We start from the raw sequence: 286,105 nt of genomic DNA on the forward strand, positions 1-286,105 counted from the left end.
CCTCCTCATCCTTGTCTCCACCATGCACCTACCAATATCCTTGTGCCGTGGAGCATTTGCTCTAAGCCGCACCTTGGGTCACCCCGCTCCCGAGTGTCACGATCCACTAACACAAGTGGGACTTGTGAGAGGTTCGTTTGATCTCAGAGTGCAAAAAGGACACCAGGGGATTTCAGTTTAAATCACAACAGCACTAATGCATCTTTATTTTAGTGCCAGCAACAAGGGTTATGTGATAGATGAGAGGGGGAGAGAGAGAGGGAGAGTAGGAGAGAGGGAGAGAGGGGTAAAGAGCCAATGTAAAGGGAGAAAAGAGGTGGTTATAGTTACCAACAGATAAGATGGGGTCGCTGGTGTCTTCCTCCGTGGGGAGATCTCTCTCAAAGAAAGTAACTTAGAAAAGTCACTTTTATAGTCTGTTTCAAAGCAAGGGGCAGCTGGCCAATAGGTGGCCGAGGGAAATTCCTCGGCTATTGTGATGAGCCCCCTTGCTCTGGGAAGCAGGTGTAAGGTACAGAACAGGCCGCTCCTTACAAGTCCCTGCTCAGCAGCAGGAATGAAGGCAGTGTACCTTGACAGCACAACAAGCACACCTGCAAACCATCACCTGGCAAGCTTCCACCTCAACCAGGCCAGAACCCCTGCACAAAGTCCCTTGGAGTCTTCAGGGTCTCAGTCTCTGTTCTTGCAATGGTTGTGAGGCAGATGAGGGAAACTTCGGATCGTCTCTTACAGGCCTCTGCCCATGTTTACAGTTTGAACACTCCATCTCTCCATATTTTCTCATGAATTAAAGGGGATAATTTAGCGTATCATAGTCCATGTCTATGGTCTTACCAAAAGAACTTTCAGCCCCAACACTAAGGCATCTCCTCATTCTCCTTTCATCTGCGACTTGACTCCTTCTTTACTGACTTTGGTGTCTTCATGTTGTCTTATACATGTCCTCACTCTGTCCTTTCCTCTCACCCAAGGGGAGGATTGAGGTCTGCACGTCTCATCTGTGCACAGAAAGAGTTAATATCTCACCCACACCTGCAGATGCTCATGATGGTTTCTGCCGGGCAGTGGCCGAAGCAGTCACGGTGATGGATTTCAGGCCGTGCTGGGGCTGTGCCAAGATCTCAGGGGGCCCAGCCAGAACAGTCGTGGCTGTTCTGCCCACATGGCTGGTCCCAGGCCCCTGCTCCCTTCAATTCCAGCTGCGGGCCGATGGCTTCCCCTCCCTGTGCCCGGCAGCCGCTGGGGCCGCGCGGGCCGTGGTGAAGGGGCCTGGCCCAGCCCAGAGCCGCTCCCGGGGCCTGGCGGAGCCCGGCTCGGTGCAGGCCAGGCTGGAGCAGGGCCGGCCTGACCAGCACCCAGTTAACTCTTCACAGCTGGGAACAGCAGAGAGCTTTCCTGGGCTTGCCTGTCTTTAAAATGGGGATTTCACACAGGAGGATACAGCTTCTAAATGGTTTCATAGGTTGTCAGTTCTCAGAGCCAGCCAGCTATTGGTTTTACTAAGCACAGAGGAAGCTCTTAGCAGCCCCCTCCTAGAAAAATCATTTGCATGGGTGGCTTCTTCCCTCCTCAACAAATATCAACTAATATAAAACCAGTACAGACATTCAGGGTGTAATAGGAAGCAATTTTGAAGCAACTGTATTAAAGCAAAATCAGTTATTAAGCAGAGATTAATGTCACTTCCCCAGACCACTGGAGAGGGACAGTGACTGTCACCTCCCAGCTGGCCAGCCCATTCCAATTCCCAACTGATATAAATAAGCCCTACCTGCAGTCCATGTTCCGCAAATGTTCTCTCCAGTTCTCTTCAGCCTCTGTTCCAGGCGTTCCGGTTCTGGGCCCGTACCGAGCTCTTCCTTCGTTACTCCTGTCCGGCCGCGCCCGGGGTCAGGGACCCCCCGGCGGCCGGAGCCGCCAGCCAGGTTTTGCAAGTGTTTTGTTCAGCCTCTGTTCCAGGCGTTCCAGTTCTGAGCCCGTGCCGAGCTGTTCCCTCGTTGCTCCCGTCCGACCGCGCCCGGGATCGGAGACGCCCCGGCGGCCGGAGCTGCCGGCCGGGTTTTTCCGTGTGTTTCCTTCCAGCTTCTGTTCCAGACGTTCCGGTTCTGGGCCCGTGCCGAGCTGTTCCCTCGTTGCTCCTGTCCGGCCGCGCCCGGGGTCGGGGATGCCCCGGCACGACAAGCGAAGTTAGGGCACTTCCAACATGGCGACCGCAGGCTTCCCGAAGCAGTGGGCGGGAAGGAGGAGCTCCCGAAATGGCGATTAGGGCTTATGCAAATCAGCTGCTGAAAAACACCACCTTGGACAAAAACCCCGATCTATGGAGCATGGGAACACTGAATAAAGAAACTGAGAGCGATGGCCTAAGGTCGGGATCGAGGGACACTACCCACCAGCTCCGCTTTCCTCGCCATAACCTTAAAGATACTCGCTAGAGGTGACAGCCCTGGACTTTCGAATGAAAGGGGATTCTGGGTTTACCCACGAGGACGGAGATCCCGGTCTGGCCTCCATTGCACCCCGTGGGCAGAACCGCGTTCTTCCTCCTCCGAGTCGCTTCAGGGAGCGCGGGCGGTGTGCTGCGCGAGCCGTCGGGCCCCCACCCAAAGCTGATTCGAATAAAGGCTTTAGAACAGGAGAAGAAGGTCTCCTGGCCCTGTTTTTATCACCAATCAGCCTTTCTGGGAAGAACGCCTTCCTATTGTCCAGCCTAAACCTGCCCTGGTGCAGCTTAAGGCTGTGTCTCCTTGTCCTGCCCTCCAGCAGATCCCCACTCGCAGCCAGCTTGGTGTCATCTGCAATTTGTGAGTGCTGGACTCGACCCCCTCAGCCAGACCCTCAGTGAAGATATTAACCAGGACTGGGCCCAGCACAGATCCCTGGGGACACCACCAGGGACTGGACACCAGCTGGATGCAGCACCATCCCCACCACTCTCTGGGCCCGGCCTCCAGCCAGTTCTGCAGCCAGCAAAGAGTGCTCCTGTCCAAGCCGTGGGCTGCAGCTTTTCCAGGGAATGCTGTGGCTCTCCGTGTCCAAGGCCTTGCTGAAGTCCAGCTCGACACATCCAGAGCCTTTCCCGCACCCACCAGGCGGGGTCAGCTGGTTATAAAAGGAGATCAGGTTGGTCAGGCAGGACCTGCCCCTCCTAAAGCCACGCTGGCTGGGTCTGAGCCCTGGGCCATCCTGGAGGTGCCGTGGGATGGCACTCAAGGGGATCTGTTCCAAAACCTCACCAGGCACCGAGCTCAGGCTGACAGGCCTGCAGTTCCCCAGAGCCTCCTGCCAGCCCTTCTTGGGGATGGGCTCACACTGGCACCTCCAGTCCTCTGGGACCTCCCCAGTGAGCCAGGACTGATGAGGAGAAATGATGGAGAGCAGCTTGGGGAGCTCATCCACCAGCTCCCTCATCCCCCTAGCATGGATCCCATCCGATCCCATCCACCTGTGAGCATCTGAGTGGCTCAGCAGGTCTCTGACTGCTTCCTCCTGTATTACAGGGGGCTCTTCTGCTCCCTGTCCCCATCTACTGTAGGAGTCTAGAAATGCAGGGACATTTCTCTGTCTATACAATTCTTTAAAAAATACATCAATCATATATAATATTGACAGAAAGGCTTCCAAATATCCCTGAGCAAGCCAGAGTTTGTAAGAAATTAAACAGAAAGTAGAAAAATGTTTCTTTTAACATAGAGGTGAAAATATAGATTATAAGAGGGTTTCACATGTGGAGTAAAGATGGAGAAAAAGGGATGTAGTTTTTAATCCTTCATTCTTCCTTCTTCTCATGCTTCTGCAGTTTTTAGAAGCACAAAGAATGATTTGTTTAGAGTTAGTCGCACTTTTAATTACGTGAGTAGATATAGAAAACTTATTTGTTGAGATATAATAACAATACACGTGTCAGTAGTTAATAGGATAAAAATTAGTATAAAGGTGAAAAGACCGTGTGGTTCGGGGCCATTTTTGTATCATCAGAACTGGATGAGCCAAGCTGTGGTGATTTGAGCTTGTGCAGCTAGTCTGGATAGACCTGCCAAGTTTTGTAAGGATCCGTCAATAAACACGAGAAACCAGAATCTAATGAGCCCAGGAGTTTTCTTCAAATAATAAGGACTGAGATAAGTGGGACTCCCCACGAGGGAGGATCCCAGGGGAATTCAGCACAAAGGAGGCTGAGAGACTAGAGAAAAGTTATATCCACAAAAAATTCAGCCCAAAAGAAGCAAAAAGAGAAAAGTTACACCAATCTCCATCCCACCCATCCTGCCCCATCCAATGCCATTTTCAACCCGCCTGATCTGCATCCCACTTCACCCAATGCCCTTCCAACCCCATTCCACCTGATGCCTTCAGAAGGCTGACCTAGAACAAAGGCTGGACAGAGTTAAGTATAAAGTTTATAAAAAGGCCTTAAAGGATACACCTAGGGCAGTACAAGAACCTGGTCAGGGCTACACCCAGGACTGACCAAAAATGTCACAAAAATGGACAACTCATCACAAGGTCTCACATTTTTAGAAGTTCGGGTTCATCTGCATATTGGAGTTCATTGTCCAGTTACAGCACCAGATGATGAAGTCCCATCGTTCTTGTTTTCTCTCTTCAGTCCACCCTTGTTTATGCTTTTGGGCCTGGAACTTGTAACAATTGTCCTTGGTATCAAGCTAGAAAAGGAATTGTTTTGTCTACCTACTCTGTGAAGAGAGCTCACTAACACTTAATAGGAAGTTGAAAACTACAAACCTAGGTAGCGCAGAATATGAAAGATATGAAAGCTAAAACTTAAGGCATCACACACTGATGGGCTGTGGAATGCAGTAATTTTGGTGTGGGATTGAGTAGATTTCAATGGCACTGAGTGGTTTTGTGATAGATCGAACTCTCTCATCTCCTTGAGTGCCAAGAAATGGAGACAACTACACCAAATGCCTCCAAAACCCTCCCATGTACCTCCCTTGTTGCCCTGAAAACTCAGCTACGAAGCTTGTTGACATAGTTTCTAAAGAACTTTCCCAGGATACTAACTATAAACATAGATACTTATGCATTCCTTCTGTTAGACATCTCTTGATGGACATGTCTTATGGCCAGTGTGGTTAGAAAGGTGCTATCCTGACTACCCAATCCCTGGCCATGGTCAGAAAGCTACAAACTGTGAGAGAAGAAATATACTTTGCTTCTTCTTCATCATCTCTTGAGCTGCATCTGTGTGACTTATTTCGTGTCCGAGAGCTACGCTCCCTGAAACCCAGATTCCCTTGCAGCACCAGTAAATGTGAGGCTTTATATGCCTTTGATGAATTTGTAGACTTTTATTCCAATTTTATCTGTTTTAAAGGGATGAAGATGAATCAAAAGATAGAACCAAAATAAAATGACCAGCAGCCCAGTGTCTTCCCAATGCAGATCACTGAGAATGTGGGTCATCAGGGCTCTGCCCAACATGGATCCTCTGGTGGGGGATGGAGCTGGGGCAGCGCACGAAGCTCTTCCTGCACTTGGGGCACTCACAGGGCTTCTCTTACCAGTGCTTCCGTTGGTGTTGGGCCAAGTAAGAGCTCTGGGTGAAGCTCTTCCCACATTCCCCACACTCATAGGGCCTCTCCCCAGTGTGAATGCACCGGTGCCTGATGAGGTTGGAGTTGTGCTAGAAGCCCTTCCTGCAGTCAGGGCAGCGGAAGGGCCTCTCATCTGTTTGAATCTGCTGGTGCACGAGGAGGTTTGAGCTGGTCTGAAACCTCTTTCCACACTCAGGACACTCGTAGGGCCTCTCCCCAGTGTGGATCATCTGGTGGATGGTCAGTTTGGACCTCTGACTGAAGGTCATCGCACACTCCCCACACGCATAGGGCCTTTTCCCAGTGTGGGTCCTCTGGTGGCAGATCAGGCTGAAGCTGTGGCTGAAGTTCTTCCCACATTCCCCACACTCATAGGGCCTCTCCCCAGTGTAGATGCACTGGTGCCTGATGATGTGGGAGTTGTACTTGAAGCCCTCCCCACAGTCGGGGCAGCGGAAGGGCCTCTCATCTGTGTGAATCCACTGGTGCAGGAGGAGATTTGAGCTGGTCTGAAACCTTTTCCCACACTCACCACACTCGTAGGGCCTCTCCCCAGTGTGGATGCGCTGGTGGGTGATGAGTTTGGAGCTGCAGCTGAAGCCCTTCCCGCATTCCCCACACTCGTAGGCCCATTCCCCAGTGTGGATCATCTGGTGGCAGATCAGGCTGTTGCTCTTGCTGAAGCTCTTCCCACACTCCAAGCACTTGTAGGGCTTCTCCCCATCCTGAAGCTGCTCATGGACCACCAGCTCAGAGCCCTGGCTGGATCTCCGGCCACCATCCCGGCACAGGGTGGGTCTTTCCTCCTCAGAGCACCCTGGGATGGGTGAGGAGCCCCTCCTCCTGCAGGGTCTTTGATGCTTTTCCTCCTTGTTGGAATCCTGTGCCCTGGAGCTGCTCAAAACGGCCTCTTCCACGAGGTTCTGCTGTGGGGATTTGTCCTCCCTGGTCTCCATCCTCAGCTCCTTGTCTGGGGGAGGAAGGACAAGGAGAGGATGGGATTTGCCTCCGTGCCAGAGGGAAGGGGAAGGAGATCCCCCCAGTACGTCCCCGGCAGGACGGCGTCGGCAGCGGGGTTGTCCTGCAGCCGGGGGCCGTGCTGGGCTGGGAGATGGAGCAGGAGAGAAGGGGAAAGGGGCACTGACTTCCTCCTCACCTGCCTGGGTGTCCTGGGGCATCTTCCTCTTCCTCACAGCCTCCTTCTCCATCCAGCCAAAGTTTGGGAATGGGAAATCCTGGTTTGGGGAAATACAAGGGATGAGGACGTTGAGTTTGAAGGTCCCTCGACCCAAGTCCATCTCTATAAGTCACCGAACATATAGGGTCCATAACAAACTCCCAGACACCAAGATTCAGCCCTGAAAATGCCTCCCCAGGAGTTCCCCATCTCTGGTCTCTCCCCTTTGGTCTTCAGGGGTTCATCCCGTCCCAGTTGCAGGGGGTCACACTTACACTGGTGGTCCCCAGTCTACTCGGTCCCTGCCCTCCCCAGGCTGCTGGGAGTGCCAGGAATCTGAAAAGTTCCCCGTTCCACTTAGGGATGCTGGGACCCCTTAAGGGGCATTTTCTGCTCAGCTTTGGAGATCGTTCTCCAAACATCCTGCCTCCAGAAATCCCAGCCCACGAACCCTGCAGGATATCAGGCCTAGCTCCCCCTCCCTGTGGGGAGATGTGACCTGTGGGATTGGGGGGTATGATCCACGGGTGGGGGGCTGTGAATTCAGTGAGTGCTCTACCTCGTAGTTCCTTCTCCTTTACCTGATCCTTGTTTGTCCCTCCTTTTCCACTTGCTCTGCCTCTTCCTCCCTCCTCCTTCTTCTCCCTAAGCCCACCTCCTTCTCCTATTTCCATCCCTTCTCACTCTCCTTCTTCACCCCTCCTCTTCCATCCCTCCTCCTCCTCCCCCAGGAGCAGTGACACCCTCGGTGCCCCGTTCCCAAACCCCTCACAGCCCACGGCAGGAGCGGGGATGGAGCCAGGACAGGTCGGGATGGGCAGCGCGGGGCTCTCCGCTGCTCCCACCCGCTGGGGACAGGGGGAACCCGGCCCGGGGAAAAGGAGAGGGAAACTGGGAAAATTGGGGGCTGCAGATCCAACCTGGGGCTGGCTGGGGACCCTGGCTGGGGACTGCCAGCCCTTGGGGCTGCTCTGGGGAGATGCGGGAGGGGGGAACACAGAGAGGGCTGGGGGATCCCAGGAGTGGCAGCACTGGCAGGGACTGGTTTGTACTGGGATCATCCTGTCAGTGGCTGAGATTGCACTGGCTGCGTACTGACATCATCCTGGGATCATAGTGGGAGCAGCTGGGCCCATGCCAGGAGAGACTGCGATCACACTGAGGGAGACTGGGATCATACTGGGATCATACTGGGATGATACTGGCAGTGAGTAGGAGCCTGCAGGGGGCAACTGAGACCAGGTTGTGAGGAACTGGGAATATGCCCTGCGCTCCTCAGAACCTTGAGATCACCCCCATATGTCCCATAAGTCTCCCCTACACCCTTCAGGAACCCCGAGTGCCCCCTCAGTGCCCGTTCGGGACCCCCCAAAGCGTCCCTGGATCCCTGAATGCTCCCGAGCCCACAGATTCCCCTTCCAGACACTGCTGGGAATTCATCTCCCATCATCCCACAACACAGTTCCGCGCCCAAACCTCCTGCCGTGCCCCGCGCCCTAAAGAGCCCGGTTACAGCTCCCCAGGTTCCCCCCAAGTGCTCCCGAGCCGTATACATTCGCCCCCAGGACCTGCAGCCACGGCTCGGACGCAAAAGTTTTCTCCAAGCGCTTCCCCACACCGCCAAACGCGCCTTCCGAGCCACTTCCGGAACTACAGCTCCCATCATGCTCCGCGGCGCCCATAGAGCGCTATTCCAGCCGGGACTGCATCTCCCGTCATGCCCCGCGCCTCACCGGAACCCATTGGAGCTGCGCCTACAACTCCCGTGATGCTCCGCGGCCCCATTAAACCGTATTATACCGGCGCCTACAACTCCCATCATCCCCCGCGGCCCATAGATTCCCTGTTACAGCCCCCCAAGTGCCCGCCCGGACCCCGAAGGGCCCCCAGATTCCCCTCCCTGACCTCCAAGTGCCCCCCTGGACCCCCAAGTGCTCCCCCGAATCCCGAATTGTCCCACAGAATCCCTATATGCCCCTCCAAGTGTGCACCCGACTCCCCCAAGTGTCCTCCAGACCCCCCAAGTTCTCTCTAAATTCCCTCCCCAGACCCAAAACTGCACCAGATGTTCACCAGAAGAGTCCCCATGGACCCCAAAGTGGTCCCTTTTACCCTGTGTGAGAAAATTATTAAAAAAGATGATCAAAGGACTAAAAATAAGTGTAATTAGCATAAAGAGTGAGAAATAGTGATCAATTAATTAATGAAGGGAATTGTGTTACTTTGAACCAAGGACCGATAATGTTTTTAGTTGATAAAAATGTATCAATTCTTTCATATAAATACAAAAATTAGGTTATAAAAATACAGAACAATATTATTATAAAAATCAAAATTTTATTTTTATTAATTTATTATATTTTAATGATAAAGAAAAAATATAAAGAGAAATATTCTCAATGTTTTGGGATGTCAGTCCCAGGTGGGCGATGTCAGACATGCTGAGGCTCGGGGTGAGGAGCAGGTTGTTCAAACAGGGGCAGCCCACAAGGGGCTCATTCTTCTCTGTGACCAGACCTCCTAAGGAGACATTCAGCATCAGGATTGTAAAGAGTAAATCGTGACCTCCTGATCAGTACACAAAGATGTTTTACAGTTTGAACAGTAGAATGTTGTCACCGTAAGGTGCCTTCTTTGTTAATAGAGCTCATGTTGTGTCATGTTTGTTAAATACCAATGTTGTTGTAACAGCCTTCTTTGTTAAAATATTGTTATAAATGAAATTAGAATTTTGACAACTAGGTGCCTTTGGTTAATGGCAGTTTCATTAAAAAATAATACAATTTACTAAACCGAATAGTAATGTGGTATAAAAGAATACAGTTTAGTAAAAGAATACAGTTTAATAAAAAAATTAAATTTATATATATAATCTGCTAGTAATTATGATTAAAGCATAAGCAACACCGACCAGGGTACGGAGGCTTCCCACCCTGCCTCACAAAAAGGCAAAGTTCAAAACAAAGCACTTCAAGCTAAACTTATATACTGTATGCTTATACATATTCATTATTATCATGTTTCCTGTAAGTTTCCTCCTATTTTCAATTTTTCTGACTTTATGTCACTTTTCTTCACAGTGCATGCCTCACTTGTTGTTAGGAGGTCCTCAGTCTTCTTTTGGTGGTCTTTTGCCAAAGGCTTCTCTTCCTCGTTGTCCTTTGGATAACCTTACAGATTTATCTTCTAAACTACATCCTGTATCTTAATTTTGACATGTAACATCTGCAAAAGGGTACATCTGCTTTGTAACACTGATTCTTCATTGTTTCTAATAATAACTGTAATAACAGTTACAATTTAGTTAGCACGAAACAATTCCATTTATTACAACTGCAAATACCCCTTATGCACCTTTTTATTGGTTTCCATGCTAACAGCCTTGCTTTCCTCCTTGCTATGGATAAACTTGTATTTTCTCAATTTCTTCTTTTGCTAACTCAATTGTTTGGCCTGCAGCCCAGTTGCTAAGCCCATCCAAATTCACCTCTTAGTCTTCAGAGGGAAACTTTGAGCACAGTGAGAATTTCCCAGTGTGCAAGAGGGTCCCTGTGTGCCAGCTGCAGCTGGGGCCTCAGCCATCTCCTCTCTCAACAGGTTCCCCTCTGCAGCTTCACAGGAAAGGCCAAACACCTCCCTCAGGGACACCTGCACCACACATTTCACATCTCCATGCTCATACGTGATGTCCCTGTCACAGCTGCATTACCAGCTTGCTGCTGTGCAGATGCTGCCACCACCCAAAGCAAGGCCCTGTGTCCCTGAAGGGACCCGCCCTGCTCTGTGGCCTGGACTGAAGGTGGGTCCCTCCTGCCAGGGCAGGGCCCAGCACAGCTCTTCTGTTCCAATAAAGAGATGGAGCTCTCACCCCAGTGTCTGGCTGGTACCACCAGCAAAGCCCACACAGCACCAGCCCTGGCTGAGCTCCATGTCCAGGAGCAGGCAGGGCTGACCATGGTGTGGGCAGGCAGGAGCCAGGCAGGGGCTGCTGTGACCAGCGGCGGGGCACTGAGGGGCTGTGGGAGTCCATGTTGAGCGTCCCTGGGGTGAGGGCACATTTCCTTCAGTGGCATCACCTGGGCCTGGACCTCCTCCAGTGCCATGCCATGAGGTCACAGAAGGCTCTGGGGTGACAGCAGGCTGAGGTGACAGCAGGCTCTGAGGTCACAGAGGTCCCAGAGCCCCGTGGTTGCACAGCACCACAAGGACCGAGCAGTCAGTCCTTGACCACGACTGTTGTGGCAGCAGCAGCAGCAGCAGCGGTGCTGACATTGGGACAGCGGTGTCAGGACAGTGGTGGCAGCAAGAGCTGCAGGACTGGCAGAGGGCAAGGCACCATGGCCTTTGCTCTGCGCCTCCTCCTCCTGCTCCTCCTGGCAGTGGCCCTGCCTGACAGGGCTGCCCAGGCTGCTCCGTGGCGAGCACGGGGAGAAGGTGAGCCCACGGCCTGGCTTCCCTTTCCTGGGACAGCACTTCCTTCTCCCTGGGAAGCATTGGGAATGGTTTTCCCCAGCGCTTTAGGGAAGGTTTACTCTGTGGGAGGGAGAGAGTCTCAAGGGGCCCTGGGCTGCTCCTGCTGCCTCTCCAGAGATGTTGCACGGGGCCTGCAAAGAGGGTGGAGAGTGACCAGAGCCAGCCCAGAGCTCTCCAGGCCAGTCTGCAGCTTTGGCCATGTCCATTGACATCTAGCTCCCACAGCCTTACCCAAACCTCTTGCAGTTCCCAGTTCCCTAAGGCAGAAGGGGATCCCAGCTCACCCTGGTAATGGTCCTGATCTGTGCTCCCTTCTAGATTGGGATCGTAACTTGTATTATCTGGATGCCCTCTTGGATAATGGCTCGAAACGCTTGGAGAATTCTGGAGGCAAGTTCTTAATGTGCCTTTCCTAAGAGAATAATCAGTGTTAGTGTGGCAAGAGCTCGCTTGTGTGGCATATCTCTTAACATAATCTCAGGCTTGATGGATTATGGAAAAGTTGCCCTGCTCTCTTCTGGAGCCCTGAGTGATCCCACAGCATTGCTGTCAGCAGGAGGAAGGAGCATTTAGCTGTCAATCTTCTTCCACTGTGCAATGCCAGTGTCTCTTTCCGTGTGCTCTGTGCAGCCACAGAGAAGAGCAGAGAGGGAAGGGGCCGGGCCCAGGGCTGTGCCCCAGGGCTGTGCCTTGTGTGGCTCCTTTGCCAGCCCCAGGGAGCCTGAGCTGCCACTGCCAAGCCCTGGCCCTGCCTGGGGCTCAGTTCAGAGCTGATGGCAGTTCCAGGGTGTCCTTTCTCCCCTGACTGCCATTCAAGAAGCTTCTTCTATCCCAGTGTGGGGCAACTACAGGCATGTGGTCTCCCTGCCCTTGCTCCTGGGTGGAAGGCAGAGATGAGGGAGTGCCTTGGAGGGCAGCAATCAGCCAGGTGCACTCACTGTCACTCCGGCCTGAAAGAGAATCTTGAGCACTGTCCAGGACCTGTTCTGTCCTGCCTTTCCTTGCAGCTGAACCTATTGATGAAGGCGATCCAGCTTCCCAACCCATGTCCAGGACTCAGCCCTTGAAAGATGGTGAGGATAGGTCAAGGCCTTTCCCCCTGGGAGAGCTGCCAGCTCAGAACCTTAAAGCTTGTCCAGCTGGCAGCGATGAGAGAAGCTTCTGTGGCTGTTGAGTTACAGGTGTGTCTGCAGGGAGGACTCTCCCAGCTCCTGGGTTGGTTACTGCAAACAAGCCCGGCTCCCATCACAGGGGTGAGTGGTGTGTCCCTGCTGACCCCACATTGCTTTTCTGGGATCCACTCCTGAGAAATGGATCTTCTTGCTGTCAAGGTCCTCCGAGGGGGAGGAACAAAGCTACAGGAGTTATGAAACCCCATGAGCCATCGAAATGCATGAGGCAAATGCTGAAGGAAATGCTGCAGGGAGCGCAAGGTGGGTCCATGTCCCTCAGCCTTCTCTTGAGACTCAACAGCTGGAGACGTTCTCTGCACATCTGGACACGCAGTGCCCTGCACCATGGGAAGGGATCCATGGCAGCCTCACTGCCCCACTGCTGCTTTCACACACTGCAGGGCTTTATCCCAGCTTGGCCTGGCTGCAGCTTCTCCCCAGCCTCTGCAGAAAGGGATTTGGCATCAGCTGACAGGGAGCCCAAACTCCACCACTGGCCATGCCCACCCTGAAATCTTCTGCACTTTCCCAGTCTCAGGGTGGACCAGAAATGGTGTTTGTTTGGAGATAGGAGGGACCTGGCCAATCCCAAAAGTTTATATGATTTCCTTTGATAAGCATTGCCTCCTGAAGATGCCACCTCCCCAATGGGGAACATTTCCATCTGATTCAGGTGTACAATTTATTTTTTTTCAGAGAAGGACCAAAGAGCTGTGCTGAAGGCGGCGTTTCCCAGAGGAAGCAGTGGCTCATGGGCAGCCTCTGCTGCAGGAAGGGAGGCCATGCCAGGCACAGTCCCAGGAGGTAATTGCTGTGCCTCTGGGCCTGAGCCCTGCTGAGGCTTGAGCTGCCATCTCTGCTGCTTGGCAGTGTGGACACAGCCCGGACAAGACCAGCACAGCCCAGTGGAATTATCCCCAGCAGGCTCAGGGCACTCGGCTACTGAGCAGTCCTGCTGGGGTCCCTCCATGGGAAACACGTCCCAAAACCTGGCAGCAGCTGCAAAGGGGTGCCCATGGTGGGGAATAGGCAGAGGGGGAGAGCAAGGCTCCACTGTGACCTGAAAGAGCCTGGCTCAGTCCCTATGGGATGGGAGAGCTGTCCCAGCAGAATGTGGGCAGGAGGGAGGGAGGGCCTGAGGGACAGTTGTGGCACTGCCTGCTGTAGTTCTTCCCCATTGCTTTTACAATTCTTTCAGCTGTGGCAGAGAGAGGGCCCTAGTGGGGCCTGGGCTGCTCCAGCCACCTCTCCCAGGGATGTTGCACAGGGCCTGCAAAGAGGGTGGAGAGTGACCAGGAGCCAGCCCAGAGCCCCCAGGCCCCTCTGCAGCTGTGGCCATGTCCACTGACATCTGGCACCCACAGCCTTAGCACGACTCCCCTGCACTGCCCCGTTCCCTAAGGTAGAAGGGGATCTCAGCACACCATGGAAACAGTTCTGCTCTGTGCTCCCTTCTAGATTTGGAACGTAACCTCAATTATTTGGAAGTGCTACTGAATGATACTTTGAATATCTTGGAGAATGCTGGAGGCAAGTTCTTCTATTCCCTTTACTGACAGAACACACAATGACAAGGTGGCAAGAGTTCACTCATGTGCCGTATCTCTTAACATAATCTCAGGCTTGATGGGTTCTGGAAACCTTGCCCTGCTCCCTTCTAGAGCCCTGACGGATCCCACAGGTCACTGCCAGTGGGAGGAAGGAGCATTTAGCTGTCAATCTCTTCCCATGTGCAATGCCAGTGTCTCCTTCCATGTGCGCTGTGCAGCCACAGAGAAGATCAGAGAGGGAAGAGGCTGGGCCCAGGGCTGTGTCCTGGGGCTGTGCCTTTTGCCGGCTCCTTTGCCAGCCCCAGAGAGCCTGAGGATCTCCTACAGATCCACGGGAGCTCTTCTGTCCTGCCTTTCCTTACAGCCAAGCCTCTTGCTGAAGGTGATCAGGCTTCCCAACCCACATCCAGGATGAATGCTCTGGAAGATGGTGAGGGTAGGTGAAGGCCTTTCCCCCTGGGAGAGCTGCCAGCTCAGAGCCCAAAGCTTGGCCAGGGCGGCATCGCTGCAGGTGCCAGGACAGAGCTGTGCACGTGTGTGCCCTTGCCCTGCATGATCCCCTCACTGCTCCTGTGGCTCAGTGCTGCCTGTGCAGGTCAGCAGCGATGAGAGAAGCTTCTGTGGCTGTTGAGTTACAGGTGTGTCTGCAGGGAGGACTCTCCCAGCTCCTGGGCTGGTTACTGCACACAAGCCCAGCTCCCATCGCAGGGGTGAGTGGTGTGTCCCTCCTGACCCCACAGGCTGAGCATTGCTTTTCTGGGATCCATTCCTGGGAAATGGAATTATTTTGCTCTAAGGTCCTCCAAGAGGAAATACCAAAGCTACAGGAGTTATGAAACCCCATGAGCCATCCAAACCCATGAGGCAAATGCTGAAGAAAATTCTGCAGGGAGGACAAGGTGGGTCTGCGTCCCTTAGCCTTCTCCTGAGACTCAGCAGCTGGGAGCTTTCTCTGCACCTCTGGACATGCAGTGCCCAACACAGCGGGAAGGGATCCATGGCAGCCTCACTGCCCTGCTGCTGCTTTCACGGCTTGCAGGGCTGTTTCCCAGCCTGGCCGAGCTGCAGCTTCTCCCCAGCCTCTGCAGGAAGGCATTTGGCATCAGCTGACAGGGAGCCCAAACTGCACCATGGGCCATGCCCACACTGAGGTCTTGTAGAATTCCCTGGTCTCCGGGTAGATCAGAAATGGCAGCTGTTTGGAGAAAGGAGGGCTCTGGCCAATCCCAAAGCTTTATATGATATCCTGGTCCTTAACCAAGTCTTTGGCAAGCATTGCCTCCTGAAAATGCCACCTTGCCCAGTGGGGAATGCTGCCATCTGATCCAGCTGTCCCTTTCTGCAGAAGTGGATGGAGAGGCTGTGCTGAAGGCAGCGTTTCCCAGAGGAAGCAGTGGCTCATGGGCAGCCTCTGCTGCAGGAAGGGAGGCCATGCCAGGCACAGTCCCAGGAGGTAATTGCTGTGCCTCTGGGCCTGAGCCCTGCTGAGGCTTGAGCTGCCATCTCTGCGGCTGGGGAGTGCCCACCCTTCAGGGATGTTGCACAGAGCATGGAAAGAGTGTTGAGAGTGACCAGGAGCCAGCCCAGAGCTCCCCAGGCCCCTCTACAGCTTTCTCCATGTCCACTGACATCTGGCTCCCATGGCCTTACCCAACCCCCTTGCAGTGCCCAGTTCCCTAAGGCAGAAGGCGATCCCAGCACACCCTGAAAAAGGTTCTCATCTGTGCTCCCTTCCAGATGAGTTTCCTGGAATGGCTTCTCCATTAGATTGGCTGCATAAAGTTTTGAAGCCCTTGGAGCCTCCTGCAGGTATGTTCTCAGTGTCCCAACAAAAAATAATCATTGACAACCTGGTAGGAATCAGGTGACAGAAGCTTCTGTGGCTGTTGAGTTACAGGTGTGTCTGCAGGGAGGACTTTCCCAGCTCCTTTGCTGATTACTGCCCACAAGCCCGGCTCCCATCGCAGGGGTGAGTGGTGTGTCCCTGCTGTACCCACAGGCTGAGCATTGCTTTTCTGGGATCCATTCCTGGGAAATGGAACTATTTTTTGTTAAGGTCCTCCAAGAGGGAAGAACAAAGCCACAGGACAGAAAGAATCACTTGGGTCACACCATATCCTGAAAGAAATAGAGAAGGAACTGCTCAAAGAGCATGGTGGGTGCATTTCCCTCAGCCTTTCCTGAGATGCAGCAGCCGGGGGCTTTCTCTGGACATGCAGTGCCCTGCACCATGGGAAGGGATCCATTGCAGCCTTGCTGCCCTGATGCTGCTTTCAAGCCCTGCAGGGCTGTTTCCCAGCCTGGCCTGGATGCAGTTTCTCCCCATCCTCTGTAGGAAGTCATTTGGCATCAGCAGGCAGGCTGCCCAAACTGCACCATGGGCCATGCACACCTTGAGATCCTCTTTAACTTCCTGGTCTCTGAGCAGATCAGGAGAGGTGGTGGTTTGGACAAGAGAGAGCCTGGGCCTTTTCCTGATCCTCTTCCATGTCTTTGACAAGCACGGCCTCCTGAAGAGGCCACTTCCCTGCTATGTAATGGTTCCATCTGATCCAGCTGTGCCTCTTCCTTTCTCAAGGGATGGACAGAGAGGCTCTATGGAAGGCGGCATTTCCTGAAGGAAGGAAGGCAATTGCAGGCATGGGCCCAGGCACAGGAGGTAATTTCTGTCCTGGGCTCAGCCCTCAGTTGGGCTGTGTGCCAGCAGCTCTTCCCACAGGGCCTCTCCTTGCATGGCCTGGCAGCAGCCAAAGCTGGAGGCACCTCAGCTTCCAGGCCTCTGGAGCTCATTCCCAGCCCCTGGGAAATGGGACTCGTGCACCAATGTCCATCCCACTGCAGCTGCTCCCAGAGATGGCACTGAGCATCCAGAGGCCCAAGACACAGGAGCAATCCTGAGCAGGAGCCCTGCCACGAGCCCAGGGCCACAGCCAGCCCTGGCTCCCAACTGGGCAGGGGCTGCACTGGCCCCTGACAGGGCCTGGCTCTGTCCCCTTGGGCTGGGGGAGCTGTCACAGAGCAGGGAGGGTCAGGGGTGGCAGTGGCTGCTCAGGGATGGGTTTGGCCCCTGTCCCTGGAAGGAGCCACTGCCTAAGCAGCTGCGCTGCCTCCGGGTTCTCCTCTCAGCTTTCTGGGTTTTATTGGGTGGCACAGCCTGTGCCAAGGGCTGGCAAGGTGCCTGCAGGCCCCAGCTCTGAGGGAAACAGGGAATATCCTGGAGGTACCCACTGTGCTGCCAGCTCAGCAGCAGAGTGCAGTACGTGCTCACACTGTCCATTGCTCCTGCAGATGCAGCTGGCACTACACATGTTCCCGATTCCCAGAAGGGCATTGGAAGAGGTTTCTGTCAAGGAACACACTGTTGGCAAGAATTAATGGCAGGCCTGCTTTTTTCGGTGCTTTATTTCATTTTATGCTGTGTTGGAATCTGGTATGTCTGGAAGACAAAACGGTGAGTGTTTCGTTCATCTTTCCCTCAAACAGCTTCTTTTGAAAGTCTGTTGTAGAATAGAAACATTCCCAGTGTGGCTGCTGTGGACTTGTGGGTAGTCCTTGGTTGCCCAAATAACTCTGCTGAGAGTTCTGCTGCTGCCCAGGCCTTTCATTGACCTCTTAATTGCTGGGCCTTGTCCTGGGGAGCCCGCTGGGGCTGCAGCCAGTGCTGGCTGCCACTGAGGCTGCCTGGCCAAGAGCAGCCCCAGGAGCAGTGGGCAGAGGCAAAGCAAGGTGGGCAGGAGAAAGAGCGGGGACGCGATTGTCCTTGAAAGGCAGAGGTGCTCTGGGCCCCGCTCCTGGCCAGGGACCCTGCCCAGAGCCATCCCCTGCTCTCCAGGGCCTTGAGGGGCAGCTGTCCAGCTGGGCCAAGCTGTGCCAGCAGCTGCAGCCATGCTGGGGAGCCTTGGCAGCTCTGGGCCCTGCTGTGCTGGAGGGTCCCTGAGTGCCAGCGGCAGCTGGGGGCCTCAGCCACCTCCTCTCTCCACAGGAGCACCTCTGCAGCTTCAGAAGACTGGCCAAAGGCTTCAATCAGGGAGAACTACACCTGTCTTCCTCCATCTCCAAGCCAGTGTCTGCTGTCCTCGCCACAGCTGTATTATCAGCTTATTGCTGTGCCGCCGCCACCCAGAACAGGACCCTCTGTCCCTGAAGGTGCTGGCCCTGATGCCTGGTCAGGCCCAAATGTGGGCCCCTCCTGCCAAGGCAGAGTTTGAGCAACACCTTTGGGCTTCTGCTCTGGGGTCTGGCTGGTACCACCAGTACTGGCGGAACTGCTTGGCTTGCCACAGCCTTGTCTGGGCAGGCAGCAGCCAGGCATGGGGCACCAAGTTTTCTTCGTTTTTCATTTTTAGAAATTAGAAATTATTAGAAATATGTAGATTTTTTTTTTTTTGGTAGAAAGAAGTCCCCAAATGTTTCTTCTCTTTTTTTAGAGACTATGTTTAGAGATTATGTTTTTCAAAGTAGTTTTAGAATTCTGAAACATTTTTTCCATTTCTTCAATAAAACATGAAATTGCGTTTAATTGGTAATGTTTACTCTAGGAAGAACTAAAACACCCCAAGACACCCAGCATACTGGGGAGGCTCTTTTCCCACTGGAGATTTGGACCTAATAAAAGAAAAATTACATAAAATATTTTTCCAGATTTTTTCTGGGATTTCTGACAAGCTCACTGCTTAGTCTTCAGAGAAAAACTTTGAGCACCCTGGAAATATCTTCAATTCACCATCTTGGGTTCTGGAAGAACTCCCTCAGTTCTAGAGCAGGGGCTTCTTCCTGCTGCCCTCAGGCTCTCCTCTCGGCTTTCTGGGCTTTGTTGGGTGGCACAGCCTGTGCCTGGGGTCAGCAAGGTACCTGCAGGCCCCAGACCTGGGGGAAATAAGGAATATCCTGGCCATATCCACCGTGCTGCCAGCTCAGCAGTGGAGCACAGCACAGACTCACACTGCACATGGCTCCCACAGATGCAGCTGGCACCACAACACGTGTTCCCAATTCCCAGAAAGGCATTGGAGAGGTTTCTGTCATGGAACACACTGCTGGCTAGAGTTAATGGCACACCTGGCTTTTCTATGGCATGCAGGTGATGGGGGACCCCTGTAAGGCTGCCAGATGATTGGGGTCCATCGTGAGGCACACGGACAGGGTGTTGTGTTTTCCAGTAAGACAGGCAGGGGTTTGGATCTTTTGTAAGTAGTGCATGTGGCTGAGGTTTCCTCTTGAAATTCTTAGGGGACTTGGGGTCGCTTCTATGGCTACAGGTGACTGGAGAACACTGTAAGACTGGCAGAGGGCTTGAGTTCCTTGTGATTTACGTGACCATTTAGTGGTTGCCATCAAGGCCTGGAGAGGAGCTGAGTCCTTCCTAAAGTGGGCCGGGGGCCAGATTCTTTTGTGAGGCACATGAGATTATTTTGGGGTCTCTGAAAAGGTGTGCACAGATTTCCTGTAAGGAACAAGGGATACTTTGGGGTCCCTGCCAAGGTTTGCAGAGATCCCTCATGAGGCACAAATGAATATGGTCTCTCCTGAGATTTGCAGAGATCCCTCATGAGGTGTGCAGTGGGGTTAAACTAGAGGGGTTTGTTAGTCTTCTCAGCACAGCAAAGGGACACTCTCGGTGGAGGTTGTGCAAAGCTGGCAGGAAGCTTCCTGCAGAGCCTCGGGCCTCGCCTGTGGGCTGTGCAGGCAGACAGAGCCCATCCCTTGGGGACCGGGGCCAGGCCGGGCCTCTGGACCCACCGCGCCCTTGTCGGGCCCTGCCCCATGGCTGGGCCGGGCCAGGTCAGTCCCCAACAGGGAAGGGCTGAGGGCCCGGGTCCGATGGGGCTGCCGAGCAGTGCCCGAGGCACAACAAGGGCCTCGCTAAGCCCTGGCTCTGTGCTGCAGACAAACACACATTTACAGGCACAGCCGCTCCCTGAGCCACAGGAGGCACCCGGGGTTACATCTCAGGCAGTGGCTTCTCTGCCACTGAGGACCTCCTTGCAGTGCCTCATTCCCTAAACAGGATGGGGAGCCCAGCACACCATGAAAACGCTTCTGATCTGTACTCCTGTCCAGACTGGCATTGAGATATGGATTGACGTGCAGTCCTGGTCAATCACATTGTGAAGATCATGGTGCATGCTGGAGACAACTTCTCAATGTCCCTTTGCTGACAGAATAAGCAGTGATTATTAATCATGGCCAGGAGCAGTCCCAGGCACTCCAGGCAGAGGCAAAGCAAGGTGGGCAGGAGAAAGAGTGGTGATAAGATTGCCCTTGAAAAGCAGACAGCAGGGACCCTGCCCAGAGCCATCCCCTGCTCTCCAGGGCCTTGAGGGGCAGCTGTCCAGCTGGGCCAAGCTGTGCCAGCAGCTCCAGCCGTGCTGGGGAGCCTTGGCAGCTCTGGGCCCTGCTGTGCAGGAGGGTCCCTGAGTGCCAGCAGCAGCTGGGGACCTCTTCTCTCCAGAGGAGTGGCTCTGCAGCTTCACAAGACAGGCCAAAGGCTTCAATCAGGGAGAACTACACCTGTCTTCCTGCATCTCCCAGTCAGTGTCTGTTGTCCCCACCAAAGCTGCATTATCATCTTGTTGCTCTGCCAGCAGCAGCCAGGCATGGAGGACCATGCTATCTTTGTTTTTAATTTTTAGAAGAAGTTTTTAGATATATTTAGAATTTTTTTTTTTTTAGAAAGTAGTTCACAAATGTTTCTTCTCAATTTCCATAGCAGTTGAGGATTTTTCAAAGGCGTTTTTGAATTTCTCACCTGTCACTTGAGATGGACACACGACACACACTTGTGCAGAGACTACAATGGCTTCTTCTTCATTACAAAGTATTGTCAACATTTATTCACTTAACAAAGCATGATCTTGAGTGATTAGTTACATCGAAACAGCTCATGATATTCAAGGGGCAAAGCAATGGCTTAATGTATTTTATTGGTACAAAGCAATTAACATCAACAATAAATTGGCAAGAGTTTACAAGAAATTATTAAGGCACGTATGCTGCCTCTAACGCACGTATTACATAACTGCAAATACCCCTTATGTCCCTTTTTATTGGTTTCCATGCTAACGGCCTTGCTTTCCTCCTTGCTATGGATAAACTTGTATTTTCTCAATTTCTTCTTTTGCTAACTCAATTGTTTGGCCTGCAGCCCAGTTGCTAAGCCCATCCAAATTCACCTCTTAGTCTTCAGAGGGAAACTGTGAGCACAATGAGAATCTCCCAGTGTGCAAGAGGGTCCCTGTGTGCCAGCTGCAGCTGGAGCCTCAGCCATCTCCTCTCTCAACAGGTTCCCCTCGGGACAGCTTCACAGGAAAGGCCAAACACCTCCCTCAGGGACACCTGTACCACACATTTCACATCTCCATGCCCATACGTGATGTCCCTGTCACAGCTGCATTACCAGCTTGCTGCTGTGCAGATGCTGCCACCAGCCAAAGCAAGGCCCTGTGTCCCTGAAGGGACCCGCCCTGCTCTGTGGCCTGGACTGAAGGTGGGTCCCTCCTGCCAGGGCAGGGCCCAGCACAGCTCTTCTGTTCCAATAAAGAGATGGAGCTCTCACCCCAGTGTCTGGCTGGTACCACCAGCAAAGCCCACACAGCACCAGCCCTGGCTGAGCTCCATGTCCAGGAGCAGGCAGGGCTGACCATGGTGTGGGCAGGCAGGAGCCAGGCAGGGGCTGCTGTGACCAGCGGCAGGGCACTGAGGGGCTGGGGGAGTCTGTGTTGAGCATCCCTGGGATGAGGGCATATTTCCTTCAGTGGCATCACCTGGGCCTGGACCTCCTCCAGTGCCATGCCCAGGAAAAGAGGCAACCATCAAGGGCATCTCCAAAGACAGAGCCTGATGAGCAATTTCAGGAGGCAAAACCAAGTTTTTGTTTAGCAATGACCCTTTGATGAACTCAAAGATTTACAGTCAGGGCAGTTCACTAGTACAGATGGGAGTACTTCCCTCTGGGAAGGGGCTCCTGTCACTTCACAGTCTCCACCCCCCCAGGAACCGCAGAACTTTGGCCAGTCCTGCTCACCCCGCAGCCTTGTCCGGCCTGGGGGGGAGGAGGCTGAACCGGAGCCCTGTTACCTCTTCAAAAGCCAGAAACCAAAGAGAAAGAGAAATTCCCATGCTTAAGATTTAAAGAGTGGTTTTCCCAGGTTGATGTCACATTTCAATGGTCAAAACTACTGTCAGTTCTTAGACATGGCCAGTTATCAGCCAGGAGAAAAAACTCCCATCAGCCTCCAGCAACCGTAACTTCTTTAGCTGTTGCTCATTTTTTCTAAAATGTCAATCTATCCCACACCACAGCTGTGACATCCCCAGTGTTCCCCTCCCTGTGACACCACAGCAGTCACAGCCCCAATTTCCTCCTCTCTCTTACACCTGTCGTGGTTTTACAGCATTAGTTAAAAAATCACTGGAAAACTTACTCCTTTCTTGCTGTGAGATTTGGATTATGAGAAGGGCAAAAGAAGCTTAAAACTTGAAAGAAATAGAGTAAGTTTATTAACCAAACTACAAGGATAAGAAACCAGAAGAAAACTTCCAGAAACCCTTTATCCTCACCGCCCAACCATTCCCGTCTTTAATTGACAACATAGAGAAAAAAAATAGCTGGTGGTAAAAGCAGTCCTATCTCTGCTATAGTCTTTTCACCAGTTTTTGTAGAGAAAAAGAAGTTCTCTTTTGTCAATCTATGGAGTTTTTCACAAGAAAACCATTTTCTCGTAGCTTCCTATTGCTCTGATGCCAGTCGCCCAGAAAACTCTGCTATCAGTCCTTTCCTTCCATTTCACAGCACTCTGAGGTGTGTTCTTGGGCCATGATTCAAGGGGTGTCATTTGAAGGATGAGATCTTCAAAGGCAAAAGTTCTCTTCATTTGTGTCTGTCATCATCTCTGGAAACAGAAATTTTTGCTTTGTCTCTTAAGAGCCACAAATCTTCAACAACTCTCACTTCTCCTTTTCTCTTCCAGCATCTCCTAGGATTACAATGATTTCACCATTTACTCAGCTTTATCAATGAATTACTTTTGCTCACATCTACACTTTGAAATACTCCATTCCTCCCAAAATACTGTTTCAGGAATGAAAGGTGTGTTTTCAGAACATTATTGTTCCTCTCCATAGCTTGAATAAAAGAAAACTTCAGCTTATTCAGGCATCTCCTTATTGTCTTCCCATCTGAGGGTTAATTCCTTCCCTCGCTGCCTTTGATAGTTGATGCTGTCTCTTTCCATGTTGATTCCTCTCTCTTCCCCTCTCTCTTGAAAAATGATTAATCTGCAAGTCTCATCTGGCTAGTGAAAGGGTTAAACTCTTGCCCAGGCCTTGATCTCTGCCGAGGCAGCGGCTGGAGCTGTTTGCCATGGAAGATTTTTGGTAGCTGCTCTGGAGGAGTGTGGCCACTGTCTCAGCACGCCGCAGCTCAAGAGCTTTCCCTCCCCTTCCTCAGCAGTCTCTGGTGAAAGCCAGCAGGGTCAGAAACTGCAGCCGAGCCAGGAACCAGCCTGGCCCAGCAGCCCCGCTGCACAAGGCTCAGTGAGCCCTGCAAGGGCTTCAGCCCCTCTGGGAAGGGGCTCCTGTCACTTCACAGTCTCCATCCCCCGCCAGGAACCGCAGAACTCCAGCCAGCCCTGCTCTGCCCGCATCCTTGTCTGGCCTCGGAGGGAGGAGGCAGAACTGGAGCCCTCTGGTTACCTCTTCAAAAGCCAGAAACCAAAGAGAAAGAGAAATTCTCGGGTTTAAGTTTTAAAGGGTGGTGTTCACAGATTGATGTCAATTTTCAATGTTCAAAACTACTGTCAATTCTCAGAAATGGCCAACGATTTGTCAGGAGAAACAACTCCCATCAGCCTCCAGCAACTTTAACTTCCTTTGCTGTTTCTCTTTTTATCTTAAATGTCAGTCTTTCACACACCACAGCAGTGACAGCCCCAATCTCCTTCTCTCTGTGACACCACAGCAGTGACAGCCCCAATCTCCTTCTCTCTGTGACACTACAGCAATCACAGCCCCAGTGTTCCCCAAGTTGTGACACCACAGCAATGAGAGCTCCTAATTTCCTTTTCTCTGTGACACCACAGAAGTGCCCTCTCCGTGACACCACAGCAGTGACAGCCTCCATTTTCTCCTCTCAGTGATACCCGCTGTGAGCAAAGCAGGGAGCACAGTGCCTGTGGAAAATCAGGCTGCGTATCTTTCTCAGTTTCACCTGAGAAAGTGGCCTGGGAAATCATAAGAAGGAATTAAAACAATCCTCAGAGACAGAAGACAGCCTTGCAGGTGCTGTTTGTCAGTTTCTTGTTTTCTTGCAAGAGAAGGTCGAGGGGTGGTGTACCCCACTGACCAATGGCAGTGTTGTGTTTGTTCGCTAACCAATAAGAGTTTTACCTTTCTGTCCTTTCACATATTAATCTATAAAAGAAGATCTGAGGTAATTAAACTCGCTTTCCTTTTCAACTCGTAAGAGAGTCTGTGTCGAGCTTCTCATCGTTCCCAATAGCATGACAGGAACCCCCAAAAAATGCATCAAAAATGGGGAACTCCCCTTGAATCCAAGGGATTTTGGGGAATTTTTTTCCCAAAACCAGCAGGTTTTCCGGGTTGGGAGGGAGGAGAGACCCCCTCCAAATTCCTTGAGATATCCCCAAGGTACTGTCTGCGGAGGCAGCAGAGGGTGAATAAAAGGGCATTTTATAAAAATTAAGGGAATTTGGGGGGATTTGGGCAAATTTAAGGGAATTTTTTGATTTTTGGGGGGGTCTGGGGGGGGTCTTGATTTTGCGAGGTCTTGCGTTCCAGGGCCAGGCTGCAGGATCATGTCCAGGGAAGCCACAGTTACCAGGAACAGGCATGGGACACCAACAAGATGGGATTCTGCTCAGGAAACCATTTATTCAGCTCAGGAACAAACTCAGATCCAGAGACAGCCACAAACAGAGGCAGGGAGATGGGGTTTGAGAACCAGGGTGGAGTTCAAGGTCAGGGACCACTGGGAACACAGCAAGGGAGAAACCCCAGGGGCCCAAACGCAAACAGAAATCCCTGGGCTGCCACCGACAAGGGGCCCAGGGTGGAGTTTCTTCCTGGGCTCACAGGGCCCATCCTCTGAGGCAGAGGGATGGAATTCCCTCTTGCCCACACCTCTCACTTTAACAATATTCATTTCAAACTAGATCTTTGCATCCCTGGGAAGGGGAATCTCACAGAAAAACTCAGTAATGGCCTCCTGCTCCCTTCATCACCCCCAAACTTTGGGTGTCTCATTGCAGACCCCACCCCACCTCCCCAGTCCAAACCCCAACCCATCCCATCCCTGCAGGACATCAAGACCCCCTTCCCAAGCTCTATTTCCTGCATTTCACACCTCCCAAACTCCATCCCAACAATCCTGCCTCACCCAATGCCCATCTCACCCCTCCTGATTTGCATCCCACTTCACCCAATCCACTTCCAACCCCATTCCACCTGATGCCTTCAGAAGGCTGACCTAGAACAGAACCCAGAGTTAAGAATAAAGTTTATTAAAAGGCCTTAAAGGATACATCTAGAGCACCACAAGAGCCTGGCCAGGGCTACACCCAAGATGGAGCAAAAATGGTCACAAAAATGGACAAGTGATCACAAGGTCTCACATTTTTAGAAGTTCAGGTTCATCTGCATATTGGGGTTCATTGTCCAATTACAGCCTCAGATGATGAAGTCCCATCATTCTTGTTTTCTCTCTTCAGTCCACCCTTGTTCATGCTTTTGGGCCTGGAACTTGTAACAATTGTCCTTGGTATCATGCTAGAAAAGGAATTGTTTTGTCTACCTACTCTGTGAAGAGAGCTCACTAACACTTAATAGGAAGTTGAAAACTACAAACCTAGGTAGCGCAGAATATGAAAGATATGAAACCTAAAACTTAAGGCATTACACCCTGAGGGGCTGTGGAATCCAGTAATTTTGGTGTGGGACTGAGTAGTTTTCAGTGGCATTGAGGTGACAGATTGAACCCTCGCATCTCTTTGAATGACAAGAAATGGAGACAACTCCACCAAATACCCCCAAAATCCCCAAACACTCCCAGGTATCTCCTTGAATCCCAGATTCCCTTAAAGCACTAGTGAAAAGTGAGGCTTTAGATGCCTTTGATGAACTCATAGATTTTGCCCCAATTTTGTCTTTTACAGGAATGCAGATGAATCAAAAGATAGAACCAAACCAGAATGACCAGCAACCCAGTGTGTTCCCAACACAGATCACTGGGAACGTGGGTCATCAAGGCTCTGCCCAACGTGGGTCCTCTGATGGGGGATGGAGCTGAGGCAGCACACGAAGCTCTTCGCGCACTTGGGGCACTCGCAGGGCCGCCCTTACCAGTGCCTCCATTGGTGTCTGGCCAAGTTAGACCTGTCTGAGAAGCTCTTCCCACACTGGGGACACTCGTAGGGCCTCTCCCCAGTGTGGATGCACCGATGGGTGATGAGGTGGGAGTTTTGCTTGAAGCCCTTCCTGCAGTCAGGGCAGCGGAAGGGCCTCTCATCCGTGTGAATCCGCTGGTGCACGAGGAGAGTTGAGCTGGTCTGAAACCTCTTCCCACACTCGGGACACTCGTAGGGCCTCTCCCCAGTGTGGATCATCTGGTGGATGGTCAGCTGGGACCTCTGGCTGAAGGTCATCCCACATTCCCCACACTGATAGGGCCGATCTCCGGTGTGCGTCCTCTGGTGGCAGATCAGGCTAAAGCTCCGGCTGAAGCTCTTCCCACATTCCCCACACTCATAGGGCCTCTCCCCAGTGTGGATGCGCTGGTGCCTGATGAGGTGGGAGCTTTGCTTGAAGCCCTCCCCGCAGTCGGGGCAGCGGAAGGGCCTCTCATCCGTGTGAATCCGCTGGTGCCGGAGGAGATGGGGGCTGGTCTGAAACCTCTTCCCACACTCAGAACACTCGTAGGGCCTCTCCCCAGTGTGGATGCGCTGGTGGATGATGAGGTCGGAGTTGAAGCTGAAGCCCTTCCCACATTCCCCACACTGATAGGGCCATTCCCCGGTGTGGATCATCTGGTGGCAGATGAGTTTGTTACTCTGGCTGAAGCTCTTCCCACACTCCAAGCACTTGTAGGGCTTCTCTCCATCCTGAAGCTGCTCATGGACCACCAGCTCAGAGCCTCGGCTGGATCTCCGGCCGCCTTCCCGGCACAGGGTGGGTCTTTCCTCCTCAGAGCACCCTGGGATGGGTTTGGAGCCCCTCCTTCTGCGGGATCTCTGAAGATTTTCCTCCCCGTTGGATTCCTGCACTGTGGAGCTGCTCAGAACGGCCTCGTCCATGAGGTTTTGCCGTGGAGATTTGTCCTCCCTGGTCTCCATCCTCAGCTCCTTGTCTGGGGGAGGAAGGACAAGGAGAGGATGGGATTTGCCTCCGTGCCAGAGGGAAGGGGAAGGAGATCCCCCCAGTGCGTCCCCGGCAGGACGGCGTCGGCAGCGGGGTTGTCCTGCAGCTGGGGGCCAGGCTGGGCTGGGAGATGGAGCAGGAGAGAGGGGGAAAGGGGCACTGACTTCCTCCTCACCTGCCTGGGTGTCCTGGGGTATCTTCCTCTTCCTCGCAGCTGCCTTCTCCATCTGACCAAGGTCTGTGAATGGGAAATCCTGGTTTCGGGAAAAATACAATTCATGACCACATTGGATTAGGGGGTTCCTCCTCCTCAAGTCCATCTCTAGAAATCACAAGCCTTCCATAAAAACCTTCCAAACACCAAGATTCAGCCCTGAAAATGCCTCCCAGGAGTTCCCCATCTCTGGTCTCTCCCCTTTGGTGTTCAGAGGTTCCTCCCGTCCCAGCTGCTGGGGGTCACGCTTGTACTGGGGGTCCCCTGTCTGATCGGTCCCTGCCCTCCCCAGGCTGCTGGGAGTCCCAGGAATCTGAAAAGTTCCCCCTATTTCCATCTCCCCACTTAGAGATGCTGCGATCCCCCAGTGTCCTCAAAGTGGCATTTTCCGCTCAGCTTTGCAGTCCTTAAGTCACAAATATCCCCCCCCAAAAAACCCAACCCAGGGACCCCCCAGGACATCTGGGCTGAGCTCCCCCTCTCGGGGCACCTGTGGGATGGGGGGTGATGATCCCACAGGTGGGGGACTGTAAATTCAGGGAGTTCTTCACCTCTTGGTTCCTTCTCCTTTCCCTGATCCTCCTTTGTCCCTCCTCTTCCTGTTGAAGTTCATTTAAAAAACTATGGTATGTCCCAAGGGAAGAACTCACCCTTGGTTTTGTATAAGGTCAGTCCCTACCTAACCTCCCTTTTCTTTTCCCTTTCCCATTGCCTGTAACCCCCCTGTATCCCCTGGCCACCCCCTCCCCCAAGTTTAAGAGAGCACCCGAGGAATCTCAGCCTCTTTCTTGTCCCAGGCGATCCACATACAATGAACCCAGGACCACGTCTCCTAAGTCTGAGCCTTCTTTGTCTAAAATACCTTAGGTCAATGTTGGATATATTTTGAGACCCCTTCCCGCCCGTGTTCTGTGAAGGGCGGACACATCCCCATGGGGGACAAGAATGAAGGAGTTTGTGGAGTATTTACATCTTCCTCCCTCTCCTCCCCTTCCATCCCTCCTCCTTCTCCTCCCTGAGCCCACCTCCTTCTCCTATTTCCATCCCTTCTCACTCTCCTTCTTCATCCCTCCTCTTCCATCCCTCCTCCTCCTCCCCCAGGAGCAGTGACACCCTCGGTGCCCCGTTCCCGAACCCCTCACAGCCCACGGCAGGAGCGGGGATGGAGCCGGGACAGGTCGGGATGGGCAGCGCGGGGCTCTCCGCTGCTCCCACCCGCTGGGGACGGGGGGAACCCGGCCCGGGGAAAAGGAGAGGGAAACTGGGAAAATTGGGGGCTGCAGATCCAACCTGGGGCTGGCTGGGGACCCTGGCTGGGGACTGCCAGCCCTTGGGGCTGCTCTGGGGAGATGCGGGAGGGGGGAACACAGAGAGGGCTGGGGGATCCCAGGAGTGGCAGCACTGGCAGGGACAGGTTTGTACTGGGATCATCCTGGCAGTGGCTGAGATTGCACTGGCTGTGTACTGATATCATCCTGGGACCATACTGGGAGCAGCTGGGCCCATGCCAGGAAAGACTGTGATCACACTGAGGGAAACTGGGATCATACTGGGATATCATACTGGGATCAGACTGGCAGTGAGTAGGAAACTGCAGGGGACAATTGAGACCACGCTGGGGGCAAATGGGATATACTGGAAGTTACTGAGATCATGCTGAGGCTGACTGGGAGCACCTGTGAACAACTGGGGTCATGCCAGGAGCAACTGGCAGGAACTGGGAGTTCCTGGGAGCATGCTAGGGCTGATTGGAAGCAACAGGACTTATACTGGGATAAACTGGGATCATGCTGGAGATTAATAGGATCGTACTGGCAGGGAGTCCAACTACACTGAGGCTGACTGGGAGTGGTTGTGAGCAAACGGGATCATGCTGGAAGGAACTGGGAGGGACTGGGAATATGCCCTGCGCTCCCCTGAACCCCGGGATCGCCCCCCATATGTCCCATGTGTCCCCCAGACCCTCCAGGATCCCTGAGTGCCCCCTCAGCGCCCGTTTGGGACCCCCCAAAGCGTCCCTGGATCCCTGAATGCTCCCGAGCCCACAGATTCCCCTTCCAGCCACTCCTGGGAATTCATCTCCCATCATCCCACAACACAGTTCCGCGCCCAAACCTCCTGCCGTACCCGCGCCCTAAAGAGCCCGGTTAGAGCTCCCCAGGTTCCCCCCAAGTGCTCCCGAGCCGTATACATTCGCCCCCAGGACCTGCAGCCACGGCTCGGACACAAAAGTGTTCTCCAAGCGCTTCCCCGCACCGCCAAACGCGCCTTCCGAGCCACTTCCGGGACTACAGCTCCCATCATGCTCCGCGGCGCCCATAGAGCGCTATTCCAGCTGGGACTGCATCTCCCGTCATGCCCCGCGCCTCACCGGAACCCATTGGAGCTGCGTCTACAACTCCCGTGATGCTCCGCGGCCCCATTAAACCGTATTATACCGGCGCCTACAACTCCCATCATCCCCCGCGGCCCAGAGATTCCCTGTTACAGCCCCTCAAGTGCCCCTCCGGACCCCGAAGGGCCCCCAGATTCCCCTCCCTGACCTCCAAGTGCCCCCCTGGACCCCCAAGTGCTCCCCTGGACCCCGAATTGTCCCACAGAATCCCTAAGTGCCCCTCCAAGTGCCCACCCGGCTCCCCCAAGCGTTCTCCAGACCCCCAGGTTCTTTCTAAATTCCTTTCCCAGACCCAAAACTGCCCCAAATGTTCCCCAGAAAAGTCTCCATGGACCCCAAAGTGGCTCCTTTTACCCTGTCTGAGAAAACGATAAAATAGATGATCAAAGGACTAAAAATAGGACGAATTAACATAAAGAGTGAGAAATAATGGTCAATTAATTAATGAAGGGAATTGTGTTACTTTGAACCAAGGACCGATAATGTTTTTAGTTGATAAAAATGTATCAATTCTTTTATATAATAATAAAAATGGGTTATAAGGATACAGAATAATATTATTATTAAAAAATATTTTTATTAATTAGATTTTAATTATGAAGAAAAATTGATAAATGTTCTCAATGCTTTGGGATGTCAGTCCCAGGTGGGCGATGTCAGACATGCTGAGGCTCGGGGTGAGGAGCAGGTTGTCCAAACAGGGGCAGCCCACAAGGGGCTCATTCTTCTCTGTGACCAGACCTCCTAAGGAGACATTCAGCATCAGGATTGTAAAGAGTAAATCGTGACCTCCTGATCAGTACACAAAGATGTTTTACAGTTTGAACAGTAGAATGTTGTCACCGTAAGGTGCCTTCTTTGTTAATATAGCTCATGTTGTGTCATGTTTGTTAAATACCAATGTTGTTGTACCAGCCTTCTTTGTTAAAATATTGTTATAAATGAAATTAGAATTTTGACAACTAGGTCCCTTGGCTCAATGGCAGTTTAATTAAAAATGAATACAATTTACTAAACTTAATAGTAATATGTTATAAAAGAATACAGTTTAGTAAAATAATACAGTTTAATAAAAATTAAAATTTATATATATAATCTGCTAGAAATTAAGCATGATTAAAGCATAAGCAAAACCGACCAGGGTATGGAGGCTTCCCGCCCTGCTTCACGTTCAAAACAAAGCACTTCAAGCTAAACTTATATACTGTATGCTTATACATATTCATTAATGTTTCCTGAAAGTTTCCCCCTATTTCCAATTTTTCTGACTTTACGTCACTATTCTTCACAGCGCACGCCTCACTTGTTGTTATGAGGTCTTCAGTCTTCTTTTGGTGGTCTTTTGGCAAAGGCTTCTCCTCTTCCTCGTTGTCCTTTGGATAACCTTACAGGTTTGCGTGTGTGTACTAATCCTTGTGTTATGTTAGTCTACTAATTAGCCTTATGTTTACTAATCTTTAGGCCCAATGCCTAAATTTGTTCTAATTTTGGTCCATCTCAAGGCCATTTTGGTCTTGAGACACCATTTATCTTCTAAACTACATCCTGTACCTTAATTTTGAAATGTAACATCTGCAAAGGGGTACATCTGCTTTATAACACTGATTCTTGATTGTTTCTAATAATAACTTTAGTAACAGTTACAATTTAGTTATCACAAAACAATTCCATTTATTACAACTGCAAATACCCCTTATGTCCCTTTTTATTGGTTTCTATGCCAACAGCCTTGCTTTCCTCCTTGCTATGGATAAACTTGTATTTTCTCAATTTCTTCTTTTGCTAACTCAATTGTTTGGCCTGCAGCCCAGTTGCTAAACCCATCCACATTCACCTCTTAGTCTTCAGAGGGAAACTTTGAGCACAGTGAGAATCTCCCAGTGTGCAAGAGGGTCCCTGTGTGCCAGCTGCAGCTGGGGCCTCAGCCATCTCCTCTCTCAACAGGTTCCCCTCTGCAGCTTCACAAGTCCAGCCAAACACCTCCCTCAGGGACACCTGCACCACACATTTCACATCTCCATGCCCATACGTGATGTCCCTGTCACAGCTGCATTACCAGCTTGCTGCTGTGCAGATGCTGCCACCACCCAAAGCAAGGCCCTGTGTCCCTGAAGGGACCCGCCCTGCTCTGTGGCCTGGACTGAAGGTGGGTCCCTCCTGCCAGGGCAGGGCCCAGCACAGCTCTTCTGTTCCAATAAAGAGATGGAGCTCTCACCCCAGTGTCTGGCTGGTACCACCAGCAAAGCCCACACAGCACCAGCCCTGGCTGAGCTCCATGTCCAGGAGCAGGCAGAGCTGACCATGGTGTGGGCAGGCAGGAGCCAGGCAGGGGCTGCTGTGACCAGCGGCAGGGCACTGAGGGGCTGGGGGAGTCTGTGTTGAGCATCCCTGGGATGAGGGCACATTTCCTTCAGTGGCATCACCTGGGCCTGGACCTCCTCCAGTGCCATGCCCAGGAAAAGAGGCAACCATCAAGAGCATCTCCTGGGACACCGCCCGACCAGCAATGTCAGCAGGCAAAACCAAGGTTTTGTTTAGCAATGACCCTTTGATGAACTCAAAGATTTACAGTCAGGGCAGTCTACTAATACAGATGGGCGTACTTCCCTCTGGGAAGGGGCTCCTGTCACTTCACAGTCTCCATCCCCCACCAGGAACTGCAGAACTCCAGCCAGCCTCACTCTCCCTGTGGCCTTGTCTGACCTGGGGGGGAGGAGGCTGAACCGGAGCCCTGTTACCTCTTCAAAAGCCAGAAACCAAAGAAAAAGAAATTCCCAGGCTTAAGATTTAAAGGGTGGTGTTCACAGGTTGATATCACTTTTCGATGGTCAAAACTACTGTCAGTTCTCAGAAATGACCACTTATCGGCCAGGAGAAAAAACTCCCATCAGCCTCCAGCAACCATAACTTCCTTAGCTGTTTCTCATTTTTTACTTAAATGTCAATCTATCACACACCGCAGCAGTGACAGCCCCAGTGCTCCCCTCTCTGTGACACCACAGCCATGAAAGCCCCAGTGTTCCCCTATCTGTGACACCACAGCAGTGACAGCCTCAGTGTTCTCCTCTCTGTGACACCACAGCAGTGACAGCCCCAGTGTTCCACTGTCTGTGACACCACAGCAGTGAAAGCCTTGTTATTATGGGGTTAAATGTCTCTGAAAATGTTTCTTAAAACCATGAAGAAGTAGGCCGCAAGAATGTCTGGTATTGGGGATGGTCTAGCAAGCTGAAATGTTTACGGTAACAGGAACTGGTACTTGGGAATTCCAGAATACCCACCCAGAGATAAGATTCATACATGTTCGTACAAGGATGAGCTAAGTGTCATGAAGCAATATTGATAAAGCTAATCAAGCAATATTAATGAAGCACTATTGATAAGGTTGTTATAGTGATTAGTGCTACAGCTGAAATTGTAGAAATATGTGCACTTTGGACAAAGATGATGGAGCTAGATTTGGGTTGCTGATACCCCTAGTTCCCATGTGCTTCAATAAAGCGCCTGCATATAATCAATCTGTGATTATGTGTGTTCCTGAACACTGACATCAGCGTCTCCCTGCACCCAGGGCAGCTCCCACCAGAGACCCTCCCCTGATTTAATTCCCAATCCAGGAGCTACAACAAGCATGGGTGAAGTTCTGGGGGCTGGCAGGGAAATGTCACTGTAAGATCTTGCTGCACTTGGCTCTCGGCCCCTTCTCAAGAGCTTTGCCTTCAAGGGCAGGAACAGCTTTTCCTTGCTGGGAACTGGAATTCCAGACTCTTGGAGTGTGTGGCATGCAGGACCACACAGACTGGGATCCATGGGCTGGGACTGCACAGACTGGGATTGCACAGACCGGGACCATATGGATCAAGACCAGAGATTGGGATCACATGAACCGGGACCACATGGACTGGGACGGCTGCACCAGAACGATGCGAACTGAGGCAGTCCCGCCCCGCCCAGGGCTCCCTCCCAGTTCCCTCCCAGCACCCTCCCAGTCCCTCCCCAGTCTCACCTGGGGGCATGGCCAAAACTGCCCGGAGTGAACGCGGTGGTCCTGGAGCGATCCCAGAGCTGATTCCGGTCCCGGTGTCGATCTCTGTCCCGAAGCTGTGGTGGTCCCAGTGTCGGTCCCAGAGCGCTCCCAGTCCCAGTCTTTGTCTCCATCTCACTCTCAGTCCCGGTCTCGGTCTCGGTCCCGGAGCGGTGCCAGTCTCAGTGCAGGTGCCAGTGCTGGTTTCAGTCCTGGTCTCGGTCTTGGCCTCGGAGCTGTTCCTGTCCCAGTGTCAGTGCTGGTCCTGGAGTGATCCCAGTGCTGATCCCAGTGCTGGTCCTGGAGTGATCCCCGTGCTGATCCCAGTGCTGGTCCTGGAGTGATCCCAGTGCTGATCCCAGTGCTGGTCCTGGAGTGATCCTAGTGCTGATCCCAGTGCTGGTCCTGGAGTGATCCCAGTGCTGATCCCAGTGCTGCTCCAGGAGTGATCCCAGTGCTGATCCCGGTTCTGGTCTCAGTCTCGGTCTCAGAGCGCTCCTGATCCTGATCCTGAGTTGATCCCAGTCCCTGTGCTGGCCTCGGTCTCAGTCTCGGAGCAGTCCCGGGGCACTCCCGGAGCCGATTCCGGTCCCGGTGTCGATCTCAATCCCAGAGCGGTGCCGGTCCCGGTCTCAGTCCCGGTCCCGGTCTCAGTCCCGGTCTCAGTCCCGGTCCCGGAGCGGTGCCGGTCTCAGTGCCGGTGCCGGATTCAGTCCCAGTCTCAGGCCCGCTCTCGGTCTCAGTCTCGGTCTCAGTCTCGATCTCGGTCTCGCTCCCAGTCCCGGTGCCGCTCGAACCGAGCCCTTTTCGGGTGATTTCAGGTCCCTTTTGGCCGTCTCAGGCCAGGTTGGGGGATGTTGGGGCCCTTTGGGTGATTTGAGGCAAAACCAGTGACTTTCAGGGTGGATCTTGCACCATTTGGGAGATTCAAGGGTGATTTTAGGCCATTTGGAGTGGGTTTTACACCAGTTTGGGCGTTTTTATGCCCTTTTGGTTGCACTTCGGACCACTTGGGATGATTTTATCCCCATTTGGCTGATGTTAGGCCAAACCATGCGGATTTAGCGTGGAGTTTAGGTCCCTTTGGATGGTTTTGCTTTTCACCTTTGTTTACCGAAATTTCAGCAGTTTTCCCCCTTTTATTTTCCTGTTTTTTTATCAAAATCTTCATGAAAATTGCCTGAAATGTTCTCAAAATCCTACAAAATTCCAGAAAAAATACACAAAATTCGACAAAAATCCGATAAAACTCCCGAAATCATCTCAAAGCCCACCAAATTCCAGAAACATCCCACAGAATCTCCACAAATTCCAGAAACATCCCACAAAATCTTCACAAATTTCCACAAAATCTAACAAAATACCTCAAAATTCTTCACGTCTCCTCAAAATCACTCTAAATTCCACAAAACACCCACAAAATCTCCTCAATATCCTACAAAATCTAAGAAAAATCCCACAAAAATGCAGAAAAATCCCACATGATTCCCTAAATGTTCTCAAAACCCAGCCAAATTCCAGAAACATCCCACAAAATCTCCAGAAACTTCCACAAAATTTCAGGAAAATCCCACAAAATTCTTCATGTCTCCACAAAATCCCTCAAGATTCTAGAAAAAAAATTTCAAAAAAATTCCCTAAATCGTCCCCAAACCGTAGCAAACTCCAGAAACATCCCACCAAATCTCCACAAAATTCCAGAAAATTTAAGAAAATACCTCAAAATTCTTCAAGTCTTTTCAAAATCACTTAAAATTCCACAAAAATCCCACAAAATTATTTCAACTTTTGCAAAATCCCATAATACTCAAAAAAAAAAAATCACGCAAAATTGGAAAAGCGAAGAAAAAACCCCCTAAATCTTCCCAAAACCCCAACAAATTCCAGTCACATCCCACCTAATCCCCACACATTTCCACAAAATCTAAGAAAAATCCCTCAAAATTCTTCAAGTCTCCTCAAACTCACTCAAGATTCCAGAAAAATCCCACAAAATTATTGAAAGTTTTGCAAAATCCCATCAAACTCAAAAAAAATCGCACGAAATTGCAAAAACCAAAACAAAATTCCCTAAATCTTCCCAAAACCCTACCAAATTCCAGAAACATCCCACCAAATCTCCTGAATATCCCACAAAATTCAAGAAAAATCCCACAAAATTGCAGAAAAATCCCACACGATTCCCTAAATCTTCCCCAAACCCTACCAAATTCCAGAAACATCCCTCAAATTCTCCAAAAAATTCCAAAAAATCTAAGAAAAATCCCACAAAATTCTTCAAGTCTCTACAAAATTTCAGAAAAATCACAAAAATTGTAGAAATCTTCTCAAAACCCCAACAAATACCAGTCACATCGCACCAAATCCCCACACATTTCCACAAAATCTAAGAAAATACCTCAAAATTCTTCATGTCTCCTCAAAATCCCTCAAAATTCCACAAAACACTCACAAAATCTCCTCAATATCCTACAAAATTCAAGAAAAATCCCACAAAATTCCAGAAAAATCCCACACGATTCCCTAAATTTTCTGAAAACCCCACCAAATTCCAGAAACATCCCACTAAATCGCCACAAATTTCCACAAAATCTAAGAAAAATCCCTCACAATTCTTCATGTCTTTTCAAAATCCCACAACATTCCAGAAAAAGATCACACAAAATTCCCTAAATCTTCCCAAAACCCTTCCAAATTCCAGAATCATCCCACCAAATCTGCACAAAATTTCACAGAATTTAAGAAAATACCTCAAAATTCTTCAAGTCTCCTCAAAATCACTCTAAATTCTACAAAAATCCCACAAAATCATTTAAATTTGGCAAAATCCCATAAAACTCAAAAAAACCCGCACGAAATTTAAAAAACAAAACCAAAAATCCCTAAAGCTTCCCAAAACCCTAACAAATTACAGAAACATCCCATCAGATATCCACAAAATTCCACAAAATCAAGAAAAATCTCTCATAATTCTTCAAGTCTCCTCAAAATCCCACAAAATTCAAGAAAACTCCCACAAAATTGCAGAAATCTTCTCAAAACCCCACCAAATTCCAGTAACATCCCACCAAATCTCCAAAAATTTTCACAAAATCTAAGAAAAATCCCACCAAATTTTTCAAGTCTCCTCAAAATCCCACAAAATTTCAGAAAATTCCACAACATTACAAAGAAAATCCCACCAAATTCCAGAAACATCCCCCCAAATCTCCACAAATTTCCACAAAATTTCAGAAAAATCCCTCACAATTCTTCAAGTCTCTTCAAAATCCAACAAAATTCCAAAAAAAAAATGCAACAAAATTCCCTAAATGTTCTCAAAAACTCCAGCAAATTCCAGAAACATCCCACCAAATCTTCACAAAATACCACAAAATCTAAGAAAAATCCCAAGAAATTTTTCAAATCTCCAAAAATCCAACAAAATTTAAGAAAAATCCCACAAAATTCAAGAAAAATCCCACAAAATTCAAGGAAAATCCCACAAAATTCAGGGAAAATCCCACAAAATTGCAGAAATCTTCTCAAAACCCCACCAAATTCCAGTAACATCCCACCAAATCTCCACAAATTTCCACAAAATCCAAGAAAAATCCCTCAAAATTCTTCAAGTCTCCTGAAAATCCCTCAAGATTCAAGAAAAATCCCACAAAATTAACTTTTGCAAAATCCCATAAAACTCAAAAAAAATCCCACAAAATTTCAAAAAATTTTAAAAAATCCCTCAATTATCTCAAAACCCCACCAAATTCCAGAAACATCCCACAAAATCCTGGTTCTATTGGCTCCTAACAGTTGCTGTATAGTAGGTGCAAACAATGTCAATTTCCCAAAATAACAAGGCCCTCCATAAATGTTTGCTGGCAGTCCTTGCCATGCACGATCTCCACATATTAGAAAAATACCAGGTGGTAATTGTAGAGGTGTACTGCTAGAATTTACTTTGTGAGACCAATTGCCGCAGTATGCATCATTATTTTGCAAATATAGTAAATTTTGTGGAGAAACATTTGTACCATTTGGCCCATGAGACTTTTTCGCATGATCGTTCCTAGCCCGATTGACTAAAGTTAAACAGTAATTGCTAGGGGCTGAACCTAACAGTCTTAACTCTTGTGGTTCTGACCCAGTAACATTTAAACCTGTAGCAGTGTACCAATTTTGAGCACCAATGGGATTTGCTGGAATTAAACCTGTGTCACAGATATTGATCATGAATTTACCTGATGGAATTTCACATAATGTTTTGTTTGCTTCCTTGGGTGTTTTCCAATTCTTTGTCCAGTTTTTAAACATCGTGGCATTGAATGAATCATCTAAAGGTGCGCCCACTAAACAAGTTTGAAAAGGATCCGAAGGGGTAGCCATTGAAAGGCAAAAATTATCCTGTCCAGTTTGATTAGCCCACGTTACCCACATAGTTTGTCTCTCATCCATGTCAATCAAAAACCCTTCACTTCCCTTTATCATGATAAACCACAACAACTTGATCAGAGATAGTTCTTTAAGGACTTTAAAAGGATTGCGGCAGCTCAGCCAGCATCTTGGCTGGATCCCATGTGAGATCTTGCTTCCCTTTTCTTTTACCCCTCTGCCTTGCCCGTCGATTCCGTTGCTTCGAACCACGGGGTGTTCCATCTTCTCGGCAGCAGGGATAACTTTCAGGGAAAGACCCTTTTTCTTGAGACTGCTGTCTTAAGAATTGCTCCCAATTTTTATTTTTTACCCCTGGGATATCATCAATAATATGCGGTAAAGGGGTATTAGGATGATAACAATAATTTTCTGGATTTATCCCAAAAGCAAAAATCTCCCACCATCTATCAGATCCTTTTTCAAATTGTCCTGTTTGCACACCTTCCTGTAATGCAATCTCAGTCAAATTTCTTTCAAAGTTGTAACACTCTGTACAAATCCCTCTTGGGGATCGACCCCACTTAGAATGTATCCACCACTTTTCTTTACACACTTTCCAAATGTAACATACAAAAGGATAACATTCACAATTTGGTAGTGTACACAAAATTTGCATGTGAGAGTTCATCAGATCCCGTCTCTATGTTGATGGTAGAGAGCGAGAAGTATCTGCTAAATTTTCTGGATCAGCTGAAGGTAAATCACTGGGATCAGCAGGTTTAGTCCATCGGCTCGGCACCCAGACAGGCCCTGTGGGGGTAGACACACAAAGATAACCACATCCCCAATAGAGTACTTTGCTAGGACCTCCCCACAGTCCTGTTTTTGGATCCTTATAGCGAACCCATATTGGATTTTGAGTTTTCTCTGCTTCAGGTGCACTATGACGTATTGCTGCAGGCAAATCACTGTTTCCAAAAATACAGAGGAAATTTAAAACAAATAAACAACGCAATAATCGTTCTTGTGGATCTTTGATCTCCCTAAATTTATTCAGATATTGTTTTAAGGTACCATTTGCTCGTTCTACTATTGCCTGACTCGTGGGGGAATGTGGAATCCCTGTTATGTGTTTGATTCCCCATGATTGCATCACCTGCTTAATTCTACTACTACAATAAGCAGGTCCATTGTCTGTTTTAATAGAACATGGAACTCCCATGACTGCAAAACAACTTACTAAATGCTGCTCAACATTCCGTGCTTTCTCACCAGACTGAGCTGTAGCCCAGATGTAATGACTATAAGTATCGATGGTGACATGCACATATTTAACTCTCCCAAACTCTGCAAGATGAGTAACATCCATTTGCCACAATTCATTAGCCTGTAATCCTCTAGGGTTTACCCCAAGACCCAATCCACTGCCTTGATTATGAAAACTACAAATAGGACATGCTTTGACAATAGCCCGAGCCTCCTCCAAAGGTATCTGAAACTCCTGATGGAGTCCTTTTGCATTTTGGTGAAAGATGGCATGAGCTTCTCTAGCTAATGTCTGTGGTGGGACAGGGCTATTTTGTGACAATGAAACCAATCGATCTGCCCTAGCATTTCCTTCTCCTAAACTCACATCCCATTTGCCACTATGAATATGGATAATAGAAAAGGCAGCAGTCCTCAACTTTACTGCTCTTTGAAGTTGCAAAAACAGTTCATATAAACGAGGGTTTTTTACTTCCTTTATGTCTGCATTTTCAATACGTTCACTCACTCCTGCAACATATAAAGAATCAGTTACCACATTAACAGGACCCTTAAACTGCACCAAAACCCAAACAACAGCGACTAATTCCAGAGTTTGCAATGTATCCTCCTTTTGAGCTGGAATAATATGATGATTCCATTGTCCTTCTGAATTTTGCCATGTAGCAGCAGCTGTACGAGATTTCTTCCCAGCATCAGTGAACACAGTTGATGCCTCTGGTAATGGCACAAATGATCGTTTAGGCTTTTCAATCCAATTCTGCTGACCTATCCATCGTAGTGGTATTCAAGGCACTTCCTCAGTACTGACTACATTGCTGTTGTCAAGCAATGCTTCTTGCAATGTGGAGCTGTGAATTAAATACCAATCTAAAGTGTCCTTTTTTATCGGTATCTGAATTTTAGCTGGATCTGCACCCATAAGTTTCCACAATCGCTTCCGTCCTTGTTTTATCAAATTTGCTAAAATTTCAATTTTTTTGAATTAAAGTATGTCTCTGTTGTAATGTAACGCTGCCCCTGCCGCGGCCTTTCCTGCTCCGGCTGGCTCTGCCTCACTGACCGCTGGCAGCGTCAGGAGTGGGGAACGATCTGGGAGCTGTTTGTCCCAGACCGAACCTTCAGAGCTCTTAAGCCCTCAGGCTCTGCGGTCTCAGCGCGTCATGGGTGCTCGGTGGAGGAATGGAGGAGGCTCAGAGTCCAAGAATCTTCCCAGAAACCGGATTTATTGTAGGAAACAAGAACAGTGGATGGGGAAGGGACTGGAAAGGTCAAAGGTAGGACAAACTGAGCCAGGAGCACCTCTGTGCGCCACAATTTAAGGTGGGGAGGGTACAAACTCAGGAACCAATCAGGGTATTTCAGGGGAGGAGTTGGGGGGAGGGTTTACAATGTTGGGGACCACTAGGGATAACACGTGGGAGGGGCGGCAGTCATAATGCCAATGGGGCTTCGAGTAAGGGATGAAAGGCAGAGAACTTGCTGGAACAAAGGGTTGGGTTTACATAGATTGATAGGGCTCGGGGGCAGGATCAGGGTGATGTATGGGGAACAATCTGGAAAAAGGGGCTAGGGTTTACAGTAATTGACAAGTGGGTGAAACCAACACAGAACCACGGGGGGACAACAGGAACAAACCAACTAATTGGGTAAATAAAACTAATCGACTGCCTGCAACAGTAATGGTGGCAACAACCACTCTAATACCCATATCTCCCCTGCTTTCTTTTGTTGCTGCATTAAGGCACCGATGAGATGTTGAGGTCCAAACCATACAGTAAGATTAATGTCCAAGTCTGGATCTCGCCTACGAACAACACCTGTCTGGATGCAGTCCATTATTTTATTGACAGCTTCTTGTTGTTCACTGGTGACCTGTATGGGTGCTGTAGGATCAGTACCTTTTAACAAAGGTCGTAAAGATTGTAGAAGTTCATTAGGAATACCCACAACAGGTTTAAGCCATTGTAAATCTCCTAGCAATCGCTGAGCATCATGAACAGTATGAAGTGACATGTTTAATGACAGTTTCTGAGGAGCAACATACTGCTCAGTTAGAGTCCACCCGGGATATTTCCATGGGGATGACTGCTGTGTTTTCTCAGGTGCAACAACCAGTCCATTCTGAAGTAGTTGTGTTTGAATGTCTTTAACTTGTTTATCTGCAAAAGGTTGTGACTGAGCAAAAAGAATATCGTCCATATAATGATAAATAATGGTTGTAGGCCACCAAACACGTAGTGGCTGCAAAGCATTATCAACATAAAGCTGGCACAAGGTAGGAGAATTACACATACCCGGTGGCAATACTGTCCATTCAAATCTCTTGTCTGGTTCTGCTCGATTTAATGAAGGCAAAGTAAAAGCAAATCTGCAAGTATCCCGTTCATGCAGTGAGATAGTGAAAAAACAGTCCTTTAAATCAATTATTAGCAAGGGCCAATCTTTTGGTAACGTTGCAGGATTGGGCAAACCAGGTTGTAGCACCCCCATTGGCTCCATTTGTTCATTTACTGCACGTAAGTCATGCAGCAATCGATATTTCCCAGATTTCTTTTTTATAACAAAAATAGGAGTATTCCAAGGACTTGTTGACAACTTTAAATGTCCTTGTTGATACTGTTCCAGCACTAATTGATGAGCGTGTTGCAGACTTTCCCTTTTTAAAGGCCACTGTTCAACCCATACTGGTTCCTGGATTATCCATTTAAGTGGGAGTGGGAAAGTCCAAACAATGGCCTCTATTCTAAAGGGTGCTCATTGGTCAAGATGACACCAAGTTGTGACAAAATATCTCGCCCTATTAGACACTGAACCTTGTCTGGTAATGGAACAATTGACAAAACAGAACTGATGACCTTCCCATCTAATTGAATCTGAATTTGTGGAGACTTTTTTGCTAAAGTTAAACCTCCCACCCCTGTAACAGTAACCATACTAGGCAACAAAGGCCATTCCTGGGGCCAATATTGTGCAGCAACAATACTTGAGTCCGCCCCAGTATCCAATAGTCCTTCCAATTGGTGGGATTCTCTGTTATAATTAAGAACAACTGTTCGCTTGGGCCGAGTGTTTAAGTCCAGGGTAAGCAATGTAAGTCCTCCTGTAGAACCAAATCCACCTGTACCCCATGATTGATTTTTCAATGGTGTCAACTGATGGGTAAATTGTGGCAGCGGCACCAATTGTGCAATTCACTGTCCTTTATCAATTCTGGTTGGTGGTGCCAGTGTATATGCCATGATATATATTTCACCAGAATAGTCCACATCAATTACTCCAGGTAAAATAAACAATCCCATTAGACTAGCAGATGAACGTCCCAACACTATTGCACCCATAGCTTTTCCATTTATTATCACTGGTCCAATAATTCCTGTGGGAATCTTGTAGGGCTGTGATGTCAATAAATCCACAGTCACTGAGGCTGCCAGGTCCAGGCTGAGGCTCCCTGCTGTGGCAGGCTGGAGGGAAGTTGCACTGATGTTCTTGCAGCTGCTGTGTCCTGGCACAGCGGCTCCTCGCGCTGGCTTTCCCATTTCCCAATCTCCGGCGGCAAACACTATCAGCATGGGTATTAGACCAGCAGTGATTGCACCAAACAAATGGTACAGTACATTCCTTCTGAATATGTCCAAGGTTGCCACAGCGAAAACATTTGAATCGGGAGGCTGGAATCCTGCCATTGTTGGTTGTAGCCGCTTGTAGGGGTGCAAGAGCTGCTAAAACCTGACTCTGATTAGATGCTAGTTCTTTAATTGCCTAAACTAACATTGCCTGTGAGCCCACTGGTATATTAGACATCCTCTCTAATGCCTCTTCAATAGTCCAGTTAGCATTTAAGGAACTCAAAACTGACCTGGTTGCTGGATTACAATTCTGTAATGCACATTGTTTTAATAATGCTCCCCTCATATATTCAGGGACACCTGCCCTCTCTATGGCTGTAGCTGCTTTATCAATAAATGCTCCAAATGGCTCATCTCGCCCTTGTTTAATACCCATATAAGATGGAATACCTCCTGGCTCCTTAATCCTATCAAATGCAGCTCGTGCTAACCGCATTCCTTCTCTCAACTTATCTGGTCCCAAAATTGCTTGTGCTCCCACTTGACTATATGCTCCTATTCCCATAAATTCTTCCATAGTCAACCCATGCAGTGGATCACCTGCCTGTCTTTGCACATTTACACTTTCTTGACAATAAGCTTGCCAGTGTGCATTAAACAACAACTGCTGATGTTGACTAAGAATCAATTTCATAATACTCCTACAATCTGCAGGCAACAAAATCTGTGTACCCCACAAATAATCAATCATCTGTCTAACCGGTTCACTGGTCACTCCAAACTGACTGACTGTAGATCGCAACTGTGATAACCATTTCCAATCTAAAGCTGTAATTTGAGCTTGTATTCCTCCCCCTTGCACTGGTGCAAAGGTTACGGGACATGCTACTTCCAATACAGCATCTGCTATTTCCTGATCTCCCTCTTGCAAAATATTCTGTGCCAACGTAGCCCATGTCTCCCTTCTTTCCCGTGCAATAGCCTCACCTAACTCATGCCCTACCCCAGGGACAGGTTTATTTCCCATAGGGGAGGATGGTAACAGTGCCGAAGGCTTCGTTCCAGAATTAAAATTAATAGGTGAAGGAATTGAAGATGGCACAGAAAGATTAGCAGGGGTCAGTGACTGCGTGGGGGGGGGGGGGTCAAAATTACTGTATTCGTGGCGGGTGGCAATGGACACTCATTAATTCCCTCTAATAATCTATTTTTTGACATAGCTGCAGATGCCTTTGTGGCAGCTGCCTGTTCAGCCTGATACTGCAAAAGAACATTATGAACTGTCCGCCACAGTTTTCCCAATTTTTTAGCAGTTTTATCATCATCTAAAGTAGCTTCCCACAATTTATCTCCAAATTTTCGCCACTCACTTAATTCATGGACTGTATGGGGATTCTGAAAACAACCCTGAGCATACCCATAAGCACGAAGTTCAGGAAGCTCCTTGCGCAAATCAAAATCTTTAACCTGTTGCTTTTCTAAAAAGCAGGTAAATAAATCATATGCTGCTTGCCTTTCCATCTTACCGTCAGCGCGCGCTGTTGCAGCCCCTACAAGGTTTTGGCAGCACGTTACGGCAGGACTCTCCTCTGAGGTCGCCTGGGGCACAGCACTGTTGCTGTGTGATCAGGACCCTCCTCCGAGGTTGCCTGGAACGCAGCACAGCTGCTGCGTTTCACCGTCCTTGCTGCAGAGGACCCGTCCCCTGACACCAACTCCCTTGGCTGACTCCGACTCCTTTTTAAAGTCCCAACGGTTCCAAAGGTTCCAAGGGTCTCTCTAGGGCACAAAATTCCCAATGGTCCCGAATGTCCCAAGAGTCCCTAGGGTCCCAAAAGTCCCTGTTGTTTGGGTGCCATTTGATGAGTTCGGCAGGAGAAATGCAGCACTCAATATGAATGATCAGCAAGTCTCATTTATTGGTAACTCTAAAACCACTTATATAGCATCAATAATTAGGCTCATACATAGTGCAAAAGCAAGCTCATTATTGGATATTTCATTTAAGGTCAACTCCACCTAGTTCCGCATTCCTGTGATCTCTCATCTATGCTGAATTCACATTTTTCTGATCACAGCGTCCTGTTCTCAGTTAACAGTTATCACTAAGGTCTTCCTGACTTTTGCAACATCTCACACCAACTGTACTCCATTGTCTAATTCTTTCCCAGCTCACTGCTGCACGGGAACATGACCTTTGCTCTCCAACCATTCCTTTATAGCCTCCAACCACCACATCCCCCAGCAGCCCTTCTCTGTTTGTGAACACCAGGAGACACAGCATTCCTTGGCTGTGGCAAGAGAAGGAAACCTCCCCAAAGTGCAGCTTGGCAGGTTCAGCCTGGAGGGGAGGAGAAAGAAAAGTCCCTGCCAGGGTAGAATTTTGGTGCAGGAGGTGTCCCAGCGTGAGACTGGACCATGCCATGGCTGAGTGTGCCAGGAGCCGGCAGTCAGGGGGGCCCAGGGATGCTCCAAGGGACTTGGAGTTTTGCTTCTGACTCCTTGAGCAGCTCCTTCAACCTTCTCTCAGTGCCTGAGGGTCCTGGACTCAGCCCCAAATCCAGCCTGGGGTTCATTAAAATACAGAAAGCCTCGGGGGCTCTTTCTCTTCCTTCCATTGTCTTCAAGTCCAAGGCTTGTGCAGCTGCTTGGAGTCAGTTTGGAGTTCTGTTAAGGAGGAAGATTTGAAAATCCACCACTTTTTTTTCATTTAGATCAAGGGCGTATTTTTTTTATTTCCTAGTTGAGAGAAGAGGTGACAGAACCATTCCCCAAGTGATCTTGATGCTGAATGTCTCCTTAGGAAGTCTGTTCACAGAGAAGAATGAGCCCCTTGTGGGCTGCCCCTGTTTGGACAACCTGCTCCTCACCCCGAGCCTCAGCATGTCTGACATCGCCCAGCTGGGACTGACATCCCAAAATATTGAGAACATTTATCAACTTTTCTTTATCATTAAAATCTAATAAATTAATAAAAATAAAATTTTAATTTTTACAATAATATTATTCTGTATTTTTATAACCTAATTTTTATATTTATATAAAAGAATTTATACATTTTCAGGGACAAAAATTACTAGTCTTTGCTTCTAAATACCACAATTCCCTTCATTAATTAACTGATCACTATTTCTCCCTCTTTATGCTAATTACAAATATTTTTAGTCCTTTGATTATCTTTTTTAATAATTTTCTCACACAGGGTAAAAGGGACCACTTTGGGATCCATGGAGACTTTTCTGGGGAACATTTGGGGCAGTTTTGGGTCTGTGGAGGGAATTTAGAGAGGACTTGGGGGTCTGGAGAACACTTGGGGGAACCGGGTGGGCACTTGGAGGGGCACTTAGGGATTCTGTGGGACAATTTGGGGTCCGGGGGAGCACTTGGGGGTCCAGGGGGGCACTTGGAGGTCAGGGAGGGGAATCTGGGGGCCCTTCGGGGTCCGGGCGGGCACTTGGGGGGCTGTAACAGGGAATCTCTGGGCCGTGGGGGATGATGGGAGTTGTAGGCACCGGTATAATACGGTTTAATGGGGCCGCGGAGCATCACGGGAGTTGTAGGCGCTGCTCCAATGGGTTCCGGTGAGGCGCGGGGCATGACGGGAGATGGAGTCCCGGCTGGAATAGCGCTCTATGGGCGCCGTGGAGCATGATGGGAGCTGTAGTCCCGGAAGTGGCTCGGAAGGCGCGTTTGGCGGTGTGGGGAAGCGCTTGGAGAAAACTTTTGCGTCCGAGCCGTGGCTGCAGGTGCTCGGGGTGAATGTATACGGCTCGGGAGCACTTGGGGGGAACCTGGGGAGCGCTAACCGGGCTCTTTAGGGCGCGGGGCACGGCAGGAGGTTTGGGCATGGAACTGTGTTGTGGGATGATGGGAGATGAATTCCCAGGAGTGGCTGGAAAGGGAATCTATGGGCCCGGGAGCATTCAGGGATCCAGGGACGCTTTGGGGGGTCCTGAACGGGCGCTGAAAGGGCACTCAGGGATCCTGGAGGGTTTGGGGAACACTTATGGGTCATATGGGGGGTGATGCCGGGGTTCTGGGGAGCGCAGGGCATATTCCCAGTCCTTCCCAGTTCCTTCCAGCATGATCCCATTTGCTCAAAACTGCTCCCAGTCAGCCTCACTGTAGTTGGACTCTTTGCCAGTATGATCGGATTCACATCCTGCATGATCCCAGTTCATCCCAGTACAAGTCCTGTTGCGTCCAGTTACCCCCTGCATGCACCCAGGAACTCCCAGTTCCTGCCAGTTGCTCCTGGCATGACCCCAGTTGCTCACAGGTGCTCCCAGTCAGCTTCAGCATGATCCCATTCACTCCCAGTATATCCCATTTGCTCCCAACCTGTTCTCAATTGCCCCCTGCAGGCTCCTGTTCACTGCCAGTTTGATCCCAGTATGATTCCAGTCTCCCTCCGTGTGATCACAGTTGCTCCTGGCATGGGCCCAGCTGCTCCCAGTATGATCCCAGTATGATGTCAGTACACAGCCAGTGCAATCTCAGCCACTGCCAGGATGACCCCAGTACAAACCAGTCCCTGCCAGTGCTGCCACTCCTGGGATCCCCCAGCCCTCTCTGTGTTCCCCCCTCCCACATGTCCCCAGAGGAGCCCCAAGGGCTGGCAGTCCCCAGCCAGGGTCCCCAGCCAGCCCCAGGTTGGATCTGCAGCCCCCAATTTTCCCAGTTTCCCTCTCCTTTTCCCCGGGCCGGGTTCCCCCCGTCCCCAGCGGGTGGGAGCAGCGGAGAGCCCCGTGCTGCCCATCCCGACCTGTCCCGGCTCCATCCCCGCTCCTGCCGTGGGCTGTGAGGGGTTTGGGAACGGGGCACCGAGGGTGTCACTGCTCCTGGGGGAGGAGGAGGAGGGATGGAAGAGAAGGGATGAAGAAGGAGAGTGAGAAGGGATGGAAGTAGGAGGAGGAGGTGTGGTTAGGGAGGAGAAGGAGGAGGGATGGAAGGGGAGGAGAGGGAGGAAGATGTTGTAAATACTCCACAAACCCCTTCATTCTTGTCCCCCATGGGGATGTGTCCGCCCTTCACAGAACACGGGCGGGAAGGGGTCACAAAATATATCCAACATGGACCTAAGGTATTTTAGACAAAGAAGGCTCAGACTTACGAGACGTGGTCCTGGGTTCATTGTATGTGGATCGCCCAGGGCAAGAAAGAGGCTGAGATTCCTCGGGTGCTCTCTTAAACTTGGGGGAGGGGGTGGCCAGGGGATACAGGGGGGTTACAGCCAATGGGAAAGGGAAAAGAAAAGGGAGGTTAGGTAGGGACTGACCTTATACAATACCAAGGGTGAGTTCTTCCCTTGGGACAGACCATAATTTTTTAAATGCACTTCAACAGGAAGAGGAGGGACAAAGGAGGATCAGGGAAAGGAGAAGGAACCAAGAGGTGAAGAAGTCCCTGAATTCACAGTCCCCCACCTGTGGGATCATCATCCCCCATCCCACAGGTGCCCCAAGAGGGGAAGCCCAGCCCAGATATCCTGGGGGGTCCCTGGGTTGGGTTTTTTGGGGGGTGGGATATTTGTGACTTAAGGACTGCAAAGCTGAGTGGAAAATGCCCCTTGGGGGACACTGGGGGATCCCAGCATCCCTAAGTGGGGAGATGGAAATAGGGGGAACTTTTCAGATTCCTGGGACTCCCAGCAGCCTGGGGAGGGCAGGGACCGATCAGACAGGGGACCCCCAGTACAAGTGTGACCCCCAGCAGCTGGGACGGGGGGAACCTCTGAACACCAAAGGGGAGAGACCAGAGATGGGGAACTCCTGGGAGGCATTTTCAGGGCTGAATCTTGGTGTTTGGAAGGTTTTTATGGAAGGCTTGTGATTTCTAGAGATGGACTTGAGGAGGAGGAACCCCCTAATCCAATGTGGTCATGAATTGTATTTTTCCCCAAACCAGGATTTCCCATTCCCAAACCTTGGCTGGATGGAGAAGTAGGCTGTGAGGAAGAGGAAAATGCCCCAGGACACCCAGGCAGGTGAGGAGGAAGTCAGTGCCCCTTTCCCCCTCTCTCCTGCTCCATCTCCCAGCCCAGCCTGGCCCCCGGCTGCAGGACAACCCCGCTGCCGACGCCGTCCTGCCGGGGACGCACTGGGGGGATCTCCTTCCCCTTCCCTCTGGCACAGAGGCAAATCCCATCCTCTCCTTGTCCTTCCTCCCCCAGACAAGGAGCTGAGGATGGAGACCAGGGAGGATAAATCCCCACTGCAGAACCCTATGGAAGAGGCCATTGTGAGCAGCTCCATGGTGCAGGAATCCAACGGGGAGAAAAATACCCTGAGATCCCACAGGAGGAGGGGCTCCAAACCCAGCCCAGGGTGCTCTGAGGAGGAAAGACCCACCCTGTGCCGGGAAGGCGGCCGGAGATCCAGCCAGGGCTCTGAGCTGGTGGTCCATGAGCAGCTTCAGGATGGGGAGAAGCCCTACAAGTGCTTGGAGTGTGGGAAGAGCTTCAGCCACAGCAACAGCCTGATCTGCCACCAAATGATCCACACTGGGGAATGGGCCTACGAGTGTGGGGAATGTGGGAAGGGCTTCAGCTGGAACTCCGAACTCATCATCCACCAGCGCATCCACACTGGGGAGAGGCCCTGCGAATGTGGGGAATGTGGGAAGAGCTTCAGCCAGAGATCCCACCTGATCTGCCACCAGAGGACCCATGCAGGGGAATGTCCCTATGAGTGTGGGGAATGTGGGATGACCTTCAGCCAGAGGTCCCAACTCATCATCCACCAGCGCATCCACACTGGGGAGAGACCCTATGAGTGTCCTGAGTGTGGGAAGAGGTTTCAGACCAGCTCTAATCTCCTCAGGCACCAGCGGATTCACACAGAGGAGAGGCCCTTCCGCTGCCCTGACTGTGGGGAGGGCTTCAAGCACATCTCCCACCTAATCAGGCACCGGCGCATCCACACTGGGGAGAGGACCTACAAGTGTCCCCAGTGTGGGAAGAGCTTCTCCAGGAACTCTCACTTGGCCAGACACCAACAGAGGCACCGGTAAGGGAAGCCCTGCGAGTGCCCCAAGTGCATGTGAATGTGGATATTCCACATTCCTGCAGAGATTTTGGGGTATCTCACATTTCTGAGGCTCTTTTGGGGCACCCCCCAGCTCCTGGGGGGTTTTTGAGAGCAGCTCCATGGAGCCCCATTGCCAGGGCCGGTTGCCATGGGCTCAAGCTCAGAGCTGTAGCCAGAGTGCGTTGCCTCAGTGCTGGAGAGCAGAGAAATGATGAATGGCCCCAGACATCTCCAGGGTGTGTTCGGGGGCAGAGCAAGTTCTGCCTAGGTGGGACAGTCACTGCCCCAGCCCAGCCACTGCAGCCTCTGCTCCAGCCCCAAAGTGGCTGCCAAGCCCCTGGCACCCTGAAAACCCCAGCTGGGAGAGGGAGCAGAGCAGGTGAGGCTGTGACACGGGTGTGACACTGACAAGTGCCATGGCCCTGGAGCTCACAGCAGCTGAGATGGCGCTGGATCCAAGGCTTACTGTGGATCTCTGTCCCTCTCTCTCTTCTCCTGACTTCCTCTTCTCCAAACCTGCATAACTTGAAGTTTTCAAGATAACACCAACCAGATATCCTCATTGTGGATAGATGCAAAGAATATTCTTGGTAGGAAGGGACCCACAAGGATCATCAAATCCAGCTCTTAAGTGAATGGCCCACACAGTGATTGAACCCACAACCTCGGTGATGCTGACACCACACCCTGACCAACTGAGCTAAGAGGTCAAAATGACAATAAATTGTACTGGCAAAATATAGACAATCAAGGAACTTTGGCAAAGGGTTTAATACAACATCTAATTCAACAAAAATCTTTTAATCATAGCTATAACTTTGTTAGCTGAGCCCATTTAACCTAAAAACCTTTAATCCTTATGATGTCATGTTTCCCAAAAATGTTCCAGGTAAGTAGGATTAGAAGGAGAAGAAATAGAGAAGAACAGAAAGACAGAAGATCTAAAGCAAGACACACATATAGGCACCAACTGCTCGGGTTCCAGTATCGCGGACAAAGGAACCCCAGGAGAATGCAGGATCCAGACCATGGGTTGACCTCAGGCTCCGTCTTTTAAACCCCTGGACCTTCAAGGTCCCACCCCTTGGGTGGGATTTCCTGTTCCTGGCCCAATCAGAGTCTGGGTAGGCAGCAGCTCCTAGTGTGTGACTGATTGACAGCTTGGCCAATCAGAGCTGGAGTAACACCGCCCCTCCTCTGTGATTGACAGCTCTGCCAGGGCTGGGGGTGGGGCTCTTTCCCACCACACACCAAGGCCTGACCCGCCCCTGACCCCACATGGGCATTCTGAGCATCCCAAGGTGTCTCAGAACACTGGGGCAGTGACAGCTGTGATGTCACAGAGAGAACACTGGGTCTGTCATTGCTGTGGTGTCACAGCGAGGGGAACACTGGGACTGTCACAGCTGTGGTGTCACAGAGAGGGGAACATGGGGGTGTCATGATCCGCAAGGTGGGATTTGTGATGTGGTTCTTTTAGTCGGTCTTAGAGTACAAAAGATTATCAGCAAACCTGTCCAAAAGGACTTAAACAGCAAACCACACTTTATTGAGTGCTCATCAGCACTAATATGCAATAGACAGAAAAGAGGAGAAAGCAAAGCATAAGGAAAAAAGAGTAAGGGGATTATAGCTACCAACGTCGGAGTCCACTCAGCCGTCCAACGACACAGTCTTCTGTCCCTTGGGGAGATCTCAAAGGAAGGTAAGTTTGGGGTATAATTTTATAGTCTTTTACAAAGCAAGTGGCACAGGGCCAAAACCAGAGGAGATTGATGATCATTGTGATGAATTCCATTGCACGGGGGACAGGTGTAGGGTACAGAGCGATCCATGTCTTGCAAGTCTTTGCTCACCAACAGGAATGAGGGCAATGTGTTATGGAAAACCCATTGTGCAGGTTACCACGCACAAACCTCTGCTCACCAGCAGGAACAAGGGCAGTGTACCGTGCAACCACCTGCAAACAATCACTTAGCAAACATCCACCTCAGCTAGGCCCAAACCCCCAAACCAAGTCCCTTGTGATATTCAGGGTCTCAGTCTCTGTCCTTGAGACGGTTGTGAGACAGATGAGAGAATCTTTGGACTGTCTCTTACACTTGTCTGTCCTGCTTGGCACAGCCCAGGCAGGGCTTTCACAGCCCCATTCCACACTCCATTTCCCACCTGGAGCCGCTGGTGCCTCTGAGTTCTGCTTCCCCAGCCCCAGGGACACTCTCCTTGTCTGCCCATTCCCTCAGGGTCTCTGGGCAGGGATGGCCTCAGTGGGGGCTGTTGACATCCTCAGTAACTTGGAGGCTCCCGCACTCACCCCATGGCCCCGCGGTTCCTGCGGCTGTGCCTCTGCACAAAGCCACCCCGGGAGCTGAAGGTCCCACCTGGCTCCTGGAACCCCCCAGAGCTCAGCGCCAAGCCATCCTGGGAATAGCTGCCAACTGGGATGGAAAATCTGGGATCAGGGAATGCTGGGGGGGGGCGGTGACTGGTCCTGCTCCAAATCCCACAGTTCTGCCCCAAATCCCAGGGGTTCTGCACCAAATTCCAGGGATCCTGCCCCAAATCCCACGATTCTGCCCCAAATCCCAGGATTCTGCCCCAAATCCCAGGGGTTCTGCACCAAATTCTGCCCCAAATCCCAGGGATCCTGCCCAAAATCCTGGGGTTCTGCTCCAAATCCTGGGGATTCTGCCCCGAATCCCAATGATCCTATCCCAAATCTCAATGATTGTCCCCTAAATCCCAGGCATTCTGCCCCAAATTACAGGGATTCTGCCCCAAATCCAGCCCATCTTGATCTAAATCCCAGGGATTCTGCCCCAAATTTCACGGATTCTGCCTAAAATCTGAGGGATTCTGCCCCAAATTCCAAGAATTCTCCCCTAAATCCCAGAAATTCTGCCCCGAATCCCAGGGATTCTGCCCCAAATTTGGTAATTTTTTTCCCAAAATCCCGCAATTTTGGGGGAATTTCTACCACTGTATCTTGGGGGGGGGGGGTGTTGTAGGACAACTGTTCCCATGCAAAACCCCCAAATTCCACCCAAAAATCCCCGAATTTCAGCTGATTTCACCCAAACCACTCCTGAGTTTTCCCAAAATCACAGAATTTTTTGGGAATTCCACTCATTTTCTCAGGAATTTCTACCATTGTACCTCAGGGGGGTTGTAGGATGACTGTTCCCATTCCAAACCCCCAAATTCCACCCCGAATCCCCCAATTTCAGTCCCAATTTTGCCCAAAATCCACAGAATTTGCCCCAAAATCCTGGAATTTTTTAGGAACATGACTCACAGCCACCAGAGCTGTACTGGCCCTGCTGGCTGTAGCACAGGGGAGGGGGTGGGTTGTAGGACGACTGCTGGTCGTAGCTCTGCTGGCTGTGGCCCCTGCTCAGGGCTTGGCCATAGCTGGAGCTGCCAAAGCCGCTGCCATAACTGTGGGAAAAACATAAAAAATGGGAATTTCAGCCCAAAAAACAGGAATTAGAAGTGGGACGAGGGGAGGGAGGGATGGAGGTTGGCTAAAAAAGGAGGGGGAGAGTGAGCGGGAATGTGGAGTTTGTTGGAAATATTTGGAATGCACCCAAAAATCTCCTGGAATTCATCAAAAGCACCTAGAATTCACCCAAAAATCACCCCAAATCACCTAAAATACCTGGAACTTACCCCAAACCACCTGGAATTCATTGAAACCACCTGTAATTCACCCAAAAATCACCCAAAAACCCCCAAAATTCACCTAAAAATCCCTAGAATTACCAAGGTAACTGGGAATGCATTTGGCATTACTGGGAGTAACTGGGAACCAGTCTGGTATTACTGGTCTGGAGTCTGGGTTACTGATACCCATCAATAACTAATTAATAATTAATTAGTGATTAATTAACGACTTGGCAGTGGCAGCAGTGGGGGGCTGGGAGTAGCCCGGGTACGAGGAGCTCTGCCCAGAGCCAAAGCTGCCAGAGCCGTAGGAGGGAGGAGCCGCCAGCGCCGAGTAACCGGGGGATAAACTGGGGAAAAACAGGGGGAAAACGGGAAAAACAGGGAGAAATAGGAATAGACGGGGGGAAAACGGGGATAAACAGGGGGAAAACGGGAGGAAAACAAAGAAAGTGGGAAAAACAGGAATGATGGGAATAACGGGGAAGTGGGAATGATGGGACTAAATGGGGAGGAACGGGATGGTCAAAAATTGGGGTCACTTTTGGGCTCAGATTTGGGCATTTCAGGGCAGTTTCAGGTACAAAGGCGGCAATTTTGGGTACAGAGGGATATAACACCTGGGATTTTTGGGAATTCCAGGATTTTTGGGATCACTCATTGCTCCGGCTCTGCCCAGGCACCTCTGGGCTCACTTTGGGGGATTTCAGAGCAGTTTTAGAGCAGTTTCAGGTACAGAAGCGCAGATTTTGGGTACAGCAGGATAGAGGGATGGGAATTTTTGGGAATTCCAGATTTTTGGGATCGCTCACCGCTCTAGTTCTGGCCGTAGGAGCCACTGTAGCCACCCTGGCTGTAGCCCAAGCCCATGTCTGAGTAGCTCTGCTGGGAGTAGCCCTGCCCCCCTCATGAATAGCTCTGGCTGGGGGGCGGGGGAGGTGCCATAGCTGCCGAGGGAAAACTCAAATGCCGTGGGAAAAGGATTCCTTAGGGATGGGGGGAGGGGGCCATACCTTTGCGTCATCTGGGGAGGGAAGGGTTAAAATGGGGTTAATCCATGGGAAATGGCCCCAAATAAAGAGATTTTTAAATGTAGTGAGAGGTTATGAGCTAATAAAAGCCTTTTAATTATGGGTTTAAGTCTAATTGTAGTAATAAGTATAAATAATAAATGAATATTTCAAGTTTATTAATTTTCTAAGATTTTTTAAGTGTAAATTTTCAATATAATTAGTAAATGATTAATCAATATAAATAACGCATTATTTTATAAATATTATATTATGTATATTATTTATAGCAATATGTGTAATATTAAAAATACCTGAACTCTTTATATTAAGTAATCAATGCTTATTGAAAAAGTATTTTAATTACAGAATCAAGAGCAAAACTACTTTAGAATTAACTCACTGATTGAGTAATAAATATAGGAGTGTTTTAATGACAGGATTAAGACCAAAAATCTCTTGGAAGCAACTCATTTATTAAGTACTTATTAATTATTAAAAGAGCATTTTTAAAGACGGAATTAAGAACAAAAATATCTTGGAATTAACTCATTAAGTATCATTAATTATTAAAAAAGTGTTTTTAATTAGGGGATTAAGAGCAAAAATCTCTTGCTTGATATACATCATGCTTTTAATTAGGAAAATTAACACAAAACTAACATTAAAAACATTTAAAAGTGGTTTTATACGGTTTTCTATTATTAAAATAATCCTTTAATGATTAATAATGTAAATTATTATTCCACATCTATTTCCACAACTAAAATCCAACCAACACCCAATTATTTATCAATAAACTGATTTTATCGTTATGCTTATTTCTGTAATTAAAAGCATTTTATTAACCAATAATGAGAAAAAAATGTCCTCTCTTAATACCTAAAATATTAAGGTTTATAAACCTAAATTTTATAAAAAGTGAAAATATTTAAACATATTTTATAAAATGCATTCATTTGATATCAAGAGACTTTTCGTTATAAAAAATAATTCAATACCTTCAAATAAACAAAAATTTAACACTTTACAAGCACAAAAATATCCTTAAATAGAGAAATCAATTGATTTATGCTATTAAAATTAAGAAATCAACTGATTAACGCTATTAATTACTGACAGGAAGCTTTTAACTACAGAAAAAAAAAAATAAAAACCACCTTACAAAAATTTTACCTATTTAATTAGACAATTTGGAGTTATTTTTGATTTTAGGGCAGAAATAGTGAAATTTCAGCACAAAATAAAGGAAAATTTGGTGCTTCAGCCACCCAAAAGCACCAAAACCCTGCTGAGGAGTGAAATTTCCCACCTGAAAATAAAATTAATGGATTTATCCTTAAAAAAATCACAGAAAAATTTTATTTTTTTAGTTGTAAAAAGCAAAATTGAAGTCGGATTCTGTTATTTATATGTGAAAATGGATGCAAAGTCTTAAAGCCCGCTCAGGCTCGGCGCAAGGAAAAGGGCCTAAAATTCCCGTTTTTACAACAAATATCCCCCGCAAAAAGCACTCAGAACTCGAATTTAATTACTTATGTGTTATAAAAAAACAATTATTAAAACAAATTTAATAGTTTAGACAAATAAATTGAAGGGAAAATTTAATATTCCCCAGGTGCCGCACAACAAAAGGGGGTGTGTAGGCACATGGGCCTGAGGGCAAAAAAGCTCTAAAACCTCAGAAAATCAACGAATTTAACGATTTCTGCATAAAATTAAAAAGGATAAACTTCGATTTTTAGGATGAATATAAATTTAAATATTAAGAAGTTAAAATGAAGGGGAAATTTTAAACTCCCCTCAGGCTTCGCGTAACAAAAGGGGCGCCTGGGGGGAGGATTCAGAGGGCGTAAAAACCTGCGTTTACTATCGAATTTCCCTGGAAAAGCGTCATAAACAGCACAAAACCCCCCAAATTTAATGATGAAAATCTATATTTTATAAAAATCCATATTTAATTAAAATACGCTTAAAGTTCCCTCACAAATTCTCAACGAAGCGCGGGGAACCCTCCCGCCATTATGGCTCTTTCCCGCCTCGCGGGGAAGAAACCGCGTGGGTTTCTTAATGCCGAAACCGAAGGTATAGGGCTTAAATTTTTTTAGCGCATTTGTTTAATTTGATTTAATCGGACTGATTTTGATTTAATTTGATTTAAAGGGAGGACACGGATGTGTCACTGCGGCAGCGCCGCCGCGCAAGCGCCCCGCGCACAAAGTGGCGGCGGTCGCGCAGAGGCAAAACCACAAAATGGTGGGCGGGGGAAAAAAAAAAAAAAAAAAAAAAGAGGATGCCAGAGCTCTTAAAACACTCCGAAATTGTCTCGAAATCAAAAAAAAAATGCCTGGGAATTTCACCCAAAATTGAAGTTTTTATGTTATCATTGGGCGTTCTGAGGTTAACTTTCCTTGCCGCTGCAGGCGCGGAGCATCCGGGCGCCGAGCTTTGTTCGGTCCCCGCCCCATCCGCGGTCGTTTTAGCGGTAATAACACCCCAAAAGAGCGGCTGAAATTTGCGGTTTGGCCTTAAAATGAAAATGTTTGTGAGGGTTAAGGCGGGGAAATATTAAAAGTAAAATGCAAAATTAATTAAAAATTTTAAACTAGGAGCGAGGCGTGGCGGAAACAGAGCGGCACCGGATCACAGAGCAGTAATCACACACAGCCCCCGGAAGAACGCTAATCACGAGAAATCCACAATGTAACAACGCCTTAACTACACCAATTAACGAGGAAATGCCCCTTTAGAATCACGTTAATTAGAAACAACACAACCACCGCCGTGTCAAGCGCAGCAACACCGCCGGAACTCCCCCACGATCCACCCCCGGCGCTCCGAGACCGCGCGGGGCGGCGCAGCCCCCGCGGTGAGGAGGGGTCCGCAGGGCACGGAGGGGCCTGGGGGTCCCTGCCCGGGGTTGAGAGGGGTCCCCACGGTGCCGGTACCGTCGGAAGCCATGGCGTTACGGCTGGATCCGCGGCTGCTCCACATGCCGCCCGCTCGCGTATTTATAGCCTCGGCCGGCGCGTCCCACTCCCGTCCGGAGGGAACCGGGGACGCCCCCCCTCTTCTGCAGGCTCGTGCGGTGGTGCGGTCCGGCGGGAAATAGGGGCGGGGACAAAGGGCGGGGAGATGGGCGGGACATTGGGCTGCGCGAACCGCGCGGCGGCGTGGCGGTGGGCGTGGAAATAGGCGGGGCCTGCGCTGCCCGTAAAGGTCGGGGCTTTAAATAGCGGGGGGCGCATATAGGGGCCCGGAGCAGGTACGGGGGTTCTATAGGGGATTGGGGGGGTTCTACAGGGAGCGGCAGGGACTGTATAGGGGACAGAGCGGTTTTATAGAGCACGGGTGGGGTTCTATAGGGGATTGGGGGATTCTATAGGGCACGGGAGGGGTTCTATACGGGATTGGGGGATTTTATAGGGCATGGGGTGGGTTCTGTAGGGGTCAAGGGGGTTCTATAGGGGACACATCCAGAAGAGGGTGGGGGAGGGGTTAGGAGAGGGAGGTCCTCTATAGCCCCATCCCCCATAGGGGAGTGACCCCTCTGGGGAAGTGTCCAGAGCCACCCCAGGGGGCAGTGTCCAGTCCCAGCATCCACTCCTGGTGTCCACTCCCAGTGTCCAGTGTCCGTTGCCAGTGGCCACTCCCAATGTCCAGCCCCTGTTCCCAGGGTCCACTCCTGGTGTCCACTCACTGTGTCCATTCCCAGTGTCCACTCCCGGTGTCCACTTGGCCGCCATGGCGTGGCTGGAGCGTGTCCAAGCGGGCGGCCGTGGCCTGGAGCGCCGGTTGGACTTGGTGCCGGCCGAGGCGCTGCTGGCCGGCCTGCGGGCAGCCGGGGCTGTGACCGAGCCCGAGGTGGCTGCGCTCGGACGGCCGGGCAGCTCGGGCTGGGTGCGGCGGCTGTGCGCTCTGGCCGTGGCCAGAGGGGACCAGACGTGCCGTGCCCTGCTGACCGTCCTGGAGGGGCTGGAGGGGCCACCCCGGCCGGGGCCCTTCGGTGAGTGACCGCTCCGACATCTGGCCGTGGCCTGGGGGGGCAGTGGCTGGTGGTCACTCATTTCTGGGGTTTTTTGGGGGGGGACTTCCCATTTTTCCCAGATTTTTATGACCCCTGTTTAATGAGTGACCACTCTGATGTCCAGCCATGGCCTGGGGGGGGAGGGGCAGTGCCCGGTGGTCACTCCAGGGGTCACTCCCGGGCGGGATTTCCCTGTTTCCCGCAGATTTTTATGACCCCCAGCGTGACGCGGCGCCCTCACACCACTCGGACTGTCCATGCTGCCAGCCAGAGCCCCAGGGGGCGTGTGAGGAGGAGGAGGAGGGACAGCCCCGAAATGGGGAGGAAGGCCCCAAGGAAGAGGAGGCAGAGGCCCAAAACGGGGAGGAAGGTCCCAAGGATGATAAAGGTGGAGGAGATGAAGCCCCCAAGGGTGAAGGTGATGAAGGCCCTGAGGAAGATGAAGGCCCCAAGGATGATGAAGGTGGAGGGGTTGAAGGCCCAGAGGATGATGAAGGTGGAGGGGTTGAAGGCCCAGAGGATGATGAAGGTGGAGGGGTTGAAGGCCCCGAGGATGATGAAGATGGGGGTGATGAAGGCCCCGAGGAAGATGAAGGTGGGGGTGATGAAGATTAGGGGGGGGTGCGGTGGGGGAGGAAGATGAAGGAGGAGCTGAGGAAGAATATGATGGAAGGGATGATGATGATGAAGATGAGGAGGGATTTTGGAGCAAAAAAAGCCCAAAATGGGACTTAGGGCCTCCATGATGATGATGAAGATGATGGTTTCCATGATGGTGATGAAGATGAAAATGGCCTCCATGATGATTATGATGCTGAAGATGCTCTCCACAATGATGAAGACGGCCTCCACAATGATGAAGAAGATGATGTTCTCCATGATGATGAACATGAAGATGATGAAGATGGCCTCCATGATGTTGATGATGATGACGACAAATTTTGGGCCAAAACAAGCCCAATCCAGATCCTCAGCCCGCCCAACGCCCACCCACCCTAAGCCTTCCTCCCTCCTCTCCTCCCCTTACCCCTCCCCCAATAAAGCCCCACCCCCAGCACAGCTGCAGCCTCAGTGGGGGCGGGGATTTGTTAATGAATGAAGCCCTGCTCAATGGGGGAGGGGCGGGGCCATCCCAATGGGCAAGGGCCTGAACAGTCAGCAGTCAGTGGCCAGAATGGGGGCATGGCCTTGGCCCTCACGATGACCAACGGCCACTTTTGGTTCTCTGTGGTTTCCATGACCAAACCCCAACTTTTGGGGTCTTCCTTGACCCCAGTGACCAAACCCCAACTTGGGAAGGTTCTCCATTATTTTAATGACCAAACCCAACTTTTGGGAACCTCAACAAAAGTGTCCAAATTTATAAGGTTCTCGATGACTTTGATGACCAAAACCCAACTTTGGGGATTTAACTGGAAAACCTCCACCAAAAAAGTCTAAATTTGGAACGTTCTCCTTGGTTTCCATGACCCAAAACCCAACTTTGGAAGGTTCTCCATGACCTTGATGACCAAATTTGGAGGTTTCAACTGGAGAGCCTCCACCAAAAAAATCCAACTTTGGAAGGTTCTCCTTGGTTCTGATGACCAAACCCCAACTTTGGAAGTTCTCTATGACCTTGATGACCAAAACCCAACTTTTGAGGTTTCAACTGGAAAACCTCACCATAAAAGTCCAACTTTTGGGCTCCTCCTCAGTTTCCACAACCAAAACCCAGCCCTTGAAATCTCTCCACGATTTTAATGACCAAACCCCAGCTTTGGGGATTCAACTGGAAAACCTCCACCAAAAAGTCCAACTTTGGAAGGTCCTCCTGGCTTTCCGTGACCGAAAACCCAACTTTTGGGGCTCTGCACTGCCCTGATGACCGCTGTGCACCTCCCAGGGGTTCTCCTCACCCCCAATGGCCGCCCCCAAGCCCCCCTAGATGCGGAAGCTCTCGGCCTTGCCATCGATGTGCCACAGCCTCAGGTAGATGTCAGTGCTGACGCCCTGCAGCGACTGCAGCACCAGGGACCACCCCAGGTACTTGGCGTAGGCACGTGACATCAGCAGCCTGAAGCCGAACCTGTGGGGACACCCAGTGTTCCCAAAAATTGCAAAGAGTGCCCACAGATATCCCAAAAATCCCATACAAATCCCACAAATCCCACAAAAAACCTGCCCCAAATACACCAAAATCCCTAAATTTAACCCAAAACTGACGCTGGGGTGACAGTGGGATTCAGGTGGCCCCAAATATTCCCAAATGTGTGCCCAAATATTCCAAAAATCCCATCCAAATCCCCCAAATCCCATCCAAATCCCCACCAAAACCCCCAAAATCCCACCTCAAATACCCCAAAACCGGTGCAGGGGGGACACTGGGATTCTGGTGGTCCCAAATATTCCCTAAAATCCCATCTAATTCCCCCAAATTCCACCCAAAAAACCCCAAATCCCATCCAAATCACCCAAATCACATCCAAATACCCCAAATATCCACCAAAAACCTTAAAATCCCACCCCAGAAACCCCAAAACCCCTAAATTTACCCCAAAACTGATGCTAGGGGGGACACCGGGATTCAGGTAGCTCCAAATATTCCCAAATGTGTCCCCAAATATCCCAAAAATCCCATCCAAATTCCCCAAATCCCATCCAAATTCCCCAAATTCCACCAGAATTCCCCAAATCCCACCTGAATTCCCTAAATCCCACCCAAATTTCCCAAATCCCCACCCCAAATCCCCCCAAACCCCCTAAATTTACCTCAAAACCAATGCTGGGTGGACACCAGGGTTCACTGGGAATCAGGTGGCCCCAAACATTTCCAAATTCCCATCAGAGACCCCCAAAATCCCATGAAAACTCCTAAAATTCCTCCCAAGTCCCAGCCCTGAGAGGTCCCTGATTTTGGGGGATTATCCCCGATTTTTGTGGGGGAGGGATTGTTCTCAATTTTTTGGGGCTCTCCAATTTGGGGAGGGATCCTGGGGGTGCCATAAGCCACTCCAAATTCCCCCTAAACATCCTCAAACACCCCCCTGAAGCCTCCAAAGCCCCTTGAAACCCCCCCCAAACCCCATCCCTGCGCGATCCTTGATTTCGGAAGGGTTGTTCCCTTGTTCCTGATTTTTTGGGGTCACCCCGATTCTGGGGAGGGGTCCCTGACCTGTGCTTGGGCTTGGCCTGGCTGTTGGGCTCAATGAGGCCGTGGAAGGGCCCCCCCAGGCGCGGGTTCTGGGCGCTGGCCTCGGCCGTGCTGAAGTGGTACTCGGTCACTTTGTCCAGCAGCTCGTGCGGGATGCCCCCACTGCAGTCCGAGATCCTGCCAGACACTGGGGATTTTGGGGACATTTTGGGGACATTTGGGATTTCGGGGACATTGGGGAGTTTGGGGATTTTGGGGAGTTGAGGGCGTTAAGTTTGTCCAGCAGCTCGTGCAGGATGCCCCCGCTGCGGTCCAAGATCCTGCCGAATACCGGGGACATTTTGGGATTTTGGGGATGTTGGGGACATTGGGGACGTTGGGGATTTTGGGGACATTTGAGATATTTGGGATACTGGGGACAATGTGGACAGCGTCAGGGACATTTAGAGACTTTGGGGACATTTTGGAAACATTTTGGGGACATTTTGGGAATGTTTTGGGGACACTGGGCACACCATGGGAAACCTTTGGGGACACTTTGGGGACATTTTAGGCACCCTTTGGGGACATTTTGAGGAACACTTTGGGCACACCTTGGGAACACTTTGGGGACACCTGGGACACACCTTGGGGACACTTTGGGGACATCTTGGGGACATTTTGGGCCCCCCGTACCAGATGACAAGGTCAATGTCATTGTTGGCAATGGTCACCACAATGTCAGGGACGTTGTAGGGAGTGTCCAGGTGTGACTCCATCGTTGCCCTGACCCCAAATTACCACAAATTACCCCAAATTCCTGCAAATTCCCCCCAAATCCCCTCAGTTTTCCCCTAAATCCCCCAATTTAGCCCCAAATCCCCACAAAACTCCCAAATCTCCCCCAAACCCCCTTGAACTCCCCCAAATTTCCCCAAATCCCCCATACAATCCCCTTGAACTCCCCCAAATCCCCCCAAAACTGCCCAAATCCCCTCATTTTGTCCCCAAATCCCTCTTAAATGCCCCCAAATTCCCTTGAAATTCCCCCAAATCCCTCTCAATTCTCCCCAAATCCCCCAACCTCCCCAAATCCCTCTTAAACTACCCCAAATCTTCCCCAAAACCCCTTTAAATTCTCCAAAACAGCTTTCAATTCCCCCAAATACCTCTTAAGCTTCCCCAAATTTCCCCAAATCTCCCCCACAACCCCCTTTAAACCCCCCAAATTCCCCCAAAACTCCCCCAAATCCCCTCAGTTTCCTCCCCAATTCCCCCAAATCCCCCCAAAACCCCTATAACCCCCTCCCCCCCCAGCCTCCACAGGCGTGGCCCACACCTGTCCCCAGGTACCTCCTGGTGTTCTTGAGCAGCTCAGGCAGGACATAGTCCAGGGCAGGAGGATGAACAGGAACTGCGCAGCCACGTGGCTGTTGATGCGCACGTGTGGCGCCTTCCTGTACTGGTGCTCGCAGAGCCGCCTGCACATTTGAGACACACCTGAGACAGGTGAGATGCACCTGGGGCACCTCACCTGGCACCTACAACCACCTACACCCACCCCCTGTCACCCCATTGCTGGGTCTGTTCCCGTACTGGTGCTCACAGAGCCGCCTGCGCAGGTGAGACACCTGAGACACACCTGAGACATGCCTGGGGAACACCTGGGGCACACCTGGGACACCTCACCTGGCAGCCACAGTCACCTGCTGTCACCAGGTGTGCCCTGGGTTCCCCCAGGTGTGCCCAGGTGTATCCCAGGTATCCCAGGTGTGCCCAGGTGTGCTTACCTGGCCAAGTCCACCCACTTCTCGATGAGTTTCTTGGGGGACAGGCAGGTGCAGATGATGCCCACGAAATCCAGCTAGGAAATCTGGGGGGAAAACCAGGAAAAAAGGGAAAAACAAATGAGGAAAAAACAGAGGAAAATGGTAAAAATCAGAAAACTAACAGGAAAAATGGGGAAAAAGAGAATAAAAGGGAAAAAATGGGGGAAAAGGGGGAAAAAACCCAAGGAAATGGGAAAAGTGGGGGGAAAAGGGGAAAAAATGGGGAAAAAATTGCAGAAAAAATGGGGAAAATTATGGGGGGAAGTGGGGGAAAAAATGGGGGAAAATGAGAAAAAATGGGGAAAAAATGGGGAAAATGGGGAAACAATTGGGGAAAAATGGGGACAAAAAGGAGAAAAAATGAAAGAAAATGGAGAAAAATGGCAAAGAAAAGGAGAATAATGGGGGGAAATTGGCAAAAAATTGGAGAAATATGGGGAAAAAATAGGGAAAATGGGAAAAATGGGGAAAAAATTCGGGAAATCCCTGGAAAAGCTGGGCGAATGCAGTCCCTACCCCACCTGCCTAGGTGAGCTGACCTTGTCCTTGTGCAGCGAGAGGTGATGCACTGCCAGCATCTGCATGCCTAGGAGTGAGGTGAGTGTCTTGTCCAGGAATGGCCGCAGCAGGCACTCGTCCTGCACAGGTGGGACAGATAAGATATGGACAGGTGGGACAGGTGAGACAGGTGGGACAGGTGAGGCAGGTGAGACACAGATGAGTAACAGGTGAGTGGGTGTGGCTCAGGTGGGACTTCCCCAGGTGTGTGATGGTATCTCAGGTGTGACCCAGGTGAGTTCACCTGGCCCAGGTGTATCCCAGGTGTGTCTCGGGTGTGTCCCAGGTGAGGTTACCTGGATGTGTCTCTGGCACTCTCACAGCCCCTCAGTCATCAGGGTGGGTGTGTCCCAGGTGTGTGTGTGCATCAGGTGTATCCCAGATGTGTCCCAGGTGAGGTTACCTGTCTCAGGTGGGGTTACCTGTTTCAGGTGAGGTTACCTGGATGTGTCTCCAGCATTCCTGCAGCCTCTCTGCCAGCAGCGTCACCATGTCCTTGTGGTCCTTGAGCAGCTGCTGCAGCAATGCGCAGTACTGAACCTCGTCACTGTGCACCTGGATCTGGGCAGGTGGGACAGGTGGGACAGGTGTATCCCAGGTGTGCCCAGGTGTGTCTCAGGTATATCTCAGGTATCCCCAGGTGTATCCCAGGTGTGCCCAGGTGTGTCTCAGGTGTGCCCAGGTGTGCCAGGTGCCCCCAAGTGTGCCCAGGTGTCACTTACCGGGGGAAAGTCGCTCAGTTTCTGGAAGGTGTGGAGGTAGATGTCATGCTGTGGGGAGGGAACAGCATCAGCTCCCGGGAAAACCCAAATCCCAGGAATTTCAGGATCCCCAGGGAATTTTGGTATTCTCCAGAATTTTGGGATCCCCCGGAATTTTACAGATTCCCCCCAGAATTTCTCATTCCCATGGGGATTTCAGGGATTCCCCTCCTTTAAATTTTGGGATCCCCCTGGAAATTTTGGGATCAACTGTGGAATTTTGGGATCCCCCATGGAATTTTGGGATCCCCTATGGAATTTTGGGACGCCCCACACGCAGGACTGGGGGGGAGTTGAACAAAAAAAAACCCAGGAAACACCAGAATCTCCAAATTTCCTTGGGAATTTCCAATTCCCCCGGGGATTTCGGAATCCCCCTCCAAATTTCAGCATCCCCTGGGAATGTTGGGATCCCCATGGAATTTTGGGATCCCCCTGGGAATTTCGGGGCCCCACCCACGCAGGACTAGGAGGGCTGAACAAACAGGAAACCCCCAAATTTCACAGGTTCCCCCCAGAATTTCCGATTCCCACAGGGGTTTCGGGATTCCCTCAGGAATTTGGGGACCCCACCGGGGATTTGGGGAGGTTTTGGGGGATTTGGGGGCTTACCACATGCAGGATGGTGGGGTTGCAGCTGATGATGAAGGACAGGTTGCGGAAGCCCTGGATGTGGTGGGTGATGCACACAGGCAGCTCCTGCTGCAGGTACCGGGCGCTTTTTTGCCCTGAAAAACCCGACTTTGGGCAATTCCCAAAATTTTTTAACTGCCCTCAAGGTTTCTAGGATTTTGGGGAAATCGCCCCTTCCCCAGTTCTGTTTTCCCACCCAAATTTGGGGGTTTTTTTCCCTCCCACATGAATTCATGGAAATTCCTGGACAGAATGACCCCGAATTCTTGGAGTTTCACCCCAAATTTTAACTCAGTTCCTCATGATTCCAAATTTTTGGGGATTCCTCTCTCAAACTTCCTCCCAAAATGCAAAATCTTTGGGATTTGCATGCTCAAAATCTTCCCAAACACCAAAATTTTGGGGAAAAAACGAGAAATTTTGGGAAAAACCCCCAAACTTTGTGGAAAAAAACCCAAATTTTGAGGAAAATCCCCAAATTTGGGGGGAAAAACTTTCAAATATGGAGGAAAACACAAAATTTGGGAAAAAAAGCCACTTTGGGGGGTAAAACCCTTAACTTTGGGGTTAAAACCCTGAATTTTTGGGAAAACCCCCCAAATTTTCAAGAAAAAACCCCAAATTTTGGGGAAACGACCCAGATTTTGGGGCCCCTCACCAGAAAGTGGCTGCTGTCCTGCGAGCGCCCTGAGTACAGTATGGTGGTGGGGATCAGGTGCACCAAGGGCTGGATTTGGGGGACAAAAAGGAGATTTGGGGCTCTTCTCAGATTTGGGGAAAGCATCCCCAAATTCCTCTGAAAATCCCACCCAGAATGGCCCCAAAATCAGCCCAAAAATGGCACAGAATTCCCCACAAATGTCCCTGTTGGGGGTTAGGTGTCCTTTTTTAGTTCTGGCTCGCCTGTGGAATTTTTACCCATTAGTTGCGGGGACAACCTAACTGTGAGTACTTGGTGGGTGCTTGACAAAAGACAAAGAGTTTGGCCGGGCCCAAGGAGGGAAGGGTGCAGGAAAAAGGAGATTGGGGACAGTTTGGTGGGCTTTCTTCAGCTTCAGAGAAGGACACTTCGGGCGCAGAGCTGTTGCGGTGGAGAGAAGGGAATTTCGCCATCACCCAGACGGAGCTGCTGCTGCTTCTTCTTCTTCCCTCTTTGGTGGCCTCACACCCCCTGTCCTGCCGGGACGTGTGGCAGTGCCAGCCACCACCGCGGAGCTGCTGATCCACCTCATCCACCAGCCCAGGATCTCAGCTCATCCCTGCTGTTCCAGCTGAGTGTTCCTCGGAGCCCTGCAGGAGCACCGGGACTGACTGCCCGAGGGGGTTTGTGAAACAAAGCCTCTCCTCCATCCCATCTCAGCCGAGAAAGCTGTCCCGGGGTCCCTGGTTCTGTTTTCTTGCTAATGCTGTAGTTATTGTTGTTTGTTTGCCTGGTTATACTAGTAGAGACCTGTTATTCCTATCCCCAGATCTCTGCCTGAAAGCCCCTTGATTTCAGAACTATAATAATTCAGAGGGAGGGTGTCTACATTCTTTCATTCCAGGAAAGGCCCTTGCCCTCCCTAGCAGACACCTGTCTTCTAGAACCGAGACACTTCTCCAGCAGGTTTACAAAAGGAACTGGGGTCTAAGCTGTGCCCTCCGAACCAACAGAGCCAGTCTCCCTTCAGGGTGAGAAGCCACAGCCTCAGTTACAGCCCCGGGTGCCTCCTGTGCCCCAGAGAATGGCCCAACTCACCCGGCCCAGCCCAGCCCGGCCCGAGCAGCCCGGACTGGCCTCAAGGGATGGGCTCCACCTGCCCGCTGTGCCCACAGGCCAGGCCCAAGGGCTCACAAGAGGCTTCCTCCCAGCTTTGCAAAACTCGGCCAAGAGTGTCCCCTTTACTGTGCTGAGAAGAGTAAAAAACCCTCTCAATTTAACCCCACTGCACTCCTCATGGGGGATCCCTGCACACCTTAGGAGAGAGCCCAAATTTTCCCTGTGTGCCTCATGAGGTGCAGGCCCAGGTGATGCCACTGAAGGAAATGTGCCCTCACAGCCCAGGGACGCTCAGCATGGGCTCCCCCAGCCCCTCGGGGCCCCAACACTGGTCACAGCAGCCCCTGCCTGGCTCCTGCCTGCCCACACCATGGGCACCCCCAGCTGCTCCTGGACATGGAGCTCAGCCAGGGCTGGTGCTGTGTGGGCTTTGCTGGTGGTACCAGCCAGACACTGGGGTGAGAGCTCCATCTCTTTATTTGAACAAAAAACATGGGCCAACCCCTGCTCTGGTGCACAGGGGCTGCCCAATTTCAGTCCTGGCCAGGGACCAGGGCCAGGGGGCTCAGGGGCAGAGGGTCTCGCTTGAGAGGTGTGGGTCTTGGGATGCCCTCAAGACGGGGATGCAGCTGCAGCACAGCAGATGGGGACAGATGTGAAGAGCGAGGATAACAAGTCAGCTTCTCAGAGACTAAAATCTTTGGCTGCTCTTCTGAAGCTGCAGAGGTGTTCCTGTTGAGAGAGGAGGTGGCTGAGGCCCCCAGCTGCCGCTGGCACTCAGGGACCCTCCTGCACAGCAGGGCCCAGAGCTGTCAAGGCTCCCCAGCACGGCTGGAGCTGCTGGCACAGCTTGGCCCAGCTGGACAGCTGCCCCGCAAGGCCCTGGAGAGCAGGGGATGGCTCTGGACAGGGTCCCTGACCAGGAGCGGGCCCCAGAGCACCTCTGCCTTTCAAGGACAATCGTGTCCCCGCTCTTTCTCCTGCCCACCTTGCTTTGCCTCTGCCCGCTGCTCCTGGGGCTGCTCTTGGCCAGGCAGCCTCAGTGGCAGCCAGCACTGGCTGCAGCCCCAGCGGGCTCCCCAGGACAAGGCCCAGCAATTAAGAGGCCAATGAAAGGCCTGGGCAGCAGCAGAACTCTCAGCAGAGTTATTTGGGCAACCAAGAACTTAAGCCACAAGTCCACAGCAGCCTCACTGGTAATGTCTCCTGACTATGAGCAGCCTTTCAAGAAACTGTTTGAGGCCGAGATCAACAAAACACTCACCTTTTTCTCTTCCGGCAATACCAGATTCTGGCACAGCACATCATCAGGAAAAGTGCTCCACCAGCCACAATGGCCATTAACTTAATCAAACTGTTATAAATGCAATGGCAAAATAAGGTTAATAAAAAGCAGTTTATTATAAAACAATTGAAGCACTTGCAACGAGAGAGGAAAACCACAATAAATAGATCAGCTCAGCGCCGGGTGGACAGGGATCTGTAACCAGAGGTACCGAGCTCCCAAATCCACGCTGTATGTGCTGCAGTCCGGGGTTCTTATAGGGGTTTTGTGCCCTGAGGCCAAAACTCTGAGCAGTCACTGTTCAACAAGGAGTCTTGATGGTTGGTTGAATGGATTTCTTGGAACCGGAGAACCGAATCAATAGACAGTTGGGCAGAGTCCTCTCGCATGTGAAAGGTTCTGAGTGCTTCCTGATTGTATCTTCGGTTGGGCTCTCAGGGTGAAGTGTCCAGGTCCGGTGCGGAGCCGATGGGTATCTCGGCTGGGCTCCTCTCATTGTGTTAGCCTGATTGCACCTTTGGTCGGGGCTTGTAGGGTGGAGTGTTCACAACTGTCAGTTTGGGTGCGGAGCAGATGGATATCTCGACGGAGCAGAGTCCCTTTCACATGTGGAATAGCTCTTGATTGCACTTACCGGGGTGGAGTGGCCAGTTTGGGTGCAGGGCAGATGGATATCTTGACTGAGCAGAGTCCCTTTCACATGCAGAATAGCTCCTGATTGCACTTACCGGGGTGGAGTGGCCAGTTTGGGTACAGGGCTCCTCTCATTGTCTAGCTTGATTGCCTGTGTCCTGCTCTTTATCTTGGGCTGCTAGGCGTCGCCGTGGATCGTTATCACCTGAGTGGATCGTTACTGCTGGACTTGGGGAGGAATCCTTAGACCACACTATATTTTATATTTTTACATTGTTATAAATACAATCATATATTTATTTATTTTTTCACGAATTTTTATTTAATGTTATATTTACCACAAAACCATGTGTTCCCTGGTAGAAAACTCTTCTCATGCTTCTCCAGATATTCTGAGCATGTGCTGTGGTGCCGGCTGCATCTGTGGGAGCAATGGGCAGCGTGAGCCGTGCTGTGCTCCACTGCTGAGCTGGCAGCACGCTGGATACAGCCAGGACGTTCTCTGTTTCCCCCAGAGCTGGGGCCTGCAGGCACCTTGCTGTCCCTTGGCACAAGACTGCTCAACCCCCTGAGCTTGAATGGCACAATTTCTCTGTGCTGTGCTGGTGTTCTCCAGGCAATACTTGTCAAAAACATGGATAAGGATCAGGAAAATGCCCAGGGTTTTGGAAATGCTCCAGGGCCCTTCCTCTTCCAAACAGACCCTAAACCTGAATTAGCCTGACACCGGAAATTTTCAGGGGATCTCAAGGTGTGCATGGCCTGTGCTGCAGTTTGGGCTCCCTGTCAGCTGATGCCAAATGCCTTCCTGCAGAGGCTGGGGAGAAGCTGCAGCCAGGCCAGGCTGGGAACAGCCCTGCAGGCCATGGAAGCAGCAGCAGTGTCAAAAACAAGGGTCTGGACTCTTCTGGATGTTAAAAGAAGTAGCCAAACCTTTATTCGATGACAAAAAATACCAACAGGAGTAGGAAGACAGGCTAGCCTGAATCCCTGCAACTCACAACCCAACGAGGAAGGAGAGCCCCCAACACAGCTGTGCACAAGGTTATATACCGCTCGATCCCCAGGGGAGGGTACAACTCAGGGTCCAATGAGGGATCAGAGGAGGAGGAGTGAGGGGAGGCGGTTACACTACTGGGAACCAATAGGGACATGTCATGGGCGGGACGGCAACTAGGGAACCAATCGCGAACCGAACTAGGGGTGAGGAGCATGGAAGGTTCTGGAAGAAAGGGTCGGGTTTACAATGATGGATAGGGGGATTAGGGCAGGCCGGGCTGATGGGCAGGGAAGGTTCAGGAATAAGGGGAGGGGTTTACATAATTGACAACTGGGGTCAAAACCAACACAGTCAATAGGGAAGAACAAGAACATACCACCAGACTAACAATTACAATCATAACACTATGAATACTTATAACAACAGGGCAGCGAGGCTGCCATGGATCCCTTCGTGCTCTGCCGGGCATGGTGTGTCTAGATGTGCAGAGAAAGCCCCCGGCTGCTGAGTCTCAGGAGAAGGCTGAGGGACATGGACCCACAAATGGCGTCTCTCCAGTTCACTCAACATCTTATCCATGTGTTTGGATGTCTCCAGGGACTTACTATCCTCTGTAGGTTTGTTCCTCCCTCTAGGAGAACCTTAAGAGAAAGTATTTCCATTTCAGATGGATGGATCCCACAGAACCAGGGCTCAGCCTGTGGGATCAGCAGGGACACACCACTCACCCCTGTGATGGGAGCTGGGCTTGCGTGCAGCAACCAGCAAAGGAGCTTGAAATGTCCTCGCTGCAGACACACCTGTAACTCAACAGCCACAGAATCTTCTGTCACCTGGTTCCTGCCAGGTTGTCAATGATTATTCCTTGTTGGGACAGTGAGAACATACCTGCATGGGGCTCCAGAGGGAGAAAATCTTCATGAAGCCAAGCTGCCTGAGAAGCCTTCCTACCACCCTCATCTGGAAGGGAGCACAGATCAGAACCATTCCATGGTGTGCTGGGATCCCCTTCTGCCTTAGGGAACTGGACACTGCAAGGGGGTCAGGTAAGGCTGTGGGAGCCAGATGTCAATGGACATGGCCAAAGCTGCAGAGTGTCCTGGAGAGCTCTGAGCTGGCTCTGGTCACTCTTCACCCTCTTTGCAGGCCCCGTGGAACATCTCTGGAGGGGCAGTGGGACCAGCCCTGGGACCCTGGGGCCTCTCCCTCCCACAGAGAAAACCCTCCCTAAAGCGATGGAGAAAACCATCCCAAACACTTCTCAGGGAGAAGGGAGCACTGTCCTGGGAAAGCGGACCGAGGCCGCGGGCTCACCTGCTCCCTGTGCTCGCCATGGAGAAGCCTGGGCAGCCCTGTCAGGCAGGGCCACTGCCAGGAGGAGCAGGAGGAGGAGGCGCAGAGCAAAGGCCATGGTGCCTTTCCCACTGCCAGTCCTGCAGCTCTTGCTGCCACCACTGTCCTGACACCGCTGTCTCAATGTCAGCACCGCTGCTGCCACCACCGCTGCTGCCACAACAGTCGTGGTCAAGGACTGACTGCTCGGTCCTTGTGGTGCTGTGCAACCACGGGGCTCTGGGACCTCTGTGACCTCAGAGCCTGCTGTCACCTCAGCCTGCTGTCACTCCACAGGCTGCTGTGACCTCATGGCCAGGGTGGAATTGTGTGGGGAGTGGCATCTGCCTTCTTCACTAGGGAGCTCATCCTGCCCTGCAGCTCTGTCCAAGGGCCATGACAGGGTCCCAGCCCAGCTGATCTCACAGGCTGGGGGATGAAGGGATGGAGAGCAGCCCTGCTGAGAAGGACTTGTGGCTGCTGCAAGGTGAGAGGCTGAACATGAGCCAGCCATGTGCCTCCAAAGGAGGGTGCCCAGCAGCTTGAAGGAGGTGATTCCACCACCCCTCTGCTCTGGTGCCAGCCCACCTGGAGTACTGCATCCACCTCTGGGTGCCCAGCACAGGAAGGACATGGTCCTGTTGGAGCTGGTCCAGAGGAGGGACAAAATGCTCTGAGGGCTGGAGCCCCTCTGCTTTGGAGACAGGCTGGGATAGCTGGGGGTGTTCAGCCTGGAAGGGAGAAGGCTCCATGGAGACCTGATTGCTCCCTTTCAGTACTTTAAGGGGGCTTGTAAAAAAGACAGGACAGAAATTTTAGTAAAGCCTGTTGTGACAAGACTGAGGGGGAATGGTAGATTTAGACTAGACAAAGAGATGTTTTTTACACTGTGGGTTTTGAAACCCTGGCACAGGTTGCCCAGAGAGGTGGGCATCCATCCCTGCTGACATTCACGCTCATGCTCTGAGCAACCTGATCTAAAGGTGTCCCTGCTCACTGCAGGGCATTGGACTAGATGGCCTTTAAATGTTCCTTCCAAGCCAAGCCATTCTGTGCTCCTGTGCACCATCAAAGCAGTGCTGGAATAATGCTGGGGTGATGATGCTGGCACCTGTGTTTTGGTAGTTGTGCCATTTAGCTGTTGGCCATGAGAGGATTGATGGGTTGCAAAGTGAAGACTGCAGATAACAGTGTGCTCAAGGAGAAACAGGAGAGGAACAGGGCTTCCAGTTCAGATAAATGCCAGCATTTTGCTGTCCATTCCTTGTTAAGAACTAAAGGAATGTCCTGAAGATCCCTTCAATGTGGGTGCACTATTGGCTGTATCAGTACTTGTGTTCTGTAAAACAGGTGAGTTGTTACAGCTTCTTGCCCCATTTATCACTGGATAAAACCCAAATACTGCATTCGTCCACATCTGCTTTCTTCCAAATAAAGGCACATTTTGTTCATTCTTGAGTGGGACATATTCATCTGTTGACAAGCAAATTCTTCTTGCCATTCACACAATGTTGATTTGCTCTAATCGGATTCTAATTAAGATCTACCACTCATTGTAATTAAGACTGATGGATTGTGAGGCATAGTGTTACATAATTTGCCCTGGAGAGAGTTTTTCTCTAATTCAATGACATATGAAGACAAGTGTAGCCTACCATACTTGTGGCATTAGTCTCCCACTCTGTCCTTTCCTCTCACCCAAAGGGAGGATCAAGGTCTGCAGGTCTCATCTGTGCACAGAAAGAGTTAATATCTCACCCAGGCCTGCAGATGCTCATGATGGTTTCTGCCGGGCAGTGGCCGAAGCAGTCACGGTGATGGATTTCAGGCCATGCTGGGGCTGTGCCAAGATCTCAGGGGGCCAAGCCAGAACAGTCGTGGCTGTTCTGCCCCCATGGCTGGTCCCAGGCCCCTGCTCCCTTCAATTCCAGCTGCGGGCCGATGGCTTCCCCTCCCTGTGCCCGGCAGCCGCTGGGGCCGCGTGGGCCGTGGTGAAGGGGCCTGGCCCAGCCCAGAGCCGCTCCCGGGGCCTGGCGGAGCCCGGCTCGGTGCAGGCCAGGCTGGAGCAGGGCCGGCCTGACCAGCACCCAGTTAACTCTTCACAGCTGGAAACAGCAGAGAGCTTTCCTGGCCTTGCCTGTCTTTAAAATGGGGATTTCACACAGGAGGATCCAGCTGCTAAATGGTTTCATAGGTTGTCAGTTCTCAGAGCCAGCCAGCTGTTGGTTTTGCTAAGCACAGAGGAAGCTCTTAGCAGCCCCCTCCTAGAAAAATCATTTGCATAGGTGGCTTCTTCCCTCCTCACCAAGTATCAACTAATATAAAACCACCACAGACATTCAGGGTGTAATAGGAAGCAATTTTGAAGCAATTGTTTTAAAGCAAAAGCAGTTATTAAGCAGAGATTGATGTCACTCCCCCACTCCAATGGAGGGGGACAGTGACTCTGCCACCTGCCCCCTGGCCAGCCCATTCCAATTCCCAATCAGCCTTTCTGGGAAGAACTCCTTCCTATTGTCCAGCCTAAACCTGCCCTGGTGCAGCTTAAGGCTGTGTCTCCTTGTCCTGCCCTCCAGCAGATCCCCACTCGCAGCCAGCTTGGTGTCATCTGCAATTTGTGAGTGCTGGACTCGACCCCCTCAGCCAGACCCTCAGTGAAGATATTAACCAGGACTGGGCCCAGCACAGATCCCTGGGGACACCACCAGGGACTGGACACCAGCTGGATGCAGCACCATCCCCACCACTCTCTGGGCCCGGCCTCCAGCCAGTTCTGCAGCCAGCAAAGAGTGCTCCTTTCCAAGCCGTGGGCTGCAGCTTTTCCAGGGAATGCTGTGGCTCTCCGTGTCCAAGGCCTTGCTGAAGTCCAGCTTGACACATCCTGTCGCCCTGAAAACTCAGCTTCTGAGCTTGCTGACATGGTTTTCTAAGGACTTTCCCAGGACAGTAACTGTAAACATAGATATGTGTACATTCTTTCTGTTACACGTCTTGTGATGGACATCTCTCATGGCCAGTGCTGTGAGAAAGTGTTATCCTGACCATCCAATCCCTGGCTGTGGTCAGGAGCCTATAAATCCTGGAGGGAAAAATAAACCTCGCTCTTCTCTTCACCACACCTCGACCTGTGTCCGTGTGATCTGTTCATCTTCAGCGGCAACATCTGGTGAACCCCTACGTGTCTTGCACGTGTGTTACAGGGTACTGTCTAGCCTGTGGCTATGGATGGTTTTGGGCTTCCTCTTACGGAGGGCCTGGTTTTGGAGATATGGCGTGCAGTGCATGATCAGAGAAGAATTGATGTTTCGTATGCTGACTTTCAGCAATTGTGTGAGTACGGGAAAACTGAGGGGTTTTTCCCTGTGGTTGAAGCGATTTTTTCTCAGTCGGCTTGGGACGCTGTAGGCGATTCCCTGATCGAGGCTCTGCTGGTCGGTTATGAGCCCCGGCTGCTCTGGCTGCTCGGGATCTGGCGAAGGTGCGGCTTTCTGAGGCCGGGTCCCGAGGTCGCCTCCCCCGGGATTGCCGGGGCCCCTGGCGGGTTGAACGGGGCCGCCGCGGGACCGGTGGGCGTGACCCCGCCTCGGCCCGTGCCCCGGGGCTGTAAGCCTGAGCCTTGCCAAAGGGCCATCGGGGACGCCGCGGACCCGGGGGGTGTAGCCCCACCTTGGCCCGCGCCCCGGCGGTGTGGGCCCGGGGCGGGGTTGGATCCCTGCCGGCAGGCTGTCCGGGGCGCCGCGGACCCCGGGGCTGTAACCCCTCCTCGGCCCGCGCCGCGGCGGTGGAAGCCCGGGGCGGGGTCGCCGCCTCCGCGTGCCCTCCCGGCACAGACCGAGGGGGGGCTGCCTGAACGGGGGGCGGCGCAGGCCCTGGGGGATGCCTCGGAGTCCGTCCCATGTCCGTGCTGCGGCTGGGCCGTGCCCTGCCCCGCGGTGGGGGACGGGCCGGGCCCGGACCCCATGCCGGAGTCGTGCGGCGGGGGCACGGGTGCTGCGGGTGCTGCGGACGCGGGGCTGGGTTCTGCCGGCCCCGTGCTGCCGGATTCCCGTCCTGCGAGCCCGGGTTGTTCCCTGGCAGCGGAGCGGGACGGTGCCGCGGCTCTGCCGGCTGTGCCTTTACCGGCGCCCCGGTTCCCCCCCGCGCCGGGAGCGGGCTCTGCTGAACTGCCTCCAGCCCCCCCCGCCTCGGGTTCCCGGGCATCGCCTGAGCCTGCGGCTGGAGCCAGGCCTCCCCCGTCGCCACCTGCGGCTGTGGCAGACCAAGGTCCTGAGCTGTTTACCACTGGCTCCGGTGGTGCCGCGGGGGAGGAGCCGGTGGCCTTGACGGGCCAGGGGCCCCAGGCTGCTGGAGCTTCTTCAGCTGGCCTGTGGACCTTGTCCTCCTGTAAAATGACTGTGCAGCTGAGCATATCAGGCATTCCATGTGCTTCCGAATGCTTTGGTCCAGTGGGTGAGGCCGTGAGTGCTCTTCTTGTGGCATGGTTGAACACCACTGCTCAAGGCACCATTGTTCACCTAGGGGACGTTGATTCAAATTTCCTGGGGTGCATTTCTGCCATGGGTTCCACACTCCTGCCTCCTGTTCCTATCCCTGCGGGACCTGGATTTGCTCACCTTGTGCCTTTTGAGTCTTGTGTTCGCAGAGCTGAGAACCAGCTGCGGGGAGATGGTGGCTTCGGGTTCCCTGGACCTCCCTGGGTCACTGGACTGCTGTTCTGACAGCCAGGGATCATCCTGAACGGGTCTGCACCCTGTCCATCCTTGGTGAGATGCTGTCAGAGATTAGCTTCTGTGGGTTTTGACACTGGCATGGACATCACGATTGTCTGGTTTGCTGATGGACCCTTGGACCGGATGCTGAGGCACTCAACACAAAGAAGAACTTGAGACTGACTCTTTGTTCAGCAGATTCTGTTTTCCTTTCTCATGATAGACTGGTCACCCTCCGTGACCTGATGCAAGAACAGTTGGATCACAGTGATCTGGAGTTTCAACCAGTCCCTGGGACACTCCTGTTTTCTGCATCAAGAAGAAATCTGGGAAATGGAGGTTGTTGCAAGACCTCCGGAAAGTTAATGCCGTGATGGAAAGCATGGGAGCATTGCAGGTTGGAATGCCATCACCCACCATGCTTCCTGCTGATTGGCCCGTTCTCATTGTGGATCTGAAGGATTGTTTCTTCACAATTCCTTTGCATCCCGATGACAGACCGAAATTTGCTTTCTCAGTGCCGGCTATCAATAATGCTGAGCCTGCACAGAGATATCAATGGAGGGTTTTGCCGCAAGGCATGAGAAACTCACCGGCCCTTTGCCAATGGTATGTGGCTCGAGCCCTGTCTGGAGTTCGCGAGCAGTTTCCTGATGCTCATATTTATCATTATATGGATGATATCTTGGTGGCTGCGCCCACCCAGGATGAGCTGCTGAGGATACGGCCTCAGCTGCTCACTGCTTTGCATTCTTATGGGCTGCAAGTGGCTCCAGAAAAGGTTCAGCAACAACCTCCTTGGAAGTACTTAGGGATGAAAATTTTGGAACGGACAGTCCAACACCAGGAGGTGCAATTTGTGCATTCGGTGAAGACACTGAATGATGTTCAGAAATTGGTGGGTGTCGTTACTTGGTTGCGTCCCTACTTGGGACTGACCACGGCACAATTATCCCCCTTGTTTGGTCTATTGAAAGGGGACTCTGATTTAAAGTCACCTCGGACACTGACCCCGGAGGCACAGCAGGTACTGGAGGAGGTTCAGCGAGCGGTCTCCGCTCATCAGGTTCATCGCATTGACCCTTCCATTGATGTCGCTGTGTTCATTGTTACTCCAGATTTGCATCCTGCGGGTATCATTGGCCAGTGGAATGATGAGTGGTCTGATCCCTTGCATGTCCTAGAATGGATTTTCCTGCCCCATCAGCCGCAGAAGACGGCGACAACGATGTTTGAGCTGATAGCTCATTTGATAATTAAATGCCGACAACGGTGTTTACAATTGATGGGTGCAGATCCCGCAAAGATTGTGCTCCCGGTACCACGGGAGGACTTTGATTGGAGCTTTGCAAACAGTATTTCCATGCAAAGTGCTCTGGAGAATTTTTCTGGGCACATCACTTACCATCTGCCCAGTCATAAGTTGCTGCAAGTGGCAAACTTCACAAAACTTTCTTTGCGGCCCAAACATAGTCAGGAGCCTGTGCAAGGCCCCACTGTCTTTACTGATGGTTCAGGGAGGACTGGAAAGGCCATTGCTACCTGGAAGGAAGGATCTGAGTGGCAAGTCTTGGAGAGTCGTGAGACTGGGTCAGCCCAATTGGTGGAATTACGGGCTGCCGTCATGGCGTTTCAGAAGTTTTCCCAGGAACCTTTCAATTTGGTCACGGATTCCGCCTACGTGGCCGATATAGCCCAGCGGTTGGGTCATTCAGTCTTGAAGGAGGTCAGCAATCCTGCCTTGTTTAATTTACTGAAGGCCCTGTGGAGTGCTATTCAGGCCCGGGTGCATCCATATTACGTTCTGCATGTGCGGAGTCACACCAATTTGCCAGGGTTTGTTGCAGAGGGTAACGCAAGGGCTGACAAGTTGGCTAACCCTGCATGGGTTGCACCTCAGCCTGATACGCTCAGCCAGGCCAAGGCATCGCATGGATTCTTCCATCAGAATGCGCATACTTTGCAGAAACAGTTTCAGCTGACGTCAGCTGAGGCCCATGACATCATTGAGTCTTGTGACGATTGTCATGCACTTGCTGCACCTCTGCCGGCAGGGGTAAACCCCAGGGGCCTTCGGGCCTTGGAGCTCTGGCAGACAGATGTCACTCAGGTTGCCGAGTTCGGCCGGCTTCGGTATGTGCACGTTAGTGTGGACACTTTCTCCTCTGCCATGTGGGCTTCTGCTCACACGGGAGAAAAAACCTGCGATGTCATTGCCCACTGGAAGCAGGCCTTTGCTGTTTTGGGCGTGCCTTCTGCTGTGAAGACCGATAATGGTCCTGCTTACACCTCTCAGAAGGTGCGGCAGTTCCTGCAGTTGTGGGGTGTGTCACACAAGTTTGGTATCCCTCATTCTCCGACAGGTCAGGCTATCGTAGAACGCGCTCACGGTACGCTGAAGCGAGTTCTGCAGAAGCAGAAACGGGGAATGCAGGGTGAGACCCCACACAGTCGGTTGGGGAAAGCTTTATATACCCTCAATCACCTCACGGTGCCGCAGAACTCCAGTAACCCGGTCATGTTGAATCACCACCTTTCTTTGCGGGCTTCGGATGAGACGCCTCAGCCTCGGGCAAAGGTTAGAGTGAGGAATCTCGTCACAAAACAGTGGGAGGGTCCCTATGACCTCATTGCCTCGGGGCGAGGGTATGCTTGTGTATCCACAGATACTGGGGTACGCTGGGTACCTGCGAAGTGTGTCCGTCCTGACCTGCAACCACAGAGGCAGCATTCGACCGGTGAGCGGGCTGGAGGCCGTGACCAAATTGGAAGTCAGCGGATGGGTGGGTCATCGGATGAGGACTCAGATGTAGATGACATGCGTGCTCACCCCGATGGCCCATCCACAAGCAGGTGTTGATGTTGGACAATTGTGTCATTTATTTTTGAGTTTTGTTGTTTTTTCTGGTTCTTGTTTTTTTTGGGTTTTGTTCTTTGTTTTTTTTTGTTTTTTTTTATAATAACGAAAGGGTGAGATATCACCCTGAAATTACAGCCTTCTGATTGTATGGAGTATTGTATTTTTCCTGTTATTTATCTTTTGATTGTTTATAATGTTGCTAGTTTCTTTGTTCATTTTTCTTTTTCTTTTCTTTTTATTAAACCAAAAAGGGTGAGATGTCGCCCTGAAAACTCAGCTTCTGAGCTTGCTGACATGGTTTTCTAAGGACTTTCCCAGGACAGTAACTGTAAACATAGATATGTGTACATTCTTTCTGTTACACGTCTTGTGATGGACATCTCTCATGGCCAGTGCTGTGAGAAAGTGTTATCCTGACCATCCAATCCCTGGCTGTGGTCAGGAGCCTATAAATCCTGGAGGGAAAAATAAACCTCGCTCTTCTCTTCACCACACCTCGACCTGTGTCCGTGTGATCTGTTCATCTTCAGCGGCAACAACATCCAGAGCCTTTCCCGCACCCACCAGGCGGCTCAGCTGGTTATAAAAGGAGATCAGGTTGGTCAGGCAGGACCTGCCCCTCCTAAAGCCACGCTGGCTGGGTCTGAGCCCTGGGCCATCCTGGAGGTGCCGTGGGATGGCACTCAAGGGGATCTGTTCCAAAACCTCACCAGGCACCGAGCTCAGGCTGACAGGCCTGCAGTTCCCCAGAGCCTCCTGCCAGCCCTTCTTGGGGATGGGCTCACACTGGCACCTCCAGTCCTCTGGGACCTCCCCAGTGAGCCAGGACTGATGAGGAGAAATGATGGAGAGCAGCATGGGGAGCTCATCCACCAGCTCCCTCATCCCCCTAGCATGGATCCCATCCCATCCCATCCACCTGTGAGCATCTGAGTGGCTCAGCAGGTCTCTGACTGCTTCCTCCTGGATTACAGGGGGCTCTTCTGCTCCCTGTCCCCATCTACCAGCTCAGGAGAACACTTGTCCTGAGGAAAACCTGTCTTAATGTTGAAAACTGAGGCAAAGAAGGTGCTGAGTACCTCAGCCTTTTCCTCATCTTTGGTAACCATATCCCCCCCCAATAAGGAATGGAGGTTGTTCGTACCCTTCCTTTTGCCATTAATGTATTTATAAAAACATATTTATTATCCTTCACAGAAGCAGCCATGTTAAGCTCTAATTGAGCTTTCACCTCTCTACTTTTCTTTCTGTATGACCTAATGACATCCTTAAACGTTTCCTGAGTTGTCTGCCCCTCTGGCAAAAGGTGATGCACACTCATCTTGTTCCTGAGTTCCTCCAAAAGCTCCCTGCCCACCCAGGTTTGTCATTTTCTTTGCTAGCTCATTTTTTGTCACAGAGGGACAGGCTGTTCCTGCTCCTTCAAGATTTTTTTCCTTGAAATGTCTTTATCCTTCCTGGAGTCCTTTGTTTTAAAAGGCTGTTTTCCTTAAAAAACTCAGTACCTGATTTGGTACTCCCCAAATCTGCATCCTTAATTGGCTGAAGTCTGTTCTTTGTAAGTCCAGTGTAGGAGCTTTGTTGATGCCCCTCCTTCTTTCACAGAATATTTCAAGACTCGATGATTTCATGGTCACTGTACCTCAGGCAGCCTCCAACCCCCACATCCCCCAGCAGCCCTTATCTTTTTCGCTGTCCTTGCTGCAAAGGACCCGTCCCCTGACACCAACTCCCTTGGCTGACTCCGACTCCTTTTTAAAGTCCCAACGGTTCCAAAGGTTCCAAGGGTCTCTCTAGGGCACAAAATTCCCAATGGTCCCGAATGTCCCAAGAGTCCCTAGGGTCCCAAAAGTCCCTGTTGTTTGGGTGCCATTTGATGAGTTCGGCAGGAGAAATGCAGCACTCAATATGAATGATCAGCAAGTCTCATTTATTGGTAACTCTAAAACCACTTATATAGCATCAATAATTAGGCTCATACATAGTGCAAAAGCAAGCTCATTATTGGATATTTCATTTAAGGTCAACTCCACCTAGTTCCGCATTCCTGTGATCTCTCATCTATGCTGAATTCACATTTTTCTGATCACAGCGTCCTGTTCTCAGTTAACAGTTATCACTAAGGTCTTCCTGACTTTTGCAACATCTCACACCAACTGTACTCCATTGTCTAATTCTTTCCCAGCTCACTGCTGCACGGGAACATGACCTTTGCTCTCCAACCATTCCTTTATAGCCTCCAACCACCATATCCCCCAGCAGCCCTTCTCTGTTTGTGAACACCAGGAGACACAGCATTCCTTGGCTGTGGCAAGAGAAGGAAACCTCCCCAAAGTGCAGCTTGGCAGGTTCAGCCTGGAGGGGAGGAGAAAGAAAAGTCCCTGCCAGGGTAGAATTTTGGTGCAGGAGGTGTCCCAGCGTGAGACTGGACCATGCCATGGCTGAGTGTGCCAGGAGCCGGCAGTCAGGGGGGCCCAGGGATGCTCCAAGGCACTTGGAGTTTTGCTTCTGACTCCTTGAGCAGCTTCTTCAACCTTCTCTCAGTGCCTGAGGGTCCTGGACTCAGCCCCAAATCCAGCCTGGGGTTCATTAAAATACAGAAAGCCTCAGGGGCTCTTTCTCTTCCTTCCATTGTCTTCAAGTTCAAGGCTTGTGCCGCTGCTTGGAGTCAGTTTGGAGTTCTGTTAAGGAGGAAGATTTGAAAATCCACCACTTTATTTTTTTTTTTTTAGATCAAGGGCATTTTTTTTTTATTTTCTAGTTGAGAGAAGAGGTGACAGAAGCATTCCCCAAGTGATCTTGATGCTGAATGTCTCCTTAGGAGGTCTGTTCACAGAGAAGAATGAGCCCCTTGCAGGCTGACCCTGTTTGGACAACCTGCTCCTCAGCCCGAGGAGCTCTGCATGTGTGACATCGCCCACCTGGGACTGACATCCCAAAACATTGAAAACATTTATCAACTTTTCTTTATCATTAAAATCTAATAAATCAATTTAAAAAAATTATTTTTTACAATAATATTATTCTGTATTTTTATAACCTAATTTTTATATTTATATAAAAGAATTTATACATTTTAAGCAACTAAAACCATTATTGGTCTTTGGTTCTAAATACCAAAATTCCCTTCATTAATTAATTGACCACTATTTCTCCCTCTTTATGCTAATTACTCCTATTTTTAATCCTTAGATTATCATTAGTAAAATTTTCTCAGACCTGGTAAAAGGGACCACTTTGGGATCCATGGGGACTTTTCTGAGGAACATTTGGGGCAATTTTGGGTCTCGGGAGAGAATTTAGAGAGAACCTGGGGCTCTGGAGGACACTTGGGGGAGCGGGGTGGGCACTTGGAGGGGCACTTAGGGATTCTGTGGGACAATTCAGAGCCCGGGGGAGCACTTGGGGAGCTGTAACAGGGCTCCATGGGGGCAGCGGATGATGGGAGTTGTAGGCGCCGGTATAATACGGTTTAACGGGGCCGCGGAGCATCACGGGAGTTGTAGGCGCAGCTCCAATGGGTTCCGGTGAGGCGCGGGGCATGACGGGAGATGCAGTCCCGGCTGGAATAGCGCTCTATGGGCGCCGCGGAGCATGATGGGAGCTGTAGTCCCGGAAGTGGCTCGGAAGGCGCGTTTGGCGGTGTGGGGAAGCGCTTGGAGAAAACTTTTGCGTCCGAGCCATGGCTGCAGGTGCTTGGGGCGAATGTATACGGCTCGGGAGCACTTGGGGGGAACCTGGGGAGCACTAACCAGGCTCTTTAGAGCATGGGGCACGGCAGGAGGTTTGGGCGCAGAACTTTTTTCTGGGATGATGGAGATGAATTCCCAGGAGTGGCTGGAAGGGGAATCTGTGGGATCAGGAGCATTCAGGGATCCAGGGACACTTTGGGGGGTCCTGACCGGGCACTGAGGGGGACACTCGGGGATCTTGGAGGGTCTGGGGCACATTTATGGGACATGCGGGGGGCGATACCGGGTTTCTGGGGAGCACAGGGCATATTCTCAGTTCCTTCCAGCATGATCCCATTTGCTCTCAACTCTCCCAGTCAGCGTCAGCATGATCCCATTCACTCCCAGTATATCACATTGGCCCCCAACCTGGTCTCAATTGCCCCCTGCAGGCTCCTACTCACTGCCAGTATCATCCCAGTCTGATCCCAGTATGATCTGTCTCCCTCACTGTGATCACAGTCTCTCCTGGCATGGTCCCAGCTGCTCCTAGTATGATCCCAGTATGATCCCAGTATGATGTCAGTACACATCCAGTGCAATCCCAGCCACTGCCAGGATGATTCCAGTACAAACCAGTCCTTGCCAGTGCTGTCACTCCTGGGATCCCCCAGCCCTCTCTGTGTTCCCCCCTCCCGCATCTCCCCAGAGGAGCCCCAAGGGCTGGCAGTCCCCAGCCAGGGTCCCCAGCCAGCCCCAGGTTGGATCTGCAGCCCCCAATTTTCCCAGTTTCCCTCTCCTTTTCCCCGGGCCGGGTTCCCCCCGCCCCCAGCAGGTGGGAGCAGCGGAGAGCCCCGCGCTGCCCATCCCGACCTGTCCCGGCTCCATCCCCGCTCCTGCCGTGGGCTGTGAGGGGTTTGGGAACGGGGCACCGAGGGTGTCACTGCTCCTGGGGGAGGAGGAGGAGAGATGGAAGAGGAGGGATGAAGGAGAGTGAGAAGGGATGGAAGTAGGAGAAGGAGGTGGGGTTAGGGAGGAGGAGGGATGAGGAAGGATGGAAGGGGAGGAGAGCGACGAAGAGGAGGGACAAAGGAGGATCAGGGAAGGGAGAAGGAACCACAAGGTCAAGCACTCTCTGAATTCACAGCCCCTCACCCATGGGATCATCATCCCCCATCCCACAGGTGCCCCGGGACAGGGAGCTCAGCCCAGATACCCTGGGGGATCCCTGGGTTGGATTTTGGGGGGGTGGGGGGGAGGTATTTAAGAATTAAGGACTGCAATGCTGAGCGGAAAATGCCCCTTGTGGAGACACTGGGGTTCCCATCATCTGTTAGTGAGATGGAAAAGGCGGGAACTTTTTAGATTCTTGGGACTCCCAGCAGCCTGAGGAGGGCAGGGACCGAGCAAATGGAGAACCCCCAGTAAAAGTGTGACCCCCAGCAGCTGGGACAGGGGGGAACCCCTGAACACCAAAGTGGAGAGACCAGAGATGGGGAAGTCCTAGGAGGCATTTTAGGGGATGAATCTTGGTGTTTGGAAGGTTTTTGTGGAAGGCTTGTGATTTCTAGAGATGGACTTGAGGAGGAGGAACCCCCTAATCCAATGTGCTCATGAATTGTATTTTTCCCCAAACATGCATTTCTTATTCCCAGACTGTTGGCCCAATGGAGGAAGAGGCTGTGAGGAAAAGGAAGATGCCCCAGGACACCCAGGCAGGTGAGGAGGAAGTCAGTGCCCCTTTCCCCCTCTCTCCTGCTCCATCTCCCAGCCCAGCATGGCCCCCGGCTGCAGGACAACCCCGCTGCCGACGCCGTCCTGCCAGGGACGCACTGGGGGGATCTCCTTCCCCTTCCCTCTGGCACGGAGGCAAATCCCATCCTCTCCTTGTCCTTCCTCCCCCAGACAAGGAGCTGAGGATGGAGACCAGGGAGGACAAATCCCCACGGCAGAAGCTAATGGAAGGGCTGATTTGAGCCGCTCCACAGCACAGGAATCCAATGGGGAGGAACATCCCTGGAGATCCCGCAGGAGGAGGGGCTCCAAACCCATCCCAGGGTGCTCTGAGGAGGAAAGTCCCACCCTGTGCCGGGAAGGTGGCCGGAGATCCAGCCGGGGCTCTGAGCTGGTGGTCCATGAGCAGCCTCAGGATGGGGAGAAGCGCTACAAGTGCTTGGAGTGTGGGAAGAGCTTCATGTTGAGCAACAAACTGATCTGCCACCAGATGATCCACACTGGGGAATGGGCCTACGAGTGTGGGCAATGTGGGAAGGGCTTCAGCTGCGGCTTTCAACTCATCATCCACCAGGACATCCACACTGGGGAGAGGTCCTATGAGTGTGGGGAATGTGGGAAGAGGTTTCACATTAGGTTCAATCTCTTCAGGCACCAGCAGATTCACACGGATGAGAGGCCCTTCCGCTGCCCTGACTGTGGGGAGGGCTTGAAGCGATACTCCCACCTCATCAGGCACCAGCGCATCCACACTGGGGAGAGGCCCTATGAGTGTGGGGAATGTGGGAAGAGCTTCAGCCGGAGCTCCAGCCTGGTCCTCCACCAGAGGACTTACACTGGGGAACTGTTGCTATATTTTATATATTAGTAAAGGCCTGTATGCACAAACCAGCCTTTGAAATAAGTCGTGATATTAAGGGCTAAAATCCTTGAAACCTTCATGCAGAAGAGAGAGTAAAGCAAAACAGTATCCTTGTGTGTAGGAGAAAAAATGTAAACCTGTGTGTGTTAGCCAATAGTAGCTTGTTCTGCCCGCAGACCCTGTAAAACCCTATAAAAGGTGTGCTAAAGATACAAATAAACGGCGTTCACAATTACTTCTGTGAAGACTGGTGAATAGCTGGCGGTCTCTCAATATTTGGCACCCGAACAGGGACACCCTGCGGGCACGGGGGCTTCAGTGGATCCACGCACAGTGGGACGGAGCCTTGGACCGAGGTTGGTGGAGCGGATCTGAGTGCAGATAGATGCTGCCTTGGATCGGTACCAGATAGGCGGCTTGCGAATCAACGGGGGTGAGTCGCTGGGGGAGTCCGAAGGGCAGGGGTGCTGTAGAAGGGTTGCAACCTTCCCCGCTGCCGCAGGCCGCTAGCATGGATGTGGAATTTGCGGCGGCGGATAAACTGCTTCTCTGCATCCTCATTAAACGAGGCGGAGCAGCCAGGGAAAAGGACCTGAATATGCTCATTATATGGGCTAATTGTCATGGGCATTTAGTAGTGCTCTCACTGCTTTTTGTGGTGCAAAAATGGATGGATTTTAGGGCTCTGATATGGGAAATGGCAGTTATGGAAAAGAGCAAGGACACTTTGTTTCTCGGTCGAACTTGGCAGATTGTAATTAATACCTTAAAAACCAGAAAAGCGAGATATGCTGAGACTGTGAGCCCCGTAATTTTACCTGCGTCACAGCGGCAGATGCCTTTACCTCCCACTGCTGGGCAAACACTCCTATCTATGCTGCCCTTGGAGAGAGGGAGGGAGAGTCAAAGAGAAGAAAATAATGAAAAAAAAAAAAAAAGTTCCACAGCGAACGCTGAAACAACGAACAGAATCTGTTCAGTTATGGCAGGGTGTGATACATCCAGAAATATTTGCTTCATGTTTGGAGTCACTTTTAACATTACAACCTTATTTAAGTTCCATCTTTACTACCCTGGAAGAAAAGAAGCTAAATTGAGATTGGTTTCCACCCGAACCAGGGGGACATGGAGGAGCACTGAGGTGTGCGCAGAGAACAAAGGCACCCTGGGGGTAGAAGCAGCGCAAGAAAAGTTCCAAGGCCATGCTGATAAGCTGCAATGGTCACCGTTGTTAGCACCTGGCCGTGAGAGACTTTTCGTGTAACATCGCCTGCTCTTGTAAAATCGTGCGCGTTTCCTCTATTGGCGAACAACAAGAGAGATTGAGAGAAAAAACTGCATTTGTTAAAGTTAACTTTGTGAGGTTTTTTTTCTTTCTCTCCGTTTTTCCTCTCTGCAAGAGCATGTGGAGGATGTGAAAGAAGATAACAGCAGAGCTGCAGCAGCAGCAGGGCGGGCAGTCAACCCCCCCGTTCCCTCTCTAAGAAAAAGCACCAGGATAATACCCAGTTTGTTACAAAGTCATGATTTATTGGGTTTTCAAAATGTTTTTAATTTTGTGTTTTAAGTAATTATGAGTTTAGGCAATTGCAGTTTTTAGGATTTTACTAAAGAAATTATTGTGGTTCTTTGAAAGTCAAAAAAAAAAAAAGAAAAAGAAAAAAAAAAAGAAAAAAAAGAAAAAAAAAAAAAGAAGTGTTTAAAGTGTTTAACAGAAGTTGCCTTGCAATAATTGGTTTTAAAACCTAAGGTTAAAACATGGTATGATTTACAGCTTCTAGGAAATCCTTCCAATTAATGTTATCTACAGAAGAGATTTATAGTTTAAAAAATAATAATTAGTTAAGAGAACTTTACTGTACAAGACAAAGTTAAGTTAGAGCATATATTACCTATTTGCTTGTTTTTTCCACAATTTTAATAAGGTAATTTCAATGTGAGTCCTTTTTTTATATAAAACACATATAACTGCATATATACCAATTTGGATTTTAGATTTTAGTTTAAAAATTGGACTTGATGTTCTTGAAAAGTGCTACAAAAGCTAAATGGCAACTTGCCAAATCCTGTGTTGTTGTGGTTTTTCTTTAGAAAAATTACACTTTAAAATCCTAACCAATTTAAACATATACTAGGTAAATTCCTGTTATGAATAAGTATTTTTAGTAACATTTGCAGTTATTGTGGGTTATTCTCAAAGCTAGATGACATAGAATTGTGATCTTTATAGTGAATCCATGTTACTGTTATGTTGTGTTTAAAAAGTATATATCAAACTTTTAACTGTTTTTTGTAGTAACAGAATAAGATTATGTTTTCATTTAATATAGATTAAGTGTTAATAGAATTAAGAATAGTCAAGTTTTATAATGTTTAGGCTTGAATGTTTTTAAGTTAAGTTTTCTAACTTAGATATTCTTTTAAGGTTAAGTTTTGTTATTTCCTTTTGTCATAAATAATTATTGTTAGGTTTAAATATTGTTTAATTTAAATTGTTTTATGTTTTATTGGAGACACTTGTCCAAACTGCAAAGTATAGTTATTTTCCTAGAGATATGAAGACAGCCACAACTGAAACAGCTGTGATAGAAACTGCTTGTGGATAGAAGTGAATGCAGTCTGTGACACCCTTGACTTCATTGAGAGTTCTATTGTTTGTTGCAATCTCTGCAGTTTTTGTTTGTTATAGCTTTCTTATTTCTCAGTGTTTCCAGAATTTTAAGAAGATGGACCATTGCTGAGGATCAGCTGCCCTGGGGGAGGCTTCAGATTAAACCAACTGTTTCATGGTTTAATTGGTCCGGTACCTAAGGCTTCTGATCATTTGATTTGTACAAATGCATTTTAACAGTTTGCTATGCTGTAAGCATCTCATAGCTGCTACTATTGAGAACCTTGTTTTAGAAATGAGTTAAGAGGCATCTTTCCAGTTTAAAGCCAGGCCCTGGCCAAGCCTTGACTTTACCTGGACAGAATGTTTGCCAGCAGATCCAGATATTTTCTGTCCCAAATCAGTATTTGAGTCACTTTTTGACTCAGCAATTTGACCCTATTAATATGACAGCTGGATCAATTTTGAAGTGGGCTTGGAGAATCATTTCTGGAGGTGATTGTCCAATCCTTCACTGATGATTTTTTGTTTCTGTTTGTTTGCTAACTATGCGATGCTGGTGCAGTGTTTTAGTAATTAATAGTAGTTTTATATTACATATGTTATTAATAATGTTTATGATTTAATTGATTTTTAACTGGTATAAGTTCTTATTAATTGTGTATATGGTTTTGTGTTGATGTTGATGTTTATAACAGAAGGACATCTCTTTTTTTTTTTTTTTAAGAAAACGGGGAAGATTGATGCCCTAAAAGCATTTAATTAGTGTAATTCATTAACTTCAAGGAGAGAAGTGTCTGTGTTTTGTTGGCAGGTTCAAAAAGTTCACCTGTCCATTTGACCAGACTGTGTGCCTCTGAACACATGAGATCCAGTGAACAGAGATGTCATCACACAGCCTTGGTACTCCAGACATGGATCAGAAGTGGACCTGTCAGGACACAGTCGTGTCTGAACACTACACAGACAGTTTGCCAACAGAAATTTTATTTTGTTATTATGATGTTGTGTCTCTACCAATTTTTCAGTTATCCTTTGTTTTAATATTTAGAATGATCTGAAGAACAACTTGAACATCAAAGCCCTCAGTCACCGATCAGCTGCCAGCTGACATCACGAGAGCAGTGAACGTTCCAGGACTGAATCGTGTTGGGGAAACTCTGTAGAAGACCTAAGAAAAGTGTAAAGACTCCATCTAACTGTATATAAAGCAAATTGTAGTTGTGTGTTTACCCTTTCAGCAAATTGCTTTTACGCTTAGACTACATATATACCAGAGCACGTGTGTTAAAAGTAGTTAGATAATAGTTTAAGATAAAGAGTTTAGCCTGTAATTACTATAATTAGTAATTGTTATGTTAGTATAAAGTATAAGTATTCCCCCTTCAAGAGGTAGTGTAAGCATCTTTGAAAGTTCATTTAACGTTAAAGCTTTAACTGTGAGTTTGCAAGTATGGTGTCATTTACATGGAACAAACTGCTTATGGTAATTGTGCTGTGTATAGTCCTGACCAACTGTCTGCTAACTAACATCCAAAAGTGACAGAACATATGGGTCACTCTGGCACATTGAACTGGCCAAAGGTCAATGTGTCTGAGCCTAGCCACCCCTGGAGATCCTTTCGCACCTGTCTCACAGGAGTCCCTGAATGGGATCCTCCGGCATTTAAAAGTTTAATTAGTAACGAGACTCGACTGAATCGATTGGCAATGTTGCAAGAGTGCAATCGCACTGCTGGCTTCACATTAAGACAACTTGAAGCCTGTTGGCAAGCAAAAATTACCAAAGTTCTCAATGTTACCATAGAACCCTCAGAAGAATTAGATTTGTTGTGTTCCACCAATACCACAGGTGGATGGATAATGTTTGAGGCCCTGACAAAAAGTCATTCTAACAAAGTACTGTGGCACTGGGCTGCAGTCAACCCTATAGCTGATCTCGTTACTACCATTGAAAGTAAAGCCTTTATTCGTGGTGCAATCTCACAGAACAATTACCAAAGCGATTACCTAGTTCCATGTTCCTAATCTGTGGAGATAAACCATGGAATTAGATTCCTGGTAGTCCACATAGAAGACCCTGTTATCTTGGAAAACTTAACTTTGTTGCACCCAAGCTTTCATCAATTGCTGAATGTAGCTAGCAAAATAAAAAACATCAAACAGTCAAAGCGAAGCCTGAATGGATTAAAGCTTAGCAACTCTAAAAAGGCTCGCTTGTTAGACTAAGGAAGAATTGAACTTAACATCCACAATGTTAAGTGAACTTTCAGCCAATGTGGGTAGTATACGTCATGCAGTATTACAAAATCGAGCTGCAATTGACTTTTTGCTCTTAGCACAAGGACATGGTTGTGGGGAGTTTGAAGGCATGTGCTGCTTGAATCTTACTGATCATTCAGCTTCCATCCATGAGCAACTGCAACAGCTACAGGGTGGGTTACATGCCCTGAAAGAAGATAGCGACCCCATTGGTTCGCCAGCTGAGACATCACTGGATGATTGAAGTCTTTTGTGCTAGAAGGGGGACGGACTTTACTTATAGCGTTAATTGGGATGACAGTCTAAGTTGTATGTTATCTTATCCAAAGCCTGGTTTGTGCAAAAAGAGAAAGGGGGAATTGTTGCTATATTTTATATATTAGTAAAGGCCTGTATGCACAAACCAGCCTTTGAAATAAGTCATGATATAAAGGGCTAAAATCCTTGAAACCTTCATGCAGAAGAGAGAGTAAAGCAAAACAATATCCTTGTGTGTAGGAGAAAAAATGTAAACTGTGTGTGTTAGCCAATAGTAGCTTGCCTTGCCCGCAGACCCTGTAAAACCCTATAAAAGGTGTGCTAAAGATAGAAATAAACAGCGTTCACAATTACTTCTGTGAAGACTAGTGAATAGCTGGCGGTCTCTCAATAGGGAACGTCCCTATGAGTGTGAGAAATTTGGGATAACCTTCAGATGGAGGTACCAACTGACCATCCACCATCTCATCCACACTGGGGAGAGGCCCTACGAGTGTCCTGAGTGTGGGAAGAGGTTTCAGACCAGCTCCCATCTCCTCCAGCACCAGCCGATTCACACAGATGAGAGGCCCTTCCGCTGCCCTGACTGCAGGAAGGGCTTCAAGCACAACTCCAACCTCCTCAGGCACCGGTGCATTCACACTGGGGAGAGGCCCTACGAGTGTCCCCAGTGTGGGAAGAGCTTCACCCAGAGCTCTCACTTGACCCAACACCAGCGGAGGCACCGGTAAGGGAAGCCCTGCGAGTGCCCCAAGTGCAGGAAGAGCTTCGTGTGCTGCCCCAGCTCCATCCCCCATCAGAGGACCCACATTGGGCAGAGCCCTGATGACCCATGTTCCCAGTGATCTGCGTTTTGAAGACACTGGGTTTGTGGTTATTTTCTTTTGTTCCGATTATCTTTTGATTCATCTTCATCCCTTTAAAACAGACAAAATTGGGGTAAAAGTCTACAGATTCATCAAAGGCATCCAGAGCCTCACATTTTACTAGTGCTTCAAGGTAATCTGGTATTCAGGGAAATACTTGGGGGTTGTGGAGCTATTTGGTGGAGTTTTCTCCATTTTTTGGCACTCAAAGCAATGAGAGTTTGATCTGTCACCTCAGTGCCACTGAAAACTACTCAGTCCCACTCAAAACTATTGGATTCCACAACTCCTCAGGGTGTGATGCCTCAAGTTTTAGCTTTCATATCTTTCATATTTTGCACTGTCAAGGTTTGTATTTTTGAACTTCCTGTTAAGTGTTAGTGACCTCTCTTCACAGAGTAGGTAGACAAAACAATTTCTTTTCTAGCTTGATACCAAGGTCAGTCATTACAAGTGTCAGGCCCAAAAGCACAAACAAGGGTGGACTGAAGAGAGAAAACAAGAAGGATGGGACTTCGTCACCTGAAGCTGTAATTGGACAATGAACCTCAATATGCAGATGGATCTAAACTTCTAAAAATGTAAGACCTCGTGATGAGTTGTTTTGTTGGGGTTTTTTTGACTATTTTTTGCTCCATTTTGGGTGTAGCCCTGGCCAGGCTCTTGTACTGCCCAAGGTCTGTCCTTTAAGGCCTTTTAATAAACTTTATTCCTAACTCTGTCCAGCCTCTGTTCTAGGTCAGCCTTCCCAAAGCATCAGGTGGAATGGGGTTGGAAGGGGATTGGGCGAAGTGGGATGCAAATCAGGAGGGGTGAGATGGGCATTGGGTGGGGCAGGATGGGTGGGATGGAGTTTGAGAGGTGTGAAATGGGGGAAATCAGGCTTGGGAAGGGGGTCTTGATGTCCAGCAGGGATGGGATGGGTTTTGCTTTGGATTGGGGTAGTGGGGTGAGGTCTGGAATGCGACAGCCAAAGTTTGCAGATGATGAAGTGATGGAATGTCCTTTACTGAGTGAGTTTTTGGCTATTCCAGAAGAGATTTTGGGGTATTTCACGTTTCTGAGGCGCTTTTGGGGCATTCCCCAACTCTTTGGGAGCTCCTGAGAGCAGCTCCATGGAGCCCCATTGCCAGGGCCGGTTGCCATGGGCACGAGCTCAGAGCTGTAGCCAGAGTGCGTTGCCTCAGCACTGGAGAGCAGAGAAATGATGAATGGCCCCAGACATCTCCAGGGTGTGTTTGGGGGCAGAGCAAGTTCTGCCTAGCCACTGCAGCCTCTGCTCCAGCCCCAAAGTGGCTGCCAAGCCCCTGGCACCCCAAAAACCCCAGCTGGGAGAGGGACCAGAGCAGGTGAGGCTGTGACACGGGTGTGACACTGACATGTGCCATGGCCCTGGAGCTCCCAGCAGCTGAGATGGCGCTGGATCCAAGGCTGACTATGGGTCTCTGTCCCTCTCTCTTCTCCAAATCCATGTAACTTGAAGTTGGGCGGGTTAGAGTTGGTTCAGTCAGTGCTCTGTGATGTGCTTTACTGTAATTCCACTTTATGATTTCCCAAGTACTTCATTCTCTAAGTTTTGCAACTAAAAGTTTGTTCCCCATCCTCCTGAGAAGTTTGTTGTTTTCTCCCATGCACTGCCCGAGGGGATCGAGGTACTTCAGGTCCCTTTCCAGCAGGGCCCGAGCGAGCTTGGGGCACAGCACAGGGAACTGCAATGCTGAGCCAGCCCTGGCTGGGTTGGAGGAAGCAGAAAGGCCAAGCCCTGAGCCCAGGCCTGGCACAGCAGGGCCTGTCCCTCACAGGTGGCTCGGGGCTCTTTGTGGGGCAGTGGGATGTGAGGGGCAGCAAGGACAAATGCCATAAACCTGCAAGCCCTGCCAGCCTCCTCAGGGAGGGCCGAGGGAGGAGCAAAGACCTTCCTGGGGCTGTGCCCTGGGCCAGGAGGGATTGTGCCAGTGGAGTTGACCCTAAATTTCTTCTCCCAGGCAGCTTTAGGACATGGAACATAAAGAAGACAGAGCCAACTCTCAGCTTTGCACAGTCCTCCAGTAGAATCCTGTGTGGGGAGCAGCCTGGGAGCAGGGTTTGTGTGTCAGGGGAGGGGAATTCAGAGCCCTTTTCTCCCCCATGGCCTGAGGGTCTGCATTTTCAATGGCCCTGCAGCTGCCAAAGGAGCCTTTTCCACCCAGCTAAGAACAGTTCTGCTGATAGCCTGTCCTAAACCTGTTTTTCCTGCAAATGTGCCTATGAAGCCTCATTTTTGAAGACCCAGGTCTTGTGTGCATGCAGGTGTGAAAACTGAAGGGTGGAACAGCTCTGCTAGGTAGGAGTTCTCTTTTTCGTGGTGATTTTTTTTTTTTTTTAAATTATCTCCCCCTGTCAGCTCTGGGCAGAGCTCTGTAACTGTGTGTGACACTTGTCTGTGGCACTGTGGGGGTGGCCAAGGGGACCTTCCCCGAGCTGTCTGCAGAGGAATCCACAGCAGCCCAGGCCGGGGGTGCTCAGTGGCCGCTCAGTTCCGCTGACTGGACGCGGCTCTGGACGCTTCCCTTGGAGCATCTCCAGGGAGGGAACGCTGGGGCTGCCCCGGCTGTGGTGTCACTGCCAGGGGAACGCTGGGGCTGCCCCGGCTGTGGTGTCACTGCCAGGGGAACGCTGGGGCTGCCCCGGCTGTGGTGTCACTGCCAGGGGAACGCTGGGGCTGCCCCGCTCCTGCCCCACCCCATCAGCTCTGCCAGCGCCTCCAGGGGACACAAAGGCTGAGCCAAAGGGTGAGAGTTGCACAAGGGGCTGAGCTGGGATCTGGGACCCACTGGGATCATGGAGTCCAGCCCCCGGCCCTGCACAGACACCCCAACAATCGCAGCCTGTGCATCCGTGGCAGTGCTGGCCAAAGGCTCCTGGAGCTGCGGCAGCCTCGGGGCCGTGCCCATTCCCTGGGGAGCCTGGGCAGTGCCCCAGCCCCCTGTGGGGGAAGAAGCTTTTGCTGATCTCCAGCCCAGCCCTGCCCTGGCCCAGCTCCAGCCGTTCCCTCGGCTCCTGTCCCTGCTCACCTGGGCAGAGATCAGAGCTTGCCCAGAGAAGCTGTGGCTGCCCCTGGATCCCTGGAAGTGTCCAAGGCCAGGTTGGACGGGGCTTGGAGCAGCCTGGGATAGTGGAAGGTGTCCCTGCCGTGGCAGGGGGTGCAATGAGATGAACTTTAAGGTCTCTTCCAAGCCAAGGCATTCTGTGATTCTGTGATTTTTAGAGAGATGCTAAAGCTCTGGCTCAGCTTTATCTCAGCAAATGTCTGGACCCAGCAGCAGCCATGGGTGGGATCATCTCCTCCTCCCTCTCACTGTGGCTGTAACTCACCCAAGGGCAGTGTCATAAATGAAATTGAAATTTGGACAACTAGGTCTGTTGAGTTAATAGCAGTTTAATAACAAGAAAAAAAATTATACAATTTAGTTAATTGAATACAATAATACAATTCAGTGGATTGAAGAGCAATTTGATATAGAAGGAATACAGTTTAGTAAAAGAATACAATTTCATGAATATATTCATATATATATATGTATGAATATATATATGAATATAGCTTACCAGTAAATATGATTAAAGCATAAGCAATACTGACTGGGGTACGGAGAGGGCTTCTCACCCTGCCTCACATACAAAACAAAGCAATTCAAACTAAACTTATATACTGTATGCTTATACATATTCATTCATGTTTCCCATGTTTCCCCCTACTTCCAATTTTTAAATTTTATATCACTTATCTTCATGGCGCATGCTTCACTTGTTGCTAAGGGGTCTTCTGTATTCTTTTGGTGGTCTTTTGATGAAGGCTTACATTCATCCTCATTGTTCTCTGGATAACCTTACAGGCTGTGTGTCCGTCCTAAGTATTGTGTTATGTAAATAAGCATTGTATTCCACTAATTAGTCTTATATTTTATAATTTTCAGGCCCTATGCTGAAAGTCATTCCAGCTTTATCCATCTCAAGGTCGATTTTGTCTTGGGACATCACTTATCACAAAACTACATTCTGTACCTTAATTTTAACATGTAACACCTGCAGAGCGGTACATCTGCCTTGTAACACCAATTCCCTTGATTGCTTCTAATAATAACTTTCCAAATAGTTACAATTTAGTTAGGACAAATCATTTCCATTTATTACAGGAGGGTGTGAAAACAGGAGCATTGTTTGGTGTGGCCTCCTCTCTGCCTTTCACACCTTTCAGTGCTTTGACCCAGCCAAGAGCTTTCTCCAAGAGTGCAATGAAGCAGCTGTTCCTGCTCCCAGCTCTGGCTTTTCCCAGTCTCTGACCCTGACTGGTTTTGTCCCTCTTGCTGTGCCCTCTGTTCCCCCAGGGGGCTGCCCCAGGCTGAGGGATCAGATCCAGGCACTGCTGCTGCTCCCTGGGGACCAGCCCCAGTTTGGTTGTTGCTGTCAGTGCCAGCAGCAGCGGTGGCTGGAGCAGCGGGTGCTGACAGTGCCCCAAGGCCCGGGGCTGGAGGGGTCCCTGGGCTGGGGCTGGGAGGGAGCTGCCCCTTGTTCTCCCTCTGCCTCACGCAGAGCTGGGCCGGGCACAAGTGGGGCAGCAGAGCCAACAGGGAGCCTGCGAGTCTCTTCCAGCCGTGCCTGCTCAGAGTTTGGCCTTGGAGCTTCAGGGGGGCAAAGGCAGCTGCTCTGCTCCCTCTGCGTGTGCCCGTGTTCAGCAGTGCTGCTCCATCAGTCTGTGCCCAGCAACGGGGAAAAGCCTCAGCCCTGCAGGGCCAGGAGCTGCCAGGCTCTGCCTGAGCAGCTCAGCCAGCGGGAAGGGAGCTGCTCCACACAGGAACCAGGAGTGAAGGACGTGCCTTTTCTAGGACATGTTTTCTGTAAAAAAAGCCCAAAACAACAAAAACAAAAAAGAAAACACAAAAAAAAGATGAAAGATAAAATTACCCCCCAATGTGTAGCGAAAAATCTTCTATAGCACTGGAGTAAGAAAGAGGTAACTGATCTTTTGAAAAAGAGAACTCAGCTTTGATTTCAGTTACTTAGTTTGTACATGTGCTAGTGGAAAGGATCCATTAGCTGCCTTCCTTTACAGATTTGATGGATGTTTTCCAATATTAAGATATTTTACACTGCAGTTAAAGGAACAGGAAATCGAAATACATGTTCTTCATGACTGTGTCTTGAGTGTAAAAATTTTGCAGTTTGAAACTTGGACCTAAAGTGTTGCAAGTGGAAGTGATAAATCCCAATGGACTGAGTGAATGCAGCTTTTCCTATGGGATGTGCAGCACTCCAAGGACTTCCTCAGTGAGGCTGTGGGTGCTTGGAGCTTTGTTCTGTGCCACTCCAGGATATCATGAAATGGGACTTCACCTGCCACCAGCCCAGGTCACGCTCTGCCACCCCAGCTCCTTGGACCTTGTGTCCCCAAAGAAGACACAAGGTGTTTCTGCTGCTCCACCTTTGCACAGATCCACAGAGAGCTGGGATTATCCCAATTCTCATGTCTCTATTGTGCCATATTCCTAAAGAACCAGCAGCCCATCCCGATGAATATGGTGAGTTACGTGGATGGTTGTCTGCTCCCTTTCCTGCCTAGAAATCCTGAAACTGCTTCTAAATGCTGTTCCCTACAGCTCTTGGACACCTGCTCCCACAGAGCTGGGAAAAAAATGCTCTGGCCATGGCTTACAAGGTGAGTTATCCCAAAGTTAGAGCTCTGTGGGAAATCTCTATCCATCCCTATCCTTTTAATATATCTGTACGTGGGGGTGTGCATGGATGTGTCTTGTATGGAAAGGAAGGAGTGTGCAAACAACGTGACTGACACTTTCACTCTCTGTGTTCATTCCATACTCATGGGTACCAAGATATTATGGAAATCTTTGCAAGGACAGACCTTCTGTCCATGGATACAGAGACACCCAAGAGCCCCTGGCACAGACAGACCCTTCTGTCCATGGATACAGAGACATCCAAGAGCCCCTGGCACAGACAGACATTGCTGCTCTTCAGCCACGGACAGGATGCGTCCCTGAGACTGGGGCTTGGCCTTCCTCGTAGTGAGGGGCACCAAGGAAGGCTGCAGTGTGATGGAGACTGTGATGGGCTGGGAACTCACTGGGGAAAAGGAGGGAAGAGTTGTGCAGTAAAAGGCAGGTGTGGGGACAGAACTGTTCAGAGAAGGGCTGAGCTACAGCTTGAGCAAGCTGAAAAATGTCATTTGGGGTCACCCCAGATGGATTTCATTTCAGAAGTTATGGAACAAGTTTAATTTTTGGGAGGTGTCATGTTTTCCCTTGGAGGTGGACACTCTGCAGACTTGAGCTGCATTGCCAAAATGCTCCAGTCTCTGCTGCAGGTCACACCGTTTCTTCTTTGGCTGATCCCGGCGTGGTGCTGAGCCCAGCAGAGCCCTGGCAGAGCCCAGAGCAGCCTCAGCATGCGCAGAGCCCGGCTGCAAGGAGAGAAAGCAGAAACCGCCCGTCAGCTGAAGGCTCCTGTCCCCTTGTCCCAGGCAGCCGCGGTGCCCAGGCCATGCTGGCCGTGCTCAGAGCTGGGCCCAAAGCTGCCCATCACTGCTGCCTTTGGGAGCAGAGCAGGAGGGCAGGACATGTGCCCAGCCTGCAGCCAGCCACGGCAGATCCAGCCCCTCAGCAGCTGCCCAGAGCGGGATGCTCCTGTGCCCGCTGCCATCTCCCAAAAGCTCTTGTCCCACCCATGCCAAGGAGATGAGGACCCACCTCACACCATCCGCTGCCAGAAGAAAAGCTGGTCCCAAACGATGTCCTCAGTCTTCTCCAAGGGCACGGCCCATCCACGCCACAGCTGGTCCCAAGCACTTCCCGATCCAGACTGGACCCCACCTAGAACGCTTCCTTTAGAAAAACAAACAACAAATTAATGAAAATAGGTTACGGACAAAAAGGGGAAACAAGAAAAATGGTAAAAAATCTTATGTCTGTCAGGAGCTTGAGCAAGGCCCAACCCCTACATTCTGGGGAAAAACCCACCCATGGGTGAGGGAAGCCCATGCTTGCTCCCTTTCCCCCTGCACTGTCCCCCAAAATCACAGTGATCCCAAAGCAAAGCAGGGGAGTGGAGCAGCCCAAGCCCTTCCTTGCCTGCACAGCAAAGCAGCCGTGCTCAGGTTCTGGAGTCCCACCTGTGCTCCTGCCATGGGGGTTTGTTTGTGTCGGGCTGGCTGCCCCAGCCCCAGCCCGGGGCACGGTGGGTGGTGGGGGCTGTTGGCAGGGCCAGGATCCCACTCCCATTTCGTAACCACCCCAGCCCATGTCCCCAGCCCTGCCAAAAACCAGCTGGGCAGCCACTGAGGAATCAGTCGCGTCTGCCCCAGCAAAGGGGAAACCTTTGGTCCCCGGCCAAGGCACAAATCTGGGAGCATCCCCCTGGGTCTGGACTTACCTGAAAATTCACTGTGGAGCCTTGCTTTGAAGAAGGTGCCAGAATCAAAGTCCATCATCGCCAGCTGCCGCTGGCCAGGTGGAGGAAGAGGATGTCATCCTTGCTGTTTTCCTCCATGTCTCCAGCAGCAGCAGCAGCCCCACCTGGTCCAGCTTCTCCAGGGGCTCCTTCTTCCCTGGGGTGACACCAGGCTGTCAGGGTTCTGCCCAGGGCCCGGCTGTCAGTGAACCAGGACAAGCAAAACCAGCTCAGATGGTGCCCACCAGTGCTGGGCAGAGCAGCTCAGCTCCAGCACAAGGGCTGTGTGTTCCCATTTGATGAGCCCAGTGCAGTGACACAGGCAGGACAAAAAAGTCTGGGTTTCTTTGCTGCTGATTGCCAGGGCATGTGTGGAGCTGTAACTTACCAGGTCCCTGCATCACTGTGCTTGTGGCTCTCTCCCTTCTTCTATGGCTAATGAATATCCTGCATCCAGGGATCATGGAACAGGTCTTCTAATGAGGGCCTGTCCAAGGAGTTCAGGGATAAACACCACCTGATCAGAAGTTGGCAATCTGGGGAGAGAAACCACAAACCACTGGTCAGTTGGAGAAGGCTCCTGTCTGCTTTGCCCCACTATTCTCGTGCCCAGGCCATGCTGGATGTGCTCAGAGCTGGGCCTAAACTTTCCCATTAATTCTTTTGTTCTGGAGGAGAGCAGGAGAGCAGGACATGTGCCACCTCCTCAGCAGCTGCCAGAGCGGGATGCTCACGAGCCCGCTGCTGTCTCCCAACACTGGTGTTCCCCCTGTGCCCAGAGATGAGGATTCACCTTGGGAGAGCCGTTGTGGCAGCGGGAGCTGGCCCCATCTGATGTTCCTGCCCCTCCTGAAAGGGTGCTCCCCGCAGACCATCTCGTGCAGCAGGATGCCCAGGGTCCAGACGGTCGCTGCCTCGCCATGGTACCACCCAAAGTCGTTCCATTCCGGGGGGCTGTATGATGGTGTTCCTATGGAATATGGATGGAGCTCATCAGGGGGATGCTGCTGCTCCCAGAGCCTGACCCCAGCATCCCTGGGCATGTGGGGGCTTCCCCAGTGGCACACGGGGTGACCTGCTGCCCTCTCGCCAGCACCTGGAACTTGGGTGCAAACTTGGGGCTGGAAAAGAAGCCACTGGTGCTGGAAGAGGGCAGCAGAAACCCTGGCAAGGCCTGACCATGACACACAAAGGGAAATACCCACTCAGTGCTGGGGAAAAACCATACCCACATCCTCCCTGCTGGCATTGCCCAAAAAACATTATGAACCAAAGAAAACCAGGGAAGCACAGCAGTCCAAGCCCATTCTCACCTGCACACCAAACCAGCTGGTGCACAGGTTCTGCCTCCCCCTCTCTGCTACCCCCACCCATGGGGGATTTTGTCAGGCTGGCTGCCCCAGCCCCAGTCGTGGGAGAATCCCTGCTGCCACACCCTGGTTGGGCCAGGAGATGTTGGGCCAGGAGATGCTGGGACCAGAAGCCTACCCCTGTGTGGGCTCACCTGCAAATTGAGTGTAGGCTGTCTCCTGAAGGTAGGTGCCACAGCCGAAGTCTATCAATTTTGCCTGGCCGGTGTCCAGGTCTACCAGGATATTCTCTGGTTTTATATCTCGGTGCAGGACCCCGCAGCTGGTGCAGTGCCGCACGGCTGCCAGGACCTGCTGGAACAGCTCCCGCGCCTCTTCCTCGGACAGGAACCTCCGTGCCCGAATGAAGTGCCGCAGGTCCTGACACCGCTCTGGGCGCTCCAGCACCATAACAATGTAGCTGGGGAGCTCAAGCCACTCCAGCAGCTGCACCACGCCGGGGAAGCCTGTGGACACCTTGTCCAGCAGCACTATCTCCAGTGGTGCGCTGGTGCCGTCGGGCTGCGGGAGGAGCACGGTGCCGTCAGTGGGGCTGAGGCCGTGCCAGGGCTCGGGAAGCCCTCAGCCAGCCCGGGATGCTCTGTGCCCTCCGCTGGCCCCATGCCCGCTCTCCCTCCAGGTGTCCTGGCAGCTCCCACCCTGCCGGGTCCCGGCTCATCCCCGCCCGGCACGCCCCGGCTTCTGCCGCTGGCCCCGCTCACTCACCAGCTCGCCCCAGTGCCGGATGCAGTTCCGTGGCACCTTTTTGATGGCCACCTGCAAGCCAAAGGGAACAGCGGATTCAGCTCGCTGCCCATTGTGTCCAGCCCCATCCTACTCCTCCGCCTCCTTCTCCTCCTCCGCCCCCTCCGCCCGCTCCTCCTCCTCCGCCCGCCGCTGGCCCCACCGCTCACCGGGAGTCCGTCCGAGAGCCGAGTGGCTGCGAAAACTCTGCCAAAGCCGCCGCGTCCCAGCAGTGAACCCACTTGGTAGCGCTCCTGCAGGGCCTCCTGCGCCTTCCCTGGGGAAGAGACGCGGCCGTCAGTGCTCGGCCCTGGGCCAGGAACGGCCCCCGAGCGCTCCCCGACCTCCCCGGGCCGGGCATCCGCAGGCGTTCGCTCTTTGGAACGCGACAGCGGCGGCTCGGGGCCGGTGGCCGCGCTGCTGAGCGGCGGAGCTTGGGCCGGGGAAGCCGCAGCGGAGGCGGCGGCAGCGGCCGCGCCGCCTGTGTCCTCCGCGGGCCCCGAGAGGAGCCGGAGCCGGGGCCGGCGCCAGGGTCAGGGTCGGGGTCGGGGTCAGGGTCAGGACCAGGGACGGGGCCAAGTGGAGCCAAAGGGCAGCGATACCGCCCCAGCCCCAGGCAATGATGCCCGCCCAGCAGCGCCAGCACCAGCACAGCCAGAGCTGGGCGGAGGTGAGACCGCGGAGGAACGGCCGGGGCCGGGGCCTGGGCAGCCCCGTCTGGGGCCGGGGGTGGACCGGGGGCATGGCCCAGGTGGGCACGGGGAGAGGGACCCTAGAAGAGGAGGGGACACAGTAAATGCGAGACCGGGAGAGGATGCGGGACAGTGGGAGAGGGAGAAGAGAGACAGAGAAATCATAAATTTGCTGCTGCTGCTGCTTTCACTGCTGTTGCTGCTTTCACTGCCGCTGCTGCTGCTGCTGCCGCTGCCACCGCTGCAACTGAAGCACCGGGACCGTTTGTCCCCGTGTCCGTTTGTCCGTTGCCCGCTCGGCCCCGCCCCGAGCCCCGCGCTCCCCGGGCAGCCCCTGAGCCTGGCCAAACACGGGAACTTTGCCCTGTTGAGCCAAGAGCCAGAGTCTTGACTCCTGCACAGGGGCACAGCAATGCCCTTGGCTGCTGCTGTGCCTTGTCCCTGCTGAGGGTCAGACACTGTCTGAGCACATTCCCTGAATGCAGAATTTGTACCTGAGCCAAGCACTGCACTTGTGTCTCCAGCATTGCTTTCCAAGTAAAACAGGGTAAGGCAAACTGGGTGTAGCTCATGGTATTTTACAGTGTCTAAAACTTGCCAAGTCTCAGATCTTAGAGGTGAGATCCATTTGGAATGAATGGGATGGAGAAACAGCGCAAGATGGAAAAGGGAAACATAAAAATAAATAGCGAAAAATAGAAAAAAACATATTGGTTGTTTCTTTGGATTTTATTTTCATTTCTTAAAAAAGCTGTTTCCATTTTACCAGAATCTTCTCCATAGTCCTGTCTGTTCTTTCCAAAAACCTGTCCTGGAGAACAAGGCACAGCTCCTGTCACAAGATGTGCCCCCAGCTGCAGCTTCTCTTGGCTTCCCACACTGTGAATGCAGCACAACTCTTGCAGCAAAGCAGGACAAATATCTGAAGAACTTGACAACTTGTTCTTTCTTTTCCTTGTGCACTGGGGAGTTGTGCCATTGGTAAGGTTTTCATTGTTCCTCTTCTAGCCAAAGAAAACATGATGGGCTACCAGGAATTGTTGGGGAATACAAGCCTGGCTGAATGTGGAGAAAGAATCTCCAGAGCCTGCAGCCAGCAGTGGAGAGCTCATCATTCCAAATGCCCCATGGACATCTGGAAAGTGATCTGGAATGTGAAGATGGGCTGACAGAGGGATTTTGTATCTGTGTTCAGTTTAGATGATTCTACATCTCTTGCACTGGGAGAAATCAAGAGCACAATCAGTTGATGATAAGCACCAGAACATGATAAGCTGGACCTCTGAGTGGATGAGAGAAAGAATGTGAAAAGGAGAAATGCAGGGAATGACTTGGTGAACTTTGTGTGTAAGAAGGGTCATTTTTTCTTAATAATTCCCAATTCATTCCCTTTGCTTTTATCCTTTTAGCAAGGCCAATTGCATCTCAGATTCCCCAGGAAATGAGAACCCTGAGCTTGTGGAACTGCCTGAAAGGTGCCCTGTTCCTTTTTCTTCTGCTGCTCAGAAGAAACAATGAAGCGAGTTGGGAAGTTCTGGTATTTCTTTCTCCTGGTGGATTTTTTCATTTTATTTGCCACTGCAGAGGCAATTTCTGTGATGGCCTCTGTCAGTTGATTCTATTTCAGCAGCAGCAGCAACAGGGCTGTGTTTGAGCACTGCAAATGTGACCTGTGTGGGTTTAATTCTCCTTGACTTAGTGCTCAGGGACGTGGGAGCATTTTGATCTCTACTGATCATGATGCCTGAAACAAAAATCCTGAGTTCCCTGTGACAAAAGCACAGTGGGTAGCACTGATTGAAAGAGGCAATTGCAGCTGTGCTGCTAAAACTCAAGTGGCAAGAAGAAGAGGGGCAAGAGCAGCTGGGATCTACAACTGCCAAGACAAATGTAGATTAAACAATTTTGTGGAACTTTTCTGCAATTTTGTGGGTTTTTTCTGGAATTTTGTGGGATTTTGAGAAAATTTAAATAATTTGTAGGATTTATCTGGAATTTTGTGGTATTTTTCTTGAATTTTTTGGAATTTTTGTGGAATTTAGTGGAAATTTGAGGAGATTTTCTGGGATGTTTCTAGAATTTGGTGGGGTTTTGAGAAGATTTAAGGAATTTTGTGGGATTTTTCTGCAATTTTGTGGGATTTTTTTTAGATTTTATGGGATTTTTCTTAGATTTTGTGGAAATTTGTGGAGATTTTGTGGGATGTTTCTGGAATTAGTTGGGGTTTTGAGAAGATTTAGGGAATTTTGGGAAATTTTTCTGGAATTTTGTAGGATCTTCCTTGATTTTTGTGGGATATTGAGGAGATTTTGTGAAAAGTTTCTGGAATTTTGAGGGCTTTTGAGGAGACAAGAAGAATTTGGTGAGGGATTTTTCTTAGATTCTGTGGAATTCTGTGGAGATTTTGTGCAATTTTGCTGGAATTTTCTGGAATTTTGAGAAAATTGAAAGAATTTTATGGGATTTTTCTGGAATTTTGTGGCATTTCGAGAAGACGAAAAATTTTGAGGTATTTTCTTACATTTTGTTGAAATTTGTGGAGATTTGGTGGGATTTTTTGGAATTTGATAGGGTTTTGAGATTTCTGCAGTTTTGTGGGGTTTTTTTCTTGAATTTTGTGGTATTTTGAGGAGACATGAAGAATTTTGTGGGATTTTTCTTAGATTTTGTGGAAGTTTGTAGATATTTGGTGGGATGTTTCTGGAATTTTGTGGGATTTTTTTTGTAATGATGTGGAATTTTCTGGAATTTTGTGGGATTTTGAGGAGACTTGAATAATTTTGTGGGATTTTTCTTAGATTTGTGGAAATTTGTGGAGATTTGGTGGGATGTTACTGGAATTTGGTGGGTTTTGAGAAGATTTAGAGACTTTTGTGGGATTTTTGTCGAAATTTGTGGATTTTTTCTGGAATTTTGTAGGATTTTGAGAACATTTCAGGCAATTTTTATGAAGATTTTGATGACAAAACCAGGAAAATAAAAGGGGGAAAACTGCTGAAATTTCGGTAAACAAAGGTGAAAAGCAAAACCATCCAAAGGGACCTAAGCTCTGCGCTAAATCTGCATGGTTTGGCCTAACATCAGCCAAATGAGGTTAAAATCATCCCAAGGGGTCCAAAGTGCAACCAAAAGGGCATAAAAATGCCCAAAGTGGTGTAAAACCCACTCCAAATGGCCTAAAATCACCCTTGAATCTCCCAAATGGTGCAAGATCCACCCTGAAAGTCGCTGGTTTTGCCTCAAATCACCCAAAGGGCCCCAACATCCCCCAACCTTGCCTGAAACGCCCAAAAGGGACCTGAAATCACCCGAAAAGGGCTCGGTTCGACCGGCACCGGGACTGGGAGCGAGACCGAGATCGAGACTGAGACCGAGACTGAGACCGGGACCGGGACTGAGACTGGGACTGAATCCGGCACCGGCACCGAGACCGGCACCGCTCCGGGACCGGGACTGAGACCGGGACCGGGACTGAGACCGGGACCGGCACCGCTCTGGGATTGAGATCGACACCGGGACCGGAATCGGCTCCGGGAGTGCCCCGGGACTGCTCTGAGACTGAGACCGAGGCCAGCACAGGGACTGGGATCAACACCAGGAGCGCTCCGAGACCGAGACTGAGACCAGAACCGGGATCAGCACCGGGATCACTCCGGGAGCAGCACTGGGATCAGCACTGGGATCACTCCGGGAGCAGCACTGGGATCAGCACTGGGATCACTCCTGGAGCAGCACTGGGATCAGCACCGGGATCACTCCTGGAGCAGCACTGGGATCAGCACTGGGATCACTCCTGGAGCAGCACTGGGATCAGCACTGGGATCGCTTCCGGACCAGCACTGACACTGGGACAGGAACAGCTCCGAGGCCAAGACTGAGACCAGGACAGAAACCAGCACTGGCACCAGCACTGAGACTGGCACCGCTCCGGGACCGAGACCGGGACTGAGAGTGAGATGGAGACAGAGACTGGGACTGGGAGCGCTCTGGGACCGACACTGGGACCACCACAGCTTCGGGACAGAGATCGACACCAGGACCAGAATTAGCTCTGGGATCGCTCCAGGACCACCGCGTTCACTCCGGGCAGTTTTGGCCGTGCCCCCAGGCGAGACTGGGAAGGGCTGGGAGGGACTGGGAGAGAACTGGGAGGAAACTGGGAGGGAATTGGGAGGGAACTGGGAGGGAGCCCTGGGCAGGGCGGGACCACCTCGGTTCGCATCGTTCTGGTACAGCCATCCCAGTCCATGTGGTCCCGGTCCATGTGATCCCAATCTCTGGTGCTGATCCATACGGTCCCGGTCTGTGCAATCCCAGTCTGTGCAATCCCAGTCTGTGCAATCCCAGCCCATGGATCCCAGTCTGTGTGGTCCTGCATGGCACACACTCCAAGAGTCTGGAATTCCAGTTGCCAGCAAAGAAAAGATGTTCCTGCCCTTGAAGGCAAAGCTCTTGAGAAGGGGCCGAGAGCCAAGTGCAGCAAGATCTTACAGTGACATTTCCCTGCCAGCCCCCAGAACTTCACCCATGCTTGTTGTAGCTCCTGGATTGGGAATTAAATCAGGGGAGGGTCTCTGGTGGGAGCTGCCCTGGGTGCAGGGAGACGCTGATGTTAGCGTTCAGGAACACACATAATCACAGATTGATTATATGCAGGCGCTTTATTGAAGCACATGGGAACTAGGGGTATCAGCAACCCAAATCTAGCTCCATCGTCTTTGTCCAAAGTGCACATATTTCTACAATTTCAGCTGTAGCAGTAATCACTATAACAACCTTATCAATATTTCTTCATTAATATTGCTTGATTAGCTTTATCAATATTGCTTCATGACAGTTAGTTCATCCTTGTACGAACATGTACGAATCTTATCTCCGGGTGGGTATCTTGGACTCCCCAAGTACCAGCTCCCGTTACTGTAAACATTTCACCTTGCTAGACCATCCCCAATACCAGATATTCTTGCGGCCTACTTCTTCATGGTTTTAAGAAACATTTTCAGAAACATTTAACCCCATAGTAACATATTTCTCCCCTTTGAAAGTATTTCACTTTACTATCATTAATGTAATGCTTTCACTATATAGAGTCTTTTTTCTCTGAGTTTATACTTGATGTTCATTTTCGAATTTACAGTTTTCGTAAGCGTTGTTGCACTCTGGAGGACTTGGAGATGACAAATGCAGATGTGGATCTCTGTCCTGTGTCAGTGCCTTTATTATTTTCTGGTTCCAGGATACTCTTTTCTTTATCTCTCCTTTCAGAACTGCATAGATTAACCAGATTGCTAAGAACACAATCAGTAGGATTATCAGACTCTCAAGAATAGATTTGATCCATGAGCTCACATTCCATCCCAACCCTTCAAAAATTTTGTCTAACTAACTTGTGGTCAGATATTCCCACTCTTTCGGTGCTTCATGTTCTATTGGTTTTAATGGATTAATGTCGTGTTCTACATCTGCAGTTCCATTTGGGATGTGGATGCAGCAGTGATCAATTTGTCCTTTTAGGTACCCGCATACTCCGTGTTCTTTTAGCAATAAGATATCTAAAGCCAATCTGTTTTGCAGGGTCATTCTAATCATGGCTTGTAATTGTACATTTAGCTCTCTAAATCCCTCTTTGGTAACTCTTGCCAGTCTTTCTACCTGACCTGTAAGTTTGTACAACATCTTTCTATTATTGTAATTTGCTATTGGACTAAACAAGAATTCCAGAGCTCACTCAAATTTTATACTACTGGAGGGTTCTTGCCATCTTTCTTCATCTTCAATTTTGTTTTCTTGAACTTCTCGTCTTGTCCTTATTTGCAGAAGTTCATGTTCTTCTTTAAATGGGGACCTTTTCCAGATTGGGCATAAGGTGGGGAGGCCTAAAGTAATCTCCTTTACTTTTCCACAAACAGGCAGATGTGTTGTCCAGGTGCCATCGCTTGCTGCCCATACAAATTGGCCTGGACTCTGAATTGTACTTGTGCTCCATATTACCTTTTGGATCACTTGTCCTATCTTGTCATTTATTTCCCCTTGTTTATGTTTGATTCCTCTGCAGGCACATCCAATTTGCAGAGCTACCACTAGCGGTGGCATTTGTTTTATTTCTTCATCATCAGAAGTACAGTCATAAGCTTTGTTCCATACCCACCAATTCACTTTGTCTGCCTCCATTCTACTACTGGTTGCAGTGTTCCACACCCCTGGATCTGTTTCATTTTCAGAGCCTTCCCACTTAATGCACCAAGGGCTATCTGCCATAGATTGGAATTTCTGAAGCACACTCATTGACCATGCACTCTCCCAAGCTTCAGCCCGATCTTTTCCTTCCTGTCCTTCACACTTCCACTTCGATGCTGGAATCTTTTCTTTTATAACCTTTGCTATCTTTTCATAACTCCATCCATAATTCCCTAATCCCCCATACCAGCCTAGTTTCAGTTCATACTTCCCTCCATTTTCATGACAATCCCATATAGATGAATACTTTGGCTTCACACCATTTTCAAACACTGTCTTATTTTGGTACTCTTAATCTATTTGCAATACACAGCTCACATTTTCATTATTATTCTTTTTTATTTCAGGTAATTTCAATGGTATAATTCCTCAATTTATTTGGTCTCCTGCTGCCTTTGGTATTGGCAGACAGACAGTTATTTTGCTGGTGTTTTGCATGTAGGCAAAATCTTTAATTAATCTAATAATCTAATTTTCTGCCTGAATGGTATTACAGACTTTTATCACTTGTGTTTCTGGCTGCACCCCCACATCCCTCTTCATTCTAAAATGAAGAGTTGTCAGCTGATCTTTTTGCATTTCACATCCTAAAGTAACATTGATTCTTACTGATGGCACTAAAGGCCATAAAATAATCACCATTACAGTCACTAGCAACCTAGACATTTGAAACAATCAAACCCGCTTTATCTGCAGCTTTGTTGGCCCCACAGTTTGTGCAGTCCACAGTGCAGGGGAAACCTTCTTCACTCTGGTGTAATGTATCCAGGGATCCAGTCCAGCTCCTTTGACTGCTGTCAAGGTAGTTAACAGTACCTGATAGGGTCCATTCCACCTTTCTTTTAATGCTTCTTCCTTCCAGCTTTTACCGTACACTTCATCTCCCGGGGGGATGTCATGAACTGGATTCTCAAGAGTCAGCGGCCTATTCCACACAAGGGTGCTCCGAAGTCGAGCTCGAGCTTTTCCAAGAGACAGAACATAATTATACACCTCTTGCTTCCCTATAACGTATACATTTGGATTAGGTTCAGGGGATTCATATGGTTTCCCATACAATATCTCATAAGGACTGACTGACATCCCACTTCTAGGCTTTATCCGAATCCTCAGCAGTGCTATTGGTAGAGCTTGTGGCCACTGCAATTTAGCCTCTTGGCATATTTTGCTGATTTGCCTCTTCAATGTCTGATTCATCCTCTCTACCTGTCCACTGGATTGGGGTCTCCATGGTGTATGAAGATCCCAAGCTATTCCCAGTAACCTGCTCACCTCCCTCACTACTGTGGCTATGAAATGTGGGCCGCTATCTGATGATATTCCTAGAGGCACCCCAAATCCTGGAATGATTTCTTGCAGTAACCACTTGACTGTCTCCTTTGCTTGATTTGTGTGACAGGGAAGAGCTTCTGGCCATCCCAAAATCATGTTCAACCCCTACCAACAGATATTTGTATCCTCGAGTTCTTGGTAATTCTACAAAATCTACTTGCCAATAATCTCCTGGTTCTACTCCTACCCAAATTCTTCCTAATTTTGCCTGTTGTCTAGCCACTGGATTGTTCTTTAAGCAAATTTCACATTTTGACATGACTGATTTTGGCATTGTTAACATCTGTACTGAAATTAGATTTAGTTTTAACAATTTCACCAATGCCTCTGCACCCTAATGACATTCGTTATGTTTAATTTGTAGAACTTCTCTCATTATCAAGATGGGTACCACTACTTGTCCCTGTGTAGTCACATACCACCCTTCTGAATTCTTCTGTGCATTCACTGAGCATCCCAATTTCTCATCCTCTATTGAATATTTTGGGTCTGGAGATAAATTGAATTGAGATACATGAGTTTTTAAAGGTATCAATGCCATTGCAACTTGCACTTCTCGAGTAGCTTGTCGGGCTGTCCAGTCTGCTTTCCCATTTCCCTCGTGAATTTTAGAGCTTCCTGATTGGTGAGCTTTGCAGTGCATGATTGCTACTTGCTCGGGCTTTTGTACTGCTTTTATTAATTGCAGGACTGCAACTTGATGTTTAATGTGTGTGCCTTGGGAAGACAGCAGTCCTCTTTCTTTCCACAGTGCCCCATGTACATACACCACTCCAAAAGCATATTTTGAATCAGTCCATATATTTACTTTCTTCCCTTCACTCAGCTCTAATGCCCTGGTTAAAGCAGCCAGTTCTGCTCGTTGGGCAGATGTGTTTGCTGGCAAGGCTTTGCCTCCACCACTGCACCTGTTGTTGTTACTGCATATCCAGGGTATCTGGTCCTGTTCTCCACAAAACTGCTTCCACCTGTAAACAGCTCCCAGTCTGCCTGTTCCAGTGGGACATCTTTCAGCTCTAGCTGAACAGGTGTGTTCTATCACTTCCACACAATCGTGTTCCAATGGGCCTTCTTCAGTTGTGGTACCTAGGAACAAAGCTGGGTTCAAAAGGTTAGTTGTCTTTAGTGTGACATCATCCTGCTCAGTCAGGATTACCTGGAATTTCATCATCCTGCTTGGAGATAGCCAATGGCCCCCTTTTGTTCTAAAACAGTGGTCACCATGTGTGGCACATAGACATCTATGTGTCTACCCATCGTGAGTTTCCTGGCTTCTTGTATCATCATCATGGTGGCTGCAACTGCCCGCAGGCACGAAGGCCATCCAGCACTCACGTGGTCAAGTTGTTTGGAGAAGTAGCCTACCGGCCTTTTCCAGCTTCCCAAACATTGGGTCAGCACTCCCAGTACTAGGTGTGATCTTTCATGCACAAACAGCTGAAAATCATTGGATAAATCAGGCAATCCCAATGCTGGAGCCATTGTCAATGCCTCCTTCAGTCTGAGGAAGGTCTCCTTCTGTGGTTTGCCCCAGGTAAACAGTTGCGTCTTCTGGGCTTCATACAGGGCTTTTGCAATTAGTCCATAGTCCATGATCCACAGGCGGCACCACCCTGTCATCCCAAGGAAAACTTGCAGCTCATGCAGGTTCTGGGGTTCTGGAATAGCACAAATAGCTTGAATACAATTAGTACCCAGCTTACATTGCCTTTGTGAGATTTCACACCGAAGGTAAATCACAGTCTGCAGGGCAAGTTGTGCCTTTTCTTTAGACACCTTATATCCTCCCATTCCCAGCTGATTTAAAATTTCAATTGTTACCTTTATGCAGGTTGTTTTCTTTTCTGAAGTTGTCAGTATATCATCAACATACTGTAACAGCAGGTACTGTTCTCTCAGTACTTGCTCATTCTCAGTGCAAATCTCCAGCTCCTGAGCCAGCAGGCTTCCAAATAGGGTTGGACTGTTCTTGTATCCTTGTGGGAGTCGTGTTCAGGTGAGCTGAATTTTCCTTCCATTTTCTGGATTTTCCTACTCAAACAGTTTCCTACTTTCTTTGTCAAGAGGTATGCAGAAAAAGGCATCTTTTAAATCAATTACAGTAAACCATTTATATTTCTCTTTTACAGATGTTAACAATGTGCAAGGTTTAGCTACCACTGGGTAAATAACTTCAGTTATCCCATTTATTGCTCTCAAATCCTGTACTAGTCTGTATTGGTCAACACAGAAATTTGGGCTCTAGTGTTAACTACAGAAGTAATAGGCGCACGTTTGTGACCCACTATTGCTGTGATCAGTACGTCTCCAGTTTTGTTATTTCTAGTGAGCATTTTAAATACAACTAACTTCCCCCTCTCTGCTCACCCATGAGAGGCAGTTACCAGTTTCCCTGATTCTGAGGCTGTTTGGGCTCCACTGCCAGAAGCTGAGAAGGAGACTGCTTTGGCTCACAGCCCAGAGCCTATGGAGGTGTGCTGGGTTATACAATGGGGCATTCCATACTATGAACTTGGGACAGGGCCAATTAGAAACTACTCGACTAAACTTTTAAGTGATAAGCCATCCATTACGTTTCTGAGGACCCCTTTCTTAATCTCTAGTGACCACCAATACTGGTGGTTAGAGATTTGTTTTCTCTTTTCTGGGTTTTCGTTAAGAGAACCAATGTATCTAACACCCTTTGCTTTCTCTGATTTTTCTTCTGGGATTTTTACAGGTCCATAATTTCTACTGTAATTAATTAGCTCTTTTGCAACTATTCTCCATGTCCAAATTTTATGGTTTCTAGTAGGAGAACGCAGTTGTGAACCTGTCGGCTGAGAGGGGGTGGTGAAGAGAGTAAACCCAGGATCAGTGGAACCAGGTCAATCGGTCAGGCTCCCAAGAAATCTATCTAGTCTATCCACAGGGGTTATAGCTGCTATGGGTTTTTTTGAGAAAAATTGCTGTAGGTTTAAGTGATTCTGGAAGGCCTTGAATTAAAGGGGCCATAATTTCAGTTTTCACAGGTAACAACATTGGTGATTCATAGCCAGCAATTAATTTTCTTTTGTGTATCATTTGCAAGCAGGCAGCTTTGGGAATGTTTTCCAGTAGTTGGTTGGGGGTACTCACTATAGCTATAGGGTCCCCCCTTTCCAAGGGGTTAAGCCCCTCTGCCCAATAAGCTGCATGCTGAGTTAGAGACCATGGGTTATGTCTGTCTCCTGCTGTTAAGAAGATTCCATGTCCCCAGTACCCACTGGATTCCCGTTCTCTCAATCGAATTTGATCTCCTTCAGTGAGAGACACTCGGAATATGTATTCTGTCTCTGACTCGTGAGGGAGACGCCTGTACTCCCTTTTTTTCTTTTTTTCTTTTTTTTTTTCTTTTCATGGTTATATGTAGATCAAGATCCTTATCATTGATATAATTATATTCTGTTTTAATTAGAGGTTTCAAACTAGGACACCAGTGTTCCCCACGATTTTATCCAAGTTAGCTCCTTTTGAGGGTAAATTTGATTAATGAGAGGGGTTTCCCTCTCTTGTTTCTTTTAGCAAGTCATCATTTTTTAATTTTTTTATCATGGAGGGCTGCTCACAACAGATTGATCTTACTCCTTTCTTCATCCAATTGTTTTTACAAAATTTTAACTAGGTTTTAGAGGGAGTCTATTATAGTTCTTTCCTCACTTCTTCACTTAAAGCAAGTTTCTATAGCTGCTGTAAGACAAGCTCCCAAAACTGAGCAGAGTATAGTTTTATTTTTGCCCAGTTTAAATTCTGTTTCATGTTGTGAAAAATACTCTATGAATCACATTTTTCAAATTAAATCAGTTACTAAGCACCCACTCTTCCTTTCCTGGAGAAGGTCTGGCATTGTATTTTGCTAACAGTGCATAAAATGCAGCTTTAACTTCTGCACTGCCGTTTTCAGTCATTTTTACAAATACAGGGAGGTATAGACTTAAATTATACATACACACACACAACTTTTTGCTTCCCTGTATGGGTGAAAAGACCAAATCTGCTTGGGAGGCACTCTTTCAGTTTAAAATTCTGGTTGTCTCTTTGCTACACCAAGCAGGCAAAATTCATACACACAACAACAACAAAAAGTCCCGCCCTTTTGCACTAAGAGATCTTTTGTGAAATTCTGCAGACAGAGCCCTCAAGTGAGTGTGGGGTGCTTTTCACCTCGGCGGGTGCAGTTTGCAGGAAATTCGAGTCGCCCCCCTTGCTTTCTAGACACCGCTCACTCTTGGGAGTGTCGCGCTAGGTGCAGCTGGAGCGAGACATCCTTCCCCTAATACAGACTGCACAACAAACCTGCAGCCCCTTCTGTCTGTCAGAAAAGCTGTCCGTGACTCCAGTTTAAATGTCACGATTCGCTAACGCGAGTGGGAGTTGCGAGAAGTTTGTTTGATCTGAGTGCAAAAAGGACACAAAGGGATTTCAGTTTAAATCACAACAACAATAATGTACCTTTATTTTAGTGCCAACAACAAGGGTTATGCGATAGAGGAAGAGAGAGGAGGAGAGATAAAGAAAACAAAGAAAAGAGAAAGAGGAAGTTATAGCTACCAACGGACGAGATGGGGTCGCTGGGGTCTTTTTCTGTGGGGAGATCTCACTGAAATTAATTTAGTCTTATGTAATTCTTCCCCAAAGTTACCTTGTTTCCAATGTGCTAATAAACACCCCAAAGGAGAAGTACTCAGTATGGGAGCATTGCTGCCCAAAATCCCTTTAAGCTTCTCCATAGTATAACTACAATACACCACAAATGCTGAACCTGTGACTCTTTCGCAGTCGTCTGACGGACGGTGCCTGGGCAATACCAATGGGAATTCCTTTAGCCCAACCACGTGCAGCTTTCACTGTGTCTTACTGGCAGGCACCCAAACCAAAGTAAAGCACCTTACCTTTCTCTCCTGGGGAAGTTGTGAGCAGCGGAGACGGTCGCAGCTGATGGGGTCCCTGAGAATCCCTCGGTGCCGGCTGGAGCGTGATCGGGTCGTGAGCTCGCTCAGCAGCACTCACAAGGTCCCATCTGGGTCGCCAAAATGTTAGCGTTCAGGATCACACACAACCACGAATGGTTATATGAAGGTGCTTTATTGAAGAGCTCTGGGTGTCAGGGGTACACATACCCAAATCTGACCTGACTTGGTTTTGAGTTGAACATGTTTTTATACTCTATCGTTACATAACTTTCATATTAATTATTAAACTTACATTGTTCTATTGTATGCATTGTTTTTACCCAAGCATGGATTTCTTGTGATCCCTCTCAACCCCCTAACATTATTACTCATGTTCTCTAAACAATAATTATATCTAAACACATCTAACAATTGTATAATTTATCATATATTGATTACACAGGTGCAGTTTGACCTGATCTTTAACAAGCACAAGGCCTAACATTTCCCAGGGCCTACTTTTCCCGGGCTCGCCAAACCTAACTTTCTTTCTAAGTCCCCGAATTTTCTAAGATTTTAAAACCTTATACTATCAGAGTGACACTTGTCTTTAAAAACAAACTGTGAGTCTGCTGATAAAATGAAACTATCACTGAGAGTTAACAGAAACAATGGGATGGATTCAACTGAAAGATGAAAGAGACACTGGGGAAACACCATAAAATTCCACAAGGATTAAGAACTAAGAAGGAGATTATGCACTGGGGGGAGGGGGGATGGTATCTCAGGTATCAGGCGTACCAGGAAGTCTGTACCTCTAAAGTACCTCAGCCTATGGGGAAAGGGAGAAGGGACGTACGGCCGGGAATTAGGATAAAAGGGTGGCTGTGCCCTCCAAAAATTGGAGAGATCCCAGGGGAATGCCCCATGGCCTCTCCCTATATTTGAATTAATATGAAGTTCAAAACTACAAACCTAGGCAGTGCAGAAAATGAAAAATATGAAAGCTAAAACTAAGGGCATCATAGCCTGAGGGGGGGTGGAATTGAATAATTTTGGGGTGGGACTGAGTAGCATTGAGAGGCACTGAGAGGTCTTGAGGTGACAGATTGAAGCCCCTCATCTCTTTGAGTGCCAAGAAATGGAGACAACTACACCAAATACCCCCACAACCCCCAAATATGCTCAAGTAGGTCCCTGATTCTCAGATTCTCTTGAAGCACTAGTAAAATGTGAGGTTTTAGATGCCATTAATTTGTTGATTTTTACCCCAATTTAGTCTGTTTCGAAGGGATGAAGACGAATCTAAAGATAACTAGAACCAAACCAAAATGACCACCAGCCCAGTGTCTTCCCAACACAGATACAGGGAACGTGTGCCATCAGGGCTCTGCCCTACGCGGGTCCACTGATGGGGGATGGAGTTGGAGCAGCGCACGAAGCTCTTCCTGCACTAGGAGTACTCGCAGGGCTTCCCTTACTGGTGCTTCCGTTTGTGTCTGGTCAAGTGAGAGCTGTCTGAGAAGTTCTTCCCACACTGGGGACACTCATAGGGCCTCTCCCCGGTATGGATGCGTTTGTGGGTACTGAGGCTGGAGCTCTGGCTGAATCCCTTCCCACATTCCTCACACTTGTAGGGCCTCTCCCCAGTGTGGATGCGCCGGTGGGTGATGAGGTGGGAGTTTTGCTTGAAGCGCTCCCCACAGTCAGGGCAGCGGAAGGGCCTCTCCTCTGTGTGAATCTGTTGGTGCCTGAGGAACTGGAAGCTGGTCTGAAACCTCTTCCCACATTCTGGACACTTGTACGGCCTCTCCCCAGTGTGGATCATCTGATGGATGGTCAGTTGGGACCTCCGGCTGAAGCTCTTCCCACATTCCTCACATTCATAGGGACATTCCCCGGAGTGGGTCCTCTGGTGGCGGATCATGTGGGACCTCCGGCTGAAGCTCTTCCCACATTCCCCACACTCGAAGGGTCTCTCCCCAGTGTGGATGCGCCGGTGAATGGTGAGCGTGGAGTTGTGCTTGAAGCCCTCCCCACAGTCAGGGCAGCGGAAGGGCCTCTCCTCTGTGTGAATCCTCTGGTGCACGAGGAGACTGGAGCTGATCCGAAACCTCTTCCCACACTCAGGACACTCGTAGGGCCTCTCCCCAGTGTGGATGCGCTGGTGGATGATGAGTTTGGAGTTAAAGCTGAAGCCCTTCCCACATTCCCCACACTTGTAGGGCCAATCCCCAGTGTGGATCATCTGGTGACTGATCAGGCTGTTGCTCTGGCTGAAGCTCTTCCCACACTCCAAGCACTTGTAGCGCTTCTCCCCATCCTGAGGCTGCTCATGGACCACCAGCTCAGAGCCTTGGCTGGATCTCCGGCCACCATCCCGGCACATGGTGGGTCTTTCCTCCTCAGAGCACCCTGGGCTGGGTTTGGAGCCCCTCCTCCTGCGGGATCTCCGGGGATTTTCCTCCCCATTGGATTCCTGCACTGTGGAGCTGCTCAAATCAGCCCCTTCCACGCGGTTCTGCCGTGGGGATTTGTCCTCCCTGGTTTCCATCCGCAGCTCCTTGTCTGGGGGAGGAAGGACAAGGAGAGGATGGGATTTGCCTCCGTGCCAGAGGGAAGGGGAAGGAGATCCCCCCAGTGCGTCCCCGGCAGGACGGCGTCGGCAGCGGGGTTGTCCTGCAGCCGGGGGCCATGCTGGGCTGGGAGATGGAGCAGGAGAGAGGGGGAAAGGGGCACTGACTTCTTCCTCACCTGCTTGGGTGTCCCGGGGCATCTTCCTCTTCCTCACAGCCTTCCTCTCCATCCAGCCAACGTTTGGGAATGAGAAACCCTGGTTTGGGGAAATACAAGGCATGAGGACATTGAGTTTGCAGGTCCCTCTGTCCAAGCTCATCTCTAGAAGTCACCAAACATGTAGGGTCCATAAAACCTTCCAAACACCAAGATTCAGCCCTGAAAATGCCTCCCAGGAGTTCCCCATCTCGAGTCTCTCCTGTCTGGGGTTCAAGGGTTCCCCTCTGTCCCAGCTGCTGGGAGTCACGCTTGTACTGGGGATCACCCCTCTGCTCAGTCCTTGCCCTCCCCAGGCTGCTGGAAGTGCCAGGAATCCGAAAAGTTCCCCCTGTTTCCATCTCCCCACTTAGGGATGGTGGGACCCCCCCAATGTCCCCCCAAGTAGAATTTTCCGCTCAGCTTTGGAGTTCCACATTCTCCAAACATCCTCCCCCAAAATAAACCCAAACCAGGGACCCCCCCCCAGGATATCTGGGCAAAGCTCCCCCTGCCCGGTCAGCTGTGGGATGGGGGGTGATGATCCCAAAGGAGAGGGGCTATGAATTCAGGGAGTGGTCGACCTTGTGGTTCCTTCTCCTTACCCTCATCCTCATTTATTCCTCCTCCTCCTCGTCCTCCCCCAGGAGCAGTGACACCCTCGGTGCCCCGTTCCCGAACCCCTCACAGCCCACGGCAGGAGCGGGGATGGAGCCGGGACAGGTCGGGATGGGCAGCGCGGGGCTCTCCGCTGCTCCCACCCGCTGGGGACGGGGGGAACCCGGCCCGGGGAAAAGGAGAGGGAAACTGGGAAAATTGGGGGCTGCAGATCCAACCTGGGGCTGGCTGGGGACCCTGGCTGGGGACTGCCAGCCCTTGGGGCTGCTCTGGGGAGATGCGGGAGGGGGGAACACAGAGAGGGCTGGGGGATCCCAGGAGTGGCAGCACTGGCAGGGACTGGTTTGTACTGGGATCATCCTGGCAGTGGCTGAGATTGCACTGGCTGTGTACTGACATCATACTGGGATCATACTGGGATCATACTGGCAGTCAGTAGGTGCCTGCAGGGGGCAACTGAGACCAGGTTGTGAGGAACTGGGAATATGCCCTGCGCTCCCCAGAAGCCCCGGGATCGCCCCCCATATGTCCCATAAGTCTCCCCCAAACCCTCCAGGATCCCTGAGTGCCCCCTCAGCGCCCATTCGAGAACCGCCCCCCCAACGCGTCCCTGGATCCCTGAATGCTCCCGACCCCACAGATTCCCCTTCCAGCCACTGCTGGGAATTCATCTCCCATCATCCCACAACACAGTTCCGCGCCCAAACCTCCTGCCGTGCCCCGCGCCCTAAAGAGCCCGGTTAGAGCTCCCCAGGTTCCCCCCAAGTGCTCACGAGCCGTATACATTCGCCCCCAGCACCTGCAGCACGGATCGGACGCAAAAGTTTTCTCCAAGCGCTTCCCCGCACCGCCAAACGCGCCTTCCGAGCCACTTCCGGGACTACAGCTCCCATCATGCTCCGCGGCGCCTATAGAGCGCTATTCCAGCCGGGACTGCATCTCCCGTCATGCCCCGCGCCTCACCGGAACCCATTGGAGCTGCGCCTACAACTCCCGTGATGCTCCGCGGCCTCATTAAACCGTATTATACCGGCGCCTACAACTCCCATCATCCGCCGCGCCCCACGGAGTCCTGTTACGGCGCCGCAAGTGCCCGCACGGACCACGAAGGGCCCCAGATTCCCCTCCCTGACCTCCAAGTGCCCCCCTGGACCCCCAAGTGCTCCCACGGACCCCGAACTGTCCCACAGAATCTCTAAGTGCCCCTCCAAGTGCCCACCTGGCTCCCCCAGGTGTCCTCCAGACCCCGAGGTTGTCCCTGAATTCCCTCCCCAGACCCAAAACTGCCCCAAATGTTCCCCAGAAAAGTCCCCATGGACCTCAAAGTTGTCCTTTTTACCCTGTCTGAGAAAATTATTAAAAAATATGATCAAAGGACTAAAAATAGGAGTAATTAGCATAAAGTGGGAGAAATAGTGATCAATTAATTAATGAAGGGAATTGTGCTACTTAGAACCAAAGACCAATAGTGTTTTTTGTCCCTGAAAATGTATCAATTCTTTAATATAAATATAAAACTTAGGTTGTAAAAATACAGAATAATATTATTGTAAAAATTAAAAACTTATTTTTATTAATTTATTAGATTTTCATTATAAAGAAAAGTTGATAAATGTTTCCAATGTTTTGGGATGTCAATCCCAGGTGGGCAATGTCAGACATGCTGAGGCTCGGGGTGAGGAGCAGGTTGTCCAAACAGGGGCAGCCCACAAGGGGCTCATTCTTCTCTGTGACCAGACCTCCCAAGGAGACATTCAGCATCAAGATCACTTGGGGAATGCTTCTGTCACCTTCTCTCTAAATTAGAAAACAAAAAAAATATGCCATTCATAGAAAAAAAAAAAAAAAGTGGTGGATTTTCAAATCTTCCTCCTCAACAGAACTCCAAACTGACTCCAAGCAGCTGCACAAGCCTTGGACTTGAAGACAATGGAAGGAAGAGAAAGAGCCCCCGAGGCTTTCTGTATTTTAATGAACCCCAGGCTGGATTTGGGGCTGAGTCCAGGACCCTCAGGCACTGAGAGAAGGTTGAAGGAGCTGCTCAAGGAGTCAGAAGCAAAACTCCAAGTGCCTTGGAGCATCCCTGGGCCCCACTGACTGCCGGCTCCTGGCACACTCAGCCATGGCATGGTCCAGTCTCACGCTGGGACACCTCCTGCACCAAAATTCTACCCTGGCAGGGACTTTTCTTTCTCCTCCCCTCCAGGCTGAACCTGCCAAGCTGCACTTTGGGGAGGTTTCCTTCTCTTGCCACAGCCAAGGAAAGCTGTGTCTCCTGCTGCTCACAAACAGAGAAGGGCTGCTGGGGGATGTGGGGGTTGGAGGCTGCCTGGGGTACAGTGACCATGAAATCATCGAGTTTTGAAATATTCTGTGAAAGAAGGAGGGGCATCAACAAAATTCCTACACTGGACTTACAAAGAGGAGACTTCAGCCAATTAAGGATGCAGATTTGGGGAGTACCAAATCTGATTTTTTTTAAGGGAAAGAGACTTTTAAAAGAAAAGATTCCAGGAAGGATGGACACAGTTCAAGGAAAAAATCTTGAAGGAGCAGGAACAGCCTGTCCCCCTGTGACAAAAAATGAGCTGGTGAGGAAAATGACAAACCTGGCTGGGCAGGGAGCTCTTGCAGGAGCTCAGGGAAAAGATGAGTGTGCATCACCTTTGGCCAGAGGGACTGGCAACTCAGGAAATGTTTAAGGATGTCATTAGGTCATGCAGAATGAAACGCAGAGAGGTGAAAGCTCAATTAGAGCTTAACATGGCTGCTTCTGTGAAGGATAATAAATATGTTTTTATAAATACATTAATGGCAAAAGGAAAGGTACGGACAACCTCCATTCCTTATTGGGGGGGATATGGTTACCAAAGATGAGGAAAAGGCTGAGGTACTCAGCACCTTCTTTGCCTCAGTTTTCAACATTAAGACAGGTTTTCCTCAGGACAAATGTTCTCCTGAGCTGGTAGATGGGGACAGGGAGCAGAAGAGCCCCCTGTAATACAGGAGGAAGCAGTCAGAGACCTGCTGAGCCACTCAGATGCTCACAGGTGGATGGGATGGGATGGGATCCATGCTAGGGGGATGAGGGAGCTGGTGGATGAGCTCCCCAAGCTGCTCTCCATCATTTCTCCTCATCAGTCCTGGCTCACTGGGGAGGTCCCAGAGGACTGGAGGTGCCAGTGTGAGCCCATCCCCAAGAAGGGCTGGCAGGAGGCTCTGGGGAACTGCAGGCCTGTCAGCCTGAGCTCGGTGCCTGGTGAGGTTTTGGAACAGATCCCCTTGAGTGCCATCCCACGGCACCTCCAGGATGGCCCAGGGCTCAGACCCAGCCAGCGTGGCTTTAGGAGGGGCAGGTCCTGCCTGACCAACCTGATCTCCTTTTATAACCAGCTGACCCGCCTGGTGGGTGTGGGAAAGGCTCTGGATGTGTTGAGCTGGACTTCAGCAAGGCCTTGGACACGGAGAGCCACAGCATTCCCTGGAAAAGCTGCAGCCCACGGCTTGGACAGGAGCACTCTTTGCTGGCTGCAGAACTGGCTGGAGGCCGGGCCCAGAGAGTGGTGGGGATGGTGCTGCATCCAGCTGGTGTCCAGTCCCTGGTGGTGTCCCCAGGGATCTGTGCTGGGCCCAGTCCTGGTTAATATCTTCACTGAGGGTCTGGCTGAGGGGGTCGAGTCCAGCACTCACAAATTGCAGATGACACCAAGCTGGCTGCGAGTGGGGATCTGCTGGAGGGCAGGACAAGGAGACACAGCCTTAAGCTGCACCAGGGCAGGTTTAGGCTGGACAATAGGAAGGAGTTCTTCCCAGAAAGAGTGATTGGGAATTGGAATGGGCTGGCCAGGGGGCAGGTGGCAGAGTTACTGTCCCTCTCCAGTGGTCTGGGGGAGTGACATCAATCTCTGTGCTTAATAACTGATTTTTGCTTTAAAACAATTGCTTCAAAATTGCTTCCTATTACACCCTGAATGTCTGTGGTGGTTTTATATTAGTTGATACTTGGTGAGGAGGGAAGAAGCCACCTATGCAAATGATTTTTCTAGGAGGGGGCTGCTAAGAGCTTCCTCTGTGCTTAGCAAAACCAACAGCTGGCTGGCTCTGAGAACTGACAACCTATGAAACCATTTTGAAGCTGTATCCTCCTGTGTGAAATCCCCATTTTAAAAACAGGCAAGCCCAGGAAAGCTCTCTGTTGTTTCCAGCTGTGAAGAGTTAACTGGGTGCTGGTCAGGCCGGCCCTGCTCCAGCCTGGCCTGCACCGAGCCGGGCTCCGCCAGGCCCCGGGAGCGGCTCTGGGCTGGGCCAGGCCCCTTCACCACGGCCCGCGCGGCCCCAGCGGCTGCCGGGCACAGGGAGGGGAAGCCATCGGCCCGCAGCTGGAATTGAAGGGAGCAGGGGCCTGGGACCAGCCATGAGGGCAGAACAGCCACGACTGTTCTGGCCGGGCACCCTGAGATCTTGGCACAGCCCCAGCACGGTCTGAAATCCATCACCGTGACTGCTTCGGCCACTGCCCAGCAGAAACCATCCTGACCATCTGCAGGCCTGAGTGAGATATTAACTCTTTCTGTGCACAGATGAGACCTGCAGACCTCAATCCTCCCCTTGGGTGAGAGAAAAGGACAGAGTGGGAGACTAATGCCACAAGTATGGTAGGCTACACCTGTCTTCATATGTCATTGAATTAGAGAAAAACTCTCTCCAGGGCAAATTGCACAACATTTTGCCTCACAATCCATCAGTCTTAATTACAATGAGAGGTAGATCCTAATTACAATCTTATTAGAGCAAATCAACATTGTGTGAATGGCAAGAAGAATTTGCTTGTTAACAGATGAATATGTTCCACTCAAGAATGAACAAAATGTGCCTTTACTTGGAAGAAAGTAGACATGGAGCAATGCAGTATTTGGATTTTATCCAGTGATAAATGGGGAAAGAAGCTGTAACAACTCACCTGTCTTACAGAACACAAGTACTGATACAGCCAATAGTGCACCCACATTGAAGGGATCTTCAGGACATCCCTTTAGTTCTTAACAAGGAATGGGCAGCAAAATGTTGGTGTTTATCTGAGTTGGAAGCCCTGTTCCTCTCCTGTTTCTCCTTGAGCACACTGTTCTCTGCAGACTTCACTGTGCAGCCCATCAGTCCTCTCTTGGCCAACAGCTAAATGGCACAACTACCAAAACACAGGTGCCAGCATCATCACCCCAGCATTATTCCAGCACTGCTTTGCTGGTGCACAGCAGCACAGAATGGCTTGGCTTGGAAGGGACATTTAAAGGCCATCTAGTCCAATGCCCTGCAGAGAGCAGGGACACCTTTAGATCAGGTTGCTCAGAGCATGAGCTTGAATGTCAGCAGGGATGGATGCCCACCTCTCTGGGCAACTTCTGCCAGGGTTTCAAACCCAGAGTGTATAAAATGTCTTTCTTATGTCTAGTCTGAATTTACCATCTTTTAGATTGAGAACATTCCCCCTCAGTCTTCTCACAACAGGCCCTACTAAAAATTCTGTCCCATCTTTTTTACAAGCCCCCTTAAAGTACTGAAAGGTAGCAATCAGGTCTCTGTGGAGCCTTCTCTCTTCCAGGCTGAACACCCCCAGCTATCCCAGCCTGTCTTCAAAGCAGAAGGGCTCCAGCCCTCAGAGCATTTTGTCCCTACTCTGGATTAGTTCCAACAGGACCATGTCCTTCCTGTGCTGGGCACCCAGAGGTGGATGCAGTACTCCAGGTGGGCTGACACCAGAGCAGAGGGGTGGTGGAATCACCTCCTTCAAGCTGCTGGGCACCCTCCTTTGGAGGCACATGGCTGGCTCATGTCCAGCCTCTCACCTTGCAGCAGCCACAAGTCCTTCTGTGCAGGGCTGCTCTCCATCCCTTCATCCCCCAGCCTGTGAGATCAGCTGGGCTGGGACCCTGTCATAGCCCTTGGACAGAGCTGCTGGGCAGGATGAGCTCCCTAGTGAAGAAGGCAGATCCCACTCCCCACACAATTCCACCCTGGCCATGAGGTCACAGCAGCCTGTGGGGTGACAGCAGGCTGAGGTGACAGCAGGCTCTGAGGTCACAGAGGTCCCAGAGCCCCGTGGTTGCACAGCACCACAAGGACCGAGCAGTCAGTCCTTGACCACGACTGTTGTGGCAGCAGTGGCGGCGGCAGCAGCGGTGCTGACATTGGGACAGCGGTGTCAGGACAGTGGTGGCAGCAAGAGCTGCAGGACTGGCAGAGGGCAAGGCACCATGGCCTTTGCTCTGCGCCTCCTCCTCCTGCTCCTCCTGGCAGTGGCCCTGCCTGACAGGGCTGCCCAGGCTGCTCCGTGGCGAGCACAGGGAGCAGGTGAACAGGCGGCCTCAGTCCCCTTTCCAGGTATAGCACTTCCTTCTCCCTTGGAAGCGTTACGGATGGTTTTCCCCAGGGCTTTAGGGAGGCTTTCCTCTGTGGGAGGGAGAGAGTCCTCAAGGGCCCTGGGCAGATCCTGCTGACCCTCCAGGGATGTTGCACAGGGCCTGCAAAGAGGGTGGAGAGTTACCAGAGCCAGCCCAGATCTCTCCAGGCCAGTCTGCAGCTTTGACCATGTCCATTGACATCTGGCTCCCACAGCCTTACCCAAACCTCTTGCAGTGCCCAGTTCCCTAAGGCAGAAGGGGATCCTAGCGCACCATGGAATCCTTCTGATCTGTGTTCCTTTCTAGATTGGGATGGTGACATGAAGCATCTGAAAGCCCTGGGACATGATGGTTTGAGATCCATGGAGAATGCTGGAGGCAAGTTCTCAATGTCCCTTTCTCCACAGAATAATCATTGTTAGTGTGGGAAGGGCTCACTCACGTGCCACTTCACTTAAGAGTCTGAAGGTTGATGGATTCTGGAAACCCCGCCCTGCTCCCTTCTGGAGCCCTGAGTGATCCCACAGCATTGCTGTCAGTGGGAGGAAGGAGCATTTAGCTGTCAATCTTCTCCCCATGTGCAATGCCAGTGTCTCCTTCTGTGTGCTCTGTGCAGTTACGGAGAAGAGCAGAGAGGGAAGAGGCCGGGCCCAGGGCTGTGCCTTGTGTGGCTCCTTTGCTGGCCCCAGGGAGCCTGAGGATCTCTTACAGAGCCACGGGAGCTCTTCTGTCCTACCTTTCTTTCCAGCCAAGCTTCTCGGTGAAGGTGATCTGGCTTCCCAACCCACATCCAGGACTGAGGCTCTGGGAGATGGTGAGGGTAGGTGAAGGCCTTTCCCCCTGGGAGAACTGCCAGCTCAGTGCCGCCGCGGCGGAAAGCCCGGAGCACCGCGACTTCTCCAGAAGCAGCCTTGAGAAAGGCTGGCCCGAAGCGCATGTGAGCAGCTTCGAGCAGTCGAGTGATTCCAGCTCAGCTCAGTAATAGTATAGTGATTCCAGCTCAGCTCAGTAATAGTATAGTGATTTCAGCTCAGCTCAGTAATAGTATAGTGATTTCAGCTCAGCTCAGCTCAGCTCGGCAGCGGCGGCGGCAGGCAACACAGGAAGCAGGGACGAGACAGCTGGTCCAGCGTTCCACCGAGGCACAAGCCTTTATTCAGGCAAAGCTTCGGCAAAGGGTGCCGGTAACAGCGAATCTCTCGAACAGAAGAAAACCCGGGATATTTATGGGGAAGGAGAGGGGCGGGGGGAAGCCTGAGATACCTGTATTGGGGTGGGACAGCAGGGGGGAACACCAATGAAACACAACAGTTTAACATAACTAACTCAAAGACCCCTGGGGGCGACATTGTGTCGCTCTTACAGAAAAGTATCTCCTCTCCAGGGGAGAGCCAGTACCTCGGGCCCAGCGGGCTCCTCCGTACCCACAGCTCAGAGCCCAAGGCTCGGCCGGGGCAGCATCGCTGCAGGTGCCAGGACAGAGCCGTGCACGTGTGTGCCCTTGCCCTGCTTGATCCCCTCACCACTCCTGTGGCTCAGTGCTGCCTGTGCAGATCAGCAGAGATGACAGAAGTTTCTGTGGCTGTTGAGTTACAGGTGTGTCTGCAGGGAGGACTTTCCAGGCTCCTGGGCTGGATGCTGCACGCAAGCCCAGCTCCCGTCGCAGGGGTGAGTATTTTGTCCTTGCTGATCCCACAGGCTGAACCCTGATTTTGTAGGATCCATTCCTGGGAAATGGATATATATATTTTTTATAAGGTCCTCCAAGAGGAAAGAACAAATATACAGGACACTGGAAACCCCATGAGCCATCCAATACCATGCAGCAAATGCTGAAGGAAATGCTGCAGGGAGGACAAGGTGGGTCCGCATCCCTTAGCCCTTTTCCTGAGACTCAGCAGCCAGGGGCTTTCTCTGCACATCACGACACGCCATGCCTGGCACAGCAGGAAGGGATCCATGGCAGCCTCACTGCCCCACTGCTGCTTTCATGTCTTGCAAGGCTGTTTCCCAGCCTGGCCTGGCTGCAGCTTCTCCCCAGCCTCTGCAGGAAGGCATTTGGCATCAGCTGACAGGATTCCCAAACTGCACCATGGGCCATGCACACCCTGAGATCCCCTGAAATTTTCTTGGGATCTTGGGGTAGATCAGGTTCAGAGGTTCAGAGGCTGTTTGGAGGACGGAGGGCTCTGGCCAATCCCATAAGTTTATATGATTTCCTAATCCTTATCCATGACCTCGACTAGTATCGCCTCATGATGATACCACTTCCCTGAAAGGGGAATGGTTCCATCCCATCCAGCTGTGGCTCTTCCTTCCTCCAGAGATGAACCCAAAGGCTGTGCTGAAGGCAGCGTTTCCCAGAGGAAGCAGTGGCTCATGGGCAGCCTCTGCTGCAGGAAGGGAGGCCATGCCAGGCACAGTCACAGTCCCAGGAGGTAATTGCTGTGCCTCTGGGCCTGAACCCTGCTGAGGCTTGAGCTGCCATCTCTGCTGCTTGGCAGTGCCTGCCTTTCAGGGATTTTGCACAGAGCATGGAAAAAGTGTTGAGAGTGTCCAGGGCCAACCTAGAGCTCCCCAGGCCCCTCTGCAGCTTTGGCCATGTCCATTGACATCTGGCTCCCACAGCCTTACCCAAACCCCTTGCAGTGCCCAGTTCCCTAAGGCAGAAGGGGATCCCAGCACAACATGGAATGCTTCTGATCTGTGCTCTCTTCTAGATTGGGATGGTGACATGGAGTATCTGAAAGCCCTGGGACATAATGGTTTGAGATCCATGGAGAATGCTGGAGGCAAGTTCTCAATGTCCCTTTCTCCACAGAATTATCAGTGTCAAGGTGGCAAGAGCTCACTCACGTGCCATTTCCCTTAAGAGTCTGAAGGTTGGTGGATTCTGGAAACCTTGCCCTGCTCCCTTCTGGAGCCCTGAGTGATCCCACATCATTGCTGTCAGCGGGAGGAAGGAGCATTTAGCTGTCAATCTTCTTCCACTGTGCAATGCCAGTGTCTCCTTCTGTGTGCTCTGTGCAGCCATGGAGAAGAGCAGAGAGGGAAGGGCCGGGCTCAGGGCTGTGCCCCGGGGCTGTGCCTTGTGTGGCTCCTTTCTGGCCCCAGGGAGCCTGAGCTGTTCTGGCTGCCGCTGCCAAGCCCTGGCCCTGCCTGGGGCTCAGTTCAGAGCTGCTGGCAGCTCCAGGGAGTCCTTTCTCCCCTGACTGCCATGCAAGGGGCTCCTTCCATCCCATTGTGGGGCCACTGCAGGCACATGGTCCCCCTAGTCTTGCTCCTGAGTGGAAGGCAGAGATGAGGGAGTGCTTTGGAGGGCAGCAAGCCCACCCAGGTGCATTCACTGCCACTCTGGACTGAAGGAGAAATGGAACTACTTTCCATTAAGGTCCTCCTAGATGGAAGAACCGAGACACAGAAGACAAGAAATCCCTGGAGGCATCCCAACTTCTGGACAAGATGCTGAGTGATCTGGATATACGTCATGGTGGGTCTATGTCCCTCAGCCTTCTCCTGAGACTCAGCAGCTGGGGGCTTTCTCTGCACATCTGGACACGCCATGCCCAGCACAGCAGGAAGGGATCCATGTCAGCCTCACTGCCCTGCTGCTGCTTTTATGCCCTGCAGGGCTGTTTCCCAGCCTGGCCTGGCTGCAGCTTCTCCCCAGCCTCTGCAGGAAGGCATTTGGCATCAGCTGACAGGGAGCCCAAAGTGTAGCACGGGCCATGAACACCCTGAGATCCCCTGAAATTTTCTGGTCTTGGGGTCATTCAGGTGAAGGGGGTGTTTGGAGGAGGGAGGGCCCTGGCCCAGCCCCAATAACCTGGGTATTTTCCTGACCCTTATCCATGGCTTTGACAAGTATTGCCTCCTGAAGATACCACTTCCCCTAATGGTGAACAGTTCTATCTTATCCAGCTGTCCCTTTTCCTTTCTCAAGTGCTGGAGCAAATGTCTGTGCAGATGATGGCATATGCTAGAGGAAGCAAACGCTCCGTGCCAGCTCCTGATGCAGGAAAGGAGGAGATGCCAGGCCCAGACACAGGAGGCAATTGCTGTGCTGGGCTAAGCCCTTGGTGGGGCTGTGTGCCAGCTGCTCTTCCCTCAGGGCCTGCCCTTGCACAGCCCGGCAGCAGCCAAAGCTGGAGGTGCTGCGGCTACCAGGCCTCTGGAGCTCATTCCCAGCCCCTGGGAAATGGGACTCGTGCACCAATGTCCATCCCACTGCAGCTGCTCCCAGAGCTGGCTCTGAGCATCCAGAGGCCCAAGGCACAGGAGCAGCCCCGAGCAGCAGCCCTGCCACGAGCCCAGGGCCACAGCCAGCCCTGGCTCCAAACTGGGCAGGGGCTGCACTGGCCCCTGACAGGGCCTGGCTCTGTCCCCTTGGGCTGGGGGAGCTGTCACGGAGCAGGGAGGGTCAGGGGTGGCAGTGGCTGCTCAGGGATGGGTTTGGCCCCTGTCCCTGGAAGGAGCCACTGCCCAAGCAGTTGCGCTGTCCCTGGGCTCTGCTCTCGGCTTTCTGGGATTTGTTGGGTGGCACAGCCTGTGCCAAGGGACAGCAAGGTGCCTGCAGGCCCCAGCTCTGGGGGAAACAGAATGTCCTGGCCATATCCAGTGTGCTGCCAGCTCAGTAGTGGAGCACAGCACAGGCTCACGCTGCCCATTGCTCCCACAGAAGCGCTTGGCAAGTCAAATATAAATGCTGAGAATCCACCGAGCACCCCAAGAGTGTTCTGCCCGCAGGATGTGCGCAAGTCCTGCATGATAGGCACAGTAGTGATACTGTTCACAGTGCCACTTTCCATGGTTCTCTGCTATGTTGGATTCCGGTGGTGGAAGGACAAGAAACGGTAAGTTGTTGTTCATCCCCACCCTCCAGCTTCTTGAAAGGCTGCTCATAGTCAGGAAACATTCCCAGTGTGGCTGCTGTGCACTTTTGGATAGGCCTTGGTTGTCCAAATAACTCTGCTGAGAGTTCTGCTGCTGCCCAGGCCTTTCATTGGCCTCTTAATTGCTGGGCCTTGTCCTGGGGAGCCCGCTGGGGCTGCAGCCAGTGCTGGCTGCCACTGAGGCTGCCTGGCCAAGAGCAGCCCCAGGAGTAGTGGGCAGAGGCAAAGCAAGGTGGGCAGGAGAGTGGGGATGAGACTGTCCTTGAAAAGCAGAGGTGCTCTGGGGCCTGCTCCTGGCCAGGGACCCTGCCCAGAGCCATCCCCTGCTCTCCAGGGCCTTGAGGGGCAGCTGTCCAGCTGGGCCAAGCTGTGCCAGCAGCTCCAGCCGTGCTGGGGAGCCTTGGCAGCTCTGGGCCCTGCTGTGCAGGAGGGTCCCTGTGTGCCAGCGGCAGCTGGGGGCCTCAGCCACCTCCTCTCTCCACAGTCTCCCTGCTGCAGCTCCACCTTCCCGGCCAAGAAGACACAACTCTCCCTCACCCCCAGGGAGCCCAAAGACTGACTGGTTTGACAGCTCTCAGACATGGCCTCAGAAGCAGGAGTTGTCCGGGAAAGCAGAACACCAGCACTCCGTGCCTCCTCCACGGCCCCCCAGCCCGGCTGTGAAGCAGAAGCCCCCTGATATCCCCCCACCTCCTCCCCTCCCGAGCCGGCCACCCTGGTCCAGCTAGGACTGAAAGTGGGGCAGCCACGGCAGGGCTTGGGCCACCAACAGCTTGGGGCATCTGCTGTTGGCTACAAATAACACGTTACCTGTGGGTAACAGCCAGAGGCAGTTTTCCTACTCTTTTACCTTCAACAGGGAAGGGCTGAAGATTCTTCCCATGCCCTGTCTTATCCTTCACTCTTTTGATTCTCATATAGCTAGGTGCTTGCTGAATCTTTTCAAAGAACTTTATTAACATTTCATGTTTTACCCCACCTACCAGGGGAAAAAAAGAAAAATTAAAAAAATTCTTCAGTTTAGACTTCATTTTTAGTGTGCTTGGGCCTCTCAAATTTTGAGCAATTAATTTTCCATGGTACCTCTTCCCTTTTCCTTCCTATCTATCTAAAGTTCATCTGGACACGAAAACCAATGGAATTACTGAGATTCACCTCAAAACCCAGAGGAGAATCTATCACAAAATATTCTCCCTGTATACTGCACAACAAGAAATATTCAGAGGAAAATACTGTGGGAGCTGAGGCTCATGGAACTCCCAGAATCCTGAGCCTGCAGAGGAGGCAAACAGCCCTGGCAGTGGCTGAGGGGAATTCTCCTCACAGCTTCCTCGGAAAGTGTGTCATTTCAGGAGGGGAAAGCTTTTAAACTTTGCCTTACCTTCCTCCTGTGCTAAAATGTAAGGCTCCTCCTGAGAAAATACTGAGCTACAAACAATTCTCTATTCCTCAACAAAGCTACTCAGGTGCTCGACTTAAAGAGTAAAACCAAATGTGGTCAGAAATTTCCCCATCAAAGCCCATTTGCAAAGAAACCCCACCATATGTGCGCAAATATTTATTAGCACCGGTTCACTCTAAAGATTGCTCCTTTTTTTGTCCCAGAGAGAATATTAGAACCATTTGCTCTTGACAGGACTCCTTGGATGGCCCCCAGACCTGGCTCCTAACCAGGCCTTGCCTGGGCTGTTCAAGCAGCACCTCCTGACTTTGCCACCCTGTTCAGACTTTGGGCACAGCTGGTGCCACGGTCCCCTCTGGTGCCACGGTTCCCTCTGGTGCCATGGTCCTCTCCTGGCTCGTGGCGTGTCCCTGCTACTGGAGGAGCCCTGCTCGTGCTGCTGCCTGCGTTCAACAAGGCCGGTGCTACTCCCCAGCCAAAGAGAGACTAAAGTCACTGCTTTTGGCAGCTCACTGGAAAGAATTCAACACTTCCTCATCTCTATCACAGATAAAAACACACATACTCCTAAAACCCACATACCAGCATTATAAACTCACCTCATCTACAGAGGTGAGGAGGCCTGAGTGAACAGAAGGTCGGCTTTCAAGCACATTTTTAATTTAGTGGAAGCACTCAGTCGTTCACAAGCCTTATTTGTCAAACTGGACTGTGCGATGCTATTCTCTTGCTCGTGTTAAAGAGGAGCCAGGGAGAAATTAGCTAAGAAACCTGAAACAGTTGAAGCTCAGGCCTGGCACACAAATGGAGCAGGGTGGCACCTGCCCGCTTTTCCCACATCTCTTTCCCTGACAGACAAAAGGCGGACATGGCTCCACTGGGGACACCCTGGAAAGGGTTCTGATCTCTGCTCCCGTCTAGATTGAGATCAGAACATGGATTATCTGGAAGCCCTGGCACATGGCAGTTTGAGATCCATGGAGAATGCTGGAGGCAAGTTTTCAGTGTCCCTTTCCACATAGAACAATCAGTGTCAATGTGGCAAGAGCTCACTCTCATGCCATTGCCTCCTGAAGATGCCACTTCCTGTAATGGTTAACAGTTCTCTTGTTGTGGTGTGTTTTGTTTGAATGGTTTCTCCTGTTATTCCCCTAAGTCATTGGTTTGCTCCTAGTTTGTATCCTCCTACCTCTATCAATCCTGCCTCAAGCCTACCCCTTGTTTTCACATGTTCCCCATCTGTCATTACACCCATTTGTCAGTCTTCCCTTAGGCCAGCCTCCTACCTGAGCCACCCCTTTGGAAATCCCCTGATCTCCAATTCCCCATTGGCCCATGTGACCCACTCTGCTCCCCTTGTTTCCCCTATTGTATTGTTGAATGGAACCTTCCACTCCTCCCATAGCTTCTTCCTATTGGTTAAAATTTTGTACCCTCCCTCTGAACTCCCCCATATAAAAACCCCCCACAAAGTTGTGTTCTTGGTCTTCAGTCCCTGGACCTTCCAGTGGGGTAGAAGCCTTTGGAACCCATACTGGAGGTCTCCTCCTCATCCTTGTCTCCACCATGCACCTACCAATATCCTTGTGCCGTGGAGCATTTGCTCTAAGCCACACCTTGGGTCACCCCGCTCCCGAGTGTCACGATCCCCTAACACAAGTGGAAGTTGTGAGAGGTTCGTTTGAGCTCAGAGTGCAAAAAGGATGCCAGGGGATTTCAGTTTAAATCACAACAGTAATAATGCACCTTTATTTTAGTGCCAGCAATATGGATTATGTGATAGATGAGGGGGAGAGAGAGAGAGAGGGAGAGAGGGGTAAAGAGGCAATGTAAAGGGAGAAAAGAGGAGGTTATAGCTACCAACAGACGAGGTGGGGTCGCTGGTGTCTTCTTCTGTGGGGAGATCTCTCTCAAAGAAAATAACTTAGAAAAGTCACTTTTATAGTCTGTTTCAAAGCAAGGGGCAGCTGGCCAATAGGTGGCCAAGGGAAATTCCTCGGCTATTGTGATGAGACCCCTTGCTCTGGGAAGCAGGTGTAAGGTACAGAACAGGCCGCTCCTTACAAGTCCCTGCTCAGCAGCAGGAATGAAGGCAGTGTACCTTGAGAGCACAACAAGCACACCTGCAAACCATCACCTGGCAAGCTGCCACCTCAACCAGGCCAGAACCCCTGCACAAAGTCCCTTGGCGTCTTCAGGGTCTTGGTCTCTGTTCTTGCAATGGTTGTGGGGCAGATGAGGGAAACTTTGGACTTTCTCTTACACCCTAGTAACCCCAAATGACACCAATGACCCCAAATTACCACAATAAACCCCAAATTACTCTAAAGGACCCCTCTGACCCCTCACCTGACTCCAAATGACCCTTCTGGCCCCACACCTGACCCCACAGGGCACGGACATTTACCCCCTGCTGAGCTTGGTCCTAAACAACCCCAAATCCTTCAAAAATCCCCCAAATCTGACCCTGGGAACTTCCTGGATGAGCAGGCTTAGTTCCAGCACAATAAGGCCTTTGTGCCCTTCTTGGCCAGTGGGCACCCCAAAAATCCCATAAATCCTTGGGGTGGGGCCCTAAATCCTTCTGGAATCCCAAAAATCCCAAAATTCCTTTGGGGTGGGGCCCTACATTCTTTTGGAATCCCAAAATTCCTCGGGGTGGGGACCCCAGACCCATTTGGGACCCCCACCCCTGAAACCCCCAGACCATTTTTAGACCCCAATCCCAAAGCTCCCAGACCCTTTAGGGACCCCCCCAGACCCTTTTTGGGGTAGCCCAGACCCTTTTGGGACCCCAGACCCTTTTGGGATCCCGTAGCCGCCAGAGTCCCCAGACCCTTTGGAATCCCCTCGGCCCTTTTGGAATCCCCAATCCCTGAAACCCCCAGCCCCTTTGGGACCCCCAGCCCCTCTAGAGATCCCCAGCCCTTTTGGGACCCCCAGCCCCTTTTGGGACCTGCAGTCCCTCTAGCGACCCCCATCCCTCTGGGACCCCCAGCCCCTCTAGAGACCCCCAGACCCCTTTGGGTCCCCCGACCCTTTGGGGTGGGGCGGTGCTGATGCCCCCTCCCCACAGGGCAGTGGCTGTGCCTGGGGGAGGCGCTGGCGCGGGCAGAGCTGTTCCTGTTCCTGACCTCGCTGCTGCAGCGCCTGCGGCCGCGACCCCCAGCACCCCCCGAGGAGCTGCCCACGGCCCCCCTGGAGAGCGGCTTCGCCAACATCGTGCCCTGCTTCCAGCTCCGCCTGCTGCCCCAATGAGACACCTCTCCCAAATTCCAGACTGCTCCCCAAATTCAGGAACTGCCACGGGATCAGGACCCTTCCCCATGGCTGGAAAACTCCCCCCAGATCCTCCCCAAATTCCACTCCCAACATCCTCCCCACTTCCAGCTCAGGATGGTGCCCTGATGAGACCTCTCCTCAAATCCCACCCCTGAGATGCCTTCCCATCGCTGGAAAATCTCCCCAAATCCAACCCAAACCCCGAATTAAAATCAGGAATCCCCCCCGAGACCCCTCCCCAAATTCAGGATGCCTCCCCAAAGTGCCCCTCCCCACCAATGGAAATTCCCTCAAACCCAAAAAATGCTCCCCAAATCCCCTTCCCAAAATCAGAACCTCTCTCAGGACCCCTGAATTTCCCCCTAAAACCACCAAATTCCTCCCCCAAAATCCCAAAATTCCTCACAAATCCCCCCAAAAACTGAAAAACCCCCATACACCCTCAAAAGTCCCAGATCCTCCCAAGACTAAAAAATCTCCCCCAAAACTCCAAATTTCCCCCCCAAAATCCCAAATTTTCCCCCCAAAACCCCCAAAATTCTCCCCACCCCCTAAATTTTCCCCCAAAACCCCCAAATTTTCTCCCCAAAACCCATTTTTTTCCCCAAAACCCCAAATCCTCCCCTTAAAAAACCAAAAGTTCTCCCCAAAACCCCAAATTTTCCCCTCAAAACCCCAAATTCCCCCCAGTTTCCCAAATTCCCCCCCAAAACTCAGGAGATCCCCTGCAAAAAACCAGTGACCCCTCCCAAGAAGCCCCCCAAAATTGCAACTCCTTCCCCCAAAAATCACCAAAAAGCTGAGAACGTAAATTTTTAATTTCACATTTTTCACAGTTTGGGAAGGGGGGGAAACCCCAGAATTCCCAGGATTTTTCCCGTTTTTTTGGGGAGGAGAGTGCCCCCAACTTTTCCAGCACGCTGGGCGACACCTCTCCAAAATTCCTGCCCCTCAGTCCCCTCAAATTAAGTGCACATAAATAAAAAGAGGGAAAAAAAAGGGGAAGAAAAAAGGTAAAAATAAAAAAAAAAAAAAAAAGACCACCCCCACCCCAATTTGGGGAAAGGGGGAAAGGGGGACAGAGGAAAAATTGAGAGAGGGGGTGATTCCCTCCAAAAAAATTGAGGGACCCCTCAAAAAAATTGTGGGAACCCCCTCCAAAAAAAGCCCACTTTGAAGAATGCCAAAGCCACCAAAAAATAGCAAAAAAAAAAAAACCAAAAAAAACCCAACCAAACAAAAAAGGATAAAATCTGGGGGAGAACCCCCAAAAAATGTGTCAAAAATGGGGGAACTCCTCCTTGAATCCAAAGAATTTCTGAAAATTTTTTTTCCCAAAAGCAGCAGGTTCTTGGGAGTGGCAGGGGAGGAGAGACGTCCTCCAAATTCCTGGGGCTGTCCCTGAGATCCAGCTGAAGCACCTGGTCCTGGAGGGGGACAAAAAGGACATTTTAAGGAAATTAAAGGAATTTTGTTGGACATGGGTGAATTTTAGGGAATTTTGGGGGGGTCTGGGGGCGGGTCTCAATTTTGTGGGGTCTCACGTTCCGGGGCCGCAACATCATGTCCACGGAGGCCACAGTTACCTGGAACCAGTAGGGGACACCAACGAGATGGGATTCTGCTCAGGAAACCATTTATTCAGCTCAGGAACAAACTCAGATCCAGAGACAGCCCCAAACAGAGGCAGGGAGATGGGGTTTGAGAACCAGGGTGGAGTTCCAGGTCAGGGACCACTGGGAACACAGCAAGGGAGAAACCCCAGGGGCCCAAACGCAATCAGAAATCCCTGGGCTGCCACCCCACGAGGGGCCCAGGGTGGAGTTTCTTCCTGGGCTTGCAGGGCCCAACCTCCAAGGCAGAGGCTTCCCTTACTGGTGCCTCTGTTGGTGTTGGGTCAAGTTAGAGATCTGGGTGAAGCTCTTCCCACACGGGGGACACTTCTAGGGCCATCTCCAGTGTGGATGCGCCGGTGCCTGACAAGGGTGATGAGGTGGACTTGAAGCCCTTCCTGCAGTCGGAGCAGCGGAAGGGCCTCTCATCCGTGTGAATCTGCTGGTGCACGAGGAGATGGGAGCTGGTCTGAAACCTCTTCCCACACCCGGGACACTCATAGGGCCTCTCCCCAGTGTGGATGCACCAGTGGGTGACGAGGGTGCAGTTGTACTTGAAGCACTCCCCACAGTCGGGGCAGCGGAAGGGCCTCTCATCCATGTGAATCCGCTCGTGCAGGAGGAGAGTGGAGCTGGTCCAAAACCACTTCCCACACTCAGGACACTCGTAGGGCCTCTCCCCAGTGTGGATGCGCTGGTGCCTGATGAGGTGGGAGCTGCAGCTGAAGCCCTTCCCACATTTCCCACACTCGTAGGCCCATTCCCCAGTGTGGATCATCTGGTGGCAGATCAGGAATGAGCTCCGGCCAAAGCTCTTCCCACACTCCAAGCACTTGTAGGGCTTCTCCCCATCCTGAGGCTGCTCATGGACCACCAGCTCAGAGCCACGGCTGGATCTTTGGCAACCCTCCCGGTACAGGGTGGGTCTTTCCTCCTCAGAGCACCCTGGGATGGGTTTGGAGCCCCTCCTCCTGTGGGATCTCCAGGGCTTTTCCTCCCCGTTGGATTCCTGCACTGTGGAGCTGCTCAAAACGGCCTCTTCCACGAGGTTCTGCCCCAGGGATTTGTCCTCCCTGGTCTCCATCCTCAGCTTCTTGTCTGGGGAAGGAAGGACAAGGAGAGGATGGGATTTGCCTCCGTGCCAGAGGGAAGGGGAAGGAGATCCCCCCAGTGCGTCCCCGGCAGGACGGCGTCGGCAGCGGGGTTGTCCTGCAGCCGGGGGCCAGGCTGGGCTGGGAGATGGAGCAGGAGAGAGGGGGAAAGGGGCACTGACTTCCTCCTCACCTGCCTGGGTGTCCTGGGGCATCTTCCTCTTCCTCACAGCCTGCTCCTCCATCCAGCCAAAGTTTGGGAATGGGAAATCCTGGTTTCGGGAAAAATACAGTTCATGAGCACATTGGATTATGGGGTTCCTCCTGTCCAAGTCCATCTCTAGAAGTCACCAGCCATCTGGAGTCCATAAAAACCTCTCAAACACCAAGATTCAGCCCTGAAAATGTCTCCCAGGAGTTCCCCATCTCTGGTCTCTCCACTTTGGTGTTCAGCGGTTCCCCCCTGTCCCAGCTGCTGGGGGTCACGCTTGTACTGGGGGTCCCCCGTCTACTTGGTCCCTGCCCTCCCCAGGCTGCTGGGAGTGCCAGGAATCAGAAAAGTTCCCTGTTCCCATCTCCCCACTTAGGGATGCTGGGACCCCCCAATTTACCCCCAAGGGGCATTTTCTGCTCAGGTTTGGAGTTCTTCGTTCTCCAAACATCCCCTCAAGAAGCCCAAACCAGGGACCCCTCAGAATATCTGGGCAAAGCTCCCCCTGCCCAGTCAGCTGTGGGATGGGGTGTGATGATCCCATAGGTAGGCGGCTGTGAATTCAGGGAGTGCTTGACCTCGTGGCTCCATCTCCGTTCCCTGATCCTCCTTTCTCCCTCCTCTTCTTCTTGCTCCCCCTCTTCCACCCTCGTCCACCTCTTCCCTAACCCCACCTCCTGCTCAATCCCCCGCGCTATTTGAGCCACTCAGAACACAGTTCCGCGCCCAAACCTCCTGCCGTGCCCCGCGCCCTAAAGAGCCCGGTTAGCGCTCCCCAGGTTCCCCCCAAGTGCTCCCGAGCCGGATACATTCCCCCCGAGCACCTGCAGCCATGGCTCGGATGCAAAAGTGTTCTCCAAGCGCTTCCCCACACCGCCAAACGCGCCTTCCGAGCCACTTCCGGGACTACAGCTCCCATCATGCTCCGCGGCGCCCATAGAGCGCTATTCCAGCCGGGACTGCATCTCCCGTCATGCCCCGCGCCTCACCGGAACCCATTGGAGCTGCGTCTACAACTCCCGTGATGCTCCGCGGCTCCATTAAACCGTATTATACCGGCGCCTACAACTCCCATCATCCCCCGCGGCCCATAGATTCCCTGTTACAGCCCCTCAAGTGCCCGCCCGGACCCTGAAGGGCCCCCAGATTCCCCTCCCTGACCTCCAAGTGCCCCCCTGGACCCCCAAGTGCTCCCCCAGGCCCCGAATTGTCCCACAGAATCCCTAAGTGCCCCTCCAAGTGCCCACCCGGCTCCCCAAGTGTCCTCCAGACCCCCAAGTTCTCTCTAAATTCCCTCCCCAGACCCAAAACTGCCCCAATGTTCCCCAGAAAAGTCTCCATGGACCCCAAAGTGGTCCCTTTTACCCCGTCTGAGAAAATTATTAAAAAAGATGATCAAAGGACTAAAAATAAGTGTAATTAGCATAAAGAGGGAGAAATAGTGATCAATTAATTAATGAAGGGAATTGTGTTACTTTGAACCAAGAACTGATAATGGTTTTAGTTGCTAAAAATGTATCAATTCTTTAATATAAATATAAAACTTAGGTTATAAAAATACAGAATAATATTATTATAAAAAATATAATTTAATTTTTATTAATTTATTAGATTTTAATGATAAAGAAAAATTGATAAATGTTTGGGATGTCAGTCCCAGGTGGGCAATGTCAGACATGCTGAGGCTCGGGGTGAGGAGCAGGTTGTCCAAACAGGGGCAGCCCACAAGGGGCTCATTCTTCTCTGTGACCAGATGTCCTCAGGAGACATTCAGCATCAGGATTGTAAAGAGTAAATCGTGACCTCCTGATCAGTACAGAAGGATGTTTTACAGTTTGAACAGCAGAATGTTGTCACCGTAAGGTGCCTTCTTTGTTAATATAGCTCATGTTGTGTCATGTTTGGTAAATACCAATGTTGTTGTAACAGCCTTCTTTGTTAAAATATTGTTATAAATGAAATTAGAATTTTGACAACTAGGTCCCTTGGCTCAATGGCAGTTTAATTAAAAATGAATACAATTTACTAAATTGAATAGTAATGTGATATAAAAGAATACAGTTTAGTAAAATAATCAAGTTTAATAAAAATTAAAATTTATATACATAATCTGCTAGAAATTAAGTATGATTAAAGCATAAGCAAAACTGACCAGGGTACGGAGGCTTCCCCCCCTGCTTCACGTTCAAAACAAAGCACTTCAAGCTAAACTTATATACTGTATGCTTATACATATTCATTAATGTTTCCTGTAAGTTTCCTTCTAGTTCCGATTTTTCTGATTATATATCACTTTTCTTCACAGTGCATGCCTCACTTGTTGTTAGGAGTTCTTCAGTCTTCTTTTGGTGGTCTTTTGCCAAAGGCTTCTCCTCTTCCTCGTTGTCCTTTGGATAACCTTACAGGTTTGCGTGTGTGTACTAAGCCTTGTGTTATGTTAGTCTACTAATTAGCCTTATATTTACTTATCTTTAGGCCCAATGCCTTCACACCCTGCACGGCTCTTTATCCATCTGGCCTGGTTGCAGCTTCTCCCCAGTCTCTGCAGGAAGGCATTTGGCATCAGCAGACAGGGTGCCCAAACGGCACCATGGCCCATGAATGCCTTGAGATCCTCCGCAATTTGCTGATCTGAGTAGTTCAAGAGGGATGGTGGTTTGGAAAAGAGAGAGCCTGGCTTTTCCTGATGCTCTTCCATGTCTTTGACAAGCACTGCCTCCTGAAGAGGCCACTTCCCTGCTATGTAATGGTTCCATCTGATCCAGCTGTGCCTCTTCCTTTCTCAAGGGATGGACAGAGAGACTCTATGGAAGGCGGCATTTCCTGAAAGAAGGGAAGCAATTGCAGGCACAGGCCCAGACACAGGAGGTAATTGCTGTGCTGGACCGAGCCCTCGGTGGGGCTGTGTGCCAGCAGCTCTTCCCACAGGGAAGAGCCCAGCAGCAGCCAAAGCTGGAGGCACCTCGGCTTCCAAACCTCTGGAGCTCGTTCCCAGCCCCTAGGAAATGGGACTCGTGCACCGATGTCCATCCCACTGCAGCTGCTCCCAGAGCTGGCCCTAAGCATCCAGAGGCCCAAGACACAGGGGCAGCCCCGAGTGGGAGCCTTGCTGAAAGCCCAGGGCCACAGCCAGCCCTGGCTCCCAACTGGGCCAGGGCTGCACTGGCCCCTGACAGGGCCTGGCTCTGTCCCCTTGGGCTGGGGGAGCTGTCACAGAGCAGGGAGGGTCAGGGGTGGCAGTGGCTGCTCAGGGATGGGTTTGGCCCGTGTCCCTGGAAGGAGCCACTGCCCAAGCAGCTGCGCTGTCCCTGGGCTCTGCTCTCGGCTTTCTGGGCTTTGTTGGGTGGCACAGCCTGTGCCAAGGGCCGGCAAGGTGCCTGCAGGCTTCAGCTCTGGGGGAAACAGGGAATATCCTGGAGGTACCCACCATGCTGCCAGCTCAGTAGTGGAGCACAGCACAGGCTCACGCTGCCCATTGCTCCCTGTTATAAATGCAAAGGCAAATTTGGGATAAAATCAAAAAGAGAAATTTTATTAATAAACAGCAAAGAACAACAACGAGAGAAAAAAAAAAAAACACAATAAAAATGGTCAGCGCAGCGCTGGGTGGACAGGGTCTACACCGGAGGTGTAGGGTTCCCAAATCCACATCTGAGTGTTCTCAGGCTTGGGGTTTTATAGGGATTTTAAGTCCTCAGGCTAAAATTCCAAGCAGGCTCCATTCACCAAGTGTTCTTGATTGTCTGGTGAATAGATTTCCTGGCTTGGAAAAATAGACCTAACCAGTGTCCGGACAGAGTCTCCTCATATGTAAAGAGACTCTGTATGTATTTCAATTTGGGTTATCAAGGCAGAAGTGGTGTGACCCGGGATTGGTGCCGATGGATATCTTGGCAGAGCCTTCCCTTTTGTTTCCAGTGATTGCATCTCCAACACTGGTTTGACAGGTGGGGCGTTCAGGTCTAGCGACGGATACTTTTTCTGAGGCTTGTCTTTGTTGACCTTGATTGTTTCCCAACAGAGATCTGCAGGGACGTTGGTCAGGTCCGGAGATGGGTTTCTCCTCCGAGCTAATTCCTTTGTTTTCCTGATGGCTCTCGTCCTGTCTATTTTCCGAGCTAATGTTCGTTATCTGGGTGTTGGCTGCAATCCACTGCCTTTGGAGGAAACTCCCGGCCAGGCTTGGAGAAAGGGTTTATGTACATTTTTGAATTTTATATTATTTCAACACATATACATTCTATTTATACCTGTACGAATTTTTATTTACAAATAATTTATTACACTCCCACAGATGCAGCCGGCACAACACAAGTTCCCAATTCCCAGAAGGACATCAGAAGAGGTTTCTGTCAAGGAGCACGCTGTTGGCTAGAATTAATGTCAGGCCTGCTTTGTTTGGTGCTTGTCTTCATTTTCTGTGGTGTTGGAATCTGGTATGTCTGGAAGACAAAAAGGTGAGTATTTTGTTCATCTTTCCCTCAAACAGCTTCTTTTGAAAGTCTATTGTAGAATAGAAACATTCCCAGTGTGGCTGCTGTGCACTTTTGGATAGGCCTTGGTTGTCCAAATAACTACTGAGAGTTCTGCTGCTGCCCAGGCCTTTCATTGGCCTCTTAATTGCTGGGCCTTGTCCTGGGGAGCCCGCTGGGGCTGCAGCCAGTGCTGGCTGCCACTGAGGCTGCCTGGCCAAGAGCAGCCCCAGGAGCAGCGGGCAGAGGCAAAGCAAGGTGGGCAGGAGAAAGAGCGGGGACGCGATTGTCCTTGACAGGCAGAGGTGCTCTGGGGCCCACTCCTGACCAGGGACCTTGCCCAGAGCCATCCCCTGCTCTCCAGGCCCTTGAGGGGCAGCTGTCCAGCTGGGCCAAGCTGTGCCAGCAGCTGCAGCCGTGCTGGGGAGCCTTGGCTGCTCTGGGCCCTGCTGTGCAGGAGGGTCCCTGTGTGCCAGCTGCAGCTGGGGGCCTCAGCCACCTTTTTTCTCTACAGGAGTGCTTCTGCAGCTTCAGATGTCTGGCCAAAGAGCTCAGTGTGAACCTAAACCTCTACACTCAGTCAAGGGAGAACTGCACCTCGCTTCCTGCATCTCCAAGCCCGTGTCTGTTTTCCTTGCCAAAGCTGTGTTATCAGCTTATTGCTGTGCCGCCGCCACCCAGAACAGGACCCTCTCTCCCTAAAAGTGCTGGCCCTGGTGTCTGGACAGGACTGAAGGCAGGACCCTCCTGCCAAGGCAGAGTTTGAGCAACACCTTTGGGCTTCTGCTCTGGGGTCTGGCTGGTACCACCAGCACTGGTGCAGCTGCTTGACTGGCCACAGCCTTGGCTGGGCAGGCAGCAGCCGGGCTTGGGGAACCCACCTTGTTATCTTTATTTTTTATTTTTAAAAATTAGAAATATTCTGAAATATTTAGAATTATTTTTAGTAAGAAGTAATCCCCAAATGTTTCTTCCCTTTTTCCATATTAATAACATATTTTTCAAAGTAGTTTTAGAATTCTGGAACATTTTTTTCCACTTCTGCAATTAAACATGAAGTTGCATTTAATTGGTAATGTTTACTCTAAGAGGAATTAAGACACCCCAAGTCACCCAGCATACTGGGGAGGCTCTTTTCCCACTGGAGATTTGGACCTAGTCAAAGAAAAATTACATAAAATATTTTGCCAGATATTTTCAGGGATTTCTGACAAGCTTACTTCTTAGTCTTCAGAGAAAAACTTTTAGCACCCTGGAAATCTCTTCAATTCACCATCTTGGGTTCTGGAAGAACTCCCTCAGTTCTAGAGCAGGGGCTTCTTCCTGCTGCCCTCAGGCTCTCCTCTCGGCCTTCTGAGCTTTGTTGGGCAGCACAGCCTGTGCCATGGGGTGGCAAGGTACCTGCAGGCCCCAGACCTGGGGGAAACAGGGAATATCCTGGCCATATCCACCGTGCTGCCAGCTCAGCAGTGGAGCACAGCACAGACTCACACTGCCCATGGCTCCCGCAGATGCAGCTGGCACCACAGCACGTGTTCCCAATTCCCAGAAAGGCATTGGAGAGGTTTCTGTCATGGAACACGCTGCTGGCTAGAGTTAATGGCACACCTGGCTTTTCTATGGCATGCAGGTGATGGGGGACCCCTGTAAGGCTGCCAGATGATTGGGGTCCATCGTGAGGCACACGGACAGGGTGTTGTGTTTTCCAGTAAGACATGCATGTGTTTGGGTCTTTTGTAAGTAGTGCATGTGGCTGAGGTTTCCTCTTGAAATTCTTAGGGGAATTGGGGTCACTTCTATGGCAACAGGTGACTGGAGAACACTGTAAGACTGGCAGGGGGCTTGAGTTCCTCGTGATTTACGTGGCGGTTTAGTGGTTGCCATCAAGGCCCGGAGAGGAGCCAAGTCCTTCCTAAAGTGGGCTGGGGGCTGGATTCTTTTGTGAGGCACACAAGGTTATTTTGGGGTCTCTCAAAAGGTGTGCATGGATTCCCTGTGAGTAACAAGGGATATTTTGGGGTCCCTGCCAAGGTTTGCAGAGATCCCTCATGAGGCACAAATGAATATGGTCTCTCCTAAGATTTGCAGAGATCCCTCATGAGGTGTGCAGTGGGGTTAAACTAGAGGGGTTTGTTAGTCTTCTCAGCACAGCCAAGGGACACTCTCGGTGGAGGTTTTGCAAAGCTGGCAGGAAGCTTCCTGCAGAGCCTCGGGCCTCGCCTGTGGGCTGTGCAGGCAGACAGAGCCCATCCCTTGGGGACCGGGGCCAGGCCGGGCCTCTGGACCCACCGCGCCCTTGTCGGGCCCTGCCCCATGGCTGGGCTGGGCCAGGTCAGTCCCCAACAGGGAAGGGCTGAGGGCCCGGGTCCGATGGGGCTGCCGAGCAGTGCCCGAGGCACAACAAGGGCCTTGCTAAGCCTGGGCTCTGTGCTGCAGACAAACACACATTTACAGGCACAGCCGCTCCCTGAGCCACAGGAGGCACCCGGGGTTACATCTCAGGCAGTGGCTTCTCTGCCACTGAGGACCTCCTTGCAGTGCCTCATTCCCTAAACAGGATGGGGAGCCCAGCACACCATGAAAACGCTTCTGATCTGTACTCCTGTCCAGACTGGCATTGAGATATGGATTGACGTGCAGTCCTGGTCAATCACATTGTGAAGATCATGGTGCATGCTGGAGACAACTTCTCAATGTCCCTTTCCTGACAGAATAAGCCGTGATTATTAATCATGGCCAGGAGCAGTCCCAGGAGCTCCAGGCAGAGGCAAAGCAAGGTGGGCAGGAGAAAGAGTGGTGATAAGATTGCCCTTGAAAAGCAGACAGCAGGGACCCTGCCCAGAGCCATCCCCTGCTCTCCAGGGCCTTGAGGGGCAGCTGTCCAGCTGGGCCAAGCTGTGCCAGCAGCTCCAGCCATGCTGGGGAGCCTTGGCAGCTCTGGGCCCTGCTGTGCAGGAGGATCCCTGTGTGCCAGCGGCAGCTGGGGGCCTCAGCCGCCTCCTCTCTCAACAGGAACGCCTCTGTAACTTCACAAGACTGGCTTCATTCAGGGAGAACTACACCTGTCTTTCTGCATCTCCAAGCCAGTGTCTGTTGTCCCTGCCAAAGTTGCATTATCAGCTTCTTGCTCTGCCACCAGCAGCCGGGCATGGGGCAACGTTATCTTTGTTTTTCATTTTTAGAAATTTTTAGTGCTATTTAGAATCATTTTTGGTAGAGAGTAATCCCCAAATGTTTCTTCCCAATTTCCATAGTAGTTTAGGATTTCTCAAAAGAATTTTAGAATTCTGCAAAGGTGACCCCATTTTTTTTTCTTGTTTTTAGGAATTAAAAGTTTCTAGAAATATTTAGAAATATTTAGAAATATTTTTTATAGAAAGAAATCCACAAACATTTCTTCCTCATTTCCATGGTACTTTCAGAGTTATCAATGTAGTTTTAGACTTCTGAAAAACTTGGAATACTTTACACTTTTAGAATAAAAACTGAAACTGCATTCAATTGGTAATCTTAACTCTGGGAAGAACTAAGACAACCCAAGGCACCCAGCCTACTAAAGAGGCTCTTTTCCCACTGGAGATTTGTACCTAGTCTCAACAACCAATATAAAAGCTTTACCCAGATATATTCCAGGATTTCTGACCTGTCACTGTTGAGATGGACACACTACACACAATACACACACTGACTTGTGCAGAAAATACAACGGCTTCTTCTGTATTACGAGGTGTTCTCAGCTTTTATTCCCTTAAGAAAGCATGATTTAAGTCATTAGTTATATCAAAACAGGTCATTATATTCATTGGACAAAGCAATGGCTCATTGTATTTTATTGGTACAAAGCAAATAATGTCAATAATTAATTGGCAAGAGTTTACAAGAGATTATTAAGGCACGTATGCTGATCACGTATCCCTGAACTGCAAATATTCCTTATGTATCTATTTTAGCGGTTTCTATGCTAACAGCCTTGCTTTCTTCCATGCTATGGATAAACTTGTATTTTCTCTATTTCTTCTTTTGCTAACTCAATTGTTTGGCCTGCAGATCAGCTGCTAAGCCCATCCCCATTCACCTCTTAGTCTTCAGAGGGAAACTTTGAGCACAGTGAGAATCTCCCAGTGTGCAAGAGGGTCCCTGTGTGCCAGCTGCAGCTGGGGCCTCAGCCATCTCCTCTCTCAACAGGTTCCCCTCTGCAGCTTCACAAGTCCAGCCAAACACCTCCCTCAGGGACACCTGCACCACACATTTCACATCTCCATGCCCATACGTGATGTCCCTGTCACAGCTGCATTACCAGCTTGCTGCTGTGCAGATGCTGCCACCACCCAAAGCAAGGCCCTGTGTCCCTGAAGGGACCCGCCCTGCTCTGTGGCCTGGACTGAAGGTGGGTCCCTCCTGCCAGGGCAGGGCCCAGCACAGCTCTTCTGTTCCAATAAAGAGATGGAGCTCTCACCCCAGTGTCTGGCTGGTACCACCAGCAAAGCCCACACAGCACCAGCCCCGGCTGAGCTCCATGTCCAGGAGCAGGCATGGCTGACCATGGTGTGGGCAGGCAGGAGCCAGGCAGGGGCTGCTGTGACCAGCGGCAGGGCACTGAGGGGCTGGGGGAGTTTGTGTTGAGCATCCCTGGGATGAGGGCACATTTCCTTCAGTGGCATCACCTGGGCCTGGACCTCCTCCAGTGCCATGCCCAGGAAAAGAGGCAACCATCAAGGGCATCTCCAAAGACAGAGCCTGATGAGCAATTTCAGGAGGCAAAACCAAGGTTTTGTTTAGCAATGACCCTTTGATGAACTCAAAGATTTACAGTCAGGGCAGTCCACTAGTACAGATGGGAGTACTTCCCTCTGGGAAGGGGCTCCTGTCACTTCACAGTCTCCACCCCCCCCAGGAATCGCAGAACTCAGGCCAGTCCTGCTCACCCCGCAGCCTTGTCCTGTCTGGGGGGGAGGAGGATGAACCAGAGCCCTGTTACCTCTTCAAAAGCCAGGAACCAAAGAGAAAGAGAAATTCCCATGCTTAAGTTTTAAAGGGTGATGTTCACAGGTTGATATCACTTTTTAATGGTCAAAACTACTGTCAATTCTCGGAAATGACCAGTTATAGGCCAGAAAAAAAAACTCCCATCAGCCTCCACAACCTTAACTTCTTTAGCTGTTTCTCTTTTTTACTTAAATGTCAATCTATCACACACCACAGCAGTGACAGTCCCAGTGCTCCCCTCTCTGTGACACCACAGCAGTGACAGCCCCAGTGTTCCCCTGTCTGTGACACCACAGCACTGACAGCCTCAGTGTTCTCCTCTCTGTGACACCATAGCTGTGACAGCCCTAATTTCCTCCTCACTGTGACACCACAGCAGTGACAGCCTTCTTACTATGGGGTTAAATGTTTCTGAAAATGTTTCTTAAAACCATGAAGAAGTAGGCTGCAAGAATGTCTGGTATTGGGGATGGTCTAGCAAGCTGAAATGTTTACGGTAACGGGAACTGGTATTTGGGAATTCCAAGATACCCATCCAGAGATAAGATTCGTACATGTTCATACAAGGATGAGCTAACTCTCATGAAGCAATATTGATAAAGCTAATCAAGCAATATTAATGAAGCAATATTGATTAGGTTGTTACAGTGATTACTGCTACAGCTGAAATTGTAGAAATACGTGCACTTTGGACAAAGACGATGGAGCTAGATTTGGGTTGCTGATACCCCTAGTTCCCATGTGCTTCAATCAAGCACCTGCATATAATCAATCTGTGATTATGTGTGTTCCTGAACGCTAACATCAGCGTCTCCCTGCACCCAGGGCAGCTCCCACCGGAGACCCTGCCCTGATTTAATTCCCAATCCAGGAGCTACAACAAGCATGGGGGAAGTTCTGGGGGCTGGCAGGGAAATGTCACTGTAAGATCTTGCTGCACTTGGCTCTCGGCCCCTTCTCAAGAGCTTTGCCTTCAAGGGCAGGAACATCTTTTCTTTGCTGGCAACTGGAATTCCAGACTCTTGGAGTGTGTGCCATGCAGGACCACACAGACTGGGATCCATGGGCTGGGATTGCACAGACTGGGATTGCACAGACTGGGATTGCACAGACCGGGACCGTATGGATCAGCACCAGAGATTGGGATCACATGGACTGGGATGGCTGTACCGGAACGATGCGAACAGAGGCGGTCCCACCCCGCCCAGGGCTCCCTCCCAGTTCTCTCCCAGTTCCCTCCCAGTTCTCTCCCAGTTCCCTCCCAGCCCTTCCCTGTCTCGCCCGGGGACACAGCCAAAACTGCCCGGAGTGAATGCGGTGGGCCCGGAGCGAACGCGGTGGTCCCAGAGCGATCCCAGAGCTGATTCCGGTCCCGGTGTCGATCTCTGTCCCGGAGCTGTGGTGGTCCCAGTGTCGGTCCCAGAGCGCTCCCAGTCCCAGTCTTTGTCTCCATCTCACTCTCAGTCCCGGTCTTGGTCTCGGTCCCGGAGCGGTGCCAGTCTCAGTGCCGGTGCCAGGGCTGGTTTCAGTCCTGGTCTCGGTCTTGGCCTCAGAGCAGTTCCTGTCCCAGTGTCAGTGCTGCTCCAGGAGTGATCCTGGTGCTGATCCCAGTGCTGGTCCTGGAGCGATCCCGGTGCTGATCCCAGTGCTGGTCCTGGAGCGATCCCGGTGCTGATCCCAGTGCTGCTCCAGGAGTGATCCCGGTGCTGACCCCAGTGCTGGTCCTGGAGCAATCCTGGTGCTGATCCCAGTGCTGGTCCTGGAGCGATCCCGGTGCTGATCCCAGTGCTGCTCCAGGAGTGATCCCAGTGCTGACCCCAGTGCTGCTCCAGGAGTGATCCCGGTGCTGATCCCGGTTCTGGTCTCAGTCTCGGTCTCGGAGCGCTCCTGGTGTTGATCCCAGTCCCTGTGCTGGCCTCAGTCTCAGTCTCAGAGCAGTCCCGGGGCACTCCTGGAGCCGATTCCAGTCCCGGTGTCGATCTCAATCCCAGAGCGGTGCCGGTCCCGGTCTCAGTCCCGGTCCCGGTCTCAGTCCCGGTCCCGGAGCGGTGCCAGTCTCGGTGCCGGTGCCAGGGCTGGTTTCAGTCCTGGTCTCGGTCTTGGCCTCAGAGCAGTTCCTGTCCCAGTGTCAGTGGTGGTCCGGGAGTGATCCCGGTACTGACCCCAGTGCTGGTCCTGGAGCGATCCCGGTGCTGATCCCAGTGCTGCTCCAGGAGTGATCCCGGTGCTGACCCCAGTGCTGGTCCTGGAGCAATCCTGGTGCTGATCCCAGTGCTGGTCCTGGAGCGATCCCGGTGCTGATCCCAGTGCTGCTCCAGGAGTGATCCCAGCGCTGACCCCAGTGCTGCTCCAGGAGTGATCCCAGTGCTGACCCCAGTGCTGCTCCAGGAGTGATCCCGGTGCTGATCCCGGTTCTGGTCTCAGTCTCGGTCTCAGAGCGCTCCTGGTGTTGATCCCAGTCCCTGTGCTGGCCTAGGTCTCAGTCTCAGAGCAGTCCCGGGGCACTCCCGGAGCCGATTCCGGTCCCGGTGTCGATCTCAATCCCAGAGCGGTGCCGGTCCCGGTCTCAGTCCCGGTCCCGGAGCGGTGCCGGTCTCAGTGCCGGTGCCGGATTCAGTCCCAGTCTCAGGCCCGCTCTTGGTCTCAGTCTCGGTCTCAGTCTCGATCTCGGTCTCGCTCCCAGTCCCGGTGCCGGTCGAACCGAGCCCTTTTCGGGTGATTTCAGGTCCCTTTTGGGCGTTTCAGGCCAGGTTGGGGGATGTTGGGGCCCTTTGGGTGATTTGAGGCAAAACCAGCGACTTTCAGGGTGGATCTTGCACCATTTGGGAGATTCAAGGGTGATTTTAGGCCATTTGGAGTGGGTTTTACACCAGTTTGGGCATTTTTATGCCCTTTTGGTTGCACTTTGGACCCCTTGGGATGATTTTAACCCCATTTGGCTGATGTTTGGCCAAACCATGTGGATTTAGCGTGGAGTTCAGGTCCCTTTGGATGGTTTTGCTTTTCATCTTTGTTTACCGAAACTTCATCAGTTTTACCCCTTTTATTTTCCTGGTTTTTTCATCAAAATCTTCATAAAAATTGCCCTAAATGTTCCCAAAATCCCACAAAATTCCAGAAAAAACCCACAAAATTCTACAAAAATCCCACAAAATTGCAGAAATCTTCTCAAAACCCTAACAAAATCCAGAAACATCCCACAAAATCTCAACAAAATTCCACAAAATTTCAGAAAATACATCAAAACTCTCCTAGTCTCCTCAAAAGCCCACAAGATTCCAGAAAAAAATCCCACACAATTCCCTAAGTCTTCTCAAAATCCTACCAAATTCCAGAAACGTCCCACAACATCCGCACAAATTTCCACAAAATCCAAGAAAAGTCCCACAAAATCCTTCAAGTCTTCTCAAAATCTCACAGAATTCCAGAAAAATCCCACAACACTCAAGAAAAATTCCAGAAAATTCCAAAGAAATCTCATAAATTCAAGAAAAAAACAAGAAAGTTATTTAAATTTTCTCAAAATCCCATAAAATTCTAGAAAAATCCCCACAAAATTGTAGAAAAATCCCAAAACATTCCCTAAATTTTCTCAAAACTGTACAAAATTCCAGAAACATCCAACAAAATCTCCTATAATTTACACAATATTCAAAAAAAATCCCACAAAATTCCAGAAACATCCCACAAAATTCCAGAAAAATCCCACATAATTCCCTAAATCTTCTCAAAACCCTACCAAATTCCAGAAACATCCCACAAAATCTCCACAAACTTCCACACAATCTAAGAAAAATCCACCCAAATTCCACAAGTCATCTCAAAATCTCGCAAAATTCCAGAAAATGCACATTTAAAAAAGCCCACACAAAATTTCAGAAAAAATTCCACGAAATTCTTTAAATCTTCTCAAATCCCCACCAAATTCCAGAAACATCCAGCAAAATCTCCACAAATTTCCACAAAATCTAAGAAAAATCCAACAAAATTCTTCAAGTCTTCTCAAAATATCACAAAATCCTAAAAAATTCCACATCATTCCAAGAAATCCCACCAAATTCCAGAGAAATCACACAAAATTCCAGAATAATCCCACCAAATTCAAGAAAAATACCACCAACTTCAAGAACAATCCCACAAAATTGTAGAAAAATAAAAAATAAAACCACTAAATCATCTCAAAACCCTAGCAAATTCCAGAAACATCCCACCAAATCTCCACAAAATTCCACAAAATCTAAGAAAAATCCCACAATACTCTTCACGTCTCCTCAAAATACCACAGATTCCAACAAAATTCCACAAACATGCCACAAAATATCTTCCAATTTCCACAAAGTACCAGAAAAGTCCCACAAAATTCCCTAAATCTTTTCAAAAGCCCACCAAATTCCAGAAACATTCCACATAATCTCCACAAATTTCCACGAAATTGCAGAAAAATCCCACAAAATTCTTCATGTCTCCTCAAAATGCCACAAAATTCCAGAAAATTCCACAACATTAAAAAAAATCCTACAAAATTCCTGAAAAATACCACAAAAGTATTTAAATTTTCTTAAAACACCACAAAAACCCAGAAAAATCCCACCAAATTCCAGTATAATATCGCAAAATTCCCTAAAACTTCTCAAAACCCTACCAAATTCCAGAAACATCCCACCAAATCTCCACAAATTCACACGAAATTGCAGAAAAATCCCACAAAATTCTTCTAATCTCCTCAAAGTCCCACAAAATCTGTCAAAATACCACAAAACCCCCACAAAATTCCAGAAACTTCCCACAACATTCAAAAAACCCCCACAAATTTCCCTAAATCTTCTCAAAACTTTATCAAATGCCCAAAGCACCCACAAAATCTCCTCCGAATTCCACAAAATTTTAGAAAAACCCCACAAAATGCCAGTAAAATCCTACGAAATTCCCTAAATCTTCTTAAAACGCCACCAAATTCCAGAAACATCGCACCAAATCTCCTCCAATTTCCAGAAAATTCTACCACATTTCAAAAGCTTCCCACAAAACTCAAGAAACATTCCACAAAATTCTTCAAGTCTCCTCAAAATCCAACAAAATTCCAGACAATTCCACAAAATTCCAGAAAAATCCCAGAACATTCCAGAAAAAACACAACCATTTCAAGACAATTCCATCAAAAATTCCAGAAATGTCCTACAAAATTCCCTACATCTTCTGAAAATTCTACCAAATTTCAGAAACATCCCAAAAAATCTTCAAAAATTTCCAGGCAATCTAAGAAAACTCCCTCAAAATTCTTCATGTCCACTCAATATCCCTCCAAATTCCACAAAAACCTACAAAATTCCAGAAAAATCCCACGAAATTGCAGAAAAATCCCACAAAATTACCTAAAGGCTCTCAAAACCCCACCAAATTCCAGAAACATCCCACAAAATTTCCAAAAATTTTCGCAAAATTACAGAAAAATGCCTCAAAATCCTTCAAGTCACCTCAAAATGCCACAAAATTGCAGAAAATTCCACAACATTCAAAAAAAAATCCTACTAAATTTATGAAACACCTCACAAAATTCCAGAAAAATCCAACAAAATTCCTTCAATATACTCAAAACCCTACCAAATTCCAGAAACATGCCACAAAATCTCCTCAAATTTCCACAAAATGCCAGAATAATCCCTCAAAATTCTTCAAGTCTCTTCAAAATCTCCACAAAATTACAGAAAAATCAAGAAAAATTCCACAAAATTCCCAACATTCTCTGAAAACACCACTAAATTCCAGAAACATCCCACCAAATCTACTCTAATTTCCACATAATTTCAGAAAAATCCCACAAAATTATTTGAACTTTTGCAAAATCCCTCAAAATTCCACAAAACGCACACAAAATCTCCTGAATATCCCACAAAAATCAAGACAAATCCCACAAAATTCCCTAAATCTTTTCAAAACCCTACCAAATTCAGAAACATCCAAGCAAATCTCCAGAAATGTCCACACAATCTAAGAAAAATGCCCAAAAATTTTTAAAGTCTCCTCAAAATCCCACAAAATTCCAGAAAATAAATCCCGCACAATCCCCACAAATTTCCACGAAATAGAAGAAAATACCTCAAAATTCTTCATGTCTCTCAAAATCCTTCAAGATTCCAGAAAAATCCCACAAAATTATTTAAACTTTTGAAAAATCCTACAAAATTGCAAAAAAATCCAACGAAACAGCAAAAAACTAAAAAAATTCCCTAAATAATCCCAAAACCCTACCAAATTCCAAAAATGTCCCACAAAATCTCCTGAATATCCCCAAAAAATCAAGAAAAATTACACAAAATTACAGAAAAATCCCAGACAATTCCCCAAATGTTCTGAAAAACCCTACCAAATTCCAGAAACATCTCACCAAATCTCCACAGAATTCCACAAAATCTAAGAAAAATCCCTCACAATTCTTCAAGTCTCCTCAAAATCCCTCAAGATTCCAGAAAAAAATCCCACAAAATTCCCTAAATCTTCTCAAAACCCCACCAAATTCCAGAAACATCCCACCAAATCTCCACAAAATTCCACAAAATCTAAGAAAAATCATACAAAATTCTTCATGACTCCTCAAAATCCCACAAAATACCAGAAAACCCCCACAAAATTGCAGAAATCTTCTCAAAACCCCACCAAATTACAGTAACATCCCACAAAATCCCCACAAATTTCCACAAAATTCAAGAAAAATCCCACAAAACTCCAGAAAAAAACCCCACAAAATTCCACAAATCTTCTCAAAACCCCACCAAAGTCCAGTAACATCCCACAAAATCCTCACAAATTTCCACAAAATCTAAGAAAAGACCTCAAAATTCTTCAAAATCACACAAGATTCCAGAAAAATCCCACAAAATTATTAAAACTTTTGAACAATCCTACTAAATTGCAAAAAAATCCCACAAAATAGCAAAAAACTAAAAAAATCCCTCAATCTTCCCAAATCCCTTCCAAATTCCAGAAACATCCCACAAAATCTCCACAAAATACCACAAAATTTAGGGAAATACCTCAAAATTCTTCATGTCTCCTCAAAATCCCTCAAGATTCCAGAAAAATCCCACAAAATTATTTAAACTTTTGTAAAATCCCACAGAATTGCAAAGAATTCCCACGAAATTCCAAAAACTCAAAAAAATTCCCTAAATCTTCCCAAAATCCTACCAAATTCCAGACACATCCACCACAATTCCCACAAATTTCCACAAAATCTAAGAAATTACCTCAAAATTCTTCATGTCTCCTCAAAATCCCTCAACATTCCACACAACTCCCACAAAATATCCTCAATATCCCACAAAATTCAAGAAAAATCCCACAAAATTGAAGAAAAAAACCCACACAATTCCCTAAATCTTCTCGAAACCCTACCATATTCCAGATAAATCCCACCAAATCTCCACAAAATTGCAAAAAATCAAAATACCTCACAGTTCTTCAAGTCTTCTCAAAATCACACAAAATTCCAGAAAAATCCCACAAAATTGCAGAAATCGTCTCAAAACCCTACCGAATTCCAGAAACAACCCACCAAATCCCCCACAAATTTCCACAAATTCTAAGAAAATACCTCAAAATTCTTCATGTCTTTTCAAAATCCCTCAAGATTGCAGAAAAAAATCCCACAAAATTCCCTAAGTCTTCTAAAAACCCTACCAAATTCCAGAAACATCCCACAAAACCCCCACAAATTTCCACAAAATCTAAGAAAACACTTAAAAATTCTTCATGTCTCCACAAAATCCCTCAAACTTCCACAAAACTCCCACAAAATCTCCTCAATACCCTACAAAATCCAAGAAAAATCCCACAAACTTCAAGAAAAATCCCACACAATTCCCTAAATCTTTTCAAAACCCCACCAAATTCCCAGAAACATACCACAAAATTCTACAAAATTCCACAAAATCTAAGAACAATCCCTTACAATTCTTCAAGTCTCCTCAATATCCTACAAAATTCCAGAAAAATCCCACAAAATTGCAGAAAAATCCCACACCATTCCCTAAATGTTCTGAAAACACTACCAAATTCTAGAAATATCCCACAAAATCTCCATAAATTTCCACAAAATTTCAGAAAAATCCCACAAAATTCCAGAAAAAAATCCCACAGAATTGCAGAAATCTTCTCAAAACCCTACCAAATTCCAGAAACATCCCACAAAATCTCCTGAGGATCCAGAAAAAATCTAAGAAAAATCTCACAAAATTCCAGAAACATCCCACAAAATTCCAGAAATCTTCTCAAAACCCCATCAAATTCCTGAAACATCCCACAAAATCCCCAGATATTTCCACAAAATCTAAGAAAATATTACAAAATTCTTCATGTCTCCTCAAAATCCCTCAAAATTCCACAAAACTCCCACAAAATCTCCTCAATATCCTACAAAATTCCAGAAACATCCCACAAAATTGCTGGAAAATCCCACACAATTCCCTAAATGTTCTGAAAACCCTCGCAAATTCCGGAAACATGTCACCAAATCTCCAGAAAATACCACAAAATCTAAGAAAAATACCTCAATATTCTTCGTCTCTTCTAAATCCCAGAGAATTCCAGAAACATCCCACAAAATCTCCTCAAAATCCCACAAAAATCAAGAATGATTCCACAAAACCTCCAAAAATTTCCACAAAATCTATGAAAAATCCCTCACCAAATTCTTCTTGTCTTTTCAAAACCCCTCAAAATTCCAGAAACATTCCACAAAATCTCCTCAATATCCCATAAAAATAAAGATCCCACAAAATTCCAGAAAAATTTCCCAAAATTGCCTAAATCTTCTCAAAACCCCTACTAATTCCAGAGACATCTCTCAAAATCTCCACAAATTTCCACAAAATGTAAGAAAAACCCCAGAAAATCTAAGAAAAATCCCACAAAATTGCAGAAAAATCCTACAAAATTCCCTAAATCTTCTCAAAACCCCACCAAATTCTAGAAACATCCCACAAAATCTCCTCAAATTTCCACTAAATTTGACAAAAATTCCATAAAATTCCAGAAAAATACCACAGAATTCCAGAAACATCCCCCCAAATTATTTAAATTTTCTCAAAATCCCACAAAATTCCAGAAAAATCTCAGAAAATTGCAGGAAAGTCTCGCAAAATTATTTAATCTACATTTGTCTTGACAATTGGAGATCCTGGCTGCTCTTGCCCCTCTTCTGTTTGCCACCTGAATTTTAGCAGTAGAGCTGCAATTGCCTCTTTCAATCAGTGCTACCCACTGTGCTTTTGTCACAGGGAACTCAGGATTTTTGTTTCAGGCATCATGATCAGTAGAGATCAAAATGCTCCCAAGTCCCTGAGCACAAAATCAAGGAGTATTAAAGCCACACAGGCCACATTTGCAGTGCTCAAACACAGCCCTGTTGCTGCTGCTGCTGAAATAGAATCAAGTGACAGAGGCCATCACAGAAATTGCCTCTGCAGTGGCAAATAAAATGAAAAAATCCACCAGGAGAAAGAAATACCAGAACTTCCCAACTTGCTTCATTGTTTCTTCTGAGCAGCAGAAGAAAAAGGAACAGGGCACCTTTCAGGCAGTTCCACAAGCTCAGGGTTCTCATTTCATTGGGAATCTGAGATGCAATTGGCCTTGTTAAAAGGATAAAAGCAAAGGGAATGAATTGGGAATTATTAAGAAAAAAATGACTTTTCTTACACACAAAGTTCACCAAGTCATTCCCTGCATTTCTCCTTTTCACATTCTTTCTCTCATCCACTGAGAGGTCCAGCTTATCATGACCTGGTGCATATCATCAACTATTTGTGCTCTTGATTTCTACCACTGCAAGACATGTAGAATCATCTAAACTGAACACAGAAACAAACTCCCTCTGTCAGCCCATCTTCACATTCCAGATCACTTTCAAGATGTCCATGGGGCATTTGGAATGATGAGCTCTCCACTGCTGGCTGCAGGCTCTGGAGATTCTTTCTCCACATTCAGCCAGGCTTGTATTCCCCAACAATTCCTGGTAGCCCATCATGTTTTCTTTGGCTAGAAGAGGAACAATGAAAACCTTACCAATGGCACAACTCCCCAGTGCACAAGGAAAAGAAAGAACAAGTTGTCAAGTTCTTCAGATATTTGTCCTGCTTTGCTGCAAGAGTTGTGCTGCACTCACAGTGTGGGAAGCCAAGAGAAGCTGCAGCTGGGGGCACATCTTGTGACAGGAGCTGCGCCTTGTTCTCCAGGACAGGTTTTTGGAAAGGACAGGACTGGGGAGAAGAATCTGGGAAAATTGAAACAGTTTTTTTAAGAAATGAAAATAAAATCCAAAGGAACAACCAATATGTTTTTCTCGATTTTTCTCTATTTATTTTTATGTTTCCCTTTTCCATCTTGCGCTGTTTCTCCATCCCATTCATTCCAAATGGATCTCACCTCTAAGATCTGAGACTCGGCAAGTTTTAGACACTGTAAAATACCATGAGCTATACCCAGTTTGCCTTCCCCTGTTTTACTTGGAAAGCAATGCTGGAGACACAAGTGCAGTGCTTGGCTCAGGTACAAATTCTGCATTCAGGGAATGTGCTCAGACAGTGTCTGACCCTCAGCAGGGACAAGGCACAGCAGCAGCCAAGGGCATTGCTGTGCCCCTGTGCAGGAGTCAAGACTCTGGCTCTTGGCTCACCAGGGCAAAGTTCCCGTGTTTGGCCAGGCTCAGGGGCTGCCCGGGGAGCGCGGGGCTCGGGGCGGGGCCGAGCGGGCAACGGACAAACGGACACGGGGACAAACGGTCCCGGTGCTTCAGTTGCAGCGGTGGCAGCGGCAGCAGCAGCGAAAACAGAGAATTTATTAATTCTTGTCTCTCCTCTCCCTCTCCCACTGTCCCGCACCCCATCCCCGTCTCTCTTTTCCTGTGTCCCCTCCTCTTCCAGTTTCCCTCTCCCCGTGCTCACCCGGGCCATGCCCCCGGCCCCGTCCCAGTCCCCGTCCCCGAGCATCCCCCCGCGGTCTCGCCTCCGCCCAGCTCTGGCTGTGCTGGCGCTGGCGCTGCTGGGCGGGCATCATTGCCTGGGGCTGGGGCGGTATCGCTGCCCTTTGGCTCCACCTGCCCCGGCCCCGGCCCCGGCTCCTCCCGGGGCCCGCGGAGGACACAGGCGGCGCGGCCGCTGCCGCCGCCTCCGCTGCGGCTTCCCCGGCCTGAGCTCCGCCGCTCAGCAGCGCGGCCGCCGGCCCCGAGCCGCCGCTGTCGCGTTCCAAAGAGCGAACGCCTGCGGATGCCCGGCCCGGGGAGGTCGGGGAGCGCTCGGGGGCCGTTCCTGGCCCCGGGCCGAGCACTGACGGCCGCGTCTCTTCCCCAGGGAAGGCGCAGGAGGCCCTGCAGGAGCGGTACGAGATCGGCTCGCTGCTGGGGCGCGGCGGCTTTGGCAGAGTTTTTGCGGCCACGAGACTCTCGGACGGACTCCCGGTGAGCGGTGGGGTCGGTGGTAGGCGGAGGAGGAGGAGGAGGGGCCGGAGGAGGAGGAGCGGGCGGAGGGGGTGGAGGAGGAGAAGGGGGCGGAGGAGTAGGATGGGGCTGGACACGGCAGGCACTGAGCTGAATCCGCTGTTCCCTTTGGCTTACAGGTGGCCATCAAAAAGGTGCCACGGAACCGTGTCCGGCACTGGGGCGAGCTGGTGAGTGAGCGGGGCCAGCGGCAGAAGCCGGGGCGTGCCGGGCGGGGATGAGCCGGGACCCGGCAGGGTGGGAGCTGCCAGGACACCTGGAGGGAGAGCGGGCATGGGGCCAGCGGAGGGCACAGAGCATCCCGGGCTGGCTGAGGGCTTCCCGAGCCCTGGCACGGCCTCAGCCCCACTGACAGCACCGTGCTCCTCCCGCAGCCCGACGGCACCAGCGCACCACTGGAGATAGTGCTGCTGGACAAGGTGTCCACAGGCTTCCCCGGTGTGGTGCAGCTGCTGGAGTGGCTTGAGCTCCCCAGCTACATTGTTATGGTGCTGGAGCGCCCAGAGCGGTGTCAGGACCTGCGGCACTTCATTCGGGCACGGAAGTTCCTGTCCGAGGAAGAGGCGCGGGAGCTGTTCCGGCAGGTCCTGGCAGCCGTGCGGCACTGCACCAGCTGCGGGGTCCTGCACAGAGATATAAAACCAGAGAATATCCTGGTTGACCTGGACACCGGCCAGGCAAAACTGATAGACTTAGGCTGTGGCACCTACCTTCAGGAGACAGCCTACACTCAATTTGCAGGTGACCCCACACAGGGGTAGACTTCTGGTCCCGGCATCTCCTGGCCCAACATCTCCTGGCGCAACCAGGGTGTGGCAGCAGGGATTCTCCCAGGACTGGGGCTGGGGCTGGGGCAGCCAGCCTGACAAAACCTCCATGGCTGAGTGTAGCAGAGAGGGAGAGGCAGAACCTGTGCACCAGCTGGTTTGGTGTGCAGGTGAGAATGGGCTTGGACTGCTGTGCTTCCCTGGTTTTCTTTGGTTCATAATATTTTTTGGGCAATGCCAGCAGGGAGGATGTGGGTATGGTTTTTCCCCAGCACTGAGTGGGTATTTCCCTTTGTGTGTCATGGTCGGGCCTTGCCAGGGTTTCTGCTGCCCTCTTCCAGCACCAGTGGCTTCTTTTCCAGCCCCAAGTTTGCACCCAAGTCCCAGGTGCTGGCGAGAGGGCAGCAGGTCACCCCATGGGCCACTGGGGAAGCCCCCACATGCCCAGGGATGCTGGGGTCAGGCTCTGGGAGCAGCTGCATCCCCCTGATGATCTCCATCCATATTCCATAGGAACACCATCATACAGCCCCCCGGAATGGAACGACTTTGGGTGGTACCATGGCGAGGCAGCGACCGTCTGGACCCTGGGCATCCTGCTGCACGAGATGGTCTGCGGGGAGCACCCTTTCAGGAGGGGCAGGAAAATCAGATGGGGCCAGCTCCCGCTGCCACAACGGCTCTCCCAAGGTGAATCCTCATCTCTGGGCACGGGGGGAACACCAGTGTTGGGAGACAGCAGCGGGCTCGTGAGCATCCCGCTCTGGCAGCTGCTGAGGAGGTGGCACATGTCCTGCTCTCCTGCTCTCCTCCAGAACAAAAGAATTGATGGGAAAGTTTAGGCCCAGCTCTGAGCACATCCAGCATGGCCTGGGCACGGGAATAGTGGGGCAAAGCAGACAGGAACCTTCTCCAACTGACCAGTGTTTTGTGGTTTCTCTCCCCAGACTGCCAAGTTCTGATCAGGTGGTGTTTATCCCTGAACTCCTTGGACAGGCCCTCATTAGAAGACCTGTCCTGTGATCCCTGGATGCAGGATATTCATCAGCCCTAGAAGAAGGGAGAGAGCCACAGGCACAGTGATGCAGGGACCTGGTAAGGTACAGCTCCACACATGCCCTGGCAATCAGCAGCAGAGAAACCCAGACTTTTTTGTCCTGCCTGTGTCACTGCACTGGGCTCATCAAATGGGAACACACAGCCCTTGTGCTGGAGCTGAGCTGCTCTGCCCAGCACTGGTGGGCACCATCTGAGCTGGTTTTGCTTGTCCTGCTTCACTGACAGCCGGGCCCTGGGCAGAACCCTGACAGCCTGGTGTCCCCCCAGGGAAGAAGGAGCCCCTGGAGAAGCTGTACCAGGTGGGGCTGCTGCTGCTGCTGGAGACATGGAGGACAACAGCAAGGATGACATCCTCTTCCTCCACCGGGCCAGTGGCAGCTCGCGATGATGGACTTTGATTCTGGCACCTTCTTCAAAGCCAGGCCCCACAGTGAATTTTCAGGTAAGTCCAGACCCAGGGGGATGCTCCCAGATTTGAGCATTGGCCGAGAACCAAAGGTTTCCCCTTTGCTGGGGCAGATGCAACTGATTCCTCAGTGGCTGCCCAGCTGGTTTTTGGCAGGGCTGGGGTGGTTACGAAATGGGAGTGCGATCCTGGCCCTGCCAACAGCCCCCACCACCCACCGTGCCCCGGGCTGGGGCTGGGGCAGCCAGCCCGACACAAACAAACCCCCATGGCAGGAGCACAGGTGGGACTCCAGAACCTGAGCACGGCTGCTTTGCTGTGCAGGCAAGGAAGGGCTTGGGCTGCTCCACTCCCCTGCTTTGCTTTGGGATCACTGTGATTTTGGGGGACAGTGCAGGGGGGAAGGGAGCAAGCATGGGCTTCCCTCACCCATGGGTGGGTTTTTCCCCAGAATGTAGGGGTTGGGCCTTGCTCAAGCTCTTGTCAGACATAAGATTTTTTTATCATTTTTCTTGTTTCCCCTTTTTGTCTGTAATCTATTTTCATTAATTTGTTGTTTGTTTTTCTAAAGGAAGCGTTCTAGGTGGGATCCAGTCTGGATCAGGAAGTGCTTGGGACCAGCTGTGGCGTGGATGGGCCGTGCCCTTGGAGAAGACTGAGGACATCGTTTGGGACCAGCTTTTCTTCTGGCAGCGGATGGTGTGAGGTGGGTCCTCATCTCCTTGGCATGGGTGGGACAAGAGCTTTTGGGAGATGGCAGCGGGCACAGGAGCATCCCGCTCTGGGCAGCTGCTGAGGGGCTGGATCTGCCGTGGCTGGCTGCAGGCTGGGCACATGTCCTGCCCTCCTGCTCTGCTCCCAAAGGCAGCAGTGATGGGCAGCTTTGGGCCCAGCTCTGAGCACGGCCAGCATGGCCTGGGCACCGCGGCTGGCTGGGACAAGGGGACAGGAGCCTTCAGCTGACGGGCGGTTTCTGCTTTCTCTCCTTGCAGCCGGGCTCTGCGGATGCTGAGGCTGCTCTGGGCTCTGCCAGGGCTCTGCAGGGCTCAGCACCGGGCCGGGATCAGCCAAAGAAGAAACAGTGTGACCTGCAGCAGAGACTGGAGCATTTTGGCAATGCAGCTCAAGTCTGCAGAGTGTCCACCTCCAAGGGAAAACATGACACCCCCCAAATAACTTCTGAAATGAAATCCATCTGGGATGACCCCAAATGCCATTTTTCATTTTGCTCAATCTGTAGCTCAGCCCTTCTCTGAACAGTTCTCTCCCTCACCTGCCTTTTACTTCACAACTGCTCCCTCCTTTCCCCCAGTGAGTTCCCAGCCCATCACAGTCTCCATCACACTGCAGCCTTCCTTGGTGCCCCTCACTATGAGGAAGGCCAAGCCCCAGTCTCAGGGACTCATCCTGTCAGTGGCTGAAGAGCAGCAATGTCTGTCTGTGCCAGGGGCTCTTGGATGTCTCTGTATCCATGGACAGAAGGGTCTGTCTGTGCCAGGGGCTCTTGGATGTCTCTGTATCCATGGACAGAAGGGTCTGTCTGTGCCAGGGGCTCTTGGATGTCTTTGTATCCATGGACAGAAGGGTCTGTCTGTGCCAGGGGCTCTTGGATGTCTCTGTATCCATGGACAGAAGGTCTCTCCTTGCAAAGGTTTCCATAATGTCTTTGTACCCATGAGTATGGAATGAACACAGAGAGTGAAAGTGTCAGTCATGTTGTTTGCACACTCCTTCCTTTCCATACAAGACACATCCATGCACACCCCCACGTATAGATATATTAAAAGGATAGGGATGGATAGAGATTTCCCACAGAGCTCTAACTTTGGCATAACTCACCTTGTAAGCCATGGCCAGGGCATTTTTTTCCCAGCTCTGTGTGAGTAGGTGTCCAAGAGCTGAAGGGAACAGCATTTAGAAACAGTTTCAGGATTTCTAGGCAGGAAAGGGAGCTGACAACCATCCACGTAACTCACCATATTCATCGGGATGGGCTGCTGGTTCTTTAGGAATATGGCACAATGGAGACACGAGACTTGGGATAATCCCAGCTCTCTGTGGATCTGTGCAAAGGTGGAGCAGCAGAAACACCTTGTGTCATCTTTGGAGACACAAGGTCCAAGGAGCTGGGGTGGCAGAGCGTGACCTGGGCTGGTGGCAGGTGAAGTCCCATTTCATGATATCCTGGAGTGGCACAGAACAAAGCTCCAAGCACCCACAGCCTCACTGAGGAAGTCCTTGGAGTGCTGCACATCCCATAGGAAAAGCTGCATTCACTCAGTCCATTGGGATTTATCACTTCCACTTGCAACACAAGTTTCAAACTGCAAAATTTTTACACTCAAGACACAGTCATGAAGAACATGTATTTCAATTTCCTGTTCCTTTAACTGCAGTGTTAAATATCTTGATACTGGAAAACATCCATCAAATCTGTAAAGGAAGGCAGCTAATGGATCCTTTCCACTAGCACGTGTACAAACTAACTAACTAAAATCAAAGCTGAGTTCTCTTTTTCAAAAGATCAGTTACCTCTTTCTTACTCCAGTGCTATAGAAGATTTTTCACTACACATTTGAGGATAATTTTTATCTTTCATATTTTTTTCGTGTTTTCTTTTTTGTTTTTTTTTTTTTTGTTTTTTTTTTACAGAAAACATGTCCTAGAAAAGGCACGTCCTTTGCTCCTGGTTCCCGTGTGGAGCAGCTCCCTTCCCGCTGGCTGAGCTGCTCAGGCAGAGCCCGGCAGCTCCTGGCCCTGCAGGGCTGAGGCTTTTCCCCGTTGCTGGGCACAGACTGATGGAGCAGCACTGCTGAACATGGGCACACGCAGAGGGAGCAGAGCAGCCCCTGGGGGAACAGAGGGCACAGCAAGAGGGACAAAACCAGTCAGGGTCAGAGACTGGGAAGAGCCAGAGCAGGGAGCAGGAACAGCTGCTTCATTGCACTCCTGGAGAAAGCTCTGGGCTGGGTCAAAGCACTGAAAGGTGTGAAAGGCAGAGAGGAGGCCACACCAAACAATGCTCCTGTTTTCACACCCTCCTGTAATAAATGGAAATGATTAGTGCTAACTAAATTGTAACTATTTGGAAAGTTATTATTTGGAGCAATCAAGGGAATTGGTGTTACAAGGCAGATGTAGCCCTCTACAGATGTTACATGTTAAAATTAAGGTACAGGATGTTGTTATGAGATAAGAAATGTCCTAAGACAAAATCGACCTTGAGATGGACAAAGTCGGAACGACTTTAGGCGTAGGGCCTGAAAATTATAAAATATAACACTAATTAGTAGAGCACAATGCTTACTTACATAACACAACGCTTAGGACACATGCACAGCCTGTAAGGTTATCCAGAGGACAATGAGGATGAGTGTAAGCCTTCATGCAAAAGACCACCGAAAGAAGACAGAAGACCCCCTAGCAACAAGTGAAGCATGCACCATGAAGAATAGTGATGTAAAATTAAGGAATCAGAAATAAGATGAGACTTACTGTAAACATGAATTAATATGTATAAGTATACGGTATATATGTTTAGTTTGAATTGCTTTATTTCATATGTAAGGGGGTTGAGAAGCCCTCTCCATACCCCGGTCAGTTTTGCTTATGCTTTAATCATAATTACTGGCAAGCTATATTCATATATATATTCATACATAAATATACATATGTATATATATATATATTAATATATTCACTAAATTGTACTCTTTTACTAAATTGTATTCCTTCTATATCAAATTGCTATTAAATCCATAAAACGGTATATTCTTTTATTAAATTGTATTCTTGTATTCAATTCTCTAAATGGTAGAATTTTTTTTCTTGTTATTACACTGCTGTTCACTCAATAGACCTAGTTGTCCAAATTTCAATTTCATTTATGACACAGCCCTTGGGTGAGTTACAGCCACAGTGAGAGGGAGGAGGAGATGATCCCACCCATGGCTGCTGCTGGGTCCAGATATTTGCTGAGATAAAGCTGAGCCAGAGCTTCAGCATCTCCCCCAGAATCACAGAATCACAGAATGCCTTGGCGTGGAAGAGACCTTAAACCTTAAGTGAACCTTATCATTCCATTCCCTGCCATGGCAGGGACACCTTCCACTATCCCAGGCTGCTCCAAGCCCCTTCCAACCTGGCCTTGGACACTTCCAGGGATCCAGGGGCAGCCACAGCTTCTCTGGGCAAGCTCTGATCTCTGCCCAGGTGAGCAGGGACAGGAGCCGAGGGAACAGCTGGAGCTGGGCCAGGGCAGGGCTGGGCTGGAGATCAGCAAAAGCTTCTTCCCCCACAGGGGGCTGGGGCACTGCCCAGGCTCCCCAGGGAATGGGCACGGCCCCGAGGCTGCCACAGCTCCAGGAGCCTTTGGCCAGCACTGCCAGGGATGCACAGGCTGCGATTGTTGGGGTGTCTGTGCAGGGCCGGGGGCTGGACTCCATGATCCCAATGGGTCCCAGATCCCAGCTCAGCCCCTTGTGCAACTCTCACCCTTTGGCTCAGCCTTTGTGTCCCCTGGAGGCGCTGGCAGAGCTGATGGGGTGGGGCAGGAGCGGGGCAGCCCCAGCGTTCCCCTGGCAGTGACACCACAGCCGGGGCAGCCCCAACGTTCCCTCCCTGGAGATGCTCCAAGGGAAGCGTCCAGAGCCGCGTCCAGTCAGCGGAACTGAGCGGCCACTGAGCACCCCCGGCCTGGGCTGCTGTGGATTCCTCTGCAGACAGCTCGGGGAAGGTCCCCTTGGCCACCCCCACAGTGCCACAGACAAGTGTCACACCCAGTTACAGAGCTCTGCCCAGAGCTGACAGGGGGTGATAATTTAAAAAAAACCAATAAAATCACCACGAAAAAGAGAACTCCTACCTGGCACAGCTGTTCCACCCTTCAGTTTTCACACCTGCATGCACACAAGACCTGGGGCTGTAAAAAACGAGGCTTCATAGGCACATTTGCAGGAAAATCAGGTTTAGGACAGGCTATCAGCAGAACTGTTCTCAGCTGGGTGAAAAAGGCCCCTTTGGCAGCTGCAGGGCCATTGAAAATGCAGACCCTCAACCATGGGGGAGAAAAGGGCTCTGAATTCCCCTCCCCTGACACACAAACCCTGCTCCCAGGCTGCTCCCTGATAAAAACAGGGTCAGCAAACCTTCTTCTCCTGTTTTAAAGCCTTCATTCCCATCAGCTTCGGGGGGGCGCCGGGCCGGGCCCGACAGGTCGCGCAGCACACCGCCCGCGCTCCCTGAAGCGACTCAGAGAAGAAGGAATGTGCCTCTGCCTACGGGGTGCAATGGAGGCCAAGCCGGGATCTCCGTCCATCGCGGGTATACCCGAAGTCCCCGTTGGCTCTAAAGTCCAGGGGTGCCACCTCTAGTAAGTCTCTTTAAGGTCATGGCGAGGAAAGCGGAGCTGGTGGGTAGTGTCCCTCGATCCCGACCTTAGGGCATCGCTCTCAGTTTCTTTATTCAGCGTTCCGATGCTCCATAGATCGGGGTTTTTGTCCGAGGTGGTGTTTTTCGGCAGCTGATTTGCATAAGCCCTAATCGCCATTTCGGGAGCTCCTCCTTCCCGCCCACCGCTTCGGGAAGCCTGCGGTCGCCATGTTGGAAGTGCCCTAACTTCGCTTGTCGTGCCGGGGCATCCCCGAGCCCGGGCGCGGCCGGACAGGAGCAACGAGGGAACAGCTCGGCACGGGCCCAGAACCGGAACGCCTGGAACAGAGGCTGGAGAGAACTGGAGAGAACATTTGCGGAACGTGGACTGCAGGTAGGGCTTATTTACATCACTCCCCACACAGGATTCTACTGGAGGACTGCCGAGAGCTGAGAGTTGGCTCTGGCTTCTCCACGTTCCATGTCCTAAAGCTGCCTGGGAGAAGAAATTTAGGGTCAACTCCACTGGCACAATCCCTCCTGGCCCAGGGCACAGCCCCAGGAAGGTCTTTGCTCCTCCCTCGGCCCTCCCTGAGGAGGCTGGCAGGGCTTGCAGGTTTATGGCATTTGTCCTTGCTGCCCCTCACATCCCACTGCCCCACAAAGAGCCCCGAGCCACCCGTGAGGGACAGGCCCTGCTGTGCCAGACCTGGGCTCAGGGCTTGGCCTTTCTGCTTCCTCCAACCCAGCCAGGGCTGGCTCAGCATTGCAGTTCCCTGTGCTGTGCCCCAAGCTCGCTCGGCCCCTGCTGGAAAGGGACCTGAGGTACCTCGATCCCCTCGGGCAGTGCATGGGAGAAAACAACAAACTTCTCAGGAGGATGGGGAACAAACTTTCAGGTGCAAACTTTAGAGAATGAGGTACTTGGGAAATCATAAATCTGCATGCCATTAGAGGAAATCACTTCACTAAGCACTGACTGAGCCAACTCGTCCAACCCATCCAACTTCAAGTTATCCAGATTTTGAAAACTGGAAGTCAGGAGAAGAGAGAGAGGGACAGAGATCCACAGTCAGCCTTGGATCCACCGCCATCTCAGCTGCTGTGAGCTCTAGGGCTGTGGCACGTGTCAGTGTCACACCCGTGTCACATCCTCACCTGCTCTGCTCCCTCTCCCAGCTGGGGTTTTTGGGGTGCCAGGGGCTTGGCAGCCACTTTGGGGCTGGAGCAGAGGCTGCAGTGGCTGGGCTGGGGCAGTGACTGCCCCACCTAGGCAGAACTTGCTCTGCCCCCAGACACACACTGGAGATGTCTGGGGCCATTCATCATTTCTCTGCTCTCCAGCACCGAGGCAACGCACTCTGGCTACAGCTCTGAGCTTGAGCCCATGGCAACCGGCCCTGGCAATGGGGCTCCATGGAGCTGCTCTCAGGAACCCCCCAAAAGGTGGGGAGTGCCCCAAAACCTCCTCAGAAACGTGAGATACCTTAAAATCTCGTTGGGAACATGGAATATCCAAAACTCACTAACGGGTTTCCCCTCCATTCATCGTTCCCAAACTATGGCTCTCATTCCAGACCTCACCCCACCTCCCCAATCCAATCCCACTCCTGCTGGACATCAAGACCCTCTTCCCAAGTCCCATTTCCCCCATTTCACACCTCCCAAACTCCATCCCACCCATCCTGCCCCACCCAATGCCCATCTCACCTCCCCTGATTTGCATCCCACTTCACCCAATCCACTTCCACCCCCATTCCACCTGATGCCTTCAAAAGGCTGACCTAGAACAGAGGCTGGACAGAGTTAAGAATAAAGTTTATTAAAAGGCCTTAAAGGATACACCTTGGGCAGTACAAGAACCTGGCCAGGGCTACACCCAAGATGGACCAAAAATGGTCACAAAAATGGACAACTCATCACGAGGTCTCACATTTTTAGAAGTTTAGGTCCATCTGCATATTTGGGTTCATTGTCCAGTTACAGCTTCAGATGATGAAGTCCCATCCTTCTTGTTTTCTCTCTTCAGTCCACCCTTGTTTATGCTTTTGGGCCTGAAACTTGTAACAATTGTCCTTGGTATCAAGCTAGAAAAGGAATTGTTTTGTCTACCTACTCTGTGAAGAGAGCTCACTAACACTTAAGGTCAAAATCAAAACTACAAACCTAGGCAGTGCAGAATATGAAAAATATGAAAGCTAAAACTTAAGTCATCACACCCTGAGGGGCTGTGGAATCCAGTAATTCTGGGTGGGAATGAGTAGTTTTCAGTGGCATTGAGTGGTTTTGAGGTGCCAGATTGAACCCTCTCATCTCCTTGAGTGCCAAGAAATGGAGACAACTCCACCAAATAAGCCCACAACTCCCAAATACTCCCAAGTATCTCCCAGATTCCCTCGAAGCACTAGTAAAATGTGAGGCTTTAGATGCCTTTGATGAATTTGTTGATTTTTCCTGCAGGCATTTATGTAAATGCACACCCCTCCCCCTCCAAAAAAAATAACTCTGCAAGGTAGTGACACCTCTAAAACACATTGAGAATTCACTGTGGGATTTTGGGCAGCTCCAGTGCTTCCCATCTGTTCATCCCAATGACCTGGAGAGAAAAAAAATGAGGAAATATCACAAAATAACTCCACTTAGCAATGCAAAACCCTCCAGGTTTACTGAGACGTGCTGCAGTGATACAGAGGCCACTTTCCTGTTGGGCAGTCCTAGAGCAAGTTGGGAAGAGAGGGTAAAAATAGCAGATTGAACATGGGGGAAAAAAAACAAAATCCAGGGATATTTTGGATGTTTTGGGTTGGAAAAGAGCTGAGAGATCATTTGGTTTCAAAGCCTTGACCTGAGCGTGGCATGAGCAGGATGCCAACACACTCCCAAGACGAAACTGGAAGTTTTTCCCCTTCTGGAATAAACTGCAGCAGTGTAAAATCATAGCGGAGCTTTATTATCCATGTTAAACTCCATCCTTACTAAGCTTGCACGATTCAATACTGAATTTACAGAGGCAATAAGCAATGTAGAGGAAAAATTAATTGGTCTAACACAGAAAATCAGAGCTTCAGGAAAATTTAGATGAAGATGAAGCAGAGCTTTCCTAGACATCTCCATCAGCATGGAAAGCTGATGGAAATGGGGAGTGAAAGGCAGCAGGAGGGGAAGGAAAAAAACAAGGGGGGAATTGTAGATCCAGAGAATCCAACAGCAAAACATCCCTGGGTTTCCACAGGGCTAAGATTCGACACAGCACTGATAAAACCTGTATCAGATGCATTTCCATGAAACTCAGCTGTGACAGGGAGTGGTGGAACACACAATAAATGGAATTTAGGGGCAGCACAGACAGACAGAGGCACTCCCTGCCAGAGAGGGGCTGTGGGAGCCCCAGGTGTTCCCAGCTCCGGTGACAAATGCTGCTCAAAGCACTCATTAATCCCTAAAAGCACTCATTAATCCCTCTCAGACAGGCCAGACTCCCTCGGTTTTCTCCACACCTGTTGATGGATCAATTCCATCTCCTGCCCCACTGCAAATCGAGCTTCATTAAACACTTCAAGTGCTGTTGATGACAGCAGAGCATTTATCCCACTTGTCTCTGAGCAGAAAATCCTTCTGAGAGATGGGCAGGACCAGACTGACCCTTCCTCTCTGCAGCCTCCCAGAATTGTGGATTTTCCTCTGCTAAAGCTGAAACACAGCCCCAGGAGGGTCTGAAGTCTGTAAATACCAGTAGGAACGTGCAGCTTTGATGCTGTACCTTGGATTTAACCACAGAATCCTCCAGGTTAGAAAAGGCCTCCCAGAGCATCGAGTCCAAGCTTAAAAGACAAGAAAAAATCCTCACAACACCCAAGAACTGGAGTCCAGCTAACCCAACCCTTTCCACACACTGACAAATTAGCACACAGTGCGGAAATATCACTTTTTAGTTTAAAGTTTGGAGTTTAAAGGCTCCAACCAGCACCAGATCTGCTTTGGAGAGACCCTGCTCTGCATTTTATTGGCAAACCAAACTGCTGCCACAGCAGAAAAGCAGAGGTAGCTGCTGACTCCAACAAAATTGCGCTTTAATTTCAAAGTGCCCCCCGCCACTGACATTATTTATTTGCCTCATTTCTTAATTAATAAAATCACAGGAGTAGGTAACAAAACAAAGGCATCAGCATAACCAGTAAAGATTTAATTTTTGCTTTGAGTGTTCCCCTTCAAAAAAGCCTCTTCTTGCAGGGGACAGGAAAGTTGAAAGCCTTGTACATCCTCTCAAAGCCAGGATCAATTCTGTCAGCCAGCAGCAGCAGAAGTAACTCTTTTTAAGCCGTGCCAAGACCTTGCAGAAGATTTTAGCAGGGAAATTGGTCTGTGGCAGAAGTCTCCAAGGCCAAGCTGGCAGCTTAAGAAAGTTTAGAAAGAGGAAAAGCCTGAAGTGAGTGCCAGATAGAATATGAAATGATTGAAAGGAGTTCTGGACAAGAGGAAAAAAAAAAAGAAAATATCAGGCCGGTAATTTATCAAAAGCTGCAAGTGTTATATTGGAGGGAGCTCACATAACCCATCACAGGCATTTAATGATCGTTCCCTTCTTCATCCCAAAGTCCTGACAAAAGAGATGTTAGAGATGTCTCCTGTGGAAATTCTCAGATCCAGATGAAAGCTCTGAGCAGCTCTGACAATGAAACCAATGTGTCCATCCAGGAGGAAAAATTTCAGGCCAGCTGCATCCCATCAGGAATTCATTTCAAAGCTGAAAACATTTAATATTTTCATATTATATTAACATACTATATTTTATGTTAATATTTCATATATAATATTTTCATTGTGAGAATATTTAATATTCTCACAATATCTAACTGCAACTAAAGGCCATTTATTAAAACTGAATTCCTGTCAGGAAACATCGTCTTTATAAGCCAATACGACCCCAAATTCAGGGGTTTGTGGCTTGGACTCATTTTGCAGCCCTGAGCAAAGCTTCTTGGATGTTTACTTATCCCTGGAAGTTTTATAGAGCCAGCACTGTACAAGTACAGCTTGAATTAGAGGTGCCTTGCATCCACTAGAATTGATAAGAGCAGAGAAAAAAAAAAAGTGTTAAATCCACATTCCTGATTTATTCTCCACAGCGTGCTCAAAAATCGTTATTTCTCATTTCCAAGCTTAAACACTTGAACAGCCTCTTTATCTCACTTTTACCTGCTCCACGAGTGTCAGGAAGCTTTAGCAATTATGAAAAAAGCACTTGAAAACCTGATTCCATTCTTCCAAGCATCTTTCAGATCCCTTTTTCTACTGCAATATCTTCTGTCAGACGACTTTCTGGAACTCACCCCTATTTCCAGGCGGAATTTTAGCACAGGCACCAAGGCTGCATCCAGGGAACTGAAGAGATGAAACTTCTTCCCTCACTGTAGAGAACTCTCTAAAGTTATTGTTAAAATCTCCTATTCCTTGGAACAAAGGCCATGCTCTATATAATGGGGTTTTTTTCTGTGCTGGTGAGTCATTGTCACTCACCAAGCAGCACTAAAAAGTTCATTTAAGCTTTGCCTGAAAGTTCATTTAGGTTTTTTTTTTCCTCAAAGATCCACTTTACAGGCTTAAAAAAAAAAGAAAAAAGAGGAAGAAATTTAAACAGGGGACACATCTCTGAGTGGCAGCACTTCTAATGGAGAAAGTGGCTCTGGAAAATTCTGCCAAGTGAAACATGAAAAAAAAATCTCAGTCTCTAAACTCTGGTGCTTCTCACTGAACATTTCTTACTCTTTTTTTTTGTTTTGTTTTAACAGAAGGAAAAATCAAGATCAGAGGGCAGGGCACAGCTTTTCAGCAGATTCTCAGAGCTGTTGCATTTATTTACAAACTCCCTCCTGTCACCCATAGGAAAATCCTCGTGGGTCAGGGCACCGAATGTGTTTTACCCCTGGGATACTGTGGAATATTCGATGCAAATCCATGAAGGAAAAGCAATTCTGTGCTAACCGAGGTACACCCCCAACCCTTCAGCATCCTGTGTGTTTACACAAGTTTCCTACTGGTTTGACTGGAATTGGCTTAAACAGAGAAAAGCACCCTGGAATTGAGGGGTTTCTGCTCCACTGGATGCCCAGGTGCCTTCCAGAAGTGGCAGTGCCTTAGGATGCAGCGTTAAAAGCTTTTCCAAACTCTCCTTTTAGTGCCTTGCCTAAGGCCAAAATGAATTTAAAGCACAGCAGGGACCAGAGCCCCAGAATTCCCAAATTTAAGAGCCTCCTGCTCCACCTGAACAGAACATTTTCTGCAAGCACCCAGTTCAAGCTGCTGTTTCACCACAGAACCTGAGATTCAAGCAGATATTTCTCCATTAACTCCTTCAGGAAAAGTTATCCCCATCCAGTCAGTAAATTTGTGTGTATTGTTGGTTATCCCCATCCAGTCAGTGAATTTGCATGGATTGTTGGTTATTCCCATCCAGTCAGTAAGTTTGGATGGATTGTTGGTTATTCCCATCCAGCAAACCTGGGAACAGCCCTAAAGTTGCCACTCCCAGTGAACATTTAATCCCACAAATGCTGCATTTCAGATCCTTGTCCATGTGCTCCTTCAGGTCAGTGAAAACTACAAAGAAAACCATCCAGCCCCAGGTTCAAACACTCTGCAGGATAAATGAACTTGGTTTTAAACATCTGGACTCTGGATTAGACAAATTTGGACAAATCCTCCCATTCTCTGGATGCTCTCCCATTATCCCTCCTTCCCCACGCACTCAGGTTGCAGATGTCCCCAAAAAAATACTGCTTAGTAAATTTATAATCAATAATTTGTAATTTAAAGTAGCCAAGTGTCCTGTAGATCTTCGCTTGGCTCAGGCCAGCCCTCCCCAGGCCTTGTTCACAGGACAGATTTGTAGTCCCACCTGCAGATAACAGTTTTATTCCTTTCCAAACCCAAGGCTTGGCTTGTGAAACAATCCAGGGAGGTGTTGTTTTTTTTTTAAATCCCTGTTTAGCCTAGCATGAAATTGTTTTCCAGGTAAAGATGAATTCTGCAGCAGCTTCTCCCCTTGTTGGGTAATTTGGTGAGCTGGAGAGGCTCGTGCTGAGCAGTGTCACAACACACGAGCCCCTTGTCCCCTCCTGTCACTGCACATCCCCTGCCCAAGGATTGCAGGCAGTTCTTTCCCTCCTAAACAAAACACACAGGGATGGGTGGCAGCTCCCTGACTGCTGGAGGTGAAAGGTTTTGCTGCAAAAAGGATTTTTGATTTCATTGTTCAGCATTTCAGGTTTGCTGGGCAGTGCGAACTAAGGAGCTGCTTCTCACTGATCTGCTTTCTTTCCATTTTAAACTGTGTTTTTCCCTTAGAAAAACAGAAGCAGGCACCTTTTAGAGCAATTCATCTCTTTTACCAGGTGAACTAAACATGGGGATTCTTATAAAGTGAAGGATCTGTGTTTAATTTTGTACCTCTCAGCGCTGGGGCAGTGTTTAACCCCCAGCTAAGATTAGTTTCCTTGTTCCACTCCAATTCCAATTTATAAGTTTCCCCCACAGTTGTTGTTTTTTCTTTGTCTCCACTCCTCATTTATCTTCATTTATCTTCATTCAGCTCCTTCCTCTTTACAGCACTGCCATCCCTGTCTTTCCCCTTTTCCCCTTGCTCCTTCCAGCCACCATCGCTTTGCTCTCATTTTCTTACCGAGCTGCCGCAACTGGAAATTTAAGGGTTTTTTTTTTTTTCTGACTGGAGAAGGACTTTACAGGAATCCCATCTCCCTCCTAGGAGATCACACAGCTGACTCCTAATTTGCTGATCATCATTTCTGCCGGACAAAGGCAGCAATGAACTTATTTCCTACATTTCAGGGTCACTTGGAGCTGTTCTTACCCATGGAAATTTTCTTTAACACTTGGCAACTCAATTCTGGGCCAGGCATCCAATTTTACTTATTCTTCATCACGAGCAAGACTGGCAGGAATGAGCACTTAAAAGTCCTCTACATTGAGATATTTTTCATCAAAATAACCCCAAAAGTTACAGATGTGACTTCTCCCTCGACCTTAACTTCTCTGGAAATCTGAGTCCTGGAAGACTTACGTGTTACAATTCTGCACAGAGCCAAGCTCTTAGAGGAAGAAATGTCAGTCTTTAATAGCTGAGCTCACTTCAAATCATCCAACTTGCCTGGAAAGACTGTCTGACCAATTTCCAAGAATACCAATCACAAGTTAGATTCTCTTACTGGAAATTCAAGGAAGACAAAAAGATTGCTTGGTGAAATGTCACCAAGTGAGAAGCATTTGGTGGGGAGAAAAAGGACTGAAACTTGTTTTCTCTTGATATTTACATATTTTGTTTACATCTGAAGAAAATGAACATCAATTCCACTTCTAAAACTAAAGCATTTTGTATTCATGTTTTTGGTACTCTGTTTTCCTTTAAAGCCACAAGGATATTCACAAAGAATTTTCTGTGAAAACAATGGTTTTCACTCCCATTGTTCTCCCGTCCTCATTGCAGCAGGAAAGACAAATCATTTCAAAGCCAGCTCTAAACAGAATTTACATTCAGAGCATTTATTGCTGGAATTATTGTTTGCATGTGAAATTTGGGACAGCAGCCCTCTTAGGGGACAGCTGCACTCACCCAGGGTTCTCTCCTCAGCTCATGCCACAGAAATTCTCACCCAGCACTCCTGAAATCCGGTGTGGGACCGATCCTGCTGCTCCCTGGGATGCAGTGGATGTGTCACCCTGCACCACGGGCATCCAACCCCAAATTTAACAGGGAAGGATGGGATTGCACAAACAAAAACCGAGGCTCAGCTGGGCTGGGTGACACAGAGGGGATTTTTAGCAGCAGCTGGAGATTTTTGCATTTGTTTTCTGTCGTTCTGCAGGGGCAGTGAAGATTTACCTCCGAGCCCCTTGGCTTCAGGTTCCATCCTCAAACTTGCCCACGCTTCATGGAGCAGCTCAGGCACCATCCCTTAGAGCCCTCCCATTGCTCAAACCTTCTCAAATAACTCAGCAGAGATTTCATACCAGCAGACCAGAGCCAAAATGCTCTGCACCACCAGCAGCTGCTGTGGTTCCTGCTGTGGAAACCAGTTTGCCTCTGACCCCCAGTTCCCCCGTGTGATCCTTGGGTTAGAGCTGGCACTTCCCAGCCCCAGCAGTGCCACCAGGAGCAGGGACACAGCCAGGAGCCACAGGTCTGCCACCAGCACCATCACTTCGCTGCATCAGCAGCTGAGATTTGGAGGAGAAGATGCCAAAAAAGTGAAAGCGGCTTAAAATAAGCAGAAAATCAAGTGATTTTTGCAGGAATTCACAGGCACGGGTTATTTTCTCAAAAGCTGTATTAGCTCTGCCATTAGCAATGCCACAGACACCTGTAAAATCTGAAGTGGGTGAAATGTCAGAGGCTTGAAGGAGTGGGAAGTGTTTTCCCAGTGTGAGTTTGAGGAGCTGTCCTGGTCCTTGGCCAAGCTGCCACAGCAATCCCAGCGCTCGTTTTCATATTCTGCCTCCCCTGGGACCCTGCGATCATGGCAAGGTCCGGGCTGGAGACCCTTCAGGAAATGGAACTGCAGTGAAATTGTCAGCTCAGAGAGACAAAGGCAGAAGAACACCATTTTGAGAGCTGGAACTGGGAAATCTTGGCAGGGAAAGGACCCGGAGAGAACGAGTTGTATTCATGAGGAGTAGAAGAGGATCATTTTCCAAGCAGGTTTCATTTTCTTCTCCGTTCTGGGCTTTCATTTCCTTCTTCAATCTCTGCTTTTGAGCACCAAGACATTTGCCACCAGCTCCAAAGGCATTTCAGCACCGAGTAACCTCAGAAGAGGGAAGTTACAGCTCTAGCTCCCACCAAAGTGGGAGCAATGCAAGTTCAGGGGAAAGGTGCTTTATTTTTGGGATGGCACAGCAGGTGTGGAAAGCCATCTGGCTTTCCTGCAATGAGAACCAATATTAATCATCAAAAGAACACAGTGGTTGGGGAAAGAACAGCAGCAAGGGGCCGAAAGGGAATTTCAAATTCTACTTTTGGGGAGTGTTGTGCGTTTCAGCTGACACAGAATAAAGCACGTGAGATCATTGCATAGCAGAGGAACACAGGGAAAATTAACCTTGCAGTCCTTCTCTAAGGGGAGAATTAAAGGTATTGACGAATTCTTGCCCTCCCTGGGTGCCACGGTCTGAAGCTGCAGTCACTGACCATAAATGACGCCACTTTCCAGGGCAGCTTTATCTGTAACCCGAGTCCCTGATGGAAGCCCCGCACCAGGCTACAAATCCAAGAAAAAATCAAGGAAATGCAGCTATTTCAAAGCTCTAGGTCTCCCATCTCTCAGTCATGTTTCACTGAGGTGTTTTTATGCTTCTTTGGATGACATTTCAATTTTTAGTAGGAAAAAACCTACTAACCCAAACCCATTTAACTTTACATTAAAAACTGCCTTCAGACCCAGCAGAAACCAGAGGCCAGACCCTAAACAAGCTGAAGGGATCAGCTGCCATTCAACATCTCTACTAAATCCAAGAGTAAAAAAAGATATTAGGTAAATAAACCATGCAGGAAACAGCACTTTTGGAGCTGAGACACGAAGGCTCAGCCTTGCCATAACCACTCAGTGTCAAAGGAGTCACAGGAGAAGCCAATTATCCCAAAAATGGTAGCAGGGGATCTCATCCCTTATAAAAACAAGTAAGGAAATAATTTCCCACAATGGAAACAGATTTTCTTGAGGGAAACCAAAGGAACTGTTAAGAGTTGCAGCTGTACAGTTCTGGCTGTGCTGCAGAGAAGTATCAGGTGTTCAGGCACAATCGTGAAACTGTTAATTCTGTTAATTACCCAGTTCTCTGAGCTGGAGAGAATCCTCACAAAAAAATAAAACAAACCAAAATCCACTAAACTGCTTTTCCTGGACAAAAATTAGGGCACATGAAGAGAGAGCACCTGAGCTCCCAATGTTCAATTCATAAATCCACAGCAGAATTACCATTTTACCTCTTACATTTCAATCCCAAAAGCTTTTGTTCTGCAGGAATATCCACTCCTCCATCCCCTCAGCAGGGCTCCAGGTCTGTGGACTTGAAGGAGAATTAAGAGGTGTCTCCTCCAAGGTGTTGGCAGCACCATCAGAGCTCAACTCCTGCTGCATCATTTTTGCATCATTTTTAATTCCTGGAATTGGGAGCAAAGGGAAGATTCCACACAGTCTACATTTTAGAGATCATCCTGAAGCCACTGGGGGAAGTTTCTGGGATATTTTTAAGGGTATTCCAGTTTCTTTCCACTGGCAGTTCCTGGTGTTTTCCCTCAAGAGGAGTCATTGTCCAGCAAGGAGCTCAGTTAGAAACTTGACCCTTTTTAACTTTAATGCCACCCCAAAGCTGTTTGGCCTCCCTGAGCAGATGAAGAAATAAGCAGAATATCCACTCTCAACTATTCACATCAAAGCAGAAACAAACCAATGTTGTGACACAATTTTTAAACACAAAAAACAGCTGAGGTTTAGCCTTTAGCCTGCTGAGCTGTTTCCCTTTTCCCTCCTTGCAGCGACAGAAAATGAGGGGCTGTGTCCAAGGGAAGTTTTCCAGCACGGAAAAAGGGTGGGAGGGAGGAACAGGTTCACATTTGAGCAGAGCTGAGCAGAGGATCCCTCCTGGAGTCCCTCCCATCTCCATCCCCACCCTCTCTGCTGTCACTTCCCTCAGGATCTCAACGCCCTCATTTTTCAAGCTCATAATGAAAAGTGAGACAGAAGAAATGTAATCTTTTCCCACTTACAATGATGGCAGGTCCCCACATTAATTTCCTGTTTAATCAATTATAATACTCCTCACAAAAGCAGTTTTTTGTCCCAAGGAAATGCATAAAGCCAGAAAGATGTCCCCAAACAGTTTGAGCCATACATTTGGCAGGTTCAGCTCTTCAATAACTGCTTGGGAAAAATGAAAGCAATGCCTCAATCTTAATTGGAAAAGAGAAACAAAAGGCATATTGTGCAGAGATTTAATAGCAGTTGTGAGGCATCACAGACATCAGGCAGGGTGATATTCAAGCTGAAAACAACTTCTTATTTCAAGGCAAATACAAGTTCAGAGCAGTCCTGAAAATCTCCACTCGCCTCCTCACTCTGATTTTTAAGCACAGACCCCTCCTGTTGAATTTTCAGAGCTAAGACTAAACCCTCACCTAACTGCAGCACTCATGAGTTAAGGTAGGAGCAATTGCAGGCTTTTAGCAGCTGGAAATAATCCCGAGGAGCATTACTGGACACCTCACAAAGAGCATCTGCAGGACGTTGTTTGGAAGTGATAAATTGGGATGTGGTGCCTCATGAATAATGCAGCTTCATCACCAAATGAAATAGTGGGCATTTCAGCAAACGCTTTTGTGCCTTAAAGAGGGAGAAAGGGAAGAGATTTATGGAGAGGAGATTCAGAAGCAGCTCTTGAGCTGCCACTGGTGGCTTTTTAGGGCTAAGATCCCAAAACCTTCACTGCAGTAACAGCTGACAGCAATTTTACCACTCATTTTGGAGCCTTGCAGCCAAACTCTCAATCTCAGGAGTTTTACCAGTTATTAAACAGTGTTCCCACATATTTCCAGGGAACCTAGTGGCATCTGGGAAGATAGCAGTTGCATATTTGAAGATATAGAACATAGTTTGTGTTTAAGGCATCTGAACTCTACCAGAGGAGACAAAGCTGTGAATAGTATAAATAACAGCTCTAAACTGCTTTACCAGGATCAGTTCAAACATTCTCCAGACCTTTCTTTAGTGTGGAAATCTTTCTTTGAGTGGAAATCCTCACTAAAATGTGCACTCCACATGATCTCAAACAGGGAGATGGTTCAATGGATGTTTTCTTATTCATAGAATTTTGTCCAAGTGCTTTAGGTACCTGAAACACTTCTGAAATTTCAGCATGAGGAACATTTAGAGCAGGTTCTGAAGCCATTTTCAGAAGGCAGCAGGAATGTGAATTACCTGCTTTCTTCTGAGCTAAAATTCCTCAAGAAAAGCCCGGGGCTGTGGGAGGTAAAGCACAATGGCTGTGCAATTGGAGAGGTTTCTAATGAAAAGTTCCTTATTCCAGGCTTTGATCATTCCTTTTTCTGCATAGGCAGGAAACAGGATCCATTTAAAGCATCACACCCATCGTGTTCATCATCCAGCACCGGGAAAAGCTGCAGTCCTTCGAGGGATGCCTGCAATGCTTCCTCCCAATTCCCCCCACTGAGCACCTCTGCGTTTAATTTTTATTTATGACACTTAATATTCAGCCCAGATGATAATTTCAGGAACTCTCCCCCAATTAATAACATGGAGATTTATGCAGTTCTCTCATTTGCATACTTAATTTCCCCCACAGTTTGTCTGCTTTACTATAATTCCTCTGATGTTTACTTTGTCTTGATAATGTTGCAAGGTTAAAAAGGAACTATCACTTGAACATTCATTATTAATTTCTCCTGAGCATCTCCAATTAATTTCCTGAATAGATTGGTGCTTTATGACATTTGTTATTGATTGTTTGGAAGCAAACTTCCAATTACCCACGGAATTTTCCTAGGTCAAAACTTGGAATATTCTTCTGCTAAGCACAGCAGGCTTAAAGAGGCAGAAGCTGAAGCACAAATGATGAAACAGCCCCAAAATCCTTTGGTTTTTTCAGCTGTATTTCAATTGACAGGCACAAATATAAATAAAGACATATTCCTTTTGGCAAAGACAAATTCTACACGTGTAGATTCATCAGCACAGTGGGATCTGAATTACAGAAATTCTGTGGCAGAAACACAAACCCACCACAAAAAAAAACAAACAAAAAAAAAAAAAAAAACATGTAAACAAGAGACAGACACAAAATCTAAAGAACCAAAGTGATTTCTTGTCCAACAGCCTAAGCCAAGGGAGAAAGAGACCAAAAATACTGCCCAGGAATTGAAGATTCTTAATTTCAGCACCAGTATCTTCCTTCTCTTCCTCACAAGAGCGATACCTGAGTGCTGGCTGGCAAAAGAAAAGCCACTGTGGATTATCTGTGGTTTTTTAATCACCCTCCTATTTGAATGCTTGGTAAAGAATTAAGATCTGAGCTCCAAAAGCAGCAAAAATCCAAATCAAGGATATAAACACACCCAGCTTCCTCTGCTCAGTTCACATCTAGGGCACAATGAGCTCAAATCAGGTGTTTTTTAAAGTCCCAGAGGAGCTCCATTCTGAAATAACTTCCATCTCTCCTTGGCCATTAAATCCTGCCCGTCAGATGAAGTCTGAGCATTCTGCCCACTCCATTTTTCTCATGGAAAATGGGAAATGCATGTGGGAAATGAGGATCCCAAAGCCCTTCCGAGCTCTTAATCCAGGCAACACAAAACCTCTCTGTAGAAATACCATTATTTGGGTTTTGTGTCTCTCTCCTCTGCTTCATCCATACATTCTTGTTGGAAAACAAGGAATAAAATGAAATAAAGTTGTTGTTCTCATCCAGCTGCCTGTGTCAGTCAAGAGCTCAAAGCTTCAAGGTTCTCCTCAGCCCCTTTTGCTTTTTCTTTGCTGCACAAACCACGTCAGGCAACATTTGGCTCCTGAAATCATCATTTACCCAGGGAGCTCTGTGATTGGCACTGCCAGGAAAAAAAGGAAATGCAAATGGAAAAGGAGATACAAGTGTGGGAACCTGCTCAATCCGACTGAAAAATAACTCGTTTAGCAGAAATTGTTGGGAGAAATAAATGCTGTCAGAGGCAGGAGTCACACAGTAAATAAGCCTCACCCAATTTCAATGTGGAGCTGCTTAAAAACATTCCTCACTGTAATGTGCAGTTTAAACACTTAGGAAAATTGCCAGGAGGTGTCAAAACAGCCAAAAGAATCTGAAAATAAAATTGCACTTAAATAAATCCCCCTCAGCCCTGCTAAACCTCTCAGGTTCACCCACTACCACAAAGCTGTATTGAAGGGAAAGATGTTTTCTAGCCATATGTGCCCAGATGATGATTATTTTTAACTTTTCCATGCATTAACTGCCTTCTTCTGTACCCCTTAATCCAAAATTCCAGCCTCAATTTTGTCATATTAGGCACCTTTGCACTTAATTATCCTTCAGGACATCAGGAAGGATCAGAAACTTCCAACCTGCAAGAAATGAGGCAAATTCTCCTAAAAACCTCAGCAGCAGAACTTTGTCCTACCTGGTGCTGTCAGTATTTCTGCTTTGTAGGTTTTACAAATCCATCACCCTTCACATGGATCTCCAATTTCACCTTCACCTCTGTTCCCAGAAATCCCATTTAATTAAACAGCTTCCAGGTATTTAAATCCAGTGGAAGTTCTGGTTTGCCAGGGGATTCATTTTATAGGAGACTGCTATGATTGAAGTCAGAAATTCTGCTCAACTGCACTGAGAGAGTCTCTACCCCAAATTCTGGGCATTTTAGGCTGGCAGAAAATACAACCCTCTGCAAAAAATTGTCCCTCTCCAAAAATTTAACAATGGTTTTACTCCACTAGCTAGAATTTAAAGCTGTTTCTCTATTAATTTTCAGCCCGGAAAACCAAACCTTAAAAGTAAACTGCATATAAGCTTCACACATTGTAAACAAGTTTTACACCCCCAAAATAGCGAGCACAAGCTACTCTGCATTTTATTTCACAAGGAAATCAACCAAAATACGACCTCTCCACACTGCTGAGAGCCATTCCCATAAAAGTCTTGGAATATATTCCAAGCCCTACTTCTTAGTGAGCCTCACAGCACCACCACAGGAATTTAACTTGGGAGAGAGCAGGGAGGCAGGTTTCACACACAGGAGCTGGAACAGATGGAGAAATGGGATTTATCAGCTCCAAGGCGGGTTCCAGCAGTCCTGCAGGATGGCAGGCAGGTTCAGGATGGAATTTTAGGGATGGAATTTTCAGGATGGAATTTTCAGGATGGAATTTTCAGGATGGCAAACAGGGTTCAGTTTGACATTTTCAGGATAACAGGCAGCTCTCAGGATGGAATCTGAGCTCCTGGGAACTCCACTCGGGCCAGGAGATGCTTTCACCACATCCTGCCTGGAGCTGTGTGCACATGTAACAGGTGAAAATTAACAGTCTAATCCCAATCCAATTAAATTCCTAAAATATGGAGAACCCACAAGGCTGGAAGGGGATGAGGAGAGCACATTGAAAAAGCAAATAAACTGCAGAGAAGTCAAGCAGCCTCTGCTGTAACACCACGGGCGCTCCCCAGCTGAACAACTCATTGCAGGCACTGAATTTCCTGTTACAGAGCCAGAGCCATTCCAGCACTGCTGGGCAGCCTGTCAAACACATTCCACTGGGAATTCCACAGGGGTTTGGTGGCTCCTTCAGCCAGGCTTTGTCTGCTCTGGTCACAGGTTACAAGAACTACGCTCCTCCTCCAGCCCCAGCCCTAAACATCCACGTCAGGACGCAGTGAGAAGTGGAATAAAAACAAACACCCCCTCAAATAAATATTTCATCTCTGCCCATGACTAACTAACAGCAATGACTTTTGTTAACGGGGAAGCAGAAGTTACTTAAACCTGGAATTATTCTCAAATCAAAAATACATATTTGCTTTGAGATAGAGAGCAAACAACGCTCCAGAAAGCTGTTTGCCATGTAGAAATGTGATTAGCAAATCAGAATATTGCATCAGGCCAGGTTTTTCAGTGACTGCGAGATTCAATGTGTAACAAATTGTTCCACTTGTCTCCCTTATCCAGGAGCACTCACTGTGCACATTCCACAGGTTCCTCTCCCTCCTGTCGTGATAATTGAAATTTCCATGGGGTGTAGATGTGTAAAAAAGGAAAAAAGAATAGCACAAATAGTAGCTCTGATTGAAGAGTCAAATAGGAGAGGCTACAACAGTGTCAGATGCTCTCCTTTCACTCCTCACAGCTGCACACAGAATTATCTGCTGACAGGTAATGGACACGATTTAAATCACTCTTCCCTTCACCTCTTCAGATACAATCAGTTATCATTTTTGGAAGTAATGAATCTGTCAGGATGGGAAATCCCAGATGATCTTGATAGAATCAACTTCTTGACTTTCATTTAACCTGCTCTCATCTTTCAGGAGGCAGAACTTCTGCAAGCTTTCATCAGAATAAACTCACGGCAATATCAAGGCAGGCACAAGAGTGGGGACAACAGGGACTGCATCCTTCCACGTCCCCAGGGGAGCCACTTCAGTGTCTCAGAGAACCCTCTGGCCTTTGGCATCCGCTCAAATCACAAGAAAATTTCTACAAGAAAGTTTTTTACAGGTATTTTCCCTCCTTGGGAGGAAAATTTGTTTTCCTGCCCTCCTTTAGGAATTTTCAGCAGTGTTTATATATATCCAAACCTTCCAGGCATTCCTTTCACTGAGCAGCGTCCTGGAGAAACAGGGGCAGCAGTTTCTGGGCAGGTATTAAAAGTAGACAAGCTACAGAAATGATTCAATTTTAACCAAAAAAAGGGAAAATTTGCAGAGACCAGAAGAGTCACCTTAATCAGTGAATGGATCTGACTGGAAACACTGGTAGAGGGCTATGACAAAAATCACGGAATCACACAGAATGAACTAGGTTGGAAAAGATGGAGTCTAACCTCTGACCTGACACCTCATCAACCAAACCCTGGCACTGAGTGCCACATCCGGCCGTGTTTTAAACACCTCCAGGGATGGTGACTCCACCACCTCCCTGGGCAGATGATTCCAGTGCCCAATCACCCTTTTAGTGAAGAGTTTCTGACTCACCTGAGCTGCCCTTGGTGCAGTTTACGGCTGTTTGATAAGAAATGGTCATTGCCATCATCGACAATAATCCTTCCCCAGCCCCACAGCCAAGGGCAGCGCTGCAGCTCCAGCCCCAAAAAGCACAAGCAGCAGGGAATTGAGGAGAGCAATCTGGGAGGATGGGACTGCATCACCTGCAGCTGCAATTGCACAATTCACCCTGAGATGGAAATGGACCAAAACTGATCCAAGTGTGAAACTCCTGAGCCGGGGCCCATCCTGGGTGCAGCCAGGGCCGGGCTCTTGCAGTGCCCAAGGTGATCCTTGGAAGGGCTTTTAATAAATCCCTGCTTTATTCCTTTAACTCTGGCCAGCCCCGGCTCCAGGAGCCTCTGAGGGATCACCCACACCCCTTCAGCACAGCTCCAAACAGAGCACATCATTTGGGATGGATGTTTCACAACCAGCAGACACAAATTTCCTGTAACAACACCCAGACCCTCATCCCACAGAGCCACAAAGGCCACTGGTGTCCTCCAAAGGTTTGTGGGACACAAACCAGCAAAGAACCGCCGTGTTCACTGTCACCCACACCACACCTGAAGCCAGCAGGGTTATCCCAAACCCCCTGAGCAGGAGGAGCAGCCTCACAGGAGCCAGGACACCGCACACAGCCCCACAACCCAGCGCATTTATGACTCTTGAAAGGGCCCAGCAGCTTGTCAGACACTGAGATCATCATCTCCAAAGATTCCAAGCAATCCCGATGGATCAATAGCTGCTGTGACAGAGCCCTGCATGCTGAATTAAGTGAGCTTAATTAAACTTGTCAGAGCTGACTAGTGGGTTGTAAGCACACCGTGTGTAACGATCAGATGAGATTTGGCTCCTGTAATAAATTATTGTTGTATTAAAAATTCGGAGTGTATATAAGAAAGATATGTTTTGTAGGAACAAAACAAAATATAAAGCATGGAAAAGCCTCTCCTCAAAGTAGGATGAGGCTTTTCTCCAAGGAGTTGCTGATTGCCAGCAACGCCCAAGATAACTAACCAAAACCGGCCCATCAACCCAAACAAACAGACAGGACACGGACCATCAGGAAAACAATGAAACTAGCCCGGGAAATTATCTACCTCCGGACCCAAGCAACGCCCTGCGGATTCCAGTGGGTAGAGAAACCGATCAGTGGGAAAAAGACAAGTTCCAAAAGAAAGACTTCGCCAGACTTAAACATTTCTGTGTTGAAAAAGCAATCAGGGGAGACAAAGGAGGAAACCCGGCCGAGATACCCATCGGCACCAGCCCGGATTCCACCACCCTGTCATGAAAAACCTAACATTGCAACACACAGAGTCTCCTTTGCATATGAGGAGATTCTGGCCGGACACGAAATAATGTCATCATTCTATGTCAGGAAATCCATTCACTGGACAATCAAGGACACTTGGTGAATGGAACCTGCCTGGAATTTTGGCCTGAGGACTTAAAAATCCTATAAAACCCCAATCCTGAGGATGCTCAGACGTGGATTTGGGAAACCTATACCTCTGGTGTAGACCCCTGTCCACCCAGCGCTGCGCTGATCTTTTTATTGTGGGTTTTTATCGCTGTTTCTACTTATTATTGTTTATTAATAAATTTCTCTTTGATTTTATCCCAAAATTGCCTTTGCATTTATAACAGATTGGTGCCATGACTCGGATCGGAAAAACTGTGGGAGAACCTCGCTATCCAGGGGGGTACCCCCACTGATTTCAGCGGCCTGGGAAGCCGAGAACCTCCGCAGTTCACTCCGACACCCGAACCAAATTTAGGCTAAGGTAAAAACCACAATAAAAGAGGATACGGATCCAAGAAGAGCTCGGGAAAAGAAGCCGCGGCTTGGTAGCTCATAAAAAGTCAGTTGTGCACGAAGACATCCTCGCAAGAAAATTGCTGTAAGTACTGCGAGGTTGAGCGGGGTGATTGGGCAAGCGTGTGTGAGACGTGATCTGATCACGGAGCGAGTGCGGACTCCAAAAGTCGCGGTTCCATCCTCCCGCGAGGGAATTGGCCGGCTACGGAGGAAGCGAATCGGTGTGAGAGGTCTCTCTACGCGTTTGTAAAACCTGGTGCCAAAGGGGTGCTCTGGGGGACCGATCAAAAAAGGGCTGGAAGAGGAAGAGGACGTCCAGTAGAGCTCGGGAAAGAGTAAACTCTTCTAGCAATCAGGACCCAGGAGAGGTCCGGAGGAGAGATCAAAGCGCTAAGAAAAACCCCGGAACAGCAAACCGCGAAGGTGAGTATTAGCAGACTTTTTGACTCTCAAACCACAAACACAACGCAGAGTACTAGGTAAGACTCTTGTTTTTTTCTTCACCATGGGACAGAAAAAGAGTAAAATACAAAAGCCAGTAGATAAGAAAAACCCTTCCATAGAAACGAAGGAATTGTTAGACATCCCACCAGAAAGTCCTTTAGGTTGGTTGTTAAAAGATTGGGAAAATTGCCCTGAGAGGAAAAAGAAGTCCAAGGCAAAAATGATCTACTATTGTGCCGAGGTTTGGGGTGAACAGGAACTGAGGCCCCATCTCACTTGGCCAATATTAGGGACATTTGAAAAGTGGACGTGCAATGAGTTACTCTCTTATGTAGAGAGCAAGGTTTCCTCAGACTCCGAGGAACAGGAATATGCCCGACTCTGGCTGAAGGCCAGAGTAGGACTATTTCCGATGAAACTAAAAAGTGAAACAAAAACAGAAACCTGGGAGCCCCTTGATCATTTACCTCCTCCATACCACGGGCCGGCAGGGTCTCCCGTGGTGGATCAAGTGGTGCCATCAGCTCCCACGAGCTCGCTGGCACAACCAGGTGAAGCACACACATCGCGAACAGGGGAACCGGCGCCAGCAGTGGTTCCGGTGGCCCCTCCTCTGGCTCCTCCTGTGGGAACCGCAACCGCCGCTGTTTCCCCAGAAACCATGGTAGCGCAAAGTAGGGGATCTCCGTATCCCCCATTGCCCGTCCCGCTGCCCCAGCCAGGTTCCCCGACTTTGGCAAGGGGAATCCTTCATAATAACCTAGTGGCGACTGATTTTTCATCAGCAATAAAGGAACAAACTCTCAAAAACCCCTATTCCCCCCCCGCAAGCAGGACTCGGTTTAAGTCTAGACAGATGAGTGAAGAATGGGAAGAGAATGAGAATAGGCACAGAATGTTCCCTCTCAGGGAAGTGCCTACTGCTCCGGGAGTGATTGGATTTGTGAATGTACCCCTAAATTCAGGGGATGTGCGAGCGTTTAAGAAAGAGATGGGAAGATTGTTGGATGATCCGTTTGGAGTAGCAGAGAGATTGGATGAATTTTTAGGCAGTAGCATTTATACATATGAGGATCTCATGGCTATCTTGAGATCTCTGTTTAGTCAAGAGGAAAGAGAAATGATTAAACAGGCTGGTATCAGGGACTGGGAGCGGCGAAACCCTCAGGGAACGCCAGGCGACCAAAAGTGGCCGAGCGTAAGCCCGAGTTGGAGCGCCCAAACAGAGGATGGCAGAAGGAGCATGAATGATTTAAGGAATATAATTGTGCAAGGAATAAGGGAAGCGGTTCCCCGGGGCCAAAATATTAGTAAGGTGTTTGGGGAATGTCAGGGGAAGGAGGAATCCCCCACCGAGTGGTTGGAGAGATTGCGGCGAAGTCTGCAGATCTATTCTGGGACAGACCCTAGTTCTCCGGTAGGAGAAGTGTTACTTAAAACGCAATTCGTGGCGAAATCATGGGAGGATATTAGAAAGAAATTAGAAAAGATTGAAGGGTGGCAGGAGAAAGGTCTCCAAGAGCTTCTGAGGGAAGCTCAAAAGATTTACATGAGGAGAGAGGACGAGAAACAGAAACTTCAGGCCAAAATACTAGTGGCCGCAGTAAAAGAAGCTCAGAAACAAGAACAGACGCACGGCAAGTTTAAAACAGCGCCGAAAAAGCCGCAGGAGCCACAGAAGGATGGCTCCGCCCCGCGGAAAGATCCCCCAGAATGTTTTTACTGTAAGAAAGTAGGACACATACAACGGAATTGCCGCCAGAAAATAAAAGATGAAAAAGTATTTCAAGAAGATTAGGGAAGTCTTGGGCTCTTTCAGATGGGGACGATAACAGCTAAAGAGCCCTTGATAAAATTAAAAGTGGGTCCCCATCGTGAGGAAATAGAATTTTTGGTCGACACGGGAGCTGAGAGAAGCACCCTGCAAAAATTACCCAGGGGATGCGTAGCAAGTAAAGAAAAGGTAGTGGTAATCGGTGCGAAGGGAGATCCCTTCAAAGTTTCTGTAATTAAAGATGTGGAAATAGAGTCTGAAAATAAAATATGCCTAGGAAATTTGTTATTAGTAGAAGAAGCCGATTACAATTTGTTAGGAAGAGATATGATTGTCTCGTTGGGTATAAACATTGTTGTAAAGAATTCTGAATTAGTAATAAAGATATTTCATTTAACTCCGAAAGATGAAAGGGAAATCGATCCCAAAGTGTGGCATTCAAAAGGGGAGGTGGGGAAATTAGATATCACCCCCATCAAAATTGAAATAGAAAACCCAGAGGACCCGATAAGGGTAAAACAATATCCCATCCCGATAGAAGGGAAAAGGGGTTTGAAACTAGTAATTGATGACCTCCTTAGAGGAGGTACCCTCGAACCCTGCATGTCCCAACATAACACCCCCATCCTGGCAGTGAAGAAAGCGGATGGGAGCTTCCGACTGGTTCAGGATCTCAGGGCAGTAAATGCTAGAACCCGAACCAGGTTTCCGGTAGTGGCAAATCCTTATACTTTACTTAACAGACTCTCACCCGAGGATGTATGGTACAGTGTAATTGATTTAAAAGACGCATTCTGGACTTGTCCTTTGGATGAAGGGAGTAGGAACTTCTTTGCCTTTCAATGGGAGGATCCGGACACGAACAGAAATCAACAATTAAGGTGGACGGTCCTCCCCCAGGGGTTTGTGGAATCACCCAATTTATTTGGACAGGCATTGGAACAATTACTTACTGAATTCATTCCAGAGGAAGGGACAAAGCTCTTACAATATGTAGATGATTTATTAATTGCTGGAACCATGGAGGAAAAAGTCAGAAAAAGTACAATTTCATTGTTGAATTTTTTGGGAAAAAAGGGTTTGAAAGTATCAAAATCCAAACTGCAGTTTACGGAGCCCGAGGTAAAATATCTGGGACATTGGATTTCTCAGGGGAAAAAGATGCTAGATCCTGACAGAGTGGCCGGGATTCTGGTGCTCCCAGCCCCAAAAACGAAAAGACAAATCAGGCAATTTTTAGGGCTCCTGGGATATTGCAGACAGTGGATTGAAGGATACAGCGAAAAAGTAAAATTTTTGTATGAGAGATTAAACACAGATAGAGTGAAATGGACCACTCAGGATGAAAGCAAGTTTCAGGAATTGAAAACTGCACTTATAACTGCCCCTGTTCTAACCTTGCCAGACACAAATAAAGAATTCCAGCTATTTGTTGATGTAAGTGGACAAACAGCCCAAGGAGTTCTGACCCAGGAGTGGGCAGAAAAGAAAAAGCCCATAGGATTTTTATCAAAAATCCTAGATCCAGTCAGTCGAGGGTGGCCTACTTGCTTGCAAGCAATTGTTGCAGTAGCTCTGTTAGTTGGGGAAGCAAAAAAGATAACTTTTGGAGCCCCTTTAACAGTCTACACCCCACACGATGTAAGAAATATCTTACAACAAAAAGCCGAGAAATGGCTAACTGATTCAAGACTTCTGAAATATGAAGCCATGCTAATTAGTTCACCAGGCCTCGAGTTGAGGACAACTACTGCCCAAAACCCGGCGCAGTTTTTGTTTGGGGAACCAACAGGTGAGCTGTTGCATAATTGCATTGAAGCAGTGGAATTGCAAACTAAGGTAAGACCGGACCTGGAAGATCAAGAGTTAGAAGGGGGGGAAAAATGGTTCATTGATGGTTCATCAAAAATGATAGAAGGAAAAAGGAAGTCAGGTTATGCCATCATAAATGGTAAGACCGAACAAATCATAGAATCAGGTCCCTTGCAGGCATGCTGATCGGCTCAAGCCTGTGAACTGTTTGCACTCTTAAGAGCCCTCAAAGGCCTGAAGGGAAAAAGGGGAACTATTTTCACGGATTCAAAGTATGCATTTGGGGTAGTGCATACTTTCGGAAAAATATGGGAAGAAAGAGGTTTAATAAACACCAAGGGAAAAAGATTAATACATGGAGAAATAATTAAACAAATTTTAGAAGCTATCAGAGAGCCCCAGGAGATATCAGTAGTCCATGTAAAAGGACACCAAACTGGGTGGCGGTTTCACACCAGGGGAAACAATCTAGCGGACAAAGAGGCGAAACGAGCTGCGTTACTGGCGGTAAGTATTCCCGAGATCAGTCCCAAAGAAACCCCAGAAGTGTCCGTGCTTCCTTCAGAGAAGGAGCAAGAAGATTTCAAGAAGGTAGGTGGATATTTTAAAGAAAATAAATGGTGGTTGCCAGACGGGAGGGAGCTGGTTCCAAAAAGTATAGCGAGAGGAATACTCAGGAGATTGCATGAACAAACCCACTGGGGAACCAGAGCACTGGCTGAACAATTTTTAAAATTTTTCGGATGTAAAGGAATCTTTGAACTTGCCAAGCAAGAGGTACAGGGGTGCGTGATATGCCAGAAAGTAAATCGTGCCAATTCAAAACAAACAAATTGGGGTGGCCGGCCACTTTCGTATAGGCCATTCGAGAGAGTCCAGGTAGATTTCACGGAACTACCAAAGATTGGGAGAAATAAATATTTATTAGTGATAGTGGATAAACTGACACATTGGGTCGAGGCATTTCCCAGAGCAAAGGCTACGGCCCAAACCGTGTCTAAAATTCTACTAGAGGAAATAATTCCTAGATATGGGATAGTAGACCATATCGATTCGGATCAAGGGACTCACTTCACCTCCAAAATCATTAAACAACTGTCAGAAGCATTGGGAATCAGATGGCAATATCACACCCCCTGGCACCCTCAAAGCTCGGGACAGGTAGAAAGGATGAATCAAACATTAAAATCGCAATTGTCCAAATTAATAATCGAAACAAAAATGACTTGGGTCCGATGTCTTCCTTTAGCTTTGTTAAAGATCCGGACCATGCCTCATTCTGAAACCGGTTTATCCCCTTTTGAAATGCTATATGGAATGCCATATAGGCATGGGATGCCGGTGGCACACCCTCAAATAGAGGATGTGCAATTACAACCTTATCTCATTTCTATAAATAAAAATCTACAGGAACTCCGGAAAAAAGGATTGATTCCTCAAAGCACGACATTGGGATTTCCAATTCACAAAATCCAGCCGGGCGACAAAGTATTGATTAAGGTGTGGAGGGAACTTCCCCTCAGTCCTCATTGGGAAGGTCCCTTCCTCGTTCTCCTGACCACGGACACTGCTGTGCGAACGGCCGAGAAAGGGTGGACTCACTTCTCTCGGGCCAAGAAGGTTCCGGATTGCCAAGCCCCCGAGTGGAAGATCACCACCCCGCCAGGAGATTTGAAAATCAAGCTCCGAAGGCACCACAAATGAACAATAGCGAAAGGATAAGTTGCAATATCCGCGATTGTTATTGTTTCCCGTTTGTACATTTTAAGTGCGCTTATTGTAAGCAGATTTGGGTAACTCATTGCATAAGGGGTTATAAACCGAGGGGATTGTGCACTAGGTGCTACGAGAGGGAGTTAGACCAGACCAATCGATTCCTGATACTTGCAACTCGAGCGGGCCTTTTGGAACTTGACTCTCCGGAGTGGTTCCTGTTTTATCAAAAAGGATTAGGGGGTCAGCTTGATTGCAAAGCAGACCCCTTGGAAATTAAGTGTCGGAGGACCGTAAAAGTACCTTGTAGATTTGAACCAGTTAAAGCATCTCGGTGGGCAACCTTCAAGCGGAGGTTTGCCATCAGGACATCAAGGGCCCCTGAAGACAGTCCTTGCTGCCGGGAAGATGGTTATCCCCGCCGTATACTTTTGTACGGGCGGAGGGAATGGCAGAGGGATGCAATTGTGGGGAATCCTGATGTCCCTGAGCCTAGTCATGTACTCGATCAAGAAAATAGAGGCCGAGGTCCCCCCAGGGGAGGTTCCCCAGGGGAAGTGTGAGCAGTGTCAGACTGCCACAGAAAACGAGCTCTTGACCGAGTGCCCTTCAGAACTACATGCAGGTATTTGTTGGTTAAACGGCACTCAGTTCGAATTGTGTAAATCAAAAAAGAAAATCTGGTGCTCGAATTCGAGAGTAAGTATCAAGGAAAAACCCATTCGGAACTTGGAAGGAATAGGGGTTGTAAGGACCCGCTTCCGAAACAAAAGAGCAATAAAGGGAATTCCCCCAATCGAGGTCTGTGGACAGTGTAATAAGACTGTCTGGATTGGGGGAAAGAAGCATTCGACGTTTTTGGCATACCACCGAGTTAACCCTACATGCTACAATGAAGCAAACTTAAAACCGTGCATGATGGGGGGAAAATTGTACTGGGAAGGGAAAAATGTGAAACACGAGACAAGGCTAACGTTCAATAATGAACCCATAATTTTGGAACTATTGAAGTCAGATGATGAGAACTCGTGTCTTCAATTTGACCCAGTGTTCTGCTTTTCAAAGGATGAAAAGGGATTAGATCCAGAGAGTAAAATAAAGCAAATAGCTATAGACTTAAAACGACAAGAAATGGAAAATAAAAAGAAAAGGCTGGAGCAAGAGAGGTTAAACTCTCTCAGTGAACAATATGAATTATTAGAAAGACAATACGATAATTGGAAATTACCCAGCCCCAACCAAAACTTGTTTGTTGATCTAATGCAGGAAATAGCCACCGAATTAGGTATATCCAACTGCTGGATATGCGGTGGCTTAAAATCAGCCGAGAGGTGGCCATGGAAAGGAGAGGGATTGACCCCGGAACAAATATTAAAAGGGACAGAATTAAAATTCTCAAAAACAACCCGGAGGCCAGAAGGATGGGTCATAGATGACCAAATAATTGGGACTTTTTGCATTAGCCGGGAGGGAAAAGAGTTTACCGATTTGGTAGGATACACTCCGTGTGTGAATACCCTCACAGTAAACTCAGAAAAGAAAACAAAAATCTGGCACCCGGAATCACCCGAAGGATATTGGATCTCCTATCGGGAAAACAATTGCGAGTGGATAGAGACTATCGGATTATGTTGGAACAAGAAACCAGGGGCCAATCCCTTCCATACTTTCATAGGCCTGAGGGATTATTGGGAGGATCCGGCAAAAACTAATAAAAACTGGGAAGCTCCCGATGGAATTTACTGGATATGCGGGAAAAAGGCATACAGTGAATTACCTCGGAAGTGGAAAGGGTCATGCACACTCGGACTAATTCGGCCATTTTTCTTCACACTACCAAAAGATGAAAGTAAGTCCCTAGGGGCTCCCCTCTTTGAAACCTTAGCTCGACAAAAGAGGGACCTAAAAAAGATATTACCGATAGCAGGAGGGAGCCAGAAATGGAACGAGGAGGAATGGCCGGCCGAGAGAATCATACAATATTATGGTCCGGCCACTTGGGCGAATGATGGCAGTTGGGGTTATAGAACCCCCATTTATCTCCTCAATCGGCTTATTCGACTGCAAGCGGTAATGGAGGTAGTTTCAAATCACACCTCAGAAGCCCTGGAACTCCTAGCAAGGCAACATTCTCAAATGAGGGCCTTTGTTTACCAGAACAGACTGGCTCTCGACTACTTGCTAGCGGAGGAGGGAGGGGTGTGTGGGAGATTTAATGAATCAGAGTGTTGCATGGAAATAGATGATTATGGCGAAACTATAAAGGGACTAGCTGCGGAAATCAAGAAAGTGGCACATGTGCCAGTTCAAAAATGGAATTCTATTTTACAAGCCTCTTGGTGGGACCAAATTTTCGGGCAAGGGGCTTGGTGGAAAAAGCTAGTATTCTTTATAGGATGTTCAATAGCCGGAATCATCTTTTTGCCTTGTTTAATTCCTTGTCTGATTAGGCTAATACAATCTGTAGTGCAAGGAATGCAAATTGCCGCCCTCCCAATAGATCCGGAAAAATCACAAGATAAAAATGCCCTTCTTTCTAAATTACTTATTTTAGAAGAAGAGAAAGAGAGTGATAAGGCATTAAAGGTCTTAGAAAAATTTGAAAACGAACATATGCTGACCACTAAAATTGACAATTAAACAAAGAAAAAATGATGATGAAAAAGGAGTAAGAAAAGGATACTTTTCTTTAAAAGAAAGTGTGAAAATAACGAATTTTTAAATGTGATAAATTATTAGGTGGGGGACTGTAATAAATTATTGTTGTATTAAAAATTCGGAGTGTATATAAGAAAGATATGTTTTGTAGGAACAAAACAAAATATAAAGCATGGAAAAGCCTCTCCTCAAAGTAGGATGAGGCTTTTCTCCAAGGAGTTGCTGATTGCCAGCAACGCCCAAGATAACTAACCAAAACCGGCCCATCAACCCAAACAAACAGACAGGACACGGACCATCAGGAAAACAATGAAACTAGCTCGGGAAATTATCTACCTCCGGACCCAAGCAACGCCCTGCAGATTCCAGTGGGTAGAGAAACCGATCAGTGGGAAAAAGACAAGTTCCAAAAGAAAGACTTCGCCAGACTTAAACATTTCTGTGTTGAAAAAGCAATCAGGGGAGACAAAGGAGGAAACCCGGCCGAGATACCCATCGGCACCAGCCCGGATTCCACCACCCTGTCATGAAAAACCTAACATTGCAACACACAGAGTCTCCTTTGCATATGAGGAGATTCTGGCCGGACACGAAATAATGTCATCATTCTATGTCAGGAAATCCATTCACTGGACAATCAAGGACACTTGGTGAATGGAACCTGCCTGGAATTTTGGCCTGAGGACTTAAAAATCCTATAAAACCCCAATCCTGAGGATGCTCAGACGTGGATTTGGGAAACCTATACCTCTGGTGTAGACCCCTGTCCACCCAGCGCTGCGCTGATCTTTTTATTGTGGGTTTTTATCGCTGTTTCTACTTATTATTGTTTATTAATAAATTTCTCTTTGATTTTATCCCAAAATTGCCTTTGCATTTATAACAGCTCCTAACAAGATTACTCCCTCTTTAGCAGGTGTCTGTGTGCTGGGAAGATAATCCTGCATAATCAACCATCACACACACATGTAAAGTCAAGAAGCAATGGCTCATTCATGAAAATTCTATAGACACAGCCAAGCAGCAGCAGCAAATGTGTTTGACCTCCCACATTTCATCTGAACCTTCAGCAGTGCCAGGCCTCCAGCACCTCCTGGCTCCTCTGCCTGTGTGATCCAGAGCCTGGAGGTAAAAAAAACCAGCATTTAAAGGATCATCCAGAAATCCACATTTGTGGTTTACAAGCCCCCTATAGGTTTAGAGTGGCACAAAACTCATTTTTGCAAGACCTTGTGTGGACCAAAATGCAGCATTTTCCTGAGCTTCTGTGCCTTCACACAAACAATTCACCTGGCAGACATCCCAAACCGTGCAGGGGAAATGCACCCTTGAAAATGCACCTGAAATCACACAGTGCTGGGAGCTGGCTCTGTGATCCACTGGAACATGTCAGGAAAAATTGATGCACAAACACCAGAGGTTTCTGTCCAAAAAGGAGACAAAAAAGACAAAAGGAGACAAAAGTCCTGCAACTTTATTCAAATAAAGGGAGAGGCCATGGGCCATTCCCCTGGGGTCTCTCCAATTTTTGGAGGGTGCAGCCTCCTTTTTATCCCAATTTCCCTCTCTCTTTCCCCACTGCCTGAGCTACTTGAGAGTCACCGACTTCCCAGAGTGCCTGATACCTAAGATTCCCCTCTAATGTATAAACCTCTCTTAATTTTTCATTCTTATGGAATTTATGGTGTTTCCCCATTGTCTCTTTCATCTTTCAATATCCAATTTTATTTACCAGCAAACCTACAGTTTGTTTGTAAAGACAAATATCTTTTCCAATTCATCAATCATCAGAATCCATCCCATTGTTTCTTCTATTTCTCAGTGCTAGTTTTATTTACTGGCAGACCCACAGCTTGTTTGTAAAGACAAATCCATCATTCCTCTCAAACCTGGCTCAAATGCTCTCAAGCACTCCCAGGTTTTTCACCTGACAGAGAAGGAAGACCAAACCCACTAAAAAACTTTTAGTGTCACTGCCTTGCCCTCTGTGCACTATTCCAGGCAATGCTCACCTCAGTTCCAGTATTTTCCACTGATTACCACGATCTCAGAGAACACCAAAGCTTCCCAATCCAACAAAACAGGTGAGCACAGAACGGACTTGGCCTGGGGGGAAAAAAACCATAGAAGGACAGTTGGAGCATTTTCTCATTTTCTCCTCTGTTCTCTCGCTGCTGCTGACTCTAGTCTAATTTAGTGTCAGCATTGCCTTCTCACTCATCTTTCCCCTTTCTCTAAGTGTGTTTAATCTGCTGTAAAATTGTTTTCATGGCTGCAGTGAATGTTATTGTAACTGTTTTACAATGTGCATTATCCGCACTGTGTAAAGGATTTGCCTTCTGTATGCAAATCAATGCCTTGCTGCTGCCACTCCAGGTCTGTGTGCTCACACATCTCACATCCCCAAAGGGCACAGATGCTTCATTTCTTACAGGATTTGTTAAAATAAACCCACTTGGAACTCAGTTCTACAGAACCAGAGCCTGGTTTTAGGATTGAGCCAGTGCTTGGCCAGTTTAATCAGCAATTATTTGGGCCAGGTTGGATTGCTCTGACCCACAACTGCAGCTGTAAGAGCTGAGCCTTAGGAAAGCCAAACTTGAACAGGCATGGTCATAAGTCACTGCTCTGACAGGGCAAAAAAATAATAAAACTGCACAAAATACGCTCGTTCTGTGCAGAGAAAATAATTTGGTTTGGGACAATCTGGTTACCTGCAACATCAGGACATGGAATTTTAAATCCTCCCCAGCTTGAGGAATGTTCACCAGATTTAAATGAGTCAAGGTCAGTCAGTATTTTTAATATTGAAAATCAAGGCAAGAAAGTCAGACACAATTTTCCTAAGCTCCCTAAACAATAATATCAATAAATCAGGCTGACTGCCAGTCCTGGATCTCCTGCATCAAAGCTGGCTCCACTTGTCTCAACTTTTGCTGGATTGTTCAAAGATTCAAGGCAACCTGTCAGAAGATAAATTCAGACTTTTCATAATTCTGTGTAGACAGCCAGGCTGTAAAAACAAGGGGAAAACTTGAGAGTTGTCCTTTTTGATCAATATTTTTCAAACACTGAAAAGCATCTCCGAGTTTTCAAAAGCCGAAGCCTTTTCCAAGAGTTTTAAGTTCAAGAACTCGAAACTGGAAACAGAAGAATTCTGAAAATAAAGCATGAATGCTCACATTCCAGAGGGATTCTCCAGGGTGGAGAGACAAGCAGCTCATGCCCAGGATCAATTCTGAGGCACCTCCTGCCACCGGCAGCTGACTGGGACATCAATGGCCTCTCCTGGGAAGGGTCTCAGCTTTGAAATCCTCATTTTCCCAGATCTACAATCCATGGCCAGCAGGAATTCCTCAAGGAATGAGGGTGGAGGGACAGGAATTCTTACCCTGACACACAGAACACGTGTCACCCACACAAGGCACGACAGCTCAAAAGGTGATTTTTGGGACAGCCTGGAATGTGGTTTCCCTGCACAAAGGAGACTTTTCCTGTGGATATTCATGGTCAGCACAGAAACTCCTTCACCAACCTGTCCTCAGCGCCCACCACACTTCCAACTTGCCAATTTACCAGAGTGAGTGGCCACAGCTGCTTGGAGCAGCCCATTCTTCAGCCTGCCAGTGCAGGAGCACATGAATAACCAGGAAAATCCATGCAAAAAAGCAGGAGGAAATCCTCCATCCCCTATTCTCGGTTACTTTATCTCAACCCTGCTGTTATCAGGATCTCAAGCAACATTGCCATGACAACCACAACGCCTCCAGCTCTGGGGACAGGGTGGCAGCGGGAGACACTTGTCTCCACTTTGTTAGCTGGGTAATTGGTCCTGCTGAGCAGGGTCAGCTTTAAGAAAGATGACAGCAGGTAGAGTCTGTCTGCTCAGATACCAGGGCCACCTTATCCTTGGAGCAGATCTCTTGGATTTGTGAAACACTTAAGGGGTTAGTGAGCTGTGAAAATCCGATTCCCCGCCGCTGCAGTCTGCTGACGAGGAACTTCCTCCTGCACTTCATCAAGTTTTCATTATCTTTGTGTTTTTGCAGGGAGGAAGGCTTCAGGGATTTAAAATGCTGGAATTTTCAGGCTGCATGAGCCTCTCAAATCGGTCGCCCTCTCTGGCAGCAACCTCTTCAAGAGCAAGAGCAATCAGCTGGCCTGAAGCTCTCCAGCACAGACGGAGCCTTGGCTCAAGTTCTTGCTTCTTCATCGTGCCCACAAACAAACAAGCCAGATCCAAAGTGTTTCTGGTGCTCTTTATTTCCACATTCGAGTGTTCTCTCATGCTGGGGCAGAGAGAACAGCCCCAGCCTTGCCCTCACTGTGATCCAAACTGGGGATCTCCAGATGAGGTCACAACAGGAGCTGTTCCTCACCTTGAGCTGTTCCTCACCTGGCCCCAAAGCTGTGAGACTTCCACCTTGAGAGTTTTGAGGCACACAGAGAGCAGATATTTTGAAAACATTCATCCATTAACTCTCCCCTTGAGCAGATCAAAGCCAAATCATTCCCTGATTATTTAAAGGTCAATTGAGTCTCTATTTCCACGCAATCAGCTGGGGCACAGCTCTGGTGAAACACCCAGGGCAGAGCAGCTGAGGGGTCCATCGCAGGGAAATGCCAGAATTTGAGCTTTTAGGAAATTATCAGCTCAGGAGGAGATTTTAGGGGAAGCAATTTCTCCCTCTTAAACATCAGAAGCCCCCATCTCGCACATCCTGCAGGGATCCAGCACACGATGGGTACAGAGCAGCACTGCAGGGTTTTTCCCCTGATCCTCCCAAACCTTCCTCCCAGAGCTTCACAGAACCACAGCGAGTGTTTTCCTGGCAGCTTCCCCTCACAGGGAGTTTTCCATGAAGCAGGGGGAATCAATCATCCCTTGGAGGAATTTGTGAAAGTTTGGAGGAAACAGGAAGATTTTCATATTGCCAATAACCTTGACAAAGCACGAGCGACAGAGAGATGTGGTTAGCAATTAAAAATAGCAATTTGCCATTAAAGAAAAGGGTTATTTTGCTGTAGCTCTTTATTTCAGGCAGAGCAGGACTCCCAGCTCGGGGTTTCATAAAGCACATGGGCTTCCCCTGTAATGGGACTGAATTATATCCCTCCTAACAATAATCTATCACACTGGAGATATGGCTTTATACAGGAAAGCATTTTAAACAAAACCAGTGGTACAAATTAACCACTTTTCAACATTTCATATTAATATAATTTAATGCCTGGAGATTTCTGGCTTCTACAGCAACTTATTCTTCAGTTGACCTGCAGGGCTGACATCACAATAAAAAGAATTAATATTAGCTGTGCTATAAATACCCACTCATTTCTACTACAGCGTGCATATTATGTATGACAACCATTCCTTTCCCAAACTTTAAAATCCTGTTTTACAGGCCTCTGTTCCAGCATAATATCCTCATAAACCACAATAGCAGTGCAGCATAGAGAGGACTAAATTAAAAAGTAATGGGCCCTGCCAGTGCTGAGCTTTCTCAGAGCCAGGAAAAGGCAGAAGGAGAAAGTCCTCCCTCCATGTGAGGGTCCTGTAAAAAACCAACAAACCTGCCCTTCCCTGGCCTGGATTTTACATCCCTTCCCGTGGTTATTTGACCATGGAAAGGAGGAATACCGACTGCACAAGGAGGTCAAGGCTTGGATTGACACAGGTTTTGTTGGATTGATGCCTGGAGAGGCTCCTGGAGCAGGGGCTGGCCAGAGTTAAAGGAATAAAGCAGGGATTTATTAAAAGCCCTTCCAAAGGATCACCTTGGGCTGTGCAAGGTGGCTCCACCCAGCATGGACTCTGGGTCAGGAGTTTCACCCTCCCTCTCCCATTTTTTACTTCCCCAGAGAACTCAGCATGAAACAAGAGGATGTTCTAGCGAGGAGGCGGCATCACCCTCAAACACACTGAAAGAAAAATTGAATAAGAAACACCAGACTGCCCTTAGCCATTAAAATGAAGACGCCAGCTCAAAAAACCTTGAGCAATTCTCTCTATCCCCTAAATTATTGCTGCAATTTCAGTGGAAAAAAATGTCCTTTTCCCTTCTCCCCCTCCACTTCAGTGCACTCATAGCAAGCATCCATTTATTTTTATTTTAGTGGATGTTACACTTTATATAGAAAGCCTACAAATACAGCAGTTTATATCAGACTTCCTGTGAACTGCAAACGTCTTTGCTGGTGCTTTTTGTTGTTATGGTGCCTCATAAAGCCACACAACTCACAACAGCTCCAGCAGAGGAAAACCAGCAGACTGAAAGCAGTTTATTGAATCAAAAGAGATTTGTTGCATATCAAGGGAAGTTGGGTATCTGTCAATACTTTTGACACGTAACGACAAAATAAAATTTCAAGTACTCAAGCAGGGGTTTAACCCTTTTAAGACAGCAGAGAAACTGTTAAATCAACCCACACCAAATTTCCCATGGAGTGTCTCATTTTCCAGGACACAGAGTAACCCCTTAAACGGAGTCATCATCAGGAATGAGAATTTTCCCACCCATCCAGGAGTTCTGCAGGCACTGAGCTCTTCCATTAGGCAGGAACCAGCTGAGAGAGGACCCCGTGGCCCCCAGGATTTCAGCAGAGGCTCCAAGAGGTGCAGAAATCTCCACTTTCCATTGCAAACGTGCCCGTGGCTGCCCACAAGGTGGAAAACGCCATCACCAAGGCAACCCCTGCCAGGGATCTGCTGGTGCCCGAGGATGATGCTCAGGAACATGTGAACTAATTACTCAGAGGCATCCACAGCTTGTGCCCTTTGGAGAAGCTGCTGAAGAGCCGGGGGTTTCCATGGGAACTGCTTCCTCCCAGCTGTTTCACCTCCCAGGGAGGACAAAAAGGCCCAGGGAGAAAACGAGCTGCGTTTTTTCCTCTTTTCTCACGTGCAGAGGCCAGAGGGGTGGGAAAGCATTTTCACACTGCCAGGGGTTGGTCCCGGAGGAAAGCAGCAGGGTTCTGCTCCCACAGCTGCCTGGTTTGCTGCTCTCTGCTTGTTTGTGGGCAGCTATTCCCTTAAAGGATGTTATTGCTTTATCAGCTCGAGAAAAATGCAGTTCTAGAGAGCTCTGGGTCCTTCCAGCAGCTGAATTGCATGGAACGTTGTCCATAAGCTGACATAAAAGCACTGAGCACTTGTCAGCCTGTCAGGGGCACTTGAGACCGAGGATGAATCCTTTCCTGGCTAAAAGCTGGGAGGTTTGAGTGTTTCCCAATCCAGGGAGGAAGTTTGGAGCATACAAGTCATGTCATCTCCAGTAAATAGCTTTATATCACAGTGATTTATAGCATGGATTGGCAAAGAGATCACTGTGGGAGGAGTTTGGGCATCATTTGAGAGGGGAAAAGAAGGGATTTGCCTTTTCACCAGGCTCTCAGCTCCTAAACCAAACCTTACACCTGGACACCTCCAGCCAGCCCTCATCTAAGGCATTTTTTTTATTTGTTTTTTTTTTTTGCAAAGCACTTTTGTCCAACAGCAGAAACTTGAAACCAAATTATTCTTACAGGCCAGTCCTGACACTGGAATGTCAGTGGTTTTCAAACCACTTCAAACCAAGGAATGCCAGTGGTTTTCCCCCACAGGCTCAGGGGAGCAGCATCACCCTGGGTCCCTCAGCTGGCCATAAACACACACATTACCAGTTCATCTCGGGGTGTTTTATGATCCTTTATGAAGATCAGCATAATTCAGTGCTCGGGTTAATCCATTTTCACGCCTCTGCACCGCTGCCAGCCCTGAACAGGAAAAGATAAACCACGGAAGCAGCTTCAGCTGATCTTTGTTCTTTGCTCTGAGCTCTGACAGGGCTCTCCATCACCCCAAAAACTGAGAGGCTGGAGAGGGATCACCCATTCTGCCCCAAACACACTGAGAATTGATTCATCCCAAATGAAAAATGCCACGAGAGGGGGCCTCCTCCTGCTGTGCAGGGCAGGGACACCCACAGAGCTTTGGCTGACTTTTCCCTGGCATAATTCCATGAGTTTTAGACACGTCCTGTATTCACACCCACACCTCGCAGCCAGAGGGGAAGAAACTCCTCAAGGTCCAAGGAGCACATCAGGCAGCTCTGGTGAAAAACCCAAATGCTAAGGAGGGAGCCAGAGCCAGGCCAGGAGCCCTTGTCCTGTCTATTTATAGGAATTCCAGCCGAGCGGAAAGGATGGAGGGCTGGGCTGGCTCTGCTCCCTTCCAGGATGTGCTGTCCTGCTTATTGGACCATGAAATGCTGAGCAGAAGGAAAGGCAGGTTTGTGTGAATAATAATGAAGGTGGAGCATCTGCAGGGTTTTGTTCATGTCTGGAAACCCCTCGAGGCCACTTGACCGAGCTAACAAGGAGAGTGATGAGTGTTTGTTCTTGGGAACGTTCTGGGGGAAGGTGTTTCAGTGCTTTCAGGTGTTTCACTCCCTGGCCCAGTCATTATCCATCAATTAATTATTTCAGATCTAAAAGTAATAGATTCAAGGCCCCAAATAGAAATTTTAAGTGCTCCAGCACAGCAGAAAATGGAAATCCCCTCAAAACCAGTGAAAACCTCACTGTTTTTTCTGCCTTTTGATGCTGAGATCCTCCAGCAGAGGCCATGTGAAAATCACTGCACAAATGTGAAGCCACACAGAGAAAAGTTCTCCAACCCTTCTGTGACACTCACACATAATTATTGCAGGCTCTGTTCATACAAAGTGGAGATTTCTGCACCTCTTGGAGCCTCTGCTGAAATCCTGGGGGCCACGGGGTCCTCTCTCAGCTGGTTCCTGCCTAATGGAAGAGCTCAGTGCCTGCAGAACTCCTGGATGGGTGGGAAAATTCTCATTCCTGATGATGACTCCGTTTAAGGGGTTACTCTGTGTCCTGGAAAATGAGACACTCCATGGGAAATTTGGCTGTCTATCCCTTCATGTTACTTCCAGAAAATTGTAATTCTCTTGTAGCCTTAACCACAAATTAATTTCAATTACGGAAGGGCCATGTTAACACAGAGGAATGTAATTTCTGTCTGGTTTCATCTCGTGCAAATCCTTGTAAGAATTTATCTCTCATGAGCTGAGGTCATGGGAAGGGATGTGAACTATCACAGCACATTACACTTCCACAAAACGAGACAAAAAAGGAGCTGAAAGACAAAGAAGGCACGTAGGGAAGCACACACTGCAGATGATGGGCTGTTTGTACAATGCAATGGAAGGGCAGCAGGAAGGCAGAGCTGCTGGCTCCTGGTCACTTTTAAAGGGATTGCTTTATTCCAGCTGGAGGAGATATTTCCTTTCAGCCTCTCCTCCCACCTTGGTGCCAGCCTGACATCAGAGCCTGTTCGGGGTGGGTTCCCATCCAGCGTCCCTGCACCCATCAGTGTGGGGAGCAGAGCTCCAGGAGCAGTGGGGATGTCCAGGATGCAATAATCCAGGTTTGTTAATCTGTGAGGCACCAGCACCTCCAGGATTAAATTTACACCGAGTTCATGGCAGTGGGAGCAGCCCCATCTCATCCCACGTGTTCCCTCAAAAATATAAATGAAATCATTCCTGCATGGAATTACCTGGGCCATTTTATTCCCCTGAGCAGCCAGCTCAGCTCTCAGCAGCAGTGCCTGGCAGACCTTCCCCATTCCCACCTTGTCCCAAGGATGCTCTGCTGGCTCCCCTCAGAGCATTGATGATTGATGATTTTAGTTCTTCTATTTTACAAATCCCGTTCGAAACTCTAAACTAAAATCTGAACTCCATATAAAGTCTAGTTAACTCTTCACATCTTGATCAGACAAAACAATTCCTCTGGGCCTGGAACCCAGAGACACCTGACAAGCCCCAAAAAGGATAAACAAAAGTGAAGTGGGGAGGAGCAAACTGGGGGAATGTGGCTTCATTACCTGCAGCTGTAATTGGGGAATTAACCCCTGATATGCAAATGGACCAAATTTATAATTGTGTGAGAAACTCATGCCCATTGTCCAGCCTGGGTGCAGCCCCTGGGAGGCTTTGGCTGCCCAGGGTGTAACTGTTAAAGACATTTAATAAATGCCCAGTTTATTCTCTAACTCTGTTCTAGGTGCCCACTCACATCAGCCTGATGTGTTCCAGGGCAGGAATTCCTGCAGCATTCCTGGCAGGGTGTCCCAGCTGTTCTCCAGATAAAACCATCAGAAACACCCTCTGCAATCCTGTTATCTCCCGACCTCTGCTTTCAGCACCACTGACAGCTCAAGCTGCAACAACAACTCCTTTTCCAGTTGGGCTTTTAAGGTCCAAAATCCGATAATTCAGCCCAGAAACCCTCCTGGTTTAAATGGCTGTCGTAGTTAACAAAGCAAGATGATGAGGCCAAGATCCACAAGTGTTTTGGCAATATTAAAGCACATGAAAACACAAATCTCCTCCCCAAAAACACCCTCAGAGCTGCAGTAAGGCACATTCACTGTTTCCTCTTCCAGCCCCATCAGCATTCAGCTCCCAGGGATAAAAAATTGCTTCTCCTCGGTGGCAAATCCGTGCTGATAATGAACAATTTGGGTTGAAATACAAGCAAAGGTTTAAACACAAGAGGCCCTGATGAAAGCACGTGGTGTTCAGCCATCCCCACACATCCACAAAAAGCTTTGGATCAGCCCCTTGTCAGGTCGGGTGGCACCTCCTGCCTCTGCCTGAGCTCCCACTCATTCCCAGGATTGCTCCAGCAGCTTCCAGTTGAGACAAGGCACAGCTCAGGATTGTGGGCAATCAATATATTTTATAAACAAACAGGATCAATGTATTTTATAAACAGGATCAATGTATTTTATAAACCGGATAAATATATTTTATAAACGGAAGAACTGCAATTTTTCCAGGGTGGAAAACCCACTTTATGCTCAGCCAGTGTTTTTCCCCTCAGCTGCACCAGCAGCTTTAGGGCAGAGGAACATTTAGAACACTCATTTTCCAGCAGGATCCCGCCCAGGATCTCGGTGTTCCTCAGGAATGTGATGGACCTGGCACCTCTGGGAGCACTCAGGGCTAAATTCAGCTAAGGAAGCCAATTGCTGCAAAATGCAGCAGAAGTTGGAGCTAAGTCAGGGCTGATGCAAATCATTCCCTAAAGGAGTTTGTTTTTCTCACTAGGCAGGGAAAATTGGCATTTGTAAATAGCCACCCATGGATTCCTGATTTAAATGAAGCTTGGGAGCACTGGGGGAAAAAGACCAAAAAACCACTTCTTACCCTCTGCACTTAATTCACCATTTCAGGTGACAAGGTGATGAATTCACAGGGTCTCAATGGCAGCACGGGGAATATCAGTCTGGTTCATTTTTTTATGTTCCCATCAAATAACAAGCAGCAAACTCCTCCATTTGAAGAGAAACTGATGAATCCATCTTCACTCTCTGCCTCTCACTCTACAAGGGATCATTCCTCCCCAAGGAGGTGCTTTCACTGCCACGCCAACTCTCCCAAGTTGCTCTTTTTCTCAGGAAAAAACAGATGAGTTTATTCAGGTGGTGATTTCCTTCTGCAGCAAAAGGACACTCAGTGCATTTTCGGCTGTATTTCATATCAAACACTGAATTTCTGTGATTTATATTCCTCCCATCTGCCATAACCCGCCTGACACAGTCGAGGCACCTCCATCAAAAGCCCTGCAAATTATCAGAGCTTGTGAAAACACCAAATTCCGTATCACCAAACCAAGGCAAGGCTCAAACTCTTCAATATTATCAAAGCAGCGCAGAATAAATCAGACACGCAGTTGATAAACAAGCACAAACCCAAATTGTGCCTATACAATATGAATTTGGCAGGAAAAATTCCAGTTTAGAAGTCTTGGGAACAGCTTGGGATTTCCTGCTGGAGGTAAATTCCTGGGCTTCGCTTCTGGAGAACAGGCTGCAGTCAGGATTTTACAGGCAGGACAAACCCCCAGCTCCCTAAAGGATAAGTTAAAGCCTCTTCCAAGTATCTACAAACAAAGAGGCTTCCCCTTGTTCTAAGTCAAAGGAGAAATAAAAGCCGGCAATCACTTTAAAGGCCTTTTTTACACCCCTTTCCCATAACTTCAGATTTTCCCCACCTGAGGAGCACTTTGTGACTCACACAATACCAAGCTCTTAATTCTCATTCCTGGCAAGCCCATTTCCCCTCACTCTCATGTAAATGAACCTCCCCGGAGCTCTTCGGAGCTCTCATTATCCATCACGGGGTTTGTGCACCATAAATGCAGCCCAGGATTCAACTGCTATTCACAGACGAACAAAATTTACTCTGAATTTACTCAAACCTTTTCGGTAGGGACCCACCACAATTACTTATCAGCTGTCCTGAAGGAGAAAAAGTTGGTCTGTACCTATCATCCTGCCCTTTACGAGACACTTAAAACCTGTCAATAAATGCCACTCTCGTGGGCAACATCCATCTCAGGCAGGCAGTTCCAGCCACAGCTGCTGCCCTGAAATAGGAACAGATTATTCTTTACTGCTGCTGGAGGACTCCAGCCCAAATCTGGTTTCTAGAATCAAGTACCTGAGTGCTGAGTCTTAAGGGGCTTTTGAAAGGTCAAGGGGAAAAAAAATTACAATTAAAAGATTCCTGTGAAATCTTGTTCTGTGTATTTCCCTTCCCAGCAGGAGCTTCCACAGCTGTGTGAGTCCCAAATATTGAATATTCCCGTGTGCCAGATGATTCTGGGGTACCAAGTCTTTGCCTATGATTCAACATCTGTATCCTTCTCCCTTAAACCTTAATTCCAGTCTGTAAAGACCTTTAGGTATTTGTTATATTTTCAGCCACAAAGGGAGCCAAAAATTACACTCAGCCTGTCTCTCAAGCTCTCCAAAGGCTCAGGCCTTATTAAAACTCCATTAAAAGCTCTAAAGGCTGATCAGTGTTCCAGCTCTATGCTGAAAAGCAAGGCCAGGAGCTTATCACACACCCAGGAATGCATTGTTATGCCCAGCCTTTGGAATTTTCCCAATTTATAACTTGTAAAAACAATGCAGACAGCCTGGAGAGTCTGAGAGGACAGCTCAGGATTTCTGGCTGGATTTACAGGGAGCACTCAGCATTTACAAGGGAGGATGGAAGGACAGGGAAGAGCAGCTCCATCACAGATTCCTGATTTTTCACGACAGGAGCTCTCTCAGTCTCACCTGCTCTGGAGCAGATCAAGGCCACAGCAGCTGGCACAATGTCTTTAAGAAACCAAAAAAAAGGCCAAATTCCAGCCAGGAATATGCCAAATGCAAACCCTTCCAGCTCTGAATTGCCATAAATCCTGCTACATCCTAATACCACTGCAAATTAATCCATTTCAGACAGAAAGCTAGGTAACTTCAGCTTATTTCTGGGGGTCAGAACAGTCAGTTTACATCTGGCTTAATTTCTCTATCAATAGCACAGCACTTATCTAACTGTGACCCTCGGTGCCATTTAATCAGTGTTTCTTGGTTGAAAATACAGTTATTTAATTACCTGCAATAGTCACTGAGCTCTCCAGTCACCACCTTCCTGAGGAGCCAGCACTCTGCCTGCTCTCTCTGAGCAAAGACTAATTAACTACTTCATAAAAACCCTTCTCAACGAGCCAGCCACGAGGAGAGTGAGAGGAATGATGGATTTGTCTTTACAAACAAGCTGTGGGTCTGCTGGTGAATAAAACTAGCACTGGGAAAGAGAAGAAACAATGGGAAGGATTCCACTGAATGATGAATGGAAAAAGATATTTGCCCTTACAAACAAACTGTAGGTTTGCTGGTAAATAAAATTGGATATTGAAAGATGGAAAAGACAATGGGAAACACCATAAATTCCATAAGAATGAAAAATTAAGAGAGGTTTATACATTAGAGGGGAATCTTAGGTATCAGGCACTCTGGGAAGTCTGTACATCTCAAGTAAGCTTTCAGCTGGGACTAAATAAGCCTCAATTATGGCCTAGATAGAGAACAGGAAGAGTTTCTGTCAGGGCAAAACCTTTGATCCCAGCTTCAGGACTATCTGTCAGATAGAAAATCCTCTTCAGAAGCTCCTTCACAAAGCAGCTCTTTGACCCTGTAACTTAAAGAGCCAAAATAAGCCAAGTTATCTTACAAATATTCCTTACAAAAATACATGCTAACAAAAGAGACTCAAAATGGAAAATTAACATTTGAATTGAGCATAGAGATTTTACTCTGGCTATAAAAGGTGTTATTTGGAGTTTTAAAGGATGGCTGAGGGTGAGGAGCGACGGGATTAAAAACCACATGTGTATTTCTGATGTCTTGAGCTGGAAAGCCTGGGATGCTTTCACTTGAATTTGGCCCCCAGAAAAAGCAAAAAGAAGGGAGATTCCTTCAAGAAGTCCCAGGATGTGTGTGGCTGTGTCTGCAGGAACAGCAGAGGTGCTGCCCCAGAGCTGAGCGTGGAACCCTCCCGAGAGCTGGCACCGGGGCAGGGCTGTGTGTGGGTAATTGTGAGCCCTGTGGGGGCTCAATTTGGCTCTTCAGCTGAAGCCTTTGAGGTTTGTGGTGGTTTCATGGATGTGATTGATGCTGCTGTGATTGCAGCTAAGTGAGGAGAAGCTTTGTCCCACACAGGGGAGTTACAATTTTTATCAGTTGCCTTGATCAGCTCTGTGCCTTTATTTTCCCTTTGCTTCCACACAATCCTGGGCACTTCCACTGACCCAACACTTTCTTCTCTCTGATACAATAATGAGGGCCTTTTAAAAAAATTCGTTTTATCTTTTGAAGTTCTATTCATTTCCACCAGCTCTTCTTTTCAAAACTGCTCGATGGTTATGTCCCTATATCTTCTGAGGCAGCTTTCATTTGGTTTGCTAAAAAAAGGGGGAAAGGCATGGTCCAGACTCCTACATGGCTTTGTTCTTGCAATTACTCTTGTGCTCTGTTAATTGGGAGGTTTTGTGTACCTGGGCTCCTTCTGTAGAGCATCCCTGGCAGCCCCAGGAAATGTCACCCATCCATTTCCCATCAGAGCTTTCATCTCTTTATTTTCAGACTCAATTTCAATAATGGGAGCAGCTCCAGATGAGGTGAAGCCTCAGGAAAAGGTGAGATTTGACAGCTGAGAGCACAGAGAGCTGTTCTGCCCTCGGGAGGTTTCTCTGAGCACGAAGCAGCTCTTCATGCCTGCTCACTCAGTGAGTTCCTCTGCCTCCAAATCCTCTGGAACACATTGAGATCCCTCTTTGCCCTCTCCCTTCACCACTAGGGCTGTATCTCCCCAGTCCCACAACTCTGGGTCTTGTTCTGTCAGCAAATCTTCCTTGGAATCTCCTTTTTGCCTTTCTCTGTCCTTTTTATCCATCTTTCTTTTATTCACAGAAATTCTCTGTCTTCTTTCCATTTGAAACCCAACATCTCAGCTGCTGGATGAGTTCTTGGCTGATGATTTCATCCCATTAACAGCTCCAGTGGAGGAATTCCAGCCTCGTTTTAGTCACCAGTAAACTTAGTCTTGACTTAAAACTGCCAGCTCAGCTTCTTCTTCTCCAGCTCTGTGCAAACCCTCAAAGAGAGAGACCCCCAAAATATTTCCCTCCATTTCTGTGTAAATCCCTCAAAGAGAGACCCCAAAACTTTTTCCTCCAGCTCTGTGTAAATACTTCAGGGGGAAAAAAGGAAAATAATATCTAAATACACAGAACCCTCTGATGTGAAAGTTTATATGAGATTTCATAGCCAGGGAGCAGGAACAGCTCCCAACCTTCCAGGCAGCTGTGGAAGGCAGCTGCAATTCATTAAATCATTAGGTTTGGGTGGAAGAAATTCAGTGTTGCTGCCCTGCCCTATTTAAGGTCCAGGTGCTCCTTCTCAAGCTCTACTGGGAGCTTCTGGAAGGTGCTTCCTTTGCAAGTGAGTGTGGGCATTGAGTGACACAAATTTGAGTTTTGGGGTTTTTTTTTTTTGGGAAGGAAGGTTTTTTGTACTTCATTTTTGAGGGTTTTGTTTGAGTTCTCTAGTGAGGGAGAGCTCTGCCTTTAAGGGTTCCTGTAGAACTGTAATTATCCTTTCTTGTGTCTTTGGCTTTGAACAAAATTCTGCTGGTGGCAAAATGGGACTGAAAATGAAACATTCACAGCATGAAATGGTCAAATGAGGAAGGGGAAATAATTTTCCTACATATGAAAATAATTGGTATCTTAAGGTAATAAATACCTCTGTCTTTAAAAACAAACCCTCTTTGGAGACAGCAGCAGTAGACTCTGTCTTTTGACATATTTTGAGCTGCTTTTGCAGTGATGACAAATAAATTAAGTATAACAGAAACTAAGTTATTGTTTCCCTTTCCTCTTCTGGCATTTTATTGCCTTATCAAAATGCCACAAAACATATCCTGGCTATATTCACTTACACAAAATCCTTGCTGCTGGTGCAGCAATTGCTTACAAAACATTCATTTATTTGTTACCTGGCCTTTTTGCAGCTTTGATATCAAAGAGCATCTCTCTCTCTCTAATTTTATTTTGGTTTTTCTCCTCCAGTAGAAGTGGATGGGTTCATTTTTCTTGCTTTTCCTTTCTTGCAGCTCTGTAGTTTTAAGTGATTAAGTTCATGTAGTCTTGGAAGTGAGTGCCTAACCACCATGGAATCACATATTTTTACAGATTCCACCCATAAAAGCAGCTCAAACAGTGCAGCAAAACTGCTCTGGATCCATTAGCTCCACTTTAAAAACGGTAATTCCTAAATTATGGATCTGTTTTTCCGCTGTTCCTCTCACTCTGCCCTGGCTGAGCTCTCTGCAGCACAGCCGTAATCAGGTCATGTTTTGTGGCACTTGAGGGTTCTCAAGCCTGGGTTTTTATAGGGATTTTGTGTCCTGAGGCTAGAATTCCAAGCAGGCACCATTCACCAAGGGTCCTTGATTGTCGGGTGAATGGATTTCCTGGCATTGGAAAATAGAGTTAACAGGTGTCCGGACAGAATCTCCTCATATGTAAAGAGATTCTGAATGTTTCTTGATTTCATTTTGATTTGGGCCATCAGGACGGAGTGGTGGGATCCGGGCCGGAGCCGATGAATATCTCTGCTGGGCTTTTTCCCTTTGTCCCTTCTGATTGCTTCCCCAACAGCGGTCTGACAGGTGGGGTGTTCAGGTCTGGCGATGGATATCTTCTCTGAGCTTGTCTTTTTGTCAGCCTGATTGTTCCCCAACCGTAGTCTGCAGGGCTGTTCAGGTCCGGCGATGGATATCTTCTCCGAGCCAGTTCCTTTGTCAGTCTGATGGCCCGTGTCCTGCCTATTCTTTTCGCTTGATGGGCGCAGGCTAGGGTTTTTGTCTGGGTGCCGGCTAACATTGTTTCCTCCTGGATAGGAATTCGAAACTAGATCTGGGGAAGGACTTTTTGCCACACTGTTTTACTTTATATTATTACAAATATATTTATTTAGACTTCTACGAATTTTTAATTCATAAGTATATATATTACACTGCCTAATGATGAGCTTTTAGCCTCTTTCTAGCAATCTGCATGGCAGATTCCAAAGGGAATTGGTGGGGCTGTGTGCAGGTCCCTCTTTCCCTTTTGCACGCAAATTCCTCCTGCTCCTTCCCAGTTTTCTGGCAATGCTGCACTTGTACAAAGGCCCTTTACAAACACAACCTGAGGGAAATGTTTCTCTGCATGCAGAATGTGCTGCCCCTTTTTAATGTTTGAGTTTGAAGCAGTGGCATTGCTGTGGTTTCTAAAAAAGTGAATTAATGACCCAAGGGCCTGACATCCACTTATTTCTCACCTCTCAATAAGGAGATATTTTTCTTTTTCTTTCCTTTCTCCTCCCTTCCATACTTTACCAGACCTATGGATGGCTTCCCTGGTTAAATGTGAACTTCTTTGTAGAATTCGTAAATGGTTTAGGAAACAAGAGGAGACCTAAATAATATTTACTTTGGGAATATAAACTAATAACTGTCAACTGCAGTGTGGGCTGAGAGTCTTGGGGAGGAAGTGACTTCCTAAATGCTCTCAGTGGCATCAAAAGGATGTTCCTAAGACTGACTTGAAAACAATAAAACCTGTAGCTCTGAAATGAAATGGAATTTGATTTTAGAGGGGTGCTTTCTGCTCTGACACAGGGCTGAGCAATTAAATGGGAATCTGTTCTTCATCTTAAAGGGGCATCTCTTGCTCTGACACAGGGCTGAGTGGCTTCTCTTGGGTTTTTCCTCCCTTGCAGGCGGCACAGGAGGGGCCTGGCAGCTCAGCAAGGCTGGGCTGAAGATCTGTGCCTGCTCCTAAAGGCTCTGTTGGTGCCCACGTCCCCCAGAGCCTCGGGATTCCCTGGAGAAGCTGTGAGCAGGACTTGCTCTGCAGGCCATGGGGAACGAGATCAGCCACTACTGGCGGGAGGTTGAGGAGGTTTGAGAGGCTGCCAGCTGAGGAGAGAACAGCTGTGCCTGATGTCCCTGATGTCCCTGCTGTCCCCACAGCCCAGCCAGCCCAGGCTGCAGGGATTTGGGGCAGTGTGAGCCTCCCTGAGAACGAGAGACCTCAGGGTGCTGCTGCAGGGCTGCACGGCAAAGAGCAAGGAAGGAAAAGCGAAATGTCCTCCTGGTCCTCACCCGTGGCCCAGGGAATGGTGAGAAGCTCAGAGCTGCAGGAGCTTGAGGACAATCCCCCTGCCAGGAATCTAGATGGGAAAACTCGTGCTGTGACTCAGGGAGGAGCTGAGGCAGCTGGAGGGGACACAGAGGAGACAGCAAGGGACCTCCCTCTGCAGCCTGCAGTGGAGACCACGCAGGGGACAGTGAAGAGCAGCTCGGGGTTACACAAGAGACTCAGCACCAGGGTGCACAGGGCAGGGCACTACATTCTCTGCAAGTGGCTGAAGAACCTCAAGAGCCCAGAAATAAAACCTGAAGCTGAGCCTGGTGCAGTCAGCAGCCAAAAGTGAGGCTCCTGTGGGCTGGAAAAGGATCAAGTGCCCAGTGTGATACCTGCAAAGAAGAAAAAAAACGACTGGTAAAGACAGTGTTTCTTATATTCAATAAGAGGATGTTATTTTTGTCATCTTTAAAGTGCTTGACTGCTGCATGTTCCTGGCTGTCTTGCACCCTGCGTGGAGCACAGAAGACATTCCCTCTGGCAGGGGTGGAGCAGGGAAATTAAGTGGTTTAAAAAAGCACTTCATTAAGTGCTTCTGTTCTCTTAGCAAGCAGCTTGTGAGGATTGTTTGGCTCTGCTCTCACTGGGATTGTCAAAGCTCCTTTTTGAAACCCTGCAAAGGTGCAGCTTTGTATCTTCCTGGTGCTTCCTTTCATTGCTTGATTTCCCTGCCCCTGTTTGTAATAACTTTCTCTGTTTAATGGTCCAAGAGAATTATGAGCAGCATCAGTGTTACCAAGCTAAATAAATCAATTATAGAACCAGTAAATGCTCACAGATGCATGATGGTGGTGGTGGGTGCTGTGGGGGAGGCTTGGTGAACAAGTTTTCCAGTTTTGCTGCTGGAAGTGTTTGCTCTGTGTGCTTTTTGTATCTGTGGGTCAATAAAAGCCACTTTCACTGCCTCAGTGAGGCCTTGGCTGCAGCTGGAAGTGGATAAGGAGGGAAGGAAGGGATGGGCTGGCACTGCCCACCCACAGATGTGGGGACTGGGAGGGCTCTCTGGGGTGCCAAGGAGCCAACAGTGGTGATCTGGCTCTGCTGTGGTTCCTCCTGAACAGACTGGGAGGAATAAGCTCAGGAAAAGTCTTTAATTGGGTTGCTTAAGCTCTGTGCCATCCATGTGGCTCCTCCAGGGGTGTCAGAGCTGACCTAAGCGCTCCCCAGAATGCTGAGGCTTCTTCTGCCCAAAAAGCTGGGGGCAAAAATCCTTCAGGGAGAGGCACAAAGAGGAACGGGCAGAGCCAAGAGGGGTGGTAGGGCTGTGCTGGAGCTGCCCAAGGAGGGGAAAAATGCCAAGGGAAGGTCATGAGCAGCACCCTGAGCTCCTGAACTGCCTTTTCTGCCTGCTCAAGGCACCTGAGCAGCTCCTGGAACAGCTCCTGCCCTGGTTGCTGCTCCATCCCTGCTCTGGGGCACTGATGGCAGCCTTGGTCCCATTCCCAGCTGCACCACTGTGGAGGCTAGCTTTAGAGCAAGCTGCAGGCCCCATGGCCTGCCAGACCTGCCTGAGAAGCTAGCCTGGGAATTTCATGGGAGGATTCAAAACAATCCTCAAAGACAGAAAACAGCCTGCAGGTGCTGTTTGTCTGTTCCCGTGTTTTCCTTGCAGGAGAAAGTCAGGGGGTGGTAAACCCCACTGACCAATGATGGTAATGTAGCACTTTAGTAACCAATAAGAGTTTCCTTTCTGTAGGACTGTTCCAGCACGAGGGTCTATCACACGTATCTTTCTGTCCCTGCAGGCAGTGGCAAGGAGACTGCCATCTGTGTTGAATGACATGGAGAGGACCACATCTTTGTGAGCATCAAGAATCTTCACTGGCTTTCGAAGAATGGCATCCTTGACTTCAAGGTTCCAGATAATGATCTTGTAGTCATAGCCAGAGCTGAAGAGGATGTTTTCAGCTGTGGGATGCCATTCAATCAGACCGACTCTTTGAGTATGCCCAAGAAGTTCTTTCTTCGGAGTGGTAATGTTTCTTTTTAGCAAGTGGTTTGGGATGTCCCAGATTTTAACTGTGGCATCTTCTGAACATGAGGCTATTACAAAGTCATTGAATGGGTTCCACTTGATGTCCAGAACATTTCCTTTGTGCCCACACACTTTGTGATAATGTGGATCAAGCTTGCCTGTCTGCTTGATGGGAATGACGAGGAAGGTGCCACCGCCCACGCACTCGGTCACCACCACAATGAAGTTGGGGTTCATGGCACAGAAGCTGTTGTCGTGGACATTGAGGGTGATGGTGTTGTGGTTTTGAACCAGTAATTAACAAAAAGGGGAAAAAAGAATTACTTATTTCTTGCTGTGAGATATGGATTAAAACAAGAGCAAACCAGGCATAAAACTTAAAAGGAATAAAGAAAGTTTATTGACAAACTACAAGAATAAGAACACCAGAATAAACTTTTAGAAAAAAAACCTTTTCATTTCTCACTGCCCATCATTCTTTTGTTCACATGACAACAGAGACAAAAACTTTAGAATTTTGATGGTTTAAACAATCTTAATTCTTTCTATAGTCTTTTCCTCAGTTTCTGTAGAGAAACAGAAGTTCCTTTCTGTTAATTTATGGAGTTTCTCACAAGAAAACTATTTTTGTTATAGTTTTCCATTTCTCTGATATCAGCTGCCCAGAGCTGCTGTTATCAAAGCCCACCTGTCCTGGGTTGATTATGATGTTAAATTGTATCCCCATTTGTCCACCTAACCCAGAGACAGGTTTTAGATTCTTAAAACTCCATCTGAGACTAAAAGTGAGTGGAAAAGAAGCACCGAGTCTGTTATCAGAGGCTGTACTTGCTCCCCCCGCATGAGGAGTTTTGACTACAGCACAGACAGACAACAAGACACAGATCGCCTTGGCTTTCCAACTAGCCGGAGCAGAGAGGTCTTCCTGGACTGTTTTCTTTCCCTTTTTTCTGAAATGAATCGAACCTGCTTTGTACTGGGGACTCGGGGGAGCACCGGGAGCTTGCACCCGTGGACTACCGGGAGCCCAGCCTGGGCAGCGGCATTTTCCAGCACCAGAGGGACTGATAACAGAGCAAACACCCACAGGAAAGAGACCCTCTGAAGTTTGTCATCTCTTCTGAAGGGCGAGAGGTTTTGTAACTTGATATCATTCATTTTTGTGCTGGGTGGTGCTGTGCCTGTGAAATAAACAGGTTTTTTCCACTTCTCTCAGAGAAATCTCTTCCTGAACCGGTTGGGGGGTGGGAGAAAAGGGCCACGTGGGTTTGCTTCCCGGGGGGGGGGAAGCCCCACTGGAGGTTTTCTCCTAAATTTGCCTTAAACCAGGACAAATACATTCATTGGCACCCAGCGCGTGGCACGAGAGAGTGGAAAAACCCTGTACTGATTGTATTGAAGTGGCAATTACTTTGTATTGGGATAAGATAAAGCAGTCCCTAGCCATCCAGCCATGCTGCTTGAATTAATAATGTCTTTTGGGGTGCAGGCCTTCATGTGTTTCTGGTCGCTAGGCTTTTTTGAGGTTTTAATACCTTTATGGTCCCTTGGTTTATTTACTTATCCACAACTAGCCCCGGTGTTGTCCCCAACACATAGCTTTTACAGTAGAGGGGCACGGACTAGAATAGCTATTGGGCTGGGCCTAGTGATTATGATTTACAAGAAGTTTATTCAGGTGCTGGAGTCTGTTCCAAATATAAAGGATTCATGGGTATGGTTATGCACCCAGTTTGTTAAAGGAGGAGCAGGGAACGAGGCTTTTCAACCTTTCCTTTCCTTCTTCTCCTCTGAATCGGTTACATCACTATTGGAGAGTGTTCAGTTCCCCCTGAATGTTAAGAGACCATCTTTCTGGCATTTAATCTGGTAAGTTTCCTCTATACAGTCTTCAGCCTCTCTAGAATGAGGGCTGAGATTTCTAGAGGGACTGATGAGACCCCTGAACCGAGCATGGAAAATCCTGAGTGGGGTGGAGAATGGGAGGATATGGGCCAAATCCTGAAGGAATTCTCTGACCCTGTAGTTTGGGACTTCCCACAAGAACAAATTCTGAATCCAGCTGAGGTGGGGAAATACCTGAAAGAGAAGTGTCAGGATGAGTCCAAAGAAAAAAAGATCATTGCAGTAAGCTGGGCCCTGGCATATGTGTACCGTGCATTGCTGGATACTGTAGGGCAGCGCTCCCTGCCGGGCAGCGGCCACAGCCCGGCCTCCTCCTCCTGCTCCACATCCTCCTCCTCCTCATCCTCCTCCTCCTCATCCTCCTCATCCTCCTCATCATCCTCATCTTCATCTTCATCCTCCTCCTCCTCCCCCCGGTTCCCGCCGCCGCCGCCGCCTCCTCCCCGCCGCACGACCGTGACCAAGGCTCCCGGAGCAGCCGCGGTTCGCTGAGCTCCGGCTCCATCCCGCGGGATCCGGAGGCTCCGGAGCAGCCGAGCGGGGCAGAGCTCCATGCGGGATCTGCACAAGGCCGAGGTGCTCGGGAGCAAACGCGGCCTGATGTCATGGCGGCCGCAGTACCGCAGCTCCAAGTTCCGGAATGTTTATGGGAAGGTGGCGAGCCGGGAGCTCTGCTTCGACGGAATTCCCATCACCAAGAACATCCACGACAATCATTTCTGCGCCGTCAACGCCCGATTCCTCGCCATCGTCACCGAGAGCGCCGGCGGCGGCTCCTTCCTGGTCATCCCGCTGGAGCAGACCGGCCGGATCGAGCCCAATTATCCCAAAGTTTGCGGCCACCAGGGAAACGTCCTGGACATCAAATGGAATCCCTTCATTGACAACGTCATCGCCTCCTGCTCCGAGGACACCTCGGTGCGGATCTGGGAGATTCCGGAGGGGGGATTGAAGCGGAACATGACGGAGGTGGCGCTGGAGCTGTTCGGGCACAGTCGGCGTGTGGGGCTCGTGGAGTGGCACCTGACCACCAACAACATCCTGCTCAGTGCCGGATACGACTACAAGGTGCTGATCTGGAACCTGGAGCTGGGCGAGCCGGTGAAGATGCTGGATTGCCACTCGGACGTGATCTCGTGCATGTCCTTCAACAGCGACGGGAGCCTCCTGGCCACCGCCTGCAAGGACCGGTGGCTGCGCGTCCTGGAGCCGCGCTCCGGGAAGGTCCTGCAGGAGGCGACCTGCAAAAATCACCGCGTCAACCGCATGGTTTTCCTGGGAAACACGTCTGCTGAAATTAGAAGATAAGATAGAGGAGAATCACAAAAAACTTAGAGATGAGATTAAAGAGGACCTTCTCCAAATCTCAGCAGTACAGATCAGAGGTCCTGGCACTCAACGCAGGCGTTCCCCAGATCGGGAGAGAAGGTATACCCCACGAGCTGAGCTGCGGTTCTACCTGCGTGATTGCGGAGAAAACATGAGGAGATGGGATGGGAAATCTACTGCAGCTCTGGCACAACGGGTGCGTGAATTGAAGGAGGAGAAGAGTCACAAAGGAAGTTCCACAAAAAGGGAAGCAGCTCCAGTTGCCCGTAGCCAAACTGCCAGGTATGATGATGATGACATGTCCGATCCCCTTGAAGGAACATCCAAGACATATACCAAAAGAAAGAAAGATAACCAGGCTTAGAGGGGCCCTGCCTCTAGCCAGGTAGAGGCTAGGGAAAATCGTGTTTTTTGGACTGTGTGGATTCGTTGGCCTGGCACATCAGAGCCACAACGATATGAGGCCTTGGTTGACACTGGTGCACAGTGCACACTAATTCCATCAAGACATGTAGGGGCAGAATCTGTTTCTATTGCTGGCGTGACAGGGGGATCACAGGATTTTACCTTGGTGGAAGCAGATGTGAGCCTGACTGGAAAGGAATGGAAGAAACACCCTATTGTGACAGGCCCAGAGGCCCCATGCATTTTGGGCATAGACTACCTCCGAAGTGGGTATTTCAAAGACCCAAAAGGATTCAAGTGGGCATTTGGAATAGCAGCTGTGGAGACAGAGGGTGTCCAGCAACTGAACACCTTGCCTGGACTGTCCGAGAACCCATCTGCAGTAAGACTTCTGAAGGTGAAAGAACAGCGAGTGCCAATTGCCACCTCAACGGTGCACTGCCGACAGTATAGGACAAATCGAGATGCTGTGATCCCCATCCACAAGATGATCCGAGAACTGGAGAGCCAAGGGGTGGTCAGCAAAACCCACTCACCCTTCAACAGCCCCATCTGGCCTGTGAGCAAGTCTGACAGAGAATGGAGATTGACTGTGGACTATCGTGCATTGAATGAAGTGACTCCACCGCTGAGCGCTGCCGTGCCGGACATGCTGGAGCTCCAGTACGAGCTGGAGTCCAAGGCAGTGAAGTGGTACGCCACTATTGACATTGCCAATGCATTTTTCTCCATTCCCTTGGCAGCAGAATGCAGGCCTCAGTTTGCCTTCACGTGGAGGGGAGTGCAGTACACCTGGAACCGACTGCCCCAGGGGTGGAAGCACAGCCCCACCATCTGCCATGGACTGATCCAGGCTGCCCTGGAAAAGGGTGAGGCTCCAGAACATCTGCAGTACATTGATGACATCATTGTGTGGGGGAACACAGCAGCAGAAGTGTTTGAGAAAGGAGAGAAAATCATCCAGATCCTCCTGAAAGCTGGTTTTGCCATCAAGAAGAGCAAAGTTAAGGGACCAGCTCGTGAGATTCAGTTCCTGGGGGTAAAGTGGCAAGATGGACGGCGTCAGATTCCTACTGATGTCATCAACAAAATCACAACAATGTCTCCACCAACTAATAAGAAGGAAACACAAGCTTTCTTAGGTGCCATAGGGTTCTGGAGAATGCATATTCCTGAATACAGTCAGATTGTGAGCCCTCTTTACCTGGTCACTCGGAAGAAGAATAATTTCCATTGGGGCCCTGAGCAGCAACAAGCCTTTGCTCAGATCAAGCAAGAGATCACCCATGCAGTAGCCCTTGGCCCAGTCAGAACAGGACCAGATGTGAAGAACGTGCTCTACTCTGCAGCCGGGAGCCATGGTCTGTCCTGGAGCCTCTGGCAGAAGGTGTCTGGTGAGAGTCGAGGTCGACCATTAGAATTTTGGAGTAGAAGCTATAGGGTCCGAAGCCCATTACACCCCAACAGAAAAAGAAATTTTGGCGGCCTATGAAGGAGTCCAAGCTGCCTCAGAAGTGATTGGCACTGAAGCACAACTCCTCCTGGCACCCCGACTACCTGTGCTAGGATGAATGTTCAAGGGAAAGGTTCCTTCCACCCATCATGCAACCAGTGCCACATGGAGCAAGTGGATTGCTCTTATCACACAGCGCGCCCGTATTGGTAAACTGAACCGCCCTGGGATTTTAGAAATAATTACAAACTGGCCTGAAGGTGAAAATTTTGGTCTCACAAATGAAGAACAAGAGGAAGTGACAAGGGCTAAAGAAGCTCCACCATATAACCAGCTTCCAGCAGAAGAAACACGCTACACTCTGTTCACTGATGGTTCCTGTCGCATCGTAGGAATGAACCGGAAGTGGAAAGCAGCCGTATGGAGCCCCACACGACAGGTCGCAGAGGCCACTGAAGGAGAAGGTGGATCAAGTCAACTTGCTGAACTCAAAGCTGTCCAACTGGCCCTGGACATTGCTGAAAGAGAGAGGTGGCCAAAGCTGTACCTCTACACTGATTCATGGATAGTGGCCAATGCTCTGTGGAGATGGCTAGAGAGGTGGAAAGAAGCTAATTAGCAGCGTAGAAGAAAACCAATTTGGGCTGCCAAAGAGTGGAAAGATATTGCTACCAGAGTAGGGAGACTACCAGTGAAAGTCCGCCACGTAAATGCCCATGTCCCCAAGAGTAGAGCTAATGAGGAACACCAAAATAATAAGCAGGTAGATCAGGCTGCGAAGATACAAGTGTCAAAAATAGATTTAGATTGAGAACATAAGGGAGAGTTGTTCCTAGCCCGATGGGCTCATGATGCCTCAGGTCATCAGGGTAGAGATGCCACCTATAAGTGGGCATGAGGCCGAGGGGTGGATCTACCCATGAGCAGCATTTCTCAGGTCATTCATGACTGTGAGACGTGTTGCACCCGTGGACTACCGGGAGCCCAGCCTGGGCAGCGGCATTTTCCAGCGCCAGAGGGACTGATAACAGAGCAAACACCCACAGGAAAGAGACCCTCTGAAGTTTTGTCATCTCTTCGGAGCGGCGAGAGGTTTTGTAATTTGATATCATTCATTTTTGTGCTGGGTGGTGCTGTGCCTGTGAAATAAACAGGTTTTTTCCACTTCTCTCAGAGAAATCTCTTGCCGAACCGGTTGCGGGGTGGGAGAAAGGGGCCACGTGGGTTTGCTTCCCGGGACGGGGGCCCATTGGACGTTTTCTCCCAAATTTGCCCTAAACCAGGACAAGTAGTTACCTGTGGCATCCAGGAAACAGCAAATGGAACAGGAAAATCCACAAGGCAATCTGGTGGTTCTGTAGGATACTGAGGGAGGGAAAGAAAATACTGTTTGGAATATTATTTTTCTTAGCAATTTAAAGTCAGACATACTCATCTTCCAAATTTGATAACAAAATACGAGCATTTAAAGGATTTTTCAGAACTTGGCTCTGAGAGGAAACAGTTTGTAAAACATTTTCAGGAATACTTTTGAATGTTAATTATCATTTAAAGAAGAAAGCTACATGCAAATGTTCTATATATCATGACTCAAACCTCCCGAGAGTGGCCCGGCTAGCTCAGTGAGGAGGTTTCTCCTCACTCCGGTTTCGAGCCAGCATATGTCTGTGGGGTTCACTGATTTTCTTCAGGAATCCGAGTCGCTAAAGCGAGAAAAGAAATCAGGGGTGGACTCTCTCCCTGGTTTACATTCCACAGTTTATTTATGTGAAGGGGAATCCAAAGGGCGAAAGACAAAAGATTTGGGGTTGGGGGGTCTCTTTTAACAGGGATTCTCGGAGGGAGGGAACATCAGAGAGAGAAGCAATTATTTTTCTCAGTAAGTACATCTTACAAACTTTCTACAAATCAAGGTTACCCACACCAAGATACGAAATAACAGACACCAACTTCTTCAAATGCCCACAAAGGTGTAGGAGTATCTTCCACAGAGGGGCAGAGGGGGAGAGAGTGGGGGGTGGCTTGTTTCCTGGAAACTCGGGGGGGAAAGAAATGGAAGGTAAGCACACCTTCCCAGCTTCCATAGCTCAGAGGCCTTGCCATAGCTCAGAGGTAAAACTCCCGTGTTGGAAAGAAAGTTCTCTCTGTTACCAGCCCTGCACTTTCCCAGGCTACCGAAACTTCAAGCAGCTGGAAATGCCAGCAGGGTCCTCTCTTTACTCCATCCGGCCTCTGGCAGTGGAGCTGAGGAGAAAAACTTCAGTAACCATGGTAACCTGACTTCAGGTAAACAACAGGAGAATGAGAAGCGGAGGGGGGAGGGGGGGCAGGGGGGAATCACAACTGAAAGAGGGGAAAAGACATATTTTAAGCTATCAACTGCTAACAAAAACTAACTTAACAACATTCTAACAACTTTACCACAACAATATCAGTATTTAGTAAAGGCAGCAGACTCACAGTTTTCCATGTTCAGTGGTCACAAAGGCACATTAAAGAAACCTTAAGACAAAGCGTGAAATATTTTTACAAATTTCTCCTCAATTACCCATACTGGATAGCAAAGTTTAAAAATCAAACAGTCAATTAATCAGTAACTAATTTTTATTTAAGCTAAACTATTTGTTCTGATTGGCAATGTTTTGTTTTTTAAAACTGAAAGTAATCTAGACTACTTAACTATTTAGAAAGAGACGAGTGAACATAGAACCAAAATTAAAACAAACCCTTAAGCCAAATTAAGAGAGAACAATGTGAAAATTTTTTAAAAGGCTGTATTTAAAAAAAAAAAAACAGCCATAAAATGTTTGATAACACCTTAGCTTATTACAGTTACAATCAAATGTGCGTGTCAGAAATCATCCTATCATTCTTTAGGACAATTTAAACAGTTATTGAATACAATATTTATATTGGTTTTCTGAGCATGCAGCTAACTTTATCTAGAGAAAGCATTTTCATACCCTTTGCCAGATCATTCAGATAATTACCAAAGTGTCTTAATTATTACACAACAGGCAAATCCTTGCAGTGGCCTATTTGAAGCCTTGGGGTCTGAAATGCTCCTACACTGATCTTAATCAAAGAAAGAGCATAACAAAAATAAACACACTTTTATTAAAGTATGTTATCGAAAGAAATGCCTTCCCAAAAAATACTTCAGCCAAGTCTTCTCAAATGCAGTGTCTGTGCGCACAAAGGCAAATCAAATCCCCACGCCACCAAAACAATGTTTCACACACAAATTTTGTCTGGCAAGTTTAAATGCCAGACATGGTTTCAAAAGGACAGGTAATTGACCCTTCATCATCGAAAACACTTGAAAACAAAATGAAAAAAAAGAAGCAAAAAAAGAAAAAAGACGATTACTTATTAAAACAGACAAGTCTGATCATCTAATCTTTTTATTACGTACATCTTTAGTTGTTAGATGGTGCTTTCTTCTGCTAAGAAGAATATTCAGCTATTTTATTACGATCAAAAGAACCCCACAAGTTTGTACAAGGACAGAAAATGAGAACCTCCATTCTCTCAGGACAGTGCTAAGTTAAGGCTGAACAGAACCAGCCAATGCACAAGTGTCAATGTTTGACCGTGACAGCTGCTTGGGAAAAAAGAATATTGCACTGTGAGTTTTTCTGCATTTTTATACTTTCAAACAGGAAAAATACTTTACTTCTGTTGTCCTAAGAGCAAGAAAGCCTTAGGGCAACAGGCTGCACGTAATTTCTAGTGTCACATGAAGCGTTGTATTTATCCCTTATAAACAACACAACCTGCTTCCTCTCCTTGCACATTAAATAGACCATAATTGTACTTCCTGATGGATTTCTTCCATCAGTGTATTTTATAATGGACTGACTAGCAAATTAATTATGCACTCATTACCCTCTGCATGTAGAACAGTTTTACTCTTTTTAAAAATCCACTTGAGCAACACTCATTCCCTAACGGTATATTTTCCCCTCCTTTTCCCCTTTCAAAGGGGAAGCTTGTTCATGTTATGCAAGACTGAAAAACTCCTGGTTTCTAGAAGAAGAGGATGCCTGTGAAGGTGGGATTTAATTCTACAATACTGTGCCCCCTCCTCATGCTTTCAAGATTATAACTCAAGATGATGGGCCACAGATTGTCCCAAACAACAACACCCAGACACTTTTAGATCCCTTTTTCCCCTGGACTGATTTTCTGAAGACAACAGTTATTGACAAGCAATTGTCACCACACAGCCTGGATATTCGCAGTCTCTGATGAGAGATTTATGCCTTGAAATGAGACAGTCTATGAAGAAACGTTGTAACTTGAGTTCAGTGACAAGTACCAGGAAGAATTAAAATCATTCTCTTTCTGCAAATGCCAGGGGTTTGATTTGCAAGTACTGTCAAAATGAGACATTTATTTAGACTAAAAAGAAATAACTTTTCTGTCTGACTTCAGTTTTTCATAAATCTTTACATCTCTGACTTTAACAGCAAGACTTGTTAATAACCAACCCAACATCTTCTAATTCTTGTTCTATGCACAGTCTCTGGATGGAGTGATAATGAAGGAAAGTCTCCCAGATGGCTTTGTCTGCAATCCAGTAAAATTAGTGCAATATCAAAGTTTTTTTCATGTGATGCACTATTGCATCTTACAGATAACCATAATCCAATATTAATTTTAAATATAGTCAGTCTGAAAACCCTCAAATAAGGAAAATATAACTGACCTATCACCTTGCAGAACAGACACACCAGCAAACAAACCAATCCTCTAAAATCCTAATGAATTAAGAAAAATGGATTTATTTCAAGGCAGCCTCAAGGTATTTTGTCCCACATCAATTTACCTTTGCATTTAACTTGAGAGTGATGAGATGCTGTCAACCACAAATCTTCAGCTTTTAACTTGACTGTGGTCAGCCCAGTGTCCACATAGGCCACTCTGGAATAGAGAAGAAAACTCTCAGAGCCCTGCAAGAAGCGCAGATTGAAAGGTCTGTAATACTCTGATTAGTCTGTTACAAATATTAATCAGAGGGAATCCTATATGCCAAGCATTTCTACTGCTGCAGATTTACTGCTGTTAATACACCAGCCTCGTGCCTAATGCAGTCATAGATCTCTGGGTTATTTACAGCGTGTGTCAGGGCTCGTGCTGTGGTCAGTGAGCACCGTGTTTCAGTTTTCCATCACCGGAACCTTTGACACACACACAGCACGTTCCTGCCAGCCTCTACTTATGTACACGTTAAACATCCTCTCAAATCTTTGATCCATTTCGGCGGTTTCATACTCCATGAGACTTTCATGCTCTTGATTTGCTTTTCTCTTCAATGAAGTTCTCTTTTATTATCAATGCTATTATTGTGGGAAATTCAGTGCATATTGGTTCATATTCTGAAATCAATTTTCTGCAGAAAAGAGTACCCAAGCAGGTACAAAATGAGTTATTTATGATGATTTGCCTTCATTTCATGTCAGTTTTACACTGTATTCATGCACCCTAACAAGCAGAAAGTACATACTAAATGTGAATGAGTTTTAAAACTTCTCAATCTTTGCTTTAGGTGTGACTGGTTTGTGCCTCCCACCACACTGAAGATGGATACAATTGTAAAATATATTGTTCTCTAAAGGTGGATTCTGCTTAGTAGCTTCAACAACTGCCCAAAAGGTTCAAACCTCTCCATGTATTTACCAGTAAACTGGGTATGTGGATATTTTGGCACTTTTACTATCTCATTCCTGTGTAAAGATAAAAAGCAGTTCAAGATAACTGCACAACTTATCACCCAGGCTGATGAAAAGGTGTAACAGAGTTCAGAGAGATCATCTGCTTGCAGGCCTAAGCAACATTTATTTTTTTAAACCGCTACATAGTAGAAAAAGGCACACGGTTCTCTCAAGTGAAACTGGCAATGGAGTTGTAGAGGTTTGGGGAAGAAAAAGTAGATGTACACTAAAGGGTTGCACATCCCTAGGAAGGAAGTGAAAAGAAGAAAATTATCTGCATAAATAGGCTCAATAGGAGGCAACTTAAAAATACAGATGGAAAAAGCAGTAGTGGTAGTAAGAAGGGAGAGAGAGATCATTTCATGTTTAATGCTGATTAATGCAATATTAAAGAGACCTGCAGATTTCTGGGACTATTTCTCCACAACAGCTGAAAGAAAGACAAGTCTTGATAAAAGTGTCATTCAGCTGGAACCAGGTGAACTTGATATACTTAGAATTAGAGGATTCTTTCTCTGACTGGGGGAGAAGAATCATTAATCCTGCTTCGTTCCAACTTTACCTCGAAAGTGTACCAGTTTTATAAAGATGAGAAACTACCTCTATACCACCCTTCCATCTACTGCTTCCTGAACCAGCAGCTAAGGTCCAGCACAGATGCTGCAGTGAAAAATGCAGCAGTGTCCACACCAAAGCACAACTGGAGCCTGCAGCACTCTGCTCCAAAGATCCACAGCAAAGGAAAACAGAAAAATTCAAAGGATGCTGCTGAGGTGTCAGGGATTTTACCTGTTCTGACATTCATCTTGTTTGGACCACTTCAATCTTGATTTATAAGAAAAGGCTGGATTCTTTCAGCTTAAAGTCACACTTTTTGTATAAACACATACGGAATTGTGTACAGAAGGTGATATTTCACTTAAACAGACTTTTATACCTCTCCAGGCTCCATCACTTTATCAGAGGGAAAAAAAAAACGAAAAATACAAAAAAAGGAATAAAAGGAATCAGCATAAAGATGGAAAGCCTCAGGTAAATCTCTGAAGTCCAGCATGACAGACAAATGACTGAGAGCATAGGACCAGGCAGGATTCCCTGGAAATGGAGAAGGCAAGAGGAGAAGATATTTCATATGAAATGAATGGCAATGGAGCAAGCAAAAGAGCTTTGAGATTTGAGACAACATGGGCTTAAGAGATATTGGCAACCTTTATGAATCCTCATGAGGGTGATAAGAGTCCTAAAGGTGTTTTATAGTTGATAATTTGCCTTCCCAGGCAAATTGTCACTGACTCAACCAGTTTCATTAAGGGGAAGTATTAGAAGAGCCAATAACTTCCCATTTTTCAGGTGGGTTTGGGTGCAGTCAGCTTTCAGCATGACCCAAAACTTGCTAGGAATGAGTAAATCTGGGGTACAGAACAAGCAAGGGTTTGTCCTAAAAAAAAATCCTTAACTAAAGCTCAAGGTGTGAGCAGTGATTGCTCCTCACTACCAGCACCAAACACAGGCAGTTCTGCTGAAAGATCATTGCAGGATGTTCTGTAACTGCCAAGCAAATAAAGCATCACTTACAACTCACAATCAGTCTCAGTTAAGAGGGTCTCTTAGAGAGTCACTTTAGTGTTAAAAGCACTCCGAAATCAAAGGTGTGACTTGCTAATGGACTTCACATTGCCTGTCCAGGTCATCCTGCTTCCACGTCGGAGTAAACCCGATGCGATTCCCCATGTGCAGCGGAGTCCTTTGATTAATCACTGGCTTCTCCAACCTTCCTTCAAGATTTTGGTTTTTTGGGTTTGAGTTTTTTTGTTTGTTTGTTTGTTTTTTGATTGGTGTTTTTGTTTTTCATCCATTTTGGGAGAACAAACATAACTGAAAATTTATTTCCCGTGTGTTTAAGAAATTTTACCTGATATTCTCCGATTTGAGTCTGTGAAATTTAAATAGAATACGGCACAATTACATATTAACAATGGCAATCGCCGACACAATCTTCAGCTGATTTCACGAGGGTGTTTTACATCTTTAAATAAAAGTGGGCCCTCAAAACAAATTCCCACTTAATGTTAGTCACATCTTGTTTATCTATATAGAAATCAGATGGGAAAACTCAAAACTGTTCTTACAACTAAGGCTTCTTTATTTCATTTAGCACAATATACACTTGTTAAAGTTTTGGGTTGAGTTTTTCATATTCTCCCCTCCACTCATGAATTTTTTTGGTGGATTTACCTTTCTGTGGAATAAACTGTAAATTCCTCTAAGAAGATCCTTGTGTTCTTGAAAGCAGGTTCTTAAAAAGTTATTATTCTAATTCTAGAAAACGTATGAAATGTTTTTATTCAAACATAAAGGTACATGACGGTCAACCATAATCTGTAGCAATAGTCACAACTAGCTGTACAAAACAGGGAAAAAGAGAACTACTAATATTGACATTAAATATGTTTAATATACCAGTAGTTTATAGGTCAAAGAAGAAGTGATTTCTTAGTAGAGTATCACCTTTCAGCTTAGTTATTTGAGACAGAAAATATCCCTTCAGTTGATACAGGTTTGTTGGGTGTTTTTAATTTAAAAACAAAGCAAAGTCAGTTTCTGAATAGAGTAAATGAACAGAACAAGCACATCTGATACGTTCAACTCACAAATACGAAAGAGGAATAGATTTCTAACGATGATGTTTGTTAAGAACTAAAATAATCATACCTATTCCAGCCCAGTATTTCTAGATCTCTGACAAGACAGGAGTAGTATTCTGGAGGCCGTGAGATGTGCAGGTCTTGTGTGTTTTTTAAAGCAATTTCCTGTTTAAAAGAACATTAAAAACATCGTTAAGGGCAATTTCAATATTTTTGCATCTATTTAGTTATTTTTGCAATTAATTCGGAAATATTAAGCTTATGTAAAATTAACTGTACACTGCATTTGTTTAGTTATAGCCTCCAGCTAAAGCAGATAAAGAAGCTGTTCGATAAATTACTTCAGATACTGGTAATGAAAACATCTGCAACTTAAAAAAAACCCCACAGATGTTGACAACGGAGTCTTCAGAGGCAAATATCAAATGTGCCTCTTTTTCAGCTAATAAATTTGAAGTCAAGCATCTTGACTGAAAGAACACTTCAAAATAAGGTTCTATTAAGCCCACAGCTGTCTCCTTGGCTCTGCTGCCACAAAGGACAACACATCTATGATATTTCCCATATTTTATATCTATATAAACTTCATATAGCAATGAAAAACCAAAATCAGTTTCTCAGTTTCAACATCACAGGATCCCTTAGAGTAAGTTTTGGTACAGACACTCGCCAAGAATGTAGTGATGTCTCAAAAAGAAGTTTTTATTGAAAAGTTAACATTACTACGAAAAATAAGCCCTAACCATGTGTTTCAGTTGTGTTGTGCTACTTGTTCTCTAAAAGTGCATTTAAGTTAAAATTATGCTTACAGGACACACACATTTATGACATTTAGAATAAAATTATTAATAATTTAAAATAAATTTAAATGAAAACATAATTTATAAGACAAGTTTAACAATCATTTCTGCCCAGTTCTCCCACACCATCATCAGTGTTTTCATTCTCTGCAGTAACTGGGGATCGCTATTTTGCCATTTGGAATGGATTATACTTTCACTGCATTCTCATTTTCTGAGTGCTTGTGTAAGTAAGCAAATAGATTGGAATAACTATTGTAAAATATTCCAAAATAGACATTCTTATTCAGGCCCATTCCAAGCAAAGCAGAGCAGAGCAGAGCAGCAGTGTAATGCCAGGAGGAACTGCTGCTGCAGTTTTGAATACTTTCTCTGTTTTATTCCTGAAATAAAGTAGGTTGGATGAAGTATTCATCAGCAAGAATGTTCACAGAATAATGTTTTACTATTAGATAAGAAGTCCCAGTTTCATGTTTATTAAAGGGTTTCCTACTCTTCAACCCCAGACCTGGAAATCTTCTAAAAGAAGAATAAACAGCAGCCTCTGAAATATTAGGGGGAAAAAAAAAAAAATCTTCCTGCGTGTATTTGTCAAATTGTTACACAGGTGAAAGCACCTTCAGCAACCCACTGACTGTATAACCCATTGTATAATTACAAGCCTGCTTTACCATTGTCCTGGGTTGATTATGATGTTAAATTGTATCCCCATTCGTCCACCTAACCCAGAGACAGGTTTTATATTCTTAAAATTCCATCTGAGAGTAAAAGTGAGTGGAAAAGAAGCACCGAGTCTGTTATCAGAGGCTGTACTTGCTCCCCCCACATCGGGAGTTTTGACTACAGCACAGACAGACAACAAGACACAGATCGCCTTGGCTTTCCAACTAGCCGGAGCAGAGAGGTCTTCCTGGACTGTTTTCTTTCCCTTTTTTCTGAAATGAATCAAACCTGCTTTGGACTGGGGACTCGGGGGAGCACCAGGAGCTTGCACCCGTGGACTACCGGGAGCCCAGCCTGGGCAGCGGCATTTTCCAGCACCAGAGGGACTGATAACAGAGCAAACACCCACAGGAAAGAGACCCTCTGAAGTTTGTCATCTCTTCTGAAGGGCGAGAGGTTTTGTAATTTGATATCATTCATTTTTGTGATGGGTGGTGCTGTGCCTGTGAAATAAACAGGTTTTTTCCACTTCTCTCAGAGAAATCTCTTCCTGAACCAGTTGGGGGAAAAGGGCCACGTGGGTTTGCTTCCTGGGGCGGGGGAAGCCCCACTGGAGGTTTTCTCCTAAATTTGCCCTAAACCAGACAATAACAGGAATTCCAAGAAAATCACTGTAAAGAGGATCTCTATACTGAGATCCCTCGCTGGGATTCTAAATTTTCTATAATACTCCAAATTCCAAAGAATACAGTCACTTAAATAGGATATTCATACAACTGTTACATGAACAGCATGTATACAAAATCACTTCTTTTTATTAAAAAAAAAAAAAAGCAAGCTATAAATCTATGGAACAGTAACCTGTAAAAACTGCAAGTGAAACCCAAAGCTCTAAGAGCCTCCCATGTCCCACACATATATTCTGCCACTCACCAAAATAGTTTTCAGTTCCACCACAAAGCTGACAAGATCTGGGCAGCTCTGCAGCCTCTGGAGGAAAGAGAGGATTAGTTAATTTTCTGCAACTCGTAACTTCTGGTGGTTCAGCCCAACTCTTTTTCTGGTATTGTTAAACTAAACACAAAAAACCTCAAGTGTACACCACATGTTTACATTTCTCAGTTACAGAAGAGAACTTCCAGGAAACTTTATGGAGAAGGAAACATCCCCTGGCATCACTCATTTATGTATTTATGAACCCACATCCATGAGATACAGTGTCTCAACCAACACCATGGCAAAGGTTCCTCCTTGGAATCAAAGCATTCTTTAGGACTCAAAGGCTGCTGTATCCTCACTCCAAAGCTTCCTTTGGGTACTCAGGTGTAATTTAGATCCCAAGAATGAACTGAGTCTATTAAAAATTAATGTGAATTCTCCCCTGTGCATTTGAATGAACAACTTGTAAAGAAGTAAATACGTTAAAAAAAGAAGACAAAATCTGTTTCTAATTGAGAGGGTGAAGAAAAATTCCAGTAAAAATGTCATCATTTATTAAAAATTGTTCTAGCCTGATGTCAAAAAAATAAAAGATAAAAGTTGAATAAAAGTAAATATTCACTGAATTCCATCCATTTCTCATTATATTTACTTGCAAATCCTCATCCATTTAAAAAAAACAAAAACATCCTGGCTCTACAATGAAAGGGAGGCTCTTTAGCCCTTTTAGAATAGGTGCACGAGCACAAGCTTTTCAGAATCCTTATAAACAAAGATTTAAGACTGTTTAATAATCATATTTAAATAAGTGGTTTTAAACTGGCATACCTGCTTTAAAATGTGCCGACATCCACGCAGGATCTTCTTCAGACGCCAGCTGCACTCTATCCTAGGCAAACAAGAGTTTTGTAGAGATTTTAAATTCACAGTACATGATTTTTAGAAGACAGCAGAAAGCCTTCTACACACAACAGCTTTTCTTGGAAAAAAACCAAAGGAACGAAACAATACTTCAGAACTGCTTTGAGTTTTGTGTTCAAAGTTACTTAAAACTTCCAAATGTTACTATGTCAAAGCCCATTAAAAATTAAGCATCCACCTGCAAAAGCCCTTTCTGTGCCAAAAACAACAACATAATCCTTGCAAGCAAGTGTGACTTCATAAAATCCACTAATATTTAAAAGTGATAACCTGAAAATGTCAAAGTTACCTTTGTGATGCAGTTTTAATCACCCAACCTAGAATGTAATAAAGCTGTGGAATACCACATCTGCTCCCAGTTTGGAGCTGGCTGGCCCAGGCAGAACCATGGAATACAAACTTAAAGGCTCACCCATGTAGGTGCAGTAGCCCCTTTCATCCCACTTGCCACTGACTGCTGGGATAAACGGAAATAAGAACAAAGCTTTCAAGGAAAAGTTGGGTCATACCAATTAATACACAGAAACAGCAAACAGAAAATGAAGTTTAAAAGCTCTGTTATCCATCATTGCTTAAATTGCTCACCTAATTGCTTAAATTTACAGCTTTGCACTGAATTTTCTGTTTCTGAAATGGTCACATCTAAATGATCTATAAATATAAATTATATAAAAATATAATTTTTTCCCAAGTACATTGCTTCATGTATGTAAATACAACCAATTAATTACAACATGTTTCAAAGTTAATTAACAACAAAATATTTTGATATAGGCGATGCTTATCGTCAGCATTCATTAACACTGGTGCTGTGCAATTTTATTGCAAGGTTAAGATGAAACCAGTGCAAATTAACCAGTGCAAATTAATTAATAACACTGATATTGGGAAAAAAAAGAATAACTCGTTTTCATATCCATTATTGCTTTTATCAAAATTAACTTTGTAACATCACACTTAGAAAGTGCTATCATAAAAGTCTCTTACCTGGCATTTTTCAGTTGCAAATCCACCGGCAGCAGTAGCCTGATGTGGAAGTCTCCACCCTTGAAAAGAAGTATTTAGTTAACAGGAAGGTCAGAAAAGAAAAATATTAGACACTTGTGGGAACGATTCCCCATCAGATCAGCTACTAAGGAAAAAACTCTGTCTTTTCTCTCTTTCAGGAATACTAATCAGAATCTCTTTCCTTAGGGATAAAAAGCAGCATGAGTGACAAGTACAAATAATGTTGATTTTAATTCTTAAGTTGAAATACTCTTGACCTTTAATTTACAATATTCAGCAAAAACTCTTCAGTACATCACATTTCATAAAGCAAACATAACACTTTTCAGGAGAAAAATAAACATTATCCAAATCTGGACAAGACCGAAACACATAATGTAATCCAAGTCATTCTGCTGTACATGGAAGTTTATCTTCAACTTGAGTCAAAGTCAAAACAGATGCTTATCTAAGAAGTAACTACACAAAAAAGAACCTTGGGCACTGCTCCACAGCACATTTCATCAGCATTTTACAAACTGAAAACAAAAACAGCCCCAGGTACATAAATTTAACTTCTTTTCTTGTTAGTGCAATCTACATGCAGCGGCTTCTAAATCCCCCCTACTTGTATTTGCAGTCCTTACTGAGGCCCTCCTCCTACTTTCTTACAGGTTGATCAAATTAAAACTGAAATACAGAAAGTTGGTGAAGCCCCAAAGCATAGGGGACAGATAACTTATCTTAAAACTTTTATTCCAGACCCTATCCCAGCTCTGCACACCTTGAAGCTAGGAGTACTGGGTCTCCAGCACAAGCAAGGCATGGACACGCTGGAGTTAATCCAGGGAGGAGCTCTGAAGGTGGCCAAGAGCTCAAAGCATCTCCCATGCCAGGAAAGCCTGAGGGAGCTTGGACTGTTTAGCCTGGAGAAAAGAGGGACTGGGGAAGGACTAAAAAATGTACAGCCAGACCTGAGCGACACAAACCGACAGGCTAAGGTGACAGAAAGACAGGAAATGTCACCTGAATGGAATGAAAAATAACCCTAATTTATAGATAAGGGGGGGATCAGAGACTGGAACAGGCCATCTAAGAGGTTGCACAATCTCAACGCTTGCAGATGTTCACAACCCGACTGAAAATGGCCTAAAGCAACCTGCTGAAGGCAGAGGACCTCCAGAGGTTCCTTTCAGTCGCAATGTCAGCTACGTTTTTGACAATGCTAGGGGGCACAGCCCAGGTCTTTTGCCATCTCCTTAGAGGAGTAAAGCCCCGCGCTATTTCTAAATTAAAATACACCGTTCAGAGCTCTGTCTGTGTGATATTTTAAGGAGCCACAGCGGCACAGTGTCAGTGATGGCAAAGCTGGGTTGGGAGCATCCTCCTCACCCTGCCTCAGGCGCTGTTCTGCCCCCCGCCCCGCGCTTTCCGCACCCCGAGGGACGATGCACCGCCTCAGCTGAAGTAAGTAAAGGAAATAAACCGCCTCACAAGTAAAGAAAAAGCAAACACCCGCCATCAGTCATTTACGTCCACTTTTACCACAGGCCACGAACGCGGGCACATTCAGCCTTGCCCCAAAACCACTTTCGTCAGCACAACTAACCCAGCCCAGAAGGCAGCAGGAAGCCATTCCCTGGGCAAACCCGCGGGACGGCGGCGGGATCCCTCAGGGCAGGGAAACGGCATCGCCCGACTCACATTCCCCGTGGCTCAGCCAGCAACTCCGGCAGAGCGGAAAGCGCTTCCCCCTCAGACCAGGCGCGACACGGCGGGAAGCGCTTCCCCCTCCCCAGACCCGGCAGGGCGGGAAGCAACCCCCCCCCTCCGCCTCGGAGTAAAGTCCGCCGGCCGAGGGGCGCCCGGGCTGCGGTACCTGGGCAGTGACAAAGCCCTCGTAGGCGGCGCCGCGGCGGTCCTGCGGCAGCAGCAGCAGCGGCGGGCAGTGCCGGAGCAGAGCCCGCGCTCCCGCCATGTTCCCGCCCGCCGCCGCCGTTCGAAAGCGAGGCCCCGCCCCCGCCGGCGGGCGGCGCGCGCGCCCGAGGGCAAGGGAAGGGCGGGCTCTTGAGGGGCGGCGCGCGACGCTGAGGCGGGCGCGCGCCTGAGGTGACGAGCGTGTCGCTGAGGGGAGGAGCGCGCCTGAGGAGGGGGTACGCCTGAGAGGAGGGTTGTGTCGCTTAGAGGAGCATCGCTGAGGCGGGGGGAGTGCGTGTCACTGAGGGCAGCGCACTCGAGGAAAAGAGCACTCCTGGGGGACCACACCTGAGGGGAGGGTTGTGTCGCTGAAGGGAGTACACCTGAGGAGGGGGAAGCGCACCTGAGGGGAGGAACGCCCTCGAGGGGTGAGGTGCGTGCCACTGAGGGGAGCGCACCTATGGAGAGGCGAAGGCCTGAGGGGAGAAGCGCGCTGCGCTGGGGGATGCGCACCCTCAGGGGAGGCGCGCGCGTCGCGAAGGCGGGAAACCCTGAGGGAGAGCCCCCGCGGCTTCCAGAGCTCCTGAGGGGCAGCTTCCATAGAACCCCGAGGAGCGGCGTCCAGAATCCCGAGGAGCAGCCCTGTCTTCTCTCACAGCAAGGAGGGGCTCCCCTTACTCTGAGGAGCGTCTTTTCCAGAGCGCTGGAGGAGCACGTCTTCCCTAGAGCAGAGCCGGGGTTTCCTCGCTGTTTAGCACATCCTGAGGGGACTGGATTTAAGGTAAGGACTTAGCTGTTATGTGCGGATAACTATTAAGTAAGGCTCATAGTAGTCATCTGACTGTGTCATGCAGATTTTCGTGCCACCCAGGGCAAGGGGTTACTTAATTTATCCATTCTTTTCTAGGAGTCAGGGTTTCTTTTCTAGGAGTCAATGTTTCGTACCATAAGGGTTTCATACTTTGAGGGTTGTAATAGTTCCTCTGCCCGCTCACACAGGTGTTGGGATAAAAACCTTCCTTTCTTTTCTGGGTGGGTTGCTGCCAGGACCTGGTAGCCAAAATCTGTGGGAAAGCCTGAGGAGAGAAACTTAAAACTTTGGGGTTTTTTGTGTTTGTTTTGGAAGGTATTACAACTTTTCACGTCACCATGATTCGCGGAATAAAAGGAACCCTATAACTCACAGAGTAGTTATAAGAACAGGTATGAATTTATTCAGCGCTGAGGTGCATGGGGGATATCTCCTTCAAAAAGCATGCACACCTTTTTGATTGGGTTTTTCCTTTTTATCCTTTACAGAGCAGGTTTACACGATACGCCTAATACATATTAATTTCCTAACCCCGCCTATCTCCACTTTATATTATAATTAGTCCTGTGCCCCTTTTAGTCGTTTGTCTTTGCTTCTTGTTTGTGTATTCTAGCTCCTTATCTTATCTTGCAATCTGACTCTTTTCCTGTTCTTGTGGATTAGGTGTCAGGGTCTGGTTTTTGTCAGACCCCCCTTTCAAGCATTTTTCCTTAATCTTGATTTCTTTGTTTCAACCAAGACTGAGCAACATGCAAAACTAAATTTCTGCCCAAACAGTGTTTTCTTTAAGAAAGAAAACACTGTTTTTTGCCCAATTAGATATATTTGAGCAAGACAACACAGTTTTTTGAAGATAGAAGTGACTTACCGCAGTCACCTAAGAGGTGTGTGGCACAAGCAACTGTACCTGTGGGACAGGAGATGGGTTGAAAGAGAAATGAAGAAAACCATACAAATGTTCACACCTGCAGTTAAATCCTATTCCCTTAGCTTGGGAGGCCCATTCAGGGATTGCATGGAATTAGAAGAGTCAAAAGCAGCGAAACCCTTTGCAGCTGTATGTTGTTGTAGAGGCGATTGGAAATATAATATAGAATGCACAAGGAGGCAATAGAGAGGTGAAAGAGTCCCAAGATTTGACATGTAAACTCATCATAGTAAGATTTTCAGGTATATGTGACACTAAATATATATTCTCACCACTGTTTACCTTTTTCATATACCTTGGAAGTATCGTGATTTCCACACATCCAGGAAACTATCAGTGTATCTGAAAAAGAAAGATTCAGTTCTGTGCAAGAATGTTGCTTTACTCACCAGTTTATGCTCCAGAAAAGCTTGGACAATGCCAGATTGTTACCAATGCAAGAAACATTTTCTAAATACACCACGATCAAGTTCAGCCCCTTTGTAGTTTGCTCCCCTGAAGCCGTTCCTGTGCCTTTCACTACCCAGCATATCTCACCATGAGCAGTTCATCCAATGTTTCATAGCAATTTGTATCCCTTGTGTTATCTATTAATTTAATTTTGACCAAAACATTTCTCCTCTTGAGCTGTTTTCGCTCAGTATGCATTGCACTAGAAATTACCTTATTTAATTGTGAAGTAGCTCTGGACTTTACCAGGTCCACTGATTATTTCTTAGTTGCATCAAGTGCAAAATTGGAGGCAGGGGTTTTTTATTTCTTTTTTTGGCCATGATTATCTGAGCCTCTGGCATTAAAAAAATGTCAAGTCCCTTTAGCCAAGTGCATTTATAGATGCATCTAAATAAAAATACAATAAATCAGAGGCATTAAATATTTATCCTGGGGTGACTTTATGATACTGGTGTCCCCAAATGGTCTGGTTTATGTTATATATTAAGTTCAGCACCTTTCAGGCTGGCTTTGAGAGCTAGGGAAGTTGAAACTGCTGGAGGCTGATGGGAGTTTTTTCTCCTGGCCAATAACTGGCCATTTCTGAGAACTGACAGTGGTTTTAACCATTGAAAAGTGAGATCAACCTGTGAACACCTACCTTAAGACGTAAACCCAGGAATTTCTGGCTCTCTTTGGTTTCTGGCTTCTGAAGAGGTGACAGGCTCCGGCTCAGCCTCCTCCCCGCCCCGCTCCCATCAGGCAGAACAAGGCTGCAGAGGGGTTGGGGGGCAGAAAAGCAGGGCTGGCCGGCCTGACTCAGTTTGCAGTTTCTGCCGCTGAACTGAAACCTGACACCATGAACACCTGCAGCTTGAGCAAGACTTTAACTCTTTTACTACCCAGATGAGACTTGCAGATTAATCCTTTTTTTTCCAGAGAGAGGGGAAGAGAGAGAGGGAGTGATCAACGTGTAAAAACATGTAAAAACTGTCCAAAAACAACCAAAAACTATCAAAGACAGTGAAGAAAGGAATTAAATTTTAGAGGGGGAAGAGAAAATAAGGAGATGCTTTAATAAGCTGAAACATTTTTCTGTTCAAGCTATAGAGATGGACAGTAGTGTTCGGAAAAAAACCCTTTAATTCATGGCAGAGTATAATGGGAGGAATAGAGTAGTTCAAAGTGTGGATTTTGAGCAAATGGTGAAGTGGTTGTGATCCTGTGAGATGCTGGAACAGGAGGGAAGAAATAATAGTTGAAGATTTGTGGCCTTTAAGTGGCAAAGAGAAAACTTCTGCTTCCAGAGAAGCTCACAAAAACAGATGAAGAGAACTTTTGCCTTTGAATAGCTCATCCTTGAAAATGACATCCCTAAACTCATTGACCCATAACACACCTCAGAGTGATGTGAAACGGGAGGAGAGAACTGAGGGCAGAATTTCCGGGCAGCTGGCATCAGAAAAATGGAAAGCTATGAAGAAGATAGTTTTCTTGTGTAAAACTCCATAGATGAGCAGAAGAAGACTTCTGTTTCTCTACAAAGACTGATGAAAGGACTATAGCAAGAATTGGGATTGTTTTAACCACCATGGTTATTTTTTTGTCTTTATGTTGTCATGTGAACAAGAGAATGGTTGGGTAGTTGGGGGAAAAAAGGGTTTCTGGAGGTTTTATTCTGGTTTCTTATTCTTACAGTTTTTGTTAATAAACTTTCTTTGTTCCAGCTTAAATTTTAAGCCTGTTTTGCTCTTGTTCTAATCCATATCTCACAGCAAGAAATAAGTAAGTTTTCTAGTGATTTTTTTTTAGTTTGCTGCTTTAAAACTACGACATTTATTTGGTGCATTGGCCGGGAAATGAAATTGGCAAATCCAAACTACTACAGCATGCCACGCTTTACGTTGGCACAACCAAGGAAGAGCACTGCAGAAGCCTCACACAAGTGAGCTGAACAGACACTGCAAAGTTAAAGCCTTAGCAGACACAGGTTGCAGCAGGGGAGATTTAAATTGGCTATTAAGAAGAATTTCTTCACAGCAGGAGCTGTCAAGCATTGGAACAGGCTGCTCAAAGAAGTGGTTGAATCACCAGCCCTGGAGGCATTTATAAGTCGTGAGGATGTGGCACTCAAAGACACGGTTGAGTGGTGGACTGGGCAGTGTTGGGTTAACAGCTGGACTTCATGAAATTAGAAGCCTTTTCCAACCTGAATGAATCTACATGATCCACTCAAGAACTACTCAAAAAGAAGAACTACCACGTTCTTGATGGAGATGAGACAAGAAAATATGGAAAAAACCAACATACCCTAGGGAAAAGAAAAAAGCTACAGTTCCAGCATGCTTCTACAGCATCAAGTGTTATTTTTTACAGCTAAATAATAATAATAACGAAACAGATGCAAGAGTGGTAACACAGAGGAAATATTTATGTAATATGAAAAGGCTGCTTGGTGAGATTAATGCCAAAAGGACACCACATAAATCATTGTCAAAGCAGCTTGGCCCTATGTCCCTAATAATTTCTAAAAAGCCATCTATTTTTAAAAAGGTTAAAGCAATTTTTATTCCTCTATAGCTTGCATGAAGATGATGTTTCTATATTTTATTTTTCCTCTACACAGTGCATGTTCAACAGCAAGGAGAGACAGGGAATTAGTATCTGCTGCTAAGATAATTATCTAGTTCCATGAGGAAAGTCAGATTAATTGGGATTTCATGTAGTATTTGTTACCTCTGTCTCTCTTTTCCTTGCCTCCTTTGGGCTCTGTTTTCTGTGGATATATCTTTTCTCTAGTCTCTCAGCTTTCTCTGGGCTGAATTCGCTGTAGATACAGCTTTCTATAGTCTCCCTAGCCTTCTCTGGGCTGAATTTTCTGTGAATACAGTTTTTCTATAGTTCCTCAGCCTTCTCTGGGCTGAATTCTTCTGGGATCCTCCCTCGTGGGGAGTTCCACTTATCTCAGTTCTCATTATTTGAAGTAAACTTTCGAGCTCATTAGAATCTTGTTTCTCGTGTTTATTGTAGGATCCTTACAAAAGTTAACAGGTTTCTCCAGGCTGGTTACAAGGTTAATCTTTGCAATTTGGTACATTTCTTTCTTCTGATGGTACAAACAAGGCCTTGTGGCACACTTCATGTCTGATACACAAAATGGCCCCGAACTGCGCAGCTCTTTTATCTTTATACCCATTTTTATCCAATTAACAATAGGCACGTATATTATTTTTCTTAATGACCCAATGACCCATCACCTCTGTGATGCACTGCGGCATTTTCTATCCAATTACTAACTACTACCCAAAAACCTTCAGGAGAAGAACATGAAGAAGAAAGAAGAAGGACAAGAGACAACACCCTAAATCCTCCATATTGTCTCCTGTTCTCTAAACTACTTTTTCACACATTTTGCTTTCAAAGCAGAATAAGTGTAATTGCAGGAAAACATACTTTAAACTAAATTGACTTGATCCAAAAATTCTGGAAATTTTAGTTGTTAGACTCTAACAGAATGAACAGAAAGGTTTGTCAAGAAGAATTCTGTCCTACCTTTCAAATTTTTATACAAATAATCAATTAAATTTAATGTTACAAAGCAAGATTCCAAGAGCTTATAGTTCTGCAGGTTTAAATATAAAGTGTACAGTAGACTCTGAAAATCAGCAAGTAAACCTAGAGCTGAACAAAAGTGAAACAAAACTATCACAACATTGTACTTTTAGAGTCTCATCTGAATTAAAAAACCTACCCATTCTCCCCAACTATCAATGCGGAATTCTTAGCTTTTAAATTTCTAGCCATATCATATCTATTCAGCCCAGGAGAATAACAATAATCATCTTACCCAAGGTCTTTAAAAACTTTGGGAATTTCCTCCTCAAATTTTGAGTCAGGCAGTTCATAAGAAGGGCAGAGGAATCTATAGATAAAGGTGAAGATCTTTAAAAAGTCCTTAACTGACGGAGATTGTAGAGATTTCATGGAAACATTGTGGCCATAAGCATTCTCAAGGAGGAACTGTGCAAAAGAAACACAGAATACCAGTCACTAAATAAAGCTTAAGAGTTGAAACCAAGAGAAAGGACCCTTCTGATGAATATATTTTACACCTCATAACATAAGTGCAGAAGGAGTTAATATGTTACCTCATAAAGCTTCTTGATACATTGTTGGATGAATGTTTTGTCATGAAGGGGCCTGGGATCCTTTATCTTTTCTGTCCCAAACACACCGTGCTGGCTGCTGTGGGACCCTCCAGCCCCACTCGCTCTAAGGACAGACAGCAAACACAGGTCTTGTGACAATACATAGAAAGGAGAACACTCTTCATGTTTAAGTCACAGCACGAATGCTATGTTGATATTTTCTTTGCATTTGTTATACAATGTGATACTTGAAGTTTTCTCTTCATTTAAGGTGATTGGATAAACATCATCGACGTGGAAGCCACAATGCCACGTGTGCAACAAAGGGATTACTGCATCCTAGATGAATAATGTCATCGTTTTATTGAAAGAAATAAACTCTTAGAGAGCAGAAAACAAACCCAAAGATGAAGAAATCATGTTGGTGACTGTGAATAAAGACCAAAATATTTAAGGACTATTTAAAAGGAATAGACCCCTGCAGCATTGGGGGTCCTATGAAAGAAGATACCCACAACACAGAAAGTCATGAGCTAAGCAGAAAGATTTTAGATTTTCGGAAGGTTGGTACCTCAGAGAGAAGAAATTAATGCAGAGTATATTTTAGATGTCATTCTTCCTTAAACAAAAAAATGTAATGGGATACTCTTAAGGTCTGCAGTGCACGTCATTCCCAAAAGAAAAAAAAAAAGCTCCCAAAGCAATTCCTGCTCCACAGCATTATTGTTTATTGATCAAGGACTGGAGGAAGGCAGAACTGAAGGTCTGCTTGCCTCGGATCCATTATTCCCTATAACAAAAACCGGTCAAGAAAGAAAAATTCCAAAATTATATAGGACCATTTTTGTTTTAATATACAGTGCAGAGAACAAAACCTGTACATACCTGTTCCCAGAACAGCTGGCTTTTCCTTCTGAAGCTCCAGATGTAGCTTTGCTCATGGTCCGCTTCCCAAGGCTGCCTCTGTCCTTCCTTAGGAATAGAGAGAAGGATTCAAGTGACTGTTTCTACCAATTCATCTCTTGCTTTTACAAGAACTATACATGCACTCATATATTCCTCAACACCTTCATCACAGCAACATCTTAGAAAGGTCAGCTCATGCACCCAGCCATCTCCTAAGCAACACGTAACAAAGGCTTACCATTTGAAACATGACACAGGTATACAAAAAGGTTAAAGCAAGTAGTGTTGCAAAACTGGAGCACTTGTGCAAACACCCTTGGCTGTAAGGAGACTTCTCACCGTTTCAGTTTTTTTTTTTCTCAGTTGCTACTCCCACACACTATGATAAATCTCTTCAGAATTAGTTTTATATAATTATTTTTAGCAATCTGACAGGCAAGACTTACATCTGAGCTGTTTGAAGACCCATCTTGTTGCTGTCCTCCACTCTCGGTGCCATCCTAGATTGTTGGCTGCTGCTTCCAGCAATACTTGAGCTTCGCCTCATTGTGACTGCTGTAAATCCCTCAGTGTTCCAGCAGTGTCAGAAAATACAGGGTCTAAGGGTATTTTGTGTTCTAAATGCCACAATGATTTCCCAAAAGCTCAGAATAAAGAAGTAGACCTGTACATTGGATCAAAAAAAAGATTGATTATGTTAGACCCCAGAAATATGTAAGAGCAGTCACAGTCTTTTAAATCAACTGTTTTATTGATGATAGAGTCAGTGGTTACTCCAAACCTACTGTTTTGCCTTTCTTTCTGTTTGGTCACTTCCAACCCCCAGGTTCCAAAAGCAAAAGAGCTTGAGAAATTTTTCAGTTCAGTCCACTGGGAAAAAGGCCACACTACCACGAGTACACAAGTACTGCTTACAGCACTTCAGCCATACATCAGCTCCTGAGCTGCTCAGTCTGAGCCTACCAATTCATTTGCAACTGATCCCCCAGCATCATAGCACAATCACTGGAAAACCTGTTCTGAGGTAATAGTATGGCTGTCTTCAGACTATGCATGCAGATATAAATCAAACTGGAATATTAGTCCCCACAGTGGCATTAAGGTGGAATTTGAAGTAAACAGAATTAATTCAGGAAAACAGTGCCAGCTTTCTGTTGGAGTCTGGGATACAAAGTGTGTACCCTTGTTTCCGATACTTAGTTCGAAGATCCAGAAAAACACTGAATTTCATGTAACATGAAATTCATGAGCATGTTTTCATGGTGATACATGAAAACAGCTGTTAAAATTAGATAGAAAAAGCTAAAAGTGTAAGTGTGTAGATTAGAAAGTTTTCTTAAATCACTGGGTGAAAAAGTTAGTTTAGAGAGCAGAAGGCAAGATGGAGGATTTAGGGTGTTGTCTCTTGTCCTTCTTTCTTCTTCATGTTCTTCTCCTAGAGGTTTTTGGGTAATAGTAAGTGATTGGACAGAAAATGCCGCAGTGTAGCACAAAGGTGAAGGGTCATTGGGTCATTAAGAGAAATAATATACGTGTCTATTATTAATTGGGTAAAAATAGGTATAAAGAGAAAAGAACTGTGTAGTTCAGGGCCATTTTGTGCTGTCAGCCACGGGATGAGCCACAAGGCCTTGTTGTACCAGCAGAAGAAAGAAATGTACCAGATTGCAAAGATATAACCTTGTGCAGTCAGTCTGGAGAGACCTGCCAAGTTTTGTGCTGACCTTCCAATAAACACGAGAAACAAGATTCTGACGAGCTGGGGAGTTTTCATCAAATCACAAGAACTGAGATAAGCAGAGCTCCCCATAAGGGAGGATCCCAAAAGAACTCAGTCCAAAGGAGGCTGAGAAATCCAGGAAGAGAGAGGAAAATACAGAAGAGATGCAGCAGAAACAGAAAAAGGATTTTTTAGAGAAAAGTTAGAACCTCTGTAGAGGGCAGAAAGTGTATCTCATTTGTGGGATAGGCTTAAATGACTGAATTATAACTAATAAAAGTCCCCTCCACTACAAACATTACCAAAACACATTATCAGTATAAACTGTTGCTTCATTTTACTTCCAGTTACACTGCTCACAAACCACAACAGAAGTCTATCTCTCGAGCTCAATTCACAGGGCAGCATATTCATGAGTTCACTGTGTCTGGGGAAGAAGCTGCATTAGTCCATTATTTTAACTGGGACCAACCACAAAAAGATTGAATTTTCACAAACATAGCAAGTGATTAGCTTCTAGTATAACAGAATCAATGAGGCTGGAAAAGACCTGTGAGATCCTCTAGTCCCACTTATGAGCAATCACCACCTTGTAAGCTAGACCACAGCTCTAAGTGCTACATCCAGCCTTTCCTTAAACACCTCCAGGGACACTGGCTCCACCGACATGCCGGGCAGGTGCGGTGATTGCTTAAGCAAGCTCACAGCAGACCATTCCAGTGTACAATCGCCTTTTCTGTGGAGCAATTCCTCCAGCTGTCCCACCAAAGCCTGGCACAGTTTGAGCCCGTGTCCTGTCGCTCGTTGCCTGGGAGAAGAGGCCGACCCCCATCTGGCTACAGCCTCCTCTCAGGTGTTTCCAGAATTATGAGGTTGCCCAGAGCCTCCTTTTCACCAGGAGGTGAAACAACCCCAGCTCCCTCAGCCACTTCTCATGGGACTTGTGCTCCAGAGCCTTCCCCAGCTCCGCTGCCCTTCTCTGGACACGCTCCAGCCCCTCCGTGTCCTTCTTGAACTGAGGGGCCCAGAACTGGACACAGCACTGAGGCGCGGCCTCACCAGCGCCGCGTACCAGGATTGTCACTGCCCTGCTCCTGCTGGCCACGCTGCTGCTGCCATTAGCCAGCCCGCTGTAAGAGCAGAGCTGCAGCAGAGATGGAAGAGCAGTTTGCCAGAGCCAGCACGCCAGCAGGATAAAAAAGAGAAGAGCGCAGGAGCGCGGCCGAGCCGGGGGCAGCTCCGCCCTCTCGCCCTGAGAGCGCGTCTAAACCGTACCGAGGGCGACCGGGGCACTCAGCAGCGAGGCCAGCCCGGGACTCCCCACCACTACCACCGCCGCCGCACGGACATTTGTCCCGGTGCTTGAGGATGTTGGTGTTGCTGCCGCTCCCCTCCCGCTCCTCGCCCTGCCCTTACCGCCAGCGCCGCCGCCCGCTCGCCATTTCAAATCCGCCCGCCCGGACGTCCCTCAGAGCGTCCCACGGAACTGCCTCATGGAGGAGCCGCGGGCGGAGCAGCGCCCAGAGGAGGGAACGGAGGGGACGAGGGAACGGAGGAGAGGAAGAGCGACCGGAGGGGACGAGGGAACGGAGGGGAGGAGGAGGGAACGGAGGAGAGGAGGAGCGAACGGAGGAGAGGAGGAGCTGAAGCCCCGGAAGTGCTCAGGGACGGGCCATGGCCGTACAGCGACATGGCGGCGCCCGCGGTGAGTGTTTGCCAGGCGCTGCCGGGCCACGGCGAACCCCGGGCTTTTCTCCAGCCGCCGAGAGTTTTCCTGGAGAAAACCCAGCCCCGAGCTCTCGGTCCCTGTGTGCCCTCGGGGATGGGAGTCGGCGCCTGGCCTCAGCCGCGCTGGGGCTGCGGCTGCCCCTGCCCTTGTGCCTATATTGCTGCTCCCGGGTGCCGTCATAGTGATCCATGTCTCTAGGTATATGTGTGTGTGTAGATACAGTGTGTGTATGTGTACATAGTGAGTATGTATGCACACGTGTGTGTTTATATGTGAATATGTATAGCGTATGTGTATATATAGTGTGTGCATATATGTAGTTTATAGTCTATAGTGTGCAGATGTATGTAGTCTATGTAGCATGTGTGTAACATATGTAGTAAAGATATGTAGTGTAAATGCATATATATGTGGTGTATATACAGTGTATAGATATACACAGGTATCATATAGTCTTAGACATAACTGGAGTGTCATAGGGCTGTTTTCTGACGCGTTAAAAAGAGCCAGAGTAAGCACATACCGTATAAAAGTATGGAAAGTCATATAAAATTTGGTTACTACAAAAAATGTAGTGGTATGGGGATCAACATAATGGGGAAACCAGCTGAAGGCAGCAGTGTGGCCTGTGTGAGCATGGAAATGTCTGTCAGAAGGGATGTGCTAGTTTGTTAAATAGTGATAATTCTGTAAAGTGAATTCTTATAAAAATTCCCACAGGAGGAGGAGGTTGCTCCAGGAAGTGCAGATGGTTGGTGAAGGCTGTGGTTTCAGGGAGCTGATCTTTCGTCCTGAAAAGGGGACTTAGGATGTCCATGGTACATGGTCTGACAGTGGGATGGCTTGTGGATCATCTCTCTTTCATCAACCAGTGTGGCTATGAGATCTGTGACTCCTTTGCACACCCTGGTGGTGTCACTCACAGCACTTCTGTCACATCTACTGAAGACTGTTACAGTATTTCTACTTTTGCTGCCACGCCCTCATCAAGCGATGGTCCTCCTTTTGATCCCGGAGATGCCGTAGAAGCAGAAGGTAAAAGAGCAAAAATGAGATCCGTGTTTTGGGAGGAGTTCTTGGATATTTCTAAGCCCTGTATAGCTGCAGCTTGTGAGGAGCAGCTGTGTCCTGCCCTCAGGTGAGTCTGGCAGAAGTAAAGGCCAACAGCAACAGACAGGAATACCAAGAAGGAGCAAAGAGTGACACTGGAGATTCTCTTGCCACTGCTAGGAAGGTATGTTCTCTGTAACATAGTAAATTGCAGTAATCCCTTGATAAATAGTATTCTGCTAATATTGTTTTGCATACCTGAGTCTTTTGAGGTAGTGTAGAAGAGCGGGCACTTTTGAGGATATTCTTGTGCCCCTCATGTGAGTAATGTGCATTCTGTCTCATAAGCAGTGGATTGCTCCTGAGATCTCCTGGCACTGGTTGTGGTCAGGTACACAGCCTGAAACTGTGGTAGCTGTTGAGATTGTGCAGATTAGCGAGTTGGGAAGGAGAGTATGAATTTACTTTGAGTGTTGTTCAGTACTGTTCCATATGGACATGAGAAAATAAGAGTCACTTGCCTAAACCAATAAATGTAATCATAGAGAAATAGTTAATATTTTTCTTTTATTGGTAAGCTGCACTTGGCAGCTGAAACTTTTAGTATGGGCCCAAAGGAGGCATGAGCACAAACTGTGCACTAGGTACCTTCAGAACGTAGTACCATGAATAATTTAGAGCAGCTTTAAGTCTATGTACCTTGTGAATGCCTGCAGTAGTTTAGTTATTTTCAGATCCTTTTGCTTATTTGACTTGTACTCATGATAGTAAAAAGAGATGGAAAATTTTGTCTGCTTTTAAAGAGGTAAGTTGTAATTCAGGTATCTTTGATTTTTTTTTTCCCTTTTATTTCATTGTGGAATTATATGTTTTTTTGTTGTTGTTTTTTGCTAATTCTGCAGAAAGGTGAAAGGAAATGTCTATTCAACCAAGGTGAACTGGATGCTTTGGAATACCATTCAAATGTAAGTTGGAAAAAATGTCTATTTTGCAAGTAAAAGCTACTTGACTTTGGGCATGTGCAAAGTGGAGGGCATGGTTGCAAACAAATTCTGGTTTTGTAGCTTGTTCCACTGGTGCAAAGAAGGAAAGGGAAAGGAAGTTCAATCTCTCCAATCCTTACATGAATTCATGTTTACAAAGTAGATCTTCTATGTAGATACATGTGAAATTGCATCTGAGACATTACAGAGAGCTGGAAGCTGCATTCACAAAGTAACTTGTACTGCTATAGATAACTGAACATTATGTTGTGATGAGTTGAATATTAGGAAGTGATCGATTTGATATTGGCAGCATAACCCATTCTGCTCCTCAGCATTTCAGGACACTGTGCTGAGTTACTCAAAGCTTTTGGGACTTTTGAAGAAAATGTGCTTCAAAGTATCTTATTTTGCAATTGAAAAAATAAACAAAAAACCTTTCTCTAATATTTTATATTGTCCTACTAAAGGAACATGCATTAATTGGAATTCAAATCTATGTGCTTATGTCAGTGATGTGCTGGTGAAGATACAGCTGATTAACACTGAAGCATAATAGTGAATCGTAGAAATACAATCTGTAGGTAATGTTTGATGTATTTTACTGCTTTCCCAAATAGTGATGTGAGCCTGAACTGGGAGCTACACTTGCTTTCTTTCCTTTGGCAAAGATGTTAGTCATACTGGGCTTTATTCTTAAATCTGTTCTGCTTGAACTACATTTAGATGATTATGCTTTTTTCCTTTTACATGGCAGCCATCTTGTAGTAAACATTTGCAGCTTGCTGATACAGTGTAGAGGTCCTGTGATTATTTTTGTGAGTAAGCTGTGCATGTGCAAAATCACCATAAAGGAAAAAAACTTTGAAGTTCAGCATGAAGTTCCACATGAGTATGAAAACTTCAGGGCAAAAATAAAATCATTCAACAGTAGAAATAAGGAAAGAAATGAAGTCTTGAAGGCTGGTTTAACTTCAAGTGATATTTGGTAAATATGTGGAAAAGACAGAGTTTGGAAAAATCTGTGACCCCAGTTAGCCTCTTCTATCGTTCACAGGTTAGAAAGTAGTATTGGGTTTTTAGTATATTTGCGTTGTTGAAGGTTATAGCTCTGCAAGTCAACCCAGATTATTTTGGCACGTTTTTGTATCTGTAGAGTCATTGTCAAGAAACCCAAAGAACCCCAATTTTGTTTCTGCAAGTGAATCTATGAATTTTAGCTATTGAATCCGTTTATGAATTTCAGTCAGTGGCAACAGTACAAAATATGCTAAATTCCTTCAGCAGCCATTTGTTAAAACTCCCGCTTCAATAGCTTGATAGTCAGGAGACTTTGTCCACTTTGTCCACCTGTGAGTTAACGCGTGCATGTAAGAGGGTGTCATTTCTAAAGATATATTCATTAATTCTGTTGAAACAGTATGAACTCCTCTTATCACAAACCCAGGTACTAAAAATTTATGACTCTGTACTCTCTGATATCTAGAGGTGGCACTATTAAATCATTAAAAAAAAAAAAAAATTCTTCCCCTGTCACTAATCTGGGAATTGTAATAAAGCATATTTTGTAAAACCCTCTTGTAGTCTGGAAGATTCTGTAATCAGAAGCATTTGAAACCTTGCATAAAGCCACTCTGACCATGGACGAATGGATAAACACACCTCACTGACAATCAAAAGACATAAAGGCTCCATGATTTGGGTATAAAACGGTGTGGGGGGCAAAGATTTGGTTTTGGATAAGCAGTGTTAAAGTGAGAGGTGTGTCTTTAGAGGCCAGGAAAAGTCAATTGCACCCTCTGCCTCAGGAGATGTGCCCTGTGAGCCCGGGACGAGTTGCCCCACCTGCAGACCCCTGGTGGGGTGGCAGCCCAGGGTGTTGTGATGTGTTTTGTGCCCCTGGGTTTCTCCTTTGCTCTGTCCCTATTAGACCCTGACCTTAAACTCCAGGCTGGCTCTGTTCCGTAAAACCCCCACCCTGCCTCTGCTCTGTATTCTCTGTCTCTGGATTTAAGATGAATTTGTTCCTGTGTTGAACAAATGGTTTCCTGACATTAACCAAGCAGAGACCCGTCTCGTTGAGTCCCATGTTGGTCACCAGAACCCATAACCTCCCTGGACTTGATCCTGCAGCTGCAGAACGCAGCAAAACAGGTCTCTCAATTTTGTGAAGGTGCTGAAGTGAATAACAGTGTATATAGGTCCAGGAATGGTGTCATCCTGGACTGACTAACAGGCTTTTTGAGAGGTTTGCCACTTTGAAAAGTTACAAAAATCAAATTCTGATACTTTGATTTACTGATTGTACTTCTGTAATACTGTAAAATGCATAAACTGTTGTTTTATGAAGTGAATTCAAATGTGGAAAATGACTTATTTTTAGATCCCAGTATACAGTTCAATTAAAAGTATGTTCATGGGCACAGTGACTTGAAATTAAATTAGAATTTTAAATTAAACTTCAGATAGTTGCTTTGAAATTTGAAATTCAAATGTTTGGTTGAAACAATGATATTCCACGTCTGTTGTCTGAAATGTTGTATTCAGTAGTTTCACATTCTTTCTTTCTCCAGCCTTCCAATTATTGTAACTTTACCAAAAAATGTAAACCAACAACAGAAGTTAGCGTGGTGTCCTGGTATTGGATTTGATCTATGACTGATTTTCTCCCAAATTTGCCCTCAACCAGGACACTGCTACTTCCATCTGTCAATTATATCACCCTCAAAAATATTAAAATGCAGAGTGTTTCAGAGATTATGTAAACCAGTGTTAAGATAACACATTTCCTATTAGTCATCTATCATCAAAATATAAAAATGAATCTCAACTCTCCACATTTGTAAGAAGAGAAATTAGCATTCTCCTTAATGAAAAGCAAAATTTCTTGCTCTTGTCTGTGTTTTCAGAATAGTCCAAAGTCGTCTTCACCCGCATCAAAGCCAGTATTTTAGAGAGAGTTATAGACTTCCTTGCTTATTTTATGAAGTGGTTCCTCAATAATCTACTAGCAGTAATTAACTGTCAGTAAGGTCATCAAATCAAGTTCTCTTTCACAAGACTTGGAAATAAAATTGTAGGCATCGCAATGTATCAATGCAGCTTCATCCAAATTTGTTTCTAAATGAAAAGAAAATTGCAAATTTAAAAGACAATATGTAAAATGTCCCAAGCTCCCATGAAAATTGACCTTAATTTCATCCTGCATCTTCAAATATCTAGATTAAAATCTACCTGAAGAGAGTTTCATTAAGGAGCTAATACCGGTAACAAATTAAGAGTACCTCCGAACCAGCAATAATGCTAAGGAAAGCAGCAAAATATGGAGAAATCACTAGAGAGTAATGAACTTCAGAAATAACAGTAACTATTTGGTGATCTACACTTGAGCATTTAGAACATGCACCACAAACCTGACAGTGTCTTAAATTAATGAGAAAATATATCTATAAAATAACGTATTGCCATTTATTCTTAATAGAAGAGGTTAATATTTTACAGGAAAAGATTAGCAGACTTGACCTGCATTTTTGTTGCTAATCACACGAGGTTTAGACCATCTCTAGTATAATCACAGAGCAAGCAAAACTTCTTTTTTGCCTAAAAAAATACTTTTTAAGGGCCCTTGCGTGCTATTACAAAGCACAGCTTCCCATAGCCAAAACCTTCACTTCAAATTGTTATTTCGGTGGGTGGTCCCTAAGCCCACTAAGCATTACACTGTAGAATAAAAATCACCAAAGCAATTTCAGTCATATAAAAGTGAGCTTACGTATCAAAAAAACCCAAACCCTAACTGCATTTTTGCTCAGTATCTTCTCAGATATTTGATCAATTAAATCTTTGAGACAGGGTAGGTTTGCTTTTTTGTATAAAAAAGCACTGTGTATGGCACCAGACAAGAACTGCATCCAGACTTATGAAGGACATTTCCAGCTGTAAAGCCAGTTCTGTTTACCATTTTCTCACTCCATTACTAACAATTTCACTAACCTTAAAGCCTGTTTAGGCATAACAAAATTAACTTTTTGATTTTAGAGACTTAAAGGACATTTCTTTGAATAACATTTCTTAAAAAAGAAATGGCTTTGCTCAAGCAAAGCACAATTAATGTCAGCTAATTTTTAGTATTTTTTACAAAACTGAAATGCTGCTAAATAACAAGTTGGAAGAAGTAAACCATTTAAAAGGCAAATCTGATTTACATGTAGGAGACTGTTTCTTGTTCACTCATCATCAGAATTACTTAAACGGCAAGTCTCTGTTTTTGTGTGAAATGCTACTGAGGAACAAATAACAAAATGAAGGTTGATTCAAAACTATCCCAATTCTTTTTGTTTGCTTTTTACAAATGAAAAGAATGTCAAGCACCCCCAGAATATCGTTAATGAAAACAGACTCCCACTTTCTGTGCATTAATTTCTGGAGAGGATGTCATTTTCAAAAACTACTCTTTCCACTACTGTCTTCTGCAGGAGACTTTTGGTCAATCATTTTTTATGGAATGAGGCAAGAACAGTACAGTAACCTCACTTGAGTGTCACAGGTAGTAGTTCAAATTTGAAGAACATTTTATCTGTTCATTTCTGCTTTTGACAGTTGTCTGTTCAACAAACTCAATCAGCTGAGGACAATACGAGCTGTTTGTACACATATCTAGCAAGACAAAAGAAGAATATCTTCTGCAAGTTATATTCATTTCTAAAATGAAAGGGGAGAACACCCAGCTGTAATCTTAATCCTTGAGAGAGGTGAGTGAGACAATAGCTGAGTTTTGCAAGACACAAAAAATAGAAGTAAACTTCACGATTTCTAACGGTTCCACAGTAGACAGTGAGCTCAACACAAAGGAGGGTGTGATTGAAACTGCCTAATCACCTTGATTTGTTCATCAGCGTTTCTTATCATTAGAAGCACCTTTGACTTCTATTGCTTTTGTTTCTCCAAGAAACAGTTTTGCCAGCTGAGTTGAAGCAGGGGCTGTGGCTGTGGAGCTGAGGTCCTCACACGAAGCACCGATGAAAGCGTTGCTGGTCAGCATCACTGCAGGATGCTGGGCTGCTTCCCTGCGCTGACAGGACACTGCTGGCTCCAGATGTGAGCTGGGTCTTGTTATAGATACATATTATATTGTTGGCTTTTTGCAAATATTAAAATGAATGCTATGTGTATAAGATTGGAAACTTTTGTTGTATTAATATAGTTTCCTTTATTTCTGTTATGGATGAAACTTAGAAATAGTGGTATAATACATATATGTTGGGCTATGGCATAGTATTAAAACAAAAACTACTTTTGTTTGTATAACCCAAAGACTGAGAAAAAATAGCTAGAGAAGCCCTGCATTCGTAAACTCTCTTATCCAGATGAAGACAGCAGTGACCAGAACTCTGGGGGAGGAATTGATTGCATTTCTGGTATCAGGGAATGTAAATCTCGATGGCGCCAAGAAGATTGATCTATTGGGAAGGGGGCAAGAGAAAACTGAACAAAAGAACACCAAAGATCCTAAGAAGAATGTCTGAATATGCATGAGAATTTATGGATACGAAGTAGGGTTCTGTTTTTAAGGGACAGTCCTTTGTTAGTAAGGGGTGCTCTCTTGGCTGAATGCAGAGACACCGGGCCGTATCTGTGTACTTTGTTTTTATCTCCCAATTGTCTTTTTATTAAACTTTTAAATTCTATAAGAAAAATATGTGAACCTCATTTTTCACAGTGGTCAGCTACTGTTAGCGGTGTTACAGTGTTACTTCTCTGTCAAGGAGCATTTCTGTGGATACTGTACAGAGGTGTAAGACATAGGGGTAGACAATCAAGACACTTTAAATTTTATGTTGTTACAGTTTTTCAAACCCTTAAGTGGTTCCTACAGCCATGTTTTACTTCTCTGTAAGCTGCTTGGAACGTGCTGGAAGTGGCAGGCTCCAAGCAGGGCCACCGGGTTAGAGGCTTGTTCACAGCACATTCAGCAGTTACTGGGTTGGTTCTTCCCTTTATAAAGGTGCCAGATTCGGGGGCCCAAATGAGGTATTTAACTACAGGGTGTGAGTATGAAACCTTTTTCTGGCATGCCAGATTTCATGGTATTGGCTGTGTGATGGAATACAGTCAACCTATGGTGCTTGGAAAGATTTGTCTCGTGGTTGACAGTGCCTCTCAGAAAGAGAATATGCATTAATAAGACTTGTTAGTCTTTCTAAAACTGTAACTTTCACCAATGCTGGCTATTGTATTTACCCATTTATGTCTCACTGTAAATCAATTTGGAATTATTCAGATACATTAAAGCAAACCCAGACCTCTCTAGTTTGTCTATGACAGAAATGGAGACTGGCGAGTCAGTAAGGGAAATCAGCTCATTTTCTTCACGTAATATATTTTAGCAGAACCACATTACATCATGCTGATTTGTGATGAGTGATTTCTAAGTCTGAAGTAGACCATGAGGAGTATAAAATCCTTCATGGTTACAATTTTGTTTTGCACTGATATTCAGTAAAGCTTAATATTCTTTACAGTTCCTCCCTGAAAAGGATGCAAGTTGTGTTGCTGGTTTAGCACCGTTTTTCAGCTGAAGTTTTAGGCAGAAGGGTGATAATGTCTGTGCATGCAACGAAATTGATGCTGTGTTGCAGAACTTGTTCTGGCAACATCAAATAAGGGTGAATTTCTATCTGCTTTAATTCTCCTAAGTTAAAGGAGAGAAGACAGAAAGAGTTAAACATTAAGGTAGTGTTTATTTCATACTTATAAGCCAGTAGAAAAGCTTTTTCAGATTGATACTTGGAAAAAGAAATTGCTTTAGTGGAAAAGTTCTATATTGAGTAAATACCAAAAAAAAAATCTGTTTGCTGAGAAAATAAATTATACGACAGAAACAAAATCAGTTCCTAGTATTTCTCTTCTGTCTGAGGGGTGTCTGACAGGACCTATATTCTTTCTTGCCCATGACTAAAGCACAAAATGAAATATTTTCTTGTCTTTCATGGCAAATATGTAGTCTTGGATTCTTGTTATTTTATTCCCTTATCTGAGTTGTGCTGGCTTTGCTGCCTTTTCCCTGCAGCCCCCATCTTTGCACAGCTCAGCTGAGCTGTTTTGGCTGAGCCAGGGAGGAAAAGGAAGCAGAGACTCTTAACCTTTTTCTCATACAACTACGACGGGGAGTGTCCTTGCTATCCCACTTAGGTCTCTGTCTTGGCTGGAAAGGATGGGTACAGATCCTAAAACAGCATTGCCACGCTTCAATCAAATTCAAAGTGGGTTCTCCTCAAAGATGGCAAGTACCTGAGGTCTAAATTCATATGAACGTGGTAGTCTCTATTATGTCTTATATTTACCTAGGAGCATGGAAGAGTTGCGTAACATAAAAAAAATTTTAAAAAAAATATTTGGTTCATCTATTCTTGTCTACATTGTGGGGCTAGCTGGTAACACTGTAATTATCTCATGCATAAAAAGCCTGCTTTCAGATCATTACACTTTTTCAGCCCTGGTATAATGCACAAGACCTATCACGATTAAATTATGGGACTAGATTAAATGTGAAATGCAAACTTGTAAAGGAATTGGCTGGCTCTATACAGGGACATTATTCTATTAATCTGAAAGCATAATAAACCTTTAACCTCTACAGTACAAATGCATCTGCATAATTGCTTACTGCTGTTGGGTATTTTTCTTCAACAAAGCCAATAATTTTAGAATGCTTAAATAATGGAGCTTTTCCATGGTTAAAAGGAAGGTTACAGTAAGGTTTGTCATGGTCTTAGTCCTATTTTGAACTCAGGGTCTAAAATGTACTGTTTCTCATGGGAATAATGGGAAAATTTTTTACATACTTCAAGGACTATTATTTATATATTCTTTGCTTGATTCTTTCCCTTATTTTCTAATCAAAACAAAGGCCAGATTTTTTTTCAGTTCTGTACTGTTTTTTCTCTTAGAACTGCCATTTTTAATTAAATCTAGGTATCCTTTCCATTAGGCTCACAGACGTGCTAGGGTTTAACAACACAAATATGTATGATTTCTCTTTAAGTTGGTTGCTATTAGTCACATGAGTATTTAGCAACTAATTATCGGTGTAATAGTAGCAGGTTTTTTTCTCATGGAGTTTCCTACTAGGAACGCATAATGCAGGGAATAATGGGGGTAAAACCAACAGCTTTATCTTGGACTCCATAATTTTTTGGCTTCACTTAGGTTTGCCTGTTGTACTTTCCAGTTATTTAATAGAGATAATTATTGTAGTGCTCTTGAATGACGAGAGCCATAATATATAATTTAGTACTTAACTTCAAAGCGGCTTTTGTGTTGCCAAAGTGCCGTAAGGGAAGGCAAATCCACTGTAGGAATAAGGAGGCTGATGTTACAAGAGATTACATGGCTGTTCCCATTCTCAGCAAACAAAGAAAATCCTGTTCAAATGACTGAGTTTTCAAATTAAGGAGACCTGAGTCTTCTGTTTTATAACTAAATGCACCACAGTGTTATGACTGGAACACTGGAAAGAGAAGAGCAACTGGCAGTAGACAAAGATATGTGTCATGAATCCACTGGGTTAAGAATAGCCTGAGTGAATTTATTCTTTTTCTTGGAACAATGTGAAATAAACAGGGAGCTGCTTAATAAAAATCCATCATAGCACACTGCAGAAAAGAGCCATTATTAATCTGCATAATGAAACAAGTCAGGTTCTGTTGAACAAGTTTGTATTCCTACTGAAATTGAGCATTCATCTACAACTGTTTCTAGTTATTCCTCACATCAGAGAATGGTAAAGCACCAGTAAAAATTGAGTGATCTGCAATGAAAAAGACTCATTACAATATGGTACTTTCTTCATTTCCCTGGTTTTGCAGGGCTGTTTGTGCCATGATTTCCCTGGATATATTTATTTCCTCCTTGCTCTTCTTGCCAGTCACAGGTCTTTGAAGCTGTTGTTTGCTGATGAGTCAAACAACCTTATTGTGCCAAGGTTGTAGTAAGGAGACACAGTTACAGAGGTGTCTTTTTCTTGGTTGAAGTGCCACAGAAGATTTATTTTTTTATCAAATAGAAGAATGTATTTTTTGCTCCAGGAGATGTGTCCTCCTTTAAAAGAAGGGATATGGTCATTTAGAATCAGGACCTGGGGGCTCCAGGCAGGGGATGAGGGCTGGATGTTTTGAGGCTCTCATGAAAAATTTGTATCTGAGAGTAAAATTCTTCTGATTTGAAATCTGTCTTAATTGTAGCTCAGTGATCCCATTCTTGAGTAATACAGTATTTTCCTGAAATAAATATGATATTGCTCTTCAGGTGCTCTCTTTGTTGCTGTGCCACTGAAAGAAGCTGACAGTCCCTACATGCCACAGACATGGGGTAAAGGATCTCCTGCGTGATCTTCCAGTCCCTTTTGATCTTGTAGGAAGAAGGTGGCATGTTTAAACTGTACTGCTGCTCTGGTGGCCCTTGGCTTTTGGGGTCTGCTTCAGCAGCTTGGAGTGGTTCAGTGCTGCCCACCTCAGCCTAAACCAAAGATGTGTGTCTACGTGTGGGCAATACTAACTTTAAGAAATTTCTTGCTGTGGTAAAATACTGAGACTGAGTATAGCACTCTTTGAATGCAGTCTGTGCAAGAACAATTTAAAATAAATTGTTCTTTCTATCGTCAACGAAAATTGTACAAAAACTGGCACATGTCACAATATTTTCATAAGTTACCGGCTCCTGTGAAAACTTTTGAATCAGTACTAACAACTGACTTTTAGAAGACATGATGAAATTCTACTAGGATCCTGGAGGGGGGAGGGGTCTTACAAGAAAGCATTTCATAGTTAAAAATATAAAGTGTGTAGTAAAATTAGCTTGTCCTGCAGCAATCTCCACTACAATTAGGTGTCATTAATAATGCAGTGTTGAAAAAGTTTGCATAAGAAATCCAGAGCATTAATCTTTTATTGTCACTAATATGCTTTGATTTCAGTTCTCGTTTTCTAACTCGAGCAAGGGAAAAGTGGTTTTTAACAGTGTTTTTTCCATATGAGTAGAGAAGTATTAATCACTTTCTCAGGAAAACCCCCAGGGGAACTAGCACATGGGTAAGGCTTTCTTTCAGGCTTCTTTCTCATTCAGGTTTGTTCTGATTAGCCTTACATGGGCCTTTTCCTTGAAATTCAGCGTGTGAAATCTTGTCCTGCCAAAGCCCAAGGCACAAATTCCCCGGTTGTATTTGGAATGAAATTCTGACCCTATTAATAATCAAAGGTTTGACAAATGCCAACGTGCTGAAGGAGCTCTGAACACAAAAGCTCATTCCTTATAACCAATTTCTAACAACTAATCACTGGAGTCCCTTGCAGTAGCTGGAGGCCACCCAGCCCGAGAAAATGTTCACCTGTGTAACTTGATCAAAAGTAGTCACGTGGACTTTTTTAATTTCTGTACAACTGTGGGAGAACACTTGGAAGAGAACACCCCACCTATACAAAAAATAGCAAACTATGATCTAAAAGCACATAATTGCCAAGTAATACACTTAATTGTGGCAGGATGTCTTAATGATTCAAACTTGATCTTATGGAAAGTTATGGAATACATAAGTTCTGTTTCTATCCCCCCCCCCCCCCCCCCCTTGTATCCACAGCAAGTCTTTGAACAAAAAGAGAATATTGTGGTTTTCAGATCATACCTTAGAGCTGGTAGAGATTATTTGCCAAGGTTTTGAAAATTAAGTGAATGAACTGTGGGATGATAAAAATAGATGTGGAGCAATTTGGGTGCTGGTTTGCAAGCACCGTTGTTGTGTGCCAGGAATTGAGGTCAACAGGTGGAAAGAGATGAGTCTGCGGAGGCCTCGACATCCAGCTCTTGATAAAATATGGCAAGGTAAGAAGACAGTTCTGATTTCTACACTTTAAAAAAGTCTTTTTGATTTACAGTAACCTGCTGCTCTGCTCTTCATACTCATATGTATCAACCTTCTGTGCACCTTAAATCCCAGGGTTTGCTGAGTCTTGCTGAGCAACAATAGCTACTACTGTTTGGTTTTTAAATGTAATGAATAATCTTTCCAAAGCATACTGTTAAATCTATCGTTTTCTAGCTACTATGACTAGTAAGTTGTAAGTTTACCATGACTAGTAAATTCAAGTTGTGAGATCTGACCAGTGATCAGTTTCTGTCACTCTGTGCTGAATTTATTTGAAATTACTGGATAATGACCACAAAATTTGAAACAGAAAGTTCTGAAAGTTGTAATATGGGAGAGTACAAGGCAGAACTTTTTCATCTGAGGGAAAGCAGACACTGGCAGAAAACTCAAAGCCTCAATCCTTGGAGATCAGACCTGGGTTGGAGAGGCCCTGAGCTTTCTCAGCTAGGTAGTATTTCTTTGAGGGCTGGCATTGGACTAAATGCCTTTTAGAGGTCCTTTCACAGCTGATTTATTCTGTGAGCCTTTGATGAATAAACCTGTGTGCTAAATTTCTCACGCCTACTGACATGAAAGACACTGGTGTTGAATGAAAGGAAATAGGCTTGGATATTTATGCATTCAGTCTGGTTAAGATCTCTCTGCATACGGCCTCAGAGCGAGTCATACAGTAAATCTGGCATTAGCGCTCAGAATCAGACAAGAAATGAAGTCAAAAGTTGTTTCAACACAAACCCTCACTGGAGCAGGCTCCAAGATGTTGCAGTGGTTTTTATGCACTAGTTTTCTTCGTCCAGAGTTTTTGTCAGGGTAGCATTTGTCCAATCCCTCCTTATTTTGTTCTGGACCGTGAATCATTTGTCATCCCGCAGCTGTCGTAACAGTGACATAAAGTTGGCATAAACTCTGTCATCTGTCCTGGCAGGCTTCAGGGAAATAGTATCCTCTTCTCACATCTTATCTTGATTGTTTTTATACTGTTGTGTGGTCCAATACTACATGGATGATGCAACCAGCCTGATTTTATTTAGCTGCCTTCCTTAAATGGCTTTATGGGAACTCCTCATCTTGCTGATGTAAAGTCCAAAGAATGTAACATGAAGAGTCTACGAAAATGGACCAGAGTCAATAACGTGTCATGATTAATCCTCGAGTATTGCCCACAAAAGTAAAGTATTTGGGCAAAGATATCTTCTTTTTAGCTAAAAATAAACTTCTGTCTTTGACTTAGACAAACTAGTGAGCACTGTCTGCTTTCTCTGAAAGGAGAAAGCTCTATTTCCAGGGGTGGCATTTAGCTGAAACCAGAAGAGAATCTATGAATGCTGAGTTCAGTAGATGATTGCTAGGAAGGAAAGGAAAACAACTTGTAAGAATGTATTTTAGATTTAGGGCAAGTCAGCTTACTAATCTGAACAGGCTCAGCTTCAGTTAAGTGCAGGCAAGTAAATTATGGCACTTCATCATTATTTTAGATGACAGCTGCCTGTAATTTAAAACTTGAGACTATTCCATTAGATGAATGGGATGGGTGTATCTTGGCATTTTTATCAACTGAACTATTTGAATTTTTGCATTGACAATTCTACTTCTGTAAGTCATTAACAAATTATAGCTGTCCTTAGTAGTTAACCTGTTAAAATACTGCACAAGAAATTTTCTGAATAATTAAGGAGGAAACTTTTTTAATATCTTAGTTAATATCTAGCATTTGGGCAAATATTTTGGTTAGAAGGGGTATTGGCATGTTGTTTTGGTAACAGAGCTCAACAAATCTACCAATTTGAGATTTTCATACATTTGGGAGTAGGAAAGACTAAGGGTAGGCTGTAGTATGTTATGTGTGATGCTCAGTCTGATAGTCTAATTTAATGATAATCAGTTATTTACTTTAAAGGCCGAATGTGCATCAAAACACTTAAGGATTCACAGGAAATTCTCAGGAGCAGATTCATTAATTCTTTGAAATATTACATGAGTGATAGGAATAATCTCAGGATAATAAAGTTTTTGCTGGAGGGAAGTCAGAATAGGCTACAGGTCCTTGCTGAGAACTCTGCTGTTCTGCCAGTGTCAAAGAGAATGAAAGGATGGACACATTCCCAAGTGTCTGCTCTTGGCTCAGGAACAAGCTTACTTGAAGGATGACAGGGGTAAAATCCCAGTGTTTTGGTTCAGAATAAATAATTACCTATGCATTTTCCGCTGATGGATTTATTTCTGAGGGACACTCTTGAAAGATGAAAGCTGGACACGTTGCTTTGGTAGTACATCTAGAGACCTCTCCTCCTTGCAATTTGCTCTCTTTTGCCCTGTTCTGCAGATTTTCTATTTCTCTGTTCCGTGTAGGTTTGAAACTGTTGGTGTTCAGATGTTGCCTCCACATTCAAACTGAAGCTTGTGAGTGTCAAACTGCCAAATACTGTTCAGAGAAGCTGTCTGACAATGCTTGCTCATCGGTGGTTTATGAACATTGCTCTCACAGGCTCGATTTCAAGAACCCTCAACCCTTACTGCAGTTTTTCTTTTTCTCTCTTGCGAGTCAACCAAGCAGTATAACTGAGTGGAATGTCACTTGCTGATAATGGTATAGATCAGTTGTCAAATTCCAAGGCTGAATTAGAAGAAATATTAAAATTCTCTAGGTTTGGGGAGTTTTTTTGGTGGCAAGGATTTGAGATGACAAGCTGCCAGCTCCTGTCATTACCAAGGTCTCAAACATCCACTTCTTTTTTGAGTGCAACAGGATGTTTTAGCTTGTTAACCAAGTCCCTTTTAGACTTGGCAGATGACAGGTGGCTTCTCCAACACAAGACAAAGGAAGAAGTCTTCATAAAAAAAGTTAGGTGGGTGTTTTTCTACAGATGTTAATACAACACAAAAATCTTAAAACCAGCATTTCTGTGAAATTTTGAGGGACTTTGATCTGAGGTTAGTGCTACAGTGAAGAGATGAAAATAATCTTTGAATTTCCACTTACAAGAACTGCAAAGTAGCACACAACATGAGACTGAAAAATTCAATGAAGACATGGGAGATTTACAGTATGTGCCTGTTGTACATACTAAATTTATGGTTTGTGCATTTGGAAAGCATGGCCTTCTCGCCTTTCTTCTCCCTCAGCTGCAAGCATAATCATCTTTCTTGTGGATACTCAAACACCCAACCAAAGTAAATATTTAAGAAACGTATGAAAAGAGCAGGCAATTAGTTCCCCTTCTGGTGGCTCTAAATGCATAAAGATGCCTAATGCTTTGCGTGCTACGTCTCTTCACTTCCAGATTCTGTTTTTTTGCCTTCTTTGTCTGTGAGCTGTGGCTCGCTAATGGTCACAGAGAATAGATGAAAAGCAAATAGATTCTGTACAAGGCTGAAATCTCTTTTAGCACAAGAGTCCCCCTCTTGCTGAACAGAAACTGGCACCTGGCTCTCTCTCCCAGGACTACAAATCCCAGCTGGGGAAGGCATGGAGGGAGATCAAGCCAGGTGTTCATGTTCTCTAGCAAAGTGCTCGAAGAACTTTGGGAAATTTGAATAAACCTCATGTGTGTTAAACAGAAAACGAGTCGGTGTTTGTGTACAAGAAAACAATTATTGCTTAGCCCGGGCGGCAGTGATCTTCTGAATCACTGGGATGTCAAATTTCCCTAGAGTTACAGGCATCCAGTTATTCCTCACTCTTCATCTTTCCCTCTTGCAGGACTGAGGGATGTCTTGGAGTGCGTATCACAAATCCTTGTGTTTGGCACCTCATCCTCTGTGTATGGAAGAGGAGGATTTGTATACTGACAATGTCATGAACTAAGCTGTTTCAGCCGAGCATCGAGTCATTACGTGTCAAAATCTGAGTGCTCACATGAGCACAAACATTAGTAAAATGACAAGAGCTGCCCAAGAATGAGAGAGACTTGGTAGTGTGCAGCAAATCATTTCTATGCAGATCATTAAAAGTCATCCTCTAATCCCATTTTGGGAATCATTCACTTAGCATTATTCTCTTCTGTTGTACACAAACCTGATTCCTATCCAAGGCTGTATTTTCTCATGTGACCTGGTGTGAAGTTGCTGTCTAGGCACTGGTGACCTCCTTTTGGGAGAGGTATCGGGGAGGAAGGGAAAAAAATTAGGTCAGCTGTGTTTTCATAGTCCATCTCAGTGACCAAATGCAATGCAGTCTGTCTGAATTGCTGCTGTGTAAAGCAGCAGCAAGGTTAGCAAGCTTGTGCGACTGCGGTGTGTTGACTTCCCCAGTGTGACCACAAGTCAGGAGCTAAAAAATTTGGGAATATTTCCCCAGTGTGGTCCAGCTGCCAGGTATCACACTGTCTTAATGAGCTTGTTGTCCCTCTCAGTTTCTTTGGGATGATGAATCAGGCAAACCGGGAATCGTATTCCTTGTGATGCTTAGGTGTACATCTATGCTCACGTGTAGCTTATATTACAGCAGCAAAAATACTTTTCTGCTTTGCAGCTTCTAAAGCTTGCATCAGCAGAGAAAGAGCAACATAACAGGGTTGAGGTTTGCTGCTCATTACAGAAGTTCAGAGTTCTGATTTAACAGATGCTTAGCTTTTACCAGGTACTTGGAAGAGCGATAGGCAAGAGGCTTCAGCATTTCCTGCTTCAGGAAAGATTTGATTCTTAATCTTAATATGAGAAATTCTCCTTTAAATCAAGTGCACTTCTATTTTTCTTTTCCTCAGTCTCCCTCAACCATGGTTTTGTAACTTGTGTCTAGTCCATAGCATTAAGTCACAAGTAAAGGGCTCCTTTTAGTGTGTGTCCATATCTAACGCTGCCCCTGCCGCGGCCTTTCCTGCTCCGGCTGGCTCTGCCTCACTGACCGCTGGCAGCGTCAGGAGTGGGGAACGATCTGGGAGCTGTTTGTCCCAGACCGAACCTTCAGAGCTCTTAAGCCCTCAGGCTCTGCGGTCTCAGCACGTCGTGGGTGCTCGGTGGAGGAATGGAGGAGGCTCAGAGTCCAAGAATCTTCCCAGAAACCGGATTTATTGTAGGAAACAAGAACAGTGAACGGGGAAGGGACTGGAAAGGTCAAAGGTAGGACAAACTGAGCGAGGAGCACCTCTGTGCGCCACAATTTAAGGTGGGGAGGGTACAAACTCAGGAACCAATCAGGGTATTTCAGGGGAGGAGTTGGGAGGAGGGTTTACAATGTTGGGGACCAATAGGGATAACACGTGGGAGGGGCGGCAGTCATAATGCCAATGGGGCTTCGAGTAAGGGATGAAAGGCAGAGAACTTGCTGGAACAAAGGGTTGGGTTTACATAGATTGATAGGGCTCGGGGGCAGGATCAGGGTGATGTATGGGGAACAATCTGGAAAAAGGGGCTGGGGTTTACAGTAATTGACAAGTGGGTGAAACCAACACAGAACCACGGGGGGACAACAGGAACAAACCAACTAATTGGGTAAATAAAACTAATCGACTGCCTGCAACACGTATCATCCATAGAAAAGCTGACATCTTGTTAACAGCACCCCGAGCGCCGGGACTTGAGCTCCTCCTCCCAAGAGAGGGCCGGGCAGCGCAGGAAGCGTGGACATCCCTGGGGAGGTGCCTCAGCCTGAGTTCAGGACATGGGAGGAGCCCCTGGATCATCCCCTGCTCGGGCCTGGGCATCTTCAGCCCTTTAGTTCCACGGGGCTGAGCAGCTCCGGGCGTGTTCCCGGTGCCTCGGGAGCGCCTGGAGCCATGAGCAGGGTCACTGGGTGAACTGCAGGCGGCCCCGCAGAGCCGGCATTGGGATAACAGGATAGCACACTGGCAGAATGATAAGGTAATGCGGATGGGCGAGATGTGCCTTCATTCCAGGGGAGGCTTCCAACCTTTTAAACCCACGTGTGGTTTGTTGCTAGTCCGAAGCAATTCTCAGGGCAGAATCAGATGTGTGAGAGATCCGTTCCCTGTCAGCACCCGTGGGGATGTCCACGGTGAAATCCACAACCCTGTGAACTGAGATTAATAAATTGGGCATTTTTCTGCTCTCAGAATCGGAGTGTTAAGTCCCGTGGGCTTTTTTGGTGGAGGTGAAGGTATGGAGGGCTCAGGGACAAAGTCCTGGACCCGTCTGGCCGGGCTGAGGGCTGTGAAACAGCAACTTCAGCCCATTGTTTTGGGAGTGCAAAATGAGACTTGCCCAGGCCTTGAACACAGAGCCCAAATCCTACATTTTGGGCCCCAGGGACGGAGCCCAAATCCTGCCTGCGAGCACTTGGAACACGGAGCCCCAGCCCGGCGCTGCCCGGGCTCAGCCCCAGGCTCAGGGGGCGGGATTGGGGCTGAGAGCAGCGGCCGAGCTCCAGCTGAGGCTCTTCTCACAGTGGGATATCTGTGGGGGGACACCCGGGTGACACCCAGGTGATACACACAGGTGACACACACAGGTGACACACCCAGGTGATACACCCAGGTGACACACCCAGGTGACACACACAGGTGACACACAGGTGACACACCCAGGTGACACACACAGGTGACACACAGGTGACACACAGGTGACACACCCAGGTGACACACACAGGTGACACATAGGTGACACACACAGGTGACACAGGTGACACACCCAGGTGACACCCAGGTGACACACAGAGGTGACACAGATGACACACCCAGGTGACACCCAGGTGACACACCCAGGTGACACACACAGATGACTCACACAGGTGACACACACAGGTGACACAGGTGATGTTATAAATTCACTCAAAGAGAGTGATATGACTTAATTAAAGAGAATTTTATTAATTATAGCAAGCAAGCAATAAGCAAAATACAGCGCTGGACGGCCGGGAAGCGATCCCGCTTCGCCGCTGCCGTGCTTCCGTTTCCCGTGCGTCCTCTTTTAATCGGTCCGGCTCTCCGATGACGTGTCCTTTCTCGGGTGTTTCTGCACATGCGTCTCTATTGGTTTAGGGGGTCTTTCTCTGCCTTCTAGTGGTCGTAAGAGGAAGATCGGAAGTCTTATCTTCTTGATAAGGTCTTCTTGACCTTTCTTCACTGTTCTCTTTAGAGGCTTAGCTCAGTAACTTTCTGGAATTCAAGGAATCTCGGCAAGGCCATAATAATTATACAAACGTCAGTAGCAACCTTCAATATAATCTTGATTTTACAGAACATAGCATTACAGAGTATCGTATCTGCATGTTTAGTCGAACAAAAGGGTCTCTGTTTATCACAGGTGACACACCCAGGTGACACACAGGTGACACACACAGGTGACACAGGTGACACACCCAGGTGACACACAGGTGACACACACAGGTGACACATGCAGCTGACACAGGTGATGCACACAGGTGGCACACAGGTGACACACAGGTGACACACACAGGTGACACCCAGATGACACAGAGGTGACACATGCAGTTGACACACCCAGGTGACACAGGTGACACACACAGATGACACACAGATGACTCACACAGGTGACACACAGAGGTGACACGGGTGACACACACAGGTGACACACACCCGCTCCAGGGCGTGGTGATGATACAGTTGGAGCAGAAGCGGTACAGACACTCCTTGGTGCTCATGGTGTTCTTGAGCATGTCCAGGCAGATGGGACACATCAGCTCCGAGTGCAGCAAGTGAGGGGACACCGCCATCTCCGTGCTGTCCATGATGGCCTCCTGAAACTGGGGACACTGGGGACATTGGGGACACCCTGACAGCCCTGGGGACACCCTGGGGACATTGGGGACATTGGGGACACCCTGACAGCCCTGGGGACACCCTGGGGACATTGGGGACACCTCCTGGGGACATTGGGGACACCTCGTGGGGACACCGCCATCTCCATGCCGTCCATGATGGCCTCCTGAAACTGGGGACACTGGGGACATTGGGGACACCCTGACAGCCCTGGGGACACCCTGGGGACATTGAGGACACCTCCTGGGGACATTGGGGACACCTCATGGGGACACTGCAATCTCCGTGCTGTCCATGGTGGCCTCCTGAAATTGAGGACATCATTGGGGACATCAGAGACACCTCTTGGGGACATCTGGGACATCCTGGGCACACCCTGACACTGCATGGGAACATTAGGGACATCACTGGGGACATTGGGGACATTATTGGGGACATTGGGGACACCTCCTGGAGACATTGGGGACACCCCATGGGGACACTGGGGACACCGCAATCTCCGTGCTGTCCATGGTGGCCTCCTGAAACTGGGGACATCACTGGGGACACTGGGGACATGGGGGACATCGGGGCCACTGGGGGGACACCAGGACATCAGGGGGACATTTGGGGCATGGGGACATTGGGGACACTTGGGGACATTTGGGGACATTGGGGGATGTCAGGGGGACATGGGGACATTTTTTGGAGTCGCTAATTGGGAATTTCAGGGAAAAATTGGGAATTTGGGCGGGAAATGGGAAAAAAACTCAAGAATTTGGGGGGAATTTCGGGGAAAAATCAGGAATTCAGGGGGAAAACCAGGAATTTGGAGGGAAAATGCGAAAAAATGGGGAATTTGAGGGGAAAAATAGGAATAAACTGGGAATATGGGGGGGGGGTGAAATCCCGGGAATTTTTTGGGGAAAAGTGGGAATATGGGGGGTTTTATCCCAGGAAACAGATGGGTCCCAGCTCGATTCCTGAATTTCTGGAGTTTTTGGGAATTCAGGCCAGTTCCAGGTGGAAATCTGGGATTGGGAGTATCTCTGGCCGCAAGAATTCCAGGAGGAGCCACCCCAAGCCACCCGGGGGCTGCGGGAAAAGGCAGAAAATCGTGAATTTTGACCCTGAATCCATCCAGGAATCCAAATTTCCTGCTTTTCCCACCCCCAAATCCCCAAAACTCCAAAATTCCAATGCCAAATTCCTGCTTTTCCCACTCCAAAATCCCCAAAAATCCCAAATCCTAACCCCAAATTCCCACTTTTCCCATCCCAAAATCCCAAAATTCCCTTTTCCCACCCCATATTCCAGATTTTCCCCCCAAATTCCCATTTCCCACCTCCCGAATTCCCCAAATTCCCACATTTCCCACCCCAAATTCCCATTTTCCCCCCAAAGCCACATTTTCCCACCCAAAATTCCTGTTCTTTCCTCCAAATTCCTGGTTTTTTCCCCCAAATCCCATTTCCCTCCCCAATCCCATTTCCCCCCCAAATTCCCATTTTCCCCCCAAATTTCTCACCCAAACTCCCATTTTCCCTCCAAATCCTCCCCAATCCCCATTTTTCTTCCCAAAACCCCACTTTTTTCCACCAAAATTCCCATTTTCCCCCATTTTGTTCCTTTCTTCCCATCTTTTCCCATTTTCCCCCCCAAAATTATCATTTTTTCCCCCAAAATCCCTGGTTTTCCCCATCTTTCCCTATTTTTTCCCTTTTTCTCCCCTAAATTCCCATTTTCCCCCCGTTTTTTCCCATTTTTCCCATTTCCCCCCAAAATCCCTGATTTTCCACCCAAAAATCCTGGTTTTCCCCCCAAAATCCCAATTTTCTCCCATTTTCTCCCCATTTTTTCAATTTTTCGCCATTTTTTTCCCATTCTTCCTAGTTTTCCCGTTTTTTCCCATTTTTCTCCATTTCTGCTCTCAAAATTCCCATTTTTTCCCATTTCCCCCCCCCCGAATTCCCATTTTTCCCCCAAAATTCCCATTTTTTCTCACTGTGTCCCCTTGGTTCCGGTGCTCCCTTTTGTCCCCGGTTCCCCAGGTGTGCCCAACAGCCCCGGATGGCCCTGGAATGGGGAGAAAAAAACAGGAATTCGGAAAAAAAAAAAGGGATTTTGGGGAAAAAACCTGGGAATTTGGGGGGAAAATATGGGAATTTTGGGGAAAAAATGGGGATTTGGCGGGGGGGGGGGGGTTGGTGTTTGAGGGGAGCCGAGGGGCCCGGGGTGAGCCTGGAATGCAGAGAAATCAGGAATTTAGGAAAAAAAATGGGAATTGGGGAAAAAATGTGATTTTTTGGGGAAAAAAATGGAACTTTTGGCAAAAAGGGGGGAATTAGATTAAAAAAACTGAATTCCTGGAGGAATTTTGGAAATTCCAGGGAGAATTTGTGGGTTTCTGGAAGGGATTTTGGGGGTTCCGAAGGAATTTTGGGGATTTTAGGAAGGATTCCAGGGGGAATTCGGGAGAAATTTTGGGATTTCAGGAGGAATTTCGGGGTTCCCAAAGGAATTTTGGGCTTTCCTGGAAGGAATTTGTGGGATTCTGGGAAGGGATTTTGGGGATTCCAGGAGGAATTTTGGGGTTCCTGAGGGACTTTTGGGGTTCCTGGGGAGAGATTTTGGGATTTGCGGGAGGAATTTTAGGGATTCTGGGAAGGAATTTTTGGGATTTTGGAATTTTGGGGGTTCCAGGAAGAATTACAGGGATTTCAGGGGGAATTTTGGGAATTCTGGGAGGAATTTCAGGGTTCCCATGGGGATTTGGGTATTCTGGGAAGGAATTTTGGGGATTCCCAGAAGGAATTTTGGGGATTTCAGGGAGGATTTTGGGATTCCCGATGGAATTTTGGGGTTTCTGCAAGGGATTTTGGGGATTCCAGGGGGAATTTGGGAGGATTTCAGAGGGAATTTTGGGAATTCTGGGAGGAATTTTGGGATTTCTGAGGGAATTTTGGGGTTCCCAGGGAGGAATTTTGGGAATTCCAGGGGGAATTTTGGGATTTGCAGGAGGAATTTGGGGATTCCCAGAAGGAATTTGGGGATTTCTGAGGGAATTTTGGGATTTCTGAGGGAATTTTGGGGATTCTGGGATGAATTTCAGGGTTCCTAATGGGATTTGGGGTTTCCCAACCCTGGAAATTTGGGAATTTGATTGGAATTTGGTTGGAATTTTGGTGCTCAACTTCTTCCCCTTGGCTCCGGTGTCTCCCTTGAGGCCGGAGAGGCGCTGTGGAATTCCGGAAATTAAATTTGGGATCACAGAATTTCAGGAATGGGGAGAAATCTGGGATCTCAGTTTTGGGGGATTCCCAATTTTTGGGATCCTGTTTTTTGGGATCTCCCATTTTTTGGGATCCCAGTTTTTCAGGATCCCATTTTTTGGGATCTCACATATTTTTTGGATCTTCAGTTTTTTTGGATCTCAGTTTTTTGGGATTCTATTTTTTTAGGATGCAATTTTTTGGGAACTCCTGTTTTTTGGGATTCCAAATTTTTGGGATCTTCCATTTTTTGGGGGATTCCCCATTTTTTTGGATTCCCCACTTTTTGGATCCCATTTCTTTGGGATCTCTCATTTTTCTGGGATCCCATTTTTTTGGTAAGGAGAGAATTTTGGGATACCATTTTTTGGGTCCCATTTTTTTTGGATCTCTCATTTTTTGGGATCTCCCTTTTTTGGGGGGAAGGAGAGAAATTTGGGATCTCCCATTTTTGGGGATCTCAGTTTCTTTGGGATTCCTGATTTTTCAGGATCCCATTTCTTGGGATCTCTCACTTTCTGGGATCCCATTTTTTTAGATCCCATTTTTTGGGATCTCCCATTTTTGGGCATCTCCGATTTTTTGGGATCCCATTTTTTTTAGGAAGGAGAAAAATTTGGGATTCCATTTTCTGGGATTCCAGTTTTTTGTGATTTTTTAAATTTGGGATGCCATTTTTTGGGATCTCTCATTTATGGGGATCCCATTTTTTGGGATTCCCCATTTTTCAGGATTCCATTTCTCTGGGGAAGGAGAGAAATTTGGGATCCCATTTTTTGGGATCTCCCATTTTTTGGGGGATTCCCCTTTTTTTGTGATATCCCATTTTTCAGGATCCACCTTTTTTTGGGGAAGGAAAGAAATTTATGATTCCCAATTTTTCAAGATCCCATTTTTTGGGATCCCAGTTTTTGGGATCTTTCATTTTTCTGGGATCTCATTTTTCAGAATTCCCCAATTTTTAGGAAGGAGAGAAATTTGGGATCCCATTTTTTTAGATCACATTTTTTTGAGGATGCCTCATTTTTCAGGATCCTGGTTTTTGGGATCTCAGTTTTTTGGGATTCCAGATTTTTCATGACCCATTTTTTTGGGGTGTCCCATATTTTCAGATGCCAGTTTTTTTGGATGGGGTTAAATTTTAGATCCCATTTTTTGGGATTTCCCAATTTTTAGAGATCTCCTGTTTTCTGGGATCTCTTATTTTTTGGGATTCTACGTATTTTGGGATTCCTGATTTTTTGGGATCCCATTTTTAAATTTTGGATCCCATTTTTTGGGATTTCCCAATTTTTAGAGATCTCCTGTTTTCTGGGATCTCTTATTTTTTGGGATTCTACGTATTTTGGGATTCCTGGTTTTTTGGGATCCCATTTTTGGGAATTCCATTTTTTGGGATACCTCTTTTTTCTGGGATCCATTTTTTGGGAAGGAGAGAATTTTGGGATCCCAGTTTTTGGGATCCTCTGTTTTTTGGGATCTCCCATTTTTCTGGGATCTCATTTTTCAGGATTCCCCAATATTTTGGATCCCATTTTTTGGGATCTCAGTTTTTTGGGATTCCAAATTTTTTGGAATCCCATTTTTTTGGGATTCCTGACTTTTCAGGACCCCATTTTTTGGGATCTCCCATTTTTTAGGAAGGAGAAAAATTTGGGATCTCTCAATTTTTCAGGATCCCATTTCTGGGGGGCTCTCACTCCCCAGGGGTCCAGGGAGTCCGGCCTGGCTGGGGCTTCCCACTTTTCCTTGTTTTCCCTAAGAAACATCTGAAAAATTTCATGTCCTCAATCCCAGATTTTGGGGTCCCAATCCCTGAATTTTGGGTCCCAATGTTAGCCTTCAGGAACACACATAGTCACGAATGATTATATGAAGGTGCTTTATGGAAGAGCTCTGGGTGTCAGGGGTACACAGACCTGTTGCTATATTTTATATATTAGTAAAGGTCTGTATGCACAAACCAGCCTTTGAAATAAGTAGTAATATTAAGGGCTAAAGTCCTTGAAACCTTCATGCAGAAGAGAGAGTAAAGTAAAACAATATCCTTGTGTGTAGGAGAAAAAATGTAAACTGTGTGTGTTAGCCAATAGTAGCTTGTTCTGCCTGCAGACCCTGTGGAACCCTATAAAAGGTGTGCTAAGGATAGAAATAAACGGCATTCACAATTACTTCTGTGAAGACTGGTGAATAGCTCGGGGGTCTTTCAACACAGACCCAAATCTGACCCGATTTGGTTTTGAGCTGAACATTTTTTTATACTCTATCATTATATAACTTACATATTAATTATTAAACTTACATTGTTCTATTGTAAGCATTGTTTTTACCCAAGCATGAATTTCACGTGATCCCCCCCAGCCCCCTCACATTGTTTCTCATGTTCTTTAAACAATAATTATATCTAATCACATCTAACAATTGTATCATTTATCACATATCGATTACACAGGCGCAGTTTCACCTGATCTTTAGCAAGCACAAGGCCTAACATTTCCTAGGACCTATTCTTCCTGGGCTTGGCAAACCTAACTTTCTTTCTAAGTCCCCAAATTTTCTAAGATTTTAAAACCTTTTACTATCAGCTCTGCCCACCTAAGATACTGGACACTCGAAATTATTAAAATACAAAAATTAAAAGAAGAATAATTAATATTATTACCAAATACAAAATTGGTATTTTAGTATTAAAAAGAACAGCACATGGTAATATGATAATCCAATAAACTATACTATCTGGAGCAACTGAAAGAATAAAGGTACTGGCTAAAGCTGGCCATAAAAATCCAATCAAAAACAGGATATACATATATACACATATACAACCTTTGGGTAACTTACAATAGTGTATTGGTTTTAGAAGACAGGTGTCTGCTAAGGACAGGAGCCTCCCTTGGGATGAAAGAATGTAGACCCCCTCCCTCCGAATTATTATAATTTTGAAATCGAGGGGGCTTTCAGGCAGAGATCTGGGGATAGGAATAACAGTTCTTTACTAGTATAACCAGGTAAACAAACAAACAATAACTACAGCAATAACAAGAAAACAGAACCAGGGACCCCGTGACAGCTTTCTCGGCTGAGATGGGATGGGGGAGAGGCTTTGTTTTCACAAACCCCCTCGGGCAGTCAGTCCCGGTGCTCCTGCAGGGCTCTGAGGAACAGTCGGCTGGAACAGCAGGGATGAGCAGAGATCCTGGGCCGGTGGATGAGGTGTATCAGCAGCTCTGTGGTGGTGCCTGGCACTGCCACATGTCCCAGCAGGAAAGGGGGTGTGAGGGCACCATAAAACAGGGAAGAAGGAGAAGCAGCAGCAGCTCCGTCTGGGTGATGGTGAAATTCCCTTCTCCCCACCGCAACAGCTCCGTGCCCAAAAACTGTCTTTTTCTGAAGCTGAAGACAGCCTGCCAAACGGTCCCCATCCTCCTTTTTCCTGCCCCCCTTCCTGCCCTGGGCCCAGCCAAACTCTTTGTCTTTTGTCAAGCACCCACCAAGTACCCAGAGTTAGGTTGTCCCCGCATCTAATGGGTAAAAATTCCACAGTCAAGCCAGAATTAAAAAAAAAAAGACACTTAACCCCCAACATCTGTGTCTCTGCACGAAACATGGCGTAGGAGGGACCAGCAGGAGGGTCCTGTGTGTTACAGCGCTCTGGATTTGTGACCCTTCAGATCCACAGAGATGCAGTTTAAGTGAAAAAGTCAAACTGTGTATTGATGGAAAGCAAAGCAAAAGGGATGAGCTGAGAGGCAAAAAGGGGGATGGGCATGGTCTGAGGGCTGGAGGGAGGGAGCTGTCAAAAGGGAGGGAGAGTGGAGGGAAAAAGAAGGCATGGGCAGTGTCTGAGGGCTGCAGGGAGGGAGCTATCTAGAGGCAGGGAGAGGGCTGAATCCATGTGAGCTTCCCACAGGCTCAGCTCTGCCAGTCATCAGCAGTGCCTGGAGCTCCAGCTGGTCCCTTCTGGTCTCAGTGTTGTCTCATCTTCCATGGCATCTGAAGGTCTTAAAACTGGTTCTTCTGAGCCAGCAGATGAGCATAGTTCTGCAGCTCTTTCACTGAATATCTCCTGAAGTGCTGTGTTTGAATGGGAAGGGTTGTCATCTCTCCTCAGGGCTTGAAGTGCTGGAACAGAGGGAAACAGAGCCACAATCAGAGTCCATATCTGTGGGAATTCTAGGAGAAAGTCCTGCCAGGGCCATCCCAGCCTGCTCTTGCCATGGCCACAAGAGGAGAGGGGCCAAGGGGATCAACCGCAAGGTCCTGGTCACAAATCCACTTCCCCCCAAACTCCTGCCCCATGTCCCTGAAATCTCTCTGTGCTCGGCCCACACCACCCCTTGTCCACACAGGGAGAGAAACCCTCCACAGCCAGGGCCGGGATTGCAGCTCCCTGCCCGTGCATTGCAGCTCCCCCAGTGCCAGCCCCCCAGTGCAAACCCTCACTCACCCTCAGTGAGGGCCTGTAGCTCTTCCTTCTGCCCCCTCAGGTGCTGCCCGGCCATCCCTGGGAACACAGAGCCTGTCAGGGCCCCGGCGGCACAGCTCCCTGCCAGCGGCGCTGCCAGCCCTGTGGCCACATGCCCTCCCGCCCCGGCAGGGCTCAGCCCGGGCCCTTGCCGCATCCTGACTCAGCCCAAGGGCACGGCTGCCAGAGGCCGGCAGCAGCCCCGAGGGTAGCCGGGGCTCCAGGGCGCCGGGCCCGGGTGCCGCTGCCGCGGCAGCAGCCGGGGCCGGGGCCGAGCTGCGGCGGGGCGGGGAGGGAGCTCGGGCTCACCAATGAAACAGATGGCCGCCGCTCGCAGGCGCTCCTCTGGGTTCTTCAGGTACGGCAGGGCCCGGCGTAGGTGCTCGGCCACTTGGCTCCTGTCCTGTGCCATCTGGAGAGAGCGGCAGGAGGGAAGGGTTGGGCTCGCTCTGCCCCTGGGCTGGGTGCTGCCTGCAGCCATCCGTGGCCTCTCGTGCCCACCCAGCCCTGAGTCCCGGCCAGCAGCCGCTGGTGCTGGGCTCTGGAGGGGGCAGAGGGCCAGCTGCTGCCCGGGGAGCCGCGGTGCCGCCCACTGGGCTGGGGCTCCATCAGCACCCGGTTTGGGGCCACAGAAGCCTGGAGAAGAAGCCGTAGGGCCCAGGGAAAGGAGCGGCGTCTGGGGCTCAGGCTGGCGCCCCTGGGTGCAGCACCGGGCAGGGGCCACAGCTGCCAGCTCCACCCACTGAGTGCTGGGGCCAGGGGGCTTCTCAAAGTTTAGGCTTCTCCAGGCTGTCCTTACCAGACACTTGGTAAACTCCAACATCTTGTCTTTTTCCACCAGCTGCTTTAGATCGCTCCTCTTTAGGAACTTGGCCACATGAAGCAGTGTTTCCCGAGAGGCCTGGAGAGCAGCAGAGATGCAGAGATGGTACCACAGTCCAGGACACATGTTACGTGTCCCTGTGAGAAGGCCAGGAGGAGGCTGCAGCCTTGGAGGTGATCAGGGCAGGAGGCAGCTAAGCCATTTACCAGGGGGACACCAGCAGCCCACAGCTCCTCACCTCTGCCACGTGCCGGTTTTCATCATAGCAGTGGAATAAAAGTGGACATAGGTTCTGGCATAAGATTGACTCAAGGGGCTTTTTTCCCTCAGCTACTACCAAATCCATCACCTTGCAGAAAAGGCCAAGGGAGAGCAGCTGCACACGGCTGTTGTACTGGAGGATAGGAAAAAAACTCAGATTCAACTACTCCAGGCTCACTTGAACAATGGCTGAAAAATCCACAGGGCACAGTTTCTGGGCAGCAGCCAGTACCTGAGGCAGGGGGCACAGAGACTTACGTGGTCAAAGAGCAGCAGGAGTGCTTGAGCCAGCTTTGGGGCAGTGGTGCTGGATATCAGGATGTATTTGTTTTGGAGCATATTTGTGAGCACAGAGAGGGACATGCTGACTACATCTTCATTTGCATCACCCAGCAGCTCCAGAAGGCCTTGACACTGGCTGCATATGAGTCTGGCCTGTGTGGAACACAAGGCTGTGCTGGGAAGCCCTGAACGGCTGCAGTGCCAAGACCGCCCTGGCACTGCAACCCCACTCTTCTGGTGCTGGTCCCAGAGGCCAAAGGCCTGTCCCAAAGCACTCAGGCAGGTGAGGCAGGAGAGCTGGGAGCAGCTGCCTCAGCTCCTGAAGCCCAGCCAGACCAAGGAGCTGCTTTCCCCAGCACAGCTTCAGCTGCTGCCCCGTTCTCACCATTGAGGGATCCTTGCTGAGCCCCACGAGGCCTCTGAGTGCCAGGCGACGCCTCTGCCTGCATTCGCTCTGCAGGTGCCTTGAAATAATCTCCAATATGCTGTGACTACATTCACACAAGTCCAGGCAATCCAGGACCTGAAAGGCACAGGACAGTGACAGAGGACCCGGCTGGCAGGAGCCTGAAACTGTGAAGGACTGGGCCCAGGCAGCAGCACAGGGCACGGGCACCATCCCAGACAGCTGCGGCTATGCAAGGGGACAGGGCTGGCAGGCAGCTCAGCGAGGTAGTGCTGGCCATCGGGCTCACCTCCAAAAGAAATGCCAAGAAGGGCAGATCCCAGGGCGCCTTCTCTCTGCTGAGCAGCCGGAGCAGGCGGAGTGCAATCCCAGAACACAAAGAGAGGGAGGCACCGTGCATTTCCCTGTCAGAGGGAAAAGGCACCAAGACCCTGAGTTGGAGGGGCAACAGACTGTGACTGATTCACAGACATCCAGTCTTTACTCACACTGGAGGGGATGGGGGTGCTTTGGGAGATGACTACTTTTGGGCACCCTCCTCTCTCAGCCTTTTCCTGTCTGCTTGGCCATCCCTCAATGACAAGGCCCTCTGTCCGAGGACCACAGGGACTGTGTGAGGCACCCCAAGCACAGGGCACAATTTCAGAGGCAGCGGTGAGGAGGGGATCTCACCTGGCCAGCAGACCCACGGCATTGTGCTGGGTGTTAGCACAGAGCATCATGTCCCAGCCACGCTGCCATCCCATTTGCATCACCACATTGTCACACCCCAGTTGGCAGAGCAGAGCCTTCATGGCCTGCACTGCAAACCTGTGTGCAGAGCAAAGCCCAGGTCACACTGGGTGCACTGGTGTCAGCCACAAGGGCATGGGAAGGACAGGAGGACTGGCACCTGTTGGGGTTGCTGGGAAGGCGGTGTTGCTCCCGGCATGCTCTCCAGAAGTTATCAACTTCCACTGGTGGCATCAGCTGTGTGGTGATGACAACTTGGAACAGCAGAGCCGCAAACAGGCGGGCGGAATAAAGCATCATTGCCTTGTGGCACTGAGGCACTTGGATAATCAGCCAGAGCACCAGAGTTGCCTGCAAAAGAAGCACCCAAAGACAGTGCTCAGTGCCGAGGTGTCCATGGGGCAGGGCCTGAGGGGAGACACACGGGGAGCAGCGGGCATGGTGCCCCTGAGCCTGCTCCTAGCCCAGGTTTCAGCCCAGCAGCTGAGGCAGGGAGAGGATGCAGAGCTGCTGGAGAATCAACCAATGGTTGATCAACAGCCAGATCCAGAAACTCACAGTCAGGGGAAAAACATCCTTGTTGTCTCCATCAGAGGTGCAGATGCTGCAAAGTGGCCAGTTCTCCATCACACAGAGCAGTATTGGCAGCACTTTCTCCACTGTTTGTCCCGACGAGCCTATGGCTTGCCACATCATTGCAGCAGCTCTGTGGGATCAGAGCTCTGTGTCAGGGGTGTCTCAGTCACAGAGCCATGCCCTGTGTAGCTGTGGGGACCCAGGTGACAGAGCCCCAGTGCCCTGAAGGGCAGGGAGGGAGCATTGGCAGCAGCCTCAGGAAACAGAGGGGCCCGAGTCTCCTGGACCTCTCTGCCTGTTGGGCAGAGCCCATTGGACAGGCTGTGCAGGGAAATGGGCCCTAAAGGCTGGTGAGCCCTGAGCTCTCAAGGCACGTGGGCCCCATACCTGTCACACGATGGGGCACAGCGCAGGAGGGTCAGCACCACATCAGCAGGGTGTTGTTCAGCCAGCCTTATAATGTCAATTTGCTGCCTGGCATCCACGGTGACATGGGACACCAGACTCTGGTAAATGTTCCTTACAATAGCTGGCACCTGGAGGAGGCATGTGGGGGACATGAAGCACTGTCCAAGGCAGTAACTCCCGCAGCTTCCCCCAAGAAGTGTTGAGATAGGTTGGCATTTAAGAAAACAAAGAGAAGCACTTAAAGAAGTTAAAACTGCTGGCGGCTGATGGGAGGTTTTCTCCTAGCCAACAGCTGGCCATTTCTAAGAATTGACAGCAGTTTTAACCATTGAAAAGTGAGATCAACTTGTGAACACCACCTTCAGACCTAAGCCTGGGAATTTCTTTGTCTCTTTGTTTCCTGGCTGTGAAAGGTAACAGAGCTTTAGCTGGCTTCCCGTCCCCTGCCCAGGCCATGCAGCCTTGGCAGGGGCTGGGCTGAGCAAAAGGATTGTGGATTTTGAGCAAAAGGTGGAGTAACTGTGATACAGTGAGGTGCTGGAACAGAGTGAAGCGAAGTAATAGTTGAAGATTTGAAGCCTTGGGAGGCAGTGAAAAAATTTCTGTTTCCAGAGAAGCTCACAGAGACAGATGAAGAGAACTTTTGCCTTTGAAAAACTCATCCTTAAAAATGACATCCCTAGACTCATTGACCCATAACACACCTCAGAGTGATGTGAAATGGAAGGAGAAAATCTGATGAGAGATTTCTGGGCAGCTGGCATCAGAAAAATAGAAAGCTATAATAGAAATAGTTTTCTTGGGAAAAACTCCATAGATTAGCAGAAGAATACTTCTGTTTCTCTACAAAGGCTGATGAAAAGACTCTAGCAGGAATTGGGACTGTTTTAAACACCAAAGTTCCGAAGTTTTTTTGTCTCTATATTGTCATGTGAACAAGGAAATGCTTGGGTAGTTGGGGGATAAAGGAGTTTTCTGGAAGTTTATGCTGGTGTTCTTATTCTTGTAGTTTTGTTAATAAACTTTCTTTATTCCTTTTAAGTTTTAAGCCTGTTTTGCTCTTGTTCTAATCCATATCTCACAGCAAGAAATAAGTAAGTTTTCTAGTAATTTTTTAGTTGCTGCTTTAAAACCACAAAATTTATTTGTTGCATTGGCCAGGAAATGGAATTGACAAACCTAAACCACTACATGTGTTTACCTTCCCGCCACAATGTGCTGGCCTCAAAGGTTGAAGGGCCGCTGTGGATGTGGCTTGAGGGGGCACACGATCCTGGGAGGCCTCCAGTTCTGGCTCCTGGCTGGGTACCTGCTGCTCAGAAGAAACAGCTCTCTTGTCAACAATGTCAGAAGAAACACGAGGGTCCTTGAAATAATCCCATATGAGCTCTTGGCTTAGAGTGGGAGTGGGTATCCTGTTGGCATTCGCGATGCCCTGAGTCTCTCCAACGTTATAATTTCGAATGGTCACGTCCTCGGTCCCTGCCATGTCAGCCTTGGCGCTTTCATCCTTCACTGCAGCGTCAGAAACTTCTGAGCACTCAGCTGAATCTGGGCTGACATCAGGCTCTGCCTGGAGCTCAGTCAGCCCGCAGTCAGGTTCAGCTGCGCCCTCAGTTGCTGCTGTGGTGGTGTTCTTCCTACGCTGAATGCGCAGGAACTTCTGGAACCTCTGTGCAAGGAGAACAAAGGACAGGGAAGAGAGGCATGTTCCATGGAGTGCTCCAAGTGTGGCGCTGGGCTGAGCAGTGACAGCAGGCCCAGCCCAGGTGGGGATGGCTGCAGGTACCTGCGCTGCTCTTCGGAAGCGGCTACGGGCGGGCTCCTGCTCTTGTGTCCCGTCCATGGCTGCATCTGGCAAAGAGCAGCCAGAGCTGAGGGGCTGCGGGAGAGGCCGGAGAACACAGCCCAGCCCTGCACTCCCCAGGCAGGGACAGCCCTGGGGTGGCTCGGGGGATGGAGCACGGCCACTGCTGGGGGTCAGCCCCAGCCACTATTCTGTCTTGTCCATGGGCATGTCCACAGGGATGGGATGGGATGGGATGGGATGGGATGGGATGGGATGGGATGGGATGGGATGGGATGGGATGGGATGGGATGGGATGGGATGGGATGGGATGGGATGGGATGGGATGGGATGGGATGGGATGAGATGGGGCCTAACTGGCTGCAACCATCAGCCCTGTGGCCCAGCTCGGCCACTCACCATCCTGCCGTGGCTGGAACTGCTCCGGCTCTTCAGGCAGTTGTGCTGGGGCAGCTCCAGGTTCTTTCTTTCTTTTCCCCCTGAACACCTTGAAGAGGCTAAGGAATCTGCCCGCCATGACTAATCTTGCCTCGAAGGCACCTTAAAGAGAGATGCCTTGGGAAAACTCTGAGTGAACAAGTCGTTCATTTGTGCCCTGATGGCACCTGCAACAGAGAAGCCTCAGGAAGGCTACAGGACAGCAAGTCCTACAGTCTGGTCTTGAGGGCTCCTGCCACAATGACTGGAGACTCCTCGTAAATGATTATGCTCACTAAGGCACACAGTCTCACCTTGAGGGCAGAGGCCGGAAGGATGGAAGATGCTTCAGAAAAGCTCTAGGTTACAAGTCTCGCAGTCTGGCCTTGTGGGCACCTGCAAGAGAAAAGCCTCAGGAAAGCCATGGGCCACCAAGGCCCGCAGTCTGGCCTCGCAGGCACCTGCAAAAGAAAAGCCTCGGGAAAGCCACGGGACACCAAGTCCCGCAGTCTTGCCACGAGGTCACCTGTAGCAGTAAAGCCTTGGAAAAGCTCCGGGTCAGACACAAACGAGAGCGCTGTGCGGGGGCTCCTCACAGCACCGCTCTGGCGCGTCCTGTCCCGTCGCGTGCACTGAGCACTGTGGTGTGGCCCTGTCACCACCAGCTCCTATGTCACCACGTGTCACAAAGGGCCCTCTGACACCCTGTCCATTTCCATTCCATGGTGACCATGTGTCACAAAGGGCCCTTGGACACCCTGTCACCTACCCTGATTCCTTCCCCACTCCCCCCAAAGTGACACAGGTCGGAAGGAATCCCTTGCCCAAAGTATCTAAGCATGACAGGATCTTTAGGAGTGCCTCAAACCATCAGCAAACGCTGCCCTGCTCTGCAGGCTCAGGGCAGCAGAAGGAGCCCGCAGGGCTGCCGACGCAGCCGCAGCAGGAAGGGAACGGGGCCTTGCACAGAATCTGCACAGGGTCCTGGCAGCACTGAAATCAGCAAGTGTGGCAGAGTCCCCACCGAGGCAGACCTGCCACCCCAGCCGAGCCCTGGCAGTGCTGGTGCCCTTCTCCTGCCCCAGAGACCTGTGACCCTGGGGGGCTTCTGTGCCAGAGAGCAGACAAAGCCCACGTGCATTGGGGGCTGGGCTCCTTCCTGCAGGGGTCTTGGCTGGAGCTCCTGGAGCTATTGCTGGCAATGCTTAGTCTTGGTCAGATTAATTACATGTGGGAATTATTTTCCCATTGATGTCATTTCCTGCAGCTATAAAACATCTTTGTGGGGAAAGCTCAGAAGGATCTGGCATTTAAGAATCCTCAGTTCACGAGAGCTTCCCCATTGCTCAACTCATGTAGTTCCAAAGAGTTGCAGACTTCACCAATTAATTGGCATGGCCGGAGAATGTGAAAGATTTGCAAGTTTGCTTCCCATCTCAAAGCAGTCCTTTGCCTTAATGTCATCCATTGGGAGTCACTTTACAAAATATAACACTCCAGAGAGGCTAAAAAACAGCTATTCTTTGGTTTGCAAACCTTTGGTTTTCTATGGAGGGATGATAATATCCTAATTCTCTGAAGGATTAAAGCTCTCAAGGAATCAAAGTCCACTCAGTATTACAAAAGTCGTCCAAACAATTGAGTCGATTGCAGAAAGGCTAATCCTCCCCCTGGTACAGATATCTAAGTGGCCAGTAAAGTAAAGCTCTCCCCTCTTCTTTTTTGCATGAGAACCAGGACCACTAACAGGAAAAGTCACAGATATTCCTTATGTCCTCCATAACCGAGGCTGTGCCAAGCCACAGATGATGCCATCAAACTCACTCAAATTCCATCCTAGACCTCTCACTTCCAGACAGCTCCTTTCCCAACACACCCACCAACACAAACAGCCCCAAAACACGCTCACAGAACTCAACACCCCACCAGGACTCCCAGCTGTTCCCATCCCTCCACAGAGCTTTCCCACCCTCCAGCAGACCCCCTGGCTCCCTGCACATGCCATGGCATGGCACTCAGCAGGATCTGCTCCAAGGCCTTCCACAGCAGCAAGCTCAGGCTGCCAGGCCAATGGTTCCTGGATCATCCTTCCCACTGACCCTTCCTGTGCACGGCTCTTCCATTTACACATTTGAGCTCAGCTTGGACTTCTCCCCTTAACCAGACCTGCTGGTAAAGGATCCAGAGCAGCCTGGCAAGCTCTTTCTCCAGCTCCCTCTTTACTCTTGGGGCAGGTAGAACACTCCACAGGAAAGCAACTGGTGCCACAAGGAGTGGGTGATGTCAGGGGAGATCACTCAGGACTGCTAAATCCTGAGGGAACACTGCTGGGCTTGACCTTTGGGTACCTGCACAAACTTCAAGTCAGCGGCCTTAGTTTCCAGGACAGCCGTGTGTTGGCCAGCATCCTGACGTGGATGCTGGACTGCTGCAAGGCGCTGCTGGGACCCAGCAGGACAGGACTGGCTGTCTTGTTTACATGTTGAAAATGAGTTAGATCATATTTAGCTAGAAATTTAGGGATCCCTGAATTTGATAAGGAGCTGTGCCATTATATGCTAAGATTTTTTTTTTTTAAATTCTGTATTTTAGCTACTTTTTAGCATTTAATTTTGTCTCAATACTTTAAAGTAGAGGCCCTTCTTTTGCTTTGGATTCTTTAGGGAATTGTTTCCCATCTGGAAGAAAGACTGTGAAGGGAGCGGTTGTCTGTAGGCAAAATACAGGTCATGAAGAAACAAGACGTGGTTGAGACCTCTTACATCCTACACTAAGGAGTCAGCCAAGGGAAAGGAGCATTTGGGAGTCATGCCTGGGGGAGGATGGACAGGTGGTGGGGTTGTGGCTGTCTCTTAGCTGGGGGACACGGCTCAAAGGGCAAATGGTTGAGGTTTTGGCGTTGGACTGCTGCTGCCCAGAGGAACCACTGCTATTGTGGAACTTTTCCATCACTTTGTCTGTATACTGTGGGTCAGCCTCAGCTCACAAGTGTAGCCATGTAACTGGGTTCTTTCAATACCCGATCACTCTGGGAGGGACCCTCACCATCTGCTTGGGTGCCTCAGGGGAAAACCAGGACCCCAACCACCTTTGAAAGGGAGTGTCTCATGGCTGCTTGTGGGAGCCCAGCAGCTGCTGCTGTTGCCAAGGCATTACATAGGTGACAGCCAGGGGATACCTGAAACAATCCCCCCCTCCACTTTTTTTCTCCTTCCAGGGCTGCCCAGCCCCTGCTGTTTCTGCCGCCGCTCTGGATTTTTATTCCACTTTGAGCTCGACATCTCTGGGTCTGCCCAGCCCCATGCTGCTCCTGCCACAGCTTCGAGCTCATTGTTAAACTGTTTGCCACCCCAGGCCTGCATTCCTCTGCTGTTCCATCCTGGCCCCTCGAGGTTCCTGCTATAGTCCATTCCACCAACTTTATATCGCCACACATTCAGGTGCCAAAATGACTGTAGTGGGTCGACCCTGGCTGGGTGCCAGGTGCCCACTCTATCGCTCTCCCACTCTCCCACTGGGACAAGGAAGAGGATAAGATAGAGAACGGCCAGCAGGGTGAGAGAAAGCAGTTTTATTACAGTAAAATAAAGAAATAAGCAGAGATCTGTGCCTGCATGGGCTGAAGATAAAAAAAGTCAGTCTCTACTTCCCAACAGCACTGATGTTTGGACATTTTCTGAAAAGAAGGGCTTCAGGATGTGCAATGGTTCCACTGGATGGCAGACACTGAAAATTCACAAATGCCCCCCCTTCCTCATCTCCCTTGGTTTAGCTCTCTGAGCTGTTGTCATAAGATGTGGAATATCCCTTTGGCTAATTTGGGTCATTTGGCTTGGTTGTGTCCTCTCCCAGCATCTTGCCCACTTCCCCTTTGATGGGGGAAGGAATGTCAGAGAGACAGCACTGCCAGGCAGTAGCCAAAACACTGCTCTGTTCTCAACACCCACCTAGGTACCAATGCAGAGCACGGCACTGGAAGGACTGTGAACTTTACCTTGGTCAGAATCAATACAGGTAGCTATGGAAAGTTTTGGATTCTGGGATGTGTGTGTCCTTCTGCACCACAGGACAGACCCTCCTGACAAAACCCTTTCAATGACCAGCAGAACTGTGTATTCAAAAAACAGGAGAACATACCTCAAGCCCTACACAGGCAGCTAAGAATATCTCTGCTGCTGCTACAAAAACTCATTACTTACCAACAAAACACAAACGTGCAGATGAAATGATCCCAGCCTCTGTAGAAATGATTCTTAATGTATTAAGACCTTTTCTGAGAGGGACCCCAACTGTACTAAGGGATTATTTAGTGGGGAGACAGCACAGTCAGGGAAGATGTAGTGTGCAGCGATGCTTTGCACAGCCTGCAAACCCCAGGAAAATCAATCCCTACATGGGGAAACCTCCTGTATCTCATGATGTCTCATTCACCGACACCTGAGCCAAACACATGAAGTATGTGTAAAGTTAAAGGTATAGAGCCGTTACTCTGAAAACAGGAATGGAAATAGTCGAAGGAAACAAAAAGGTAGACAGGTAAGTGTGAGAAAGGAGCAAGCCTGAAAGTGCAGAAGATTGCTGGGAAGCCTGGAAGAAAGTGGAATACACACTATTTGAGAACAGGAAAGGCGTCGTGTTTCTTCCCAGCTTGCAAGCCTTGAGAAAAGTAACAAACTGTCAGGCCCATGGATTTATTAGAGGCCTGCAGCCGTGTTGCTTGTGAAGGACTGAAGAGATTGTCACACTGTTGAACAGCGTCAGGTTCATGGGTGAGCCACGAGCCCGGGCTGGCTCCCCGCCCCGCCGCAGCTCGGCCCCGGCCCCGGCTGCTGCCCCGGCAGCGGCACCCGGGCCCGGCGCCCTGGAGCCCCGGCTGCCCTCGGGGCTGCTGCCGGCCTCTGGCAGCCGTGCCCTTGGGCTGAGTCAGGATGCGGCAAGGGCTGGGGCTGAGCCCTGCCGGGGCGGGAGGCCGTGTGGCCCCAGGGCTGGCAGAGCCGCTGGCAGGGAGCTGTGCCGCCGGGGCCCTGACAGGCTCTGTGTTCCCAGGGATGGCCGGGCGGATCCTGAGGGGGCAGAAGGAAGAGCTATAGGCCCTCACTGAGGGTGAGTGAGGGTTTGCACTGGGGGGCTGGCACTGGGGGAGCTGCAATGCACGGGCAGGGAGCTGCAATCCCGGCCCTGGCTGTGGAGGGTTTCTCTCCCTGTGTGGACAAGGTGTAATGAATTAATCTGTAAATAAAAATTCGTAAAGGTATAAATAAGATATGTATGTGTGTTGAAATAATATAAAATCCAAAAATGTACATAAGCCCTTTCTCCAAGCCTGGCCGGGAGTTTCCTCCAAAGGCAACGGATTGCAGCCAACACCCAGATAACGAACATTAGCTCAGAAAATAGACAGGACGAGGGCCATCAGGAAAACAAAAGAACTAGCTCGGAGGAGGCACCCATCTCCGGACCTGACCAACGTCCCTGCAGATCTGTCGGGAAACAATCAAGGTCGACAAAAGACAAGCCTCAGAAAAAGTATCCGTCGCTAGACCTGAACGCCCCACCTGTCAAACCAGTGTTGGAGATGCAATCACTGGAAACAAAAGGAAAGACTCTGCCGAGATATCCATCGGCACCAATCCCGGATCACACCACTTCTGCCTTGATAACCCAAATTGAAATACATACAGAGTCTCTTTACATATGAGGAGACTCTGTCCGGACACTGGTTAGGTCTATTTTTCCAAGCCAGGAAATCCATTCACCGGACAATGAAGAACACTTGGTGAATGGAGCCTGCTTGGAATTTTAGCCTGAGGACTTAAAATCCCTATAAAACCCCAAGCCTGAGAACACTCAGACGTGGATTTGGGAACCCTACACCTCCGGTGTAGACCCTGTCCACCCAGCGCTGCGCTGACCATTTTTATTGTGGTTTTTTTCTCGTTGTTTGTTCTTTGTTGTTTATTAATAAATTTCTCTTTTTGATTTTATCCCAAAATTGCCTTTGCATTTATAACAGATTGGTGCCGTGACTCGGATCGGGAAAACTGTGAGAGAATCTCGCTGTCCAGGACGGGTACCCCCGCTGATTTTGGCGGCCTGGGGAGCCGAGAGCCTCCGCAGTTCGCTCCGACATCCGAACCAAATTTAGGCTGAGACAAAAACCACAATAAAAGAGATGGATCCAGAGAGCTCAGGAAGGCACGGAGCCTTCGAGAAAACCGCTGTTTGATAGCTCATAAAAAGTCGACAGTGCACGAAGACACCCTCGCAAGAAAATTGCTGTAAGTATTGTGAGGTTGAGCGGGTGATTGGGCAAGTGTGTGTGAGACGTGATCTGATCACGGAGCGAGTGCGGACTCCAAGGCCGCGTTTCCATCCTCCCACGAGGGAATTGGCCGGCCACGGAGGAAGCGATTCGGTGTGAGAAAGACTCTCTCTCCACGCTTGTAAAACCTGGGACTAAAGGGAGTTCCGGGGGACCGATCACAAGAGGCTGAAAGGGGAAGAGGACATCCTGTTGAGCTCGGGAATGAGTAAACTCTTTCAGCCAACGGACCTAGGAGAAGGTCCAGAGGAAAATCGAAACGCTAACTACAAAAGACCCCGGTGCAGCTAACCGCGAGGTGAGTATTAGCAGACTTTGATTTTCCTGGCAAAAGCAGAACGAACACAACGCAAGACAGGCAAGATTTCTTGTTTAAATATAGGGCAGAGAAAAAGTAAACTACAAAAGAAAGGTAATGAGAAGAGTCCTTCCGAGAAAGCGAAGGAATTGCTAGACATCCCACCAGAAAGTCCCTTGGGATGGATGTTGAAATATTGGGAAAATTGTCCCGAAAGGAAAAAGAAATCCAAAGCAAAGATGATCTATTATTGTGCCGAGGTTTGGGGAGGGCAGGAACTGAGAAACCATCTCACTTGGCCGATACTAGGAACATTTGAAAGGTGGACATGCAACGAATTACTGTCTTATGTGGAGAGTAAGGTTCCCTCGGACTCCGAGGAGAAGGAATATGCCAGGCTCTGGTTAACGGCCAGAGTAGGGCTATTCCCAATGAAACTAAAAGGTGGACCAAAGACAGAAACCTGGGAACCCCTTGATCATTTACCCCCTCCATACCACGGGCCAGCAGAGCCTTCTGCGGTGGATCAAGTGGTGCCGTCAGCACCCGCGGGTTCCCCAGGGCAACCGGTTGAAGCACACACATCACGAACAAGGGAGTCGGCACCAGCAGTGGTGCCGCGGCGGCGGAAAGCCCGGAGCACCGCGACTTCTCCAGAAGCAGCCTTGAGAAAGGCTGGCCCGAAGCGCATGCGAGCAGCTTCGAGCAGTCGAGTGATTCCAGCTCAGCTCAGTAATAGTATAGTGATTTCAGCTCAGCTCAGCTCGGCAGCGGCGGTGGCAGGCAACACAGGAAGCAGGGACGAGACAGCTGGTCCAGCGTTCCACCGAGGCACAAGCCTTTACTCAGGCAAAGCTTCGGCAAAGGGTGCCGGTAACAGTGAATCTCTCGAACAGAAGAAAACCCAGGATATTTATGGGGAAGGAGAGGGGCGGGGGGAAGCCCGAGATACCTGTATCGGGGTGGGACAGCAGGGGGAACACCAATGAAACACAACAGTTTAACATAACTAACTCAAAGACCCCTGGGAGCGACATTGTGTCGCTCTTACAGAGAAGTATCTCCTCTCCAGGGGAGGGCCAGTATCTCGGGCCCAGCGGGCTCCTCCGTACCCACAACTCCCACTTCTTTATTTATTAAAAAGGCATCCCCTAGAGAGTTAGCTGATAGTTTCTTAAAACATGAAAACATACTTAGGAAGATAATAACAACTAGGAAAACCCAAGAAAAAAAAATTTTGAGGAGGGAGGCAACCCATCCTTTGAGCCCTTAGTTCCCAAAAAGGTCCTCAAGCCACTGGGGCTCCTTTTCAGTTTGGAGTTCCTGGACCGTGTGTTGGAGTCTCTGGATGCGGGCGTGGAT

At 48.1% G+C, this 286,105-nt stretch overlaps 7 protein-coding genes and 1 pseudogene across 8 annotated transcripts; 3 read left to right on the plus strand and 5 right to left on the minus strand.

Annotated features, from left to right (window-relative positions):
* Positions 1–4,428: 4,428 nt before the first annotated feature.
* On the minus strand, positions 4,429–156,987 carry LOC131586346 (zinc finger protein 850-like; annotated as a pseudogene).
* On the plus strand, positions 58,548–59,479 carry LOC131586403 (S-antigen protein-like). The gene is made up of 2 exons (XM_058853231.1): positions 58,548–58,838; positions 59,065–59,479. The coding sequence occupies exons 1-2, from the start codon at positions 58,577–58,579 to the stop codon at positions 59,472–59,474; spliced, it is 672 nt and encodes a 223-aa protein (XP_058709214.1). The 5' UTR covers positions 58,548–58,576; the 3' UTR covers positions 59,475–59,479.
* On the minus strand, positions 60,457–67,690 carry LOC131586238 (3-methyl-2-oxobutanoate dehydrogenase [lipoamide] kinase, mitochondrial-like). The gene is given in 12 exon segments (XM_058853129.1): positions 60,457–60,927; positions 62,014–62,169; positions 62,668–62,757; positions 63,325–63,364; positions 63,367–63,452; positions 63,762–63,835; positions 64,340–64,438; positions 64,800–64,919; positions 65,081–65,128; positions 65,732–65,860; positions 66,411–66,479; positions 67,679–67,690. Coding segments are annotated over 12 exon segments (1,068 nt in total). The 3' UTR covers positions 60,457–60,782.
* A 56,390-nt stretch (positions 156,988–213,377) lies between the features above and the next one.
* Positions 213,378–213,998, minus strand: LOC131586347 (coronin-2A-like; the record flags this gene model as incomplete). Its single annotated transcript, XM_058853165.1, has 1 exon — positions 213,378–213,998. A coding segment is annotated over one exon (621 nt), but the record flags the coding sequence as incomplete, so codon positions are not given.
* A 1,930-nt stretch (positions 213,999–215,928) lies between these two features.
* On the plus strand, positions 215,929–217,409 carry LOC131586399 (coronin-2B-like). The gene has a single exon (XM_058853230.1). The coding sequence runs from the start codon at positions 216,168–216,170 to the stop codon at positions 216,921–216,923; it is 756 nt and encodes a 251-aa protein (XP_058709213.1). The 5' UTR covers positions 215,929–216,167; the 3' UTR covers positions 216,924–217,409.
* A 2,667-nt stretch (positions 217,410–220,076) lies between these two features.
* On the minus strand, positions 220,077–233,466 carry LOC131586404 (E3 ubiquitin-protein ligase FANCL-like). The gene is made up of 8 exons (XM_058853232.1): positions 233,354–233,466; positions 231,475–231,533; positions 230,395–230,455; positions 229,561–229,617; positions 227,232–227,329; positions 223,634–223,728; positions 221,263–221,304; positions 220,077–220,167 (listed from the first exon to the last, which is right to left on the minus strand). The coding sequence occupies exons 1-7, from the start codon at positions 233,450–233,452 to the stop codon at positions 221,282–221,284; spliced, it is 492 nt and encodes a 163-aa protein (XP_058709215.1). The 5' UTR covers positions 233,453–233,466; the 3' UTR covers positions 220,077–220,167; positions 221,263–221,281.
* A 5,542-nt stretch (positions 233,467–239,008) lies between these two features.
* On the minus strand, positions 239,009–243,851 carry LOC131586429 (kinetochore protein NDC80 homolog). 2 transcript variants are annotated; one of them, XM_058853252.1, is made up of 5 exons: positions 243,753–243,851; positions 241,063–241,280; positions 240,596–240,682; positions 239,711–239,834; positions 239,009–239,582 (listed from the first exon to the last, which is right to left on the minus strand). In XM_058853252.1, the coding sequence occupies exons 2-5, from the start codon at positions 241,161–241,163 to the stop codon at positions 239,406–239,408; spliced, it is 489 nt and encodes a 162-aa protein (XP_058709235.1). In that variant the 5' UTR covers positions 241,164–241,280; positions 243,753–243,851; the 3' UTR covers positions 239,009–239,405. The 2 variants fall into 2 exon arrangements, with proteins under 2 accessions (XP_058709235.1, XP_058709236.1); XM_058853253.1 differs by lacking the exon at positions 243,753–243,851 and adding an exon at positions 242,341–242,449.
* Positions 243,004–246,402, plus strand: LOC131586348 (uncharacterized). Its single transcript, XM_058853166.1, has 5 exons — positions 243,004–243,014; positions 243,616–244,041; positions 244,865–245,100; positions 246,018–246,080; positions 246,180–246,402. Exons 1-4 carry the CDS (start codon positions 243,004–243,006, stop codon positions 246,023–246,025), a joined length of 681 nt encoding a protein of 226 aa, XP_058709149.1. The 3' UTR covers positions 246,026–246,080; positions 246,180–246,402.
* Positions 246,403–286,105: the final 39,703 nt, after the last annotated feature.

This window comes from Poecile atricapillus, chromosome 19, assembly GCF_030490865.1.
Source record: "Poecile atricapillus isolate bPoeAtr1 chromosome 19, bPoeAtr1.hap1, whole genome shotgun sequence".
Taxonomy (NCBI): Eukaryota; Metazoa; Chordata; class Aves; order Passeriformes; family Paridae; genus Poecile; species Poecile atricapillus.

What these genes read in the sequence shown, in the direction of transcription:
- LOC131586403 (XM_058853231.1), top strand. Translation starts at nt 58,577, where the DNA reads ATGGCGTGGCTGGAGCGTGTCCAAGCGGGCGGCCGTGGCCTGGAGCGC. An exon ending in ACCCCGGCCGGGGCCCTTCG is followed by an intron (nt 58,839 to 59,064) that starts GTGAGTGACCGC and finishes TGTTTCCCGCAG; the next exon opens with ATTTTTATGACCCCCAGCGT.
- LOC131586404 (XM_058853232.1), bottom strand. Translation starts at nt 233,452, where the DNA reads ATGGCGGGAGCGCGGGCTCTGCTCCGGCACTGCCCGCCGCTGCTGCTG. An exon ending in AGGGCTTTGTCACTGCCCAG is followed by an intron (nt 231,534 to 233,353) that starts GTACCGCAGCCC and finishes CTTCTTTTCAAG; the next exon opens with GGTGGAGACTTCCACATCAG. An exon ending in TTGCAACTGAAAAATGCCAG is followed by an intron (nt 230,456 to 231,474) that starts GTAAGAGACTTT and finishes TTGTTTGCCTAG; the next exon opens with GATAGAGTGCAGCTGGCGTC.
- LOC131586348 (XM_058853166.1), top strand. An exon ending in GCGACATGGCGGCGCCCGCG is followed by an intron (nt 244,042 to 244,864) that starts GTGAGTGTTTGC and finishes CGTCCTGAAAAG; the next exon opens with GGGACTTAGGATGTCCATGG.
- LOC131586429 (XM_058853252.1), bottom strand. Translation starts at nt 241,163, where the DNA reads ATGAGGCGAAGCTCAAGTATTGCTGGAAGCAGCAGCCAACAATCTAGG. An exon ending in GCCAGCTGTTCTGGGAACAG is followed by an intron (nt 239,835 to 240,595) that starts GTATGTACAGGT and finishes GTCTGTCCTTAG; the next exon opens with AGCGAGTGGGGCTGGAGGGT. An exon ending in GTATCAAGAAGCTTTATGAG is followed by an intron (nt 239,583 to 239,710) that starts GTAACATATTAA and finishes TCTTTTGCACAG; the next exon opens with TTCCTCCTTGAGAATGCTTA.
- LOC131586399 (XM_058853230.1), top strand. Translation starts at nt 216,168, where the DNA reads ATGCGGGATCTGCACAAGGCCGAGGTGCTCGGGAGCAAACGCGGCCTG.